This window comes from Stigmatopora nigra, chromosome 18, assembly GCF_051989575.1.
Source record: "Stigmatopora nigra isolate UIUO_SnigA chromosome 18, RoL_Snig_1.1, whole genome shotgun sequence".
NCBI classification, from domain to species: Eukaryota; Metazoa; Chordata; class Actinopteri; order Syngnathiformes; family Syngnathidae; genus Stigmatopora; species Stigmatopora nigra.
In genome coordinates this window covers 10,686,797-10,967,549 of record NC_135525.1, presented here as the reverse complement: position 1 = coordinate 10,967,549, position 280,753 = coordinate 10,686,797, and the positions used below count along the sequence as shown (strand labels likewise).

The 280,753-nt window shown below is 38.3% G+C and overlaps 19 protein-coding genes, 3 long non-coding RNA genes and 1 other non-coding gene across 29 annotated transcripts; 13 read left to right on the top strand and 10 right to left on the bottom strand.

Annotated features, from left to right (window-relative positions):
* Positions 1 to 883: 883 nt before the first annotated feature.
* LOC144211799 (heparan sulfate glucosamine 3-O-sulfotransferase 6-like) lies at positions 884 to 17,662 on the bottom strand. Its single transcript, XM_077739260.1, has 2 exons — positions 17,038 to 17,662; positions 884 to 2,563 (listed from the first exon to the last, which is right to left on the bottom strand). Exons 1-2 carry the CDS (start codon positions 17,454 to 17,456, stop codon positions 1,936 to 1,938), a joined length of 1,047 nt encoding a protein of 348 aa, XP_077595386.1. The 5' UTR covers positions 17,457 to 17,662; the 3' UTR covers positions 884 to 1,935.
* On the top strand, positions 11,145 to 22,833 carry LOC144211802 (uncharacterized). Its single transcript, XR_013329661.1, has 5 exons — positions 11,145 to 11,238; positions 16,354 to 16,407; positions 18,735 to 18,857; positions 22,287 to 22,379; positions 22,705 to 22,833. It is a non-coding gene; the product is annotated as an uncharacterized LOC144211802 (long non-coding RNA).
* Positions 22,834 to 22,961: 128 nt separating this feature from the next.
* msrb1b (methionine sulfoxide reductase B1b) lies at positions 22,962 to 24,759 on the bottom strand. Its single transcript, XM_077739263.1, has 4 exons — positions 24,613 to 24,759; positions 23,934 to 24,076; positions 23,741 to 23,858; positions 22,962 to 23,634 (listed from the first exon to the last, which is right to left on the bottom strand). The coding sequence occupies exons 1-4, from the start codon at positions 24,665 to 24,667 to the stop codon at positions 23,624 to 23,626; spliced, it is 327 nt and encodes a 108-aa protein (XP_077595389.1). The 5' UTR covers positions 24,668 to 24,759; the 3' UTR covers positions 22,962 to 23,623.
* Positions 24,760 to 25,078: 319 nt separating this feature from the next.
* neurl2 (neuralized E3 ubiquitin protein ligase 2) lies at positions 25,079 to 26,384 on the bottom strand. Its single transcript, XM_077739261.1, has 2 exons — positions 25,540 to 26,384; positions 25,079 to 25,456 (listed from the first exon to the last, which is right to left on the bottom strand). Exons 1-2 carry the CDS (start codon positions 26,252 to 26,254, stop codon positions 25,341 to 25,343), a joined length of 831 nt encoding a protein of 276 aa, XP_077595387.1. The 5' UTR covers positions 26,255 to 26,384; the 3' UTR covers positions 25,079 to 25,340.
* A 3,244-nt stretch (positions 26,385 to 29,628) lies between these two features.
* On the top strand, positions 29,629 to 37,836 carry tex2l (testis expressed 2, like). The gene is made up of 11 exons (XM_077739715.1): positions 29,629 to 30,904; positions 31,594 to 31,794; positions 32,621 to 32,846; positions 33,854 to 34,068; positions 34,467 to 34,601; positions 34,672 to 34,771; positions 35,877 to 36,009; positions 36,425 to 36,553; positions 36,715 to 36,924; positions 37,194 to 37,314; positions 37,376 to 37,836. The coding sequence occupies exons 1-11, from the start codon at positions 29,663 to 29,665 to the stop codon at positions 37,481 to 37,483; spliced, it is 2,820 nt and encodes a 939-aa protein (XP_077595841.1). The 5' UTR covers positions 29,629 to 29,662; the 3' UTR covers positions 37,484 to 37,836.
* Positions 37,837 to 39,109: 1,273 nt separating this feature from the next.
* On the bottom strand, positions 39,110 to 43,605 carry noxo1b (NADPH oxidase organizer 1b). Its single transcript, XM_077739170.1, has 8 exons — positions 43,483 to 43,605; positions 43,270 to 43,350; positions 43,132 to 43,201; positions 42,186 to 42,369; positions 41,915 to 42,117; positions 40,834 to 40,932; positions 40,164 to 40,281; positions 39,110 to 40,082 (listed from the first exon to the last, which is right to left on the bottom strand). The coding sequence occupies exons 1-8, from the start codon at positions 43,555 to 43,557 to the stop codon at positions 39,407 to 39,409; spliced, it is 1,506 nt and encodes a 501-aa protein (XP_077595296.1). The 5' UTR covers positions 43,558 to 43,605; the 3' UTR covers positions 39,110 to 39,406.
* Positions 40,432 to 49,568, top strand: LOC144211740 (uncharacterized). The gene is made up of 3 exons (XM_077739173.1): positions 40,432 to 40,968; positions 44,198 to 44,347; positions 49,370 to 49,568. The coding sequence occupies exons 1-3, from the start codon at positions 40,899 to 40,901 to the stop codon at positions 49,486 to 49,488; spliced, it is 339 nt and encodes a 112-aa protein (XP_077595299.1). The 5' UTR covers positions 40,432 to 40,898; the 3' UTR covers positions 49,489 to 49,568.
* On the bottom strand, positions 49,245 to 51,907 carry LOC144211739 (glucose-induced degradation protein 4 homolog). Its single transcript, XM_077739172.1, has 6 exons — positions 51,504 to 51,907; positions 51,098 to 51,157; positions 50,869 to 50,976; positions 50,681 to 50,782; positions 50,485 to 50,615; positions 49,245 to 49,505 (listed from the first exon to the last, which is right to left on the bottom strand). The coding sequence occupies exons 1-6, from the start codon at positions 51,693 to 51,695 to the stop codon at positions 49,442 to 49,444; spliced, it is 657 nt and encodes a 218-aa protein (XP_077595298.1). The 5' UTR covers positions 51,696 to 51,907; the 3' UTR covers positions 49,245 to 49,441.
* Positions 51,247 to 54,270, top strand: atpaf2 (ATP synthase mitochondrial F1 complex assembly factor 2). The gene is made up of 8 exons (XM_077739171.1): positions 51,247 to 52,426; positions 52,496 to 52,540; positions 52,703 to 52,851; positions 52,924 to 53,021; positions 53,109 to 53,189; positions 53,427 to 53,539; positions 53,702 to 53,817; positions 53,907 to 54,270. The coding sequence occupies exons 1-8, from the start codon at positions 52,306 to 52,308 to the stop codon at positions 54,042 to 54,044; spliced, it is 861 nt and encodes a 286-aa protein (XP_077595297.1). The 5' UTR covers positions 51,247 to 52,305; the 3' UTR covers positions 54,045 to 54,270.
* Positions 54,271 to 54,534: 264 nt separating this feature from the next.
* On the top strand, positions 54,535 to 62,918 carry tom1l2b (target of myb1 like 2 membrane trafficking protein b). Of its 3 annotated transcripts, none has more exons than XM_077738300.1 (15): positions 54,535 to 54,653; positions 55,063 to 55,147; positions 55,547 to 55,625; positions 56,149 to 56,298; positions 57,059 to 57,193; positions 57,270 to 57,416; positions 57,491 to 57,607; positions 57,780 to 57,913; positions 57,994 to 58,045; positions 58,974 to 59,148; positions 59,693 to 59,822; positions 60,018 to 60,102; positions 60,386 to 60,445; positions 60,935 to 60,971; positions 61,554 to 62,918. In XM_077738300.1, the coding sequence occupies exons 1-15, from the start codon at positions 54,602 to 54,604 to the stop codon at positions 61,700 to 61,702; spliced, it is 1,587 nt and encodes a 528-aa protein (XP_077594426.1). In that variant the 5' UTR covers positions 54,535 to 54,601; the 3' UTR covers positions 61,703 to 62,918. The 3 variants fall into 3 exon arrangements, with proteins under 3 accessions (XP_077594426.1, XP_077594425.1, XP_077594427.1); XM_077738299.1 differs by having other exon boundaries at positions 57,267 to 57,416; XM_077738301.1 differs by lacking the exon at positions 60,386 to 60,445 and having other exon boundaries at positions 57,267 to 57,416.
* A 2,223-nt stretch (positions 62,919 to 65,141) lies between these two features.
* On the bottom strand, positions 65,142 to 68,422 carry foxl3 (forkhead box L3). Of its 2 annotated transcripts, XM_077738303.1 has the most exons (4): positions 67,807 to 68,422; positions 67,357 to 67,395; positions 66,688 to 66,856; positions 65,142 to 66,616 (listed from the first exon to the last, which is right to left on the bottom strand). In XM_077738303.1, exons 2-4 carry the CDS (start codon positions 67,374 to 67,376, stop codon positions 66,245 to 66,247), a joined length of 561 nt encoding a protein of 186 aa, XP_077594429.1. In that variant the 5' UTR covers positions 67,377 to 67,395; positions 67,807 to 68,422; the 3' UTR covers positions 65,142 to 66,244. The 2 variants fall into 2 exon arrangements, with proteins under 2 accessions (XP_077594429.1, XP_077594428.1); XM_077738302.1 differs by lacking the exon at positions 67,807 to 68,422 and having other exon boundaries at positions 67,357 to 67,593.
* A 146-nt stretch (positions 68,423 to 68,568) lies between these two features.
* Positions 68,569 to 113,491, bottom strand: fam20cb (FAM20C golgi associated secretory pathway kinase b). Its single transcript, XM_077738298.1, has 12 exons — positions 113,385 to 113,491; positions 110,703 to 112,168; positions 109,765 to 109,940; positions 107,811 to 107,889; positions 89,698 to 89,790; positions 85,648 to 85,763; positions 84,460 to 84,640; positions 84,275 to 84,384; positions 76,274 to 76,355; positions 76,104 to 76,163; positions 75,891 to 76,041; positions 68,569 to 69,865 (listed from the first exon to the last, which is right to left on the bottom strand). Exons 2-12 carry the CDS (start codon positions 111,188 to 111,190, stop codon positions 69,779 to 69,781), a joined length of 1,623 nt encoding a protein of 540 aa, XP_077594424.1. The 5' UTR covers positions 111,191 to 112,168; positions 113,385 to 113,491; the 3' UTR covers positions 68,569 to 69,778.
* Positions 70,669 to 75,539, top strand: LOC144211814 (uncharacterized). Its single transcript, XR_013329662.1, has 4 exons — positions 70,669 to 70,999; positions 71,096 to 71,140; positions 71,252 to 71,319; positions 75,277 to 75,539. It is a non-coding gene; the product is annotated as an uncharacterized LOC144211814 (long non-coding RNA).
* Positions 113,492 to 134,725: 21,234 nt separating the features above from the next.
* Positions 134,726 to 191,886, bottom strand: trrap (transformation/transcription domain-associated protein). Of its 2 annotated transcripts, XM_077738792.1 has the most exons (72): positions 191,685 to 191,886; positions 191,230 to 191,402; positions 189,769 to 189,818; positions 189,296 to 189,406; positions 189,111 to 189,215; positions 188,943 to 189,026; positions 188,350 to 188,406; positions 188,117 to 188,242; positions 187,802 to 187,879; positions 186,723 to 186,811; positions 186,144 to 186,240; positions 185,153 to 185,291; positions 184,548 to 184,626; positions 183,983 to 184,217; positions 183,545 to 183,884; positions 183,371 to 183,468; positions 183,093 to 183,287; positions 182,762 to 182,953; positions 182,535 to 182,700; positions 182,198 to 182,454; positions 181,794 to 181,994; positions 181,272 to 181,423; positions 180,136 to 180,335; positions 179,853 to 180,070; positions 179,557 to 179,754; positions 179,200 to 179,460; positions 178,967 to 179,128; positions 178,705 to 178,801; positions 177,861 to 177,982; positions 176,550 to 176,720; positions 175,942 to 176,010; positions 175,075 to 175,095; positions 174,576 to 174,695; positions 173,846 to 173,965; positions 173,542 to 173,706; positions 173,154 to 173,335; positions 172,789 to 172,987; positions 170,350 to 170,478; positions 169,243 to 169,509; positions 168,343 to 168,549; positions 167,284 to 167,442; positions 166,869 to 167,003; positions 166,515 to 166,625; positions 166,077 to 166,223; positions 163,890 to 164,103; positions 163,673 to 163,801; positions 162,327 to 162,476; positions 161,387 to 161,583; positions 161,176 to 161,297; positions 158,994 to 159,207; positions 158,735 to 158,914; positions 158,470 to 158,616; positions 157,654 to 157,773; positions 156,980 to 157,267; positions 156,765 to 156,902; positions 156,195 to 156,307; positions 155,697 to 155,832; positions 153,407 to 153,598; positions 150,933 to 151,128; positions 150,132 to 150,250; positions 149,887 to 150,033; positions 148,289 to 148,389; positions 146,082 to 146,283; positions 145,788 to 145,949; positions 143,067 to 143,157; positions 142,161 to 142,366; positions 141,698 to 141,959; positions 139,311 to 139,754; positions 138,657 to 138,841; positions 138,297 to 138,500; positions 136,248 to 136,442; positions 134,726 to 135,636 (listed from the first exon to the last, which is right to left on the bottom strand). In XM_077738792.1, the coding sequence occupies exons 2-72, from the start codon at positions 191,327 to 191,329 to the stop codon at positions 135,352 to 135,354; spliced, it is 11,550 nt and encodes a 3,849-aa protein (XP_077594918.1). In that variant the 5' UTR covers positions 191,330 to 191,402; positions 191,685 to 191,886; the 3' UTR covers positions 134,726 to 135,351. The 2 variants fall into 2 exon arrangements, with proteins under 2 accessions (XP_077594918.1, XP_077594919.1); XM_077738793.1 differs by lacking the exon at positions 175,075 to 175,095 and having other exon boundaries at positions 191,685 to 191,885.
* On the top strand, positions 183,996 to 186,408 carry LOC144211487 (uncharacterized). The gene is made up of 3 exons (XR_013329612.1): positions 183,996 to 184,617; positions 185,163 to 185,288; positions 186,387 to 186,408. It is a non-coding gene; the product is annotated as an uncharacterized LOC144211487 (long non-coding RNA).
* A 2,703-nt stretch (positions 191,887 to 194,589) lies between the features above and the next one.
* Positions 194,590 to 198,740, top strand: nptx2b (neuronal pentraxin IIb). The gene is made up of 5 exons (XM_077739676.1): positions 194,590 to 195,298; positions 196,075 to 196,294; positions 197,079 to 197,323; positions 197,386 to 197,565; positions 197,814 to 198,740. Exons 1-5 carry the CDS (start codon positions 194,843 to 194,845, stop codon positions 198,042 to 198,044), a joined length of 1,332 nt encoding a protein of 443 aa, XP_077595802.1. The 5' UTR covers positions 194,590 to 194,842; the 3' UTR covers positions 198,045 to 198,740.
* A 1,568-nt stretch (positions 198,741 to 200,308) lies between these two features.
* On the bottom strand, positions 200,309 to 203,442 carry tmem130 (transmembrane protein 130). The gene is made up of 8 exons (XM_077739372.1): positions 203,328 to 203,442; positions 203,196 to 203,266; positions 202,961 to 203,132; positions 202,729 to 202,874; positions 202,128 to 202,212; positions 201,842 to 202,044; positions 200,882 to 200,988; positions 200,309 to 200,702 (listed from the first exon to the last, which is right to left on the bottom strand). The coding sequence occupies exons 1-8, from the start codon at positions 203,333 to 203,335 to the stop codon at positions 200,565 to 200,567; spliced, it is 930 nt and encodes a 309-aa protein (XP_077595498.1). The 5' UTR covers positions 203,336 to 203,442; the 3' UTR covers positions 200,309 to 200,564.
* Positions 203,443 to 204,323: 881 nt separating this feature from the next.
* On the top strand, positions 204,324 to 217,703 carry baiap2l1a (BAR/IMD domain containing adaptor protein 2 like 1a). Of its 2 annotated transcripts, none has more exons than XM_077738835.1 (14): positions 204,324 to 204,605; positions 206,480 to 206,555; positions 206,768 to 206,854; positions 210,851 to 210,912; positions 211,629 to 211,700; positions 211,777 to 211,911; positions 212,628 to 212,780; positions 212,859 to 213,002; positions 213,069 to 213,192; positions 213,724 to 213,925; positions 214,577 to 214,636; positions 214,718 to 214,865; positions 216,435 to 216,475; positions 216,564 to 217,703. In XM_077738835.1, the coding sequence occupies exons 1-14, from the start codon at positions 204,555 to 204,557 to the stop codon at positions 216,634 to 216,636; spliced, it is 1,428 nt and encodes a 475-aa protein (XP_077594961.1). In that variant the 5' UTR covers positions 204,324 to 204,554; the 3' UTR covers positions 216,637 to 217,703. The 2 variants fall into 2 exon arrangements, with proteins under 2 accessions (XP_077594961.1, XP_077594960.1); XM_077738834.1 differs by having other exon boundaries at positions 214,715 to 214,865.
* Positions 217,704 to 218,261: 558 nt separating this feature from the next.
* tecpr1a (tectonin beta-propeller repeat containing 1a) lies at positions 218,262 to 228,165 on the top strand. Its single transcript, XM_077739480.1, has 24 exons — positions 218,262 to 218,405; positions 218,973 to 219,228; positions 219,947 to 220,129; positions 220,203 to 220,325; positions 220,400 to 220,519; positions 221,034 to 221,208; positions 221,272 to 221,372; positions 221,619 to 221,720; positions 221,797 to 221,939; positions 223,690 to 224,216; positions 224,320 to 224,465; positions 224,589 to 224,744; positions 224,817 to 224,966; positions 225,047 to 225,204; positions 225,661 to 225,879; positions 225,983 to 226,079; positions 226,151 to 226,230; positions 226,309 to 226,365; positions 226,440 to 226,614; positions 226,688 to 226,823; positions 226,898 to 226,990; positions 227,070 to 227,176; positions 227,239 to 227,358; positions 227,536 to 228,165. Exons 2-24 carry the CDS (start codon positions 219,004 to 219,006, stop codon positions 227,656 to 227,658), a joined length of 3,516 nt encoding a protein of 1,171 aa, XP_077595606.1. The 5' UTR covers positions 218,262 to 218,405; positions 218,973 to 219,003; the 3' UTR covers positions 227,659 to 228,165.
* An 892-nt stretch (positions 228,166 to 229,057) lies between these two features.
* bhlha15 (basic helix-loop-helix family, member a15) lies at positions 229,058 to 231,285 on the bottom strand. Its single transcript, XM_077739168.1, has 2 exons — positions 231,114 to 231,285; positions 229,058 to 230,024 (listed from the first exon to the last, which is right to left on the bottom strand). The coding sequence occupies exon 2, from the start codon at positions 229,989 to 229,991 to the stop codon at positions 229,428 to 229,430; it is 564 nt and encodes a 187-aa protein (XP_077595294.1). The 5' UTR covers positions 229,992 to 230,024; positions 231,114 to 231,285; the 3' UTR covers positions 229,058 to 229,427.
* Positions 231,286 to 235,014: 3,729 nt separating this feature from the next.
* LOC144211475 (glutamate receptor ionotropic, NMDA 2C-like) lies at positions 235,015 to 259,812 on the top strand. Of its 2 annotated transcripts, XM_077738768.1 has the most exons (17): positions 235,015 to 235,091; positions 237,569 to 237,920; positions 240,184 to 240,541; positions 241,739 to 241,837; positions 245,446 to 245,511; positions 245,590 to 245,778; positions 246,440 to 246,780; positions 247,827 to 247,941; positions 248,787 to 248,998; positions 249,945 to 250,113; positions 251,452 to 251,605; positions 251,751 to 251,876; positions 252,610 to 252,839; positions 253,949 to 254,109; positions 255,053 to 255,240; positions 255,343 to 255,575; positions 256,167 to 259,812. In XM_077738768.1, the coding sequence occupies exons 3-17, from the start codon at positions 240,200 to 240,202 to the stop codon at positions 257,679 to 257,681; spliced, it is 4,140 nt and encodes a 1,379-aa protein (XP_077594894.1). In that variant the 5' UTR covers positions 235,015 to 235,091; positions 237,569 to 237,920; positions 240,184 to 240,199; the 3' UTR covers positions 257,682 to 259,812. The 2 variants fall into 2 exon arrangements, with proteins under 2 accessions (XP_077594894.1, XP_077594893.1); XM_077738767.1 differs by lacking the exon at positions 235,015 to 235,091 and having other exon boundaries at positions 237,359 to 237,920.
* Positions 259,813 to 264,509: 4,697 nt separating this feature from the next.
* Positions 264,510 to 264,580, top strand: trnag-ccc (transfer RNA glycine (anticodon CCC)). Its single transcript has one exon. It is a non-coding gene; the product is annotated as a tRNA-Gly (tRNA).
* Positions 264,581 to 264,624: 44 nt separating this feature from the next.
* fbxw10 (F-box and WD repeat domain containing 10) lies at positions 264,625 to 269,942 on the top strand. Its single transcript, XM_077738620.1, has 12 exons — positions 264,625 to 265,326; positions 265,984 to 266,157; positions 266,339 to 266,469; positions 266,550 to 266,651; positions 266,964 to 267,070; positions 267,199 to 267,402; positions 267,460 to 267,581; positions 268,238 to 268,392; positions 268,453 to 268,595; positions 268,675 to 268,836; positions 268,912 to 269,078; positions 269,494 to 269,942. The coding sequence occupies exons 1-12, from the start codon at positions 264,846 to 264,848 to the stop codon at positions 269,730 to 269,732; spliced, it is 2,187 nt and encodes a 728-aa protein (XP_077594746.1). The 5' UTR covers positions 264,625 to 264,845; the 3' UTR covers positions 269,733 to 269,942.
* Positions 269,943 to 280,753: the final 10,811 nt, after the last annotated feature.

Genomic DNA, 280,753 nt, shown 5'->3' with positions numbered 1-280,753 from the left:
TTAGTTCAATCATAGTTCGTATAATGTTGTATATTTTCGAATACCGTATTTTCTTGGACATATACTGTATTTGTTGCCAAAAAATGACAATGAATCAAGGGTATGGCTTAAATGCACATAAATTAGACCCTAAACTACAAGTTGACAAGACAAAATGCCATTTTTTCTTAAAATTTGCCCTTCAAAGTAACACATCCTTATTAAAACCATGAATATGGAGGTAAAATTTGTGAATCAGAGGGCTTATACGAGAGAAATTGTAAAATTTAACCATTTTAAGGCCATTTTAAGGGTATGGCTTATACTTGAATGCGGCTAATAGTAAATTTAATATATATCTGTATTTAGGAAACTATTACAGAGTTCTGGCTAAAAAAACAAAAGTCTTAAATTATCTTCATTAAGCGATTCTTCCACCTAAGACCAATGCCAGTGTATCTTTAAAAATATATATTCTTAAAACAGATCAGGTCCTTAATCTATCGCATCTTGAAGATATATTAGCTGTTAAATTTTTTCTTATTTGATTTTTACAAACATATAATAGCAACTCAAGCTTGACCCTTGTACTAAATCCAAATGACAGTAAGCCATAGTACACGTAAGAACATTGTCACCGCCTATAAACCAAAACTGGCACTTATTGATCCACTTGGGCTCATCCTAGCCCACAACGGCTTTTGTTTGGGTGGAGCTCATGCAACAAGACTCCATTAACCACCCATGGTGGTATTGGTCCGCAGTTTACGGACTCACGGGTCAACGGGTCAGGCGGAGGGTCAAAGATCAGCAACCCTGGAAAGTCCGTAATCAGGTCTAGGATTCGATCGCTGATACATCATAAAAAACTGTTTTTTTTGCAGATAAAATGACACCAGACGCATTTAGCAGTAGCATTTTTTTGCAGAAATCTCATACAAAAGTCTCAGGGAAAACATTTCAACAATATCTTGTCATTTTATAAATTATACTCTCTGAAATATGCAGTGGAACGTGAGTGCGGTTTGCGGATGTTGTGCAAGAAAAGTTTATAATTACAGAGACGAAAACAACACTTGGCAAAGTACTTGTTTGCTTCTCTTTCCACCATGTCTTTCCTGTGCTTTCATCTTTTTCAATTGAAAGGATAGTTCAGGAAATTGGTTGACATGGGAAGTGTATATAAAGTGTATCGGAAAGTTCCAGGATTGCTTCTTGTAAGATGTATTTCAAAATGAACGTTCTTTTTTTGCAGTTCAAAGTACTAATAGCCCAGGATTCTTTGGTCTCCTGGAAGAAATCTCTTGAAATATGTCATTACAACCATCTTGACATCGTGTGTGTCTTGAAATTAGATCGACATGGTAAAGAGGAACAAGCATCAGGAACAAACATCAGGAACAAACATCATCTGGCCCATAACGAAGAAAAAAAAAAAAGTGTTTTCTGATATGGCTCCTGGAAATTTTTCTCAGGACTTTAGCTTTAAGGGTGCTATCAAATGCTACAACAGGCGACTTGAAAATGATAGAATACCCTATTTTGGATACAGATCGCCCCCTAAAAAGTGACAGAAAAAGTTGATTGTTGGATTTAGCTTAAGCCCGCCCACTAAAAGCAGATGACGTCATATCCAGAATAGAATAGAAAACAGTTGTGCACTCTGCTAGCATGCTAGGCATAGGCGCGCTATTCCCTTCTGTTCTGTCATCTTGTCAACTAGCTAGCGTAGCAAAAACAAGTTGTGACATCGCAACCGGAATTGATAAACAAGCTGGACTTGATCATCAATTCTGGTTGTGACATCACAACCAGAATTGCTTGGGAAAAATGGCCACTGCTAAATAAAATTTAGTTTCATTCTTGATTTATTAAAGCTAGTTCTGCCTTTTGCGCCGTCTTAAAGCTTTGGCAACGCAGTTTCTGGCGGATGTAAACTTTACAAAAACTTTGGTCTCAAGCTGTGTCATCCCACCCAAAGTTGTGACCTGTCATTTGATAGAATTTCAGGTTAAAAGGTCTGTAAAAGTCTCGTAGGCGGATCAGGACCTCCGAGGGAATCGGCGGGTGGGGTCTGCCCTTTGACTTGCCCAGGCAACGTGGTCTACTGCTCCCTTCTGGTTTCTTTAGGCAGGGAAAGCCTTTGGTCTGGTTGAAGTAGAAATGCTTGTCCGTCACTACGCGTTTGAGTCCCAGGAAATCCTGGACTCGGCCCATTTCGCCGGCGGGGTCCGTCACCAGGCGTTCGCCACTGACGAATAGGAAACTGGAAAGGGGGAAGTGCCTTAGCCAGTTCTCCAGGTGCTTGGCGTAGATTCCGATGCGTACGGCGCTCCAAGATGTGTCGATGAGGCCAGTGCTGGCGTTCCGGAAGGCCAAGTTCCTGAAGGACGGCAGACCCGGCGATTTGGACACGGTTTGGGTGTAGTCGGAAACGGCTCGGGTCACCGGGTCGCGTACTACCACGATTAGTTTGGTGTGACGGCTCATGGCGAGGAGGCGGCGAGGGGCTTCCTTGGTGATGAAGTAGCTAGGGGTCTTCTCCATGGTGATTTGACCGTCCAGTGTTCGGGGCATGAGATTCCTGGGAAGAAAATATAGAGATTGTTTTCATCTGGTTTAAAAGTTAATCTCATTAGAAGAGTCTCGTAAATGTCAGACTTTTTGGTGGGTCGGCTTAACGTGTCATTGAGCTTCAGACTATGATTGAGCGATCATATCGGCGCCAGCTTTGGGGCTACCGTAGGAAACCGCGAGACGAACGAGCCATTTCGGGTCTTGCCGTTCTTCAAGCGACTCGCTTTTTAACGACAGTCAAACAGCTGCTTTTGTAGTTTGAGAGCACGCACGCTTTAAAATCCCCGCGCTCCACTTTGTGGCGCAGAAACGGTTTGTTGCCGGCAGATTTTCTGACATTTGGGGAGTCGGGAGTCAATTATCTCATTTTGGGTAATTCCAAGGCATGCAGATGCAGGCTTCAATTCTTTCAGTCATCAAAAAAAGTCTAAAGACGCAGAGTGGCAGCCATTTTGGTTACTGATCTCAAAGATAAAAGATACAAATGCTTTTTAGTCAAATCCCCTAACCACTGACAAAAAAACCCAACAAAAAAAATATATATCTTTTTTTTACGTCTCTTAGTTCGCACAAAGGTAGTAAAAATATACCTTAATTTGGGAAAGGTCGTAAAATGGAAGAATTTCATAGGAAAATATGCATTTGTACTTTATTATTTTAGATTAATCCAACTTGACTGGTCTGCTAGCAGCGATTGATCAAAACCCAAACGGATTGAACCATAACTTAAACCAATATTCAAGTTTTATTATGCATACTCTTCCCTTTCTCCCATTCTAATATGTCATATGTAGAAATATATTTTATAGACAACTATTCTTTTAACAATACAGTGTTTTTTGGGAGTCTTTGTACTTTATATTCATAAAGAACTGCATCTGGAAATACTGTAATTTTTTCTAATCTCCAATTCATATGTCTACCTTATTTATTGTCCTGGGAAATCCAAAATATTAAAAACATTACTCATTGACGTTCTTAGTCACTGCAACGTGCTTAAATATAAAAAAAATCTAACCCTGACTTTTATTGCTTCGGAACATACCTCCATTTTTTTAAAGTTCTGGAAAGGTAGTACGATAATTACCCCCATGTGTCACCTTATAATAGATACCCACTGTTTTCCCACCCGCGTATATTTCTCTATACTTTTTAATTTCTCTTTGGCAATGGTGCTACCTATTGTAAGCATTTTTTGGGGGGGATTAAGATCGTAAATTAGATTGTGCAGGTGTTCCTAAAATGGTGGCAAGTGGGAGAAAAACATGGATAAGATGGATGATTGCTTGCGAACATTTGTAGTGCCTACGGAATATTTTGGCGGGTTATGCAAGGCTATCTCGCCATGTGTTCTCGTTAAATCTTGGAATATTGCTTTTGGCTGACTGCTTATTATTGTTCAAGCGTTCAAGGTTTCGCCGTGTTGACGTATTTCTTCATTTTTCGTTCGGATATTTGACGACTCGAGTTCTGGGGACGTATTAGCTTCAAAAGATGGGAAGATTTTGCCAGATGAGATGGTGTCAAACCAGGAATGGATTCGTGGGAAACCCGATCTGACTTTTATATTTCAGATTAGTGCGTTGTGTTCAAGATGGAAGGCCGAGACCCCCTGTTGTGAATGGCGTTCTTCCAATTTTCATGACCCCAAAGGAGACAAAAGCCAGTTCTTGGTACATCTCCGACTTTGGATGAAAGAAATCTCAGTGGGGGAGCAGCGTTGGAGTTTCTTTACTGAGAAAGATCTCTGCTAATTTCAGTAAAGTTCCCCATGGAGTTCGCGTTCTTAGATGGTTCTGCGGTCGTTGAAAAAGCGGAACGTTTACTTTGAAAGAAATGCCTTTCAGTCAAATGATGTTTTACGAGGGCGACATTGAACTTGTGCTTTTCATAAAATGGAAGATGAGTTGTATTACACAGGCCTAAATAGAATCAGACGGTGTTTTCAGAAAAATGTTGAGCTGTTTTTTCTCGCGTGAAGATCTAATTCCAGGAGCTCTTGAGGCCAAAATGTGAGGAGCAGACTTTGCATTCGAGGCCACTTGAAGTGAAAGTGTGCTTGGCAGATTTATTTCAGGCACGGCGTGACGCGAGTGGTGATATAACATCTTGATCCAACGAACTTTGAACAACACTTTTTAAGAGGGAACTCCGACCGAGGGACCTCTCTCCATTTTTTTTATTCCACAATTCCCTCCTCTTTAAAGAAGACTCGTGTCTTTGATTCTGTCATACTTTCTCACCCGGGCTTTAAAATATGTAAGAAGACCAGTCTAGAATATTAAGGTTTAAAAGTGCATTATTTTAGAATTTAGAAAATACCTTGCCTTGATTTTTTGTATTTTTTATAATACTTATTTATGGTTTTACTGGGAAAACACACTTTGTGGAGTAGTACCAACAATTGTTATATATAGCTGTGTATAATGACTTTGGATTTAATTTTTAGTTAAAATGTACAAATAGTATATCTTATATGGTATTATATCAGGTCAAATAACCTGTTAAATTTGTCTTGTGTACTTTTAAAAAATGTACAAATTTAAAAATAACCTCCATTTGTACATGTAGGCATTTATTATTACAGTATTCCCTCGATTATTGCGAATTCACTACTTTCCGATTTGTTTTTCTTCTTCCGCTATTAATTTATATTTTTTTTAAGTCAGGAAATGTTTATTTTATCTTGAAAATAATATTTTTTGGAACTGACTTTAGGACATTATTACGCTATCATGTTCCTTATTTTAGGGCAATCAAGCAAAGAGGCGACTAATGACCAATTTCCTTCAAACCCAGAGAATCAGGAAGTTTGATTTCCTTTTTGCGTAGGCATCTGAGGCGCAGTTATCAGGGCACCCGTTTCCCCGTGTGTGGGCCTAATGTTTATTAGGGCCCATTTATAGCTCAACGGGAAAGCCGCTTGCTGTTTACAACTCGGATTTGAACAAACACACCAGAACTATTTGCCGTTTCTTGTTTAGATGCAGCCACCGCAAATGTATACTCCAACACCAATGGAAAAAAGTACCTAACGGTGGAAATTTAAGACATATATCGGCTTTTTATTACAGCAAAACGACGAGTGTCACATTTTTTAAGTCAATGTGCCAAAAGTCTGCCCTACAAACGCACCATTTCCCGTGTCTGCTATGTTGGCAACCTTGACTTGATTTTCTTTCCATCTTCCTGCGAGCACATTGTAATTGTTTGTAAGGCAGTTCACAAGAACCGAGCGCACGCACAACAACTATCTGAACATACGTCCGCAGGATGGATTCACATCTGGGAGCAATGAAGTCCAGACCCGCACCATGTGCATGTGTGTGTGTTTTTTTCAGAGTAGGAAAGGGAACTCTTCGGGAAGTGTTTCTGTCTGAGGAAGTTTTTCTCCACTCTTGACGTTTTTTTGCCCGAAAAGTTGTGATCTGTGGCGACATTGACTGGCCCCTGGCCAGACCCCCCAACCCTCTTTATTCCTCCCTCTGCCCGTGCTTTTTTTTAAACAAAAAACTGGACTCCTCCTGCCTGAAGCTTGGACTCACATGGCAGTGATTCACAGGGCCAAACCACGGGGTATAATCACTGAGGATCATTTAATGCAACTTGTCATCATGTGCACTTTTCTCTCTCACACGCACATGCTTAAATGCACTCTTTCCTCTTGTCTTTGCTTCATTTTATGAAACCTATTCTCTCTTTTTCCAAACCCTAGACTCAAGGATCTCAAATATGCGGCTGGTGGTCCGGAAAAGGCCCTCTACGGAGTCAGATCCGGCTCTCTGGCGAAGTTTTTCTGCCCGACGACCACTTCATCCTTACAGTATGCATCTAATTTCATTTTTTTTCGACAAAGGGATGTTTGCGAATTGTGTGATCAACTACCGTTTTCTCCATTTCCATTGGTTCATTCGCCCCCTGCTGTCAAAACAATGCCAATGAGTTCATAAGAACCTTAAAAAAGGCCCAAAAGCAACAATAAGTCACCTGGAAAAGCTCAAAAATCAGCAGGAACTGACAAACGAACAAGAAGAATCCTGGAAAGTCCCTCAAAATTAATAGTAAATGATCCAAAATTGTCCAAAAGTGACCCATGAGTACCCTAAAATATGTGAAAGAAACGATAAGTGAAGAAAATCTAACTCCTTTCAGAGGTCAAATTCACTTAAATGTTACTTTTTTAGTCCCATCGATGGTGCTAGCCTAGCACTAGGTCAATGTCGTCAATGGTGGCAGGTATGTTAACATTTTGGGCCAAAAATAAACTGGTCCAGCCCACGAGATCAAGTTTCCATGAGCCTGAACTACCAACCAAACTGAGTTTGACACCCTCAGTTCTTCCCAAAATCTCAACATCCTTTGCTACTTAAACCCATTTGTCTTCAAAGATGTCCGACACACAGCTCCCTGTAACTCAGTCCAGTGCCGAGAGAGACGTTTGTCATTAGCGAAGGCAAATACAGGCCTGCCCAACTCCCGTGAACTGATTGGACGTCAGCACAGACTGTAATCAACTCCGAAAAAAAACGAGCCTAGTTTGTTGCATTTCAGGACTTCAACCAAAGAAGACTTGGCTTGAATAATATGTCCTTCCAGTAGACCTCAATTTGATTTCTTTTTTTTTTTTTTTAAACATTGCGGCTTTCTGTTCCCTCGAGTTATCGGACGGTTCCAAACATCGGCACGTAAACAAACTCTATAGCCTGCAAGAAAATCCCTCGGAAAATGTGGAAAAAGATACGAGCCGTATTACTTCATGTGTGGCGCAGTTTTGCACACCTAAAGTTACTCTTGGCAGACCGTGCTGAAAAGTAATCTTTGTTGTAGAGGTTTTTACATCACAGGGGTAGGTCGGTAGGAAAAAAAAGAACAAAAAAATGCCTGGAGCTGAGGGGAAAAGCAGACAAGTACAAGGCCTGGAAACCACAAGTGAGCTAGAGGTGGTCAGTCAGGGTCCTCTGAAAAACCACACTGACATGAAAGAAGCCGGAATTCAGTCCACCGAGCACTTTAATATAACTTACCGCATTTTCTCGCTTATTAGCCACCTCCACGTATAAGCCCTACCCTTAAAATTGCCTTAAAATGGTTGAATTTTACGATTTCTCTCGTATAAGCCGCCCCGTGGTCCACAATTTTCATCTCTATATTCACGGTTTTAATCAGGAATACTATCAAAAACCCCCATGGCCTAGCTAACATGGCCACGTCACCGCTAATTGCCTAACTTATCAAATGGGAAAATCTAGCCGTGATCCTGTCAGACAAACTCGCCCGGTTTTATCCGGAATCCGGTGCCCCACGCCCTGCCTTGGGTTGCATTCTCCTAAACACAGGATGGAGTGGCTGAAGATGGGGTGGAGAGATGAGTAAATTACAGATCCTCCATCTTTTCCCGACCCCAACTGATGTCATCAGGTCCTCGCCACATAATTGGGCTGCTCAAATGGAAATGTGTGGTGGACGGCGTGCAATATACGCGTGGAATACGCGCAAAAACACATTTCATCCTTAATGAAATGTGATGCCATTTTTTTCTTCTTCTAATGGGTGTGGTTTTACACCAATATTAGATGGATTATTTTTACATGCACTTAGTAACTTAATAATTCAGACTTTGTGTCACCAAGGCTAGCTTTTGTCTTCCGGGGTTTTTATTTTTTATTTTTACCCAATTCCTATCTTCTGAAAATAATATAGTGAAGCCCAATTCCCAATCAGGTTATTATTATTATTTGACAAGTTTATACTGTATTTTAAGGCATAAACGCCATATTTTTTGCAAAAAAATTCCCGACTGACTCGAGGATATGGCTTATATGCGCACAAATTAAACTTGACATGCACAAAACTGCAATGTCGACAAAGACAAAAGACAAGAAAATAAGGTTGATACGGTAATTATACGCAGAGGTGACTACTATGTGAGAAAATGCAGTTTGTATATCTAATACTAGTTAAACCAGTTCAAATGAGATTTTCCAACATGCTGTAACATTTATTGCATCGCAAAAAATATTTCTATAGGGCAGCCAACATCATAAACAAATTTTAATTAGCTCCGTGTGAATGATCTGGCAGCTTTCCAGGAACCAGCCAATAAGAACACTCGATACTGTCTGATTCTAATGAGTGGCTTCCCGAGCAGTTTCCGCCCGATGCTTCCTGTGGTTTTTTTGATCATTGTTCACTGAATCTTTGAAGGGAAATCACAGCCAGCTTGTCCGCCTGGGAACAGATTCACAGTCATTCCCAGTCATTTACACCACCAAGAAATCTGTTTCAGGCTACGTTGTCCTTATTTTACTAGAGGGCACTGTAGTCCCAGTCTAGGACTGTAAATAAAACAAAGTAGTCTTTGATAGGGAAATGCAACAAGCTGGGATTGAAAATGTGACGTGGCATTGTAAAACCGCCATAGCTAACAGTTCGTAGTAAGGCATGTCCGAATTAGAGAATCACAAGTATTTCTTGGAATCTTTTAGATAGTCCGAACGATAGAAAAATGGCTGTCTACAACTCTTTCTCATTGGTTGTTTTTCCAAGTGAACCAGTTTAGGTAATTTCCAACGTCATGGTCTTGTTCTGCATGTCCTCAACCCTCGTTTCTGCCGTAATTAATCTCACTTTCCCTCAGAATATGTTTCAACGCGACAATTCCTGATTCTTCGACATGTGTTTACGCCACAGACTTTTTCCACGAAGACATTTTGGCGCAAATACTTGAAGACTGAGTCAAGTCGCCAAGCTAAAACTTGCCATTCTTTACATGGAAGTCAGACATTAAACAGAAGCCAATGCTAGCAATCAATAATGGAAATGAGTAGAATGTTTTTAAGCGTGTTTTCAAGTCTTTCCAGTCCTCAAAAGTCAACTGACTAGAAGCGGATTGGACCAAAGCACTTTCACAAGACCGTGTTGTTATTGCCCAGGCTTGATCCCGACACTGTGACCGTATCATTAAAACGGGGAGGGTTACATTCCGACGCCGCATAATTGGGAAAAATTATAGATGCTATAATTGATGGAGCTAAAGTTATTATTAAAAAAATTCTCCAGCAGCTTTTTCACATTCTCTGTTTACAAACTAACGTCAAACGAAAGCCACAAGAGATGATTAAACCCACCTCACTTGACATTTTTGTTTGTGTTCCTAAACGTCACCACGCGTACTTCGGGAAAATAGCGCCGCTGTAACTCCACCCGGCTGAGGAGATTCAACAATATTTTCAATTAAAGGATTATGTTTCAGGGGATGTGCGCCTGAATCCGGAGTGGCATTTGTTTTTGTTTAGGTTCCGTGTCAAAACGCTGTTTTTCTTAGCAAGATGCAAAGACCATGCATGGGTACAGCACATTTTTTTTAGGGTATTGTTTGCTTTGATATTTGGACTTTGGCACTTGGAATTTCTTCGCTTTCGTTCTTCTGACGAATGAATCTTCGTTGCGTATATCGGTTTTTGCAGTTATAACTATCAGAATCAGGTTTTCGGGTTTTAGAATGTACTTTATGTATATGTTTCTATGTACAGTACTTAAAAAGATTCTAAAGTTTTCTACAATTGTTTCTAAATGTCAGGTTTTTGCTGTTATAACTATCAGAATCAGGTTTTCAGGTTTTAGAATGTATTTTATGAAAATATTTCTATTTACAGTACTAAAAAAGATTCTCAAGTTTTCTACAATTGTTTCTACATGTCAAGTTTTGGCAGCTATAACTATCAGAATCAGGTTTTTGCATTTTAGAATGTATTTTATGAAAAGATTTCCATTTACAGTACTAAAAAAGATTCTAAAGTTTTCTACAATTGTTTCTACATGTCAGGTTCTTGCAGTTATAACTATCAGAATCAGCTTTTCGAGTTTTAGAATGTATTTTATGTATATGTTTCTATTTACAGTACTAAAAAAGATTCTAAAGTTTTCTACAATTGTTTCTACATGTCAAGTTTTGGCAGTTATAACTATCAGAATCAGGTTTTCGAGTTTTAGAATGTATTTTATGTATGTTTCTATTTACAGTACTAAAAAAATTCTAGTTTTCTAGAATTATGTTCAACATGTCTAGTTTTTAGCCTCATCTAGCACAGAGGCGGTTTTAAAATAACTAGCTTCATCTACCTTTAAAATTGAGACATGTAATGTCAGTTGAATTGAAGTTTTAGAATGCAATGGCAATAAAAAGTTGGCCATGTACCACAGTTTGGACTCCTAAGTCAGTCGTTTCACGGTTCTACATGAAACTGGGTGGACAGATTCAACAAAACACTCTCCAGATCAGCCATTTTGGTTGGACGGGTCTATTTTGAGGGAATTCCAAGGCTCGTGCTTCAACTAAATCCAATTAGGAAGTTTTCCCATACAAACCCCAATGGACCAGATCATCAAGATACGCTACCAAAAGGCCACGTTTATATTTGCTTTATGATATTACAAGTACTTGTCTACATACAACAAAATTCATAAGAGAAAAGTCATCATCTTTCACTTAAAGATGACATTAAACAATGTCTTCAAATCGTAAAGATGGACAACAATCTTAAACATTTAAAACTTGGTCAGTAATTGTCTATTTGTGTTCTTTCCAGTGCTGACCATCCCACTCCATCACGACTGAGGAAAAAGGTCAAGCGATGAGCGCCTGTCAAAATATCCACGATGGACGAGGCGCCCTATCCGGAGGTAAAAACCACACGCATTACAAACCACTTTATCTTGTCTTGCTTAATTACACGTTGCAGTTTTTCCTCATTTTCTTGGACCGTAAAAATGGTATGCTAGTCTAGAGCTTTATTTAAAAAATCCTGACTGCTTTTCAAATGAAGCTAGAAATTGTTCTGCATTGTTAAGAAGCAACAAAAGCTACAAAAATGTATTTTTTCAGTCATAAGTCATATTAGCTAGCAGTCCAAAAGGCTTTTAAGTCTTCGACGGAAACGATCAGAGCGGGATTCGTTTAACGACGTGTTTATCTTGTGGTTATGGCGGTTATTATTTTACGCTATTGAGCTGTCAGCGTGACGTATCGCAAGTTCGAAACCGCCGACAATCAGAATATCGGTGTATTTCTAAGGTTTTTAATGGCGTCCGTCAACGGTTGATTCGGCTCATCTCCGTTCTACAGGTGTTACTCATTTTTTTTGGGTGAGTTCATGTCTTTCCACGCAAATTTAACGTGGATAAAACCTTGATTGCTTCTGACAGGCGTCCTGTTAAAAGTATTTCCTTGAAGCAATGATGCGATTTTAAAAGACAAGTCTTACCCTCCCTTTTCCATTGGCCGTACAAAGCCGGCTTTTTCTCGTGGCCTAACGTATACGCTATTTTTTTTCCTATCCTTGTGAAGAAGAAGTGATTCCCTGGCCGTGGCTTGAAAATTCACCCACGGGGAAACAAAACCCGCGCATTCCGAGCTAAGTAGCAAGTCAAGCTCCCCATGGGATGACGCAATCCGGCTGTCTCAAAGCGACTAGACTCCAAAAAGTACGGGGGCAAAAGATGAGTCGATAAGCAGACAGATTTAGAGATGGGAAAGAGAACTTTAAATTGTAGAATTTGAGTGGGCCCAAGTCGATAAATCCACCTGGACGAAGGCCTTGTATTGCAGTTTTTTTGTGTATAATAGCAAGTATATCCGTGTAGTTTGAGAATCTAGCCTGGTTAAGTCATTTTCTGATGATCGGAATTTGGCGTAATGGAATGTATTGATTAATTTGAATTTTTATGGATGGACTCGTTGATTTATATTGACATGGATCATAATTTTCATAATCCAGGATATGCCTCAAGGTAAGAAATAATACAGTCGTACCTCTACTTATGAAATAATTCGTAACTTGTAAATTTCGTAAGTAGAAGTTTACTTTATATGTAAATTCTCTAAGTCGCTCCACAGTCCTCACAAAACTACCAATTAGACTCTTTAAAATTGGTCTAAATGTCTCCATTTTGTATGAAAAAGATTGATTAATGTCTTAAAATAAATATAATAAAAATACATTTACTTTTTGAGGAATTTCACAACATTTTTTCGTATCTCGAGCCACTCATTTACATATAAAAAACATTGTAACTTGAAACTTTGGTACCTAGAGGTATTCATAAGTAGAGGTATGAGTGTAGATTGAAATGCATTCTCACCCACACCCACACCCACACACAAAGCCTTCACTCTCCATCAGGAAACCACAGAATCACTTCCAGTCAATGGCAAATCCAAGGCTTTTCCACATATAAGCATTTGTTCTAAAACAATTTGCCAAATGCTTCCTTTAAGGATGTCCATGTGTTTTACTTGGTTAGGAGTTGAGCACAAGGGCCAAGGCTCTCTCTCTCTCTCTCTTTCTCGCTCTCTCTTTGGCGTTGGCACTCAAAGAAGCAGACGTCGCTTTGAAAGTGGAGAAAATGAAGGTTTAAGTGATACTTTCCAGCTCCCTTTCACGTGATTTTCTTTGGCCCGGCACTCCGACAGTCTGCTTTAAATCGATACGGGAGTCGCCGCGTACTTAGCGTGTGATTACGTTAAACGAATAATAACACATGATATCTGGATGTCAATTGCGGTGAAACAAAGGACGGCGCTTCAATGACGCTTTTGAAGGAAAAGGATGGCCCAAGGGAGAGAATAAATTAGAGAGAGTTTGAAAATCACTTTTTTTTTTTGCTTACATAGTTCAAATCGGGAGAGAAAGGCCAAATGGAATGAAAGGATGGAAATGTTAATAGTGTCTCCTATCCAATATATCACTCTTCAATATTCTATGCTGTATATGTATATGTATGTATACATGTGTATATACGTGTGTATACATGTATGAATATTTGTGTATATGTATGTATGTATATATTTTTGTATATATGTATATATTTGTGTATATATATGTATATACTTGTGTATATATATGTATATGTGTTTATATATAGGTATATACTTGTGTATATATATGTATATATGTGTATATATATATGTATATGTGTAAATATATATGTATATATGTGTAAATATATAAATGTATATATGTATGTACATGTGTATATATATGTATATCTGTTAATATGTGTATATGTGTGTGTTTGTGTGTATATATGTGTATATATGTGTATGTGTGTTTATGTGTGTATATATGTGTATATGTGTATATATGTGTATATGTGTATATATATAGATGTATATATGTGTACATATATATGTATATATACATGTGTGTATATGTATGTGTATAGATGTGTATAGATGTGTATATGTGTATATATGTGTATATATGTATATATGTGTATATATGTGTGTGTATGTATATGTGTATATGTGTATGTATATGTGTATATATGTGTATATGTACGCCTCTAAGCTGTCCGTCGTAATGCCTGACCTATTAATACACGCATCTAATTCGCATGGTGTTGACATGAGCTGTCAGCAGATTAGAAGGCTAACCAAAACGCTCTTTTTATATTTATTTATTTTATTCTATCACGAGAGCAAAGGGACAAATAAAAGTGTATGAGGCACGCTCAGCTTGACATCAACAGGAAGCCGTAACATTTAATTTCGGGTCCATTTAACCCTGAATCTGCCCTTGCACACATTAGAAAATAATTGATTTACCATATTTTCCACACTTTAAGTCACACTTAATTCTCAAATGCAAATTATTATTATTTTTTTAATCTGGCCACCAACATTCTGTTATGTTATTTTTGCTCTATAGTCATCCATTTTTTATGTTAGTTCTTGATTTCTGATCGAATATAAAATAACCCTCTTAAAAAATGACTTTAATCATATTTTTTCTTCTCTTTGCGTATTCTTTGGCCGCTACGACGTCTATTCATCCGCGACTTATAGTCCGAAAATACATCAACTAGACCCACTAAAACTTTGGCTTCAACTTTGCCATTCAATCCTCTATGGACTGTTACAATCCACATTTTTCCGTTAAAACTTCCTCCGAGTTCTACTGAACGGCAATCTGGCAACCCGACGAGGTAGAATTTACAATGTCGAGGTCGTTATCGTAAATCTGACTTTTGTGTGTCTTTAAATTTTCTTAGCTGCGCTTTTGGCAGAAATTGGAAGAGGTAATTTACGACATTACGTGCTAGTCACGCAGCAACGGCGCGTATACAACGGCCAAGCTACATTTAGTCGGTCAGCTGAACTTATGACGACTAAAAAAAGAAGTCGATAATATACGGTCGCCTCAGGTTCAACTGCAGAGTGAATAATTACACTTGGCTTTCAAAAGCTCCTACTGTAAAAGCAACGGCTACTTATGGATCATACCGCCGTCCGTCATTATCATATTTATATACTAATATATCCATCATACGCATCATGCAACACTCACCGGGGTTTATGAGGCTTATTATTAATTAGGTCATCTGGACAACCCACATATTAGGAAAGTAAGTCATCAGGGATAACTTATTTTTTGGTGTTTAACAAAAAAAATACCTGACTATTACCATATATTTTTGTATGGTACATAAATAGCTAAAGTTGTGTGAGGACACCAATTCAATTAACTGCATTTATATACATATATACATACATGTGTAAATGAATGTGTATATATGTATATGTATATATGTGTAGATGCATATATATGCATGTGTATGTATGTATATATGCATGTGTATGTATGTATATATGCATGTATATGTATGTATATGTGTATATATGGGTATATGCATGTATATGTATGTATATATTTGTGTATATGTATATGTGTATATGCACGTATATGTATGTATATATGTGTATATGTATGTATACATGTATACATGTATACATGTGTATATGTGTATATGTATGTATATGTATGTATACATGTGTATATGTATGTATATGTATGTATACATGTGTATATGTATGTATATGTATGTATACATGTGTATATGAATGTATATTAGTGTATATGTGTATATGTATATATGTGTATATGTATATATGTATATTTGTTCATGTATTTATTTATTAACAGTCTTAATACTTCTATTTATGTCTAAAATGTCTTTTTCTGTGTCTGTATTCTTACCCTCTTAATACTGTGACAAGGCAATTTCCCAAATATGGGATAAATAAAGTTATCCAATCCAATTTATAACAACCTTCTGACAACATTCCAAACACTTTGAAAATGCCTTCAACTGGCATAAAAATGTAACACTGCGGCCATTGTAAAAAAACAACAACATCAAAATACAAAAATTCAAAACAAACCACACCTTCACACTTCATTCCACCCTGAGCCTCACCCTGACCCCATCATTCCATCTCATTCCATTATTACCACTGCACACCTTTCTTATGTTCATCTACTTCACTCATCTTTAACGATCATGTCGACTTGAATCCATTTCATATTTGCGAAGAGCATTAGCAACAGGCCAAGCCCATCCTCCCATCTCTGTAATCACACTAGCCTCGATGATGAAGCCCCCTGGGGTGGGGTCTGACACGGACACTTTGGGAAGCAGCGTGTCAGCTCAATAAACAGCAATTTATTGGCAGGGGATCCTACACCCTGCCGTCCGCGGGGGCGCTTAGCAAAGCTTGCTATTAAGTCCGGTAAGAATCCTATGTCCAAAAAAAATATGATGACATATTATGAGAGTTTTTTTCAGAACAGATCACCGCTCATTGTAGATCAGGTGGGTCGTCCATTGGAGAATACAGACACAGAAAAATTATAGACATAAATAAATAGGTAATAAGTAAGTTAATATGTAAATAAATAGAATGATAGGTTCAATACCAAGTTGTCCGTGTTGACTATTTGAAACTTTTACCCACAGATATGTAAAGTAACCACTCTGGGGCAGTGGCAGTCCTTTTTGAAGAACCCACCGGTAAGATATGACATCACACAAACTTTATAATGATCTACAAAACTTGGTCATTGCTTGGCGACTGGTCAAGGAAAAACAAAACAAACCTGTTTCGCAACATGAACTTTGCACGTGGACGCAATCTAGTTTCTTTATTTTTATGGGCCATATATTTAAAGACTTCTGTTATTGCAATTCTTCAAAAAAATCAGTTGTGGACAGTCTAAAACTGACTGGCTTGGGTCTGATATGGCACCCCCGCAAACTTGACAGTGTTAGAAATATTTATATATTACATTCAAGTAAAACAATTGGGTAAAAAATGTATTTTGACAGGAATTTGATCTAGTTTGGGTTGGTAAAGTGAAACTAATTAACCACATTTTAATGTATTTTTGTCATTTTTTTTGTCATTTATTTGTCATTTTTTTGTCATTTTTTTGGTCATTTTTTGTCATTTTTTTGGTCATTTATTTGTCATTTTTTGTCTTTTTTTGTCTTTTTTTGTCTTTCTTTGTCTTTTTTTTGTCATTTATTTGTCATTTTTTTTGTCATTTATTTGTCATTTTTTTGTCATTTATTTGTCCTTTATTTGTCATTTATTTGTAATTTTTTTGTCATTTTTTTGTCATTTTGCCCATTGGATCTTACCTGTACCAGTCCAGTCCTTTATCGTAGAACCGATCAAAAAAGTGAGGCTCAGCTCCAACAGCTCTCACATCCGGATGGATGCGTAAGAACTCTAAAAGAGCCCTTGTTCCTCCCTTCTTCACCCCAATGATGATAGCCTGAGGAAACTTTTTGCTCCCAAAGTTATTGGCGACAGCCATCGTGCGATTGCCGCCATCCGACAATCCCTCGTCGGCTCGTTTCGGCCAGGTCTCCCTTGCGTCCCCGTGGACATTTTGCGTCTTTGGCTCGTAGGCGGCTCTCGGCATGGACTCGCAAATCCCGTTAAGGCAGTAAAAGAGGTAGGCGAAGAGGACCAGCATGGTCAAGAACGCGGACAGCTTGGACTGCACCTTCAGGTGTCCAAAGTTGAACGCAGCTCTCCATTTACTACATCCCATGAGGCTTCATCGTTGGGGCTTGGGGGAAAAAGGCGCCTTTCAGGATAGGAGACAAGGCGAGGGATGGGAAAGTTGAGTCTGAGAGTGCTCCATGTTGTTACTCCGACACCCCCACCCTGAGAAGCCGGCCGGCGATGAGATTTGCGGCGTCTGAGGGACACTCGCCGATCCTGCCGAGGTGTCTGCGCGCAGAGACTCTGCGCGGAGACGCTTTCGGCTCTTCCAGCACGGCCATGTGTTTCCACGCCCTTGTCATCCAAACGCACGCCCCTTCAAAATAATTAGCAGATGCCTTCCTTCCCTGGCTTCCAGTGCACTGTTTTTCAAGCAGTTTGAAAAGGTTTGAGGTTAATTTGACAGAAAATCCCAAGGGGGGAGTGGAGCACATTTGGAAGACTGCCGTGCCAATGTTAACTTTCAGTGCCCAAAAGAAATGTCTCAATGTTAAGACCAACCAAATGTATTACTTTGTGTATAAGTGCTTATGTATGTATGTGTATATATATTTGTATATGCATGTGTATGTATATATATTTGTGTATGTATACGTGTATATATATGTATGTCTATGTATATATATTTGTGTTTATATATGTATATTTGTATATGTATGTATATATATTTGTGTGTATATATGTGTATACACTTATATACTTATGTACATATCTACATATATAAATATATATATTTTGGGGGAGTATTTTAAAACAAGGTCACTTTTAATGAAGTAGTTGCTACTAAAATATTTCACTTAGGCTGAATATTGCAATAATATAGCAGTATTATAGTATTTACTTATAGGAATGTTGTGCTGAAATTGTTTTCCGATATATAGTAAGATAGTGCAAACACTTTCTCTTGAAAACTGCTTGTTTTTCTCTTATATAGGTGTTTAAAGAACCTTTTGGATAGATTTGTCACCCAATTGATAATTGCTGTTCGTAATGTAGTCACTGTATTTATTTAAAGTGCATGTGTGCCACAATGTTGACAATTTGGGTGTGTTGTATTTGTGGTCTGATTGTGACGGAAAATAACTTCCTGATCTGGCAACGACATGGTGCCATTGGTCCCTGACGTCGTCCATACTTCAGCCTCCAAAACTTTGAACTAATTGAGGACGGCTGACTTGCTAGGAGACGGAATTCCATTGATCAATGACAATGTCTAGCAAAAGTCGCTGATGCTGTGTTTACCTGAGACATCCAACCCACAATGACAGCCATGCGTCTAATTGCTTCCGTGGAAATAAACGCACTATTTTGTCTTTCCGTACAGATCCCAAATTATTGGCAACGTCAAGCCTACGTGAGGCGCAAGGCGACAGCACGTCTATACGCTTGACGGACCCGAGGGGGGTGAAAGCGCTCTCCATCGACCCCATCCTCCCCCGAGTTGGCGGTATGTCGATTTCCTTAAGTCCCTAAACGGTGGCGACATCATTTATCTTTTTGTACTTAACACACACACTCAATTCAATGTAGGGGAAACAATCCAAGTTATACCACTTGTTGATTTAATTCTTGTTATTTTTAGAACTATTTTAACAGAAAAAAACAAATATTTTGGCGCTGGCCCTTTAATTATGCAACTAACAGTACATATATGTATATACATGTATATGTATGTATATATGTATATATATGTACATATGTACATATGTCTACATATACATGTAGACATATATACATTTAGAAATATACATGTATACATGTACACATATACATGTATACATGTGTATATATACATGTATACATGTACATATGTATATGTATACATATACATATGTACATGTATACATTTATATGTATACATGTATACATGTTTATATATACATGTATACATATGCATATGTACATGTATACATATACATATGTACATGTATACATGTATAGATGTGTATGTATACATGTATACATGTATAGATGTGTATTTATACATGTATACATGTTTACATGTGTACATATACATATATACATGTATACATATACATATGTACATGTATACATATACACATGTACATGTATACATATACATATGTACATGTATACATATACATATGTACATGTGTACATATACATATGTACATGTGTACATATACATATGTACATGTATACATATACATATGTACATGTATACATAAATACATGTATACCTTATTTCGACTGTTGTTTTCAGACCTGAAGAAAAAAATTACAATTTGTATCTTTTACCCACATTGCCAAAAAAATATTAAATAACAGAAACAAATGCTGATACAAGCTTGACTGCAACCAGTTAAAACATGTCGAAGAGCAGAAAACTTGCGTAACCATTTTTTGTTCCAACCTTAATAACCATTGTCATATTATATCCAACTTTTTAACCTTTACTCATTGACTAAGTGAGGATATCATGCTATTTATTGATGTACAGTAGATGGTTTGATCAAAGGATCCCAACAAAAAGCAGTTTTGTCATTCATGTCTAAATTTGGCAAACATTGAGTCACATGTACAGTTGAAAATGAACGCTGAGTGACGTTAAAAAGAACGAAGCGTTCCCCTCTCATCCCGTCAAAGTACACACAGCGTAATGTAAACACACCTGCAAGTGGAAGCGACAAAGTCTGTGTTCAATGCCTGTCCACCTGTGTCAGGTATGCATTTGCCTGGGAAAGCAGACAGCTGCACAAAGCTCAGCCTGCTCACTCGTGCTTTTTTAATCCTTCACAAAATTCCCTTTGACGGTAATCTCTTCGTACTGTGCAAATGACAAACAAATGGCGCAGATTTTTCGTAAATTGTGCATCGTAGTGTACTTCTGTATATAAATAAAATACAAATGAAAATAAGATATATTTTAGATCCAAGAAATAGGCATTGCAAAAGTACTTTATACAAAAAAATATATTCGAAAAAGTATCCCCAATCTGTTTTTTTTTTTTTTTGCTGAAAAAACTCACTAATTCACGTATTTGTTAACTTAAGTATCAGGGAACTATGTCGAATTAAGTTTAGGAACTTCCATTTTTTGGAAAATAATTCTTTTGAGGCAAATAGAGTTTATTATAACTCCTTTTTATTGACCTATTTATGCACAGATTGCAATTTTTGATTGCTAATCCACCTCTTTCTTAATTATAGCATCATTGAACTATGTCGAATTAAGTTTAGGAGCTTCAATTTCATAGAAAATACTACTCTTACTCCCCCTTGAGGCACATAGAAGCAATCTAACTCCATTTTAATAACTTTTAACTAAGCACAGATTGCCATATTTGACTATAAATCATTTTTTTTAGCAATCCTTCATTCTAATTCATATTCTAGTTTCTAAATTGCTTTTGCTGTAGCATAATTGCCCCCCGGGACAAAAATAATAACGACAACAACGACAACCGCCTGTGGTATTTGACCACCATAACCACATTTCACAGCCGGTAATGTCATGAAGGAAAACAAAGCTCCATAGACGGACATTTTGTAACAATGTATGTATATACACTCCAGACGAGAGAACGTATAGAGCCGGACGCTGCTTGAAGGCCACACACTTTCCGCCCGTAAAATGCAGGGCAGAGTTCCGCGGTAAGCCGGCCAGCCGGGTAAATATAGGGCACGCCGACATAGTGCGTTATGGCAATGGGTGTGGCCTAAAAAGCTCACAACAAGAAACATCTTTTGAGTGGAAAGAAAGGGAGAAAAAAATATCCCCGACAGCAGAGCATGCCAGCACAAGACTGTCAAATTGCTTTGTGGCAAAAACCTCTTAGAAAAGTCATAAAGTGGGTGTGTTCAGCTTGGGCGATCTTCCATCACTGGTGCATTTTTTGCATTTTTTATCAATGTCAAATGAGTCTATTTTGTAAACATGAAATCTGTCATGTGCAGGTTTAAACAGGGAAGATTTTTTCAAGGAAGCTTTTATACTGTCGCTTTAAATTTATTCATTATTAATTCCTGTAGGATCTCCAGTCTTTCAATTTTGTATTTTTTTTTGTTGAAAAATACAGTGGTACCTCGAAATATGAGCGCATATGTCGATTTACTCTTAACTCAAATTTTACTCTTAACTCAAATGAACGTTTCCCATAGGAATGAACTAAAAACTAATTAATTTGTTCCAACCCTCTGGAAAAAAAACACTAAAAACAGGATATTGCTTTGGAAAAACTTTGTTTTTTTGTTCTAATTTGCCATCTATTAATAATGTAACAAATAACTAGTGGTTTAATAGTACTAAAATGATTTTAATAGGGGAAAAAATGTGTATCAAGATAAATATTTGCCCAAAATTGTACTCCTATCTCAAATTGCTCATATATCTGGGCTCTTGTATGTCGAGGTATTATGTACTACAGTAATACCTCGACATACAAGAGCTTGAACTACAGTGTAGTTCAACTTGGAATGATTTTTTATCCCACCCTGACCAGTCCTGTATAGACCCAGTTGTCTTCTACTGCACATTGGCTGTTTTCCTCCGGCCTCCCATTTTCCTCAACGCCAAAATCCAAACCTTTCAACACGAATCTTGGCCGACACGCTACGGTTACCCCGCGATTTACGGTACCCGGTATGACCCCGTCATTTCAGCAGCTCCAAATCGTGATGTCATTCACGCAATAACGATTCCTGTCCATTCTTACTAAAAGACCACCATATATCAAACACCAACCAAAGCCAAAATAAAGCTAAGTTTTTAGGGTAGCTTTATTTTTATCTTTTCATCCTGGCTGAATTTGACAGCATACTGTAATAAAAAAAATATAAAGTTCAGTACTGTAACAATAAATTGAATAATGGAATTTTTTGACATTATTTTCAACTCTTTTACTGTCTTTGACAGATGTCCAATCCATTTGAACTGGGACAGCTCATCATGTTTCACTTCCATTGAGAGTCCAATCCATCTTTTTCAAGGTTGGACCTTGAAAACCTGGTAAGTCCTTGAGCATTTAACGTTAATGTACTCTAACTATTTTCATATATAGTCAAAGACTATGGTAAACCACTAGTAGACTCACTGAGGTTGGAATTTGTTGACGTAAAGTCTTTAGATGGAACTTTTCAGATTTCCACGAGAACAATGGCAGCTTTGACTAATGTCCGTTCAAAGCAAATGAATCGCCGTTTTCACGCAAGCGAACGCGTGACAGCAGAACTTCAAAGTTGCCGACCGTCCAAGAATACCGACCGCCATACGTCTTCTTCTGCCCAACTGTCTTCTATGAATGTAATGACAGCCTTGTCTCCTTCTCTCCTAGTTTTTCAAAAACCTCAGCAGCCATTGCCAAGCCACCGCCGCCAAGAATGCGTCTTGTAGCGGAGCCAAGAAGCGCCACTCGGGGCAACCCACGTTGGCGTCCCATCACGCAAACGTGGACGTCCGAATCGTGAGTACAGCATTTCATAGTTTCGGTTCATCTTCCATTTCTGCCAAAAAAATGGGATTTAAAAGAGGAATAGCTTCATCTAGAGGATAACTGGGAAAGTGCATTGAGATTTCAGCTTCAGTTTAGATATGTTTATTATATCATTTGTCAAGTTTTACAGTTTAATGCGTTTGTTGCAAAATTAAATGAATAGGGAAGAGCAATTAACGAAAATGTAATGGATAACTAATTCATTAATCACTTATATATTTTTGGTCAACCATTTGATGGACTTTTATTGGTGATAACTTTATTTATTCTGTATTTGGGAAATTTCACTGTCACAGTAGCGAGAGGGTGAGAATACAGACCGAAAAAATGTAGACCTAAATAAATAGGTAATAAATAAATAAGTCGATAAAATTATAGGTTCAACACCAAGTAAAAATACTCTATTTTATATATAACTATCTAGAATATATACAACACATTTCAAATATACTTTATGTTGTGCATATTGTGCCTATAGTGTCTTGGCCAATGGAAATTGCTCCATGTATTATTTGGAAAACAATTTTTTACTTTGAAACAAAAAAAGATACACAATTTTTAAGCTAACCGATAAATAAATAGAGCATAGATCCCATTCCTCTATGTAAATGAGCAAAAGTATATTTCCATGGACCTCCATGTTGAATCGAACACAATACACACTGGCTGCTTTGAGATAATACTTCAGTGGACAGGATGTCCTTCTTCAGAACTTTCTCCTGGCCACGTCAAACGCTCTGCAGCCATAAAATTCACCTTTTTATTGCTTGCCTGTAAAGAAAAAATATATTCACCCAAAAATATACTCCACAAATTGGACCGGTCGCCCGTCTAGTCCGTAGACAGTGTCGTGATTGGACTTTAACGTATTCCTCACCTTTGTTGGGGACAAATTTGAGCGAATGGCTGAATATTCAGAATCGTGACGCTCCCTCCTTCGGTCCATCGTTGACAAACTCGTGACCAAGCCCGTTCCCGCACTTGCCACACAGGACCTAGAAAATGGTGACCAATCAGGGACAAATTCTAACCAATTTTACTTGGCTTATGGGGGTTAAGACGTAGTCCACCTTGAAGGCGGTAAGGCTCTCCATCAGTTTGGTGACGCTGTCCTCTCGGAGGGTCTCGGTGAATGCGGGCCACGGGGACGAGTGGGCGAATTTAGACCGGCTGGAGAACAATGGATGCCCGCATTTTGAGCACACGTACGTTCCTTTGGAAAACACCAAGTCCGTAGAATTAACATTAGGTAGATCTAGCGCACAGGTTAAAACTAAAACTAGTTAGGTCTTAGAACTAGAACAAGCAGACTAGGGAACTGTTTTTTTTTTGCTTGTGCTATAGTTTAAGATTATATTATATTAGAGAACTTTATTCATCCAGTATTTGGGAAAATTCATTGTTACAGTGGTGAGAATACAGACAGAGAAAAAGACATTTTAGACAAAAATAAATAGGTCATAAATAAGTTAATGAATTAATTAAATAATACATTAATTCATTGATAAATATTCAAATAAATACATAAACATAAATTTATAAATAAATATACAAATGAATATATAAATTAATTAATTAATTGATACATATACAAATAAATATCTGATTAGGAGTGCTGCCAGCCCTCCAATTGTTTGGACGTCTAACAAGAGCAATGGCTAAGAAGGAGATAAATATCTAAAATACTCTTAGTAGACAAGACAAAAGCAGGTTACATCAAATGTGGGTCGTCCCTTTAGCTTAACTCACCTGGCTTGAAATGATCTTTGTAGGTCTCACCACCAAAAAAACTACAGAAAGACATTGCTGTTGTCGGTCAGCAATTCTATACGTATATACAATTCTGTTATAAAATACTGTAGATTTAAAGGGCAGTCTGACGAGGACTGTTTCCCGTTTCCTTCCTGTCATGGGATTATTTTGTAACTCCTCCTACTGTGTTTTAGCTTTGAGGTCACTAGATAGCAGTGTTTCACAGTTTTTAAGTCAGGCTTCTCTGGAAATAAAATACTTGATAGAAAATATATGAAATGAAATAATAGGCCACAAAATAATATCGTCTTTAGACTAAAACATTGAAATTTTACATCCGTTTAAAGTGTAAAGTCATTAAAAATATTACATTGTTTGTAATGGAAAAAGCCTTATATGTCAAGGGAACATTTGAAAGAAGATACCAACTCTGGATGTAATTTAAACCTGATTTAATTGATTTTTTAACAAAATATAGTTATACTTGTCATGGTATCTGGATCTGTTTTACCTGAATTAAAGGTCAATTGGTCTATCCACAGTTTCCAGAAAATTACTACTTCGAAGGAAAGCAATTTTTCTGCCAGTCAAACTCTAGTGCATTTTTTTCCCTGAATCTTCTATACCAGTTTTTAATATCTTGAAGAAAAACACAGATCTGATCTTGACCATAAAGAATCAATCCCATTCCTGGACGTCTGAAGTTGCCACAGAGTCTTCTAACTTCACTCGTACTTGCAAAAGCGCTTCAACGTCTCTGGTAGCTCCAACCAATCAATCGCCATCCTATGGACAATGTGCTTCTGGATGGATTTCCTACACAGCGTCTGCAAAGAAGAGACTAAAACAACAACATTTAAACCCACAACCTCAAGAAAACCACCCCCAAACTCTTCCCCCATTACCCTCACTGCTAACACTCACATCCGTACTCCACTTGCACGATCCTGACGCACTTCGTAGCTGCAAATACATCCACCACGGCGTAGAGCGGCTCCACGATTGGAATACCTTTAGCGGAAGCACCCATGTCCTCCCCATTGATGACGATATGCATGTCCCCACGTTCTGGGTCCTTCTGCACGAACAGAACCCCGATCCGGCTGCGTCGAGCCGTAGGCGGAAGAACATTAGTCTTGTACAAGTCGTCTAGAATGTGGCTAAAGCGCCCTGGCCGACTCCGGCCCACCAACTTGTCCCTGGGGATCCGAACATTCCCAACTCGTATGTGAGAGTCAGTGAAAAAAGTCTTGGGTTTGTCCATAATCTCGTCCCGGAGTCCTGGTCCATCTCCTGGATCTTGGGCGTCCTCCTCTACAACTTTGTTGTGGTTACGCGTGATGGCGAAAACCCAGCTGTCCCCCCGATCTGTCAAGTCCGGGATGGAGTACTCGGGAACTACTTCAAGGTCCCCAGGGTCCCGAGCCGTCAAGCCAACTCGGAGATGGCCACACCAGCCTAGTTCTTTCTCCTCAATCTCCACCAGGAAGATCTCCCCTGGTTTTAAGGGGTGTTTGCTAAAGCACACCCCATTGGCGAAGCTTTCCACGCGAGTAGCTTGAGTCGCCGAGTTGTCCAGTTGCACATTAGTCCCGTGGACCGGGTGGAATTCCATGAACTGATCTGGAATGGCTTCCATCTCTTGTTACGCCTTGGCCATCATGCTAGGAATGGAAGGGAGTGGTGCTATTTTTTGGAAAATGGCTAAGTTAGCTCTTGGTCATTTTGTAGGAGACATTGCTGTAAAATAGGACCGCAACCCCCGGCACTCGGCCTATCTTTCGGTCACATGGGGAGCTTCTATGAGGGCTATTTTTGAGCAGAGGGCAACAGATGGCAAGGTATGCATGTCCATGTGGATGGGTGGGCTGCTGTTATTGGCTAGAGGGGGGCAACGTGTCCTCTGTAGTCACTTGTATAACACTCATGGCTCTTGGAAAGTTCATTATTTTGCGTCCTCAGCAGCCAATAATACCTCAATAACGATAATCACTACATAGTTGTACATATTTCCAAAGTTCATTTCTTAAATGTGCTCTAAATTTAGAGATCTTAAGCTCTGTGAAGGTTCTGGATCTAAGAAGATGACTTGATCTTGACTGGCCAAGAAAACAAACGAAAATACAGATGCCGATACTTTGATATCCTCAAAGTTGGGAAGCTAAATTGATGGCGTCAGGGCAGATTATTGGTACTGCTTTGAATGCAAAACAGATGGTCCTTGACAAGACCAAATCGGAGTAGAAAGAAGCTCTGATTCTAATAAAAAAGGGGTGGAGCTAAACAAAACAGCTTCAGATAGTGATAACAAACTTTGGCTAAACCACAAAGAACATTTCAGGAAATAAAAACTACTGAGAAATAAGAACTGCCTATTAAAATCTTGAAACATCTACAGTCAGTAATGGATGATAGCTTTTTCTGTCCTGCATCTCAACCTCGTTCCTCATCGTTTGCTATCTAGGGCTTTTTTTCTTTATGTAGGCCAAGACGAAGACACTACAGAAAGGCTAGGGAACAGCTATCAAAACAATGTTCATTCTTAGAATGTAGAATGAGTTTGTTTGTGTGCTTTCAGTCGGGGCTTCGCTACTCTAAATCGGGATTATCATGCGGAGGGACCGTGCTTTTCGTAATCAGTTGGTGAGCTGTGATTTTCAGCATCTGGCTGGATACAGACAGTTGGCTTAAGAGGAGGTGTGTGTGTGGATGAGAGAAAGCGAGATGTGAAGGCGAATGTGTACGCACTCTGTTCATCTCTTCCTTTATTCCACAGTCTCTGCATACCCGAACGGGAGATGGATTTTTTGGTTGGTCAACCGATCACATGTCGGAGCGCAATGGGTGAGTAAACTCCGAGTTAGTTCGGTAGATTGTCAGTTGGCGTAATGTAATGTAAGTGTAATTTTTGAGGGTGAGGTAAAAGGGTGGGTTGAGGTGTAAAATGTACGGTGTTTTTGGGGGGATTATAAATAGGAATTGGTGTTAATTTTGAATAATACACTATGGAGAAGAGAGATATATTATAAAGTAAGTTCCAATGGAGAATAATAAAGGGAAAATTTTGATTTTATCGGAAGTAATATTAGTAAAATTGAGGAAAAAATATTAGAAAATTGTTTTTTAGATAAGTTTAAGAAAAAAAGGAACATAACAGGCTGTAGGTAGTCAGAAAGAGAATAAAAACATTGGCAAAATATGACAAAAAAATGGATATTGTAGTCCAGAAAATATGTTTAGCATTGTTGTATTATTATAATCCTTTGTTAAATTCATATATGTAAACATTTTAAGATCTGTTCAATTTAGAGGATTATTCAGTGAGTTGATATTTCATGTTTTTAGATTGGGAAAATCTCCTGGAATATTTAATCTGTTTTCTCATCATTTATCCAAATACAAATAGGGATTTTAACAATGAAACACCAGAAAACTAAAATTTAAATGAAATATTTTCCCCCAAAAACCCACAAACACATTTTTAAGGCTTTTGCGCTTTTTAATTTTTTAATAAAATCACCTTACGCTCTAATTTGTGTCATTAACAAATCTTTTCCTAACCTTTATTATTTCCCCTGTCTGTACAAAGTCTGAGCAAATATGACATTGGGTCAGTGAGATGAGCTAGCTTTGGAAAGCCACCCTGCCAAATGTTGGCTTACTCTCTAAGCCTTGCCAGTGTGATTTGTCAGATTTCCCAGCAAAATCCTGAATTAATGTTAATCGCAGATTGTAACTGTTCACGTCTGATGAGGTTAGCCTAAACATTACCTTACTCACTGAAATGGAACTTGCACCAAGACCATCCTAATCACTTTTGAGCAACTTTGCTGAAAAATAATGAAGATTAATCCAAAAATTGCGCATTCTACTCCCAAAAGACTAAAAAAAAATATCTTCCCAGGCCTTTAAATCGCACCAGAATGCATGAAAGGTGACAAGAAAGTGTGACCAACATGCTTCCTCCCCCCACCTCGTGTTAAAAAACATTTAAAAACTGACAAAAATCTCTCCTCAACACCACCATGCATTTTCGATGCGAGCAGATTAGTCGCAATCCACCATCTGCTGCAAAATTGGTTAACATCTTACCGCGTGGACCTGTAATATTGTTACATAAATCTGATTGGTCCAACAAAGGTCTTAACTCATGTAATATATGAAAATAAAACTTCAGGTTCTGACAATTCTGCATAATTGACTAAGATAGTTCTAATATTCCATTCAGGACTTGGACTGTTGACCTCTTTGTTACCTGACAAACCTTGAAAGACATTGAAAGTAGATTCCTTACTTATATTTCTAACTAACTCTATGTACATAGTATTATACAGTCATATCTCTACTTACAAAATCAATACTTTTATTGTAACTTGAAATTTTTGTAAGTGGGGGTGTACTTTATAAGTAAATTCTCAAATTCGTTCTACTGTCCTCACACAACTACCAAATAAACCATTTAAAATTGGTCAAAGCTGTCCCCATCTACATTCTCAACTATACACCTGTTCTTCCAAAACTAAACATTGTCTTCAGAAGTTTTCAGTTTTCTCTTGAAGTTATTTTTTTGTAAACTCCCAATTGTCCTCCTTCAGAAACTTTAGAAAGTTTCAGGGCATCCATTTTCAATTCTCAAGGGTAACTCAACTCTTACTGCCCCATGACATCTTCATACCCAATCCAAACCCAACAGAGACAACCTCCCAGCCCTACTTGCTTGTAGTATTCATTCAACATTGGGTCTTGAAAGCAGGTCTGCCCTATTTTTGCCTGCCTCTCAAACACACTCATTCATATGTGGAGCAACAGCTTTGGGAGAAGCCCTGACTTGATGCCAAGTCGCCATCTAAACTCAAAGTAGTACATGGCTAAATTCACATTTCAGAGCTCATCCAACGTTCACACACTCGCTCCTCCTCGTTTTTGCAAATACACCTACATTATCCCTCCTCTGCTCTTGTGTCAAGGCGCCATGATTCCACTAACTGTTCCATTTCTTGTCTTTCAGTGATTCTCGGGTCTCTCGGCCGTACCATGTAGCCCCAAAATGGCAGAAAGCGAAAGCCTTTGGGTGCCAGGATGCGAAGAAGACTCCAGAGGAGGAGCCCTGGGCCAAAAGGTCGTCCCGAATTCACTCGGGACAAAGCGGCATCTCCCTCGAGGTATTGTCATCCAGCTGACAGGAACTGAAGGAGAATGGAGTTCCCTAGACGAGAGCGAGCCTCTATTCTCACTGGACCATGATGAGTTCTACCAAGAGTCCCCTTCCAGTCGGAAGGACGACGGAGGGTTGGAGTCCCAGTCATTCCACGTGCCGCTTTCGCCATCGTCTCCCGGTTCTCTGGCTAATTTGTCCACCACAGGCCTCGGTTTCCTCACCCCGGGTTCTGCTTCTTCTTCGCCCACTCACCGTCCATTGGCCAGCTTGGTTAAGTCCCTCTCCACAGAACTGGAGCTGAAAGAAGGCTCCACACTCCGACCCAAACCCCTTCTCAGCCTGGTCAAGTCCATCTCCACCGAGCTCTCCCGGTCCGAACCAGAAGTCTCACAATCCAAATCCGACTCTCGCCTCAACCTCCACCTTTTAAAACATCTCACTCAACCCAAGAATCGCAGTAGTGGAGATTCTCGGACAGCACCGCCCTCACCTAACGGAGACGGTCTTAAAGGTGGTTTCTTCAAGATGGAACTTGAGGACACCAAGAGGAAACTCTCCGAGAAAGTTCAGGAACCGTTTAGTAGCATGCTCAACAAGATCAGGAAGGAAGATAGTGCAGGGAGTCCCAAACACCAATGTAAGACAACTTCAGGTATTTCCAGAAGTTTGCATCGGGACGCTAGCGCAGACACGGCGGCGTCAGAGTCTCCGCTAAAGAGTGGCGGCCGGATCGAGGGCGATGTTTTCAACTGGCCTTCTGTTAAAAATCTTAGTAAAACCTGTCCTGTCCATCGCTGCAAACGTCTCAGTGATGAAGACCAAGGTTCCTATCTGGATGGAGACTTGGCACAGCTTAATTCCAACGTTCCTCCCCAGAAATCCAGCAAACTGACAAGCAATCCTCCACCTTGCATGGCTTTATTCTGCGTGGCAGTTTTTTCTTACGGTTACTTGACCCTCCCTCTAAATTCGTACTTCTCCGGCCTGGCTTTCGGAGTCGCAATGGGGTTCTTTCTTGGACTCATGCTGATCAGAATGGGCTCTTCAAGGTCTCTCGGTTCTGCTTCTTCAAGACTGCTTCTGGGAGAAGGAATTCTAGGGCGAAATCTCACCGAACTGAACACCCTCAAGGTAAAGTGAGTCATTTTTTTGGCATCCAATGGAACACCTCAACCTAAACGCAATTTGTAATATAATACCGATACATCAACTTCTGGTTGGTTCACATTCCTCAAAGACAAAATGACGCAAAGTTCTCTTGAGCTTTACCTCTATCACCGAAAAGCACGAACAATTAAAACACCGTCAAGTTAGAAAGACCAAAAATAAGCCAAGCAAATGCTAAACCACGATTAATCCCTCATTGAACCACGGCTTCTGCTTCCAATGACATTTCTTCACCAGAAAAGTTTCACCTAGAACTGCTGACATTTAAATGTTAGCCGTTTTAGCAATTATACTCACTTCTGAGCTTTTCCTTGGCAAGACAAGTGAAAGGTTATTCCTGCACCACTGCTCACGTTAAAAGCGAATCTACCCAAAATGGCCCGACTGCAATTAAGAGTAGAAATCTCTAGCGTCGCAGTGGTAATTACAGTATTTGCACAACTGTAGGAGGGAACATACTGTACAGTACTTTACAACCTAGGGACGATTTGCAGTGAATAACAGGCCATCTTTAATTAGTGCTTGACGCAAATCCTGATCTAAAAGCAGTTGTGCCATAATCCAGCACCCCTCTATTAAGCTTACTTAATAGATCTAAATTGTGATGGTCTGGTACAATTTTTTTGCTCACTTTGTTTGTTCTTCATTTCTAGGGTTGGATGAACGAGGTTTACGAGTACGACCCGGAGACGTTTCAAACCCTACAGACACATTCCGTTTTTGCCACGCTGGAGGGATCCCATCTCCGACTGGACACCCCCCAGTCCAACATCGGCCGCAGGGCCACTTACGATGAGAAAATCGGCGAGGCTGTTTTCGTCAAAACACGCTCCTATCAGCTGGAAAACGGCAAAGTAGGAATACACAACTAATGCATAAATAACGTGCTTTAAAGAACCAACCTTAAATGTTTACCTTTTTATTTTGATTGAAATTCACATTAGATATTTATGTAAAGACTGAAGCGTAGGGGGCTTAGCGTTGACCCCTGCGGTACCCCAAGACTTTTGTTCCACCAAGTAGACTTTGTGTTCAGTATGATTCAATCCAATGTTGGCATGTTTGGTGAGTAAATAAAATTGGACAGTTTATTCAGTAGTATCTGTTGATTAGATTAGATTAGATAACTTTATTCATCCCTGATTCGGGAAATGGTATTGTCACAGTAGCAAGAGGGTGAGAATACAGACACAGACATTTTAGACATAAACAAATAAATAGGTAATGAATAAATTACGTTTTTTTTAAGATTTGTTTTTATCTTTAAAATGGGTATTACGTTGTGTACTCTAACACGCAAGTGGACCCGCCATTAAGTAGACTAGTTTGCTGTTTGTTTTTTGGTGAAAACATTTTACTAAATGCTCATTTAACTAAGAAACAAAAACGAAAGAATCGTTGAAAATCACAGGGAAACCGAAATGAGACTTGTTGTTAAAAGGGCACCAATAAAAAGCCTGCTTTTAATATTTTTAGATAATAAACTATTTATTTTTGGCTTTTTACAGGGTCAAGATATTTACAATTCAGTGGAAATAGACTGTTAAAAATTCATGATAGCATTGGGGTGCATTGTAGTCCATTATTGTTCAAAAGAGAAAGACAAGTGCTACTATTTTTGTACACCTTAATGATATTCCTATCCAAGTTCAAATTTTAACCATTCTGGCATTATCCCAGGTCCTCCTATTGCCAGCCATCTTGGCTCGCAAGCGAATCTGGAACCCCAAATATCCAATCTGCATCCATCTGACCGGCGCTGTCAACTCCCAGGAGGAAGCGACCGTTCTTTTCCTCTTTGGCCGCACTGGGAGAGAAAAGGAGGAGTGGTTTCGTCATTTCCTGCTGGCGACGACAGAACGGGGGCGGGACCAACCAAAGGACGGCAGATGCCCGCCTCCGTCGGGTAAGCCAATGGTAGATGAGGCATTAGTCATGACAAGCAAGGCCTCTCCGTAAAGCATCTATGCCAAGAGTATGTATATATGCGTGGATTATGGATTATGTGCTCCAATTCTTTGCATGTCAAAGCCAATCCTATTTGGGAGAACATATACACATCCCACACACATACACTCATGACTATGTTTCTGTTACACTGTCAGAGTATCCATTTTTAATCTGGAATTTATGGAGATTATTTTTCAATACAATTACTGGTGTTCATTGCGTTGTTTAATTAAGTATAGTGTGTTTTATAGTCAGTTATTTTTGGTTTTGTGTAGCAATAGTCAGGTTTATTTATAATTTTTGATCTAAATACTGCGGTAGGTTAACATAAAATGCAGTATTCCCTCGATTATTGCGTCCTTGCGTCACAATTTTATTCGCTATTGATTTTTTTTAAGCTCGTAAAAAATCTGGTTGACATTAACCACTATTTGAGGGATTACTGTAGTCATTTAATATATGTACATGGCTATAAATAGTAGCACTTATTTACTTTTAAACCTAAGTGCATTTTGTTTTTTATTAGGACTTAAAAAAATCAAGCCTTTGGGATTTAATAACAATAAGTACTTTTAATAATGACAAAATATCCTAGTAGGGTTTGTCTATGCACTTTATTTTAAACTCAATGTACCATGTTCTCGATTTAATACAAAGTATAAATTTGCACTGACAGTTGAACACGTTTAAAACAAAACAAAACCAAAACTAAAAACAGCATTACACCAATGAGGCAGTGAACCATGCAAGACATTCGAATACTAATGTGATACTTCCCCTCCGGTGAGATGTTTAACCTCATCAGCAACAGCAAAAATACATTCTTTAAAAATGCTTTCCTTGTTTTTCCAGAGCAAAATTCAAGGCCTACTTGGCGGGAGGCCTAAAAACTTCCTCTCCACTACCCACAAATGTACCATAATTTATTTTGCTAACTCCATTAAATGTCCATTTCCCCCTCAGGTGACCCAGTACTGTCACAGACTATCAGCGGCGATATTCCACGTAGCCGAGTGGGCAGCAGGGAAGACGACTCCGCCTCCGCTAGCCCCACCGGGGACCCCTCACCGCTCGACTACCCCGTCTACATGTCTCGTCTTCTGGCTATGGAAGAATCCCTTCCGCTCTCCAGCCCTGGAGGGGGCAGTGCCGAGACTAGCCCTGACCTCAAAGGAAAAGTAAGTTTTGGAGTTATTCTGTAATACTATTATATGTGTATATCTAGTCATTTTTCTGTAAGATCTTCTTGAATTTGTCTGGGGCGAGCTCGGGATCGTAACATGTCACCGAGTACTCGTTCCAAGGTTTGTTTACTGGAATGCAGACCTGGAAGGACGCTTACGAAATTGCTGATGCAGCGCAATGGCTATCCAACAACCTCCGTGATCCTTGTTTGTTTAATTTCCAATGGAGTTGTTTATAATTATTGATGAAGCTAACAGTAAGCCTCGCTTGCCAGACGAAGAAGTACCGTAAAATTCAACGATTTTAAGGCGATTTTAAGGGTACGGCTTATACGTGGATGCGGCTTATATGCGAGAAAATAGGTTTTCCAATTAAAAAACTGTTTTCCCAGTGTACCTGTCAGCAGGCAGAGTCCCCCGCATGGCTCAACGCCGTCATTGGTCGACTGTTTTGGGACTTTCTAAGAGAGAAGCAGTGGGCTGACGCAGTTTCGTACAAAATCCAGAAGAAGCTCAGCAAAATCCGAGTAAGCAATGTATACCATGTGTTTGTCATGTTTTTTCTTGCGCTAATGACTGTGTGGTTTTATTTGACAGTTGCCTTACTTTATGAATGAACTGACATTGACCGAGTTGGACATGGGATTTTCCGTCCCGCAAATAGTATCTACATCCAGGCCTGAGGTTAACCACAGAGGTGAGTGGGAACTCTTTGGTGTAGTCATTTCTATATTTATCTATATGCCCCACTTTTTTACCAAACGCCATCTACAAAAACAGCCTAATGATAATTCTATATTTGACTGTTTTGCTCTCATTTCTTTATGGGATTTTACTACTACTATTTGACTACTATAGATATTTTAAGACTACTACTGTTTGACTACTATAGAGATTGGAAGACTACTACTACTATTTGACTACTATAGAGATTTTAAGACTACTACTACTATTTGACTACTAAAGAGATTTTAAGACTACTACTACTACGATTTGACTACTATAGAGATTTTAAAACTACTATTTGACTACAATAGAGATTTTAAGACTACTATTTGACTACAATAGAGATTTTAAGACTACTACTATATCTTTTTTTAAAACTACTACTACTACTACTACTACTATTTGAATACTATAGCGATTTTAAGACTACTACTACTATTTGACTACTATAGAGATTTGAAGACTACTACTATTTGACTACTATTGAGATTTGAAGACTACTACTATAGAGATTTTAATACTACTACTATTTAACTACTATAGAGATTTTAATACTACTACTATTTAACTACTATAGAGATTTTAATACTACTACTATTTTTTTAGTGGAGGTTTTTTTTTTTTGTTGCAATGCTCACATGTATTTTCTGACCCGACTTACAAGTTGTATTTACCGTTGCAAAAAAACAGCTCATGTTGCATATCAACAGATCAAGCATTGTTATCCTGTTGTAATCTCTCACAGGCGGACGCTGTTTGTCCGCTAACATTTTCGCCGCACGTTTTGAATTCACTCAGCCGCCACCAGGACACGATTAAGCGTGGGATCTCGTGACGTTGCCCACGTTCCTTTGCGCAAAAAAATCAGTTTGTCCGCCCCTCTTTTTTTAATCCAGACATGTCACTCCCACGGCGCATAATTCCTTGCGATCTATCATGACGACGCCAGGCCGGATAATCACCGCAAAAGCTGTTTATCATGTCCGCTGTAAGAGTGTGCCCAGATTAGTTTGGAGGGAGATTTGTTTGACTCAGGTTGCTCTGCCGTTGACCCCTTTGGCGTTTCCCACTCGCAGGCCTGTGGGTGGAGCTACAGCTGGCCTATCACGGTACGCTACAGATGACCCTGCAGACCAAATTCAACCTTTCCAAACTGGGGAAAGAGGCCGGAGAAGATGGCGAATGGGTGACTGAAACGGGAAATACACGGTTGGTTATAGGGAAGTCCCGATCCAATTAATTCGTTAGTATTAAGTAAGTATTAAGAGTCCAAAAAAATACACTAATTTAACATATTTTTTATACTGCAGAGATATAAATTGCACTCAGGGATTGGTCCAGCCAAACTATTTTAAATTTATTATTATTTTTTTAGTCAAGGAAATGTTCGTTGTTTTTTAGTACGAAAATAGATACTGTTAAAAAACCCGATCTTTTCTACTTGATTACGATCCACTAAAAATTATCCTACCAGGTTTGATCTCAAGATTGAGAACATCCCTAACTTGAACTGTTATTTGCCGACATTTAGTCAACTTATTTGCCTAAAAAATGAACTACAGAGTTCTAGTTGGCATGAAATAATCGGAAGAATGTTTTTGGCACGTTTTTCTGTTCTTTCCAGCTCCAAACCTGTCCTCAGCGTACTAGCAGACAGCGACGAGGAATCCTCCAGTGCCGGCTCGTCTGAGGACGAAGACTTTTTCATGTCTCCGCCTCCAGGACCCTCGGGTCCTTCACCAACAATAGACGGGTAAAAAACCAAGATCCGATTTCCACCCAAACATCTCACATTAGTTTTAAAACACCCACACTCACCATCTCTTTTTATATGGAGCAATCCCAATGCTAAATTTAGCCACTCTAATACCCACCTTCCCCTGTGCAATCATGTTTTTTGATTTTTTTTTTTAGGACCGGGGGTGGTCGTACCGGCAAGAAGATTTTAAGATTTGTAGACAAAATCGCTAAATCGAAATATTTCCAGAAGGCAACAGAGACGGAATTTATCAAGAAGAAGTTTGAGGAGATGTCCAACACGCCTCTGCTGCTCACAGTGGAGGTTCAAGAGTTGTCGGGGTCTTTAGTCGTCAATATTCCACCGCCCCCTACTGACAGGATTTGGTAAGAGGCAACTGAGAGCGTTGCCTGGAAAAAAAATGGCAACCCAAGGTCTAAATGCTTCAAAAAGTAAAATAAGGCTATTTTTAACAATTATTTTATTTATGTAGGATGGTGGGGTGGTCGGGGGACATGCTTTTTTTGTTGACCCTGGGCACCAAATTTGCTAGGACCGCCCCTGAACTCAGCACACGGTTTTTAATACACAGTCTCTGGATTATTACTATTTTATGAAACTGAAGTTGCATTTTTTTTGACTGTCCTTATCCCAGGTACAGTTTTTGCAACCCACCCAAACTGGATCTGCGAGTCCGACCCAAACTCGGTGAAAGAGAAGTAACGTTATGCCAAGTGACCGAATGGATTGAGAAAAAACTCCAGGACGAATTCCAGGTAATGAAAACACTCAATTTGTGGACCTTCCTCAAAGCCTTCCCTATATTTCTGTCTCCAGAAAGTGTTCGTGTTGCCCAACATGGACGACATCTATTTCCCAACGATGCGTTCCGACACCGATGAATCTTCGGTTCCGTCTTTCTTGCCAGTCCCGGAGTTCAGATGAGTGGATAAAATCCAAAAAACTATCATAACATGGCATAATTCAAAGTAAAAAAACATTTATGGTTTATCAATGGGAGCCAATAAGACTAATTTGCTCTTCCTCAGGCCTGGGTGCACCCTCCCACCAATTCATTTATCACTAGTAGATGATGATCCATTTTTTTAAAGAAATAAAATATAAAAAACAACAATCCATTAATTTTCTGTTCTGTTTATCTTTGCAGGGGTGCTGGAGCTTATCCCAGCCAACCCTTTGTGCAGATTTCCAACCAATCAAGAACTCCAGGTATTTTTTTAAAGTAAAAAGTACCAAAAAAATCAATGTCTGACTTGCATGCTGTGTGAACTACTATATTCAAAGTCTGGATCTTTTGTACTATAAGTTGCATTGGCCAAAGAATATTGAATGAAGTAGAAAAAAAATATGTCTAAGTCACATTTTTGGGAGGGTATGACATTTTTTTTTATAGATTTGGAGCCTGAAAAGTGTCTTATAGTCCGGCAAATACGGTAAATATTGTTTTGGTGTAAATGAAGATAACTACAGCAGGTGAGTTCATATTTCAGTGATTTTGCTCTTTTTTGCATAGGTCGCCATTATAATGAATTTTAAAATAAATGTACTGTATACTTGGCACTTTTTAGGAACTCCCTTCCGTTTTCAGGAATTTAAAGGCTGGCTTTTATTCCTATTGTGACCAAAATGGAACAAAGGTAACGTTCATGTCAAACAGAGAAACCACATTCCATTTAGCTTTTTAATGATCACCATTTAAGTCTCATTATTAGACATAATTGCTTCAATTGTGAATAACCTAAAGTTGTCACCAAGCCAATTTAGGATTCCTTGCTTCTCCCTCCCTATAAATGTGTTTTATTTATTCAATATTCATATTTTTCTTCCTTTGCCCTTTAATTTATTAATAAGATAATGACATGAGTGTTAATTATAGGTACTAAAATAGACTTGAAGTTGTAAAGGAAGGTCAAAACATGACTGATGTCATTTTTTCGGTATAAACAAATGTTTTTTTTTTACTTCAATCATCTAACATGACCAATTCTGGTTGTGACATCACAACCAGAATAGATAATCATGTCAAGCTTTCTTATATTACACTAACTAGTACATATTGACATTACACTTTTAGAGCATTAACATGCTAGCAGATTGTAAAAAAAAAAGCAACTTTTTCTGGGTGTGACATCATCTTTTGTTCGGAGATTTATTCGTGGGCGGGGTCAAGGCATTTGAGGTCATTATAAAGCCCTTTTTTGTCATTGTTTTGCCCTAAAAGTCATTTTTTAAAGTCTCACGGTGTCCGGTTTCGGCATATTTTTCAACATTCCATTCCAAAATGTATTTTTAATAGAAAACGCTACAAATTCATGTGAAAATTTTATTTTACTGTCCTTCAGTGTGATGTCACGACATTGATTGATTTCCACACGTGAAATGTCTAAAAGCTAATTGTCTTTCTAGAACTCGTATCCATGGATACGGTGATATCGAAATATATTACAATACAAAAAAAGATGAATTCACTCAACAAAAAATAGATTTTTATACCTCCTGAGATCCAACAATCCGCTAACAGATACAAAACAATATTTAGTTTAGTTTAGTTAGCTTCTTTCTGCCCTACCAATGCTTCATTGAAGCTACATCCTTCTCAACATAAAACATAACAAAATCTACATATTGTACAATCAAACTTCTTCATCTTAGGCATTTTATTCCATGTTTTGTCCTATTGCGGAATCAACGGAGTGATAAAATTGCGGTAAAATACGTACATCTGATCTACAGGTGTACTTCTTGTTGCTGCTAAAGAATTAAAATGCTAAATGTCGAATGAAAGCTAGCTAACGTAAATTATCGGTGGTAAAAAGTCATCACTACTTTAGTAGTTGGATTGGGTCCCTATAAGCGGGTGTGAAGTCTCGATTCGGGTCTCATTGGGAGGTTTGTCTTGTTCCCCAAAACGGCCTTTTGGGTATTTGCCGAGCACCTGTTCATAATCTCCTCCTTCTTGGGTCTGGGGGGTACCATAGGGGGCGCTGTACCCACGTCACTACCTCTGGAACCGAAACTACCGGAGCTACCGGAGCTCCCGGAGCTCATGTCGCTATAAAAACTAGCACTGGAGTTCCGCCGTTCCCAGTTACCACGCTTACTCAAGTTGCTACTCTCCGGTAGAGAAGGGACGAAGACATCTGATGGCGAAGACGCGCCGTTGACCGAGAAGAAGCTGGATTCTGCGTTCGAGCCCGTGCTGAAACTGCGAGTGTCTCTGAATTGGTCCCAAGGTGGGACGGTGCTCGGACTTGGGGTCTCTGACAGGAGTTCCACAGATCTGGCTTTGAGTAGAACCGCATTCCCGTTGGGTTGAACTCTAGGGCGGACCGTGGAACTTTGCCCCGCTTGGGTGTCCCTGTCGAGTTGGACTGGAGAAGGAGACCCGGCCAGAGGTGTTCCGCTGATTGTCAAGTTGAGGGTGGATCTACTCAGCTTGTTGTGGAGACTGAAATGTCCCGTACGAGGGTTCTTGTACAGCTGGAGGTACATGGCAGGTACGTAGCCCACTTTGCCGTTGAATCTAAACGAAAAACAAAGGATGTCATTGAGAAAACCAATGCTAATAATGATTCTTTAGTTTATATTGGACAGATATGCTTACCTGACAAGCCACCAGCCGTCATCAGACATCTTAAGCACTTCCACCACGGAGCCAATTGGCAAAGACAACTCATCGGACTTCTTGGTGGAGTAATTCCGCACGGCGCAGTAGAGAGCAGCTGTAAATGCACAAAAAACACGCTAAGTTGCAAATATTTCTTGCTAGGATTGTTTTTTAAACCCTTGAAAATTCAATTCTTCTCAAAAATTGACAGCAAATTCAAACTCTTCCATTTCTAGGTCTTTAATCTTATATAAAGCATATTTATGAGTGTGTATGTTAATATTCTCTTGCTATCTTTGTCCAAACCATGCAACGTAGAGAGTTGAATTTTTTTATGGTCACCAAGAATGGCTGTCAGATCCTAATTGACAAGTTTCAGATTCCTCCACCTTCTCTTAGTGTGTAAAAATATTTTTTTTAATAGGCTAACAACTGTCTGTTGGTTTTATTTGGCAGATAAAAGCTGAATCTGAAGTTGAGGTGAGCGAATACGTTCTTCACATTAATTTGTGGTCTCGGTGTATAATTATCTGACTGTTCTTACCCCGAAAGCATATTTTGTTTCCTTGCCAACAGCTGTTATTTTGGCAAAGCATTGTGCCAAATCTATTTCGAAACAAAGTGATTCATTACATAATAAATGAGTAAAAACGAGCCAATGGCGAACCTTCCGTTTGGAAGCCCCCTTTGGTGTCTTCCTCTTTTTCCAGATAGGTCGCTGGAAACCAGGCAATGTGTTTCTCCTCGTTTTCCACCAACCACCAACCTGAGGCCGAGAGAAGAATGAACGTCAGGCAGGCAGGTAGGCCTTGAGGCATCGTGGGTAACCAGGGGCGGATCCATAAAAATATTTATTTGTGTTTTACCAGTTTCAATTCACTTGAGGCGTCGCGCATTCATTAAAATTTTAATTATAATTGCAGAGAATCTTAACAAGGCGGCCTGATGCGGGAGTGGGTAGAGCTTCTGCCTCGCAGTTCTGTGGCCGTGGGTTCGAATTATATTTATGAGAGAGTTTAATATCTAAGAGAGAAAAAGTTTAATATCTAAGTGCTGCTTAATATCCAAGTACTGTTTAATATCCAAGTACTGTTTAATATCCAAGTACTGTTTAATATCCAAGTACTGTTTGATTATCCAAGTGCTGTTTAATATAATATCCAAGTACTGTTTAATATAATATCCAAGTACTGTTTAATATAATATCCAAGTACTGTTTAGTAAAATATCCAAGTACTTTTTGATATAATATCCAAGTACTGCTTAATATAATATCCAAGTACTGTTTAATATAATATCCAAGTACTGTTTAATATAATATCCAAGTACTGTTTAATATAATATCCAAGTACTGTTTAGTATAATATCCAAGTACTGTTTAATATAATATCCAAGTACTGTTTAGTATAATATCCAAGTACTTTTTGATATAATATCCAAGTACTGTTTAATATAATATCCAAGTACTGTTTAATATAATATCCAAGTACTGTTTAATATAATATCCAAGTACCGCTTAATATAATATCCAAGTACCGCTTAATATAATATCCAAGTACTGCTTAATATAATATCCAAGTACTGCTTAATATAATATCCAAGTACTGCTTAATATAATATCCAAGTACTGTTTAATATCCAAGTACATTTGACCGGCGACCAAACATCCGGTCACGTGCCTGGTACTCTTACTTAGCTGGGATTGGCTCCAGCACCCTCTAGAAATTTGAAAATGAATGAAAACTGACCTGAAGGCTCCTTAATGAGGACATCCAGCGTTTCGTCCATAGCGACTTTAAAGGGCCGGTTGTTGGTGTCTTTGGTCTCGTAGGCGGCCAGGCAGCGGTAGTTCTCGGTGACAAAGGGGTGAGTTATGGAGCCCCCTCCTTCGCCCCTCACCCCTCCGCCTCCACCCGGGCCAGAGTTGTTATCCGATAGTAGGATCATGACGCTGATACACATAGAAATACGTGTCAGTTTGTAGTGTTCGTGGTGGTTTTATTCCAAGTGTTTATCTACCTGTTATTGGTAAAGTCTTGATCCAAGTCGTGGTCACGTGGGGTGAAAAACTGGATGACATCTGAACTCTTGGTCACCATTTGGTCACACATGAGCAGTTTGCGGCAGTAGTTCTCCAAGCCCTTCATTCGTTGGATGTATTGTTTGGATTTGCTTTGCTGGAGGCCGTTGACTTGAGTCTCTCCTGAGGAAGAGGAGGAAGAGTTGATTATGGATTGAAGGCGGTTTCAAAAAATTAAATAACAATTGAAACCCTAGACCTGATTGGATTGGATAACTTTATTGGGAAATTTCCTTGTCGTAGAAGGAAGAGGGTGAGAATACAGACACAGAAAAAGGCATTTTAGATATAAATAGATAGGTAATAAGTTCATAATTAAATAAATACATCAGTAAATATATAAATTATGCCTAAATATGTGATTGGAAATGGACGATGGAGGTAAGTGGCAAAAAAAATACTTAAACAGTACATTTTATACCACCAAATTTACATTTCTACTCGTGAAATAATTATAAAAGTCTAGAAAATCAACTCATATTCGACTATATCTTATCTCAGTTTATTACTGAGAAGCAAATATTTAAATGTTATATGTAAAAAACAAAAGAAATGTTTACTTGTAGTGATGTACATGAAAATTAATGTTTTATGTGCTATTTAAAAAGTATTTACTCTTCTTTAAGCAAAAATAAAAGACATGAGTTGTATATTATGGACTAGTGTTGTACAATATATATTAGTACATTCATAGCTTTGTTACGTTACACCATCCGACATTGCACGACATGTTATTATCTACTTTGAACAGAACAAAACATGAGTAATACTTGTAATAGAAAACTCTTTTGTTCAACCTTTTCATTCCACTTCTACCGACAACTAGGCCAAAACCACCCACCCACCACTGTGTCACACTTTATTCCCACATTTAAACACTCTTACCTTTAAATTTCGGGATAAGTCTACTGTTATCTTCTGTACTGAAGAGAGGAAACTTTTTCTTTAGTTGTCTCTGTTAAAAAGAAGCAAAAATAAGGTTAAAATCTGGGTTTTATTTTCAAAGTACGACGAAAAACTCACATGGAAATTCTTAAAGTCATCAAATGACCTGTAGATGATTACTTCGTTTTCATCTGACCACATCACGGATATCATAAACATCTGTTAAGGAATGAAAAATGGATTTAAAATTGTTTTTTAATATACACACTTAAAATAGGAAAGAAATTTTGGGAAAAAAGGCAAAAAAAATGAAGAAAATGAAGATTTTCTGCAAAAAAATAAACGGCTCACCTTAAGTTTTGGCGCCTGTCTTTGCACGGCGCCGATAATTCGAGCGGAAAACACAAAGCGCTTTTCCGCAGGCATGATGCCGCCTTGAAGGAAGAGAAAAGAACCGATTAGAAGCGGAGAAAAGCCACTCAAAATATGCAAGGGATGACATTTCAGCTCCGTTTAAATAGCAAGTGTGGGCGGAGTCACAAACCTGCGCTCTCTAGACATACACATGATGTAATATTGTTTTTTTTTAAGAATGATGTTGATCTCTATCCTCTTACGTACATTTTTTAACCCTTACAGTATAACTAAATAAGTAATTTTTGTCAACTTTGTTTTTTAGTGAGAATATTTTATAATACAGACCACAAACGTATTTTTTGCTGATTCCGACGCCCTCTGGTGGCTCCTGTATTGCCATTATGCCATTATCCAGTCCCTCAATAAATAACACTTTAATTTACAATTCCAAAAATAATAAGATCAGCGTCCATTTTTAATGATTTATATTGAAATACATCATTTAATCGGTTTAATTTAAATGTCGACTTCTAGTCACCTGTTTTAATTTCTGTAATTACTCGAAGGATTCCAGAAGCGATTAAAATGATGCACGTGAAATCACTCTTCTGGCAGCAATATTCGTTATCAGTAACTGCCACATAAAAAAAAACTGTGTGTATATCAGGTGTCTCTTCAAAGACTAAATCTGTGAATGTCTTCTGCACAGAATCCACCAAAAAGCAGATGTCGACGCCCAGTTGTCAAAGCCACGTGAGCTCCCCCATGTCGGAAGGAGGGGGGTCACGTTTTTACCCGCGTGGCGAATCACCAGGAAGCATGAGGAAGGTCGACAATACACTTAAGCAAACAAAAAAAGGTAAGTTGGGACTTGCCCAAATTGACTAACTTTGTACTTGACTGCAATTGTGTAAGAATAAAGTATGAGATAAAAACATAGTTGAATAAAATCCAAACTTGCGAATACAGGGGAATTCTGTATACAGTAATCCCTCGAATATTGCGGTTAATGTAGATTGGACTTGGCAGAGATAGTAAAAAAATCTTGAAGTAGGTTCGCTCTATTATAACTGCCCTTTTGAAAAAAATTAAAACATGTATTTTCACGACTATAAGGCGCAATGCATTTAAAGGCGCACCCTCAATGAATGACACATTTTAATTTTTTCCATATATAAAGCACACTGGATTATAAGGCACCCTGTGTATTTTGGAGAACATTTCAGACTTAAGTGCGCCTTATAGTTGTGAAAATATGGTAATTTAAAATAATTAATAGCAAAAAAATGAGGGAAGACTGTCCTATTGTCCATTCAGTTTAAATACTATAAAATAAAGAATCTATAGCTTTTAGAATAGCTTCCTTATTTTTAAGGCAGTTTTCAAGCTATTATTAATATATTTGTTGATTTTTTTTGTTTATTTAGATTTTATATTGAAAAAAGAAAGCTGCAAAATGTTAAGAAAATCCAGGATTGCGCAATTCCTCACATTGCATTATTTTTTATAGACATAAATTAATGTAAATCAAAACACTGTCCTATGTATAACTTTAGTTTATAAATATGTCCATATTTATGATATAATACAATATCTCATTGTCCCTTTATAATTTAATAATCAGCACCGTTTGAGTCCGTAAAATAAAATCTAAATCCAATATAATATTAATTTATAAGTCTTTACAAGTCTGACAAATATGGAATAAACTTTGTCCAAATTTTAAATAAGTTCAATTGGGGGTAAATAATAATAATAATAATAATAACAATGTGGAATAATTTGTATTTGTAATTTCATTGTTGAATTACATTGGAATGAATGGAAAGAAAATTACATAATAATAATAATAACCTATTTATTCATTGTTATGTGATTGTTCCTTATTCGGTAATAGGTTACGGAAACAAAAAACTTGTGCGTGCATCTAAAAAGATTTATCAGACATTCTTGTCTACATTTGAGACGGAAAAAATCTCGGTTAAAAATGACAAGGCGCTATTTTTGGTAACATGGTTATGAAATGAGTGATGTCACAATTTAAACACTTCAGGAAATACGGTGTATTAATCATTGCAAACTACAAATTTGAATAGAAATACACTGTAATGCAATATTTTTTTGTGAAGGACTTAATTTTTTGTACTTAGGCCAATTCGGAGGACTTTCACAAGCGTCTCTTTGTCCGGGACACGTGCAGGTGGACGGCGGTATGAGTGACAAAATTCCCCCGATTTGAGCAAAACTAGCACGTGTATGCCTAAAAATTCTGACCAGATTTACTGTTTTTCTTGCATCAAAAATGGATTTTAAGCTTAATTGTTGCATTCAAAATGGATTGGTTTGGACTAAGTTAAAAACCTGACAGTATAGCAACTGTTTAGATAAAAAAAATCTTAAATCACCCCAAAAAATAACACAAAAACGAAAATACAAACTCAGCAAATAAGTGTCACGTGGGAAAATCTCTATTTTCATCATGTAAACCAAATTGCTTTAATTAAAAAAACGTGTTTTGTAGCTGTAATAAACTCTCCAATGCCATATCCGACTATTTATCTATACAGTAATCCCTCGAATATCGCGGTTTTACAACATTGCTGATTTCTTTTCTGGCGGATTTTTATTTTGGTGTAAATTCATAAAAAATATATATATATTCCTACTAAAACTCCGCACTATAGTAAACAAAAAAATGTCATAGCACAATTTACGTAACATTTCCTTTTAACGCCACCAATTAACAAAATATACGACTCCAGCCATCCATCTTTCAAATCTGTCAAAAAAACAAACCTCCAAAGAAAGTCGATTTGAGAACGGAATGTTAAAAGCTAACTTAAATGCAAAGGCGTCACGTCAAAGACACCCGAGAGAATGAAAAATATTTCTTAAGAGTTGAAAATGTTTACTCGGCACTCAACGCCCTCGTTTAATGGAGCCAAGGGACTTTTTTTTTTTTTACATCTTGAGCAACGACACATACGTTCCTATCCGTTGGGAAGACTTGTAATCTAGGTTGGAATTAAGGCGGGGCGTTAACCGGTAGCCTAGCGGGCATATGCTACCAAGAGTGCGTCTTAGAAAGTACTTAGCGTGACTAAAACCGTTCTTTGTTTGGGACATTCCACACGGCCTAGTTTTTTGTCGTTGTTTGCGTGTTCTGTTGATGACATGTCATTTTAAATTTAAGTCTTTTTTACAATTTGACCTGCTACCACAGTTCGCCGCCTTAAGTTTAAGGTAACGTACTTTGTGCTAGTTATGTAAGTTTTTGTAGTTTTTAATCAGAATTAAATATAATATTTTTTAGCACCACTTTCCCGTATATAAGTCGCACTTTTTTTCAGGTTTTTTTTTTCTAATACCGTTTTTTTTGGGCTAGTTTTATGAGAAAAAGCTTATGTTAAGCTACTTCATTTCATAAATATTGCGTTAACATATATTTCTTCTTGTTTTCTGATCAAACTAAAATTTTCTTTCCCCAAATTACGACGAAATTATATATTTTTCCCCATTTTTATTGGTTATTCTTCACCCGTTTTGATTTATACCCCCCAAAATACTTTTAAAAGTACTTTAAAAGTTGCATGTTCCTAATGGCTATTTTTTTGCATTTCAATGTCCTGTCATTAAGAAAATACTTTTCCTTTAAACAATTGCAAATACTTTAGTTATCTGTGAGAACATTTTAAGTTATATAACAGATGTTGCATTTAGATGTCAGTTGATGTATAATTATTATAATAATGATTGACGGCTTCGAGGCTAGACAGTTTGTACTTGGTCTACTTTTCAGTGACAAACATCAATACAATGTCATTATGTATTATATAATCAGAGTAAATAACCTATAACAATCAACCTACGTTATATTTTCCACTAAATTATCCCAAAAAGGTAGTAAAAATCAGACAAAAATCCCAAAACAAGTTTGTTTTGATATGATTTCTTATTCAAATCCTCAATTCATTCAATACACTCCAATATTTCAATCTCAAACAAAAAAAACACATTTGAATCTGTTGTTAAACAACTGTGATAAACTTTAAAAAGATGGCACGGTCACATGACATGGGAACACAATAGGGAATTTCATTAGATTGTTTTTTTTCCCCTCAAAAAAATATATAAATCCATTTCAGGTGAGATTCCATTTAAGGTGAGATTAATATACTTTTTCATATACTCGAGGACAAGATAAAAACTCTGAAAATGGAGGCTTTGTGTTTGGAGAGTACGAAGTTGAACATGTTGCATAGTCAGAGACGTCAATGGAAAAGATGAGGGAAACATTCCATAAGTTAAAAAGGGAAACATACAAACAAACAAAAAAATACTTGTCACTCATAATACTTTGATTGATTTGTCTCTCAACAGGTTCCGCACTTTTAAAGTCGCTAAAAAATCTTTATCCTCCGCACGGCTTTGAGCTTACGTACCGAGAAGCGTGAACTTTTCATCACGAGTATCCTTTAATTCATCTTTGTGCAAATGTAATGTCACATCCACGGTAATGACTCGTGTTTACAAGCAATTTGCTATTTTTATGTGAAAGTCCCGCCAAGTGCTTATCTTTTTCCATCAAAAATGTCAAAAATAACAGGACCAGCATTAACGGAAACACTGTACGTAAGTATATACTGCCGGTGCTCGGACGTTTGGTCGCCGGTCAAATGGTGACAGAGAGTTTACTGTTGAAATCGGCTATCAAAATGATATTTATGAGAGAGAGTTTAATATCTAAGTACTGTTTCATATCTAGGTACTGTTTAATATCCAAGTACTGTTTAAAATCTAGGTACTGTTTAAAATCTAGGTACTGTTTAATATCCAAGTACTGTTTAATATCCAAGTACTGTTTAATATCTAAGTACTGTTTAATATCCAAGTACTGTTTAAAATCTAGGTACTGTTTAATATCTAGGTACTGTTTTATATCCAAGTACTGTTTAATATCCAAGTACTGTTTAATATCTAAGTACTGTTTAATATCCAAGTACTGTTTAAAATCTAGGTACTGTTTAATATCTAAGTAGTGTTGAAACCAGCTCTCAAAATTATATTCATGAGTTTAATATCTAAATATCTACTGTTGATTCATGAGAGAAAGTTTAATATCTAAGTACTGTTGAAAACAGTACATTTAGATATTAAAATTTCTCACGAATATGAAGTTGAGAGCTGGTTTCAACACTACTTGGATATTAAACAGTACTTGGATATTAAACAGGACTTGGATATTAAACAGTACTTGGATATTAAACAGTACTTGGATATTAAACAGTACTTGGATATTAAACAGTACTTGGATATTAAACAGTACTTGGATATTAAACAGTACTTGGATATTAAACAGTACTTGGATATTAAATAGTACTTGGATATTAAACAGTACTTAGATATTAAACTTTCTCATGAATATAATTTATGAGAGCTGGTTTTAACAGTAAACTCTCTTGTTACCATTTGACCTGGCGACCAAACGTCCGGTCACGATACTGCCGCGTCAAGCTAATTAAAGCTCTGTTCCTAAAACCTGAAGAGCCCCCGCGTTATTCTTCCCGACCCAAGCGGACCCCCGTTTAAGAAATCCTTGTCACATAAACTTCACTTCTGTCCCAACTTAGCTTATAAAGTGTCTTGAGGAAGTGTGCCGAGTATTTGAAAACCAAACCCAGACCCCTTAAAGGTAAGACGTCCGGGTTTTTCGACTCTGGTTCGGACTTTAACGAGCTCCGGTCAAAGAGCGCCACTGCATTTCTGTTTTTGTGTTTACTTTTTTGTTTTTAAATCATCCAAGACGCATACATTCAAATGTCCTCTCTCCGTCCAAGTGACAATTGCGTCTTCTAAAAGAGTCTGTGGTGTCTTTTTCCAGTGTGGGTAGCATCTGCAGACCTCCGCTTGGCGCCGAGTCCGTCAAAGAAAAGATCCACGATGCGAGCCGACGTCACCGGAACTCATAGATGCCGGCGCTGTGCTCTGAGACGTGGGTGAGATTTAATGATTGGTACCTGAAGGGACAAAAAAAACAAGGTCAGTTTCATTATTTCATTTTTTTGTACCCCACCCCCCCAAAAAAATCCTATTTGTCATTATTTGAGAGTTTACTGTTGAAACCAGCTCTCAAAAATATTTTCATGAGAGAGTTTAATATCCAAGTGCTGTTTAATATCCAAGTGCTGTTTAATATTTAAGTACTGTTTAAACCAGCTCTACAAATTATATTCATGAGTTTAATATCTAAATATCTACTGTTTTTAACAGTACTTGGATATTAAACCGTACTTAGATATTAAACAGTACTTAGATATTAAACCGTACTTAGATATTAAACAGTACTTAGATATTAAACACTACTTAGATATTAAACACTACTTAGATATTAAACACTACTTAGATATTAAACACTACTTAGATATTAAACACTACTTAGATATTAAACACTACTTAGATATTAAACACTACTTAGATATTAAACACTACTTGGATATTAAACACTACTTAGATATTAAACTATCTCTCTTGGATATTAAACTCTCTCATGAATATAATTTTGAGAGCTGGTTTCAACAGTAAATTCTCTGTCACCATTTGACCGGCGACCAAACGTCCGAGCACCATTAATGATGTATGACAAAGGCAGTTTAAGCTTGGCTATTAATGATTGGCTACCTCACTTGGGGAAAACCGTGTAATATTAAACCAGAGCATGATGGCGTAAGTGCCACTTGACAATGCGGAAGGGAAATATTTCCAATATTGAATTTCACATAGAAGGAAGCAAGAGTGACAATTAAGGAATGTGAGCTAGCTTGAATTTCCTTGTAATCAGAAATGTTAAACTTCAATTTGAAGTAAATAACACCCGCAACTATTCATTAACTCGTTATGTTGACAAAAACAAATATGTTTAAACTGAGTGCTTGAGATATTTTGGCGTTCAATCTGTTTCCACTCCAACGCCAGCCAAGTCTCAATTTAGTAAGTTACCATTCAGAGCTCCTGTGGTAGTAGTAGCCCTCGATCGTTGCTGTGGATTTCTGAAAGCAAATGTAGTAAAATCCAGCAAAGGAAGCGCCGCTAATGTCTTTGATTGTGTGGTCAGGGACCAGGAACTGCTCCTAAGAAGAAGTAATAGCGGCGTTATAGCAATAGGTGGCGCTCACGCTGGAAAATTGAGTATTACCTTCCACCTCATGAAAATATAGTCTGAATTTTTGAGATCGTCGTAGTCAAAATCGTCCGAGTTGAACGTCTTTGCATACTGGTAGAAGGCTTGGAACTTTCCCTAGTGGCCAATGGAGGAATAACAGTCTCAGAAAATGTATATCTACAAGATTAGACAGCTTCTAGATTTATTATATACACGTTTACCCAATGTTTACGATCCACATCCTCATCCGCGTCCCACTTCCGGGTGAGGAATGGCCGTTTTCTGCTAATGATTTCTCCAGCGAAGAATGTGGTTAAAGTTGGGTATTCCTGCACCACAAAAAAAAAAATATTTTTCTTCACTTAGTTTGGAAAATAGTTTACAAGATTTTTAGTTTGTATTTTAAATGAATTAGTGTGATGTAAACATAGTGTAAATAGCCAAACTCACCTCTGTTAGTCCTTTTATTTTCAGGTAACCACAGAGGTAAGAGTCCTCCATGGTAACATGCTTGGAAATAGATGACAACAAACTTAAGAATCAAACTCAATGTATGCATGACGCCATTTCGAATTTAGCACAAATTACAAGCAGTTGAGTGCATCAGAAATGCATTTGTAGATATTAAGATTGCACCAGAGTGGTGCTCATGTAATCTAACGTAACTGTCATAACACAATAATAGCAGTAAAGGATGTTACTATGACATCTGTCAGTGCTAGCCGAATGCTAACTCCCCGAGCTAGGCCCATGCTCATTGATTCTCCAACTGTCAATCATCACACCCCCGTTTGACAGCTCATCAATGCTCATCGCATTTACCTTAAGCGTGAAATTTGACATTTCAGATCCTCACCTGTAAAACGACTTCAACGTCGTACGAGTTGCCCTTGCTTTTTTGATGCCCCCTGAACTTGGATCCGCTATACAACAGCGAAGTGACAACGCCGGGCTGTCGGGTGTTGATCGGGGGTGGAGGGATAAGCGAGGCCGAGGATGCGAAGGCCGCACACTGGGAGTCGCTCGTATATCCAGCTGGGACTGGCATTGCTCCCTCTTCGCTGGATGGCCACCGACACTGGCCAAACGCCGTCTGCCTGATGTCGGCGTCCACAAAGGGGCGTTGAGGGGCTCAAGCGGTCCTCCAGCCTTACCCCCCAAAAATAAATCCCCTTGAAACTAGAACGCTTTAGCTTGACAGGGACCGAGCTCCCGGGAAAGTGAATGGACTTCAACTCAACGACGAAGAGCGAGTGTAGAAAGCTCTCATTGGCTAACCACACTTGACATGCTTAGATGCCAAACCCTCATTGGTTCCATTAGCGGAAAACTTCACGGTTTTGGAGTGTAGTTGTTTACCTGTTGGATAAGCTTACCCACATCCTGGCAGAAAACTACAAATCCCATTTATTCCAAGTGGTACACATCAGCCTGACAGACGCAGAAGGTCACACGCGTGTTTTACAATCAAGATGCAAAAGATCCGTCAGTAAATAGAAATATTTAGCGTGCAACCTTACGCGAATATGCGATATAAATATTCAGAAATAGAAACGTCTAATGTGGTATTTGGATTTCCAGAAACCACAATCCGGCTTGTCTCTGCTCCTTAGCTAGCCTAGCTATCCATAAACAGCAACTTCATTTAATTTGCTAAAATGTTTAAAAGCCTTGCTAGATTACCCATTCTTTGGGGTAATTACTTGTCGCCATGTAAAATATCTCCAAATCCTCAGTATTTCAAATGTTCATTTAAATACTCATCGTCAGCTGTAACAGGTAAGGGAATAATTTTATCATTTTCTTCATCACTAGAAATAGACTCAACAAAATATGTATTTCTTCCAGAGAGGAAACGATTTTATCAAGACGTCTCTATATCCCAAGGCGAAGGTATGTATATACTTAAATTATCATCATATAAGTTGTATATGTATATCATTGTAATAGGAATCAGATTTGGTGAGGATGCTAACATATTTGCATCCATGCGTATATGAATGCTTAACTAAGTGATGGCAAAAGTTGGTTATTTTGTTAAATTATCTCCATTAGGAGGTTTATATGAAATAAACCTTGACCGAAAGAAGCTGAAAACTCCTGGAGGAAAGTTATTCACAGTGCCAAATGAAGCCCTTGCTATCGCCGTGGCAACAGAGTGGGATGCTCAAAGGGATCATCTCAAGTTTTATACCATGCACATGGTAATGTTTATAATATTTGGGGGGGAAATTTTAGCTAAGGTTGATTGTGCCGCCATTTTTTTTTTTTTGCAGACAACACTTTGCAATACAGCTTTAGACAATCCCACCCAACGCAACAAGGACCAAATGATCAATGCTGCTCTAAAGTTTCTGGAGACGGACACTGTTTGGTATGTTACAAACAGCTTAAACTCAATTAGAATAGTTCAGGCAATTGTAATAAACGATATCTTGTTTCTTAAGTTTTTTTGCTGTAGTTTCAGAGTGGAAGAGCCTTATGGTTTGGTTGATCTTCAGAAGAATGAATGGGACCCGGTACTGCATTGGATTGAGAATAGGTACTTAAAAGTACTTAAAAAATAATAATAGCCAGTTCTCAACAATACAGATAATTATTTTAACATTATTGTAAATTGCCATATGGTAGAATATATTGCATTATGTTCAGATACCTAAAATGACCATTAATCAGTGTTTATTATTTTTTGGAGCTCATTATCCATTGTGTGTGTTTTTTTAATTAATGTGAAGGCCTTCCCAGATTTTTGACCAGTCTAATGAATTTCTTTTTTTAGGTATAACGTCACTATCGGCTCATCGTCCAGTATTATGGGCCCCGACATTCCACAGGCAACTAAAGACACATTTGGCCAGCATCTCAAGTCATACAATTTCTGGTCTTTAACAGGTAAAATGTAACAATTGTAAATAATTTCTGCTTACAAAAAGTTAAGTGGAGAGCCATATGCACCCATGGAAAGAGCCACGTGTGGCTCTCGAGCTTTTCATTCCCGTACTCATGTGTTACAGTAACAATAAGATGTTTTATAATTTGAATTCTTCCTTGCAGGACTCGAGTATGTTATCACTCAGCTCAAGTCTGTGGTGTTATCATTGGGAATGATTGACAGATATCTAAGTGTAGAGAAGGCTGTACTACTTTCCAGGCTGGAGGAAGAATACCAGGTAGGGAAAGCAGGTTAAATTGGTGTTTTTTTTATATATATTTTTTGTTATAAATCAACAAAATTACCTATTTTCTTCCTCCCGAACAGATTCAGTGTTGGGGAAATGTGGAGTGGGCCCACGACTATGACATGTACGAGTTGAGGGCTCGGACGGCAGCCGGTGCTTTATTTGTCCATCTTTCGTCCGAGAGCTCGACCGTTAAACGCAAACTTTTGCAAGATTGAAAGGGAATATATTGACAAAGAAATAATCTTTGCACTTTGTCACTGACAAATGCTCCATCTATTCTGGTCATTATGTTAACATTGTGGGGATGTGGTCACATGACATGGAATACAAATATAGCCCCATACATTTTTTGTTATTTAGATGTAATACTGTAAAATGTGCATTGTTTTTTTCTGACTAGTTTGCAGAAGCCATTGCAAGAAATAAATAACAGCACTACAATTGAAAAAAATGGTCATTTATCATTGTAAAACACAAACAATATTTTTTCAGATACATACTGATTTCTAAGACGTTCAACATTATTCAGTAAGTACATATTTTTTTAAATACAAAAAAAATCGACGCTATCATTAAACAATCCTCGTTTTATTGTTTAGGGACCTTTGGAGCCTTTATTTACAATCGTCAAACCTTGAGTGATGTGACGAACAACCAATCGCATTAAAGGTCAGAGGTTCTCGACCAATGACATGTTATGGGTGGGGCCAGTTGGAAGTTGCCTCATGTAGCGACATCATTCCCTCAACTGAATTGTTTGTTGACGGCCAAGATGGAATTCCTTATGGGAAATCCGTTCACGACCCCAGTGGGGCATTGCATTGGTATGTAAGAAAACATCACCGAAACGACAATGTTTTCCAAATATGCGATCGTGTTTTTAAAATGTTCGGAGTACCCGATGATGTTGTTAACGTGACAGCTAGCATTAAGCTAACGGCTGTGCTATTTAAACTAGCCCCGTCAGTCACTTGGCTAACAAATAGTTAGCATATGTTATAGATCCATCGTTATTTTTGATCGATTAAACAATCGAGTGTTTGGTGCTTATAGTGGGTAATTTTGGTGAATAGATCTTATTGTAAAGTTTCGTTCATTCATTGGAATGTTATGTGACATGCTAGCTAGCTTAGCCTGTTTGCAGCTACCATTAGTCATCGCTTCTTGTTTATACTATTTGCTTGTTATTGACGTCATCTGGTTTTATAAGTTGCTATTTTTATTATATTCCAGAAAGAGCAACTGATGGATCGCTACCAAATGAAGACTGGACACTCAACATGGAAATATGTGACATTATTAATGAAACAGAAGATGGGTAAGCAAACACTATATACAAAACTATTATGATGGGCTTCTTATTAAAGTACCATATTTGCAGATTCACACTTATATTTTTTCAATATTTACAAGGCCTGACTACTCTTGTTATAAAATGTTGCATAAAGTGCATAGATTGATTAGTAGGATGCATCTATTTATAATCTAATCAACATCTTTGGGCATTCATTGCATGAAATCAATGTCCCGTGCAAAATTGCAAATAAAATAATCAATGCTCATGAGTTAATAATTATGCATCTGTATATAAGTAAACACTAGTTTTGAGAAAATCATTGACTGATTCAATCGAGCTCTGGATTTTGTATTTCCTTCTTGCTTTGGGTGTATTTTTATATGCTTTGTTTATTCATTTGAGGCATGTGATTGTGTGCAGGCCAAAAGACGCAATTAGAGCAGTGAAAAAGAGACTGAACGGCAATAGGAACTACAGAGAAGTTATGCTTGCTTTAACGGTGAGTACAAAGCTGAAGTACAGCAAATTATTGTGGTCCTATAGTTTATAACTCAGACATTAGCTGACCTAAATATGTTTTTGTTAGGCCCATCATTAATTATACTTGAATATAATTATAATTCAACTGTATCAGCAATTTTGTAAGCGTCCTTCCAGGTCTGCATTCTAGTAAACAGTCCTTGGAACGAGGACTCTGTGACTAAATGCACAAATATATTTAATATTATAACAGAATAACTAGTTTTTTTTTTATCAAAACACTTCCCATATGAACAATGGAAGTTCATAATATTTTTTTTCCAAACAGTTTCTGCCTTAAGATTTTTAAATATTTAGGTCACATTTCAAGATCATAACTAGCGACTTCCAGAAGTAACACACAATTTAGTTTGGCGCATTGTCAAAAAAAAATGAAATTGCCTCAATAAAAATGACTCACACCCACACACAATTGAAATAGCTTTCTCCAAACCACAATAAAAAGAAAATTAATAATTAGTCTTTGACAATCTAATTATCAGGTGCTGGAGACTTGTGTCAAAAACTGCGGACACCGATTTCACGCTCTGGTCACAAGCAGAGACTTTGTTGACGGTGTTTTGGTTAAAATCATCTCTCCTAAGAACAACCCTCCTACCATAGTCCAAGACAAAGTGTTAGCCCTTATTCAGGTAAGATCACAATTCACAGTTCTTCCTGCAAATGTGTGAAGGTAATTTTGTATGAGGTGTTCAAAGAGCTGTTTTATTGTTGGTTAATGACGTTAAACAACAACTGTGCAAAGCGACAGTCAGATTGAAGCGAGAATTTCTCGGCGCTTTGCCCGGTGTAGCTCACGTTACCAAGCTCAGCTCACGTAACCTTGCAACAACAACTCTTATTTCCAGCATTGGGTCATGGCATCGGACCAGGAGAGATGCATACTTTAACAGTGGTTGTCAAGCTTTTTGACGAGCTAATTGTTTTGCAAAAACGTTGGGCGTGTTAACATGTGAATTTGAACACGCCTATCAGACATTAATGGCATTTAAGAGGGTTATTATTGTATATTATTTTGTTTGGGGGGTGGAAATAAGTTGTGTAGCATAAAATAAAGCTGTGAACAACTTGTGTGAACTTAGAAATGGGTGATATGACGAAAAAAATCACAAAAAAACAAAACAAAAATCAATGATTTTTTTTGTGGGTCGGATCAGTGTTATCCTCTTTAACTAGTGTCCTTTTTGCAACACCGCCCCCATTCTCTGTGGTGGCGAAGTGCCGTAATTGCAGTTTAAATTATCAATTTTTATCAAAAGTTTTTATTATTGTTGACAAAAATTATTTCACGATAATTATCGTTTTACCGCTCAGCTCCAGCCTGAATGTGTGAATTGTTTCTCTCATTTTATGTCATACATGCCCTAAAATATTATTCTTGTGTCACTACAGTCATGGGCCGATGCGTTTCGGAGCAGCCCAGATCTCACTGGCGTCGTTCAAATCTACGAGGAACTGAAACGAAAGGGAATCGAGTTCCCCCTGTCCGATCTGGAGACTCTCTCACCGATACACACTCCTCAACGGGTGAGAAGGCATCACATTGCAAACTGGGGGGAACGTTCAACTCCATGTTTTTCCTCATTTTGTGTCTTTCTAGCAGGCGGCATCGGCACCAGAGGGAGACTCAACTCTACACAAGTACACAGCCCCTTCCCAACCTGCCCCGCTTGCTGTTTCAAAACCGTACAGTAACCCTCAGGTTCCGAACATTCACCCTTCTGGAGCCGTAAACCCAACACCAGAACAGGTTTGATATGAGAAGAATGGATATAACAAACGAATACACCGAATACCCATTTTCATTATTTTTTGACCCGTCAGATTTGCAGACTTCGCAGTGAACTGGATGTTGTTCGAGGTAACACAAAGGTCATGTCTGAGATGTTGACCGAGATGGTCCCGGGACAAGAAGCTGCTTCCGATTATGAGCTGCTCCAGGTAAGAAAATTGTTCAAATGGCTTCTGTGCATCTGACGATTTAAGTGGGTCAGCTCAGTGTTGTCCTGCATCTCATAATCGCTTATTTTGCTTGTGTTATTGTCCTTTTGTGATCATGCTAAAAACACGGTTCCCCATCCTTTTCTCCATCTTTTATGATGTATATTTTCAGGAGCTGAACAGGACTTGTAGAGCCATGCAACAGAGAATAGTCGAGCTCATATCGCGCATCTCCAACGAGGCGGTGACCGAAGAGCTGTTGCACGTCAACGACGACCTCAATAACATCTTCTTGCGCTATGAAAGGTTTGTAGTCTCAGATGGCGACGACAGCTTTTGCACCCTTGTTAACGTCTTCCCTTGGCTAATGTATTTTCTCGCTTCAGATACGAGAGGTTCAGATCTGGAAGGGCCACAACTCAGGGTGTCAACAATGGGGTGAGTCAGTACTTTACATGTGGGACACCTGTTTGTTTTCCATCTTGTAGATACGCTGTTCATTCTTTGACTTCAGCTCCTTTAAGGTTCCATCTGGAAGGCCTTAAATGTCGGTTGTCATTCACTGATTTTAATGTGTAATTTACTATAAACTTAGCAAAGATTAATGAAGAATATGAAGTACCGCTATTTCCGACTTTGCATACACCAATTGCAACTCCCTAGTGTAATGTCTCTATGAGCACTGGGCGGAGCATTGCATTTTTTCCGTGTCTTTTTAATAGAGCCAACCCGGGAGAAGAAAGATATCAAAATTTCAAACAAAATTAGAATTAAGTTTAGTCTAAAGTTCGATTAAACTTATTTTTGAGTGTGTCTGCATCGTAATCCAATTTAATTTGTATTCATTGTCTCCTTTTCCTCCTGTTTTCTATCCCTCTGTTTCTCTGGCTAGCTGAGACAGGCAAGTATCTAGTAGTCGTGGTTAAATAAAGGGGGCATCCACACTAGATTTTGATTACAAAATAGTGAAATATATCAATAATGTGACGCTTGTGATTGTAAGTGTATCCCCCGTCTACCTATTCTACATGGCATGTTTCGTGAACATTTAACAATATAAAACAAACATTCAGTATTTAATAATGTAAGGTAAAGAAATAGATCCCTCTTCCCTGTTTCCCTTCCTTTTTATTTATTTTTTTTTAAGGGGATTTTGTACCATGGAAAAACATACCATTGCTAAATAATGTTTCCCAAAGTCCAAGCTAGCAGTAATTTAAAAAAAGTACAATCCCTTAAGAAAATACTTTTTCATGCACCTTTCCAAGTTTCTGTTCCACGTATTCATAATGTCAGTCTTGTGTCTCCATCAACTGTTTCTGACCATTCATTGTGACAATAAATGTGTTTGTCCTTTTGTTCATAGGTCTTAAGTGAAGCTACAGAGGACAACCTAATTGATCTGGGCCCTGCCTCGCCAGCAGTAGTCAGCAACATGTCCGCCGTGGCCCCGCCTCCGACCGCCTTGCCTCCAAGCGTCACCAACGACCCCGGGAGACCTTCTTCTCCAGTTACTTTGGCCTCTCGCCTAGCTGGACTAGGTATTGTCCAACAAAGTCAACCCCCCAAAATCAAAACATATTTGTAATTGGGGATACAGTTTTCCCTCGATTATAGCGACTTCACTTGCCGCAAATTCACTTCTTCGTAATTTTTTTCTGCCATTAATTATTAAAAATATTTTAAATATATTTCTTAAATTTATAAAATTTGAAAATCCATGCTAAAACTTGTAAATGGAAGCTACTCTTGCTAATTAGACTCAGCGCTTAAGAAAAAACATATTTTTTTGGATTTTTTATTTTTTTAAGTTCATAAAAAAATATGAAAATCCAGGCTCAAACTCTTAAGCGTAAGCCACTCTTGCTACTTGGACTCAAAAACTGAAAACATTTTTTTTTATTACCGCGGACATGTCTGGTCCAGAGTAACCGCGATATTCAAGGGATTACTGTACTTACACATTTTCACAGGTAAAAATACCACAAACCAAGAGTTATATCAACTCCATTGTCAAATTATCGGTCATCTTTCAAAGTGATGGACTTGTTCCACTTTAGCCGTCATGTGGCGTGTCTCTTGCAGATGTGGGCACGGAGAGCGTGAGCAGCACTCTGAGCTCTTTAACCGGCTGCAAGCCGCCTCCACCTTCTCAGGATGAGTTTGACGTGTTCGCTCAGACCCGGACCGGATCGCTCCCTGAACCCAACAAGACGTAAGACCATCTTAATCAATCAGCTGAGGTTGGTGTGGTGCTGGATCCACGCATCATTTGATATAGTTTCCTTTTCTGTGACGACGGCAACCGGATTTTTCACTTCCAAGATGGCTCCCACTCATTGAATTAAGGCTCTAAATTAGGCTCTTTTTTTAAAAACTTTTAAAACAATGCATGTTGTTGTTTTATCAGGATTCCAGCAGAGGAGAACCAGACTGGAGCCGCTGCCGCTCTTCCTCAACCAACGATGGACGTTAAGCAGCCACGATCAGGAGTGGTCAGTTTCAATTAAATCCTATAATAGTTTTGTGGTCGCTTAAGAAAATTTTGATAAATGTTACTAAGCCAAATGATAAATCAATAGATTAGAAATACTACTACACTCTTGAATTGATTTCTGGAAAGGGTCGGGTGATTGGTTAATGTGCATCACAGTTTTCGTTCAAAATCGATGGAGAGAAAATAGCTTACAAAAAAGCAGGCAGATGTTTTGCTTTAATTTCATACCTATTCACATTTATGTTTTGGGGTTGGGTTTTGTTTTCAATGTCGTCCTCTAGTGTGTGGAAGGCCAGTCCTCTGTCATGGATGACATAGAGGAGTGGTTAAGTACTGATGTGGTGAGCCCATCATGATTTTTTTGATTTCATTTTGTATTATTTCTGCATCTTTCATTTTTCCTTTCTGTTTTATCCTCTGTTGTGTTAAGACATTAATCCACTCACAATGGTTTTTCCTCTTGACTTCTCAGTCTTAACAATCTATCTTAATTCTAATACCTTTTTTTGTGAAGTGTCAGCAAGTTGTAAAAATGAACATTAACTGCATCTCAACCTCAAGGACGATGAATGGGCAATTTTGACTTTGGGTGTCGTCAATATTTTAACTCTTACATACATTGGTGTCATTTTTAAATTGCTTGGCCAGGTTTCCGCGCTGGTGTAATTCTTACTTTATATTTGGTGGCTATGTATTTTTCAAAACGGCTTGCATGTCTCTAAGAGTGCTTCCACTATGAAGGCAGCGTCTATTTTTCAAAACTGCATGTCACCTCTATAAGCACTTGCATTATTATTTCCCACATGTAAAACCCTGTTTCTTGTTTACAGAAAGGCGATGAAGGCGAGGAGGGCGTGACAAGTGAAGGTGGGCACCGCCTCCATTTATGAATACAGCTCGAATGCGATGGGTGATGATCAGCAAAATAGGTCGCCGGTCAAATGTACTTTGATATTAAACACTACTTAGATATTAAACACTACTTAGATACTAAACACTACTTGGATATTAAACACTACTTAAATATTAAACACTACTTATATATCAAACACTACTTATATATCAAACACTACTTATATATTAAACACTACTTGGATATTAAACACTACTTGGATATTTAACACTACTTGGATATCAAACACTACTTGGATATTTAACACTACTTAGATATTTAACACTACTTGGATATTAAACACTACTTGGATATTAAACAGTACATAGATATTAAACAGTACTTAGATATTAAACCCTCATGAATATAATTTTTGAGAGCTGATTTCAACAGTAAAGTCTTGTCACCGGAAAAAAATAAAAATTCAGATAATTTAGCATACAGTTAGCCTTGCATGCATGTTCTCGTACCAGGAGAAATCCCAGAACTTGGAAACCCGCTTGGGCTCAAACTCAAGACTGAATACTGACTTTTCTCATTTTGTTGTGCCCTTACAGAATTTGACAAGTTCCTGGAAGAGCGAGCCAAAGCCGCAGAGATGGTCAGCAGTATGCCGTCACCCCCTACCGAGGAGCCCAGCGCCGAGCACACTACCCCCAGCCACAAGAAGGCGGACAGGCCAGAGGATAGCTTGTTTGCCGCGTAGACAGACAAATGGACGGTAAGAGGGTGGCCCGGACCCAACCACGTGGTAAAACTACCCCCCCAAAAAAAACACTATCTTCATCTACTACGCTAATGTATCCTTATCCAAAGGGAATCTGTGAAAGGGAAAAAGAGTTAACAGAATGGTCTATTTTCATATGTTTAAAAGAAAAGAAAGAATGAGTCATATATGTTCGTTGCCCTTTGACCTCGCACAGTGCCCCAAATTTCCCAGCATGCACGAGCACGATTAGCAATTTACGTTTTTTTTGGTTTCGTAGCCTTGACTATATAAATATATATATTTTTATTTTTTTCCGTTCAGTTTAAAGTGTAAATGTGTACAAAATGGCCCTTCGATGTACATTTTATGCGACGAATGTTCAAGAGAAAGGAAATATACACTTGAATTAATTCTAAGAACGCATGATGAAAAGATTTTGATTTAAAAAAATAAATAAATAATAGTATAAATACTCTTATGTTTTATTTAGGGCTTAATCGACCTTATTTTTGTGTTTTGCCGTTTTCAGGAGGTTTACTTAAATGTTTTGTGTCATCTTAAAGCTGGAAAAACAGTTATTTTCTTTTTCTTAAGACCAAATGTTCGGATATTGCAAGGGAAAATGAGTTTATCCTACAGAGATGTCATGTTCCAGTAAGTTTTTTTTTTTTTATTAAACCTTTTCTTTCTTGACGGGAGGGAGTTTGCGCGCACTTTGGGACAAGGCATGACATTTCAATTTGTTGTATAAATCATTCAAATACTTTGGGAGGGCAGGAATAATTTATCCCCACGGTGAGATGAGGATTTGAAATGGTTTAATTGAGTATAGAGTGTATGGAAATGGAAGGATGTTGATTTTTGTGGCTTTTTATGGGGTTTAGATATTGTTTTATAAATTGCTGCTGGGTGATGTATTGCGTATTGGTCCTGTTTATTTTTTTTTGTGAGTTGAATGTAAACTGCGTCGTATTATGAAGGATTTAAAAAGAAAAATACTTGGAATTATGTGTGATAAATTCGCTGAAATACAAAAGTTTTCACATTTTTTGGTCAAATCAAGTCGAGCTTTTTTTGTTTATTTTTTAGGAAATGCTTGTTTGGATTTTGGCGTGTATTTTTTTGTCCGTTTTGTGTCTTGGCGGAAAAAAAATGTGAGTTTATTTTTGTGTTTTTGACTTATGCATGAAATCAATAAAACCTTAGCCGTGTACTAGGTTTTTCAGTATGTGGTTTTATTGGTAATACAGTAAGTATTCTAACAAAATGGTTGAAAAAATGTTTTGTTTTTGTGTTAAGGATGAAACGGTAAGGCAACACTGTTCACCTGTTTGACAAATGTTGGTAAATTTAAACAAATGTGGCAGCTATTCAAGCTGTATTTTTAATTTGAAATGTCACTCTTATTTTTTCCAATTATTAGACTCGTATAAAAACCCTTCCAGTCAATAGGAGTCAACCAACCAATGCCGGATCTCCATCACAAATCTTGAAGAAAATATGGAAGCACGTCGCCCAGCGGCCAATGATTGACATGGTATGTTGATTTACTCATTTTACACATACACCCACACTTTATGTTAATCTAACTCATCCGTTGTGTGTTTACGAAAATCCTTGCGGCTATTTCGTTGATGCTCATTAGCACTTACGATAATTAGGCTCATATACGATAATTTTCAGACCTTAAGTCGCACAAAACAAAGAATACAACATTTGATTTTTAATTGTTTTATTTGATTGGAAACCAAGATAGCTTAACATAACAGTAAAATAGAACAACAGGCTCAATATAGGCATCTAGTAACAGATTAGATAACTATATCTTAAGAAATATATTGTTGGTAGTCAGACAGAAAACAAATTAGAAGCCCAAATTATGAAAAATAATTGCAATGTTTAGTCTTTAAATGACAAATGTATAGTCTTTTAATGATAGCATACTTATAAGAAATATGAGGATATTGCAGTATATGTATTATATTTACATGACAGAAACAAACAGGAGATAAAAATATTCACAATCAAGATAGCTCAATTTAACACTTAACTATTATACAGTTTTTTAAATAGATATTTTGATTCTTAGATTAGTTTTATTTAGCTATGTTAAATATAGCTAAATAACAGGCGCTGTTTAAGTAACTAGCTAAATATTGTGTAAAAACACAAGTTTCATGTATATTTATTTAAGCTTCTTATACGTACTGTAATCAACGATCTTTTTCTCGTGCCTACAGGCAGTAATTTTAACGAAATTTAACTTAAACATTACCATTTAATAGTCCACTAACTTCCCGTCTTCCCTCCTCGTATGGACCCTCCCCTAAACCTAACCCTGCGAGCACTTTATGCTAAGTTAATTTACCCAAATATTTCCACTACGCGCGCCATCAACAACTTTCTTAATGGAAACTTGCTGATCCATAAACGCCGGCGCCGCTGTAGACGTTCGCTGGGGGGCACAGCGATCGATCGAGGGGCATTTGCAAAGGAGGCATAAGATGCCTTTAATTAGAATATAAGCGTAGCGGGGGTGCGGAAAGAGTGTGGGTGTGTGTGGATATGTTTGCGTTCTAGGCCCGGTAAATCTCGGATGTAAGCCCCCCCCTTTTGCTATTTAAATAGGGTCACGTCTGGGCTTCACCTTGCAAGTGTTACAATATATTAAATGCCACTCATGTTAAGTGTGTTCTCTGATGTAGGCAAGGCATTATGGAAAGGTTAAATTGAAAAATGTCCCTTGAGCAGCATGCAGGTATGATTGATCTCCCTCACCAGAGAAATGCGTGTTTGCCAGACCTGTTTTGCTTTGCCTTTTTTCATTAGCGTTGCTTGTAAGTAAATAAGCGACGGTGGTGGATTGGAGGTCAAGCGTCAGTCCGTCAGGATTCAAAGGTCAATGTGATGTGTTTGTTCTTAGCTAATTTTTGTTTGATTTGTGGTTTCTAGGGTGCTGCTGAGGAGGAGAAAGTTAAATGTGGACTAAAGTGTGTTTAAGGAAGGCGGCATGGTTCGTTAGAGCGTTGGACTTCCAGCTCGGACAGCTTTAGGGTGGTGGTACGAATTCTGGTTGGTACACTTATATGGAGTTTACAGGTTTTCGGTGTTGAAGGTGCTATTGGGTAAGTAAAATGTTAAGTTGTGTGTAATTGTACGAATCCAGGTTGGTCCACTTGTATGGAGTTTACATGTTTTCGGTGTTTAGGGTGCTATTGGGTAAGTAAAATGTTAAGTTGTGTGTAATGGTACGAATTTGGTTGGTCTACTTCGGTGTTTAGGGTGCTATTGGGTAAGTTAAACCTTAAGCTATGTGTAATGGTACGAATCTTGCGTGGTCTACTTGTATGCAGTTTACATGTTTTCGGTGTTTAGGGTGCTATTGGGTAAGTAAACTGTTGTTATGTGTAATGGTATGAATCTTGGTTGGTCTATTTGTATGAGGTTAACATGTTTTCGGTGTTTAGGGTGCTATTGGGTAAGTAAAACATCAAGATATGTGTAATGGTATGAATTCTGGTTGGTCTATTTGTATGGAGTTTACATGTTTTCGGTGTCTATGGTGCCATTGGGTAAGTAAAATGGTAAGTTATGTGTAATGGTACGAATCTTGGTTGGTCCACTTGTATGGAGTTTACATGTTTTCGTTGTCTAGGGTGGTATCTGGTAAGTAAAACGTTAAGTTGAGTCTGAATCCTGGTTTGTCTACTTGTATGGAGTTTACATGTTTTCGGTGTTTAGGGTGCTATTGGGTAAGTAAAACATCGTGTTATGTGTAATGGTATGAATTCTGGTTGGTCTACTTGTATGGAGTTTACATGTTTTCGGTGTCTATGGTGCCATTGGGTAAGTAAAATGGTAAGTTATGTGTAATGGTATGAATCTTGGTTGGTCCACTTGTATGCAGTTTACATGTTTTCGTTGTCTAGGGTGCTATCTGGTAAGTAAAACGTTAAGTTGAGTCTGAATCCTGGTTTGTCTACTTGTATGGAGTTTACATGTTTTCGGTGTCTTGGGTGCTATCTGGTAAGTAAAACGTTAAGTTGAGTCTGAATCCTGGTTGGTCTACTTGTATGGAGTTTACATGTTTTCGGTGTTTAGGGTGCTATTGGGTAAGTAAAATGTTAAGTTATGTGTTATGGTACAAATCTAGGTTGGTCCACTTGTATGGAGTTTACATGGTGTCGTTGTTTAGGGTGCTATTGGGTAAGTAAATCGTCAAGTTAAGTGTAATGGTATGAATCCTAGTTCCAACACCGTCACGTTATTGCTAAACGACACTTGTTGAGTTTGCCATCTGTTTTTACTGAGCATGCAAAGATAAGTACGTCACATGTTAGATGAAATCATTATCAACCCGTTTCTAAACTAAAGCCAGGAAACATGCAAACTGGAACTGTTTGCATTTTGTCCGTCAAGCAACCCAACATCATGTCCCAGTATGTTTTAGAGATGGTGATGAATATGGTATGGTTCCTCTTTCCTTCTTTCAGTCTACGAAATGACTTTGTTCGTCTTTATTCTCCAAGTTTGCTGTCGTCACAGGGTCCAGAAGTGCAGGTTGAGATGTTGTCCCGGTCCTACGTGGGAGGATCTGGTCCCAGGCGTAGACAGAATGTAGTCAATGCTGAACTTGATCTCCGATTGTGGCTTGGGGGCTGGAGGCGGGACCGGGACGTCTGGGACTGGGGACGCACGGGGCCTCTGGGGATTCAGGGGGCAGAGAGCGGCAGAGAGGCGTCCGGCCCGGAGGGGAGCCTCCCCAGACGGGCGAAGACCCATCTTGGTGTTCCTCCGGCGCCGCCGACGACGAAAGTTCCCGTTCTCGAAGAGGTCCAGCATGGATTGGCACCCGCTGGCAAAAGTCCAAAAGTTGCCTTTGCCTTTGTCGTTACCTTCCGTCCTGGGAACCTGCCGCAGAAAAAGCCATGAGGTGAGGACTGGGGTGGGTTCATCTAAAGTGTTAAAGTGTGTACAGGTACCTTGATGAAGCAGCTGTTGAGGGACAGGTTGTGCCGGATGGAGTTCTGCCAGGCTCGTTGGTTGGAACGGTAGTAAGGGAACCTTCGCATGATGAAGTCGTAGATGCCTGATAAGGTCACCCTCTGTTCGGGGCTCTGCTGGATGGCCATGGCGATCAGGGCGATGTAGCTGTGCATACGTAGGTGAGTGCCGTTAGGCGACACATAGAGTTGAAAAAACATGTTGTAAATTCAGAATTATAGTTTAAATTCTTCTTTTTGAAGGAACGTGACACAAGTATTAAAGCTTTACATTCATACTTAACAAAGAAATGCCCAAATTTGTATTAAATGTTTCCAGTATGTATTTTATGTTACTCTAAGTCAGATGAACAAATGAAATTGCCATGAAACTTGAAATAAAATATTTTTCCTGAAAGTATTTACATTGTAAAGAATCATTTTTTCCCCAAACGACTCAGAGTAAATTATGAATTGCTTCAAATGTAATCTCACATCTTAACCCGCGCTTTTGACGTTAATTTTTTAAGTACTACGTATCAATTTGAAAATACAAACTAACTTTTAAACCCTTTCGTTTGACATACTACTCAAAAGACAAGAAAAACCAAGTCTTCAAGTCACTTTTACAAGAACAAAAAATAAGATAATTAAGTTTGCCTTTCTTACCTGTAGGCAGGTCGGCACATCTTCTTCTCCTGCTCCGTACTGCAGGAAGCGTACGAATCTCCATCATAGTTAAAACAGTTAAAAGGGTAATGAGAAGCATCAAACATGTCGACTTGTTTTAACTTGCGACGATTCCCCCCCAAAAAACCTCCAGACCGCGTACGTTCCAGATTCCCGTGGCGTTCGGCTTGGCCGCCTGACGTCCACTGGGAACTGGCTCCATCCCTCCCAACCCACCCCAGTGACGGCCTCCTCCCCCAGTACCCACCACAACATCCTCAACACCCCCTTCCTCACCCACTCTCCCTCCCTCAAATAGCTTCGTAATTAAGACAAGCAAATACAAAAACAGCCACTTACCGTTTTTGTACATTTTGAGTAAGTAGTACATATGCAATATATTCTATTTAATTGCTCTACGATAGTTTCGGTAGTTTATCAATTACGTACGTTGATTTTGGGGAAGTTTTCTGATGTTGATGGGTTTGTTTTGGAAGAAGTTGACCGATCCACGACCTCCAATTCGTCAAAAAGATCAAGCTTTACCAACAGTGGGCGTCATCCATCATCATTTAGTGGTTTTTCTTAAGTGGACTCCACGCTTCTGTAGTACTCAGCCTAGACCGTCTAACAGTAGCATTCTGCTTATCTACGGGGAGGACCAAAACACTCCTACGAAGTCTTCTGGGTGGTCTTTTCGTTACTCTGGGAGGCGACTTTTCTGTTTTATTTGGCTTTTTCTTCGGGATCTTCTCCATCGACTTGAAACGTCTAAAATACAAACAACAAACAAAGCCATTTTTGGACTTGTTTTGTTCTTCTTAACTCTACGCTTTGGTAGAATTGTGTGTCCGCTCTGGCAGACATTTGGTCAACAACGGGACGTTTTGGAAGATGCTATCTGTAAATGCTCTGTAATGACTGTAAATTGCTTCCGCGAACTTAAAAATAAAATAGAGGGGATGTGTATTTTTGAAGGGGTTTTTAAACCGGGGCAATTGTGAGGGTCTCATGAGAGTCTGAGTAGGGAAAACACCCACGAGGTCTGCCAGGGGGTCTTAGTGTGTGGGCTGGTTGAGGGTTTTAGCATCATTTTCAAGGCCTTGAAAGTTCTGGAAAGTATAAAACATTGATTATAAAAGTTAAGACAGTTCAATTAGGCTATTTTCGATGGATTAACTCTACTATTTTTACAATAAATGCTAAAAATGATGCAGTATTTCTTTTTATTGCACGTGATGCCAAGAAAGGAACCAAAAATTCCTAAGTTCAAAGTAAAAAAAATGTTTGTTAACTTTGTGAATTGTCACACATACGGACATATTGTATCGACAGGACTTTATAAAATGTCGGACACAAGAAATGGCGCGTAAAGATTTCTCCATCTCTAGAATTGGGGGAAACTATTAAATGTATGAAAGCAGACATTCAAGTTTCTACCGTTGCACAGGCACTAGATTTGATTTTTCCTATGGTATATATTAAATTTTAATTTCCAAACTACGTCTTGACAGCTCTGCCGTCCCAGAACGAAATGTACAATCCGCAAAAAATAATCTTAGGATGTGAAATATATTACAAAGAAACAAGAAAACGAATGTGAGTAACATTCGGATTTTTGGTACCATCACTGGCCACAATATTAGGTACACCTACTGCGCAATAAGGCATTAAAAATAGTTTTAATCAATTTTTTGGACATATTCTGTATAGTTTTGGGTTGTTTTCGTGCAGGATATCTAGAATGATAGTGAGCCACATTAAGGCAAATTTTGGAATGCACAAATATATTTGATTTAAAAAATAAAACCAAATTACGACGAACAAGTGTCCCTAATGTTGTGGCTGGTGTTTACAATTGACGCAAATAAAACCAGTTCCCATTTGAACGTAAACATTTTCTTCCCAACATTGTTTACATTTTCTTACCTTTTAAAGCTGCTTGTTTTTTTTTTTTACAGAACAATGTCGCCCCCTGTGAGCTAAAGGTGAAGTGACAAAACCTGCAATGTTATGGGTGAGCCTTAGTTTGATTTTTAAACAATAAATAGGATTTTTCAATAAATAGTCAGCTAATGGAAATGGACAAATTTTGGAGTTAACCCGCACTCCAATTTGAAGACTTTTTGTAGGACGAGATAAACCTAAGACGATGTCAGCTTGGAGAGTTTCAACCAGTTCATCAGAATTCACTGAATTCAAGAAAAGGTCCCGAACCAGACAAAGACGAACGAGGAGTCCAGGCGTCTCTCTACAATACTTGGACAGTCCAATCGTCTGGCGTCTTTTGCGGAGGCTTCCCATAATGTCTGACGCTCATTTTCCCAACAGTGCCCGTTACCTGCGTTAAATTTGTGGCGACTTTCAGAAAGCTTCGGTGTGGAACCCGTCCTCAAAGCTACCTTCTTCTGGGCCTGCTGTGCTACGTCCATTGACTCCCTTGGATGTCGTCTTCTACCACGTACGTGTAGCCTTCTTTTTCAATGCATTCAGCCAAGACCTGCAGAACCTTCATCATAAAAAAAGATGGTTATTTATTTTTAAAAATGACATAGTATAGTATGGCTTTATTTCTTAAAAAATGACATAGTATAGTAAGACTTTGTTTACGTAAAAAAACAACAGTAGTAATGGTTTAACGTAAAAAGACAGTATAGTAAGGCTATTTAACGTAAAAAAACGAAATAGTATAGATAGGCTTTTTTGACGTAAAAAACGACATAGTATAGTAAGGTTTATTTTACGTAAAAAAAATGACATAGTATAGTAAGGCTTTGTTTACGTAAAAAAACAACAGTAGTAAGGCTTTAACGTAAAAAGACAGTATAGTAAGGCTTTTTAATGTAAAAAAACGAGATAGTAAAGTAAGGCTTTTTTGACATAAAAAATGACATAGTATAGAAAGGCTTTGTTTACGTAAAAAAACAACAGTAGTAATGCTTTAATGTAAAAAGACAGTATAGTAAGAATTTTTAACGTAAAAAATTAAAGTAAATTCAACATAGTATAGTAAGGCTATTTCATGTAAAAAAAAAAAACTGCATAGTATAGTAAGGCAATTTTATGTAAAAAACTGCATAGTATAGTAAGACTATTTTACGTAAAAAACTACATAGTGAAGGCTTTTTAAAAAAATTAAAATGACATTGTATAGTAAGGCTATTTTTCTTGGAAAGAAACAACATAGTGTAGTAAGGCTTTTTTCTTTTAAAAAATGACATAGTATAATCAGGCTATTTTCTTCTTTTCTAATTGTTGCTGTGGTCCAGTGGCAAAGACATTGGGTCAGAATGAGAATTGGGAACTGGTTCAAATAAGAAGTAGGTTCAAATCCAGCACTTAGAGTACTCATCTTGTTTACCAATGGAGTTAAGGTAATGAAGAGGATAAAAATAACTTTTGAAAATTTCTTGTAATCATCATAGGTACAAAAATGCTGTATATAAATCTTTGGTGGAAATAAGTTCAAATCAGGAGTGAGTTCCAATTCAGCAATTAGAACGCTCATTGTCTTTTCCAATGGAGTTGAGGTAATAAAGAGGAGAAATCTGACTTCTGAGGCTGTCTCATTCTAGTTGTTGCCGTGGTCCAGTGGCAAAAACTTTGGGTCAAAACCTGAGATGGGAACATTTTTTAATCAGGAGTGAGTTCCAATCCAGCACTTGAAATGCTCAGTGTCATTTCCATTGGAGTTGAAAAATGGAGAGGAGAAATATAACTTCCAATAAATCTTTTTCAGGTGTTGCTGTGGTCCAGTGGCATGGACATTGGATCAGTGCTAAAGGTGGACACCAGTTCAAATCAGGATTGAGTTCAATTCCACTCTTTGCAATCTTCTCATTTTTTACTGAGGTAATGAAAAGGGTAAATATAACCTCCAATTTCTACATTTCAGGAGTCACTGTGGTCTAGTGGCAAAGACACTGGGTCAGAAGTCAAGGTGGACACAAGTTCAAATCAGGGGTGAGTTCAATTCCACTCTTTGCATTTCTCAAATTTTTTGTTGAAGTAAGGAAAAGGATAAATATAACTTCCATATTGTAAAGTTCACAAGTCACTGTGGTCTAGTGGCAAAGACAATGGGTCAGAAGCCAAGGAGGACACAAGTTCAAATCAGGAGTGGGTTCGATTCCACTCTTAACATTTCTCAAATTCTTTGTTGAAGTAAGGAAAAGGATAAATATAACTTCCAAATTGTAAAGTTCAGAAGTCACTGTGGTCTAGTGGCAAAGACAATGGGTCAGAAGCCAAGGTGGACACAAGTTCAAATCAGGAGTGGGTTCGATTCCACTCTTTGCAATTCTCAAATTCTTTGTTGAGGTAATGAAAAGGATAAATATAACTTCCAAATTGTAAAGTTCAGAAGCCACTGTGGTCCAGTGGCAAAGATACTGCTCAGAACTTGAGATGGTGAAGTTCAAACCAGGAGTGGGTTCGAATCCCACACAAAGCTCAGAACTTGAGATGGTGAAGTTCAAATCAAAAGTGGGGTCAAATCCACTAACAGCTCTCAAGTAAAGAGAGTATCAAAAGTGGGGTCAAATCCACTAACAGGGGGAGTAGTAGGGGGAAGGGGTAGTGTCGGAGTGGGTTCAAATCCACTCACAAACAGAGTGTCACGAGTGGGGTCAAATCCACTAACAGATAGAGTAAGAGGGGGGAGGGGATAGAGTAAGAGGGGGGAGGGGATAGAGTAAGAGGGGGGAGGGGATAGAGTAAGAGGGGGGAGGGGATAGAGTAAGAGGGGGGAGGATAGGGTAGGAGGAGGTAGAGGGGGGAGAGGATAGGGTAGGAGGAGGTAGAGGGGGGAGAGGCTAGGGTAGGAGGATGTAGAGGAGGAAGAGTAAGAGGGGGAGAGGATAGGGTAGGAGGAGGTAGAGGGGGAGAGGATAGGGTAGGAGGAGTTAGAGGAGGTAGAAAGGTAGAGTAAGAGGGGGGAGAGGATATGGTAGGAGGAGGCAGAGAAGGTAGAGTAAGAGGGGGGAGAGGATAGGGTAGGAAGAGGTAGAGGGGATAGAGTAAGAGGGGGGAGAGGATAGGGTAGGAGGAGGTAGAGGGGATAGAGTAAGAGGGGGGAAAGGATAGGGTAGGAGCAGGCAGAGGAGGGATAGTAAGTAAGAGGGGTTAGGGGATAGAATAGGAGGAGGTAGAGAGAGTAAAGTCGGTGAGGGGAGGGGGAGGTAGAGTAGGAGAGGGGAGGGGGAGGTAGAGTAGGAGAGGGGAAGGGGAGGTAGAGTAGGAGAGGGGAGGGGGAGGTAGAGTAGGAGAGGGGAGGGGGAGGTAGAGTAGGAGAGGGGAGGGGGAGGTAGAGTAGGAGAGGGGAGGGGGAGGTAGAGTAGGAGAGGGGAGGGGGAGGTAGAGTAGGAGAGGGGAGGGGGAGGAAGAGTAGGAGAGGGGAAGGGAAATAGCACGCGGACAAGAAGAGGTTGTATGGACTGATATACTAAACGATGGTAAAAGTTTGGGGAGTATAAGTATTTTTGTTTTATTTATGACTAAATATCCCACTACCCTCTCCTCTCCTCCCCCTACCCCTACCCTCTCCTCTCCTACTGTACCTCTCCCTACCCTCCCCTCTCCTACTTTACCTTCCCCTACCCTCTCCTCTCCTACTCTACCTCCCCCTACCCTCTCCTCTCCTAGTCTACCTCCCCCTACCCTCTCCTCTCCTAGTCTACCTCCCCCTACCTTCTCCTCTCCTACTCTACCCCCCTCTCCTCTCCTACCCAACTTTACCTCCCCCTCCCCTCTCCTCCTATACCTCCCACTACCCTCTCCTCTCCTACTGTACCTCCCCCTCTCCTCTCCTACTCTGCCTCCCCCTCCCCTCTCCTACTCTACCTCCCCCTCCCCTCTCCTACTCTACCTCCCCTCTCCTACTCTACTCCCTCTACCTTCTCCTATTCTATCCCCTAACCCCTCTTACTATCACTCCTCCTCTGCCTCCTCCTACCCTATCCTTTCCCCCCTCTTACTCTACCTCCTCCTACCCTATCCTCTCCCCCCTCTTACTCTACCTTCTCTGCCTCCTCCTACCCTATCCTCTCCCCCCTCTTACTCTACCCCTCTACCTCCTCTAACCCCTCCTACTCTATCCTCCCCCCTCTTACTCTACCCCTCTACCTCCTCTAACTCCTCCTACTCTAACCTCACCCCTCTTACTTTATCCCCTCTACCTCCTCCTACCATATCCTCTCCCCCCTCTTACTTTACCTCCTCCTACCCTATCATCTCCCCCCTCTTACTCTATCCCCTCTACCTCCTCCTACCCTATCCTCCCCCCCTCTTACTCTACCTCCTCCTACCCTATCCTCTCCCCCTCTTACTCTTCCTCCTCTACCTCCTCCTACCTTATCCTCTCCCCCCTCTACCTCCTCCTACCCTATCCTCTCCCCCCTCTACCTCCTCCTACCCTATCCTCCCCCTCTTACTCTATCCCCTCCCCCCTCTTACTCTACCTGTTAGTGGATTTGACCCCACTACTGTCACTCTCCCTATTTGAGAGCTGTTAGTGGATTTGACCCCACTTGTGACACTCTGTGAGTGGATTTGAACCCACTCCCACTCTACACCTTGCCCTACTACTTCCCCTGTTAGTGGATTTGACCCCACTACTGATACTCTCTATATTTGAGAGCTGTGAGTGGATTTGAACCCACTCCACCATTACCCCTTCCCCCTACTACCCCTGTTAGTGGATTTGACCCCACTTTTGATACTCTCTTTATTTGAGAGCTGTGAGTGGATTTGAACCCACTCCTGATTTGAACTTTACCATCTCAAGTTCTGAGCTTTGTGTGGGATTTGAACCCACTCCTGGTTTGAACTTCACCATCTCAAGTTCTGAGCAGTATCTTTGCCACTGGACCACAGTGACTTCTGAACTTTACAATTTGGGAGTTATATTTATCCTTTTCCTTACTTCAACAAAGAATTTGAGAAATGGCAAACAGCGGAATTGAACCCACTCCTGATTTGAACTTGTGTCCACCGTGGCTTCTGACCCATTGTCTTAGCCACTGGACCACAGTGACTTCCGAACTTTACAATTTGGAAGTTATATTTATCCTTTTCCTTACTTCAACAAAGAATTTGAGAAATGGCAAACAGTGGAATTGAACCCACTCCTGATTTGAACTTGTGTCCACCTTGGCTTCTGACCCATTGTCTTTGCCACTAGACCACAGTGACTTCTGAACTTTCCAATTTGGAAGTTATATTTATCCTTTTCATTTCCTCAACAAACAATTTGAAAATTGCAAAGAGTGGAATGAAAGGATAAATATAACTTCCAAGAAGCCAAGGTGGACACAAGATGAAATCAGGAGTGGGTTCAATTCCACTCTTAACATTTCTCAAATTCTTTGTTGAAGTAAGGAAAAGGATAAATATAACTTCCAAATTGTAAAGTTCAGAAGTCACTGTGGTCCAGTGGCAAAGATACTGCTCAGAACTTGAGATGGTGAAGTTCAAACCAGGAGTGGGTTCAAATCCCACACAAAGCTCAGAACTTGAGATGGTGAAGTTCAAATCAGGAGTGGGTTCAAATCCACTCACAGCTCTCAAATAAAGAGAGTATCAGTAGTGGGGTCATATCCACTAGCAGGGGAAGTAGTAGGGGGAAAGGGTAGAGTCGGAGTGGGTTCAAATCCACTCATAAACAGAGTATCAGAAGTGTGGTCAAATCCACTAACAGCTCTCAAGTAGGGAGCGTGTCAGTAGTAGGATCAGATCTACTAACAGGTAGAGTGGTAGGGGGAAGGGGTAGAGTTGGAGTGGGTTCAATTCCACTAACTGCTCACAAATAAAGGGAGTGTCAGAGGACTTTATTTCTTAATTCTTTATTGTGTACTTTGTTCTTTTTCGCATATTCTTTTATTCAATTACACTGCCTAGCTTATTTAATCTTCTTCTTTTCAGCCATTCTTTCGACACTTCCAACCTGAACCTTTCCTTCATGAGCCTTGGAAAAGATCAGCCAAATTCTTGAACATTGTCTCAATGGTGGTGTTGTAGAGAGTCTTGATGTTGGGATGAAGTTGGAAGAGTTGTTGGCGCTTACCAGGCCGGAAGTGGAGACAAGGAGTTCTGCTCTGCTGCTATTTTCTCTTCAGTTCCAGACTACAGAGGATGACCTTGGGGTGAAACTACATGTTCTCTGCCTCAATCCAAGTCTGCAAGGGTTCCCCATCCTGTGGCAGTTTTCCTGTGTGTGGTTCCAGTTTTTGAATCTGTTTTAGCTCTCACAACCAAGTTAACTCGATTCAAGTTTCCTCCCGGTAGCTGTATCTCATTCCACTCTGCTCGTTTTGTTGCTTTTGCTCCTTTCTGTCTTGATGATTTGATTTGGTTTTTCTTGATCATCTCTTTTCTTTTGATTTGCTTTTGTTTTTATTCTGTCTAACCACTTTTGCTAATGCCACAATGATATTTTCCCAACACAGGATGAATAAAGTTATCCAATCCATTGTCATTTTTTACAAAAAAAACAATGTTTTTGTTATTTGGATCAATAAATCCCGAAGACCACTAACCTGGCGGAGTCGGCGGTCCATGGCATCGAGGTGCGGCCGGATGAGGACGGGACTGAGCCTGTCCCTCAGCAAGGACTCGGACACCAGTGTGGACAACTTGTATTCCTCTTTAGCCAATAGCTGTAGTCGCAAGTGTGTCGACTTTCGTATCCTACGCAAAATCCAGTCCATTGGCTACAACGCTCCTTTTTGGGGAAAAAACAACAATCTTACCTGCAGCATTGCGTTAGAGGGACCAGGATGGACTTTTCGTCGTGGGAATGTTTGCCAAAGCTTCACAGAGAGGAACAAAGAAACAAAACAAAAAAGCTTCAAAAGTTAATACTTCTTAACTAATATCGTTTGAAGGACTTAGAAATATTATCAAAATGCAAAGTTCTCACCCCCTGCCGTTATCCAGGTGGATGATGAAGGTCTCATTTCCAAACTTTTCAAACGTCTCGTAATGATGCCGATCCATGTTTCCTGTTGGCAAATGGTATAGTAAGGCTTTTTTTCTTTCAAAACCGACATAGTATAGTAAGGCTTTTTTTTCTGAAAAAACGACATACTATAGTAAGGCTTTTTTTTCTGAAAAAACAACATACTATAATAAGGCTTTTTTCTCTGAAAAAACGACATAGTATAGTAAGGCTTTTTTCTCTGAAAAAACGACATACTATAGTAAGGCTTTTTTTCTTAAAAAACGACATAGTATAGTAAGGCTTTTTTCTCTGAAAAAACGACATAGTATAGTAAGGCTTTTTTCTCTGAAAAAACGACATACTATAGTAAGGCTTTTTTTCTTAAAAAACGACATAGTATAGTAAGGCTTTTTTCTCTGAAAAAACGACATAGTATAGTAAGGCTTTTTTCTCTGAAAAACCGACATAGTATAGTAAGGCTTTTTTTTCTGAAAAAACGACATACTATAGTAAGGCTTTTTTCTCTGAAAAAACGACATACTATAGTATGGCTTTTTTCTCTGAAAAAACGACATACTATAGTAAGGCTTTTTTCTCTGAAAAAACGACATACTATAGTAAGGCTTTTTTCTCTGAAAAAACGACATACTATAGTATGGCTTTTTTCTCTGAAAAAACGACATACTATAGTAAGGCTTTTTTCTCTGAAAAAACGACATAGTATAGTAAGGCTTTTTTCTCTGAAAAAACAACATACTATAGTAAGGCTTTTTTTCTGAAAAAACGACATACTATAGTAAGGCTTTTTTCTCTGAAAAAAACGACATAGTATAGTAAGGCTTTTTTTCTTTAAAAAAACGACATAGTATAGTAAGGCTTTTTTCTCTGAAAAAACGACATAGTATAGTAAGGCTTTTTTCTCTGAAAAAACGACATAGTATGGTAAGGCTTTTTTCTCTGAAAAAACGACATACTATAGTAAGGCTTTTTTTCTTAAAAAACGACATAGTATAGTAAGGCTTTTTTTCTTTCAAAACCGACATAGTATAGTCAGGCTTTTTTCTCTGAAAAAATGACATAGTATAGTAAGGCTTTTTTTTCTGAAAAAACGACATAGTATAGTAAGGCTTTTTTCTCTGAAAAAACGACATACTATAGTATGGCTTTTTTCTCTGAAAAAAACGACATACTATAGTAAGGCTTTTTTTCTTAAAAAACGACATAGTATAGTAAGGCTTTTTTCTCTGAAAAAACGACATACTATAGTAAGGCTTTTTTCTCTGAAAAAACGACATACTATAGTAAGGCTTTTTTCTCTGAAAAAACGACATACTATAGTAAGGCTTTTTTTTCTGAAAAAACGACATACTATAGTAAGGCTTTTTTCTCTGAAAAAACGACATACTATAGTATGGCTTTTTTCTCTGAAAAAACGACATACTATAGTAAGGCTTTTTTCTCTGAAAAAACGACATACTATAGTAAGGCTTTTTTCTCTGAAAAAACGACATAGTATAGTAAGGCTTTTTTCTCTGAAAAAACGACATACTATAGTAAGGCTTTTTTCTCTGAAAAAACGACATACTATAGTATGGCTTTTTTCTCTGAAAAAACGACATACTATAGTAGGGCTTTTTTCTCTGAAAAAACGACATTCTATAGTATGGCTTTTTTCTCTGAAAAAACGACATACTATAGTAAGGCTTTTTTCTCTGAAAAAACGACATACTATAGTAAGGCTTTTTTCTCTGAAAAAGCGACATAGTATAGTAAGGCTTTTTTTGTTAAAAAACGACATAGTATAGTAAGGCTTTTTTCGTTAAAAAACGACATAGTATAGTAAGGCTTTTTTCGTAAAAAAACGACATAGTATAGTAAGGCTTTTTTTCGTTAAAAACGACATAGTATAGTAAGGCTTTTTTCTCTGAAAAAACGACATAGTATAGTAAGGCTTTTTTTCTTAAAAAAACGACATAGTATAGTAAGGCTTTTTTTTGAAAAAACGACATAGTATAGTAAGGCTTTTTTCTCTGAAAAAACGACATACTATAGTAAGGCTTTTTTCTCTGAAAAAACGACATACTATAGTAAGGCTTTTTTTTCTGAAAAAACGACATACTATAGTAAGGCTTTTTTCTCTGAAAAAACGACATAGTATAGTAAGGCTTTTTTTCTTAAAAAAACGACATACTATAGTAAGGCTTTTTTCTCTGAAAAAACGACATACTATAGTATGGCTTTTTTCTCTGAAAAAAACGACATACTATAGTAAGGCTTTTTTTCTTAAAAAACGACATAGTATAGTAAGGCTTTTTTCTCTGAAAAAACGACATAGTATAGTAAGGCTTTTTTCTCTGAAAAAACGACATAGTATAGTAAGGCTTTTTTCTCTGAAAAAACGACATACTATAGTAAGGCTTTTTTCTCTGAAAAAACGACATACTATAGTAGGGCTTTTTTCTCTGAAAAAACGACATTCTATAGTATGGCTTTTTTCTCTGAAAAAAACGACATACTATAGTAAGGCTTTTTTTCTTAAAAAACGACATAGTATAGTAAGGCTTTTTTCTCTGAAAAAACGACATAGTATAGTAAGGCTTTTTTCTCTGAAAAAACGACATAGTATAGTAAGGCTTTTTTCTCTGAAAAAACGACATACTATAGTAAGGCTTTTTTTCTTAAAAAACGACATAGTATAGTAAGGCTTTTTTCTCTGAAAAAACGACATAGTATAGTAAGGCTTTTTTCTCTGAAAAACCGACATAGTATAGTAAGGCTTTTTTTTCTGAAAAAACGACATACTATAGTAAGGCTTTTTTTTCTGAAAAAACAACATACTATAATAAGGCTTTTTTCTCTGAAAAAACGACATACTATAGTAAGGCTTTTTTCTCTGAAAAAACGACATACTATAGTATGGCTTTTTTCTCTGAAAAAACGACATACTATAGTAGGGCTTTTTTCTCTGAAAAAACGACATTCTATAGTATGGCTTTTTTCTCTGAAAAAACGACATACTATAGTAAGGCTTTTTTCTCTGAAAAAACGACATACTATAGTAAGGCTTTTTTCTCTGAAAAAGCGACATAGTATAGTAAGGCTTTTTTTGTTAAAAAACGACATAGTATAGTAAGGCTTTTTTCGTTAAAAAACGACATAGTATAGTAAGGCTTTTTTCGTAAAAAAACGACATAGTATAGTAAGGCTTTTTTTCGTTAAAAACGACATAGTATAGTAAGGCTTTTTTCTCTGAAAAAACGACATAGTATAGTAAGGCTTTTTTTCTTAAAAAAACGACATAGTATAGTAAGGCTTTTTTTTGAAAAAACGACATAGTATAGTAAGGCTTTTTTCTCTGAAAAAACGACATACTATAGTAAGGCTTTTTTCTCTGAAAAAACGACATACTATAGTAAGGCTTTTTTTTCTGAAAAAACGACATACTATAGTAAGGCTTTTTTCTCTGAAAAAACGACATAGTATAGTAAGGCTTTTTTTCTTAAAAAAACGACATACTATAGTAAGGCTTTTTTCTCTGAAAAAACGACATACTATAGTATGGCTTTTTTCTCTGAAAAAAACGACATACTATAGTAAGGCTTTTTTTCTTAAAAAACGACATAGTATAGTAAGGCTTTTTTCTCTGAAAAAACGACATAGTATAGTAAGGCTTTTTTCTCTGAAAAAACGACATAGTATAGTAAGGCTTTTTTCTCTGAAAAAACGACAAACTATAGTAAGGCTTTTTTTCTTAAAAAACGACATAGTATAGTAAGGTTTTTTTCTCTGAAAAAACGACATAGTATAGTAAGGCTTTTTTCTCTGAAAAACGACATACTATAGTAAGGCTTTTTTTTCTGAAAAAACGACATACTATAGTAAGGCTTTTTTCTCTGAAAAAACGACATAGTATAGTAAGGCTTTTTTCTCTGAAAAAACGACATACTATAGTAAGGCTTTTTTCTCTGAAAAAACGACATACTATAGTATGGCTTTTTTCTCTGAAAAAACGACATACTATAGTATGGCTTTTTTCTCTGAAAAAACGACATACTATAGTAAGGCTTTTTTCTCTGAAAAAACGACATACTATAGTAAGGCTTTTTTTCTTAAAAAACGACATAGTATAGTAAGGCTTTTTTCTCTGAAAAAACGACATAGTATAGTAAACTATAGTATAGTATAGTATACTATAGTAAGGCTTTTTTCTCTGAAAAAACGACATACTATAGTAAGGCTTTTTTTTCTGAAAAAACGACATACTATAGTAAGGCTTTTTTCTCTGAAAAAACGACATACTATAGTATGGCTTTTTTCTCTGAAAAAAACGACTTACTATAGTAAGGCTTTTTTCTCTGAAAAAACGACATAGTATAGTAAGGCTTTTTTCTCTGAAAAAACGACATAGTATAGTAAGGCTTTTTTCTCTGAAAAAACGACATACTATAGTAAGGCTTTTTTCTCTGAAAAAACGACATAGTATAGTAAGGCTTTTTTCTCTGAAAAAACGACATACTATAGTAAGGCTTTTTTTCTTAAAAAACGACATAGTATAGTAAGGCTTTTTTCTCTGAAAAAACGGCATAGTATAGTAAGGCTTTTTTCTCTGAAAAAACGACATACTATAGTAAGGCTTTTTTTTCTGAAAAAACGACATACTATAGTAAGGCTTTTTTCTCTGAAAAAACGACACAGTATAGTAAGGCTTTTTTCTCTGAAAAAACGACATACTATAGTAAGGCTTTTTTCTCTGAAAAAACGACATACTATAGTATGGCTTTTTTCTCTGAAAAAACGACATACTATAGTAAGGCTTTTTTCTCTGAAAAAACGACATAGTATAGTAAGGCTTTTTTCTCTGAAAAAACGACATACTATAGTAAGGCTTTTTTTTCTGAAAAAACGACATACTATAGTAAGGCTTTTTTCTCTGAAAAAACGACATAGTATAGTAAGGCTTTTTTTCTTAAAAAAACGACATACTATAGTAAGGCTTTTTTCTCTGAAAAAACGACATACTATAGTATGGCTTTTTTCTCTGAAAAAAACGACATACTATAGTAAGGCTTTTTTTCTTAAAAAACGACATAGTATAGTAAGGCTTTTTTCTCTGAAAAAACGACATAGTATAGTAAGGCTTTTTTCTCTGAAAAAACGACATAGTATAGTAAGGCTTTTTTCTCTGAAAAAACGACATAGTATAGTAAGGCTTTTTTCTCTGAAAAAACGACATACTATAGTAAGGCTTTTTTTTCTGAAAAAACGACATACTATAGTAAGGCTTTTTTCTCTGAAAAAACGACATAGTATAGTAAGGCTTTTTTTCTTAAAAAACGACATACTATAGTAAGGCTTTTTTCTCTGAAAAAACGACACAGTATAGTAAGGCTTTTTTCTCTGAAAAAACGACATACTATAGTAAGGCTTTTTTCTCTGAAAAAACGACATACTATAGTATGGCTTTTTTCTCTGAAAAAACGACATACTATAGTAAGGCTTTTTTCTCTGAATAAAACGACATTCTATAGTATGGCTTTTTTCTCTGAAAAAACGACATACTATAGTAAGGCTTTTTTCTCTGAAAAAACGACATACTATAGTAAGGCTTTTTTCTCTGAAAAAGCGACATAGTATAGTAAGGCTTTTTTTGTTAAAAAACGACATAGTATAGTAAGGCTTTTTTCGTTAAAAAACGACATAGTATAGTAAGGCTTTTTTTCGTTAAAAACGACATAGTATAGTAAGGCTTTTTTCTCTGAAAAAACGACATAGTATAGTAAGGCTTTTTTTCTTAAAAAAACGACATAGTATAGTAAGGCTTTTTTTCTTAAAAAACGACATAGTATAGTAAGGCTTTTTTCTCTGAAAAAACGACATAGTATAGTAAGGCTTTTTTCTCTGAAAAAACGACATAGTATAGTAAGGCTTTTTTCTCTGAAAAAACGACATACTATAGTATGGCTTTTTTCTCTGAAAAAAACGACATACTATAGTAAGGCTTTTTTTCTTAAAAAACGACATAGTATAGTAAGGCTTTTTTCTCTGAAAAAACGACATAGTATAGTAAGGCTTTTTTCTCTGAAAAAACGACATACTATAGTAAGGCTTTTTTCTCTGAAAAAACGACATACTATAGTAAGGCTTTTTTTTCTGAAAAAACGACATACTATAGTAAGGCTTTTTTCTCTGAAAAAACGACATACTATAGTATGGCTTTTTTCTCTGAAAAAACGACATACTATAGTAAGGCTTTTTTCTCTGAAAAAACGACATACTATAGTAAGGCTTTTATCTCTGAAAAAACGACATACTATAGTAAGGCTTTTATCTCTGAAAAAACGACATACTATAGTAAGGCTTTTTTCTCTGAAAAAACGACATACTATAGTAAGGCTTTTTTTTCTGAAAAAACGACATACTATAGTAAGGCTTTTTTCTCTGAAAAAACGACATACTATAGTATGGCTTTTTTCTCTGAAAAAACGACATACTATAGTAAGGCTTTTTTCTCTGAAAAAACGACATACTATAGTAAGGCTTTTTTTCTTAAAAAACGACATAGTATAGTAAGGCTTTTTTCTCTGAAAAAACGACATAGTATAGTAAGGCTTTTTTCTCTGAAAAAACGACATAGTATAGTAAGGCTTTTTTCTCTGAAAAAACGACATACTATAGTAAGGCTTTTTTCTCTGAAAAAACGACATACTATAGTAAGGCTTTTTTTTTCTGAAAAAACGACATACTATAGTAAGGCTTTTTTCTCTGAAAAAACGACATACTATAATATGGCTTTTTTCTCTGAAAAAAACGACATACTATAGTAAGGCTTTTTTCTCTGAAAAAACGACATAGTATAGTAAGGCTTTTTTCTCTGAAAAAACGACATAGTATAGTAAGGCTTTTTTCTCTGAAAAAACGACATACTATAGTAAGGCTTTTTTCTCTGAAAAAACGACATAGTATAGTAAGGCTTTTTTCTCTGAAAAAACGACATACTATAGTAAGGCTTTTTTCTCTGAAAAAACGACATACTATAGTAAGGCTTTTTTCTCTGAAAAAACGACATACTATAGTAAGGCTTTTTTCTCTGAAAAAGCGACATAGTATAGTAAGGCTTTTTTTGTTAAAAAACGACATAGTACAGTAAGGCTTTTTTTCGTTAAAAAACGACATAGTATAGTAAGGCTTTTTTCGTTAAAAAACGACATAGTATAGTAAGGCTTTTTTTCGTTAAAAACGACATAGTATAGTAAGGTTTTTTTCTCTGAAAAAACGACATAGTATAGTAAGGCTTTTTTTCTTAAAAAAACGACATAGTATAGTAAGGCTTTTTTTTTAAAAAACGACATAGTATAGTAAGGCTTTTTTCTCTGAAAAAACGACATACTATAGTAAGGCTTTTTTCTCTGAAAAAACGACATACTATAGTAAGGCTTTTTTTTCTGAAAAAACGACATACTATAGTAAGGCTTTTTTCTCTGAAAAAACGACATAGTATAGTAAGGCTTTTTTTCTTAAAAAAACGACATAGTATAGTAAGGCTTTTTTCTCTGAAAAAACGACATAGTATAGTAAGGCTTTTTTTCTTAAAAAAACAACATAGTACAGTAAGGCTTTTTTTCGTTAAAAAACAACATAGTATAGTAAGGCTTTTCTTCGTTAAAAAACGACATAGTATAGTAAGGCTTTTTTTCGTTAAAAACGACATACTATAGTAAGGCTTTTTTCTCTGAAAAAACGACATACTATAGTAAGGCTTTTTTTCTGAAAAAACGACATACTATAGTATGGCTTTTTTCTCTGAAAAAACGACATAGTATAGTAAGGCTTTTTGGCTTCAAAAACAACATAGTATAGTAAGGCCTTTTGGCTTCAAAAACGACATTTACAATTACAATTATTTTACAAATTCACCTGCCAATCAATTCCCCTCTTAAACTTAAATTCACTGTCATCTTCCACAATTCAAAAGGGACGTACCCATAAGGAAGTCAAAGATGGTCATGTCCATGATGTCCAAAAGTCTGGTTCCACTATCATAAGGCGGAGTCTGTTTGACCTCCTCGCAGTAGTCGGGATCGACTTCCCATCTGAATGAAACCCAATGAGAACATTAAGTTTCAAGTCAAATCAAACCATCAAAATTAAAGATTTGTTTTTCTCACTCTGCCTTCTTGCGTTTGTGGTAAGAACGTCTCCAAGGATTCCTCCAGGTTTTGCGTTTGGCCAGGGCAAGATCCGGGAGGAAAGCGGCCAGGGATCCTTCGATCTGGTCGGGTTTGCCGCACAGAGCGTGTTCCGTCGAGCAGTAGTATGAACATTCTCCGTAAAAACACACGTTATTGGCTGCAGAAAGAAGGAAAAATTATACAATTTGGGGTTATTAAAGACTGACATTGAGTGTGACTTTCTTGGTGAGTGATGCTAATGAAGAAAAAAAAATGAGATCAAATTCTTTGAAAGGATTCCTAGCTCATCAGTTTTAGAACGACAAGATGAACGGCCCCTGCAGGGATTCAATGACGTGTATTAATTGCTGAGGCGGTCACTCAAGTCCATCTCGGGGGACCTCAAAGATGAAAAACTCACTGCTAGACATCTCACAATTGACATAGTATAGTAAGGCTATTTTTCCTTAAAAAACGACATAGTATAGTCAGGCTTTTTAATCGCCAAAAACGACATAGTATAGTCAGGCTTTTTAATCGCCAAAAACGACATAGTATAGTAAGGCTTTTTGGCTTCAAAAACGACATAGTATAGTAAGGCTTTTTTCTTCAAAAAAACGACATAGTATAGTAAGGCTTTTTATCGCCAAAAACGACATAGTATAGTAAGGCTTTTTTCTTCAAAAAAACGACATAGTATTGTAAGGCTTTTTTCTTAAAAAAAACGACATAGTATTGTAAGGCTTTTTTCTTCAAAAAAACGACATAGTATAGTAAGGCTTTTTATCGCCAAAAACAACATAGTATAGTAAGGCTTTTTTTCGTCAAAAACATGACATAGTATAGTAAGGCTTTTTTCTTGTAAGAAATGACATAGTACAGTAAGCCTTTTTCTCTTCAAAAACGACATAGTATAGTAAGGCTTTTTGTCTTCAAAAACGACGTAGTATAGTAAGGCTTTTTATCGCCAAAAACGACAAAGTATAGTAAGGCTTTTTCTCTTCAAAAACGACATAGAAAAGCAAGGCTATTTCTCTTAAAAAATGACATAGTATAGTAAGGCTTTTTCTCTTCTAAAACGACATAGTATAGTAAGGCTTTTTTTTCTTAAAAAACGACATAGTATAGTAAGTATTTTGTTTTTGAAAAGTACACAATTGGTTAGCTTTCTTGACTGTGACAAACCTGGCGATATGAAGAACGTCCTCCATAGCTTTTTATCCCGTGTAACGTCCCGAATTTCCTTGGTCATGTTGACGAGTCGGCCGGCCACTGGAGGGACGCGTCGAAAGTCCAAAATCCTGCAGGACGAAAAAAAGCGGACACGGGATTAGTTGGGATTAACAAACTCATTCCCAAATGCACACAGAAATAAAAAAAAGGGTTGGACATCTACTATCTGACTTGCTCTCATCCCTACTTCCACCAGGGGGCACCACAACCCCACTCTTTCCACAAATACTCGAAGGTAAACCATCTTACGGTTATTTTGTGTCCACAATTACACTTTTTTTGTATCCCTCAGTTACGTATGTCTATTTTTACCATTTCTTTTAAAGAAATGATATTTTATGGCTTTCTGTGGTTCTTATAATGTAGCCTTGGACATTTTAAATGGAAAACCAAGTTGTGCTGGAGTTATAGAGAGTAAAAAGACTCCAAATGTCCATTTTCGCCCATTTGTGGTCATCGGTTCGACACCGACACGTTCTGATTAACAATTGATAGACCCTTGACAACTACTAATGGACGGTGCGTGGCTAGCTAGAAGGCGTGTGGAGGCTTGGAATAAAGATGGAAAAGTGGTAAGAAAAGAAAAAAATGGAATGAGATAAAGGAATGTCCATTTGAAGGGAGAGTTACAATAGAAACATGAGTATAGTATGGCCTAACAAAGTCTACCCTGAACGGCGTTGACGACAACAGAAGCAAACGGTAGTTGCGGTTGGCCCTTTAAAAAGAAACTGTGTGCGGCGACGCCCCCACCAATGAACGAGCCTGGCTGCAACACCCGCGGCCGGCCAACACGATCTAATTTCGAACAGCCAAAAAAAAACGAGGAAAAAAAAAAACTAAAGTGCTGTTTTTGGCAAACGTGGGGCCCCCGGTCTTATATATAGACCTGGCAATGGGCCTTTCATGTCTTTCCTTTGCCTTCCCTTCTTTTTAACCAACCCACACATATGTTGCCAGCATGCGCGTGGAGAAGAGCGCCAGATGTGTAGCAGACTGTTGACAAAAGCCGAACGCAAAGTATGCACAAGTGTGTCATCGGAGGGTCCGGAGGAAGGAAACCCAGAGAATTCAACATCCATTCCACAAGGGATGGTTTTTGCCAAGGGCAATGTGGGTGATTGCCTAGGGTGTCATCTATTTGGGGGGTGCATGAGAAGCCTCCTACAAAATATATTACTGTATTTGTCAGACTATAAGTTGCACAAGCCAAAAAATGCATAATTAAGAGGGGGAACGCCATCTATAAAAACCTCCTACGAATGTTTTGCTGTATTTCTGGACTATAAGTCGCACCTGAGTATAAGTCGCACCATCAAAAAGATTGCATAATTAAGTAGGCAACTCTATTTAGGTGTGCACAAGAACAAAATATATTATAGTATTTTTCTGGACTATAAGTCGCTCCTGAGTATAAGTCGCACTAGTCTCCTACAAATATATTAGGCTACTTTCTGGACTATAGGTCGCACCGGCCCAAAAATGCATCTATTCAAATTAGTATTTAATGGACTACTACTTATAATTAAGTGGGTGACTACATAGGGTGCCATCTATTTGGGGGCGCACAAGAACCCTCTTACAAAAATATATGACTATATTTTCCAGACTATTAAGTTGCACCTGAGTATAAGTCGCACCAACGAAAAAATACATAATTAAGAAGGAAAAAAACATGAGTTGCACAAGAGTATAAGTCAAATTTTTTGGGGGGGAAATTGATTTGATAAATTCTAGCATCAAAAAACATACATGTCATCTTGAAAAGGCAATTTAAAATTAAAATAAAATAGAGAACAACAAGTTGAATAAGTGTACACTATACTAACATTACATTGGCCTAACATATTAAGAATTATTTGGATAACAATGGAAACAAGCCTAGAGTGCCTTCTTGTGGTTTAGAGTGAAAATAACGTGAAAAGTATAATAATGTGTTAATAATTTCACATATAAGTCGCACCAGAGTATAAATTGCACCCAAACAACGAAAAAAACTGTGATTTATAATCTGAAAAATACAGTACAATTTGTTTAGGCTATTACTTCAAATTTCCACTTTAAGCTATTGGCGTGGATCGTCAAGAGAAGGCGGAGACACGGCACGCGCCGGCTTTCCCGCTCCGTTACCCTCTCGCCGCTCGCCGTCTCCAGTTCCCTCGAGCACGAATACTCGAAGAGCGTGCGGCTTAACTAAATAAGGAGGACGCGGCGGCCATTGTTGTGCCGTGGGAGGCCCGCATTCAGCGGCCGTGACAAATGGCCTCCTCCAGCTCCCGTGAAGACGCTTGTTTTGCGGAAAAAAAACGGAATTGATGGAGGCCGTGAAAGGGAAGGAGGATAAAAGCGAGTAAAAAAGGGGAAGACTTGAAAGAATTCAATGCCTGGAGACATTCGCTTAAAAGACGGAGGACCTTCGACCTCTTTTACGCTGTTAAGATCTGTATGACATCGGGAATCTTTTTCTGGACGCCATGTTATGATTTAAAGCGACCTTGGTCGACTTTATTCGCCCGGATGAAAAATGTTTTTTGGGGGAATGCGTTTTATTCGGAAGTTTTTCTGACCTTATGGGTTTATTCGGCATATTTTTGGAACACGGGTCACATGACACCGATTTTTGCTCCAGAACTCACATTTCATGTGGGCCGGTCTATTTTAGATATAATATTTAGAATTTATTTTTGTAATAAATGGATTAAAATAACTGGATTAAAAGCCCTGAATATTCAGTTTTTTAAAGATCTACAACAATGTTTATTTTAGCTTTTTTTAAAATATATTTTTAGATTTTACCAAATGATTTTTGAACTAAAAAAACAGCAAAAAATGGATTAAAAAACGTCAATTATTGATTTTAAAAGGGGGAAAATCAGGAAATTTAATATACATCTATACTCTTCATTTTAATTTCTAAAACAGAAAGTTGGGACTCATGACTTACTTTCCCGGACCATATTTGGCCCCCGGGCCGCCACTTTGACACTTAGTGCATTAGATTTTCATTCTACTTCCGCTAAAAAAACGATATTTACCAAAATAGGTGAAAGCCAAACTGACGTTTCCGCTTTTATTGCGCAAAAAAATGAAGGTCAGGTCAAATGTCCTCTCTTTCAAAGGACAAAATGTCCTCATGTCCTGCTGATTTGACTCGTTCTCTGATTACTAATCAGTGCGTCCTTATGTCAGCTCATTAAGCACCTAGCGGAGAAAAAAAAATGGAAAAAAAACGTAGAACCCTTGAGGTGAAGGGCACCTTTGCCTTAAGCTTATGACCCATTATTTCATTATTTTACGTAAAGAGGAGGACGCTCATGTAAAAAAAATGTTTTCAGCTGTTTCACGTCGCTGGTTGAATTGCATAAATTAATTATAACATCGTTTCACTGTCAAAAGTGATGTTGTTGTTTTTCGTTCGCCATCTGTGCTTCAAAATATTTCGTCTAATTTTAATCGTTGAATACGCATAATGTTGCCGATTTTTTTCAAATAATTTTATAGGAACCAAATATTCATATATGTACTATTTGTACCACTTATCCTAACAAGGGGCGCTAACACAAAAAATACGACTACAAATATCGGACAATCATTGGCCAAAACGGCTAAGCTAACACGCAAATACGAAAAAAAAACAACAAAGTGATGCTAACCAAACTACATTACCCATAATGCCCAGAAGTTACAAGCAAAAAGGTGGTCTTCTTACCTGTCCAGGTGAAAAATATCGGACAATCATTGGACAAAACGGCTAAACTAACACGCTAAAATACGTTAAAAAAAGAGAACACAAAGAAGTGATGCTAACCCAACTACATTACCCATAATGCCCAGGAGTAACAGCCAAAAAGGTGGTTTTACCTGTCCAGGTGAAAAATATCGGACGAAACAACTAAGCTAACACGCTAAAACACGAAAAACAAAGACCACAAAACAAGTGATGCTAACCCAACTACATTTCCCACAATGCCAAGGTTTTACAGGCAAAAAAGATGGTCTTACCTGTCCAGGTGAAACGCAGCAATCTCCGCATTGTGCCTCTCAAAGTCAGAGAAATAGAAGAAGTCCGGCGGGGTCTCCTGATCTCGAGTCTGTCTGAGGGAACACAAAAGATGTCGGCATGAGCAAAAAGTACCAGCCTGCATCGACAAAATCAGCGCTAAGGACACAAGGACATTCCAAGGACGGCGTCTTCCTCGCTAAGCGTGCATTTCTTCTCCCGCTGCGTATTTACTTGCAGCCGACTCTGATCCTACCATCAAAAAAAAAAAAAAAAAAAATGCTTCCTGCACACATTGCGCTTTAAAAGCTCTTCCAAGAAGCTAAAGAGCCTCTTTAAGACTTAAAAATAAAAAGGCAGCAGTGATGGAAGCGAAGCCAGATTGGAGCAAAATGTGGAAGATTTCAACACGACTATTTCAACTATTTTTCCCTTCATTTGCCGTGATTTTTTTTTTCTCTTTTTTTTTTTATTGAGCAACGTTTTTTCCCAGAATGAACAATCGTTTGGCTGACAGCTTCTGTCTTTTCGTCTTCTGTTTTCTGGACGAGGATGACAGTAGGAAGACATCTGACAGTCATTAAACACCCCCATAATATCCAATGACTGTTTAGTATCTAAGAGAGAGAGTTTAATATCTAAGTACTGTTTAATATCTAAGTACTGTTTAATATATAAGTACTGTTTAATATCCAAGTACTGTTTAATATCCAAGTACTGTTTAATATCCAAGTACTGTTTAATATCCAAGTACGGTTTAATATCCAAGTACTGTTTAATATCTCTATACTGTTTAATATCTAAGTATTGTTAAATATCTAAGTCCTGTGTAATATCTAAGTCCTGTTTAATATCCAAGTACTGTTAAAAATTCTGAAAATACGGCCAGAGGCAACAAAAAATAATTCCTCAAACAACCGAGTCTATGTTCTTGTCCGATGTTATGATGAGGGCGGAGAAAAAAAACATACATAAATTCATGACCGCATAGTAAAGTCTGGGCTCCGAAGATGTTTGCGTACTCGGTTTGTGACGAGGCCAGGGAAAATGGAAAGGAAAGTTACATCTTCTCAGGACCGTTTTGCTATAAAATAGTGGCACTTTAACATTAACTAATTCCATTTGACTAAAATGCAATTGACTCTTAAATACAAAAATAATCTTATCCAACACTACCAAGAAAAAACAAGTATACAATACTTAAATCGGATCATGACATCACAAAGTAGAACAGTAAGAAATTATGCAATGAGCATTTTTCCCTTCCAAAGCAATTTTAACAGGCACAAAAAATGCCCTATTTTCCGTCACATTTGCCGCTATACCTCAACAGCATCAATGACAGCAGGTGAGACACAGTGGTCACCTAACATGCCCTGAATCACCCCCGCGGGTCAACTGTAAACACATAGTTTACACTGGTATGACAGACACTTTCTTGGCTGTGCTTGCGAGGTTCAAGGCGCCTCACATTAACCAATGGAAGGGGGTGTGTGTAAAGTGTGTGTGTGTGTGTGTGTGTGTTGGGGTCAAACAGCAAACACGCCGCAGTGTGAAAATCTAAAGGTGAATGAAAGCACAGCAGGAGAAAAACTACACAAGAGTTCAGTACTGATATTACGGATCTCGCAACAGCAGGAAGGAGAGAACATGAGATTTTTTTAATACATATTTTTTTAGCACTATGTCCAATAATGTTGGCACAAGAATCGATAATGTCAGGTTTTTCTGTGTACTAATACTAGGTAGAGCTGCATAATTATGTGGGATTGATGCAGTTTTTTTATAGTAATATACATATACATATACATATACATATACATATAAGTATACATATACATATAAGTATACATATACATATACATATACATATACATATACATATACATATACATATACATAGATGTACATGTATACATATAAACATACATATACATTGACATACATATACATTAACATACATATACATACACATACACTAACATACATATACATACATTTAAATTAACATACATATACATACATATACATTAACATACATATACATTAACATACATATACATATGAATATACACACACATACATTCACATAGATGTACATGTATACATATATACATACATATAAATATATATACATACACATAGGTGTACATGTATCTATAATGTACACATGATCAATAAAATCGTCATAAAAAAGTAGAAAAACAACAGCGGCAACAAAACAAAAACACGATCCAAGTCCAAAACTCGATTTTGAAACTCACACATACACACACGGATAGGTTAGCTTTATAAATGCATTGGGGGGGGTGCGAAGATAACGGCGCATCGTCAACGCGGCGATGAGGAGGCGGAGCGTTGTTTTATCTCCAGCCGCGCCGGTGTGCCGGCTGACCTTTTAAGCAATGACATTTGATAAAGTGACTAAAACGCCTCTCACCCGCCGCCAAAAGACGGGATTGGCCTCGGCGTCCCTTCGTACGAGCGGCTATTTAGCGCCGTAATTTAATGTCTTGCGTTGCGGACTCGGTGCCCAAATGGGAAGGCGTGGCGACGGGCTATTGTGTTTTTGAGTAAGTGCTCTGCATATGGTCCACATGACATTTGGATTATGCGAGCGGGGGAGGAAGCAAAAAAAAAAAAGAACCGGGAGAGAAAAGGTGGAATGATGGAAAGGATGTTTGACAGTGGGAGAAAGGTAATGTGTCATGGCTGCCAAGGGGAGACCAAGAAAAGGTAGAATACAATACCATTTGGTTTGGTTTTTGGGATTAGCCAGTTTTTTAAAAAAGAAAATAAAATGGACTGAAATGTGTGGTTAAAGGGCATTTCAAAATGGTCTTCAAGATTTAACGTAGATTTTAAAATTTACATTATTAAAGAAAATAAACATCGGATGGAGGCCATTTAAAATCTATTTTTTTTCCAAAACAAGATTTTTTTTAATTAATGATGTATATACGTATATATATACATATACATACATATATACACATATATACATATACATACACAAATATACATATACATACACAAATATACATATACATACACAAATATACATATACATACAGAAATATACACATATATACACATACTTACACAAATATACACATACATACACAAATATACACATACATACACAAATATACACATACATACACAAATATACACATACATACACAAATATACACATAAATACACAAATATACACACACACACAAATATACACATACATACACAAATATACACATACACAATATACACACACAAATATACACATACATACACAAATATACATAAATACACATAAATACACATAAATACACATAAATACACATATAGACATATATATACACATATATACACATATAAACACATGTATACATATATAAACATATCTAATCTAATTTTGTTGCCATTATTACCCTATTTTTTGCATAATCAAAAAATATACCACATTAAAATATGGAACAACTCGAATTGAATACCACGACCGTGTATTTTGCTGCATTTCAGTACTACCCTGTGGGATTTAACACTCCTAAAAATAAAAAAGCTCCTTTACCTAAGCGAGAAAATGCTTGAACGGGGATGTTAAGAATTTCCTGCTCTTTGGCAATAGTGTATTAATACAAGACAAGCCCACAAATCATGGATAGAATCCTTCCTGGAGCACAATACTACCGCTTCGGGTTGTGGAAATAACCTTGACAGTGCCATCCAGGTGAGTATGTTTGTCAGATTTTCAGTGTCAGGCTGTCATAGCTCCCCGGGCACTATGCTACTCTGCTCTACTCTTCCTCCCTCTCCTCCTCCTCATCCTCATCCTCAACCTCCCACTCCTTACTCTATTAGCCCTTCAGGTCCAGAGGCCGCTATACAGAGAGACAGCTGTTTCCTTGCAGAAAGCAAAGCACTCACTCACTCACAGAAAATTCAAGAGGCAGTCTAATGTCGCAGTTGAGTCCGAACGACATGGACATTTTAGCACTTTGGTATGAAAATACTTTGAATTCAGTAGAACTGCTATTGAAGAAAGTCTTTTACAAAAAAAGATATATATTTACACCTGCCCTGTATGGTTTGGACTTACTTTTGTACCTAGTATAGTGGTACCTTGACATATGAGGGATTTGAGGTACGAGTACAATTTTGAGCAAATATTTATCTTGAGATAAGAGTAAAAGTTTGATATAAGAGTATACAGAGGACACAAGAGACTGCTCATAAAGAACATCATGGCTACTGTCTTTCTGGTTGAAACTCCCTTGTGTAATGTCTCTATGAACACTGGGCGGGGCGTTAATTTTTTTTCAGTGTTTTTTTTTCTTCGGTTAGTCTTAAAAAAATGACATAGTATAGTAAGGCTTTTATTCTTAAAAAATGCCCAAGAAAGGTTTCAAAATGTAAAAAAATAGAATTAACTTGAGTGTAAATTTAGATTAAAACTCATTTTTGAGTGAATCTGCATCATAATCCAACTTAATTTAAATGTATTCATGTTATGTTACGAGCACGTTTAAATTAAATTCAACATTTACCCTTTTTTACTCAAGTCCCAAGACCATAATGCCAATATGCAAGTAAACTACATCAAACCAAAAAATATCCACTTTAATCCAAAACTAAATAAAGCCAATTATAAAGTTTCCTGGTGTGAATACTACTACAAAAAAGTGGTTTGACATGGGTATAATATTGCTTAGATACCATGAAAGCAGATAATGGGCTCCATTATTTCCTCAATTCTCTCTGCTGTAGCTTTGTATTCCACAAACTACAAAAAATCTGGCATCTCAAACGTCACCGTTAGAAGGAATAAACAATATCAATATAATGAATTATGCAGTAGCGTCTTTGAAAAGAGACTACATCCTGTTTAAGTTTAGCCTCTGTCTCCCAAGGGGCCGAAACGCATGCATAAATGCAGACATCCTGCACTAAACACCCTCCGAACACAAGCAAAAATGAGACTTTATTATTCCGCCACTTCAAAGGAGGACAAAGTGTCTCAAAAAGAACAGCCGTGAATCAAAGTAACTCTGAAAAGCACTTCGGTTTTGCAGCGTTTTAGGTTTTTTTTGGTCGTCGAGTGATGGTTTCTCATACAAAAATCAATGTAATGATGAAGGCTAGAAGGACGATGGGAGTTTGAGTAGATAGGCCACGCCCCTTCATGAATTTTGGTGATGGAGAGAAAATTGTTGAGTTGGATTTTCAGGCAAAAAATTGAATTGTGGGCTATTTTTACAAAACAGAATCAGGCAAATTATCAACATAAAACTAATTTAGTCATGAAATTAAGCGATTAAAGTGATATTATAAGTAAAATGGGTAAAATGTAAATTTTTTTATGATGTGGATTTGAAGCTAACAGTTAAATTTGGCAGAATATCCACAAAAAAACTACTTTTGGCATAAAACTCTGTGATTTAAGCACTATTAGAAGAACAAAAAAAATCATAATACGACAAAATTAAAGTTTGTACAATACTTTTTTGTACTTAACGAAAAACTGACATTTTTCAGAGTGGCGTATTTGACGTTTTGGCAAAATAATGTTCAGCGATGGTAGCACTCGGCGTGTGGTGAGACGCCGTAAAAGGATGGAGGAGAAGGCGGGAAGGGACTTTGCAAGAAGGATGCTCAAGTCGATTGTTAATGAGAGGCTTTTTTAGACGAGGGACAGCATTACAGCGTACATCATTTATCTCCGTCTAAATGGATTTGTATTGTCATTGTGTGCATTAATCCCTGACGGGGAGGCGTGTGTGTGTAAACCCACACGGCGGCGGCGGCGGCGACGCATCAGGAGCTCTCGGTCATGCCATCCTGTAAATACCCGCCGCAGATAACGGGCCTTAAAGATGAAGCCATCATCGAGACATAATCTGATAAAGATATAGTGACAGCTCACGTCTCCATTTCTGCGCATTAGCGCCACTTGCCATCTTCAGCCTGTTTCTTTCTTCTCTATTTTTACATACATAGAATAAATAGATAACATTTTTATCGTGCGAGACAATTTTTTGAGCAAATATTTACCTTGAGATACGAGAAAATTATAGTACACAAACACAAGAATCATTCATAAATTCATAAGATCGAGTACAAGTAAAAAAACTTTTCCGAAATGATTACTTGCAAAAAAATACCAATCCTTCAATTTTTAATCGCCCAAAATCGATCAAGAAGTACAGATAAAAAAATGAAGGCTGGGAGATGATCAAAGTTTCCCGGACTGTCAAAACCCTCAAAAACATGCGCTACCAAAACACTACTAAAAAAAAGCATAATAAAATGAAACCGTTTGATTCTAAAGCTGAGCAACCGATTGCTTGACTTTTCTCCGATAAACCTTGACAAATACTGACCGTTCCTTAGCAAGGTGTTTAATTTTTCAGTCAAAAACAGCCCTTTCGTACATAAGAAGCCGTTGACTACGTCAGACTTGCAGCTGGGTTTGGACAAACAATGAAAAAGCAGCCCATCATGGCCATTACGTTCATTTATCCCAGCCGCTAATTGCTGCATATTGAAAGGGTCCCCAGAGTCGGTTTATAAAAATAGCCTCTGTTCACAGTGGCCATTTTTACAGGATGATTACAGGACATGCTTGGCTAAGACCGATTGTTATGGCCTTTCCACAGTTATCGTGGCTCTGTGTGTTCTACTTTGAATCGATTCCTCCACCACAAAAAACTAGTTTGTACCAAAAAGGTAAATTTGTCGATTTTGATGACAAAACTGAGAAAGCAACAAACAGGGTTTTCAACACTGCTACTAAACTAAATCCATGACTACACCGGAGTCTCCGTGCAAGTACTGTTTAATATCGAAGTACTGTTTACTATCCAAGTACTGTTTAATATCCAAGTAATGTTTAATATCCAAGTACTGTTTAATATCCAAGTACTGTTTCATATCTAAGTACTGTTTCATATCTAAGTACTGTTTCATATCTAAGTACTGTTGGAAACCAGCTCTAAAAATTTTATTCATGAGAAAGTTTAATATCTAACTATCTACTGTTTTCAACAGTACTTTGATATTAAAAAGTACTGTGATATTAAACTCTCTCTATTAGATATTAAACTCTCATCAATATAATTTTGAGGCATCAACAGTACTTAGATATTAAGCAGTACTTGGATATTAACCTGTCCTTGGATATTAACCTGTACTTGGATATTAAAGAGTACTTAGATATAAACAGTACTTAGATATTAAACTATCTCTCTTAGATATTACATTCTGTCTCATGAATATAATTTTGAGAGCTGGTTTTAACAGTAAACTTACCATGTTACCATTTGACCGGCGACCAAACGTCCGAGCAACGAGTCTATCAATACTCTCTCATAATTACAACAAACCCACACGAGTGTGAAATTAAAACTAGTTACAGTCAATATCACATAGAAAAACTGACTCCGTCATTATTCTCACAAATGGATACTATTCATCAGCACCAATGTTTAGTTTTCTTATAATATCGACTAATTTGAAATACTGAAAATATCAACTCTACCTCTTAAAATGATTGTAAAACACCACCCCTTCCCTCATAACACTTTAAATATCTAAAAACAATTAAATTGTGACAAAAACCACTTGTAACAATCACAAAATATTTGATACATTATTCCTAATTACGATAAAGTCTAAACACCGACAGAAAAACATCCAATAATCAGTGCACAAGATACACCGCTAAAACCGAAAATAACGTCAACCATCCACAACAACGATTCTTTACCAATCCCAAACCCAATTTACTAAAACAAGGAAAACAATAACGCCACCTAGAACCTCTCAAGCGTTCTAGAATTCCATCTACCTCCGAGCAATTTCCGTTTCCACACACGAGAGAGATGCTTACGAGTGCCGCCAGTGTAACTAAATCCAGAGCAGCCGCCGCCGCTCTGTCACGGCCCATCTTTCTTTGAGTTGATGCCCGTAGCCCGCGGCGTTGGAGTACGGCGGCGAGAGGGTTGCCAGCGCGGCTCGCTATTGACAGTGCACATGCATCATCTCGCTGGACCTTTAGCGGGTCACTTAACATTATTTCCTAGCGAGATGCGCCAACCTTCTGATGTACGTCGACCACGAAAAAGCATATTAAGAGCAACTGCAGGATGTCTAAATATGACGTCCTTGGATACTATTCGAGTTATCCGGTAAAAAAAAATGACCCACCTGACTAGAAGCCACTCCCATCTGATTTTTTTATTCGTATATAAAGTGCACTAGATTGGTTCATTTACATTTAAAAAAAACTGAAGCTACTCTGTAAACAAATGTGATTGCACCTAAATGTCTATATATAGAATGACTATAATAAAGTAGTACTTAGTATCAAAGTATCACAATTATAACGGCTTCCCCGAATATAAGACGATGTTTTTTTTCATTGAAATACGACTGATAAAGTATGGATGGTTTTACTAATACAGTTTTCAAATGGATAATAGTCAAAATATTCTATTTTTTGATACAACATGATGACAAAAAGGCTATTTTTATGCATTTTTTCAGTTAGTCTCATTTATTGCCAAAAATTAAGCTAAATTAGAAGACTTTTTAGTTTCCAATCCTGACAAACTTGACTAGGCGCCACTCCCATTCGATTTTTTTGACTAAATATGAGGCCGATATAAGCTAATAGCCACAAAAAGACAAAGGAATTAGACTAAAACTCCCATTTACCAGTTTTTTGTTCTATTAAAATCAAGCTGAGACGAACTATTTTGACCCTAAGTACAGTATAGCAGTTACATTTATAAATATATACATTATATTTAGATATTAGTCCTTTTGACACTTGTATAGTTGTAATACTTAATAAATATACACTATGATAATTGTACTTGTAGTTCTGTATAGGCGCAAAAAGATGTATTATTGGGGGTGATTCTACTTCACTATTTTTGGTACTACATAATATTTTTTATGAACTCCTTCAGTGTCATTAACTCAATACTTAAAAAATACATTTTAAAAATCACCAAGCCCAGATTTTGATTAAAAAATATATAACAGGGTTTTGTTAAAAAGTAACAGGCTGGTCTGACCAAGTTTTAATTAAATAATCTTGCCATCAGCCAATGAGTTACTATTTAAAAAAAAAAATACTAAAAAGTTTTGTCAAAAATAACGGGCCTGACTTTTGAACTGTATCAGGTAGAAATGCCTGGTAGATGTTTTGAGTATTCTTTCGAGACGCTACTCTTCTTCTCTTTTTTGGTCTTTGATGTTAGCTACATTAGTGACAGGAGAGTAATCAAAGGCGGGCGCCATTAATGCCCCTTCGGCCATTTCCTGTGTCCTCGCCGTAAAGGCCCCCGGGGCACGGTTACGCTTCCACCGAGAGAGTACACGACGGGGATCATAGCTAATGGATTCTCCTAATTTCCTCCGGATTTGGACATGAAAGGGAGCAAAAAAAAAAAATCAAGATGACGATGATGGTAAATGGATTTGTTAATAGTGCGTCATTAGCGTCAAAAGAAGCTTTCTGTTAATAACCAGGGAGTCTCATATGTTTATTTCCGCAAAGTAGTCCATGCCGGCGCGGGGAAAGCTCAAATTGGGATGAAGGTAAAAAGGGTGCAGATTTTTTGGGAGTAGTTTCATCTTTGTGCCTTCTGTTCTGGTATGAATAGTTCATTACGCTATGGAGGCAAAGGGTGAAAAAGGAGGGGAAAAAACTGCTTAATATGACTTGATGTTTTTGCTGACTTCTAGAAAATTAACTTGAATTTGGATTGGTAAAATCTTGTAGTTTAATGTATATGTTGTGTATGTGTATGTGTATACAAGTGTATACAAGTGTATACAAGTGTATGCAAGTGTATACAAGTGTATACAAGTGTATACAAGTGTATACAAGTGTATACAAGTGTATACAAGTGTATACAAGTGTATACAAGTGTATACAAGTGTATACAAGTGTATACATGTGTATGTATAGGTACACATGTATATACATGTGTATGTATGTGTATACATGTATATAAATGTGTATACACGTGTATACAAGTGTATACACGTGTATACAAGTGTATACACGTGTATACAAGTGTATACACGTGTATACAAGTGTATACACGTGTATACAAGTGTATACACGTGTATACAAGTGTATACACGTGTATACAAGTGTATACACGTGTATACAAGTGTATACACGTGTATACAAGTGTATACACGTGTATACAAGTGTATACACATGTATACAAGTGTATACACGGGTCTACAAGTGTATATAAGAGTATATATGTGGTATATAAGTGTATATATGTGGTATATAAGTGTAGATATGTGGTATATGTGTATATATGTGTATATATGTGTATATATGTGTATATGTGTGTATATGTGTGTATATGTGTGTATACATGTGTATATGTGTGTATATGTGTGTATGTGTGTGTATGTATGGATGTGTGTATATGTGTGTATATGTGTATATATGTGTATATGTGTATATATGTTGTATATATGTTGTATGTATGTGTGTATTTATGTGTATGTATGTGTGTATGTGTATATGTGTGTATATGTGTGTATACATGTGTATACATGTGTATACATGTGTATACATGTGTATACATGTGTATACATGTGTATACATGTGTATACATGTGTATACATGTGTATACATGTGTATACGTATGTGTATATGTATGTGTATATCTATGTGTATATGTATATATGTGTGTATGTGTATCCCTATCAAAAACTCCATCATTCCAGTTTACCACTAGAATAACTTTATTTCTACGACATCCTGCGACCTCTGAACGTCTGAGTCTTAGGAAGAAAACAAACAAATCACACAAATCTATACTGACTGACCAATGATCGCAGTTTATCTATCGAACGGTCATCAACTCAAAGGTGAATGCCCTCAACTCTTGCCTATTTTTTTGTGTATTCTTTCACATTTCGACTCCAAAGCTCATATTTGTATAAGCGGACAAATATGATCCCGCACGCCGAGTTAACCGACATCACATCGCGGGGAGAAAAACATTAAAAAAAGAGAATGCCCCAACTTGCCGCCTGCTTAATCCTCGCCATTTTGCCAAGCGGCTTTTTCGCTTTTTTTCCACCGCAGGCCGAACAATGCTAAAGTGACTTTTTCCATTTTTTTTTGCCAACAACAAATCATAATCCTTTGGTGAGCCTCAACATATGGTCTTTTCTTGATCTTTTCTTTATCCGATGACATTAATAAGCAGACAAACCGCAGGGTTATTCTATAGGAAGACTATAAACTGCGTTTTTTTGTAATTTGGACATTTTTAGATGGTGTTTTATAGCCGTACTAGTTAAAATGCAAAAAAATGAATGATAAAGTAGCAAAAGCAAAGTATAACAATGGTAATTTTTGGGTAAAGTTTTCTGAAAACGAGTAAACAGTCGATTATTATGACCCTCGCATCTAATTGGACGATAATGCCGTCCAATAGGAGCCATAGATACGATTGTAGTAGAATATTTTTGGTAGTGACTTGTTGGTTCCGCAGTTAAACCGGATTGAACAGGTATTAACGTCAAACCCAGCCAATTAGTTAAATAAATGAGTATTCTATACGTTTGTTAATGTAAATATTTTTGGGTGATTAATATGTACGACTGTTTTATTAAATAAATTGAACATAAATGGCAATTGTTAGTGGAAACGTATATGTATAACCTACTGGGATACAAAGTATTGAGATATATTTATTTATACGATGTGACATTTTTATTCGTTACCATGTTTACTGGATGCACAAAAACTTGTTTTCTGAGAAAAATCAATAGTAATAAGAAAGGATCGATCTATGTGGCATTTTATGGATGGTCATATTTTCAGGCGGACTTTATTCTATTTAATAAAAAAAAACAAGAACAAAGATACATTAAACTAACAATATTAACAACAGTCTATGTAGTGATTTTTTCTCAAAAGTATAGTCTACAAAAAAACAACATAATAGACTAAATAAAGTAGAATTTGGCTATTTTTCACGGCCAAACTATGAAAAAAGTTCGAGTTATACTCAAGAAAAAACAGTTTTTTTCTGAAAACTATAGCCGAAAAAAACGACTTAATAGACTAAAGTTGAATTTGGCTATTTTTCACGACCAAACTATGAAAAAAGTGCGACTTATACTCCAGAAAATAATGTTTTTTTCTGAAAACTATAGCCAAAAAAACAACTTAATAGACTAAAGTTGCACTTAGCTATTAACCACGGCCAAACTACGAAAAAAGTGCGACTTATACTCCGGAAAATGTGGTCTGGGTTCATTTTTTTAGCGAAAACTTCAAGTTTGAGGCATCAGGGACTCTCTCAAAGAACCAAAATGTAGCCAGAAAATAACGTGGGCATGCCCTCATGCGATTTGTGATGTAAGACGGCCATTCAAGTCGAGACTGGTTTCGTGGGTGGCCTTTGAAAATGTCCTCATCTGAAAGCCGGTTGCATCACTTGTTTTGTCTGCGCAACCTTTTATTCTTTCCGCGGGAAAAAGAAGAAGAAGCCGACGCAAATAGAGCGCTCTACTTCAATCCAGTCCGCGGTGGTGCCGAACAGATGCTGTTGACACTTCGGGGAGAGTCGAATTAGGCCGAGTGTCCAGATGCTAAGAGGTGTGCCTAGATGTGTTAAAACACCCCCAAAAAAGCGCCTTAAGATATCCAATTAAAGCTGACAATTACGGTTATTCACCGCCAAGACCAAACAAGCTCCTTGCTAATGATTCACCCCCATAAAAGCTACTTTTTTTTGTTCTTTAACATGCTTTTAAATGAATAAAAACATGGAATTTTTCATTCGACAAATTGTTAGGCAAAGTTTTGAGGTGGAAACAAGGGTTATCGGTACGTTTTGGAGTGTTTAATTAATATTTTTAGTTAGCATAAGTGTACACAATCATTATTTTGAAGGGAAGATAAAAACAAAGACATTTTAAATCATATTCATTAATGCAAGAAGTATTATAGCGATAAAGGATAAAATCATGGGAATTTAGTTTCTGCAAAAACGCCATTAGGATTCAACGGTATAGTATTTACGAATGTAGTACTACAACATCTCTTTTACGTGTACTGGTACATCACAAAAAAATTCAAAGTCAAACTACTTAATATACAAGTAGTAAAACTAAAATAAATGATTCCAAAATCCCTTCCAGCATGCTTAAAAGCCCAAAAACCAAAATTCTGTTTTTTAATCATATTATTATTATCACAATTATAATTATTATATAGTGCACAATCAGCCACTATTGTTTTTTATGTTTTTAAATCAAATCTACTAATGCGAGAAATATTATAGCAATTAAGGATAAATTCACAGGAATTCATTTCCTTCAAAAACGTTATTAGCATTCACCAAAAATGTCCAAACATAGTACTACAGTTTCTCTTATACATGTACATACTACTACACCCCAAATAAATTCCAAGTCAAACTACTTATCATCCACAACAAATTCAACTAAAACAACCAATCCAAAACCGCTTCCATCTTTCTTAAAAGCCCCAAAAACCAAAATTCCGTTTTTATTCATATTATTATAATTACAATTATCATTATTATATAGTACACAATAAGCCACTATTGTCTTTTGTGTTTTTAAATCATATTCACTAATGCGAAAAATATTATAGCAATTAAGGATAAATTCACAGGAATTAATTTCCTTCAAAAACGTTATTAGCATTCACCAAAAATGTCCAAACATAGTACTACAGTATCTCTTATACATGTACTAGTACACCCCAAAAAAATTCCAAGTCAAACTACTTATCATCCACAACAAATTAAACTAAAACAACCAATCCAAAACCGCTTCCACCCTTCTTAAAAGCCCCCAAAAACCAAATCTCCCGTTTTTTCCCACCCTCAAGCTCTTCTTTACACGTTCGTCAATAGATTATCGACCCCAACCAACGAACCAACCATCCCCCCTCCAACAACAATGACTCACAATCCCTGATCCGGCCCAATTATGGATCTGTCCAAAGGGGGGGAGGTCCAACCATTGAGAAGGTTGGCATTGATTCGGATGAGAGCGAGCCTAGCGTCTGATTGACACGTGGTACAATTAAGTGGGAGCAGGAAGAAGCTAAAGACCATCATTACGTCAATCATCGATCGTCACTCCGCCTTCTTTCGTCAATCATCCGCACTCATCGTCTAATGGGCTTTGTGAGCTCCCACACCACCCCCCCCCCTGGCTGTAAATATATCAATCATTTTTTCCTGAAATAACATCTGCACAAAGCCGTTAAAGAAATATCTAAAAACCTTCGAGACAGTTTTACAAGTCCAATTTTGAGGATAATGCAAGTTATTTTTCTATCTCGTTTTTTTTTAATGGTGGTAATCAGTCTTCATATTCTGAGAAAAATCGAAAAAGAGGATTGGAGGGTTTTGACAAAGACGATAATTTTGGATTTGAAGTATTTTGTTGTATGTGAACTCTTAATGGGGCTTTAAAATATGCAAATAACATCTGTGTTTTAATTGAAAATAATATTTTTCTCAATTGGTGCCTTTATTATTGATTGCAATTCCGCTAAATAAGCGATAATAAACTTTAAAAACACATAAGGCATACGTAAAAGTTTTGCTCAAAGTGAATATATATATAAGAAAATATTAACAGTTGACAATTAAGTTTTCGTCTACTAAGGGTGACTGAAAATCCGGATTAGAGCGGAAATTGGTAAAACCAGATCAAAAACCATATTTAAAAGTTATTATATCAAAAAATGTATTTAAAAGTTATATCAAAAAACTTAATTAACAGTTGTTATGTCAAGAAATGTACTTAAAAGAAAAATATTCCCATACTTAAGTTGGTATATAGCATGGTCAATTTGAAATGATTACATTTTCTTATAAAATACAGGAAAAACTTACATGTTTGCTTCTGGCAACCAGTGCCACAAATAAATGGCTATTACATAAGAACATTACCAAATAGTAGCTCGATTTTTGCGCCAGCTCCAAAAGTTCGGAAATGCTCTTTCAAGCGTTCAAAGGTTGTACTTTAGGTAAATATTCCTGGGTTATTTGAGACCCAACTGGTTAAAAAACCTTATAGTACACAAGAAAAGTACTCTTGGTTATGTTTGGACACTGCAAAATATGTTTTTTAGAGTTTGAGGCCCTCAAAAACACTGTCTGATCACATCATGGGAAAATTAGCAAAATATAAAATGTCATTAGAAGGGTTACTAAACATTGGCATTTGTGTGGGAAAACCACAACGCAGACGCCATGTCATGGGGTGGAGTCATTCCTGACCTCATCAGCCAGACAGCAAAACCTCTACCAAAAACACTCCTAATTTCAACCATATAAAGTCATCTATTTCCACTTTGTACCATTTTTAGCTCATGACTAAAAACACACAGGTCACAAAAACAACAACCACTCAATGCACTCAAATCTGGCCTGGACCAACAAACCAACCACCAAACAAACAGTTTATGCAACATACAGTTCATTTTTTTCTTGAATTTCATTCAAAGACATCAAAACCAATTATATTTAGCATTCTATCTGTTAATCTTTCCTCAATTTTGATATAAATAACCATATAGTCCACATCGTCTTGCATTATTTCATCTTTATCACCTTGCAGTTTCGTCTATGTCCACTCTGATCTCCGAATAAAGCTGACTCAGCCATTTTTTTCGCACTTCTACTCGAGTGGAGCCTTTGGCTTCCATTTGCGGCTTCTCTTCGGGTTCAAATTCCAGGCACCGCAAAGCAATAATCCCCGGATTTGGACTCTGCGCCGCTTTCCCGAGGAATCCTCTCACCTCGTACCTTTCTCATCTCCCAACCCCGTCAAGTATGATTTCAATTTTTTATTTATTTTTTGAACCACACCCGTTTAAGTACCACACGACCACAGTGGTAATTCCAAGGGTCTGAAAATAGCCTATGGAACGCAAGATTAAGATCCTTCTAGCAAAACACCAGGCTTTTTTTGGGATGCCATTAACCCGCATTTAAATTATAATCATCATAACAAAAGCCGGGTGACGTTTAAATCCCTTAAATTGAGCAGGGATTAGGAACAAAGATGGCTTCTCCCGGGATGCCTTATCGTCTAATTGCGACAAAGTGAATTCTTCAAAGTTTTAAAATGTGTGTGTGTGCTTTATTTATCTTAATAATTTTAATCATCGGGTTGCACAAGTGCAATTTGGCGGAAATGTGAACAATAAGGACGTCCATGATTGATTAGGTTATTGGAACTGATTTTTTAAAGACTAGAATTGGGAAAAAAATAGTTTTTAGGGTGTATTTTTTGTTGTTTTTATTTTTTTGTGTAAAGTTTTGAAGTTTTAACTCCTTGAATGTTTAGATTAGATTAGAATTTAATTTTAGCCTATATTTGGGACTTTTTTTGGTTGCAGAAGGTAAATAGTATCAAACAAAGACACAGAAGACATTGTAGAACTAGTTAAAAAATATAAATGTTTCAATGAGAGTTTTGCAAATTAATTTTGGGGCAAAACTAATTAGGGATGTCCCCAATTTTTTTAAATCACGTAATTTTTGGAAGATAGCAATCAGGTGAAAAAGATTGACTATTTAAAAGTTTTTTTTCAATTCTACGGGCTAAAAAGCAACAGAATAAAACTACAGTACAAAAATACCATTAAAAAGTATCTTTTTCTTACTATGTAAATTTTTTTGACGTTTGTAATCGGATGAAAAAAGATCGGAATAAGATAAAATATCTAAAAAACAACAAAAAAAACACTCAAATCAGGAAAAAAGTTACATTTTGTAATAAATCAATGACCAATGGATGCACAGATTCTTAAAATAAATAAACAAATACATCAGAATACCCGGACTCGAACTTGAGTACAAAAAATAAGTTATCCGAACAACTCTCGCAAATAAAAAATGAACTTCATCTCAATTTTCCCCCAAAACGAAAGCACCAACGAACTAATCGAGAACGCCGATTAATCCACGATAAATAAAAATGTGAAACCCCAGCAAATACGGTACGATTAGCGTTATGAGCTACCAGGCTAGTGGAGGGCTTTCAACTCCGACTGGGCGCTAAGCCAATAAGTCCACTTATTATATGGTATTAGTGCTAAAAAGCAGCTGTTAAATTGTCCATCACGGGCAGATTGCGAGATCATTTCTTTCAGCGGCCGTTTCATTGACTTTACGAGTCCATCCGAGCCAATCGTGGCGGAAGCTCTTTAAAAAAGGAGAGAAAACTACTCACTTTTTTTTTGCCAAAATGTTCATCATCTTAATTCTGCCTCGTCTGGGAGTTTTTATAGAAACACGTACTTAAAGAGAGCAAGCGGAATCGAGCTTTTTTTTTGATATGACAGCAAAATAGGGCAAAAATGTCTGATGGCGAGCAAGTATTAAGTGTATGGAATTCTTGCTATGGATCCAAAATGGTGGTTTTTGAGATAAAAATGTTTGAATGCAAACGAGTATTAAGTGTATAGATCAAAAAATGGCGATTATGAGATGCTGTTTTTTTTTGGGAAGATGCTTTAGGGGAAAGTTTGTCTTTATTAGGGTAAACATTTTAAATTTAAGCTTTTTTGTTTGGGCCGTGTTTAATGATTTTTTTGGTTATTGTTTTTGTGTAAAATATCGGCTTAAAAAATGGCATTTCACACTTTTTGGTTCTAATGGCTTTTTTTAACTGGTAAGACTGAACACTAATTAGTGATGGCAAAAATATTTACGTTTTTCTGTAAAAAATAATAAATTAAGGGATTTTTTGAGAGTAATATTCAATATTTTTGGCATTGCGACAAAATGGCCTTTTACATTCACACTTATTGTCAATAGACTCTTTTTTTAACCTAAATGGTAAAACCAAACCTAATATTTAGTCATTGCAAAAATTTGACCCATTTTTGGTTTTCTGCAAAAAATATATAATAACCTCTAATAGTCTAGTCTGCTTTGAAAGAAACTATGGCAACAATAAGTACTATATAACTGCATAAAACTAGCGCAAAAACATCGACCATGGACTATAAAACGCTTTTTGACCAAAAAATCAAATCAACATCAATAAAAAAATAGAATTTTCCTACTTCATGGGCTTGAAGAGAGCCTGTCCGTAGTTTTGAAAGGTCATGATGAGTTTCAGCTGTGTGCCTCCAGATTTCATCGCTGTTGTGTCAAAACCAAAAAAACAACAAAAAACAACAATCAATAACCTGTTCATATCATGTCAAATAATTTCATTTTTCTCAATTTAGCTTGTTAGAACATCCCCAAATTTGAAGTGACAGTCGTGAAACGTTTCTCGTTATCCTTTAATGGCGTTTCAATGAAGGATTTCAATGGAAACTCATGTTTTTATATGATTTTGCCAAAACAGGTGAGGAGAATTGGACTGCCTTAACTCGGTTAAGCCGCATATCATCATGCAAAGCGTTTGCTAAAAAGCTTTAAGCTGCAAAAAAATTAAACAAGGCATACTAAACCTATTAAGTAGGATAAGAATACCTCTGAATTAGGTTTGCCTGATGTTTTTTATTCATTCATAAAGCAGAAAAAAGCATGCTCACGTGCAAAAAAATGGCTGCCTCCAGCGTCCAGTTGAACTTTCATATTTTTATGAACTTCCCAAAAAAAATTAATACAAAAAATATAAAATAAATTCCCCCCGAAAAACAATATCTACAATGTCGTGAATCTGCGATATTTGAGGGATTACTGTACTTTTACAATGACAATAAATGCATTCAATTCAAAGAACAAAATAGTCATCAAAAAATACATGATATAGATATTAACTTTTACACTAGTGAAATAAATTTTGGCAGAAAACTGAAAATATCCAACAAAATAGTCTTTAAAAATGACTCATTGGCTGTCATTGATAGCAATAGAAGTTTTGACCCATTAAAAACAAATTATATTACATTATATTTTAAAAATAATTTGGCAGATTTTTGGGGGGTTTTCTCCGGGTACTCCGATTTCCTCCCACATTCAAAAAACATGCAAATTAAGCTGATTGGACACACCAAATTACCCCTAAATATGAATATGAGCATGATTGGTCATTTGTCTCACAGTCCCCTGTGATTGGCTAGCCACCAAAACAGGCTCCAGCACCCCTTGCAACCTTACTGAGGACAAAACAGTTAAAAAAATGAAATGAGAATTTTTTTAATGACTCTTGTGACATAAAAACTGACACTTTAACTCTTATTTTTTACAATTTTGGCTCTTTCTGTCCAACTTATCGAATTAAAACCTTGTGATTGGTTCTCAAGTCAGTCCAAAAAATATATATTTTAGGTCAGCCTTTAAAAAAATGTTTCAAAAAATTCATACTACTTAAAAAAATCAGCCAATAGGAGAAGCTTTGCAGTCTTTTCCGCCACTGTCGCTAACGAAAAAAAGTACTTGTTGGCGTGTATACATAATACACGCAAAGGCAAGGCATGCTATCCTTAAGTTGAGATAATAACACGCTGCTCTTGGCTTGTGTTGCTGTTTTGCCCCGGGCTTGTGTCACAGCTCTATAATTACTGAGTCACCATATATTTAAGTGGAAAGCATGTATGTGTGTGTGAATGTGCCTTCCTCAATCCTGTAGGAAAGCAAAGGGGGCGGGGCATATCACGCAACGCCAAATCCCAAATTAGAGCTGAGAATGAAGAAAATACTTGGTGGAATCTAGTAATGACAAAAAAATGGCAGGTAAATTGTGAGAATTTTTTCTCAGAGGTGTTTTTAGCGACCCTAAGGTAATGAGGAATTGGGATTTGGGAAGTGGAGTAAGCCAAAGAGGAAGAAAATACCCCCAAAAAACGGGAAAAAGATGGCGTTTGGCTTTTTTGGAAAGCGCCATTTTTGTTGATTGACATTTGACTGGAGGTTAAAGAGCATTTTGTGGTTGGCAGATACTGAAATGCGGGTCTATTTTGTCGTTATGGGGGTGTTTCAGTGTCTTCCTAATGTTAAATTGACTGTCATTTTTTGGTGTAATGTTGCTCCGCCCATTTTAACAACAAAGACGCCACAACTCACCCACGCTGGTGATTCTCTGGTTAACCAGATCCTTGAGCAAGGCATCAATGACGGGATTATGTCTGGAATAGAGCTCGTAACGATTAATTCCGATATGGAAGCGGAGCCAGTTTGGGTACGAGTCGGCCGTCAGCTCTCCGGCCGGGCTCAATTCCTCTGGGTTGCCTTCGGCGTTCCTGTGCAAAAAAAAGAGGAAAAAATGGCCGTTATTTTCCTGACAGGTGACTTAAGACCACCAGGGGGTGATGGAGCCTATCCCAACCGACAGTAAACAGTTGGAATTGGTTGCCAGGCAATAGCAAATCAGAATGAATAAATAAATAGAAATCTGGCAATTGACATGGTGGTTCAATTCTCCCATCTAGGTGCCCTTGAGCAAGGCACTCGACCCAAAATTGAACCATAAAAAATTGTTACACTTTTTTGTCGCTAATTTTCAGGATTTCTGTCAACCAATAACAGTTGGTAGCACGAGTTGTTCCGAGACCAGAAGGGTCAGTGGTTCAATTCTACCATTTAGCTGCCCTTGAGCAAGGCACTCCACCCAAAATTGAACCATAAAAACTTTTTGCACTTTATTTATCACTATTTCTGCCAACCAATAACATGCGGCCTTGGCGCAGTCGGTGGCAAGAGTTGATCTGGGGTCAACGGTTAAATTCTCCCATCTAGGCGCCCTTGAGCAAGGCACTCGACCCAAAATTTAACCATAAATTGCATGATTGCACATTTTTTGGTTGCAATTTTTAAATATTCCTGCCAACCAATGGCATGCGGCCTTGGTACAGTCTGTAACACACGTTTTTCCGGGGGTCAACGGTTCAATTCTCCCATCTAGGCCCCCTTGAGCAAGGCACTTGACCCCAAAACATCCATTAACACAATACACTTCCCCAACATCAACCCACAACAACAAAGTAAACCAAAATATACTTTACCACTCCCTCTCCGCCGTCTTGGGATCAAATCTGATATCAGCATTGACATTAAACAGCGTGTCATCCTCCGTCAACGGTGGCCAAGACCTCTTATACAAAGGATGCTCATACAGGGCGACCAATCTCCATCCACGGGACGGCGTCTCCTCGTCTGGGTCCACATCCTGGACCGGTTTTTGCCTCTCATTTAATGGCGGGACGTTGAAAAACCGAGATGGGGATCTCTCCAAGGACCGTGATGAGGCATTACTAAAGTCCTGCAGGATTCGGAGGGTGTGTTTATTGGGCCAACCTTGGCGGGGCCAATCGGGGGGGTCCTGACTGGGTGAGTTCGGGCAAGAGCATCCACCATTAGTGCCTGTCCCGGTGCCCACACCACCTCCTCCTCGCCGTTCTAATTTGGGTAGCAGGTCGATCATAATATGCATGGAACAAGCTACCAGGAACACCATAAGAATAAGAACCCGGAATTTCCGTAGTAATATCATCTTCAATGTCTCCCGTTTAAGCAAATATGAATATTTACTGCAGATGATAATCAGACAGATGCATAAACTGACTACATCGCCGATGATGTTAATCAAACCGGACGCCAGTCGAATGAAATAAACATTAAAAAACAAAGATCCATCTTCATTTACTGTCTTAAGTAGAGGATTCAGTGTTTAAGCGTTTTTTTAAACGTTTTTATATGGTTCCTTAATGTTTTTTGTTTGTTTCTACCGTCAACGAGCGTCCATGTGGGTCTCATCGGGGGGGTTCAAACTGACGCTCGACTCCCCTCGAGCCGCATTGTCGATACTCAGTAAACATAGATCGTCTTTTTCCTTTTTTCTACACCTTTTTCTAAAGGAAAAGTGTCCGTAAGTGGTGCAAAAAGCTGCAAATCCAAGCCGAAAACTCTCCGTTTGTGCAGGTAAGAAGTGGCCAACCCCCCTCGGAGGAGGGAAAAAAAATAAAGAAAAAAAAATACCACAAATACGCGCACCTTGTCCGAATCGCGAAAATCAAGCACGCACTGACGTCTTTACGTCAAATGAGCATCGGGAAAGGATGGGTGTGTTCATAAATACGGCAGGGTGAAGTCGAAACGAGATCCAGCCTTTCTCCCTGCGTCACTAAGCGCAGATTGGACAAAAAAAGCCAGAGAGAAACTGATAAATGCTTCTCTGTGTTCCCTGCAATTCCAAGTTGAGCCACAGGAGGGTGTCGTTTTCCCTGTTCGATATTTTGCTTGGTTTAAAAGCAAAGAATATATTTTTTTTTCTTCTTTTTCTTCTTCCTTTCTATGTGAAATTCATCTGGTGGAATGAATCCTCGTCCTCGGAGACACCAAGTGAGTCCATCAATGAAACATTAGGAAGGGCTATTAGAAGGCTCATCAGTCACCACAGCGACTCACATCTTGCTCTTTTTTTTCCTTCAAAAGATGGAAGACATTTCAGCGCTGGAGTCCTAAAAAATACCTGAAAGGATGGAAAAAAATGGAAGGGTAGAAATAATTATGATGCATTATGTCCATGGCAATAAAAGAGACATAAAAGGGCTGAATTGAAAGTGTTTTGTTTATCCATTCATTCATTTTTTTTTGCATTAATCCTCCCACTAACATAACTGAATTGAATAATTAGGATTGTTATGCAGAACAGATGGCAAATGCATGGCTCTCAAGCCTCATGTGGCTCTTTTTTTCTCATCGTATTTTGGCTCTTGGGCTCATTTCACATTTGTCTTATTTCTATATTTTTCTTAATAATTTAGTTTAGGGTCCATTAAAATAAATAAATAAATTGTATCTTTTTAAATAATTATGGGTAAAGTTCATTAAAATAAAAAATAAATTGTATTTTTTTTAATAATTTTGCTCAGGGTGCATTAAAATTAAAAATAAATCCATTTTTTTCTAAAAAAAATAATTTGGCAGACACAACACGGTGAATGAGTGGTTACCATGCCTGCCTCACAGCTCTGGGTCCTGGGTTCGAATCCAGATTGGTCCACCTGTGTAAAATTTGCATGTTCTCCTAAGTGGGTTTTCTCTGGGTACTCCAGTTTCTTCCCACATTCCCCAAAACATACATGGCAGGATAATTGGACACTCTAAATTGCCCTTAGCCATGATTGGTTGTTTTTTCCTTGTGCCCTGTGATTGGCTATCCACTAATTAAGTTTGTTGTTCCCCACTTCTGGCCCAAAGTCAGCTGGGATAAGCTCCAGCACCCCCTGCAACCCCGGAATGAGGATAAAGCAGTCCAGAAAATGAATGAATACAAAAAATAATAATAATAATTCAAGTTTTTGTTAAATTAAAGTAGTTTAAGTGACTTTGACTCGACATTTAGCATGTAACAGTTCCTATGTGATGACGTCTTATTTACAATTTACGAGCAAAACGAGTGTCACGAGGTCGTTCATTGTTTTTGGACACAGACGGACAACTGTTCCAATTCCTACGAAGAGATGCAATTCTTACTTTGGGTGAGGACAAGCTGACACTTTGTACAATTCAACTGCTCAGCATTAGAATTGTGAATGGAAGCATTGATTAAAAATGAAGCTCAATTTTCATTACCATTGGCAATGGGATTTCCGTCCAAAAAACTGGACATATTTGGCTTTAAAACAGCGCCACAATGGATTTTAATTTAAAATAAGCAAGGGGTGTGCAGACTTTAAACTTACCAAAAACTAAAGGATGTAAGGGCCAACTTGAATTTTTTTTTAATGAATCTTGTGTAATTCTTCCAATTAAGGGCAACAGGTGTCCAATCCATGTCTACGGGGAGATCTGACAGCGATAGAAAAATATAAAAAAGATATTAATTGCAAAATATAATTCATTTTTCCAAATTTTGCACAAAACATTTCATAATAAAACACATTGTAGAATAAATAACCATTTTTTTAGTTTTCTGTGTAAAATTTCTACTAAAAAAAGTGCAAAAAACACAAAAAAAAACATTTTAAACGCAATTTTTCCCATTCAAAATTTTGCATTATGGAACACTAACTCCGCCATTGTCACTTTTACCCGAAAGACTTCAATAGTTACATACTATATATTTTGAATATTTCCACCCAATTTAGGGCTAGTTTAATCCAGAATTGAATGATTTTAATTATTTTCAAACAGAAGAAAAAGCTATACACTGACAACATACCACTGTAGTGTAGTATTTTCTCAACTGTAGTACAATACATCCCAAAAATACTTAACAAAACAGCCATAACGTACTGACCACTAAAAAAAAACAGCATTTAAAAACAAATTTTGTCCCCTGGCTATTGTTTTCTTGACCAAAACGGATACAATACAGTACAAGAGTGACAGAGCAAACAGCGTACGGCGATTATGCGGGTGTGACAACAGTATTAAAGGCGACCAGGCTTTACAGCGACAAGATCAGGAGGAGGTGGAGGGCATCGGAACAGATAGCTGACTGCAGTAGCGCTTGTAAATTCACAAGATTTATCTGCCACTGTTCCATAGCGGATGCTTCGGGGAAACCAGATTCACAACTTCACACTCATGCCAAATTCTTCTTTACTTTTCTTGTAAAATCCAGAAAAGGCAATGTAATAACTTACTTGATAAACTCTTACCAAATTATCACTTGTCGAAATGAAGCTCCTCCCTCTTCTGTTTGTTGGAAGCAAGATCCTACAACATTAGATAAAATAAGATTAGATTAGATTAGATTATTCATCCGGTATTTGGGAAATTTCACTGTCACAGTAGCAAGAGGGTGAGAATACAGACACAGAAAAAGACATTTTAGACATAAATAAATAGGGAATAAGTACATAAATATGCGTGTTGTACTGTACTGAATGATTAAAAGGTGACTGTGGTTCAAGGGTGAGAATACAGACACAGAAAAAGACATTTTAGACATAAAAAATAGGGAATAAGTACATAAAAATGCGTGTTGTACTGTACTGAATGGTTAAAAGGTGACTGTGGTTCAAGGGTGAGAATAGACACAGAAAAAGACATTTTAGACATAAATAAATAGGGAATAAGTACATAAATATGCATGTTGTACTGTACTGAATGATTAAAAGGTGACTGTGGTTCAAGGGTGAGAATACAGACACAGAAAAAGACATTTTAGACATCAATAAGTAGTTAAATGAATAAGCAAATAAATAAATAAGTGTCACTAGCAATTACCGTATTTACACAACTATAAGGCGCACTTAAAAGTCTTAAATTTCCTCCAAAATAGACAGTGCGGCTTATAATCCAGTGCGCCTTATATATGGAAAACATGTCATTCATTGAGGGTGCGCCTTATAGTCGTCAAAATACGGTAATTCATCCTTCCGTTCGTTATACAGTATTTTTATGTGCCCTAACTTGTCTTATATGAGAGAAATATGTAACATTCACATCATGAATCATCACTTTATCATAATACTTTTTATAATTAGGGTTAAGGTGGCGCTAGAGCTTGATTTTGAGCAAAAAGCTGGTTGTCTAGGACTGGTCACCAGCTATTTAAAGCATTTTTTTTCTTAAGTGCTCCACAATGACGACTGCATCTTTACGGACTTTGGCGTAATAAAGATGGTAGCCAATTGCTTGTGAATGTCCTTCCATCATCTTCATCATTAAAGCCGCCATACTGAGAGCAGACCGAATTAATTCATGGGCCGTATTTCCAAGAATAGCTTCCACAGCGTCCAATCTTCTGCTAAATGATACGAACCAGTGCATTCTGTTCTTCCTGGGAATTTCCCCGACGACAAAAACAAGCGGGTTATGAGACATTTATATGAAATGACACCTGTGTGTCACCTACCAATGGTATCTAATGGAAACAGCGTGACGATATGCAACAGGAAATGATGCTTTTTGATTGAAAAACACAACGGGAAAAGCCACAGGAGGGGGGAACGTGTAGTATTCTCGTGGTGTAAAATGTTTTTTTGGCACGGAAATAAACTGCGGGTGTATTGGAAACAAGCTGGGTTGGAAGAAATGTGGAAAAAATATATAAAAATGGAGGGTGATTCATTTTTAGGAAGTTGGAATGACATTTTTAGAGCAGTTGTGTCAAAACAACAGCGTCCAATCGAGGTTGTTTTGCCTGTCGCGGGTAATTAAGTTCACTCATCATTAATAAAGAATAATGGCATCTGTTTCAATTAACCAAAATAGCTGCAGATCATATAAATAGCAACACAGCGTTTTAGAGGGATGCTGTTTTTGTAGAAAATGGATGCTTCTTATAATTGTATTATGATAGAAGTTGGATATAATAAAGTAATTGAATAACCCGCCAATTATTTTTCCAAAATTAGTCGCCCTTGACATGTTAGTTTACCGTATTTTATCAAATAAATTCTACACATTTAAGCCATACGCTTCAAATTGCCTTAAAATCGTAGATTTTTGCAATTTCTCTCGTATAAGCCCTCTAATTTACAATTTTTCATATATATTGTTTTAATAGGGAGTACAAATGTTTTATTTTGAAGGGAAACCTGAAGAAAATTAATAGCATCTAATATTTTTAAAATACTGTATCAATCAAATTTCCTTCAAAATTCAATAACTTCAATATCTAAGTACTGTTTAATATCTAAGTACTGTTTAATATCCAAGTACCGTTTAATATCCAAGTACCGTTTAATATCCAAGTACCGTTTAATATCCAAGTACCGATTAACATCTAAGTACTGATTAATATTTAAGTACTGTTTAATATCTAAGTACTGTTTAATATCCAAGTACTGTTTAATATCCAAGTACCGTTTAATATCTAAGTATCGATTAACATCTAAGTACTGTTTAATATCTAAGTACTGTTTAATATCCAAGTACTGATTCATATTTAAGTACTGTTTAATATCTAAGTACTGTTTAATATCTAAGTAGTTTAATATCTAAGTACTGATTAATATTTAAGTACTGTTTAATATCTAAACCAGCGCTCAAAATTATATTCATGAGAGTTTATCCGTTTAACTTTTCTCTTTTTCTAAATAAATAACCAAATCGGGCCGCATCGTCTTGCATTATGGCATTTCGTCTTTGTCACCTAATTTATGCGCATATAAGCCGTACCCATCAATACAGTGTTACCTCTACCTACTTTACTTGTAGTACTATTTTGGACAAAACTGATGACCGACACGGCAAAAGTTCCTGAATTTCACAAAGAGCTTTTTCCAAGGCGAGAAATACAATCTCTCATTTATCTCAGTGTGCTCTCATTAAGTGTGCTGGGCGTTAAAGACGTTCCCCCCAAGCTTTAATAGCCGCAATTAGCAAGAGAGCGCCTCGGTACGCTGGCACAATGCGGACCTCCGGCGAGGCTGTCAGAGGGAATTGCGTTGAGTGCGAAGAAGAAGAAGACGGAGGCGGCCTTTCTTATGGCTTCTTGGCTAATAAGTGCCAGGCTCAATTTCACTGGCTGTCAGGATGAGCACCACTAAGGAGGGGGGGGGGGGGGGTCCTGGAGACCAGAAGGAAGGACCAACTGAAGGGATGTTTTTAGAAAGGATGTTTAGATCTAACTTTTGACCCTAGAACGTTCAAGTTTGAATACAATTAGCCTACCGGAATACTGTGATCGGACGTTTGGTCGCCGGTCAAATGGAGAGTTTACTGTTGAAACCAGCTCTCAAAATTATATTGATGAGAGAGAGTATAATATCTAAGAGAGAGAGAGTTTAATATCTAAATACTGTTTAATATCTAAGTACTGTTTAACATCTAAGTACTGTTTAATATCTAAGTACTGTTTAATATCCAAGCACTGTTTAATATCCAAGCACTGTTTCATATCCAGGTACTGGTTCATAACCAAGTACTGTTTAATATCCAAGTACTGTTTAATATCCAAGTACTGTTTAATATCTAAGTACTGTTTAATATCCAAGTACTGTTTAATATCTAAGTATTGTTTAATATCCAAGTACTGTTTAATATCTAAGTACTGTTTAATAACTAAGTACTGTCTAATATCGAAGTACTGTCTAATATCCAAGTACTGTCTAATATCTATGTACTGTCTAATATCTAAGTACTGTCTAATATCTAAGTACTGTCTAATATCCAAGTACTGTCTAATATCTATGTACTGTCTAATATCTAAGTACTGTCTAATATCTAAGTACTTTTTAATATCTAAGTACTGTTTAATATCCAAGTACTGTTTAATATCTAAGTACTGTTTAATAACTAAGTACTGTTTAATAACTAAGTACTGTTTAATATCTAAGTACTGTCTAATATCCAAGTACTGTCTAATATCGAAGTACTGTCTAATATCTATGTACTGTCTAATATCTATGTACTGTCTAATATCTAAGTACTGTCTAATATCTAAGTACTGTCTAATATCCAAGTACTGTCTAATATCTATGTACTGTCTAATATCTAAGTACTGTCTAATATCTAAGTACTTTTTAAGATCTAAGTACTGTTTAATATCTAAGTACATTTGACCAGCGACCAAAAGGGACCAAAAGACCAGCCACCAAACGTCCGTTCACAGAAAAGTTGGCTTCAGTTTTTCAAAGTTCAACCCAGAACAACCATTGAAGAACAGTTTGGAACGATGGTGATTGTTCCGCGAATAAAAAAATGCTCAGAAGAGGGGTCGGTCAGTAGATGGAAGCGGAGTGAGAGACTCCCAGTAATCTTCCAAGGGACACTCTTATTATCTGGCCCTAGCGTCTCAGAGCAGTGAGTTTGATCCCCTTGGGTGAGTTGCCATCTGACAAAGCAGATGAAAGACAAGCATGCATCCGAGCATTCAGGTGGATAGACAGCGAGGGCCAGGCAGGCAGACAGGTAGCCTTTGTATAGGCACCCCCTAAATCCCAAGGCGGCTTCAGATATTGCCGCTTCACTGAACAGCATAATGACAGTCTCTTCTTTTTTGCGTCACTTGGCTGTTGGGAAAATCCACTCGGGCTTCTTCTTTCAAAAGGAACTTTATTTTCAAAGAACCACGGCGCCCAGGGATGCTACTCTAGAGTTTTGCCGAGAGGAGAGAGGATTCTGGGATGCCAAAGATGTTGGCGAAGTGCTAGAAGAATTCGTTAACATGTTTTTTGGGCATATAAGCTGTATTCGTCGCTAAAAAAATGAGGATGGAGTCGAGGGTAAGGCTTATATGCGCATAAATGAGATTAAACGCCATAATTCAAGACTCAATAGGCCGATACGGTCATTTATTTAAGAAGAGAGAAGGAAAATAAGGACATTTATGTTGACGTCTATGAATAAAATTCAAGAAAACGGCATAAAACATGAAAAAATGTACTCACATTATTGGTTGTCTTCTTGGTTGTACTGATCATGTGACTTCAACTTCAAATTCGTCAATGTGCGATGATTATTCACAAGATTTTCCCTTCAAAGTAAAACATCTGTACAATTAAAACCATTAAGAAGTGAAAATTATAAATCAGGGGCGTCTTATATGAAAAAAAAAGTCAAATTCAACGGTTTTAAGGCATTTTTAAAGGGTAAGGCTTATACGCAGATGCGACTTATATGCGAGATAATACAGTAAATTGCTTGTACAGGTACACAGTAACATTCTACGCTTTAATTTAAATGTTAAAGCGCCTAAAAGCTGAATTCAGAGCAACAGGAATCCATTTTGAATACGATTCCTGTCACATTTGTCCAAGTGACAAACAACAAACCGACAAACAAAGTCTATCTACTCATCCTGATCATTCAAGAAGAAATAAAATCATCTGGCGTGATGACGCTATGTTTTATTTGCGCTGATTGGAAACTAATTAAGGACGTAATGGATGGGCAGACGATCATCTACAGCTAATTAGACGAGTGTTTACATTGCAAAGATTGACGTTTTTACAGCACGCCATCCTCAGGCTGCAAAAGTTTGCTTTGGCGCCTGTAAATGTGAATAATTGGCTCAGAGTTAATCATCTTAACGATGCTAAAAACGGCAGCCATGTTTAGGTTTTTGTCAATATCGGAATTATATATACTTCAATATGGAAACTGTGGATGGTACTTTTTGATTCAGGCTGAAATTTGAATAATAAGACACTGCGAAAAAAGCTATTGTGTTTTATAATACTATAGTCAGCCCATGTTTTTGGTTCCAACTTTAAATACATTATTCACTTAATATGTCACATCAGCAGATTCTGCCAAAAAGATAACTTTGGTTTCATAAAGACATTTAACCCGCCACCAATTCCCCCTTTTTCAAACCACCTCCAACCCCTCTCATTTAAGGGGAGGGGCCGAAAAAAGACAAGAAAGCAATTATTTCTCTACCTCTTGTTCTCATTTTCAGGTACTCCCTCTCGATCCTAGAGAAATGGAAAAAGCAAGACCCTGCAGAGCACTTTAAGAAAGGCTTTTCCATGCTATTTTTTTTTTTAACCCTGAAATCAGGTCGTAGATGTCAGCCCGAAAACAAGTTAACTTTAGGCATCTAAACGGGAATGAGGTACGAAAAGCCAATCAGATTTGACCTTGAAATGTATCCTGTGATTCGTTAAAGGACGACTTCTTCAACTTGAAATAGTTTCTTTGGTCTAATCGTCTTATCACTGATTCTAATTCTCTTCAAATCTGATTTTTAGGACAGACTGTTCACACTACAACTTATTCCGTATCGGATCTGGATCCATGACAATGAAGGGTAACGCAACCATCAAAATCCATCTGAGCTGTTCGGACTGAAAAGATTCTGGTCCAGATTGGACATGAAACTAGTTAGTACAAGGTTTCAATCTGCTTTGTGAGTGTTCAGACTACAAAAATAGTGATCCACTTTCAATCCGGATTGCCTGAAAACTGAAACATCCTCAACTACAGTGGAATAAAAAATGTATGCAGTCGCCTTATCCCTGATTCCAATCCTCTTCAAATCCGAATTTTAGGACAGACTGTTCACACTGCAACTTATTCCGTATCAGATCTGGATCCGTGGCAATGAAAGATAACAAAATGTTACCGAAAATCTAAATCCATCTTAACTGTTTGGACTGAAAAGCTTTTGGTCCAGATCGGACATGAAACTAGTTAGTACATGGTTTCAATCCTCTTTGTGAGTGTTCACACTACAAAAACAGTGATCCACTTTTAATCCAGATCGTCTAAAAATTAAATTTTAGCTTAAAATTGAATTTTAACTGGAAAAAAGGACTCATACAAGCAGAACAAATACTACAATAGGGAATAAACTCAATTCAAACCATTCCAAAAAACCTGTCACAACGCTTCCAGGTTTGATCTTTGAACACCGCACCTGAGCCAACGGTGTAGTAAACCTCACCGATTTAAATCATATCCCTCATGTCTTAAATTATGTTCAAAGCCTCACCAGGTCCCTTTTTTGCATGCCGTTTGTGTTTTTTCCGCCTTTGTGTGTTCAACGACTCTGACAAAAGAGAATGAAAAGAGGCGAACGCTTGATGCCATGGCAAAGAATTTCAATTCCGTAGGCGCCCTGCCACAAAACTGTGCAATACAAAGCATTTATCGGGGTGTTATTAGGGGAATACAGATACAAGATAAGACGCATGTAACGTGATCGGCTTGTTGAATTTGCCGTTCTATTCCCCGAGCCCATCTTCAATGAAAATAATATTGTCTTTTTTTAGCATCTGGCTCATCTCAAGCTCATCACTGTCTGCCAACAGTCTCCGGCACCCTCTGGCCCCTCCCCCTACCCTCAGTGCTCTCTTATTGATACACTCATTTCATGAAGATTTCACGCTTGACGAATCCCAAATGGCTCCGGGTCTCCGGACAAAGAGATCCATTTTTTTTTATATACTTCCAAGTTGTGGGTCTGGAAAATGGTCTGACTATCTTGAAGACAATTATTGAGGACGACAGTGTCAGGTGGGGGTCATTCGTCGATGTTAAAGATGGATCAAGACCCCCCCCCGTCGGACTGTTAACAAATAATAGCTGTCATTCAATATTACTTTGACCTATTTTCTATAAAAAATTGTTAGCTGGGAGACTGGTTTTATGTCTTTACATCCCGATAACACTCTGGTAAGAGGACAATTTGAAAAATTAAGACTGTAAATAAGACATGAACAAGGACTGACTACTGTAGTTACAAAGAAGGACTTACCAAAGTTAGTGAGTCACGGTGCTCGGACGTTTGGTCGCCGGTCTTTTGGTGACAGAGAGTTTACTGTTGAAACCAGCTCTCAAAATTATATCCATGAGAGAGTTTAATATCTAAGAGAGAGAGTTTAATATCTAAGAGAGAGTTTAATATCTAAGGTAGTTTAATATCCAAGTACTGTTTAATATCCAAGTCCTGTTTAATATCCAAGTCCTGTTTAATATCCAAGTACTGTTTAATATCTAAGTACTGTTTAATATCCAAGGACTGTTTAACATCCAAGGGCTGTTTAATATCTAAGTTCTGTTTAATATCCAAGTACTGTTTAATATCCAAGTACTGTTTAATATCCAAGGACTGTTTAACATCCAAGTACTGTTTAATATCTAAGTACTGTTTAATATTCAAGTACTGTTTAATATCCAAGTACTGTTTAATATCCAAGTACTGTTTAATATCTAAGTACTGTTTAATATCTAAGTACTGTTTAATATCCAAGTACTGTTTAATATCCAAGTGCTGTTTAATACCCAAGTACTGTTTAATATCTAAGTACTGTTGAAAACATGTCAATATAATTAACTAAAAATCCTGAAGCCTCCTGGTTGCACTGTCATTGTTGATTTTTTGGCCTTCAAATTTTGCTGCAACATTTGGACTTTATCAAAGCTTTCTGAAGGCAGCACTCCAGAAAATATCATATTTCTTCCCATCAGGTAATGGGATGCTTGTTGTTTCAGTATGGAACACCAAAAGGCATCAGCACTATTTTTATTTTCTATTTTTTTTTTTTTCAACTCATGGAAGAGATGAGCGCCTGCGTGGAGGCGATGGTCAGTGGTTGAAAACATATCTCGTTACACTGAGAAACGTCGATAGCTGGAGAAGATGAGCTTTCTAATTGATTTTGCGGCACCGCTGGGAAGGGGGGGGCAGGGGGGCTTTTTGGTTGGGATGATCGGCCCAAAAAGTCAGGCAATTGCAAATGTTTAGTCGGAATCGATTGGTTTTATGTAGAAAGGTGGGAAAAGTGCTATCATGTTAAAAAATGGCAGAGATGCCGATAACCTTGAAAGTGTGGGGAAGGGTGATTGTAACCGTGGTAACAAGGAGGCTTCAAATGGGATGGAATAAGACAAATAAAATAATGTTCATCATAAAAAATGTGTTTCTTAAATTCTTTCAAAAATGCTAAACCGTTCAATCTAAAAAGTCTCGAAATTTAGGCTCCAACATTTTGAAATAAGCAGTTGCATCTAATTAAAATTCACTAATTAATAATTCATTAACAAAATACTGCACACGAATTGTCGATATGCCCCTAATTATGAATAGTATTGAATTTTTTCCAGACACCCACAAATACTTGTCATAAATGCCAATATATACATTTTGGCATATTTTATACATTTTTAATCATTTAAATTGTGTACGTTTTTATAGCAACTTTTGTACAGGATTTTTTAAGTACGTTTTTTATGGAAAACCGATGTTTTTTTTAACCCATTTTGGCTCAAATCTGGATTGTTTTGGTCACAGTTAGTATACAAAAACGTAATTGTGGACTACAAATATTGTCATGCTAAAAGCATCTTTATATTATATAAATATAGCGAGTCAGCAAATACCCAATACCCACTAAGTCAAGCTGTCAGCGTCATACAGCGCCATCTACAGCATCTTGAATTTTCTGCATGCTTATTGGCTACTTGGTCCACTTCAGAGAAAAACTTTACTTTTAAATGCGCCTTATGTGAGTAAATATATGCCAGTTAGCATTTTATCGCTTAATAAGCAGAATTGCAATCAATAATAATGGAAGCAATTGGCCGAGGTTGCCAGGTATGACATCTTTACACAGCAATTACAACATTCAAAATGAATTAATCCAGATTTCGATGCATAATCGGGACTCAAAAACCATCGAGGCTTTAAGAAGGTTTAAAAAGACAAAAGTAAAACATTATGGGATGAAAGAAGCGAGGTGAACCAAACATTTACACTCACTTGAAGGGGGCGGAGCCGTCTTTAATGGCTGTGTCACAGCCTATTAACCGCATTCATCTTTGCCTCCGCCCTATAGCCGCATTAAACAAAGACAGATGAGTGGAGCTCAAAGTATTTCCACACGTTGGACAAGGTGGAGGACACGCATGTCTTTTTCAGCAAACTCAGCGCAAAAAAGAATCATCTGGCAGACGCTAATATAGTGTGGCAAACACGCGAGGCAAAACATTGGTTGCGAAAAACGAAGTGACAAGAGGCAGCGTCACGCAAAGAAAGTCATGTCAGGCAGGAACTGTAAAAATACAAATAAAAAGAGGACATTATAATATCATACCTGTCAACTTCGGCTAATTACTCCCCTTATTAAGTATTGCAATTCTCGTTATTAAGACATGTTTTCTTAGATTATAATGATACTTGAAATACAAAATAAGTCATATTTATGGTTGATTACCGTGTTTTCACGACTATAAGGCGCACCCTCAATGAATGACATTTTTTCCATAGATAAGGCGCACTGTATTATAAGGCGCACTGTCTATTTTGGAGAAAATTTAAGACTTTTAAGTGCGCCTTATAGTCGTGAAAATACGGTAATTGCTATTGACTTCCAGGTATGATACACAGTCACCTCTAGAGCCAGCCATTGTTGATGTTTCGGATTTTTTTGTATAAAATCTTGCAGTGGGGGAGGAGCTTGATTTGCCCAATCCAAGAGCCACACCCCTCACAAACAAAGCCCCGCCCCCTCAAAAAAGACAATTCCACCAAACATAGCCATGCTTATGCTTATCAATCAAATCCAATTTTGACTTTTTTAAGCTTTAAATCTTTTTGCGTTGTTTACTTTATTAATTTTCAACTGTTTTCGACTCAAAATAAATTATCAACATTTAGTTAACATCATAAAAATGTTTAACTACGGTTATAAATTAGCCTTCTTGCCCCAAAACGAACGCTTGATTTATCTAAAAAGCAAACCACGTTAGCAAAAAAGTTTCCCTTTAAAAAAAATACATTAAAAACCAAACCATGCAATCATTTTAATGTCTTTCCGAAGCAGATCTGGACTTATTTTTTACCATAACTTAAAAAAAAAGCCAGCAATGCCGCGGTATGAAATTGACAAGCTGCCACTCTCTAACTAGCAGTTGGACTTCATTTTGGATCAAAAATGTCCGCCTTCCCGTCTGGCCGCACCATGATTTGATTGAAAAGAAACTTTCCCTGAAAGAGGCGAACTATATAGAAAGGTCTGAAAATAACTCGCCGACAACGCCATTGCATTTTAACATCCTCACGCAGAGCGCCATCGCCAGTCCACTAAAAGCGGCGCCAATGTGCCGTGACATTCGCGTTTAAGTCCTTTACCTTCCCATAAAGTCGTGTCAGACATTCAAGGTGAAAAGCGGCGATAATCGGAGGCAGAGTGCAGAGAAAAACGCATCTAAGACATTTTTTTATGTGCTTAGTAAAGCATTTGTTGCAAAGGAGAAGGACCGGCAGATATATTTCTCGTCTTAGAAATATTCACAGCCACAGATTTATGTTTGGGTTGTCTGCGGTTATTCAAAACGGGGTTTTGGTAAAGGTCGATGAGGGTCATGTGACCTCACGGCCCTTGACTTTACGACTTTTTTGATACGCTGCTTTCAAGGTGAATGGGAAAGGAAAGCTTCCAAAGTAAGGCTTTTCAACGTAGGGCAGCTTTTAAAGTCGGCTATTCAGGTGAAATGGAAATTCTGGGGAATGCAAATATGGTGCTGGAAAATACTCTTAAGAAAGCGGGCAATAGTTGAAAAGGTGGAGCCTAAAAAGTATGTTTTTAACAAAAAGTTTAGTGTGAGAAGAACATGGCTAAACACAACTCGACTGGAATATTACTTTACTATTACTTTACTGCATGGATTGGTTTTTCTTCCATTTATATGATTAAATATCCACTTTAAAGAGAGGTTTTCTATATAAATTAGTTTTTTTGATATTTATAATAGCTTTTTCAATTAAATTGCATTCCAAATTGGGAAATATCAATTTAAAAACTCCCCAATTGTGCCACGTGTTTTAAAATGAACATTGTTAAGACTTACTGTATGTATACATGTACATCTATGTATATGTATATACATATATATGCATACACACACACATACATATATGTGTATATATGTGTATATATGTGTGTACATGTGTATACATGTGTATATATGTGTGTACATGTGTATACATGTGTTTATATATGTGTGTACATGTGTATACATGCGTATATGTGTGTACATGTGTATACATGTGGACATGTGTATATATATATATACACATATATACACATGTACACACATATATACACATACATATATATACTTACATATACGTACATAAATATACTTACATATACATACATATTTACACTTACATATACATACATATATATACTTACATATACACACATATATATACTTACATATACATACATATATATACTTACATATACATACATATATATACTTACATATACATACATATATATACATATATATACTTACATATACATACATATATATACTTACATATACATACATATATATACTTACATATACATACATATATATACTTACATATACATACATATATATACTTACATATACATACATATATATACATACATATACATACATATATATACTTACATATACATACATATACATACATTTTTTTATTAAAACAAGTATTATCTATCTATTTATGTCTAAAATGTCTTTTGCTGTGTCTGTATTCTCACCCTCTTGCTACTGTGACAATATTATCCAATCCAATTAATATAACTATGTTTACCTATCTTACAAACATCAAATAAGTTTTCCATTTTCTCATTAAAACTAGTCTGTACAAAACTTCCACCAAATTTCAACACAACGTCCAAATTTCCCCAACAAAACAAATACGAATACCATCAAAACAAGTACCCAATCCCATTTCTCGACTTTTTTAAAACCTCTCCCAGACAAGTAAGGGCAAAGCATCCCCAAGAATATAAAACCCTCCAATTAAAACCTGCTAGTTTCCTGCCGGATCTCCTTTACTAATTCCCATCCGGGGTTAGCCTTGCTATATTAACGCCTAATTCAAAGCGACTGTACGCATGTCATGAATCCATAAGCACTCCAAATTGAAGACGTCGGCGAGACAAGGTGACCGCTACGGGGGGTGCCGCCGCTCTCACCATCGTCTACCGGCGCCGTCGAGGTTAAAACCGTAAATTGCTCGGACCACCAAGAGAAGCTTTTGTTTCCCTTTGACGCCATTTTACGTCTCTCTTTTGTCCTCTTTGTCATTGGCTAGGTTTTTCTTTTTTTGTGGTCATGTAACCGCTACCTCAGCACCTTGATAATGGGATTTATTTAAATAAGGTTGGTCTCTCAATGGCGGGTTCTTCTTGACTTTCTTTCAAGGAAATATTCGGTGAAAGTGCAAATCAGGAATCTTTGTTGAAGCCCAAGAAAAGTCCAAATTGAGTTGGAGTTTGATTTATTTATGAAGGAGATCCGACATAATGGGGGAGTGGGTTTTAATCAGCAGGTGTTACATTTGTGGAGATGCTTTTGTTTGTCTTGGGGAGGTTTAAAATTGTAAAAAAAATAAATCAAGAAATGTGGATTTGTCAGGGAAGTTTGGACGCCTCCGAATCAGGTGTTAAAATTCTTTTAAAACTTTTTTAGAGTCTATTTTTAATGAGAAAAATGGAAAACTTGGACTTAAAAAATGAGTATTAGGTATGAAATAATGCATTCTTGTTAGATTTTTAGTACTTTAAGACAATAAATGAATACAATGTTTACTTTAAATCTGAAGTGGGATGATAAATGAGTAAATTGCAATTATTTTTGCGTGAATTTGGAATGCAATTTAATTGAAATAACTGTTAAGATATAAAAACAAGCTTTAATTTCGATGAAAACCTCTTTAAATTGGATATTAAATGAGATAAATGGCAGAAATGCTTTTTGAGGACGCTAGTAAGCATATTTATTTATTTGTTTATATATATATATATTTATTTATTCATTAACTTATTTATTACCAATTTATTTATGTCTAAAATGTCTTTTTCTGTGTCTGTATTCTCACCCTCATGAAAAATCCAGAAAACAGGATGAATAAAGTTATTTTATCTAATATAATCTAAGTATGAAGATCTAATTTAGCACTGTTTTTAAAAGGGAACTACACAGTCACCTCTATAGCCAGTCATTGTAATTTTTTGTACAAAATCCTGCAAAGAAGGAGGAGTTTTGCGATAGAAATTGAGCCAATCATTACAAAAACAAAGGAATGGACTATCACAAAAAAAATAATTAATAGACACCCAAATGTTAAGAGAAATTTAGATAAAAAATTACAATGACATTGCAAATAGACGCAAAAAAATGCCATCTGGGCCTTTTTTGTCTTGGAATACAATGATGATTTTAATTTTATTGTTTTTTTTTAATGGTGGTGCGCTACTGGAATGAAAAAGTTTGGATGGAAGAGAGTTGAATCAAAAGGAATGGAATGGTTTGGTGATTATTTATGACAAAGTGGCGGACTGAAAACTATCGGCTTTATCTTCTTATCCTCCTTGGACTGGAAGGTTCGGGCTATCGGAGCACACATCAGTAATTACCGCTGGTTGTCAACAATTTATAACCGGGGTCTTGAGGGAGCAAGCGTAGGCAAAAAAAAAACGGTTGGCCAGCTCTACAAAAAATGTCAAGAAGATCAGAGCGCATTACCTTCTCTGTCCTTGACGATAAGAGCGAAGGAAGGAAGAATTTGGGTTGGATTTGTTTGGAGAAAGATTTGGTGAGTCAGGAAAATGGTCAAAAAATGATGGGTAGCTTTACATTTTTGGGGAATACCCAAAAAAAGGGGATGCCTGGATAGTGGAAGTTTTGAGACATGTAAGCTAGCGACAATGGTTGTTTTGTAATATGCGAGAGGAGTCGTAAAAGTGCAGAAATTATGTATAATAATGAGATTATTTGCGGGAGCAAAAAGCTCGTAAACTTTGATTCATTGGACAAGCGAGACTGGAAAAGCGGCGGCGGTTAAAAAGGAGATAAGGAGGAGCCTGTTTGCAAATGATCTTTTGACATTGACCCGCTTTGCTAAAACAAACAAACTAGTCAAACTTTTTTTCCTTAATTTGACAATGAATTTTGACAAAAACATCTGACCCAAGACTGCTCTCACCTCTAAAAAATTATGTCTAAAGCAAAAAATCCATAAAAAAATGATATCTAAACCAAAAAAATCCATAAAAAATGATATCTACACCAAAAAATCCCCTAAAAATGACATCTAAACCAAAAAAAATCCATAAAAATGATATCAAAACCAAAATAGTCCATTATAAATGTTATCTAAACCAAAAAATCCACAAAAAATATTTCTAAACCATAAAATTCCATAAAAAATGATATCTAAACCAATAAAATCCCCTAAAAAAGACATCTAAACCAAAAACGTCCATAAAAATTATATCAAGACCAAAATAATCCATTATAAATGTTATCAAGACCAAAATAATCCATTATAAATGTTATGTAAACCAAAAAATATATTAAAATAATATCTAAACCAAAAAAAATCCATGAAAAATGATATCTTAACCAACAAAATCCCTTAAAACAACAATATCTAAACCCAAAAAAATCCATTAAAAATGACATCTCAGTCCCTCTCTCCATCATTGTCCAAAAATCCAAGCATCAAATTCAATCCCCACTCAAGCCACACCCACCACAAGGCTTTTAAAAAATAAAAAACAAGCCACGGGTAAATTCATCTCTGTCTGCCTTAGATCGCGCCGCCATCTTTCTTGTTTCTAAAGCGTGGGCCGCTTGGCCAAAGCAAATTAAAAGTCATATCTACGTGCTCCAGGCTCCCCACTATTACTTTTCCAATCAGGAGGAGAATAACTTAGCATAAACAGTGGGCTTGCCTTAGCACCACGGGAGTCTGCGGCAAGGACGACAACAAATATTGCATATTCATAATCTGCTTTGCCCCGAAATCACGTGGGTGGTGCCGAAGCGCCGGCCGGATTCCTCTCTCTGGAAGCCCGATAAGGCCTTTTAAAAAAAAAGAACTTTTTCTCCCTATTTTAAGCTCCGCCATCCCATACTGTCCAGCGGACTTAACTCTTCAAACAATGCGCCATTGTTGAGGCAATCCAACAGTTTTTTGGGGGGGAGAATATCGGAATGGCAATTTTCTGCTGGGAAAGAAAAATGATGTTTAGGGTGATTTTATTGAGGAAATTGATAATTGGAATGTTTTGCTTCGTGGTGAGTCTTAGGGAGGAATTTTCTCATTATTTGTTAAAAAAGGATCTTGTTAAAGAGGATTGACAAAATAATTACTGAGATTGGCAGGTGGAGTTAAATTGGGTTAAGGGGTTGGTGCATTTTTGCATGGCAACGCGCTTGTAACATAACATAAAGAAATTTGAATTAACTTGGATTACGATGTAGACACTTAAAAATAAATTTAATCTAACTTTACACTAAACTTAATTCTAATTTAGTTTGAAATTTTGATACCTTTCTTGGCTCTATTGGCCCCGCCTCCACGCTGACTTTCAGATGCAACCTATCCCAGGGTTGTTTGCTTTTGTCTTCCCTTCAAAGTATTCCCGAAATGCAGCACAAAAAAAGTCCTCACCATAGAATAATGTTAAAAAACAGTAGACATTTAGATATTAAAGTCTCTCATGAATGTAATTTTGAAAGCTGGTTTCAACAGTACTTAAATATTAAACAGTACTTGGATATTAAACACTACTTAGATATTAAACAGTACTTGGATAATAAACAGTACTTGGATAATAAACAGTACTTGGATAATAAACAGTACTTGGATAATAAACAGTACTTGGATAATAAACAGTACTTGGATAATAAACAGTACTTGGATAATAAACAGTACTTGGATAATAAACAGTACTTAAATATTAAACAGTACTTGGATATTAAACAGTACTTGGATATTAAACAGTACTTGGATATTAAACAGTACTTGGATAATAAACAGTACTTGGATAATAAACAGTACTTGGATAATACACAGTACTTGGATAATACACAGTACTTGGATAATAAACAGTACTTGGATAATAAACAGTACTTGGATAATACACAGTACTTGGATAATAAACAGTACTTGGATAATAAACAGTACTTGGATAATAAACAGTACTTAAATATTAAACAGTACTTGGATATTAAACAGTACTTGGATATTAAACACTACTTGGATAATAAACAGTACTTGGATAATAAACAGTACTTGGATAATAAACAGTACTTGGATAATAAACAGTACTTGGATAATAAACAGTACTTGGATATTAAACACTACTTAAATATTAAACAGTACTTGGATATTAAACACTACTTAGATATTAAACACTACTTAGATATTTAACAGTACTTGGATATTAAACACTACTTAGATATTTAACAGTACTTGGATAATAAACAGTACTTGGATAATAAACAGCACTTGGAAAATAAACAGCACTTGGATATTAAACAGTACTTAGATACTAAACAGTACTTAGATACTAAACACTACTTAGATATTTAAACAGTACTTGGATATTAAACTCTATTAGATATTAAACTCTCATGAATAAAATTTTGAGAGCTGGTTTCAACAGTAAACTCTCACCAAAAGACTTTACCAATAACAAAGGAAGCTAACAATTGACTGACAACATTTCCGAGGCTACCCAAAACGAGAACCCAAGCATTCTCCATCGTCTCCTCATTGGACAGCCTCTTCACGCCTTGGAGCCTCGGCACTCATCCCCCCTCTTTTTAAGCTCTTTTCTCTTCGTACCTTCATCCCTTTTCTCGTTGCTGTCAAGACGCATTAGGGCGTTGTTAACAAGCGACTTAAATTAGGATCCCCGCGGTCCCATCCAGGTGTGGGTAATGAGCTGAGGAGGCGCAATTGAGCTCCTCCCCCTTCATTTCCCACTGGCTAAACAAGAAAAGGACCAACATACCGCCTTGGTCTACTATTTGCAAAAAGAGTAGTCCACGAATTGGGAAGGGGAAAAAAGGGAATTACTGGTTTTCGTACACGACTCTACGGATTAATGGAGAGTGTCCACGAGCTTGGCGGACGAGCCTAATGATATGGAAATTGAAGCTGTAAACCGGAGAGATGCGGCCTCCCCAAACGCGGTGGTTCCGCCCGAAGACCGCCCCTCCCCCAAGGCTGATCCGCTATCATCCCGGTGGCCTTACCGCTAAATAGGTGGTCTCCCTCCACTGGAGGTGGAAATGAAGCTGGTCTGGCGTCCATTCTGGGGCGATTGGGGATCCGGGATGGAATCTGTCCATCATTGGGGGGATCTGGGAAAAGATTTTGGGGGGCTGAATGCTTCATGGTGGTGTTGTTTGTATGTTATTGATTTTTTGGGTGATTATATCAGGTTTTGTCTGGGTTTTCATAAGGTTTTTATAGAAAAAGGTCAGGTTTGCTGGGGAAAAAAATGCATAGGACATGTGTGACAATTTTGTTGGTGAAATGTCAGATTATTTTTATTTTTTTTATGCATTGTTTTTTTTTTTATAGGAGTGCCAGAGCTTATCTGGCCAGCAGGTATAGACAACCAATCCAATTAGACTCAGAATTGAGGACAAAAACTGGATTAGCATGGATGTTTGTAGGATTTGGGTTTCTTTAAAATATACTTTTATGAATAAAAAACAAGTTTGCAAACTAATAAATTGATAAAATTAAAGTGAGGGAAAAAACTGAAACTTAACCGAGTAAGACTATGAAGGTTCAACTTTTTGTAAATAAAGTTCTACAATTTGTAAATAAAGTTCCCCAAATTTGTAAATAAAGTTCTACAATCTGTAAACAAAATGCAACAATTTGTAAATAAACTTCAACAGTTTGAAGTTTTTAGCCCAAAAAAATTAATTGTGTATTTTTCAAAAGTAATAGACAAAAAACATATTCTAAGATAAATATAAAAACCTGTTATGTGTATGACTCCATCAACTTTCCAATGACCTCCCCACCATCCTCTGCATGGCTTTTCTCCGGGTACTCCATCTCCCCTCAAAAAACATTACATTAACATGAATGTACGCCTTTGCCATTGGCCGGCGACTGTTCTAGTTTACCTGTCCATGGCTCCGGCACCCCTTTAGGAAGGAAAGGATCCACTCCTCCAAATGGTAATTACATACAAAGCAATCTTCCTACAAGGACACAAGGAAGAGAGAAGAAGGTCTGCTCAGAAACTGATTGGACATACTGGACAAGTTCCAGCACAGTGAGCAGATGGGTACCCCGTTTCTGGCACCTGGTGCTTTGTCTCCCCCATCTTGGCTCTCTCTCCCTTTCTCTCCCGTGTTGTACATCTTTCATTCTTTCCGCCACTCGAGCAGCCGTCGAGGTGAGGCGCTTTGACGTGAAGAGGCTCCGACGCCCTTGTCCAATTTCACGTTGGAGACGAGCCTGGGCTCCAAACGCCAATCCTGATATTACCAAACAAATTAAATCACGTTCTCGGGTGTCTTGATGACAAGGGAGGCGTAGAGGGCGCTGTGTTGAGAGGCCGCCAACATGCAATGGTTGACCTGCTGTCAAACGTCATGGGAGCCAATATAGATTAAGTAATGCTTATGTATGATGTTGACCACTCATTGATGTTTATTGGTGATTTGTTTGTCATTAATATGTATTGGGCTACTTAATATTTATTAGGGCTGAATTATTTAGAGTTTTAGGGATGAATCATTCCTGGTTTTTGAAGAATTGGATGTCAATTGCTGTAAAAAGCACACAATTAGTTATACAAATAAACAAATAAAATCAAGGCATTTAATCAGTTGTACATTTTTGCTATTATTTTAATTTCATAAATTTAGTTGAACTGTTGCATTCATTTATAATTAATCCAAAAAAACAGAACACAAAATAATGATTGAATAGTTTAACATACGACTACGTATAGTCAAAGTGACATAGCTTAACATATATTACATACATTGAAATAATTTAATTTAACAATCCCTAAAACAGAACATAAAATAAGGATTGAATAATTTAAGATATAACTAACTATAGTCATAGTGACTTAGCTTAACATATGTTACATACATTGAAATAATTTAATCTAACAATCGCTAAAACAGAACATAAAATAAGGTTGAATAATTTAAGATATAACTACCTATAGTCAGTGACTTAGCTTAACATAGATTAGATACATTGAAATAATTGCATCAAACGAACACTGCCATCCCTCCTAGGCTAAATTACTTGACCCTACCACTTCCCAGAAAAATATTAGATTGGATTGTAATGACCCCTGACATCTTCTTTGTCAAATTCCGGCAACCTGAGTGTACGTTATCCCTTTCCCCAAAATTCCACCATGTATTTTGCCACATTTCCTCACATGGACGTTAGTTAACGTGCCTGCAAAAAGATGCCATTGAAGTTCCACGTTTCCCCCGTCTGTCGGGGTACGCGATTCAAGCGAGGACATCCCACCGAGAGATCTAAAGCCGACCATTCATCAAGCAGCGGGGGAGGAGCCTAAAGAAACAGCTATATGCGTGTAGTCCGTCTCTGAGTAGTGGGGGAAGTAACATCCCCGAGGTTACGGCACCCCGACGCCTCGCTGTAATTGGCAAGGGACGAAGATCCGCTTTTCTGAATGTCGGGGGGTCGCCAAACGGCGTGGAGTCGTTTCGTGGCGTGAGTTACGAGCGCAATAACAACCAGGAACGCGTCCTTCAGGGCGCAGATGGCCGTTACCGCCCGTTGTTGTCGTTTGGTTAACTTGAAGAAAAACTAATTGCAAGTTTTTAATGGCGTAGTTGTGAGTTTTGAGGAAAAGACTGGTTTGAAATAGAGCAATTTATTCCAACTAAGTCAATGTCTATGTACAAAGAAGAAAGGATAAAAATGAACAAGAATTGTAAGGACAAAAAAAACAATAAAGTTCCAACATTGAAACTGCAGTGAATACAAAAGTTTCCTAACTTTTGTTTACTTTCAAATCATCGTAATCATAATATACAACAAACTTAATAAATACAATTGGAGTCAGTGTAGAAAATGTATTTTTTTTCCTCCCTGATAATGTAGCTGTTCACGGAAAAGCAACGATTACATGTGTGTATTGTTGCAGCCCAAAATTTAAGACGTAAAAAAATAAAAATAAAAGTTTATTTTGGGACTGAACAACAACAATACACACATTTTATCGCCATAAGTAGCATAACACGAGAATAACAATAATAACAATAATAACCATCTTACTCCGCCCATTTTTTTACAACCAATAGCGCTAAACAATTATCCAATAAAAAGCCGAGTCGAATATCGTTTCGAAATATCATACACTAGCGCGAAAGAGATAAACAAAACAAAGTATTTACAATAAAGTCAGACTACAAAATGTACTGACTTACCTGGGAAAAAACTACTGTCCAAGGTCCTGAAAGTCAAAAGCCCTTTATGTACCTTTAAAGCCATGGATGCCATGCTGGATCCATTCGGCATAAATTGTCCAGGCTATTAGCGGCGGCTACTAACGTGTTAACTTTACTTTCACCGCCCTCGAACTGCGCCAAGTTGTGGAGGCGGGTCATAATGGCGGTGACGGCCTTCTGGACTAGCGAGACGAGCTGTTGGGAGTCCATGTTCTCCGGTTGTCCGGCTGGGGACAGCGGCATGGACGTGTCCTCTTGAGTTTTCTTATGCCAGGCGATGATTTCGTCCCGGAGGACCGCTTTGAGGATGCCGTCCACCTGTTAATGAGAGAGAAGTATTTTTAAGGATGAGGGATGCGAAAAAATGTCTCAGGACTGATTCGGTTAGTTCTGTGGCGCCACCTAGGGAAGCAATTGCCATGTGTTAGGGTTACTAATAATTATACTTTAATATAATTATACAACAATACAAGGAAGACATGAATTATGGCACATTAACAGCATTTTCTCCTGCCCATTTAAGTCCTTAAATAAATAAAAAAATACAAGGTTATTGATTTTGTCCAATTGTGTAAGCTAAGAAAAACAACTGCAACAATAATGGCATATCAGGTATTCGTTAATAACAATTAACATCTGGAATCTTTCAAAAAATAATAATAATAGTTTACAAAAAAGATTAATAAATGAAAATATTTTTTTGCCTACCTGGTTTAGGTAAAAATAAACAGATAAACAAAAAAACAGAGTGTTAAATGGCTCTCAAAAGCCGACACAGTAATAAAAAGATGAACCATAACTGACATTAAAATATAATATTTTAGTACTCACCAATACCAATGCCAGCATTTAAGTACAATATTGGTGACCTTTGGGAATCAAGACACACAGTATCGCAAATACGATTTGGACCTTTGACCAAACGCTACCTTAAAGTTGGGCTGTGCGAAACAACGCGCCACAGCAATCATGGAAGCGGTGAGGGGTCCAGAAACGCCGATAGTAGTCAGGAACTCCGAGATATTTGGCGTCAGCCGGAAGGGAACCGGTCGATTGGCGTCCAGGTCGCCCGTGGCGTCGTTGATGTCGAAGCGGAAGTAGGAGACGTTGAGTTTGCCAGTGTCCTGAAAGCATAAGACGGCAGACAAGCGGGTATGTTACCCTACCAAAGATGGATGCTATTGACTTGCGTCAACCTACAAGGTGGAGGAACACTGTTCTTATTGATCTTGCTTATCTACAATTCTATTCGTTCATTTGGTCCATGCCCTCAATGACAGCCAGTGAGTGTATAGGGAACCTTGAAATGCCCCAAAACCAACAGGTGGTCACCTGGAAATGCCTGGAAATTCCTGGAAAATGCCTGGAAATGCCTTGAAGTGTCTGGAAAATGCCTGGAAATCAGCAGGGACTGACAAAAGACCAAGTAGCATCTTGGAAATCCTTAAATTATTCCATAAAAGAACACAAATCACATAATTTTTTTCCAATGATGACTGTATATCTTCGCACAATACTTTGTTACACCACCGTGGGCTCTACTGGGCAACATGTGATGTCTGCAAATATACGTGTGACCACGGGGGCGACGTGAGTTATGTTGACAGCATCTCCCTTGTGCTCTTAAAGTGTCGACTCTCCGCCCAAAGAAAAATGAACCAACATACTCCATCCCTTAGAACCCTGGATTCCGTGTCTATCTGAAAGCCCCATTTGTGAACTACAAGCTATTCTCCCAATAAATAGGCATGAATAAAACCCCCCTAAAAAAACCCACTGCTAATCGCACAAGGAAATGAAAGGTCTTCTCGAAAAGATACGATAACGGGCCCTAAGATAAGTGCTGAACATACAGTATATGGCAACGGTGTTCTGTCCTTGCAATCACAGTTGGGTGTACTCCCCGCACTATAATCCTCCTGCGTCTAAATGGGATCTACGGAATGGAACAGGCAGAGCGGGGACTTAATACCGGCGCTTAGCTGCCCGGAGGAACGCCTGTCAGCAAAGGGCGATTAGGATCGAGGGGCGGGGGGGAATTGGGGGGTGTCCGGCTGACACAATCATCTTGAATAATGACTTTGAAAAAGCTGTCTGAGGACCTTTAGCAGGCGCCCAGATGCGGCCGCTTCAAATTGAAACATGCTTGATAGTGGCGGTGCTGTGGGAGGGTGGGTGTGCGGGGGTGCCGCGTCTAACGTCCTGTCAAAACATCCGCTGCATTTTATAGCAGCTGCTTGACGGGTAGACGTTAATGTGAATGTCAGAGGGGAGAGGCATGAGTCATAAAGACAGATACAAAGTCAGTAATGGTGATCTATACCAGGGTAGAACGTAACCGTATATCAAATTAAGGCGCATTGGAGCCTTGTGTGCCCTTGAAAGGAAAAATGGGAAAAATACTTGGTGTGTTTAGGAGTGGGTTTCTAAGCTTGGGCCGATGGGAGGAATTTGTTTGATTTATTTGTTCATATTTTGATATGGTGGGTTTTTTCACAAAGCAAGGCTATGCTTAACATGAGTACTCATTTCTTGTTATCAACAAAAAGAGTCTAGCGGGAGGGTGGCAGACTCGGTTTCAAGTGGGCCGGACCATTTTAGATATAATATTTAGACTTTTAAATTTTAATAAATGGATTAAAAGAACTGGATTAAAAGCCCTGAATATTCTGTTTTTTTAATAGATCTAAAACCATGTTTATTTTAGCTTTTGTAGAATATTTTTTTAAATTTTTACAAAAAGATTTTTGGTACCCAGACATTTGGTCGCCTGGACGTTTGGTCGCCTGGACGTTTGGTCGCCTGGACGTTTTAATGTCAGCTCTCAAAATTATATTATTGAGAGAGAAAGTTTAATATCAAAATATCTACTGCTGAAACCAGCTCTCCAAATTATATTCACCCGGGCGACCAAACATCCAGTCACACATATGGCTCCCAAGCCACATGTTACCCTTACCCTTTCTTCCCAGTCTTACCTGTGCTATCTGCAGCATCTCCGGGTTGAGCCGGTTCAGGTGTAGCATGAACTCGGCCAGACCAATAAGAGCCAACTGGATGGTGAACATTTTACGGAAGGTCCAGTAGTCGGTGGCGTTGGGGAAGGTGTGGAGAGCCCATTCTTTCAGCATGCTGCGGGGCACCATGTTGCCCTGGACTTCCTTTAGAATGTCTCGAAGGACCTGGCAACAAGAAGTTAGAATCATTTATTGGACACTTCCATTGAGATGTCCCAAAATCCAGTCAGATTTTTTTTACAAATATACAAGATGTCTTCAATGAAAGACAATGGAAGAAGATGGAGTTTGGTGGAAACCATTTTGGTGAAGATGGAGTACCTGATGGCTCGCCTGCGTCCCTCTGGCTTGCACAGTGGCCAATCGGTCGTAATATCGGGAGATAGGGTTATCGTGTTCGATGCCCTTCTTGGCACAACGTTGTTTATAGATTTCAACCAATGAGAGAGATGAAGGGTTGTCCTCTACTAGACGCATCTGGGGAGACACTGCGACTACTCTTGGGACTGGAAAACAAAAGTTTGCAGACAAGCACGGGCATAAGCTCAACTGTCGAAATTGAAATGACTGTCTAAAAATATCATACTGAGGAAACTGGGGATAAAATCCAATATATAAATTTGGATACTGTATTTTAGAACCTGGACTTCGATGTTGATTCTTAAAACACTACAACAGAAATATTTTAAAGTTGAGGAACAAAAACAAAAGATATGTTTGAGGCTGATTGAAAAAGAAATGAGTCAGATGATGTTCCTGACCTCTAAAGGTTAGTAAAAAAAAATAAGCCACATAATGTTCTTGATCTCTAAAGGTTAGATTCCATGTCATATCATATTTACTGGAAATACATCTCAATCCTATCTCAAAATTGCATCTTCTATTTTTAAAAAAACAGAACATAATACAATGCTAAGACCTCATAACATGATATAGTAGTCATTTAAAATGGTTCAGTAACTTCTAATGTCCTACCGGTGAAGAAAAGATGTCTTTTGGTGGTCTCCTTTCTCTTCTCTAGGCAAGGGTTGAGTAGTCTGAGGAGTTGGAGAACCCTCTCCTCCCGCCGAGACTCCGTCAGGCAAGCGTCGTTCATCACCAGGTAAGGGTAGATCTTCCCGTTGTGACCACGGATGTAAAGGCGCCGAGCCGCCGTGTTGTGCTTCTGGACGATCTCCACTCTAGGCATGAACCTGGCGATCTTGATGTAGTAGTGGGTGGGTTTGGGCATGAGAAACTCCCCCGGGATCTCCACCTCGGCCGTCTGGGCGGAGAAGTTGCTGAGGAATCGGCACTTCTCCTCGATCAGGAAAAACTTGGGGAGCTGCTTGGTCTTGGCCTCCAGGATTTTGATCCACTTTTTGAGCTTGGAGATCAGATTGTGGAGTTTCATGGAGCCGGGAACGCTGAAGTCAAAGTCTAGTGGGCAAGGGAGAGAGCAAATGGTGAGAACAAGGTTCTGAAACAGTCCCACACACGAGTGAGTTTTTCACGTTGTTTTTTTTGCGTTTTTTAACATTTTTACTTGTTGTTTTTTTCACATTGTTGTTGTGCATTGTTGTTTTGCATTGGTGTTGTACATTGGTGTTGTGCATTGGTGTTGTGCATTGGTGTTGTGCATTGGTGTTGTGCATTGGTGTTGTGCATTGGTGTTGTGCATTGGTGTTGTGCATTGGTGTTGTGCATTGGTGTTGTGCATTGGTGTTGTGCATTGGTGTTGTGCATTGGTGTTGTGCATTGGTGTTGTGCATTGGTGTTGTGCATTGGTGTTGTGCATTGTTGTTGTGCATTGTTGTTGTGCATTGGTGTTGTGCATTGTTGTTTCCCATTGTTGTCTGGCATTGTTGTCTGGCATTGTTGTCTGGCATTGTTGTCTCGCATAGTTGTCTCGCATTGTTGTTTCACTTTGTTGTTGTTTTTCACGTTGTTGTTGTTTTGTATTGTTGATTTTTCACATTGTTGTTTCACGTTGTTGTTTTTTCACATTGTTGATATGGCTTATTTGCGAAAAAATAAAGTAATAGTTCTGAAATATTCAACATCTCAATATCGCAGAATATTTATCGAGTCACGTGTACTGTAATTCCCTGCTGAGTATTTGCTCTTTAAGCTAACACCAAAATGTAAAAAGTTGGTAATGCCGAGACAAGAGTGACGGCTGACAATTGAACACTGGAGGCAAATTAAATTCTCCAGCGAGCCAGACACATAAAATGCTCAGCGAGCAATCACCAGCAGGTGCGAGAGCAAAATCCGACTAAACGCTTATCGGTCCAAAAGGACGTAGAATTGAAATGAAAAGAAATATGATCATCACCCCCCCCCCCCTCTCCTGTTTAGACAAGTCTCCCGAACAGATCTGCGACGAAAACAGCAACTGGTGCAAATAGCATTTGCCGTAATTGGATTTGAAGGCCTCCCCGCTGCCAGATGTTATATATGCACACATAAACCCATATTTTCCGGCCCACAAACCCCGTGAAAGCGAGTGAGCCACTAGCTTGGCCGCTCAGCCGCTCCGTAAACCCTTTTTGTTCCGCTTTGGCGAAGGCTGGTGCGCCGCTCGCGCTTTGCCACGGGGACACAGCTGGGTGACGACGGCGGATGGGGGGGGGACGGGTACGCCGCGAGCCCTGATCAAGTCTAGCCGTGACATCTGGCAAGATCCTTCGTAGCCGGGAGTGCACGTCAAGGCTTGCTATATAAATTAGGGTGGTCCTAAAATCCCATCAGATCGGAAATCTGGCGCGAATTGGCTAAAAACAGATTGAACCAGTCTTGAACATATATTTTTAGGGTATTAACTCATTCACTGGCATTGATGGTAACTGCTGTTTTATGACCCATTGGGCTTACTTTATAAATTAGGGTGGTCCTAAAATACATCAGATTGAACATTGGCTAAAAACAGACTGAAACCGTTTTGAAAATGTATTTTTAGGTTATTACATCATTTGCTGGTGTTGATGGCGACTGCTGTTTTGTGACCCGTTGGGCTTGCTTTATAAATTAGGGTGGTCCTAAAACACATTTGATCAGAAATCTGGCTCGAAGCGGCTAAAAACATTGAACCAGTTTTGAAAATGTATTTTCAGGTTAATATCTCATTTGCTGATTTTGATGGTGACTGCTGTTTTATGACCCGTTGGGCTTACTTTATAAATTAGGGAGGTCCTAAAACCCATCAAATCAAAAATTTGGCTCAAATCAAAACGGATAGTACATTTATTTTTATGGTATTAACTCATTTGCTGGTGTTGTTGGCGACTGTCGTTTTTTTGGCCCGTTGAATTTACTGTATAAGTTAGGGAGGTCCTAAAATACATCAGATCGGAAGCAATGTGATGGTATTTCCAACGCACCTGTGGTGAACTGGCCTTTCATTTTCTGGAAGACAGGGTCCTGGGCGGTGGCCTGAGCCCGACGCGCCAGAGACTCGGAAGCGGCGCTGGAGAACATGGTGGACACGTTGGAAACGTTCTCCAAGCCCACGCCAAAAGTGCTGACCAGTTTCTTGACAAAGTTCAGCGTATGCGGCGTGATTTTGGCGTCAGAAACGGCGCCGCTCTTCTCGAAGGCCACAGAGTAACATTTGGCCAGTCCTTGTTGGAGTTGCCGTAAAACCTGCAATAGCAAAAAAGACCTCAGGATTGCAAAAAATAATAAAAAATATGTGATCAGATCGGTGATTTCTAATCAAGATTATACCATTAAAATGTGATTTTTTTTTGGTGCAACCATTGAGGAAAGTTCCCCAGAAAAATACCAAGGACAAAAAGAAGATGAATTTTTCCTTCCATGTAAAAATAGCACTTGATTCCTCACCTCCTCGTGCCAGTTTTCCCTGAACCACACCATCTGGTCAACGATTCCCTCCAGGGAAGAAAGGAGGGTGGGATGGAGCTCGCGTTGCATGTGCATAATTCGACTACAGCGCCACATTGGCGCCGTGGCCCTGATGGGACCGGGGTCAGAAGCTCCAGAGTGCGACTGGGAGCCCACCGAAGTGGGTTGTTGCTGTCCAGATGCGTCTAAGTACAAAAAATTAAAAATATCAATAAAATCATTATTGTACAACCGTGACCAGACGTTTGGTCACCCAGACGTTTGGTCACCCAGACATTTGGTCACCCAGACATTTGGTCACCCAGACATTTGGTCACCCAGACATTTGGTCGCCCAGACATTTGGTCACCCAGACATTTGGTCACCCAGACGTTTGGTCACCCAGACGTTTGGTCACCCAGACGTTTGGTCACCCAGACGTTTGGTCACCCAGACGTTTGGTCACCCAGACGTTTGGTCACCCAGACGTTTGGTCACCCAGACGTTTGGTCACCCAGACGTTTCAACAGTAAACTCTGTCATGTTGTCAAACGTCCGGCGACCAAACGTCCAGGCGACCAAACGTCCAAGTACCTCGTTCAACAAACAAATGTTACTCTACAAAAGGAGTCAACAACTTTTCAGTACTCAGCAACAAAAAAAAGAATTAATAAAGAAACCATTCCTGTAGATATTTGTAGATTGCATTTTTGTGCATGTCAAGTCTAATTTATGCCCATATAAGCCGTAGTTTGTTTTGAACTTGTGTTTACACGTGATACTGGATTAAAAGATCAATAAATGAAAAAAAACTATATATAAATCTATATTTTTGACTAATCTTCAAAAGATGGCACACCATTCGGTTCTAAAAATATTTCAAGGCAAAAAATCCATCATTCTTACCACTTTTGTAGCGTTCCCTTTGCTCAATTTTGAGCGTCAGGTAAAGGGTACGAATGGGAAAGTAGACAGCCTGAGGGTAAACTCGTCCCACCTGGCGGATAAAAAGAGGGTCTTAAATTATATTTCAAAGATTCATATATTTAAAAAACGATGACTAAGCAGATGCATATCAAGCTGGCGTCTAAAAGCAACATTAAAGATAAAAAAGAACTGGAAGGAAGGCAGAGATCAGGACGCTAATGGAAAGCTAAGTCTTATTGGACTTGGTCTGATGGGGGGGGGGGGGGGGGTGAACTGCCGACAAGAAGGAGGCTTGGGGGTGCAGGAGAGAGGCTGCTGATATGTCTGTTAACTTCCCATTCATCTGGTCACCTACCCCCAGGCCCTCTTTGCCTCACCTTCATCAATTTTTCAACGTACGTTTTTTCTTGGTCTTTTTTTCTTTTTTTAAACATTCCACCGCCAAAGAAAAATCCTAAATAATTCAGGGAAGTGGCAGAGATAAAGCCTGCTATGCATTAAAATTGGATTCTTCTTTACATAAAAAGGACGTAAAGTGAAGAGCGTTAACGAGGGGATGTCTACGAAATAAGGATAAAGATCGGATTTTTAAATAGGATTTGGTTATTGTTGTTTTATAGTTTTAGAGTCAATCTCTGATCATGTGAGAATTTGAGGTAGTATGTTTTTGTTGTTGTTTAATTTAAGGGGTAAAAAGAAATTGCAGTGACCGAGACGATCTAAATTAGAGCCAAAATGGGTAAAATTTAATACATCTTCCCCAAAAAATACTTCCGTTCAAAACTTTGTTCTACGACGTAGACAATTTGAAGAAAAAAAACGTATAAAATATGTGGAAAAACGTACAAAATGTGGAAAAACGTATAAAAAACGTATAAAACGTAGAAAAAAAAGTATAAAATTTGTGGACAAATGTAAAAAATATGAGAAAAAACTTATAAAATATGTGGAAAAACGTATAAAATATGTGGAAAAACGTATAAAATATGTGGAAACACGTATAAAATGTGGAAAAACATAAAATATGTGAAATAACGTATACAAGGTGACATGTATGCTGTAATGAAAAAATTAGCCAAGTAACAGACTCCCTGGTTTAAATGTGAAGCTAAAAACTCTTAATTATCGTATTACAAAACTCTTCAGTTAGCTTAAATCTTCCGGACAATATCCTTAACCTATCAAGAGGACGGATGGCTAGAGGTTTAGTACAGCTTTCTAGTCTTTGAAGATCACCCTCTTCAAATTGTGCAGAAAAAAATCCTCCATTAAGCAACGCAAATTAGGCCCGGCATTAATTACGTGCTCGGTTCCTGCCGTGTGGATGCGTACTGTATTAACTTTATAATGACTTCACGTGCAAATAATTCAAAATCCAATTCGCCGGGGTCTAGTGAAAGCCAATAAATGGGTGTCAAAGTGGAAGTTGGGAAGAGGGTGTGTGGTGGTGGGGGTGGGGGGGCTCCTGAATGCTTAATTTGGTAAATAGAATGCAAGCCAGGGGAGATTAACTTCCGCGTGAATGCCATTTAATTTATCACGATTAGGAAGCCTGTGAAAACGGCTGCCAACGCGGGCGGCAGATGTGGCGGACTGAATGGATGTGATGAAGAACGCAAAATATTTCATCAGCGCGAGTGCCAAACATTCACGGATTAGCGGCGCCCAGTTACGGAGGCCATACTTGTTATCCGAGCCATCTCTTAAATGATTGACCGGGTCCGACGTAATCGGGCAACAAAATTGCCTACGCCATTTGCTTTCAACCACAAAGTTTTCAAAAGACTATCACTGAAGGCTACTTGTAGTATGTGTCTGACTCATCATTGACTGAATACTTCTGCTGTGGTAGTTGCGACTCCCTGGTATATCTTACCATCAGGGGGGAGTCTTAAAAAAGGACTCTCCCTGATGGTAAGATATACCAGGGAGTCCCAAATACCACAGCAGAAGTATTCAGTCAATGATGAGTCAGACACATACTGCAAGTAGCCTTCAGTGATAGAGTTTTGTAATATGATATTTAGTTTTTAGCTTCACTTTTAAACCAGCGAGTCTGTTACTTCGCAATTTTTTTCATTACAGCATACCTGTTACCTTATATACGTTTTTCCACATATTTTATACGTTTTTCCACATATTTTATACAGTTTTTGTTTTGTTTCACGACTCCTCCTGATTTTAAGATATACCAGGGAGTCAAAACTACCACAGCAGAAGTATTCAGTCAATGATGAAGGCTACTTGCTCATCATTGACTGAATACTTCTGCTGTGGTAGTTGCGACTCCCTGGAAATCTTAAAATCAGGGGGGAGCCATAAAACAAAACAAAAACTGTATAAAATGTGGAAAAACGTATAAAATATGTGGGAAAATGTATGTAAGGTGACATGTATGCTGTAATGAAAAAATAGCCAAGTAACAGACTCGCTGGTTTAAAAGTGAGGCTAAAAACTCTAAATATCATATTACAAAACTCTATCACTGAAGGCTACTTGCAGTGTGTGTCAGACTCATCATTGACTGAATACTTCTGCTGTGGTAGTTGAAACTCCCTGATGGTAAGATATACCAGGGAATCACAACTACCACAGCAGAAGTATTCAGTCAATGAGTCAGACACACACTGCATAGTGTGTCTCCAGGCTGACAGCTGTAACAAGACTAAAAAATTAAAGGGAGGTTGTGGACTTGGGCACCTGGCTGATGAGGTTGAGTAGAGGTTTGCCTTCTGAACCCACTAAGCAGGTTAGCAGCTGGGGAATCCATGCCAACCATTGGATGGGCGGGACTCCGATGCAGTACTTGTCCACGGCGTTTGCTAGCGTGTCCTTGTCGTCAAAGCTCAGAAGCCAGAGTACCTGAAAATTCAAGGGAAATTTGGCATGAGATGAGATTATTCAATTGGGAAAAACTGTTTTAGAGTCGTGTATTTATGTCATATCTTCATATATGAAATCAATGGACGACTGAGATTGACGAGGAGGAACTACCTTTGCCAGATACTTGCGAGATTTGCTTTCGTTTTGGTGGCGGCATGCGTGGAGGTAGCAGGTGATAGCCGAGACTCCCAGGTGAAGCTGACGGTCTTTGGCGAAGATGTTCTCCAGGTAGTCCCCCCACATGGCCCAGGCCTTGACCAGGACGTCGTGCATTTGGACAGCGGCGGAAAAGGCCTTGTTGGCCTCCTCTGACCTGTGAGGAAAAGGTCAAAGTGCAAATTAGGTTCATGGCGCTTTGGCAAATGACTTAAAAATCTGATAAAACAAGGCTTGACTTGGATAAAGAAAGAGAAATTCAGAGAAATATGTCTTTCACATATACCCATGAAGCATATTTCAGTGTATATGGATTTATCGTAATCTTAAATCCTCAAGCTATTAAGAATTTGACTATAATACGTTGAGCTCAACGATAACATGGAGCAAAGATCAACAAGTTTTCGGCTTTTAACACTTCCAATGTTATCTGCCTTCCATCTTAACACAATTTTTTCCAATCTAGATCCAACAAGAAGGCAAATTTATCACATTTTCAACCCCGCACATTAAGTCTTGCCTACTTAAGGGAAATCCAGTTGAAATGTAGCAACAGACTTGACTGATCGTGAGTCTTAAGTGTTTTACTTCAGCCCGTTCATCTTAAAGCAATCCTTAGCAGGTGGACTGAATGACTTAAACCTGTCACCATTTGATTAATAAACAAACCTGGCGCCATAACAAGTCCGAAAAAGCCACTCATGGCGTCCCCGAGCGCTTTCCCCGTCGACATCCGGCAAAACGTCTCCCGAGACGATCAATTAAAATCGGTTATTATGAAAGGCATTTGCCGTGTGATTAGGAAATGGAAGCTTGATTGCTATGGGAGTCAGAGGCAAAGACCCTCTTGTAACACTTAATGGAGTTGCCTCTGTCACTTGTGTGAGTATCAAAAGTACATGAAATGTTTCCAAAAGCTACCTCAGCAGGAGTCTGGACTCCCGACAGAGTGTCAAAATCTTTGACAGCCGTTAAATTGAACGATCCTCAAATCTTCGGCTTGGCACGGATGCTCAAACATACTCACATAAAAACTCTCTCAACCCGTGTCCGCAAGTCAGCTCTTAATACCGCCCCAGTTAAGAGAAACTTAATGATTGCAATAAACCCTGCTGAGGTAGAGGCAAGTTTTGCTGATTGTAGAGATTCTTGAAAACGGCCTGTGGTTAATTATTGAGCTGCGTGTACGTTTAATAAGGCTCCTTCAATTAGTCTTTTACCCCTTAGGCTAGCCGTGTCACGTCCGAGACGACTGGGGTTTTGAGCGAGGGGGGTTTGAACACAGATTTTTACAAGTTAGCCCTGGAGCTGAGGAACAGAACTCTGCATGAAACGGTGACGAACAAATAAAACAGATGTGCTGGGGAGTCAAATTTCAAGTACAGTGATGGGGAAGGCTAAAACTGGATCATATAGTAGGGATGCCCAGATCACATATTTTTGAACTAGAGTCCAACTGGCCCAATTTTGCAGAATCAAACCATACTTCGTCTAAATCCGATACCCTGAAAATCTGATTTCATTCTATTTCTGATCGAGGACATCCCCGGGAAACAGACCTGATGAACAGAAGTGAAAACCTGGACTTCATGATTTTAAAAATCCACAAATTGTCCAGGATCTACGAATCCAGGTGCCTTAAAAAGGGCAGAAATCCTCAAAAAGACAAAACACATCCCGACTTCCACCAATTACATACACCTGCTGCCCTCTGGAAGGATCTACAGAACCATAACAGCCAAGACAAAGAGACTAAAGCAGTTTCTTCCCAAGAGCAGTCCCCATACTCAACTTGAGTTCTGCAATCAAGACTTATTGCTAGTCAGTATACTCACTTTGTAGCACTTTTCCATGTTGACTACTACTTCTACCACTTAAGTATCTATTACTATTTACTGATTATGTATTAATCATGACTATATATTAATTATTATTGTATTTGTTTGTTGTTTAGTCCAAAGAATGACAACTCCAAGACCTTAGAACTCATCCTGGACTTAAAAACGGAACACAAGGACTAGTATTATCTATTTAGGACTTGTCTATGATGATTTATTAGTGCATTTGTTTGCTGTTATTTTTTTACTGCATGGTGACATCTTGAAATCTCATTATACTTATATCATGACAATAAAAGCATTCAATCAATCCATTAATCTTACTTATTGATCTGAGCCAGGAACATCCCCTTCAGGGCGTAGAACTCGGCTGTCATTTCCTTGGTGAAATACTTGAGGTTGGTGGACTCAATCACCTCCAAACCCTGACGGACAGAAGACGAGAAAAGGATTACCGTATGGCAAATAAAAATCTCATTGGTGTAAAGCTTCAGGAGAAAAAAAACCCGCGGAGGGATAGTGGCATAATAACGAATGATTATTAGGATGTTAAGGAAGTACGCGCTGAGGGAAGTAAAGTCTCTGATTGGTCGTCCCCAATGTGCCGCTGTGACAAACGATGTGTAGCCGCGGAACAGAACAGATTTGGAGGAAGAGAGAGGCGGCTTTCTAATAGCTTTTGGTGTGCTCAAGCACCTCTTGTATTAAAACGTATTCATCAAAAAAACTCAGTGGATTTAAATGGCAAAAATTGGTATCCAAAACAACGAAATTGATCGCATTTTAACACATTTTTATCGATATTTTGCTACTAATTTTGGCTAAAGGGCTGCAAAAAAATTGTATATCAAAACTGATAGTAAAAAAACTGTTCCAGTTGTGTATTTGTTAATACTATATAATAAAGTGGCAGTATATTTCGGGAATGTCGGAAACAATGGCAACACAAGGTCTAAATAGGATTTCAATTTGAATAATTGAAATGAAAAGGGACGACTTGATGCGTTTTGATGAGACGTAACGTCCGCGTGTTGTTTCCATAAAATATTTCACGAGACAGCTGCTGCAAATTGTTTGCCGAGTCGCTCGCTGCGTCTTTCTGTTCCCGTCAATTGACCTTCTCATTGTAGGATGATAAAGCCATCTTTCCTTTCCAATAATATAGAATACATTCAAAGGTTAAACCAAGCATGAGTTTGGATTCCCAGAGAACCATGTTAGAACAGATAAATGGATAGACTGTACAAAATATATCAAGGCTGAAAAATACATTTACAGCATACCGTTGACACAGTATATTTTCTGGTATATTAGCCGCCTCTGCGTATAAGCCTTACCTTTAAAATTGCCTTAAAATCGCAGGATTTTACAATTTCTCTCGTATAAGCCGCCCCATTATATTATGGTTTTAATAGGGAGTAAAAATGTGCTACTTTGAAGGGAAATTCTTGAGAAAAAAATCTCTGCACATGGTTTTTCTGAAATTTTCTATAAAAATCGATTGCTGTTCCTGTTGACTACACGTAGACAAATTCAAAAAGGAGGTCATGTGAGAAGTACAACCATGAAAAGTGCCTGTAGCAGTCTAGTTTGTCATCCCAAGTTAAGATGGCGACGCCCTGAGCAAGCACGTAAGTGAGTTTTTTTCAAGTTTTATACAAGAAACGGTTAATTTTTTCCTTTAATTTCATTCATAGACCTCAAAATAAATGTTGTTAGCCATTTTATCTATTTATCTATTTTTTATTTTGAAATATGTGACCGCAATAGCCACATTGTCTTGCGTTACAGCTTTATCAACTTTCAGTTTCGTGCATGTCAAATCTAATTTATGCGCGTATAAGCCGTACCCTCGATTCAGTCATTTTTTTAACAACAAATATGGCATATATGCAAAAAAATACATTAATCCAAATTCTCACCTGCATACATTCATTCTTTCCCATGACGCCAGCCAGCTGTAAATAACATTTAACTTGCTGCCTAATCTTCTGGAAGCAGTCAACAATCGGAACTGTTGGAATGGTGTGGATTCGACTCAAAATATCCAATGCTACATTCACCAAACCCTGCACGAAAAAATAAGACACTAAATATCTACACACAACTGTCTTTGTACAACCAAAAAATATGGTTAAGACCATGGAATTGTATTAAAAAAACTCACTTGTTTACGGCCAATCTTGCCATACTGAATGATGGCAGATGCCGAGGCATGAACTCCCAACATGGCGTTATTGTTGTTGGGATCATGCTGGGTATTAGTTTCATATGCCGTCACTATGGCTACAGACGTAGAGAGAAGAAAACATTGGTTTGAATGGCATCTCTATTTATCATACAAGTACTATTATTGAGAAGAGAGAAAAGCACTGGGGATGTGAAGATATTGAACAGCCAATAGCGATGGATTTTTAAAGAAAATCAATTTCAGTAGCACAACAGACGTTTCAAGGCTGTCATGTAGAAGTGAAGTGGATTGAAATGAAAATTTCACCGTGTCTACAACTCACATTCGTTAAGCCAAAAATTGGCAAAATAATAGCTATAAAACTGAAGCTGTGTAGTTTTACACACAAAAAAATATTTTCAATAGAGTAGGTATACTAACACACAAATAATGTACAGATTAGCCAAAAAAATACACAAAAACTAGGGAAATACATATATTGTATATATATAAACAAGTCGTATTGAAGTATTTTGGGCAATTTTCTTTATATTTTATAAAATAGCAAGATAAAATATATGTTGAATTTTCAATAGTAAAATGGATAAATGGGTAAATAAAGGTACTCGGACATTTGGTCGCCCGGACGATTGGTCGCCCGGACGTTTGGTCGCCCGGACGTTTGGTCGCCCGGACGTTTGGTCGCCCGGACGTTTGGTCGCCCGGACATTTGACAACATGACAGAGAGTCTACTGTTGAAATCAGCTCTCAAGATTATATTTGGTGGATGATCATACCTTGGTAGTGATGTTGGCGCCACATGAAAATGCTACTCCAGTGGGACAGGTCATCAGACACAATGGGAAGTCTGTTCCTCCACGTTTTGACCACCGTTTTCATGTCGTGCAGGCTGGTGTTGCGTCCGAGATTGGCCGGCTGCAATCCCGCGTTAATTTGAGCGGCTTCTTGCAACTCGATGATCTGCTGTGCAGCCTAGGGAGAGAATTCCAGAGAGAATATATTGTCTCTTCTCCATGTCTCCATCTAACATGAATAGTGAACAAAACTGAAAAATGGCAAAAAAGGCCATATTTATCCTCATCAAAATTTAAATGACAAAATTTTTGTCAAGATGAGTAATAGAAATATATAAGTAATTTCTATAAGAAATATCTAAGAACTGTTTAATAACCAAGTACTGTTTAATATCTAAGTACTGTTTAATATCTAAGTACTGTTTAATATCCAAGTACTGTTTAATATCCAAGTACTGTTTAATATCCAAGTACGGTTTAATATCCAAGTACTGTCTAATATCCAAGTACTGTCTCATATCCAAGTACTGTCTAATATCCAAGTACTGTCTAATATCCAAGTACTGTCTAATATCCAAGTACTGTCTAATATCCAAGTACTGTTTCATATCCAAGTACTGTTTCATATCCAAGTACTGTTTAATATCCAAGTACTGTCTAATACCCAAGTACTGTCTAATATCCAAGTGAGTTGTGATCTAGAATGCTTGAAAACCCAAAAATACATTTTGATTTGCACTATTGATATTTCACCTGAAACACGTTTACCATTAGGACAAAAAAAGAAGGATAGCCGGAAGCTAAAGTAAAATTAATAAGCAAGCTATTCCAACACATTTTGTGGAAATACGCCGCATTGATTGGCCTAAAGCCGCTTCGTGAACATATAATCAATCATCCCATTATAGTAACTCCTCAATCAATATTAACGCCGGCTCTCCCAGGCGATGGACTCGGTGATCATCCATTGATTGTCAGACGCCGCGGGGGAAACTGAATTTGATATTTGGAGTTTTCTCTTCCGATGTCTCACCGAGGTTTGAAATTTCCATCTGGCCGTTAAAACCTCTACCAGGAATACTAAACGCGTTGTTTTCCTTTCCCCCGGATAATAAATAGACCTCCCATATGCCAGAACACCCACATTTTTGCACCCACCTCGACAAAGAACAAAGAAAGCAATCATCTAATTTACATTCCAATTCTGTAAACGTCAATTTTCAAGCAAATGACAACGATTCCTACAATATTTATTCCCAATTATCAATTCATATCAGTCCATGTCCCGTTGGTGACCTCCCATTCATCACGTAAATGTAATTCAGCCGCAGGTATTTAATCAAACACTATCTTACGGCAGGCAAAGTAATTACTGCTAAGCTAACTCTTCTCCTCTCAGTTGTTTCGTCCTTAAACTCCATCACCCACCCTTTTTTGTCTTTTGTCCTGTCTATTTTAAAGCTCTGGTGGAGAAACTAAAGAGGCTTTAAAAAAGAACTGATTCTCACTGGCTTCTAAAACACATTTACACCTGCGTCATAACCAATGTTCCCTCTAATTTTTCATTTTTCTGGGCAGAAAAACAACCTCTCTGAGTACACTGAAAACCAGTATGAGTAACATCATTGCTCACCATGGGTATACCCCAGTATCACACTTGCCATAAGCAGGTACATGTCAATGTACCCTCTAATTTTTCATGTAAAACATGCTGTAAAACACCAAAAACATAAGAGTGGACAGAGATACTGCCACTGGCTGTTGTGTAAATGGCGCTGTTGGGTTTATTCTGTAATACTATTATATATATGTATGTATTTAATCATTTCTTGGTTAAAACATTCTTCCAATTGTTCGGAGAGTACTCGGGGTCGTAACCAGTCACCAAGTTCTCTCAAAAATGACTGTTTATGATCTGGGTTTGCAGCAAAAAGTTGTCAAGGACTCTTGCTACCAACAGATGGATATCAATCACTTCCAGGAACAGTTGCATAGTGTACCTATATCGTGACGCACATTGTGCTTCTTCTATGTAATGGTTATGTCAAATGAAGGCTTGTTTGTTTTAATTCCAAGTCGAGTTTGTTTTTAGTTTCCTCTGTTTAGTATTGTTAAATACCTTAATTGTTCTTTGAGTTACAGATGTTGCTTTTGCTTACACATGTTAGATCAATCAATAACCTTATAATTGTTTTGATTTATGGCTTTAAAGCTGTACGACAAATGACTATTTGAGGAGATACTTTGGAGATCGGAAGGAAGTCTTGATGTATCTACGCTTATATAGGATTCTTGACCAAATTATTTAATTAAAAGACAATAATTGAATAAGATTTCTGCCTGTAGTGATTGATAATTATAGAGAAAGGTAATAATTATTGAACTTATCAGGCGCCATCATGGCTTAAAATATGTTAAGCCAAACCCAAAAACATGGCGGTTTATACGTTTCATACCTGCAAGAGTGGAGTGTGTACGTGAGAAACGATGTGAGGCAATCTTCGCCACTCTCGAATGGCCAGACTGGACGCCATTTCTACCAGTCTCTCGATATAGTTGACATGCTGTTCCTCCGGGTGGCAAATGGCCAAGTAACCACGGTGCAGGTTGACCTTTGAGGCCATCTCCTTGGGACAACTCATCTCCACCTGTTCGGGAATATGGAAAGAGAATTTTAATGAGCTGGTGGTTGAATATCATTAGCGGCAGACGGTTAGATACAATACATTATTTTTCTTAGTTTCTTTTAGGTGAGCCTGTGAATTTCAATTTGAAAATGTTCAAGTACTTTTTTGAGAGGAGTATATACTATAGTACCCTAGTACCCCTTGTTGGCAAGTGGTTGTGCTATTGTGTGGACATTTGTGTGCATCATTTTGGGAATATTTTGAAGGGAAGACAAAAGCAAACAACCCTCGATAAGTTGCATCTGAAAGTCAGGGTGGAGGCGGGGCCAATAGAGCCAAGAAATGTATCAAAATGTCAAACAAAATTAGGAGTTTAGGGTCAAGTTAGATTAAATTTATTTTTGAGTGTCTGCATTGTAATCCAAGTTAATTTAAATGTATTTATGTTATGTTACTAGCGCGTTGCCGTGCAGAAAAACATGCCAGCTGTTCTCCATTATATTATTATTACTTTAATGTACATTTCTTTTTGGCTTCTGTTTCAAAAATGATTATATTTTCTTCCTCATCATGTACACTTTGGCTAATGTCCGAAAAACGTATTGTAGTTAAATTCTAATAGCTAGTGTGCGAATATAACTATTATGAAAAGTATTTTAATATTGGTTATTTGCCATTTCCATTAAAATACCACAAACAACTTTAAAAGTACAAATGTCTGAAAATATCAGTTTGTTCCGAAACTTCTAATAAATTTTGTCTGATTTTACCTTGGGTACATTTTCAACTTAAAACAATGTCTATGAAAAGAACCGCGTACAAAAGGGGGCGCTATGGAGCACCTTTACATGGTCTCCTAAGACAATTACAGCGATTGGTCAGAGCGTAGTTATCAGCAAGGCTTGATGAATGTCCCGGAGACGAGTATGGCCTTATCGAAAGCCGGTTTTAATTGAAAGCCGGGGCGTATTTTTATTTTTTTCGTATTCTCCGTCTCGAGCTAGCAAAGGGGAAAAACCCGACTCTCTTCTCTCTGTCTCTCGCCTGCCGCCATTAAGCAAATCAGCCGGCGGCAGATGCCAGGGTAATTATTCACGCGTCTAGAAGTCGTAAATATTAGTGGCCGAGAAGAGCAAGACGAGGCCAAAAAAGAGGAAGGAGACGGACGAGTAAAGATGAAAAGTCAACGTTAAAATTGGGTGACGGAGGAAAGGGAGGAGGTGATGGAGTGCATTGGCTGTTGCCGTCCAGACAATTTAATTAGGTGTCACCTTAGGACACATCAGCTCAATGGATTGGTTCCAAGTCTCCTTGAAAGAGCAAAGCGGGATTATTTGTTAAGTGTCAGCGACTATCGCATACTTTCAATCCGTTGACGCTTCTTCCTCTTAGCAGACACCCGCACGACGAATGGGAGAGCCGACGACGACGTTTCTTTATGACTGATTCGCAGATTTGGTCGTTGAGCGACGGGATGGGCTAATAGCGAGTGGTTGGTTGAGATTTTAGGGGGGATAGAAAATGTGGACTATTTTTATGTGGGTTGGAGATTTTTAGGTATAATATTTAGATTTTTTGTTTTTGAAATGGATTAAAAGACCTGAATATTTAAATTTTTTATAGAGCTAAAATAATGTTTATTTTAGCTTTTTTTATATATATTTTTAGATTTTACAAAATGATTTTTGAACTAAAAAGACAGAAAAAAATGATTAAAAAATTGACAATGATTGATTTAAAAAGGAGGAAAATGAGAAAATTATCAATAAAATCTTAAAGTATTTTTTCCGTAATATTAGGAGATTGAAATACAATTTGGAGAAGAGTCACTAATTTTTAAAAAAATTCAGGGTCCACAGACTTCAAGTTTTGGTGGAAAAATTCAATTTTTGAATCATTTTGATGGTTTATGCGATTCCTGCTCCTAAAACATTTAGAAGAATGACTATAGTCAATATAGGTGACATAATTTGAAATTAAAAGAACTTCCCTTGAGATTTTTCAATGCAAAAAGTGTGGCAAATCTCCCAAAAAAATTGAATGAAACACAGCTTTAGATTGTGCTTAAATGCTCTGCTTTTATGAGGGTGTGCAGACTAAAGTGTGTGCTATTCCTCACCTGCACTAGAGCTTCTTTCATGGCAGCCCAATTGGAAACCCTCCAAGCGCATTCCAACACTAAATACGGGTTAGAATGGTTTTTAGATTGGCCATATTCCGTCAAAGGTTCCCACTGGTTCAATTCCTTGGAACATCTGGACACAACAACAAAGAACATGTTGACTTTAAACAGTTTGTGCCTCGCAATGCAAATAAAATGTTAATTACTATAAAAAGAAGGGAAAAAAATCCTTCGGTTGAATGGGAAGAAATAGACTGTGTCAAACTAATTGAGGATTTAAGTGAAGATGGATCGTAAAATCTGACATTTCGCTGCCATTAAAATCTACAAACATTCTATGCTGGATGAAAAAATACCAAATTAAAAGCTTGGTTATAACTGGAATACAAACTTTTATTATTTAGAGTGATCAGATTTAGTTTATTTTGGTGATTTGGACTCAAAAACATGTGAAAATACCCCAAAAAAACGCATTTGATTTGGACAAATTCCTACCGTATCCAGTGGTCTTCCCATAGTTGGTACTCTGGGAATACAGCAGGTGAAACAGTACTCCTCTCGTGCTCTTTTCGAGCCTTCTCCATTGCCTTCTCGTAGCTTTCCTGAGCCTGAAGAAGCAGATATTTCAGCAGAGCTTCAAAAATAAAAAGACCTTGACATACTGTATTTTCTCGCATATAAGCCGCATCCGTATATAAGTCGCACCCTTAAAATAGCCTTAAAATGGTTGAATTTAACAATTTCTCTCATATAAGCCCACTGTGTTTTTTCACGTTGTTTTTTGGTGTTTTTTCACATTGATTTTCATTGTGTTTTCACGTTGTTTTTTTTCAGGTTGTTTTTTCACGTTGATTTTTCACGAATTTCATTCATAGACCTCAAAATTAATTTAGTTTAACGTTTTACCCGTTTATCTATTTTCTATTTTGAAATAAATGACCAACATTGTGGCATTTTGTCCATGTCAAGTCTAATTTATCCGCATATAAGCCGTACCCTCAATTAATTTGTCAATATGTGCGAGAAAATACAGTCATAGAAGTAAATAAAGTTCCAAAACTTCACCTGTTCAAAGAAGCCATGTTGCTCATAAGCAATGGCAGTAGCAGTTTCAGGGAACTTGCATCTTTTCTGCCACAGACCTGCCCACATATCCTCTTCTTGTAGCAGTGAGTAAAGCTCAGCTAGAGAATCCAAAATCTCCTTTAAAAAAATAAAATACAACAAAATACTTGAGTACACAGTATGGAAATATCCTGAAAATAAAACCAAGACAGAACCTGTTGTGGTGGTGTGATGCTCTCCTGCTCGTAGACTTCCGTACTCTGCCTGGGTTTGCTGTGAAGGCTCAGGCCCTTCTCGAAGGCCTGCTGCTCCAACATGAGCGTGGATCTTAACCACAAGTTGTGGGTTTTACCCAAGTACTTGAGTACGCAGGGTCGGATGGGAATGGGCGGTACGCATTGGGACATGGCTTCCACGAAGCAATTTAGGGCGCTGGGTTGACAATCTCTCTGAGCTTGATGGCTACCGCTACACAGGAAAGGACTCATTTCGCCTGATAACGCCTGTGGTGGTAAGCAGATTTCACTTCAGGGTGCCGTAATACAGCATACAGAGTAAAATGAAGACTTGTCTGATATACTAAAGAGCTCAATCACTTAAAATCAGTCCTTGCAATCCCACTCAAATCCTCCATATTCATTTGCTTATTAGTTCAGCTCATTAAAGCTTTCTTCCTCTGCTTCTCATTTCCATTTTTAGCATAAATGCAGCTCATTAAGTACAATCGCGTGCGATGAGACGGCAAAGACGAAGGTCGCACGCGTGTGACCGTTTCGGGGTTTTGCGCGACGTGCCGCTCGAGCGTTTTGCTACTCGTAGACAATTTAGCTTTGGGTAATTAAGACGCCTCCCGAGTCCCCCGAGGAGACGTTCACGCTAATGTACTCACATGCTGCTGCCTGTCGGAAAGAATCTTCCACAGCCGAGGGAAGAGTTGCACCCAAGATCTCTCGGCCAGAGGAGTGGAGATGTGACACAGCTGGACCAGTGCATTCAGCAGGGCCCCGGTCTAAGGAAGGATGGCATTTCAAAAGGTATTTCGGAGTCTACCGTTTGGTGGCCGGTCTTTTGGTCGCCGGTCAAATGGTGACAGAGAGTTTACTGTTGAAACCGGCTCTCAAAATTATACTCATGAGAGAGAGTTTAATATCTAAGTATTGTATCTAAGTACTGTTTAATATCTAAACACTGTTTAATATCCAAGCACTGTTTAATATCCAAGTAATGTTTAAAATCCAAGTGCAATTTAATATCCAAGTGCTGTTTGAAATCCAAGTATTGTTTAATACCTAAGTACTGTTACATATCTAAGTACTGTTACATATCTAAGTACTGTTACATATCTAAGTACTGTTACATATCTAAGTACTGTTACATATCTAAGTACTGTTACATATCTAAGTACTGTTACATATCTAAGTACTGTTACATATCTAAGTACTGTTGCATATCCAAGTACTGTTTGATATCTAAGTACTGTTGAAACCAGCTCTCAAAATTATATTCATGAGTGTAATATCTAAATATCTACTGTATATATTAAACAGTACTTAGATATTTAACTATCTCGCTTAGATATTAAACCCTCTCACTAGATATTAAACTTAAAACTCTCATGAATATAATTTTGAGAGCTGGTTTTAACAGTAAACTCTTTGACCAAAAGACCGGCGACCAAATGTCCGATCACGATTCGGGGCCTTACCTTGACCTCCCGTAGAGAATCCAGGAACTTATCATGGCGGTTGGTAAGCATATGCAACTGGTTCCCGGCGTCCCTTTCCGACTGATCTTTGGTCTTGGGAATGGCGCTTTGGTCACCTGGTGCTAATTCAATGTCGATCTCCACGTCCTGCCAAGGAAAGAATTGGAAATGACTTTGGGATTAAAAGGGAACGTGTGAAGGAAAGTAACAATTTCCTTAAGGGATTGTGCAAATTGGCACTTGACACGATATGATGGGACGCTACCTCCTCCTTGGTCTCACTGGTCTCCCTCTCACGGGGTTCCTGCTTAATGTGGGTCGCCATGGCGAAAGCGGCCCGGTCGTGGCTGTCGGCGAGGTTGATGACGTTGGTGATGGACGGCAACATAGATCCCTGGCAACTGGTGCCGATGATGGTGTTGCGCTCGCACACTGCCAGCAGCAGCTAATGAGAAGGTGGGTTTCAAGTGTATCAAAAAGGGAGCTGAGATTGGAGTGGGCGACGCCACGTCTAATTGGCTTACCTCGATGCACTGCTTGATCCAGAAATGACTACCTTTGGCCTCCCAGTTCTGGGAACAGCAGATGTAGAGGAGCCTTTCGTAGACGCGCCGTTTCATGGAGCCGTCAAAGACCTCAAAGAACTTGGCCCGGATCAGCGGTTGAGTGCAACGGAGTCCAGAGAGAAACGCCGGTTCGAGCTTTGACGTGATGTCACTTCCGGACAGACTTTCGTCCCTAGACAAGCACATGGGGGGAAAAAATGAAAAATATTCAAGCTGTTTTGATCTCCAAAATGACAAATGAGTTACTGGTTTAGTTGACAGATTGCCATCTTTTACGAATATGGCAAATTCCATGTTTTCTCGCATATAAGTCGCACTCGGGTATAAGCCATACCCTTAAAACTTGCCTTACAAATGTTTTTTTTTTAACATTTTAGGCAAGATAATTTTTTTCTTCAATTTCATAAACATCAAAATCATTTTTAAGGTTTTATCTGTCTACATTTTCTCTATTTTGCAAAAAAAATCGAATTTTCCCAAAAAATCTTTGTCCTCTTGGAGTTTCGTGGATGTCAAGTCTAATTTATGCGCATATAAGCCGTACCCTCGATTCAGTCATCATTTTTTAGCAACAAATACAGCATACATACGCAAAAAGTACAGTACTAATTGAAGTCAATACATTCTCTACTCAGTAATTCAATCACCTTATAAAAATGGCAACAAGTTTGTACATAAGTCTGCCATACTTGAAAATATTTTCCACCAATGACAAAACGCAAGCAAGATAAGCCTAGATTGAAATTCCATGCCCACAAAAAAGTGCTTAGTACGTATGGTTGCTGAATCAAAACCCAGAAAGAAACCACTGCAAAGGAATCTTCATAAAAACTGGACATTCATAAAAGAACTCTAGAGATTGTCCGATGACTATAACGACTGTATTCATCTCTGAATATAAAACCTGTGATATTATGCTGAATTGACGGTCTCTCAAGGGTACGATTCACCCAACCGAGACAAAAAAAGACAAGGCCACAACAGCTGGACATGACTTCTATTGGCAGCACTCTCCTGATCATACATTGTTTGAGCACAGCTGCTTTATTATTCCAATATCATTACTCGCTGTCCATCACGGCTTAACTACTGCTTTTAAAACTCCTGACAGGAAGAGCAGATGGGTGGAGAGAAAGAGGATACATTTGCCTGATTAAAAGTATAATGTGAGGAAGTCACGGCCAAAAAGAGAACCGCAAGTTTGACGAATTGCAGTCAAACGGCGAACTACGAGACGTCCGGTTGGGAGATGGCGAGCTCTGACATCCAAGAGGGACGGTATAAGACAAATGGTATTGTATTTTAAAGCCATTAAAATTGGCTTCTCCGTGATTCCAACTTTAATTACCGTATTTTCTCGCATATAAGCCGTATTTGTATCTAAAACTAATGAGTGAATCGAGGGTAAGGCTTATATGCGGATAAATTAGACTTGTGTCTATGTGCAATCAATAAGAATGTGAATACTAGCAATCGATTGGTATAATATCTCAAAAAGTGTGATGATTTTTCTTAAGAATTTCCCTCCAAAGTAAAACATTTGTACACCCCATTAAAACCATGAATATGGAGGTGAAAATTTTCAATCAGGGGGCGGCCTATACGAGAGAAATGGTAAAATACTGTGACTTTAAGGGTACAGTTTAATAACAAAATAAGAAAATAACATTTGTACTCCCTAATATGAACATGGAAGTAAAAATTGTCAATCAGGGGGCGTCTTATATAAGACAAATTGTCAAATTCAACGATTTTAAGGGTACGGCTTATATGCGAGAAATTACGAAAGGTGGAAAATTGTGTTTAAACTATTTATCCATCCATCATTTATGAATTTAAGGTCCTTTATTATGAATATGGAGGTAAAAATTGTGAATCAGGGGGCATCTTGAGACAAATTGTCAAATTCAACGATTTTAAGGGTACAGCTTATATGCGAGAAATTACCAAAAGTGGAAAATTGTGCTTTAAGCTATTCCTTCCATCCATGGTGTATTTATTTAAGGGTCTGCTAGCTTCTATGATCATTCTCAATTTTTTAGTTTTGACCTTCATAACATATATTGAGACGGATGCAAGGGTAGCTAGCCGGGAGTCGATGACACGGCCACTTTACTATATGATGAATCGACGTAATTACCTGTAGACGTAATTAACGAGGTCCAAGAACTGGGCGTTTAACTCAAGTTCATCGGGGAATCGTTTCTCAATGTAGGTCATCATCTTGACCAATAAGATGGATTTCTCACGGATATTTGGCATCTAGAAAAAAAATAGGAAAGAAATACACAATGCTTTTTATTTCTTCTTTGAGAGGACGGACTGAACTCCCCAAAAAATGTCAAACTCACTTGATTGGCAGCCATAGAATTAGTCTTCACCCACTCTTCTACAATTTTGACCACGGCACGGAGAATTTTCGGGTCGGGCGATTTGTCGATGAGTGACGTGAGAATGACTTGGATGAAGTTTTTTCTCATTTCTAAACTCATGACGGAGAGGCGTGTCTTCACCAAGTCCAGGCTCAACATGACCAGTTCGCTCGTGACTAGAGGGGGAGGGATCAAGGATAGGTGTTCAAGTGGCGGTCCAGGGGCCAAATCTGGCCCGGCGTATTACTTTTCGCGGTCCGAGGAAGTAAATCATGTATGCTGACTTTGTGTTTTAGGATTAAAATTTAAATGAATATTATAGATGTATATTATATTTCCTCATTTTAAATCTATAATTGTAATTTTCTTAATCCGATGTTTTTTTTTGTGTTTTTAGTTCAAAAAGCACTTTTTAAAATTAAAAAAATTAAGTATTTTCTGTTTTCTACTTTATTATTGAACATAAAATTCAAATTAATTTCCCTTTAAAAGGAAAAACTAATTATTAAAAGACGTCAAATTAACATTGTTTTAGATCTATAAAAAACTGAATATTTAGTGATTTTGAGCCATTTCTTTTAATCCAATTAAAAAAAACTATTGTATTTATTAGTATATTTATTTATTTGATACCTTATTTAATACCTTTTCATTTATGTCTAAAATGTATTTTTCTGTGTCTAGATACGACCCAGTTTGTTCAAATTAAAGTCAAAAAGTGACAAATTAAAAGCATTCTGGATTCTTTTTTAAGTGGACATTGGCAGACATGAGCATAAGTTTGAGAAAGTAAACACTCTGACACTTTAGTTACTAACTGAACTCCCTAATGAATTATTTCTTCACATTTAGTTAAAGTCTTCACATTTAGACTTCAAAAAATGTGCACTGAAATTGTTAAAGTTATGCATTTAATTACCTGTATTTGTTTCAGTGACCGTCGGATTGGTTTGGGGAGGGTTCAGGTGTTCTCGCACCATCTTTTGCAGAGATCGCATAAACACCGAGATGAGGCGATCAATGTAACTGGCGTTGTAACTGCAGGCGGACTTGAGAATCATCAACGTTCCTGGGGAGGAAAAACAAAATCCCATCAATAGCATCCCAGCCAAAGACAGAAAAGAATCTTTTTTATGGCGAGTGGGTATATAACAACAGTTCTATGGTGGCATTGAGTAAGGATGGAGACTACATGAGGAAGGATACTAACTCTCGCTTTGTTGCTATGGGTCCCTTGAGCTAGTGTTCCAATGTCAGCCTCCCCGGCCAAACAGATGCATTACTACACAAGCTCCTCACATAAAAAAAGACTAAAGGCTTTTTATTGACCCCAGAAAAAAATGGTAGTGCCACAGAGCTCACAGATTTTTGGCATTGGTATATGTACTTGGAAAACTTGGCAAAAACAATGTGTAGAAATATGCTAATATTGAAAAGGGAATTGATTAAAATGTGAACATAGATTTGAAGAAAAAAATGGTATGTTGGGTGACAAGTTTTGAAATTGGCAATATGGATGTTTATATAAACGTTTTTTATTGATATAGTTTTAAACAAAACGAAAAAATCACTAAGTGTCTGAAAAGTCATTTTGGAACTATGGTAGAAATCTATGAGGAGTTTGAGTTTGATTTATTTAATAAGGGACAGCACATATTAATGAATATATATATGTAAATATATAAGTTTGTAGCCAAGGAATAATTTCCATCTTAAGTCAAATTGAAAGTAAAAAATGACAAGTACTCGAAACACACAAACGTAGTACAGTTTTAGTCGGCATTGTGATGTCAATTTTGTTCGTTTAACAGCCAGGCTTTAAGATGATTGGCCAAGAGGTTCAAAAACAGGAGTTTACATATTTTAATTGGTCTTGAGTTCGAGGTATGAAGGTACTTTGGCAAATTTAGCACTGTTTTTTAAGGGAACTACACAGTCACCTCTAGAGCCAGCCCTTGTTGATATGTTGGAATTAGACGCAAGGAATACTCAAGTTTAACATGTGACAAGTCATACTAAAATGGTTGACGTAGGATTTAAGAGATTATACTGTTTTGTGGCAGAGAAATACATAAATAAAAAAATAATCACAGAGTCATTTTGCTGTACTGAAAGCCACAAATAACGTTTCCCAAACGAGTGTAATCTTGGCTGTCTTTATAATTATGCATTTTTACGACTACCAACTGGGAAGTTGTTTTATTTCGCAGGAGAGAAAATAGTGAAAAATTAATGTGACTATCACATAGAATCAGTTTAACTTACCAAAGAGTTGTGTAGGGTTGGTGTTGCTTGTGGCTTTTTCATAGTTGGTCAATCCCTCGTAGATGACCTTGCCCACGGCTGCGTACAAACATTCCAGCTCCTCGTACTTGGATGCCACGTTGGATGTGCCTGGAGTGAAAGATAAGACAGAATTTTCCACATTTTGGCCGTGTTTTGGCTTAGTTTCAATCCAAAATGTAAAATGGTGGTGACTTACTAGGCTCGGTGGGGAAAATGCTCATCAGGCGAGAGAGGAGAGAGTGAACGGCGCGTAGGACTTTGGTGTTTCCGCAAGTCATGCAGGCGGCGATGCCCCTCTGGAGGGGCTTGAAGTGGGCCAGAATAGCCGGTGACTGGAGGACCGTTAATAGGAAGCAGAGGATCTCCAATCCGGTGCAGATGTTGGAGATGTTCGCTTGGGCTGGCTGCTCCTGAAAATGAAAAGACAAGAACGAATAGTTAGAAATACTGGGAAAGGCTTCAACGTTTTTGAAATTTTTCGTTGTTTTAAAAAGAAGATTCGGGGTTAACGGATTAGAAGTTTCCAAATGGTGGGGTCATTCATAATTAATGATCTTTGAAAGAATGGGTGTTCTTAAGATGAGTATAAAATGGAACATTTTGCATAGTATAATGAAGAATATTTCCAGAATTGGATGACAGACGAGCAAAGAAATGGATTAACAAGTACTTCAGTACAATGTTCCTTTTAATTTTTCGTTGGTCTGGGCAGAAAGACAACCTTCCTGAGTGTATTGAGTACCAGTATGAGTGACATCATTGGTCGCTATGGACATACCAGTATCACACTTGCCATAAGTAGGTACATGTCAATGTTCCCTCTAATTTTTTATGTAAAACATGCTGTAAAACACGAAAAAACATAAGAGTGGACAGAGCTACTGCCACTGGCTGTCGTATAAACGGCGCCATCATGGGGAAAGGGTTGTTTTAGTATCTGTAATTATCCTCTTAAACACCAGGAAAAGTCTAATCAATACTGTGACATCTGGGTGTCAATTTCCAATATAAACAAGCCATGTTGATTTGCACAAAACCAATTTTCTCAAAATAATAATGAAAGTGCACAAAGATGACTTAAAAAAATCATCTGAATTGAGTCTATAGCCCTAATCTTGACTTCTTATTGGCTCTTTAGGCAGTATCGATTCTGGACACGACATGACAGAATAAAACACAAATATTTCTAGAGATACGCATTTGTAATTGCATATTTGGCTCTTCCCTCAGGGGCTTTCATATTAGCCAATTTCTGTCCTATAATGAGAGATAGTAAAAGCTAATCTGATGGAGGGCATTGCTCATTAACCTGTCGGACACACTACCCGGAGAAACAAAATGGTATGTCGTCTAAAAGGAAGACCTACACGGACCTTTGCTTGTCAGAGACATCTGCATAAAAATTGGAGGATGTTCTTGACATGTATAGATTGTCAGAAGCCAGACCCCCGAAGGAGTACAAAGAAAATACGGGTTGATAACCTTGTCTCGTCTCTGGCTGAGAAGTTACAGATAGGGTAGACAAAGTGAAAACTCGAGCCCAGATGACCGTGGAGTGACCAGAGGGAAAGCAAGGACATGGTTGGAGACAAAGAGGTAAGATGGTGGAAAACAAGTCCCAGCTAGACTTGACTTATCTTGCCACGGTCATTATTTTGTCATTAAGGCGCTTGTCGCTTGTTGCCATGATAAGAAAGCATTGAGGAATTAGCATACCAATGAAGAAGACCTATGCTTTCGACTGGGAAACTTTGTTGGGGACTTGATTGGAAGAAGTTATTGATAAGAGTGTTTATTTTGAGTTGTTTTTGTAAGGGACCTTCAAAGTTCCTTGGTTGGATTAATAAAGTATTTTTGGGGGGATGAAGCTCATAGGCATAATAGATGCAAGTATATTATGAAGTAATTAGGCTGATAGTTTATACTTCAACTCTATTTATATGAGAAATCAGGTATTTAGCCTTATTCCAATAACAAGGTAGTACTCATACTAGTCAAGTTATGTTTTTCTCCTGTCTTTTGATCATTTTAACTGGAAGCACATTATGAAGTGAATACTTTATACTTCCACTCTATTTATAAGAGAAATCAAGTATTTAGCCTTGTGGACTTTCTGTATGTGGCTCCAGTTTTTTAGCTAGGTCTACAATGTCTTCTGTGTCTGTTTTGCTACTGCAACCAAGGGAATTTAACGAATACGGGTTGAAATAAAGTTATAACCGAACCTAGTATAACAAGAAAATATGTACAACATATGATCATACTAATGGAAACAACACAGTACCCCAAAACTTTGCAACATTTAGGTTAATAGTTGCACATGGAGGAAACAGATAATTGGGGGTGACTAATTATTGACAAAATACAGAATCTGTCTTCTTACCACAGTCATGAGCAGCCTGTCAAACCACTGTAGCTTGAGTTCGGCACGAGGCCACATATCGGGCCTGAGGACGGTCTTCATCAGGCTAACACAGCGCCGGGAAAGTAGCTCCCCCGGAGACCCGGCGACATTGGTGCTGTCGTTCACCTGGAAATGGGGAAGAGAAGGGTTAGGTTTGCGAAGGTCTCGGACACGTTTCATCCCCGTTGACAGAGTCTTCATTTCCCGATATCGCGGGGGACGGCAAACGGGTCAAGGACATTCGAGAGGGAAGAATGTCGGGATTGGGAGTCTTTCATTTATGTGACAAGGAATGTCATTGCGGTTAATTATGGTCAACAATTTACTATGGGGTTCAATTTAATAACACAATCCTCTGTTGTTAAGGGACAAAAAAAATGGACAGACTTTATTAGCAGAACGTGGAGGCGGTGTTACCTGGCATGCAATCCGGATGAGGAAATTGACCACAGTGTCCGTATGTTGCTTGTCGACGGGTTTGGTGAGCATTGTTTCCGTGCCTGGCATGGACGGAGTACGACCAAACACCTAGAAAAATAAATAAAAACAATAGAAGTCTTTTCACACTAGAGGACTGGACTAAATATCCCAAAAAAATAAAATTAAATTGTTATAAGTATCAATTTCAAGGCGGCTCATGTCCATTGGCACACGTAAAAAATTGTACCAAATGGAAAATATCTTTACATTACTATAGGACAGCTTTTTCTTCTGAGATGCTCAAATTTATATGGCAGAAATAATAAGTGGAATAACGTGAAATAAGCTTACAGTAGAGGCTGTTCCAGCTGCTGTACGAAATCTTTTCGCATCTGGCCCGGGTGTAGCGCCATCTGCGGAAAGTCCTACTTTAACGGCGCCACTCGTTCCCTCGCCACCGGAACCTCCTTCTGTCTCGGACTCGGGCTGGAAGAGGACATGGGTATGGATTATGGTTCATGGAACAAGAAGAGTTTTTACTGTAGAAACCAGACTCAAAATTATATTCATGAGAGAAAGTTTAATTTCTAAGAGAGAGTTTAATATCTAAGGACTGTTGAAAACAGTAGATATCTAGATAATAAACTCTCATGAATATAATTTTGAGAGCTGATTTCAACAGTACTTAGATATTAAACAGTACTTATATATTAAACTACTTGCATATTAAACAGTACTTAGATATTAAACAGTACTGTGAACGCACCAATTGGTCTTTGATTCTTTGCAGCTCCCATTTGATGACCACCTCGGCCAAGTCCACGGCCAGTTTCCGATGCTCGATGGTCACGGTGGGGGTGAAACCAAGACGTTGCATTGCGCTGATCATATGCTGCACCAAATGATGGCGCACTGGATAGTATACCTGAATCGGCCAAAAGAATAATAAAGGATATTTTTAGATGCAAAATCTGGGGAGTTGCAAACTTTCCTTGGGAATTAATTACATAGATATGAAGGTTACTTATTCCCCATCTATTTATAACTAAAATGTCTTTTCTATGTCTGTATACTCACCCACTTGCTACTCTAACAATGACATTTCTCAAATACACGATAAATTAAGTTATCCAATCCAATTTAAATGTCATATAATGTTTTCTTATGCCAATTTTCATTCAGCTATTACCGCAAAATATTTCAGTAGTTCCACTTAAGACCCATAATCAAAAAAAAAACCCTTTAACTGTCCTTATACTTATACAATGACAATAAAAGCATTCAATTCAATTCAATCAAGTATGAATGGGCATTCTGCACATTTCCAAACTAACCTAAAATATGATTTTTTTTTTTGTTCTTGCAATTTTCCAAGCGCGTTTACACCGATTTAAACAACACCGGCAAAACTCCCATCACAACTCACTCGCACTTAGTTTCAAGGACGCGTCAGAAGACTAAAACATCACTCAAAAACCTCACTTAACTTCCTCACAAGTCAAAATCTCCAACACGCCAATCGAGGGCAAAAGATAAGATGTCTATCAGTAGTCTGGTGCTCCAAAGAATATTAAAGCTTCTCACTTTGAGGCTAATTATAGTCGATGGAGCAGGACTTGAACGCCCCTTAATGACAAGAGAGGCTAAGCCCCGTCCATCACGTTAACCGGTATACCCGGATACATGATACGTGATCTCGCCCAGTGCAATTATGCTTATGTGATTACATTAGATTGGTCGTCTGGCTTGATGAGAATAACCTGTCAGCTAGACAAGAAGCCAAATGGGAGGAAAATGGCGCTCAAGTCTTTTTGTATTGACTTACCCGGAAGTGCTGAACAATGAGGTGCAGGATGTGGACCAGTTGTGGTACAGTGTGGCCCTCTTCCACGATTATTTTGCGGGTCCAGTGTGTCAGCATTTGTTGACCGTCCTCCATTCGGGCCGGTACTGCCGGGGTGAGGATAGCCATGGCTTGGCGGACAATAGCTCGGGCCTCCATGGTGTGGGCCTTCAGCAAACTGTGAAAGACCTAAACAGCAATAACATATTTTAGTACAATTTCCACAGAATACAAATAACATCAGATGCAGTAATACAGGGTTCGGGAACCCTTTTTGACAAAAAGAGCCATAAACAACTCATATTTTCAAACATACTCCGAATTTGAAAGTAAAAATACATGCAAATATGAGTATATATGATTCATTTCAGCACTTCGAAAGTCAAAAATAGTCTAAATACTTTTGAGAGCATGATTTCACTGTTGCTAATCAATGAGTATCAATGAGAGAATGCATGCAAAAGAGCCTAATGAAGAAAAATTATGATTTAAAAAAGGCAGAGAGCCAAATACACCCATCAAAAGAGCCACATAGGTTCCCTACCCCTGTTATTCAGTAATACCTTGACATACGAGCAATTTGAGATAGGTGTAAAATTTCGGGTAAATGTTTTACCTTGAGATAAGAGTAATATTTTGATAAACGAGCAGACAGCAAACGCGAGAGGCTGCTCATAAGAAGTATAACAATATTACATAATAAATATCTCGGTTAGGTCTTGGAACCTATTAACCATGATAAATGAGGTATAACCGTATTTTCAACTTCTGTTCTGATGTTAGCTAAAGTTACTAAGTAACACTGACATTAAGCCAATGCTCAATATTCGCATTAACTGAACAAAAAAGGCCATTTTACACTCCATTTCTCCTCTTAATTACCTGAAGAACAATCTTCTTGTGGATGGCAAACTTTGCAATGATGTGGGCCAAAAGTAGATGCCCGCTATATTTACAGGCCGGGTCCACACAGGCTTTAGGCAATAAGCACGGCCAGGCAAAAGTCATGAGGCGGCGTAGCTTGCTGTTGCGGGATTTGTTGTTGTCGTGGATGTGGTGGGGAGCGTGTTCTACCAGTAGAGTGGAGAACTGGAGCAAGCAGATTCGTAAGGAGTCCAGCAAGTCGGCCTGCTTCTCGGGATCCAGAACCTTAAAGATGCAAAACATTGTTTAGTGCACTACATTGATTTCGCTCAAAATAATGACTGTTTGCCTTTAATGGAGATAGCTTTAAACTTAAATTTCCTTTTAACCAAAGACAAATGTTTTATAAAACTACTTTCAGGGTCTGTTAAGTGATAGAAAATTCTCCAATTGAGTCCGAGTCACCTGATTTTGGACTCTACGTGTATTTTTTGTTCACTACTTTTGAGTTTTAGGCATAAAATCCACTTCAATTGAAAAGGCTGGCATTGACGGATCAAATTTTGACCACCAATTGCAGCCAATGAGTTACTACATGAATATAAGTAAACAAGTTTCAAAACCCTTCTTTCTTTGACCCGATTCCCCTATCTGATCTGGGACATCTCCACTAAACACAGCACTTTATAAACCACCCAAAAAGGAAACCTAGACCAGGCAAAATAGGGCAAATCTTCCCTACAATGCACGTCAAGTTTAATTCATGCGCATATAAGCCTTACCCTGGATTCAATCATTATTTTTTGGAGTGCCAAATACGGCTTATATGCGAGAAAATACACTAAATTATCCCAAAAGGTCAAATAAAGGCATCTCAAGGCGCCTTTGTGATGAAGAGGCTGGTAATGCTTTCTGGATTTTTTGTTAAACCATCCAAAATGGAAACTACAACCAGGCAAAATAGGGCAGGTGTTCGTTACAATGCATATCAAGTTCAATTTATGCGCATATAAGCCTTACCCTGAATTCATTCATTATTTTTTTGAGTGCCAAATATGGCTTATATGCGAGAAAATACGCTAACTTATCCCAAAAGGTCAAAAAATAGAGATCAAATGAAGGCACCTTTGTGATGAAGACGCTGGTAATACTGTCTGGATTATCTCCTTCGGGATTGGGTGGTCCGAGCAGCTGTTCTCCTTCCCCCTTCTCGAAACTGTAGAGGAACGCCGGATTCAAAATGTGCTGCAGCACCTTCAGTGAGGAGAGCAAATAAATTAGCAGCGATACTCACAGCCCATAATATTTGATTTTACTGCTCACATTCCCGAGAAGCCAGGCAGAACTAATGGTTCAGAAACCGAGACTCGGGTTACCGCGGGATTGGTTGTCAAAAAAAAAACGACATGGTGGGAAAAACTTGGGTGCAATTTCAGCCTTGGGACTCACTTGTACTAATTGAAAGGACTTTACAGAGTAGGATAACATCATTAATTAGCTGGGGAAATAAAGTATATGTGGGATACAGACAGATGTGTGAGGCAATTATGACCAATAACAAGAGTAATCAAAGACATGGCATTAAAAAAAGAAATATATAAAAAGTGACAGCAGAGCACTCTAGATGCGCTCTTCATTAAATACTGCAATGGAAATTAGCGCTTCACAACACTTGGCATTGTAAAAATAAACGGTGTGAGAAGCCCTCACGGGTTACGTGTGTTTATTTTGGTTAGCCGTTTCCCACAAAACCACATGGCATGAATTCTCATAAACGGTGCCTGGACTTTTGGTCGCCGGTCTTTTGGTCACCGGACAAATGGTGACAGAGAGTTTTATGTTGAAACCAGCTCTCAAAATTATATTCATGAGAGTTAAATATCTAAGAGATAAGTTTAATATCTAAATAATGTTTAATATCTAAGTATACTGTTTAATATCTAAGTATACTGTTTGATATCTAAGTATACTTTTTAATATCCAAGTATACTGTTTAATATCTAAGTATACTGTTTATCATCCAAGTATACTTCTTAATATCCAAGTATACTGTTTAATATCTAATTATACAGTTTAATATCTAATTATACAGATTAATATCTAAGTATACTGTTTAATATCTAAGTATACTGTATCATATCCAAGTACTGTTTAATATCCAAGTACTGTTTAATATCCAAGTACTGTTTAATATCCAAGTACTGTTTAATATCCAAGTACTGTTTAATATCCAAGTACTGTTTAACATCCAAGTATACTATTTAATATCTAAGTATACTGTTTAATATCCAAGTATACTGTTTAATATCCAAGTATACTGTTTAATATCTAAGTATACTGTTTAATATCCAAGTACTGTTAAAAACAGTAGATATTTAGATATTAAACTCTCATGAATGTAATTTTCAGAGCTGGTTTCATCAGTACTTGGATATTAAACTCTCTCTTGGATATTAAACTCTCTCTCTTAGATATTAAACCCTCTCTCGCATCGTAAACAGACTGAAATCAGCATTTTCCATTTTTGACGTTTGATTAAGAGAGAAATTGGCATTGGAATCTGACAGCAAAATAAGCAGCCGCCTTGTTGAAAGTGCGAAAATGAAGATCTCGCCGGGCTAACAACAGCATGTATTAAAGAAGCTGCTGCTATCCGTTAATGATCCCCCCCCGATTCGATCCATCATTAGGCGGTGAAGAACGATCTGGCACACTCTCCTCCTTTGGGTCATTACTCGTACGGCGTAAAGGCAAATCTGATGGATTCCAACAGAGACAAGCGACCCGGAATGAAAATGCAGAAGCCCGTCAGTTCTCCGGCCTGATCATTTTTCAGCGTCTCTACCATCGATCATAGTCATCTTTGCGACGTGATTAGATGAAGCGATCCGACCACACCGAGTCCGGGTACAAGACCACGAACACAAGATCTTTATCTATGAAGCCCCCCCATCTGAATCTGTCATTTTCTTACACTGAAAAATGTTTGCTTGAGTCGATTGTGTGGCATATTTTGTACGTACCAAGTAAAAAAATACTTGGTATGTATATAAAGTACATTTAAACAATGTCTGCTTAGACATGTTTAAACACACAATTTTGCCACCATTTGGTAACTCCGTTAACAATAAGAAAATGTTTTTAATACCCTCATAAAAAGTCATTCTGGACTTCACTCTGTAGATCTCACTTATAACACTTATTTATTTCTTATTTATTTGTCTGTTTGTTGTTGTTATTTGTGCACTTTGTGTTGAAAGCTTTAAATCTCATTATACTTGTATAATGTCAATAAAAGCATTTAATTCAATTTCTTCCTTTCTTCTAGAATTGTTCCAAATTTTTTTTCCCAAAAAATGACCATGTCTAACAATTAAAATCTCCAAAAACCGTAATTTTTACAAACCCCCAGGCCTTCAAATAATTTTACCCACTTTAAAAAACATCATTAAAGTCCAAGTCTGTTGTTAAAATAGGTCAACCTATGCAATCAATTGGAATTTCCCATAGCTGAAAATGCCAGAAGCATTGAAGAAAATTCACGGTGAATTGAAGTGAACATACCTTGGCTTTGAGCTCGTCATTGAAGTGCGGGTCATTGAACTCCACAAAGCGGAAAAAGAGGGCTCGCTTCTGTACGATGGAGTAGTTCCTGGGAATTTCCTCTTCCATGTACTCCTTCAGGAAGGTCATGTTGCACAAGAAGCGACCCGTGAAGGCCCGTAGCAACTGGAACAGCAGTTCGATCTCCGAATAGTTCCTCCTTTTGTTGGGGGTAGGCACTATGTTATGTTTTTCCACATTACAAATGGCGTCTATTATACATTTATCATCTAAACGGCCCATCTGTTGTGTTTTGAAAACTAAAAACAGTTGCCCATGAGTTTAACTAATGAGGCAATTGATTAAAAAAAATGGAATATACATACTTGCAGTAGCTCAGTAGACAATAAGCTAGTAGCTTAGGCTCTTTCCAGTTGGTAGCAGCCATGTTGTCTTTCCGATGTCTTTCTTGGAAGGCCTCACTGACCCAAACTCGTCGGAGTTGATTGACCAACGAATGCTGGCCTGCTAGCCAGCCTTCGTCATTTTTTACGATGATGCTGATGATCTAAAAAGGCGCAGAAAAGGGAAGACATCAAATAGGAAAGTTAAAGTAATAGGATATTTTTTTTATAGCTTTGGCCTAAAAAAAAAAAAAAAAAAACAGGAAACACACTATAAAAAGTATTGAAAAAGTGGTACTTAAGGTCCAGAAAAGAGGGTAGATTTGGCTAGTTTTGGGCTAGTAGTGAAAGCTAAATAGAAAATACATACTTTAATGGCTTGAAACTGGAGATCCAATCGAGCTGTGGCCGTGGAGGGAGATCCGGGTCGGACAGTAGCGGCAGTCCCGGCGGGAACCAACAACGTGACAAAGCGGTTGGGGTTGGATGCCAGAACGTCTCGTAAAGGCTTGGCATCTTTGTGCTTCAAAAAACTCTGCGTGGAAACACACATACAAAAATAAGTAATGCAATACTAGATATATAGGTGTATAGAAAGTAAAGCTGTACTAGAATATTTGAGAGACTTGGATTCAGTCATGGAATATACTAATAAGTATAGAAATATGTCCAACCATGAACATGCGACTCCACTGGGGGTCGTTAAGAGTCGCCTCCATCATGAACAGCTCCACTGTTTGCGAAGGGTGACGGGTCAGGAATTTTATCAATGGCTCCCTGAATGGACTGCCAGCCTGGATGTTAGCAAAAATTAAAAGAATATGAAAGATTAGTAAAATTGGAAAATATACATCTGCATTTTATTATAGAGAAACTGCAATAGGATATTTTCATCTGTCCTCCAATGGTTGTTGCATTGTATTGATTATCCTGGAAAGTTCTTGAGTTCCTATTTTTAGATGAATTTCTAATTAATAATTGGTTCATTTTATTATTCTTAAAAATATCCATAACTAAATCCAATTTAAAAAGGTATAATGGGTTATTTGGCTTGTATTTACTGAATGACAACGATATGTATATAGGAAATACTTCAATATTTTACAAAAAAAAATTGAGATAAGGAGTAAAATTGGATCTGCAATAGGAATTTCTCACTAGTTAAAAACTAGTTATTTGACCACTAGTCCTCAAATACATGTCCTGGAATTTATCCTGGAAAGTACTTGAGTTCATATTTTTACATGAATTTCAAACTAATAATTGGTTAATGTAATTACTCTTAAAAATATCCATGTTTAACTCCAATTTTAGAAAGGTATTTTATCGGATAATTGTTTTTCTGGCATTTATTGACTGACTGAGAACAATAAGTAAAAAATCAAATTTCTGACTGTATCTTACTTCGATGAGCATGGCCCGTTCCGTCTTCATGACGACCTCCAACAGAGGTTTGACGAGCGTCTGAGGTGCGGCGGGGATCAGGTGGAAAAGATTAATGATGGCGGAACAGATCTTCATTTCCTAGAAAAATAAATCAATAAAAACATAAGACAAACGCCATTGAATTCAAGTTGAGTAAGACATCAACACATTGGTGTCCATTAATAAAAATGACTGATGACTTCTAATCAGTAAAATAAAGCCAGAGCAGACAAAACATTTTTAAAGACATTACGGGTATTTATTCAGTAAATATTTTCGTCTGGCGAAGTACGTCTGTCTTTCGATAAAATGTTAAAAGGTGAGTAGAACTAACATGACAGTCGGAATACAAACACATACACACACGGACGGACACATTCCAAAGTACGTGTACAGGGAAACTTCACGGTCACAACAATGGGTTCAAATACGCTTCAAACGTCAGCCACAGGTGGCGCAATACTGGGTCAAATCTCACCTCAAAGCCCTCCAATGCAGGCTGTACCAGAATGGGAGACAATGGTCAGAGTCAACACAGTGTTTTGTGTTTCTGAGTGTGTTTATGTAATAGTAAAAATATATATATTTTTTTTTACACTAAAAATGACATTTTGTAGCCCGATTTCCTCCAAAACGTGTTCCAATCAGGGCCATCCCTTTCCTTGAATTCCATATCCGACTTATCCCGATAATAGCAAAGTATAGTGAGCCAATGACAACCTTTGAGTACGACCTCGGCAAAACTTTTGTAGCCAGCCATCAAAGCGTCCCATTTGGAGATAAAAGGTCAAAAAATGAAGATAGCATTTCTTCGTCTCATGTCAAAAAGTCAATTGAGGCGACCTCCCTTTTATCCTCGTGGGTTTTGCACCATTCTTCTTCCCTTCGTTGTTGTCTTTATCAGGCTAGGCTAATTGACCGCGTGACCCGAGCTCGACTAGCGATTTCCGTCAAGAAGAAAGAGTCTAATTTGCATGTCATTATGCCAAACATTAATAGATGGACGGAGGGGGAAGTCTCCTGAAATGGAAGCTTGAAATGGTTTCATTTCCACAAGCGAAGGGGACCTGTTTCCCCCCTTTTTAAAGTTCTCACCTTTACAAGGTTATCTGTCAAGGAGGATAATGAGGAAAACCACTGACGTCTAATTAATCATCGATTGTAATATTGCCACAAGCGAGCCATGTTGACGACTTGAGACTGGAGCTGTTTCCTTGGTTTGGTTTGGACCAATGGCGTGCTGATGCTCGTTATTGGAAGGGACTTAAAGACTGGATTCCCGCGAAATGTCAACCGAGATGCGTCAATAATATGTACGTGTCTGTATTTGGACTTTTATACTCACGCTTCCGTCACTGCGCTGGCCTCCCTTGTGTGTTATCACCACCACTTCCATCCACTTTCGTAGGTGTTGCTAAGAAACCCCCCAAAAAATTTATAATGAATTAAAAAATAATGGATTGCTCGATAAATACACAAAAATGTGATACATTTAGTGGCAAGAAAATGCTTTGAATGTATTTTCTGGGCTATAAATCAAGTTGGTTACAGTAGCAAGACACAGAAGACATTGTAGACCTAGCTAAAACTTTTTAAAACATTTTTCTGGCCTACCAATTAATATTCCATTAGTTTTCTCTCTTACCATTATGTAGATTATTTTTTTTACGGTAAAGATACCTGAAAAAATGTTGTTAAGACATTTTACTATTTTTATGTTAAGGTATTTTATGTTATGCTACATTTGTCCTTGATTTCTGATATTTTTTTGTAAAAAGCCCATCCAAAAATTTAACCTGAATATTTGTATCTATATTTTTTGGCTGGTGCGACTTATAGTCCAGAACACAGTCTGTAGAACAATGTAATTTCCATTAAAACTAGAGTACAGAATGGCAGGAACTGATTATGGGGGTGTTGGTCAATGTTGTGATTTAAAAAAGTGTTTCTTACCATCATTTGATCACAGAACTTGTCATTGAAAGAATTGGGAAAGAGGCGGGTGACAGAAGTCAGACGGTTGACAACATTCAACGTTAGACTGCGGTAGTCCCCCAACATCATGAGTAGTGGCCTCATGTGAGTGTGGATTTGGTCCACCTCGATGGTGGCGCCCTCCAAGAACTAAAAAACAACACAAAGACAGCCATTTTTATCAATTCCATACATTTGAGGTACTAAAAAAAACATGGAAATGAGCGAATGTTGACGAATAAGTGGTGTTGTTTTCTTAAATAAATCAAACTCAATACACTTGGACTGGGTAGGTTGGTAGGAAAATTTGTTTTTGTGATTTCCTTATTTTTGGTGCCTTATTTTTTTGTCCGATACGTTCAAAGCTTAGTTTCAATTGGTTTTATAGTTTTTTTGGGCAGAAACTCGTGTAATAAGATCATTGTATCAAAATACAAATTTCTATCCACCAGTTCCTTTTTTAAAATAATAATCTTGCCCTATATCAACAAGCTTTTGCAGTATAAAAACATCACGATATGTATCCCGGTTTTGACACATTGTAACAGCCCAATCTTTAACATTGGAGTTATTTTAGTCCAGTTGTCAAACCCAGTCAACTCTCGACTGAATACTCTCATTTATCCATTGATAGACAAAAGGGAAATGAGACGACAACAACGGCGTTGTTACGGACACGTGCCCCCGGGAAAAAGATGCATATTCTTCTTTATCCCCCACACAGTGGAGAGAACAAACATCCCATCCTGTATTGATCTGGCCATGGCAATGCTCATTAGTGTTATCAGGGGCAGAGATGAAAGAAAGGGTGGCGAGTAGAGGGAGGGGGAGGGGTTTACCACACAATAAAGAGTGATGGCGGCAAAAAAAGAAAATGAAGGACACGGAAATTGAAGGGGAAAAGGGGACAAAAGAGCATCCAGGGTGAATTGATTGGGGTTGATTTGATAAATAAGGCTAAGTAAAAGTCTGATAAATCACGGAAAAGTTGCGATGGATTAATAAATGGTCCTTGCGATTGGGAAAGACGCGAGCCAATGAACTGGGAGGCTGAAAAGAATCATTAAAATGGAAGGAAAAGGTAAGTTTGTTAAAGATTTTTGTAAAAAACATGAGTTTAGAGCTCCAGGGGAAGTTAAAAAAAGATATAGAAATAGTTTTGAGGAGTATTGTGTGTAAGGAACTCAAGGTTTTTGGGTGGAGACCAAAATAAGACCAATGGGTTTCTGAGAAACGAGGCTGTAGGAGATTAAAAATATATATATATTTATATAAATGGAAGTAACTTACCTTTCTCATACATGCTTCTCCTGCTTCTTGAAGTTCACTATTGGTGGAGTTGAGGGCTTTGAATAGAGCAGCAATGATTTTCTCTCTGGACTGTGGTAAGTAGTTGCAGGCCGCTAGAGCGTCTAACATGGCACCAAAAAAAAAAATGCAACAAATTCTTACCATGTTTTGACAAATAACAGGTTTCTAAGGGTTATTTATTGTATGTTCTGGACTATCAGTCACACGTTGTTTGTTGTTGGGGTTGGTAATACTTAAGAGGAGGCTTTGATTTTTTTTCTTTGAGGTTGAGAGGCAAGTTTGTTGTTTTTTTTAGTTATCTGAAAAACTGTTATTTGAAGAGGTGGTTATTTAGTCTGTTGTTGTTGTTATTGTTAGTTTAAATTGTTTTTTCTTGGTTTCTGATCAACTGAAACTAATACTTTTTGTTTCTTTTTTAACATCTTCGGCAAGGTCTAAAAACTGCATTTTATTACTAAAGCATGTAACTTTAAAATTAAAAAATATCTCAATTCATCACAACTTTATTCACTGTCTAATTTTATTTATGAAAATATACTTTTTAAACAATTTGCCTGCAATCTTATATTGTCTCTACACAACTAATGTGTACAAATTGGATCTGTTATATTTATTTTGTTGTTACTTAGTCAAAATGACCCACTTTTGTATGATTATAAAATTCCAATAGCTTTGTACAAATTGGCGGAAATAAAATGCATTTGCGTGTACTAGAGGCATATTTTCAAAATGATCTGACATGGACTTACATGCAAAAATATGTCTAGTCAATAGCAGTGGATTCTACTTCTACAAAAAACCTGTTTAATACGACATTACTCACTGAGAGCTGCAATACGTAGAGGCACCAGAGAGGGAAGACTCTTGTAACAAGGCAGCTTCATAAGTGCCGCATCATCTGCTTCGCACAAGTTCAGCAACTGGCGAAAGAGAACAGCAAAAGGTCAGAATGTCACTGCTCGATCCAAAAAATGGTCTTCTACATCCTAATGCTTCAACTAGTGAAGCTATACAACCTCATTTAAAGTCAGATGTGACCTTAAAGGCTAATTTTTTAGGTCTAAATGTTTTTTTTTCAGGCATACCTCGGTATAAAAGACCTTGTGCTCCATGACATTCAGGTCCATCGTGAAAAGACGTGGCTGTAGGGTAGTGCAGAACGTGTTGCCCTCCATCAAGCCAATCTGGGCATTGGCGGGTTGGTGTCGCAAAAGATGTTTCTTGGGCGGGACCATGTCTTGCAAAACCTGATGAGAAACAGCATTGACGGTTTCATTTCTTGGCGGAGTTGATAAACAACATCCAGTCCTTGATTTACCTCTTTGTGTGGCTCCATTATGACAGTGACACTTTTCCCAGTGACCTGGGCCAGAACCTGCAGGGAGTGCATGGCCTGCTTTCTGACTGTAGAGTTGGGGGAGGTGACCTCTCGGACTAGGTCGTGCGTCACCATGTGGAAGGATTTGTCTTGGGCGGTCAGGAGTTCTTCGGTTTTTTCTTCGTCCTTCAGTGGAGTTGCACAGCGGACCAATAACTGTTCTAGGGTGGTTTTAGCCATTGCTACAGCTCCGTTTGAAACCTGGGACAAGAACAAAAACAGGTCAAGTCATGAAATTGGACTAAAGAAGGTCTGAAGACTATTCAAGTCATTTTGCAAAAGATGATGGGAGCTTACTTCTCCAGTGAGGTCCATCATAACAAACAACAAGGCCTTGAGAAAGGTCAACTGGTTTTGTAGAACCCAGATAAGAGGTAAGCGCTCCATTAGGAACTTAATGGACACCACGCCACCTAGCTTAGCGTACCAAGCCTGTTCGTAGCAGCAAGCACACAAACGTTCCACGATGTAGGAGAACAAGGGAAGCTGGCATGCCTGGAGATGGAAGAAGAATGTAAAATTATCTTGAAATGCAAAAAGATTGAAGTTGTGTCATTGAATTTCACAGTAGAGGTAGTCAACCAATGACTCACCCTCTCCTTGGAACCCAGGATGATGCTTGCCACATCAAAGATGACCGCCAGGGCCACTTCTCCGATCTTGCACAGTTCTTTCTCCTCATAGGCCATGCAGATAGCTATGGCGTCAATCAGGACCAGCGGATCCATACCCTTTGACCCGTTTTCTTCGCTGTGGAACATGCCAGTGCTTGGTTGACTGCCGAGCTGGTAGCAAGGCAGCAGGAATGGACCTGTGGATGAGATATACCCGATAAGCAATTGGACCATCTACGTTTTAGATGATGGTAGTTCTCACCGCATTGCTGGGCCACGGCGACCATGGTGTAGTGGCGGATCAAGCTGGCTACGAACGGGAGAGCGCTGGGTCTTAGATCCTTTATCACGGCGGACATGAAGGCTCCAGTCAAGGCCTGCTCGAAGGTTCGGCGGGCGGGTGTGTCTTGGGCCTTGTAGCGATGCGATATGATAACATTGGGGATCCATTTTTCGGTGAAGCTAGGAGGAATAAAAACTAAGAATTATCAAATGTCTAAGGGGAAAAACTGAAACTGAAAATATCCCAATTGGAGCCGCACCCTCGAAAATGCCTTAAAAATCATTGAATTTTACACTTTTTCTGGTATGTCAAGTCTCATTTGTGCACATATAAGACGTACCCTCGATTCAATCATTTTTTTTAAAGACAAATACAACGTTCTGAGAGAATATAGGTTGTTCTCCATTTTGAGGTGGGTGGCCGCCCTTCTCCAGCTCCCTCGCATCCCCTTCCATATTGGATATTTACAACAGCTGAAGGCAACAGTGGCAGCGTGTTATCGAGCCGCTATTTTCACCGCACTCGAGCTTTATAATGCCAAGTGACGAAGGTAGAGCTAATAGATCAGCTAATTTAATTAGCGCCATTTAAAAGGCTGCTATTTAGGTTGAAACTGCACTAGAGTGGGAGGAGGTGAAGCCACAAGACTGTTGACAAAAACCAAGAGGGAATTTAGGCAGGCGGGAAACTGGTGTGGCTGTCAAGAATGCCACATCAATTGACCTTTTTCCTTCGCCGGACAAGTTTTCCCCAAGGCTCGATTTAAAGTCAGCTAATCAAGAAGGGAAAATGGCGAGGAGAGCATCAACCTCAGGAAAGAAAAACAGCACATTTGGAATCAAGATGCCTCACGAGTGGTCGCCAGGCCCTCCTGATCATAACTGACACATTTCATTACCCGGACCGAAGCTTGGACACGGGCAGCCTTGTCTTTTCTATGCCAGTGTAATGAAAAGAGAGTGGAAAGGGCTCGAGTGCAGCGTAAACAGACAGAAGAAAGTCAATTAGCCCCTGCCCGGGATCAATGTTGGTAATGTCACTAACTTATCCCACAAGAAAAGCTCTCGAATGGTGGCAAACCAACTTCTGAGTTTGCCTAACGAGGGTTGGCTTACTTGGGGTGAGAAAGCAGCTGGTATAGGGCGTGTTTATTATCATCCAGGCTTGTCATGGCCACCAAGAAGCACCTGATGACCTCCCACGCCTGCCGTCTGTAGTATGGCTCGGTGTTGGCGCTCTTCAGGCAGTCTAGGGCTGTCTCGATTGCCTAGAGTGGAAGACAGCACACAGTCTATGTTGAGTACCGTATTTTCACGACTATAAGGCGCACTTAAGTCTTATATTTTCTCCAAAATAGACAGTGCGCCTTATATATGGAAAAAACTGAAAAACAAAAACCACCACTGTCGGATATAAAAAAACACAAACACCTGAACTGAAACAATACTGTTAAATATGCAGATTCCATCTTAGTTTATAAAATCTTCCATCATATAGCTCCTCCCCCACTGCAAGATTTTATACCAAAAAAATCCAAAACATCAACAATGGCTGGCTCAAGAGGTGACTGTGTAGAAAGAGGCAGACCCATGTAAATAAAAACCCAGCTCTGGCATTTGCTAGTAGTGCTGTCTTACCTTCTCCATTGGGAGCTGTATGGATGCTTTGCAATCAGTGAACTCAGCCTTGATGCTGGGCCCCTGAACTTCCGTCACCACGTAATGCAACCGCTGGGACTCCTTCAGCATCTTCCGGTTACTGCCTCCAAACTTTCCCAAAACTCGGTAGGCCACATGGGAGATTGTCTCGGCCGGGTTTCGGAGAGTGCGCCACAATGCCTTGAAGCGGAGAGATTTACTTCATCATTGTTCATTTCCCAAAAAGTACTCACAACAGGAGGGAATTGACTTATACCCGTACATTACAAAAAACACTCACAACAGGGGGGAATTGACTTATTCCCGTACATTACAATTTGGATTACGTTTGAGTCGGAAACTACACAATTAATTCACTTCCGAGCAGAAACAATTCTTCTTACCTGCATGAGCTCAGCCCTGACCGGCTGGATATGGTCATAGAGGAAATCCGGCTGGAGGTTGTCTACACAAAGCTCCAGGGTGCGAAGACCCTGGCTCACTAGGGTCTGGGAACCGTTGAGGGCCGAAACCAACGGATCCATCAGCATGGGCAAGTAGGGCAGAAGAGAACTCAGACGGACTGGAACCGTCAAACACAATTCCACAAAGAGATCCTTCATGTGTTGCTTGTGGAGGCCACTCTGGAGCATATTCAGACCTAAAGTAAGGATATAATAGAAAGGTATTTAGTTTTAAATCCCCCAAAACATGAGACAGCCATGTTTATTGAGCTTCTACCTTGAAGTAAGTTGGGTAGAAGAGGCAAGAACTCTTGGTAAAGAAGATCATGGCTTCCTCCACCAATGGAACGGAAGAGAGCCCGTAGGAACAAGAAGTAGTTGTAAGGCTCCTTAGCGGATTGGGCCAGTTCCATGGAGCTGTTGACTATCTTATGAAGATGTGGCTACGGGAAGAAGAATTATTTTAATGTCATGACGTGGCAAAATAGAAAGATGGCGAATTACTTTGAGCATCTGCTCGTTCTCGGCCGCAAACAGCGAGACGGATCCGAACACCAGTTTGAAGAGCTTGAGGTAGAGATTGGAGAGCTCTACATTGGAGCCCATCTCGGGTAATCTTTCAAGTAGGTACTCCACTAAGATGGTGGCAAAAAGGGCTGATGTTGATAGGTTGGCCAGGAAGGAATTGGCCACAATCTGGAGAAAAAAAATCAATTGAATTCAAGGACAAATTTCTCAGATATGACATATTTCTGGACTATAAGTCGCAGTTAACATGCAAGTCATATTTGGTTTTCCTTTTCATTGTGGACTATTTGGCTTCTAGTGTGTATACCTGCAGTGCATAGTTCTTGGAAATCCTCTCGACCATGTACGGGACCGTGGTTTGAAAAATCTCCTTGAACGTAAGGGGGTTCATCATGGTGAAGACGCCAGCAAAGTGCTCCAGGACCTCCTTCTCTTCCTTCATTCGTACTGCTTGGCAGTTAGCTACCCTGATATACGCTTGTTGGTTATTGGCAACCTGGACCTGGTCATAAGAAAAAAACAAAAAAAACCTTAAGACTTGTACACAGATTCCTATCAATTTTCTCAATCGTTTTTTCATTGTACCTGATAGATGTCCAAAGCCTGCATGGCATACTTGACCAACTTGATGTAGATCTGCGTTTCTTTTGGCTGGAGCTGCTTGTTCGGGATGAACTGGGCCTCTGTTTGAAACATGCAGTGAGATAAACGGACTTCCGAAAAACGCGGGTTTAAGACTGTCTCATTTTGTAGTCGTACCTCCAGGGGCTTTGCATGATGTGATCCCCCACGTGATGGTTTTCACACCACACACCAGCGTTTTGACTAAACTGCGGCAGTCCGACACTTGAAACGTCTGTTTGTCCTCTTTCTCGCCCTGCCGGTCGAGGGCCGCCGCGGGTGGTTGGGGTGCGCTGGGAACGGGCGTAGGGGGTGCGGGTGGGAGTATGGCGGGTGTTGTGGAAGGGGTGGGTGTAGCCGGGACACCGGGAAGGACCCCTGAGGGCTCCACCACGCCCATTTCCGACTGGGGTTTGCATTTCTTGAAGATGGAGACCAGCTGGTAGCGGGCTATGGTGTGGAATTTTAACACAAATACCTATGAAGCAAAGAGAATACAGAAATGTAGCTGGACATTTTATATAAGAAAAGTGAGTAAGTTCTAATCCCTAATCTAAAAAGCCCAAACCTCATTACCTCCAACATCCTCATGAGGATATCCCGCCCATTGCCATTCTCCTGCTCCGACTTAGAGCGAATGCAGTCCACCAGGTTGAGTAACAGCTTACAGGACATAGTCTGAATATTACTAGGGAGCGACTCATCATCGATGTTCTTGGCGAAGAGCTGCACGGCTAAGGACAGATCCGTTAAGGGGAGGTTTTGGCGAACGTGGTGAACCAGGTCGGCGAGAGTGCTGTAGGCCAAAGGTCTGAAAAGAGAGGGGTAAATTATTGGTGGATATGACCAAAAATGGCAAGAGCCAAAGGGTAAATGTTAAAGGCATTCAAAAAATAATGATAATAAGAGTTGTGTGAAGTAACTGTGAAGGAACGACTCCCGTGTGTCTCAGGTTAGAGACGTTTGAAAATTGACCGTTGAAATAAGTGCCCGTGGGAGGGAGGAGTGATGTAGGGGAACGCTACATGACATTTGGACAAGGGGATTTGTGATGGGCTTCGTTAATATGCACCGGACTCCCAACGGTTGGACTCGTCCTCTGCCAACCAAGAGATGATTGAAAGAGAGAAGCGTAACTTACCGAAGAGTCTCTCGAGCCGTGTAGCCGGAGCCAATCAGGATGGATTCGTCAAAAAGTTTATCCATGCAAGGTATGAACTCTGCAACAATAAAAACAAAAACAAATACATTCTCATTACTGTATTATGTGGACTATAAGTCGCGCTTTTTCATAAATACTCCACAAAGTGTGTTTTCCCAGTAAAAACATAATATAAAACTATAAAAATAGTCATGTCAATAATGATAAAACTGAGAAAACAAAACAACAAATTGGAGAGCAAAGAACCACTGCATCCATAAGAGACACCATCTTGGATCCAAGATTTGGATTATATTTAACCTGTATTTCACTATTGTTACTTCAACATTTGTTCTTATTTTTTAACCAAATTAACAACAATACCCTCCCAAAAATGCAACTTATACTTTAAGGTGAATAATATCTAATTTTTAACAACTATATTGTATATTAGTTGACTAATGCGTCTTATACCCCGAAAAATATAAGGATGCATAGATCTACTGTCGAAGAAAAAAATATTTTTGAAAAGAAACAAGATCAAACTATATACACACAAATAATAATAATAATGATCCTTTTTTTTTGCATGCAAATGGACGTACGACTGCGAAGGTCCGTTGTGAGAATGTGCTTGGCGGCGATAAGCAGCTCCTTGCGGAGGTGAGCCGTCTCCGAGGGGCAGTTAGTGAGCAGCTGTAACATGCCCTTTACCATCTGCTGGGAATACTTTCCTACCAGGTCCTGAAAAAGTACACAAATACACACACATATATGATTAGAGTAAGAAGCACACAATCTTGCAAAAAGCCTAAATATGAGTGGGAGGAGTTTACTCTGTGTCTCACTTTAAAAACAAATATTATGTAAGAAAATAAAAATGTTTTTAGTATGTTTAGTACACTAGAGGAACAGTATGAATTCGCCTAAGCTACCATATTCAAAGTGTCGGCATATTTGAGGCCTTTTTTACATCCTATCAAAGACCAACCCTGCAAATTTGAGTTGAATATACTCAAGTATCATCTTTTGTTTCATTCAAAATATATGCTGCAATAATATTCCCTTTATTCATTTTTAGTGTTATGTAGTTATCACCAACCATATTCAGGTTTTCGAACTCGCCCTCTAACTTGAAATGAGAAAAGTTGTCATAGTAATAATAATTTTAAAAATTGTCATAATAAAAATTTGAAGGGTTTTCATAATAATAATAAAAAATGTCATAATAATAACAACAGTTGTCATAATAATAATGAAAAAGTTGTCATAATAATAATAAACAAATTGTTGTAACAATAATAAAATAAACAGGTTGTCATGACAATAATAATAAAAGTTGTCATAAAAATAATAAATAATTGCTTAATAATATTTTTTTATCGTTGCTTACGATTATTTGAAAGTCTGTAAAAAATTTCTTGTTAGCATACCAACTACACATTTTAATGTATCCATCACCAAGAGGTATTCAAATTGATTATTTTTAAACATACCATATTTTTTAAAAACATCCACTACAGTTAACCCATGTCCAATTTTTCCCCCAAACAAAACCCCCCCATAAACACCCCCAAAAACCAAAACCATTCATACCTGATAAATCCGAATAATATAAGCCAGAAACGAAAGCGTTTTGATCTGAGCTGCAATAAAATCCGCATAAAGCTCCTTGTTATAAAGCTTGAGTTGCCTGCAAAAAAACACACAAAAAACTTATTTAGTTAGCTCCAGTAGGTGACAATTAACCAAGTATGAAATGTAGAACTCCATTTTTTCTCCTTCCACTGCTTTTTTCAAGCTTTTTCATTTACGTCTGGCATCTGTTCCTCCCCCTAGAAACTTTCTCCATACCTGCCAGAGAGTCCTCAGGTTTGTTTTCCTTAATTAACTCTGCTCCATTTCCTTTCCCTATTTCCTACTCGGCAATTCTAATACAAGCTCGCACTCAAATTTCACCTCCCGCTAAGCCAATTTCTACTATTTTAACGTCTCTAAATGGAACGAAAGCCGCTTTAGAGACACGTCGGGTGGAAAAAAACGGAAAAAAATAAGCTGCTGGGAAGAAGTAATGTAGAGGAGGTTGTTGGGGATACTATCCTATTAAAAAAGTGTGTCCAATTTGATTGGAAAAGGGGCTATAAAATGAAAATGAATTGACTTGGATTGGGTTACCTGGCTTGTGGAGAAACCTGCAGCATGATGGTACTCATGATGAGGGGTACAAACTCTGACACCACGTTGTGAATGTTCAGTTTGTAGAGCTGCAGGGGAGTAGACACAAAAATGAGTGCAAAAAGTGGGAAAACAAAATGATTGGAATGTAATTAAATAGGAGAGGATTTCATTGGAGGATTCATCTGTACTTGTGGGGAATGGGAATTCATAAACTCGAGGTAACACGCTTCCTAACTTTAATCATGCAAAAAAAATGGAAATGAGTTAAATATAAAGTACTTTGTAACATACCATCTGTCTCCAGTAAGAAAACAAATTTAAGTTTTAAAAAATGCAGTATAGTGGTACCTCGACGTATGACGAATTTGAGATAAGGGTACAATTTTGAGCAAGTGTTTGTCTTGAGATACGAGTGAAATTTTGAGCAAGTATTTAGCTTGAGATAAATTTTGAGCAAGTATTTATCTTGATAAATTTAGAGCAAGTATTTATTTTGTTAAATTTTGAGCAAGTATTTATCTTGAGATACGAGATAAATTTTGAGCGAGTATTTATCTTGAGATAGGAGTACAATTTTGAGCAAGTATTTGTCTTGAGATACGAGATACATTTATCTTGAGATACGAGTAAAATTTTGAGCCAATATTTATCTTGAGAAAGGAGTATAATTTTGAGCAAGTTGTTATTTTGAGATACGAGTCAAATTTAGAGCAAGTTTTTATCTTGATACGAGTATAATTTTGAGCAAGTATTTGTCTTGAGATAGAAGATACATTTTGAGCAAGTATTTATCTTGAGATACGAGTACAATTTTGAGCAATTATTTATCTTGAGATAAATTTTGAGCAAGTATTTATCTTGAGATACGAGCATAATTTTGAACCAATATTTATCTTGAAATACGAGTACAATTTTGAGCAAATATTTATCTTGAGATACGAGTAAAATTTTGCACGCTGCGATGCAAAAAGTCCCCCCAACATACAAGCCCAGCTCCGTAACAAATTAAGCTCATATCTCAAAGTACCACTATATATTCTCCCAATATTCTGCTCCTTTTTAAAGATGTCTCTCACCTGATACATGAGAACCACGATGAGTGGCAGTTCTGCTAACACTTTTAGAGACAAAGATCCTCTTGGGATGATAGTATGCTAGAGGAAAGACAAAAATAAAAATGTTAATGCTTTATGGAAAAAGTCATAATACATATGTAATTTTATGGACTAAATACGATACATATCAACAAAATGGAATAATGTGGAATGGTATCATTCAAGTATACACTTGATGTGTTTTCTGTAGTAATGTTTCAAGTTAAATGTGGAGCTCTGGCACCACCCATTGCTTGAAAGTGGTAAGTGATGAATTTGATAAAATTCATATTTTACCGTTCGTGTTTCACTGTCTTCTCTCTCGGGTGCAGTTTTCACCAAAACTGAGGTGATCATTCCGACCATTTCCGGAGAGGGCACCGTGTTCTCGGCGATCACCTGAGGGTTTTCAAAATAGCGAGCCTAGAGTGCAAAAAGACACACAAAAAGATGTTTTGGTGCGGTATGAAATATTAAAATTAAGAGGTATGAGAAAATGAAAAAGATGGAAAAACACCAAAGAAACTTACGACTACTTTAGGGAGTTCTTTGTAAATCTGCTTGACAAAATCCAGAAAGTGGTGAATCTGAAATAATAATGTTAAAGGTTTAGAACAATATTACGAATATATTTATACATATATGATATATAAAAATGGGAAAATGGCGATATTATTTAATATTATGAATTTCAACTTTCCACTGTGTACAACACTATCATAAAAACAACACTATCATAAAAATACTATTATGAAAGTACAACTATAGTTTGTCCTATTTAATAATTCTACAATATGTTATGAATTTAATATTTGAAAATAGTCCTTAAAATACTCTTATTTTAAAAATGGTGCATATTATGTTTAAGGTTTAGGAATATGATTTTCAATTTCCCACTAGCAAAAACACAAAATACTATTGTACGAGTACAAATATACTTTGTCCTATTTAATATAAAAGAACATAAAATTAAATGATATTATATATTTATTATGAAAAATAGTCCTTTCATTACTCTTATTTTCCCTTGAAAAAAATCCCCAAATAATGCGATAATCACAATAACATTTCCTAATTTTAAAAAGTATAATAACATATTTCATAAATAATAACATATTCTCACCTCCTGTGAAATTTGCGGCCGGAATTGTTTATGCAGTTCAATAATAATCCGAAGACATATCAGGACATTCTCCTCGTTTTCAATCTGAAAGAGAAATTTCAAAACAAAAGCGCTCCAATCAAACTACATCAAAAACTCATTTTATTTTGAATTTCCAAGAAACTTTACCTCCAAGAAGCGAAACATAACCGAGAGGATGTTTTTGGTGTGCTGTCTTAAGTGTTCGTTGGTAGGAATGCGGTGGATGATTTCTAACACCAGCTTCCGCAATTGCTAAGGGGATAAAACATGCTTTTATTTTGAAAATGTACATCTGTAATGCATTACGCATTGACTACTGCTTATCCACAAACCTGTGTTGGCTTTTCTTGTAGAAATTGTACTTCTCCGTCTTGAAGAAAGGTGAGGAAGCGAGGGATTATGTGTTCCAAAAAAGTGGAGTACTGAGGCGAGGATGTTACATTCTGTCAAAATAAAATACAAACAAAAATGTATAAAAGTTATAAACACTGCATTGAAAATATTAGAGTCCAATATCATAGCTATAAGCCAGATAAAAAATATTTTACATAGTATCATATTATATCCAATTAGGCTGGTTTACAAAAAATGTTTTATCTGATTTTTTATTATTTTCAAAAGCCACTTATGAATATTTTTTGCAGAAATGTGAAGTCAGTTTGACAAAAAAATTGCAGTCCCTTAAATAAACTAGGCATTATTTTAGGGTCAAAACAAATAATTAGATTGATGCTAAAATGTATTTATTTTTGACGATTGAAGTCAAATAAATGGATAAAAATCTGTTTTTTTGGGGGGAACTCACCTCAAAGTTCTCACTGACTTCTTGCATCATCTTGAGCTTGGTTTCATCGGCTGAATTTTGACATACAAGTCAATTGTTAATCACATTTTTTGAGAAAAGTTTACCGTAAATGTAGTTGTGTGTCGAGCAGAGATTCTCAGATCTTATCAGTTTAGCTTTCATCGCCAGTTTGTTTAAAAAGGTACACTCACTCATTCACACATACACCCAAACTTTTACCCAAAGATGCACACCCACATGCATGTACCTTTAACTGGACTAAAGCGTATCGCTCTCATCACATCTCCAATGCTACCAAAAAAAATATTGTGGCTAACCCAGGGGTCGGGAACCTCTTTGGCAGAGAGAGTCATAAACAATTCATATTTTCATTTATCAATGAGAATCAATGAGAATCAATGAGAATCTTGGAGAATCATGGAGAATCATGGAGAATCATGGAGAATCATGGAGAATCATGGAGAATCATGGAGAATCATGGAGAATCATGGAGAATCAAGGAGAATCATGGAGAATCATGGAGAATCATGGAGAATCATGGAGAATCATGGAGAATCATGGAGAATCATGGAGAATCATGGAGAATCATGGAGAATCATGGAGAATCATGGAGAATCATGGAGAATCATGGAGAATCATGGAGAATCATGGAGAATCATGGAGAATCATGGAGAATCATGGAGAATCATGGAGAATCATGGAGAATCATGGAGAATCAACATGAATTTTTAGAATCAATGAGAATCAATGAGAATCCAGGAGAATCCAGGAGATTCCAGGAGATTCCAGGAGATTCCAGGAGATTCCAGGAGATTCCAGGAGATTCCAGGAGATTCAATGAGATTCAATGAGATTCAATGAGATGCAATGAGATGCAATGAGATGCAATGAGATGCAATGAGATGCAATGAGATGCAATGAGATTCAATGAGATTCAATGAGATTCAATGAGATGCAATGAGATGCAATGAGAATCAATGAGAATCAATGAGAATCAATGAGAATCAATGAGAATCAATGGGAATCAATGAGAATCAATGAGAATCAATGAGAATCAATGAGAATCAATGAGAATCAATGAGAATCAATGAGAATCAATGAGAATCAATGAGAATCAATGAGAATCAATGAGAATCAATGAGAATCAATGAGAATCAATGAGAATCAATGAGAATCAATGAGAATCAATGAGAATCAATGAGAATCAATGAGAATCAATGAGAATCAATGAGAACCAATGAGAATCAATGAGAATCAATGAGAATCAATGAGAGTATTCATGCAGAAGAGACTAATGGTTAATACCACAGTGTGATGCTCCTATTGGTTTGTTTGGGACTCCGCTCCGTCATCATATTTGAAACTCACAGCCATATGCAACCGCATACGGCTCCCGAGCCATAAGTTCCCCACCCCTGGCCTAACTTTTTCAGTCTAAAAACAACAAATGAAGTGACTTACGTGTGTTGGCATCAGTGAGCGCTGCCACGAATTGCAGGTATTTCTTCATCAGTGTGGTTTGGTCCACCACAGTTGGACTGGGAGCTGGTCCAAAAGCCATTGCGTGCAACTGGGAAGACTGGGACAGGGTTGGGAAAAGCGGTAGATCTCAGTGGGCCCTCATATTTTCATCACTGTTGCAAAGAAAAGACAAAAAAATATGTATTAAACTCAAGAAAGCAGGAAGAAATGTTATAAAATAAAATTACATAGTAATACACAGTAAAATATGGCGTTAACTCGATTATGGACGCGATCAGTGGCCTATATTCAAACATTTGATCCACAATCCTATACATTAAAACGCAATAAAGCTCCAAAAGATGAAAAATAGTGAATCTAAGACTTTATACTTTCTTCAAAGCCATAAATATGACCGATCGCAATGTTTATAAGTGGTTAAATATAACAAATACCTGCAAGGATACCTTCGCGGAACTTTTAGCACAGCATACGACGTGTTCGGGTAAATGCATCAACTATGTGGCACTTTATCGATCGGATATAAATGCTGATTGTGCCAAAATGTTTTTTTAAGCCTGATGACCTATAAATTAGCGTCTAAAAAACAAAAGAGAAACGGATTTTGTCCATCAGTAGGAAGAAAAATGTTTGTATTTTCCCAACGCGTGCACACTATTAAGGAGCATCCAAAAAGATGCATTTAAGACTATCGGAAATAAAAGAATCATGTGATGCAAGCATATCAACACTATAGTAAACAAGTAATAGTCTTACCTAGTCCAACATAAGGAGCGTGCAGCTAGCAAGCAACCGCCGCGCTAGTACTCTTCTTCTTGGGAGCATGGATGTGAACAATATCCTTCCGCGTGTCGTGCACCAATCGTTCAGTTTTAATGTATTTTCACCACAAATGTAAATGTTATGGATGATTTTGTTGGTAATGTATTCTAATTGTGGTAATTTAGTGCATTCCGGGAATGTTATTGAGCAATGAATGCTTTTCTAGTGCAAGCGTAAGGAGACAATTCTTGCAGGAGGGCGGTGTATGACCATCGTTTTCGATGGTCTGTGTTGCGTCTACGGTGGCTGGGAAAAGACAAAACTATATGTGGACGCGAAATTGATCATATCAAATGTATACTTTGTAGTATCAATGTTCTTGTAACAACAATATTAAGTAACATTCTTATACTAATCATAAGAGATTAATGTTTCCAAATTAAAGTGAATTTGCTTTGATTTTAAACATTGAATGGCTCTGAGTGGGATTAATCCATATTTACTTGCATTTTGAGATAAACTTTTGCATATATTTTGAATTATTTTTCCCTGTGTACCCGTGTCACTGTGTACTTAGTGCAACCCTAACCCCAACCAAACCCTCACCCATTAAAATTAGCTTTTTTTGTATGCAAATTGCAATTTAAAACTCCTACCTTTGTTATCTTTCAAAACATTGGGACTATATTTTCTTATTTCCTGTGGTGCTACTTCACTAACAGTGAAAACATTCTTTTAGCAAGGCCAATGGACAAAAAAAATAAAAAATAAAGTGTCTCGGTAACAGCAGGGACAATAATGAAGTCTTGATTTATCTTCCAGTCCATCTGCCCTCATCCTTTCTAGCTGGTGGTCTTTAATTAGCAATTGTCTGTCATTTAAAGCCCTGCTGAGAAGCTACTGAACACAATATTCCTTTAAAAAATGTCACACAATTTGGATGATAATTGACACCATTGCTAAAACATACTGAGAATGTTGTTTTGTCTTTTTATGTGATTAAAAACTGCATTACTCCATCTATAAAAGACGAGTTGCCTGTCCATTAGACTGGTGTTTTTTTGTTGTTGTAACCAGGTGACCACCTTTTTTGTTCATTTTGATCATACATAGAGAGAGAAGTGCACTCTCCAGTATACAGAATGATTCATAATACACTGAAAACCTATTCAGGCAGCTTTTTCCTTTCATGGTGGGCATAAAAAAAGATTTTTGTTTCATGAGAAGCCTAGAATGACCATAATGTATTTTTTTTAATTTATTTTGTGGGCAATGTTGCAAGGAATTGTTTTAGTGCTAGTATTACATATTAAAAAGATTCAGTATTAAACTAGAATTGAGAATTCTTCATTCATTCACCAACTATTCCATTTTTATTGGAATCCATGACAAATAAACCACTTTTTTTGTATGTGAACCATATAAGGATTCTTAGCAATTTGCTAATACATGAGCAAAGTACTTCTAAGTGCATAAATATGATGTTATTGAGGGACTATTTCATTTAGAGATGCTGTTCTGGGCTCAGCAGTTTGTCTTCCAGTCTTCCCACCAGGATTTATTGACCTTTCGCAACCAGGGGAGACAGCTGATGCTAATTGTTGACGTACTGCCATCCTCATTTGTCCTCAGTATCATGCTTTAATAGCTAGAGCGACAAATACTTCAATAAATATTCATATGATAGTACTAACACGTTTTTTTATGTTTTTTAAGCTATCACTATTATTGCCTAAATTCTCACTGTCCTTTATTTCATATTCCAAGAGTTAATCCATTCATTTTCTGAACATGTCATCCTCACAAGGATCCCTGGGGGTGCTGGAGCTAACTTCAAACCCCAAAAGGTGGACATCTTTGAATTGGTAACCATCCAATCAGTTTTTGGTTGTTATTTGTTTCATATTTCTTAAGGTAATTCATTCATTCATTTATTTTCTGAGCTATTTATCCTCACATGGTTTGCAGGGGGTGCTAGAGCCTAAATCCATGATCAGCCAATGTAGGGACAATGTTTTTGGGGATGTACCCATGGAAAACCTACACAAACCTGGAGAAAACATCAAAATTCCACACAAGAGAACCGACCTGGGTTCAAACCCTCAACCCTAGAACTCACAAAAGATTGTTTACTAAATCCATAGAGGTTTTGGGGGTGCTGGAGCCAATCCCAAGATGTCTCCGGACCTGAATCGGTGGTCAGCCAATCCCAGGACCATTCCTGGTCACACTTATACAATTTTATAGTGTCCAATAAGGTTGCCATGCATTTTTTTGGAATGTAGGAGGAAACTGGAGTACCCAGAGGAAACCCACACAGGCCAGGGAACAACATACAAACTCCACAGAGTTAGACATGACCTGGATTTGAACCCATGATGCTAGACATGTGAGGTTGGTGCGCTGTCCAGCATTTGGCGTGCTGAAATGCCTATAATTACTCTTTAACTCAAGGCTAAAAAAGAATAAATGAAAAAATGAAGGTGTGAGCCAAAGGACTCGTGACGTCAAGCTACTACAGCCAATCACAGTCCTTGTGGAGACACCTTTTTGGGGGTAATCCTCTTTCCCTAAAGAGGAAGTGTCAGATCAGGAACAAACACCTTGTTCAGGAATAGTCATCGCTCCGCAAAATAACCCACATTTTCCTACAACGGCTTTTAACTCTTGATATTTCACACATTCATCATCCCTTTTTCCATAATTAACGTTCTATTTCCGAATCTTAACCGTGCGTAAACCCGATTTTGTTTTTATTTACGCATGGCTTGGTAAAGTCTTTAGTCCGTTTTTTTCCGATTTTAAGCGTAAATCAACGTCATTTTCAGGTATGTTTTCTCTTTTAACTACTTTTTTGCTTATGTTATGCACCCCGGGGTGTCGACATCGAGCCAGCGGACAAGCCGATGATGGAAAACGGTATATTTGCCGAGCGGTTCCACTGGTTGGAGACAGCGGGTGTCCGGTGACTCTGTTGCCCGAAATCGGTGCTGTTGGCGGGGGAGGACAGGAAGAGGAGCTCCGTAACACCGTCATGCAGCTCCGGGAGACCATCGTGATGCAGAAAGAGAGTATTTCCAAGCAATTGGTTACTATTAATGAGCTGACAACTAAATTATCCCTCTGTGGGTCAAGTACTGATGATAGAAAGTATGAAAAGGGGGCTTTGTGGGGGGGACAAGTCAAGCAAAATACAATGGGGGACGTGCCAAGGGACCCCAATGATACTGTGGACAATCTGGGGAAAACCATGCAAGGGCTGAAGGACCGGCTGGAGAACTTGGAGGTTAGTGATCAGTTTTTATGTGGAAAAGTTGTTTTTATTCAGAAAATTGATTAGAAACAACCTGAAAATGGAGGTAAATTCAGTATTTTTCATTCGTGTGTCAAAGTGGAGGCCCGGGGGCCAAATCTGGTCCTTCGCATCATTTTTTGTGGTCCGGGAAAGTCAATTATGAGTGTGGACTTTCTGTTTTAGGATGAAATGAAAATGAAGAGTATATATGTATATTAGATTTGCGCATTTTTCCCTTTTTTAATTTAATAATTGTCATTTTTTAATCATTTTTTCTGTGTTTTTGGTTCAAAAATTATTTTAGATCTAAAAATATATTAAAAAGGCTAAAATAAACTTTGTTTTAGATCTATAAAAAGCTGAATATTCAGGGCTTTTATTCCAATCATATGGCAGTAAAAGCTAAAGTTAAAAATCAAATAAAAAAATATATATAATAGATGCAATATGTCAAATTGGATTGTGTAAATTAAAAAAATAGTCACCAGTTCCCTAAAAATAAAAATCTAGGACTGATGCCATAAAACACCTATTACAAATCCAATTTTGAGAGTATAGTACTTAAAGTATTTCATTTTTCCAAAGTCATACTGCCAGATACCCACTAGCAAAATAACAAGTGCTTGAGAAATGGTGCTCCAGCTCTCAATTCTTCCATTTGTAAACAAGTCAGACATGTACTGGGAATCCCGCGGCGCCGTGGAAAGCATCCCCGCCGTCCAACGTCCGAAATCACCTGCGTTCACTTCCTGCTTATCCCTGTTTAGCAACAGCAGCTGCGGGCCAACCTATCTGGCGCGCCGTTTCCCAGCGAGCTCCGCGAATTGCTGCAGCGTCGCTTGGTGGAACTGGAAAAGCAGCTCCTCAGGAAAGTGGACAACCTGGAGGAGGAGAAGAGCGTGCTGACCAACGTCACCGCCGAGTACCAGCTCAAGACGGAAAATACGCTCAACGAGCTGGTGGATAGGATAAGCGAGCTGGAGAAAGGTAAAGTCCGTGGCCACATCCTCCTCTAAAACACATTGAAATTGAATGCGATTTAATGCTTTCTCCACAAAGTGCACAGATAACAACTATAAAACCAACACACAAATAAAGAATCAACAAATAATAACAATAACTAATAAATATGTGCATGGATAATCAAAGAATAAGTTGTCAACAACATAAATAAGTCAGGAAGTGCACAAACAACAACAAATAATAGAACAGATACATAATTAATGAATAAATTATCACTATATAAATTGTTAACATAATAATTTTGGAGTAGTCAAGATATATAAGTAGTCAGCATAATAATTAAGTAGTAGTCAGCATATATAAGTAGTCTGCATAATAGTTAAGTAGTAGTCAACATATATAAGTCGTCTGCATAATAATTAAGTAGTAGTCAACATATATAAGTAGGCAACATATGTAAGTAGGCAACATATATAAGTAGGCAGCATATGTAAGTAGTCAACATATGTAAGTAGCCAGCATATGTAAGTAGGCAGCAAATGTAAGTAGGCAGCATATGTAAGTAGGCAGCATATGTAAGTAGGCAACATATGTAAGTAGGCAACATATATAAGTAGGCAACATATGTAAGTAGGCAACATATGTAAGTAGGCAACATATGTAAGTAGGCAACATATGTAAGTAGGCAACATATGTAAGTAGTCAACATATGTAAGTAGGCAACATATGTAAGTAGGCAACATATGTAAGTAGGCAACATATGTAAGTAGGCACAAGTATTGATGGCATCTCCCTTCCCCAAATGCAGGAGGGGAAGACTACAAGTCCGCCGAGCAGTTCAAGCTCTGTCTCCCCCAGCGTACAAACTACCTGTTTGGCCGCGTGACCGAGAGCCTCCCGGAGATGTACGCCTTCACCCTCTGCATGTGGATCAAGTCCCGCGCCACGCCGGGCATCGGGACGCCCTTCTCCTACGGCGTGCCCGGGCAGGCCAACGAGATTGTGCTGATTGAGTGGGGAAACAACCCCATGGAATTGCTCATCAACGATAAGGTGAGCCATCGCCGCTTCTCCCCGTAAAATGGCCGTTATCGTAACGGGATTTGACGTTCTAGGTAGCGCAACTGCCCTTGGACGTGCGTGACGGAAGGTGGCACCACATCTGCATCAGCTGGACCACCAGGGATGGTCAGTGGGAGGCCTTTCAGGACGGAGAAAAGCAAGGGGGCGGAGACAACTTGGCAGCGTGGCACCCCATTAAACCGGGAGGGGTTATCATCCTGGGCCAAGAGCAGGTATTTTAACATTTACGGCTCTATTTATTGGGTTTTATGTATAAATAACAGGAATTTTATCCATAATCCTTATAAAGAGTTATTCATGGGTGTATGTTAAGATTCTCTCGCTACGTTTGTCCAAACCGTGCAACGTAGAGAGTTGAATTTTTGTATGATGGTCAGAAACGGCTGTCCGGTCCTAATAGATATAAAAAATCTCATACCAAATTCAGCTTGTCGCTAATAATCCGTTAAAACGTCTCCAGGATGTCGTCGGAGGACGCTTTGACGCCGGACAGGCCTTTGTGGGCGAACTGAGTCAAGTCAACGTCTGGGATCGTCTTCTGAAACCAGCTGAGATCCAGTCCATGGCTAACTGCACCTCGTATTTGCCGGGTAACGTGATTTCGTGGCTCGCGGCGAATGTGGAGGTATTTGGGCGGGGGGCCTTTAAGAGACCCTTGGAAATGTGTCAAGAGAGGCTGCCTAATAACTAAGAGTCTGCCTTAGCCACTATGTCCGACCATTTTTGTTTTTTTTCCCTCTTTAAACTGTGAAAAGCTCATGTTGCAAAATAACCGTAAAGTATTTAGCTTCATTTTTTTGGGTGTGGAATGAGTAGATTGTAGATCCACGCCGCCAATCGGACAGAGCCGGACTCGTCCTGACATGTGAGTCGCCGTTGCGTGCCGTCCAAGAGAGAGTCGGATAGGAGATTATCTCCAAGGTCTGGCTAATGTTATGTCTATTGCTTAACGGGGGAAATCGGCTTGGAGCCAAAATCAATCACATGGCGTATCCTGACGTCATTAGTACGGAAAGTCGCTCTTTGGGAGGAATAAAAAGAAATAAAATATCAATAAAAGCGCATTAAGCTTGCTATTAGACGGTCAATTTTAACACAGTGCTTTCCTCCCTTGCCTTTTCCATTGAATTTTGTTCATGGCGGACTGGTTTATTGTTAAAAAACACTGTTATTGTATGGATAGTATTTATTATTGTTAGTATAAGAACAATGGAGGTCTACTTTTAATATACATACATGTGTATGTGTTGTAGTAGTGTAAGTACCTGCAAGTGTTTTATCAAAATGTGTAGCTTTTTTTGCACTTTTATGCTACATAATTGTTCGTGTGGCCTTTGTAGGGACTCAAGTGCCATTTTGTATGTATTTAAAATGTATTTGATATTAAATGTGCAATTTAAAAAGAGATTTGTATTTTTTTGGGGGGTTAAGACTAATAAAATAACTGCTTATCAATGCTAAAATATTAGTGTTGCACAAAGTAGCTATTTTTCTTTTAAAAAAAAAATTCAGGGTATTTTCTAGGGAACAGGTTGAGGAAATTTCTAAGCTTATTTGTGGTGAGTCATAGAATCGGAAAATAAAGGACTGTGTTTAAGCATATGGCTCACCCACGCGTTTACGCTGTGTTTAAATTCATTAGTTAGTGGTAAATGTCAGGTACAATAAGATACGTGGGTGTGACATAAGTAGTATATATCGTCAGCTGAGTGGGATCTTTTAAGTGAGCTGACCTGGCTTCAGGACGACAGCAGGTGGCACGGGTGGCATTAGCGACGCTTAAAAGAAGGAGAGGCCAAAAGGTCAACGGTGGCATGGCTTGATGGTGGTGGTTGTGCGGGTTCTTTTTAGCAATAAAATAGTTAATTTGGGTTTGATTTACTTGTATAAACTGGATTTTATTGGGTTTTTTTTGTAGTTAGTGGTTGATATATGCAGTAATACCTCGGTTATTGCGGTTTATGTGGATCAGGTAGGGTAGTGATAAGCAAAAAATAGCGAAAAAGGGTCATTCCAATTTAAAAAAATATATTTATATATATATTTTTTTTACTATAGGAAAGGGGAGTGGCTTCCACGTTTCAGCATGGATTTTTACATTTTTATGAACTTACAAAAACATTTAAATTAAGAAAAAAAATTTATCCCAGCAAAAAACAGCGATATCGTAAAACGGCGATATTTGAGGGATTACTGTACTAGAAAATCGTCTCTAATTAAAAAAAAAAAACCTGAACCCTCTATGACAACACTAATGAGGATTGATAGACTTTTTAAAGGCATGACGTTACCACAGATGAGATGTGTCAGTGTCTAATTAATGTTTCAATCAATTTGGATGCAAATCATTGGTGCGAAATAATATTGACAATTAAATGCGTTCAGTTGGAAAATGAAGTGTTTTAGTCAGTTCTAACCGAAAAGCTATTAAATTGTTCGTTAGATAAATTGTAGTTTTAGTTGAAGTACTTTAACATGAATATTTAATGACCATTAGACATAAAGACAGTAAAATTGAAGTGTTTTAGACTAAACATACAGTAGCATACGGAATAACTACTTAGGCTACTTTAACACTCGGTACAAGTGGAGGTCAAGGTTGAAGATTACCTTAGCAACAAGCGACCAGCAGCTCCCCCGCTGTGTCTCCATCAGGACATGCTCATTAAGAATGTCAGCATAATTAATGAGCGAGGACAAGCTGTCATTAGAATGTCGCTTGAATAATTGCGCCATTTTTCATCACAGCTGGCAAACTATCCTCAATTAAAATCATAAATATTCTTTTCTTATTATCAATGACCTTTTATTATATTTTTTAACAATTATCGTTCGTTTTTCGTGTCATCAAATCGACATTTACAAGGAATGCTAATCTTTCCGTTTTATTTGCAAAACAAATGCAAAAATACAAACAATTACAATATTAAAACAGATTTTACTGATCAATAGCTACATTTTTTTAACACAGAGTGCATTATAAGCCACCTTTTTGATAATTAATAATTCATAAGCTTCAGCTTGAGCACTGTGGGTTGCTAATTAATTGTTTTTTTACACAAATAATGTCATAGATACACGATTTTGTCATCATTAGGAATATTGCATTGAATTGAATATGTACCTTGAAATATGTACATTATATCAAAAACAATTTAGCATATTTTGAAGATCTAATTCCGCCTTATTAACGAACTTTTTGAGAATATACTTAAGTGTAGTACTGCATCCCATTGGGCACCCACAATGGTTCTTTCTCTTCTTTTTCAACACGTGATACGTTGAAAAGTATTCTGCCCTGGCCATTTGTGGGTTTTTTGAGGAACATAGCATTGCTGGAAACTGTGAGCTAAAAACATGAACAAAAATGGTTTTTAGGGAATTATTTCAGATAAAATGTATGGTCTAATTCATCCCATAGGTTCTAAAATATTGAAAATATCTGTAAAATGTGTTGAATGTAGTGTATTGTTATGAGTATTGAAAATCACTTGGGTTTTTTGGTGCAAAATTTTTTGGTTGTCGTACCTGAGATCTGTTGTGGTATCGAGGATGACAAGCAATGACCGTAATGAAGGAGAATGTTGTCACCAAAATGGCGGCGCAGGACAGGATGAAGAACATATTTGTGTTGTCTGGAATTAAAAAAACAACATATAATAATCGGTGAAGAATTTCAACAGTTTCACCCATCGACTGTTGTTCCTCAACTGTATTTTTTGTCTAAAAATGGTAAGCTTTGGCACAATCGCTAATCAATTGAGTGAAGATAACGTTTGGAGGCGTGTTAGATTTTTGTCGGCGATATGGACGCATTCCTTCGTTTTGGATTGGTCGTTTCTACCTCTGGAATTTATGCAGAAAATTGAGCCTTTTATCCAAAACACCTCGTGACATAGCAAAACATTGGAAATCCCACCCTTTTCCATGACCTCTTACTACAAAAAATGTACAAAATAAATCTATATTGTTATTTTAAATCCATCAATTATGACTAACATTTCAGTTAATCCCATAACTAGCACATAAAACAAGGATTTATTAACTTTCCTCTTGAAATCGGAAATTTGTCATTATGCGAAACACTACCACTTTTGACCACAAGTGTCGCTAAAGTCACAGAAAAAATCAACGCAATACCGAATCAAAAAAAACTACATATAGCCAATTGACACTGACATTATTTTAATTTTTAGCGACCAAAACTTAGTAATTTGCTGTTGTTTTGCAAAAAAACACTACCACTTTTGACCACAAGTGTCGCTAGAGTCACAGAAAACAATCTCCGCAATACCACATCTAAAAAAAACTATAGACAATTGATATTTTGACCACTTTTTTATCATTTTAGCGACTCAAATTTAGTAAAAATACCCTACTTTCATCCAAGAAAGATCTTTTCTTATAGACAAGTGTTATCATTATCGTTAAATTCTTCAAAAATGTATTTTTCCCCCTAAAACGTGCATGTGTGTGGGTTTTACTCACTATTTTTCCTAACAAAAAGACTGAAGGAGGTCTCCAGCTTGCTGACATCATTGCGTACACTGATGTCCAAGCAGTGAACACCGGCTGAAGTGAAAGTATGGTTGAGCCACAGGGTGTTCTCATACAACATGGTCAGGGTACAACCCCCGGTTGTGTCGGGTACGCAGTTGGGGATGAAGCTCCAGCACACCCACATTGGCGGACTGGGAGAAATAATAATAATAATACATAACTTAGTTTTTTCTTCCGAGTTGAAATAAGACGACGAGACATAAACTTACTGTACCTCCCATCCACATGGAAAGATAGACCAGTGTTTTTGGACATCTCATAATCCGAAGGGCCTTTTAACTCAATACTTTTGATGGCATCTGGAAATGTAGTAATAATTTTCCAAAAAATAATTAATGTGTAGAGAGAGTGACTTCATACACAAATTTCTGATTTTTAGTCGTATTTGACCAAATATTTGATACAGTTTTGTGTAATATAGTAGTATTTTGTTTCCCTGATCTCTTAAAAATGATTTTCAGACATATTTTTCCTGATAATTTTTTAAAAAGTATTTTTTAGACATGATTTTTTTCTCTGATCATTTAAAAATGATTTTTCAGACATTATATTGTTCCCTAATCATTAAAAAATGATATTTCAGACAACATATTTTCCCCCGATACTTAAAAAAAGATTTTTTAGACATTATATTTTTCATTTTGGCTCATTTTTTGGTTCCCCCAAGCCCAAAATTTAATATAATTGTAATTTTCTGGCCTTAAAGAATTAAGACCCCAATTAGCATTAATGCCATTGAACAAAGTATAAATAATTTCAATTATTTTTTAGTACAACTGTTATTAACTCCAACATATTCCAAAAACAATACAAACCAAGTACTTGAATATCCTTGGAGTAAATCCCAGTTAACGGCGGTTCATATTGAGCGACATGAACCCCAATTTTCAGCCGAAGTGTGTAATTCCCAGATGCGCCATAGTGGTATCGAACAACGGGCTCAGTCCCTTGAATCACCTCTCTAAAAACCACCAAATAAAAACAAGGTTGCTTTTCTAACCCAGACCAACGAAAAATTAGAGGGAACATTCGTTAAAGGGTTCGTACCCGTTTCCTAAATCCCACGTGAAGCTGAAATTCGCCATGGTGAAATTCCGATGTGGATCAGAGAGTTCAAATGTAGTCTGGGTTGGGATATCCGTTGCCAATTCTCCGGTATTCCTTACGTAAGTGGCGTTTCCGTCCATTTGGTGGAAAATTAACTTACCGGCTATGTTTTCTGTTTGAACAAAAACATGATATGTTTTTAAGGTACGCTTAAAACAGTTAAAAATCAACGTACCCAAATCGGTGAAAGGTTCGGGAGACTCTGCCACACCCAGGAATAACCGTAGAATGAGGAATAACAGTCTTCTGGAATAGTAAAATCCAGTTAAAGGAATATATAAAACATATACAATGGATAAGAGTTTACCTCTCCATGTTTGGTGAGCTGGAAAATAAAGTATTCCCATGAAATACTACTGAGAGAAGAGACAAAGTACATATGAGTCTTTGGTAGATATTCCCAACAGCCAATCAGATACGCTGGACAGAAGCTTGAAATTGCTACCATGAGTTGCATGTCATGTGTTCTTTGCAGTAAGTATGACAATTTTGACATAAAAGTTAAAGTTAGAGTATTTATTTAATGAAGTTTTTTCCCTGATAAGGTTTGTAGGATGTTTTTTATGTATTTTTTGCAGGTAATAGGGTGTAAAACTGTTAATTTTCATTTGGAAAGTGGGGTAATGTCACATTTTTGTCATATGGTGGCGCTAAAATCAAATGGAAGAAGGACAAGGTAACTTTTTATGATTTTGATGGTATTTGAGAATAGTATTGAGTATATAGAAGTTATTTTAAAGGTTTTTTGAAGACTTTTTTATATGTTAAATTGCTGTCAAAATGCGAAATATAGTAAAATATTATATTTTACACAATGGCAGTAACACTTACGCCATATAGTACTTCATGTATTAATTTTTTTATCATATATATTGTTCCTGTCCCAAATTCTAATTAATAATAATAATACTATCAATTTCAACCATTTTTTTTAGTTATACATTCCATTTTCCCATCTATTAGTCTCAAAAGTGAGTCTATCATATGCATTGTTCATATAGTACTTCATGTATTACATTTTTTATATCATATATATATATATATATATTCCTGTCCCAAATTCTAATTAACAATAATAATATCAATTTCCACCCATTTAACTTTAATTGGCTCCCATGGCCAACCACAAAAATCCAACTTATTTTAACATGGAGCAACAAATAGGAACAAAATAAACTCAAAATATTTCTTCCCACACACACACACACACACACACTTACACACACACAGAGACACGCCCCTTTTAATTTCCATAATTCACCAGTTGCGCCTCAACCTATGACATCACAGCCCCACCCCTGAATCTGCGTCCCTTTCAGCAAGTGTGTGTGTAACGAGTCCGTCTATACACACACACACAGACACACACACACGTGTGAAGCAAGAGGTTCACACTGGAGCAATTCTCCTCTCCAACTGACTCCCAGGATTATTAATATCATCATAATTTTTGACCTAAACAGTCCCCTTACCCATCTATTTTTCATTTTTGGGGTTGGGGACACACATTTGTCTCTTTTGTCCATCTCCAAAAATGTCTGGAACTCCGCAGGATGTCAGTAAACTCACCGAACTGACTTATAAGGTGAGTCTACTTACTAATATTTATCATTTTTGGCAGCCATTTGTTATTCTAAATCCTCATAAATGATTTTTTGAGTGGAAATCTTCTATAATATGACATTAAAAGGAACAAATTGACTTGGTTGAAGTGAATTTATATGGATTTTCTTGGGAATTTTGTATTTTTTTAAAGGTTGATGCGTATTTCACGTGCCATGGTGCAAAACACGTTAGACAGAAGCGTCGGTATATTTAGCTGTCAAGCAACAAAAAAGCCATTCTGGAATGTCACGCCCTGTTATTATTGCCTGCTGGTGCATCACTTTGTTGGAAAGTGTGATTAGAACAACGTGCCAGTCATGCATGAGTGGATGGATGCTAATATTTACATTTCATCTCATTTAATCCAATCCGGCTGCCTAAATGTTTCATTTTTTTATTTTTGCAGGGTTAAGACACTCCAGAATGAGTTAATGGGCCAATTTGTTAGTGTTAGATGCACCTGAGCAATTGTAAAAAACATTATAATGTCGCTAAAATGACATAAATTAAAAGAAAGTTATAAGGTTGATAGTTTTAGTTGGGTTTTGTGCCTGTATTCTACTAGAATTTAAAACAAAATGGATTAGAACTTTATATTGTGTCTTTAAATCAGAGTATGGTATTTTCCGGACTATAGGATGCACTTTTTTAAATAGTTTGTCTGGGTCTAGAACTTATTTTTGTCTTTTATTTTGTCACTCTGACTTCTAATAGTTTACATTGTGTTTTTCAGTCTAATAACATTAAACAGTCCCTATTTTTGTCTTATTTTACTACTACCCTAACATATGATGTTGTTCTACCTACAAAATGCAATTCAAAGTCCAGTGCAACTTATATTTTTACCTTTTTTAATCATTATCATCGTATTTTAGTTAGTACGGCTTATATTCAGGTATAAAAACCACTGCAATATCTTCACAAACCCAAAAACTATCAAACTCCATTAAAAATACCCTTCAAATAACAATTCAAGCTTTATCAATCCACAAAATCAAATCAAAACAATACATTCACATCAATAATCCTACAAAATCCTGCTTTTATTTTGAAACCGAACCCCAAATGGCCCTAGGACCCATATTTAATCACCCCTGATCTAATCAGTGGCCTGATTAGACTCAAATATGGCTTCTCTTGATTAACAACAACAAATAATCTGAAGGAGAAATCTGGGAACCAAAGTCCAGACATGCCCGAGTATCAGTGGTACAGAACAAGAGATGAAAAACTGAAAAACAACCCCCCCAAAAAACCCAGAACCTGTTTCCTTTCTCTCTACTCCATTCTACACTTTTCTCATTGTAAAGTCATACCGGCTTCCCTATTGTTCTTCCCGGGTGTGTCGGGAGAGCAAGACGGCCCGTGACTGCTCAGGCATTTCAATGGAGACGACGGGGCAGGGCGGGGGTGCCGTGGTTGGCTCTAGACTTTGCTCTTTACGGGGAGTGTAAAGGAATAGACTGGAGGTCAAGTTAAAGATTGAATTTTTTTATTGCGCCGGCATTTAAAGAGCAAGCGGTCTGCACGTGGATTGGAGTCCGGCTATAAAAAATTACGTCAACAACTTGATCGATGGAGGGCGTGTGGAATGGGATTGATTGGTAGACCAGGTCTTGGTTTTTTGGTTTTAGATCGATAATGAAAAGGCCACAATGCTGATTTTGCCTCCCCAAAAAGTTTTGTGAAAAACAATTAAAATGTGTCATTTGTTGAGGGTGCGCCTTTAAATGCAATGCCCCTTATAGTCGGGAAAATACGGTAAATTAATTCTGGGATAAACCTCAGCACATCTATGACTTTAATGAGGACAATATTGTTTAATTTTGCCCAAAATTTGCAAACCTTTGCCAGAATGTGATGGACCAGTTCAACCCGAGCTTGAGGAACCTGGTCAACCTGGGGAAAAGCTACGAGAAGTCCGTCACGGGTAAGAAAACTAAAGTTTTGCGGAATATTTCAAGTCAATTCCAGGTAAACTGACTTTATTCCAGATCCCTGGTTCTTATTTTAGTCCAACTTCATTCACTAAATGTACAAAAATTGTATCGAGTACTTCAGCAGATGAAGTTCTAGATTGCCTAGCATGTAGCGATCCACTGCTAAATCCCCTCAAAATGTTTCACTTTGGATTTTTTGCAGGTATGACTGGCGCCGGGAAGGCCTACTTTGATGCCATCGGGAAAATCGGAGAAAATGCTACTATGTCTCCAGTGTCGAGGGAACTTGGTATGTTGCATATTTTTACAATCCTTTGATTTGCCCATTGTTGCCGACCATACCAGCCCCTGTGAATGTGTTGCCATGTTGATTCATCTTAAGAAAAGTCTTTGTTATTCCTCACCATGCTTTTGAACACAAGTTTTTCTATTCCGTGTGAAGGGATAAAATGTCAGACAGATAAAATCGAAGATAATAGATGGAATGGGGTGTGTACATATCTGGCAAAAAAGGGAACAATATAACTGTTTACTTGAACTCACTCAGGGGAAATACATGTTATCTTCTTTGTTTAATTCCAAACATTTGGCTGATTAGAACAATATTTTAACATATGGCACTTTTCGAGTTCTAACGTTTAAATCTGCTCAAAATAAGATAGCAACTTTGTATTGGATTCTATTAGAGTGAAGCCAAAGTCTGTTTTTTTATGGAAAATGGTGGGTTGTATTTTATTTATGAGGTTTGAAGACCCTGCAAGGAATAATGATTGCACTTAAGTTCACCAAGTTCTTCAATCATAACGACTCTCTGCAGTGGTCCGGTCTAAAAATGCATGGGTGGTTGCACACGGTCCTTTTTTGGGAGGGCGGGGGGAGCTATTTGACGGTAGGGTGTGAATTCTCTAGCAGTCTGCGGCAGTCGTCATACGGCAAACATGCTGGGTAAACACAAGACTGTCTTCTCACCACTGAGTCTTTCTTACAGCTTACGTTGACTCGCCCTAATCCACCAAATGTGCGCCTGTTTTGGGAACGGTGCTCTAATGTGGAGTGGAATTTGTTCTGGTTGTTGTGTAGGGGTTCGAATGTTCGGACTGGGGGTTTAGTATGGGTAGTTTTTAGCTAATTTGAATGTTTAATTAAACTGTACATAGATGGGAATGTCAGTTTGGACGGTTGTTTGGGAATGTGTTTGGCATTTGTGAATAGGTTCGTCGCCAGATTTCTTTTGGGGGTGGAGCTTACCGTTAATTAGTGGGTAAAAATGTGTCTATTTGCGGTCTTGGTGCTTACGCAAAAACGGTTTTGATTCAATTTAACTGCTTTGCTTAATTGTTTAGTTAAAGTTTAAATGGTTTGTTTTGAAAGTGCTTTATTTAGTTGCATTTATTTGAGTTGTTACACTGCCCCCTGTTGGACATGCAAAAGTAATTCCGATTAAATTTTATTGCTTTGCTTAATCGTTTAAGTAAAGTTGAAATGGTTTGTTTTGAAAGTGATTTATTTGGTTGCATTTGTTTGAGTTAATACACTGCCCCCTGTTGGAAATAATGAATATTGCATAATTATCAGCTAGCATAACCTTCGTAAATAGGCAGGGCTAGCTTCTGGAATCGAAAAATATCATAAAATAGCAACAATTATTGAATTAATATCCTTTTCTAACAAATTATAGGACAACACTGTGCCTATATTTAAAAAAATAATAATTTATATCCCATTGGCTACCACTGAAATCCCCCAAAAAACCCTTCAACCAAAAAAACACGATGAATAGACCCCAAATTAACCCATTCAATCAACCACATATTTTCCACAAAGCGTCTTCTTTAACTTTCTTATCCCGATTTCCAGATAACTGACAGAAAAATTCAGGTGTGGCACAATCCCAGGACCAAAAACCTTTGGATCGTGACGCTCACCAAAGGGGATGTGGTCACAAGGGATGGTGCACAAAAAAACACACCGTGCTTGCGTGGGTGAACTCAGCGATGCGTTTGATTGGAGGGCTCGGTGCCAGTTGAAAGAACAAATGATATGTGTAGTGCGCCGGGTAAAAAGAGGAAGGGCTGTCAAGGGTGAAATCAACTCGTAAAAAGCACTAACTTCCACTTGCATTGCGCCGTAATCCTATTGGATGTCGTATCGTCAACAGCTTACTCATCGGAGGGCCATACCACTTTCACTAGGCTCCCTTAAGTAGAGGGGTGTGTTTGTATACTCCATACTCGTCTTGTAAATATCTCGTCAGACTGGCATTTGATATATACGTAGAACCAGTTTGTGTAGAGGCGTTCTAATCTTGTTTTTGCACCCGATTCCGGGTTATCTGACTTTAAGTACCTATCCAATTTCTGGATAATTGTTTTATTGCAAAATATCTACTGTATTTTCACGACTAAAAGTCTTAAATTTTCTCAAAAATAGACAGTGTGACCTATAATCCAGTGCGCCTTATATATGGACAAAAACAAAAAAACGAAAACGATAAACCACCACTGTCGGATATTAAAAAAACACAAAGGCCTGAACTGAATACTCAATACTGTTAAATATGCAGATGTCATCTTAGTTTACAAAATGTTCCATCATATAGCTCCTTCCCCACTGCAAGATTTTATTCAATAAAATCCAAAATATCAACAATGGCTGGCTCTAGAGGTGACTGTGAAGTAGTGAGTGCTTCATACCTGGAAGTCAATAGCAATTACCGTATTTTCACCACTATAAGGCGCACTTAAAAGTCTATATGGTAATTTATTCTAAAATAGAGAAAAGACTGAACTGATATTTTCTTGTATTTTTTTCTGGAGTAGTGCAATATATTGGAGCTGCAGTTTTTCTTTTACACCCTATTAAAAGCTGCAGGTGCACAGCGACCTCTTTGACCCCCGACGCTCATTCTCAGCCGCAATCTCGGGCCGTGGCGTTGAGGTCGGTGTAGTACCGAGCATAAAACCCACCCATCCCCTACGGGGAGGACAAAGACGGCATTTACTGGTGCTTTCTAGTGACCTTTGGAGGGCAATGTTGTTGTAGCTGGACGCTGCTTTTTTGGGGGTTGAAGTAGTACTCTGTATGGAGATGTTTGTTTGGTTAGAGTGGAAAGTGTGTGTGGGTTCTTTTTTGGGTGGTTTGCTGACAAGCGTTTTGAAAAAAACATTTTTTTGGTTGAATTGGGGCATTCAAACTTTGCTGTTTTGGTGAAAAAGAAGGTCAAAGATGAAATTTGAAAGCCAAAGGTCATCTTATGTGGTCATCTTAATGGAAGTGGAATTTTATTGGCAATGGTCTGGAAAATTTTGGAAAATTTTGGAAAATATTTGATTTTCCTGGAATGTCATTGGAAAATAAAAAATGTAGAGCAATTGGTGACAATATTTATGTGTTATAGTTTCATTATGCCAAAAACTGCAAATGCCCCGCCCTTTTTAGTACATTTCACTTATTTCTCGCTTAGGCAAATTTACATTATTGTCCTTATTGTTATATAGCCCCCAAATAATGTAGTACTACCCAATTGCAGTTGATAGAACTTCCAAACTTTCCAACATTTACACATGCCTTTTCACCAAAACCTCCAAAAACTAAAGACTACAATCCTCTACCCCTAAAACTAAATTCAAATACCCCTTCAAATTCTTCTTAATGGAGCCAAATTGAGTCAAATCTGACTATTTCAACCCAGAAAATCAATTTTCTAGCAAACTACACCAATTTAAAACCCTCCAAAAACTCATCATTAGTAAAAAGAGCTTCTTTTAACACCCAAGTGTGGAATTTGTTCTGGGAAATACCTGAAGAGCTCCCATTTTTTTGGCCTTCCATGGCTTCATCCATTATGTGGGTGGACACGGGGCAAATGTTTACGTAAGCTGGACACCCGCTAGCCAACTTGGAGTCTAGATTTCACCTCATTGTGGTGTGTTAGTGCTTATTTACAATTGGCTGCCAATGTTGACTGGCTGCCATTGTCTAATGCCACATGCTGTTCTGCAGTCTGGATTTTGAATGGAAACCGTTCTAAATAGAAGTACCAGAACTATACACACTGATTGTTTGACGGAGATTGACAGCTGTTTACATATTGAAAGAAGAAGATGAGTCATTCAGGGTGAAATGATGTTCAAATTGGGCTCATTTTTACAAGATTAGAGTCGTTTTTTCAATTTTTTGTTCTAATGTGCGTGTATATTGTAGTTCTTTTTGAAATATTATGAAATTAATGGGAATATGAATGGAAATTGAGTTTATGATTGACTGAGACTTGTTATTTTTATAGGTATGGTTCTGATTGAGATTGCAGATGTCCATAAAAAGATTCATTTTGAGATGGAACAAAATGTAAGTAGTGCCAACAACCTTTTTCTATCAAAAAAATAATAAATTTCAACCAAACATAGCCTTAAAAAGCAATAAAATATGTTAATTTTGTTCAAATTCTCCCACTCAACCAGAAAAACTTATTATTCATATCCAGACTGTTACGAAAAATCATTTTTTTGCACATTTACATTAAAAAAAACCTTCCTCGGTTATGCACAAGCTTTTTTAGCATCTATCTGCAAATTAATGTGATTATAGTTATCATATAAATCTCCAGAAGATTCTACTTTTATCCTGGGGGTATTTTTTCATGTTAGACGAAAATTAGAATAACAGATGTCAAAGATAAACAACTTTTCGACTCAAATAAACCCACTTTGCATCACATTTGTGTCATTTAAAAATGTAGAAAGGATGCACGAACATTAGTCAAGTGGAGTCAAGCTTCTTTAACTCTCAGATTTTTTGCTTCAGGCTGAAATTCTAAGAATATTTACACGTGTCAAATGTCCGTCTGTCTGACTGCAACATGACATTCCTCAGATTTGAAGCACGCCGTCCTAAAATATCTACTTGGCGTCGTCATTGTTCTGTGGCAATTTTGGGAATTTTTAAACCAGGAAGCTCTTAAAAATCCATTATAACGACTCCCTGTTTCTCGGAAAGGCTTAACAAAAGAATAAACCGCACTATAATGCTTTTGTATTTTTATTTTTGGTCTTTTATGACGGCAGCTCAAACGATTCCACCGAGAAGTTCTGAGCGAGCTGGAAAAAAAGACGGAAATGGACGTCAAGTACATGAACGTGAGTGGGATTTATGTTTTGTTGGATGGTGTTTCCCAAAAATACAAATACAATTAATGTGATTCTGGTTTTATAGGCTACTTTTAAGCGCTACCAATCGGAACACAAGGTGAAGCAAGATTTCCTGGACCGGTCCCAGACTGACTTGAAGAAGCTGAGGAGGAAGAGCCAGGGCAAGAATGTGTCCAAGTATGAGATCAAGGAGAATGAGGTGACCACTGAACCCCTATACTAAGACAAATTGTGCTTTTCCTGACCTTTTCCAGACTTTTCCAGACTATTCCAGACTCTTACCAGACCTTTTCAGACCTTTTCAGACCTTTTCAGACTTTTCCAGACTCTTACCAGACCTTTTCAGACTTTTTCAGACTCTTACCAGACCTTTTCAGACTTTTCCAGACTCTTACCAGACCTTTTCAGACTCTTACCAGACTCTCTTACCAGACTCTCTTACCAGACTCTCTTACCAGACTCTCTTACCAGACTCTCTTACCAGACTCTCTTACCAGACTCTCTTTACCAGACTCTCTTTACCAGACTCTCTTTACCAGACTCTCTTTACCAGACTCTCTTTACCAGACTCTCTTTACCAGACTCTCTTTACCAGACTCTCTTTACCAGACTCTCTTTACCAGACTCTCTTTACCAGACTCTCTTTACCAGACTCTCTTTACCAGACTCTCTTTACCAGACTCTCTTTACCAGACTCTCTTTACCAGACTCTCTTTACCAGACTCTCTTTACCAGACTCTCTTTACCAGACTCTCTTTACCAGACTCTCTTTACCAGACTCTCTTTACCAGACTCTCTTTACCAGACTCTCTTTACCAGACTCTCTTTACCAGACTCTCTTTACCAGACTCTCTTACCAGACCTTTTTAAGTTAAAAAAAGCCTTCTTTCTCCTAACTCACCATTTTCTGCCCAGTACATGGAGACCATCTCATCCCGCCAAATGGACATGGAGAAATTCATCGCCGACGGCTGCCGAGAAGCTCTCCTGGAAGAAAAACGCCGCTTCTGTTTCCTAGCCGACAAACACTGCATGTTCTCCTATCATCTCAGCAACTTTCACGATAAAGTAAGAGCGGACCAGTTCCCTTTTCAGGGCCGCCTCGGTTAAAAACTGAAAAAACCTTAAGCTCTACCGTCCTTCTAGGCCAAAGACGTCCTGAATGAAAAACTCCCCGGCTGGCAGGAGATGTGCTGCGATATCAGCAAAGTCCCGGACAACGTCAAGCACATGATTGACGGACGTTCGGCCAATCCGGAGCGATCTATCCTTGCTGACCGTTTTAACAGGGTTTGTGTTTGTGGGCGGCCAATCATGGAGTGCATTCATTTATATTCTTTCTCGCCCCCCTTTTAGAATAGCGTTGAGTCTGTGCTAATGCCGCCGGCCCCCCCACTGAAGGCACAGGTTAGCCCCCTAGCCAGCATGTTTACCCCCGAACCCAGATCTCCAACCAGTTCGTCTTTAGAGAACCACTCGGGTAAGGCGGAGTCTCCAATTCCTCCAAAAACAATTGCAATTTTCTTAATGCTTTTCTTAACTATGACATGGATGACATCATTTCTTTATTCTATTGCGATTGCCAGCAATTTTTTAGCATAGCTCAGCAGAAAAAATGCACTTGGATAGATCAGCCAAGCCGATTCAATCAATCAAAACCTTGTCAATGTTATATTAAGCATAGAAATATGTAAAACTGGGAAACAAAAACTTGTAAAATCAGCAGAAATTGTCAAATAGAAGACTAGTTTAACATTTGATTTGTTTTGGACTACAATTTAAATTTAATTTAATGATTTTTTTGAATTGATTCGCTAAGGCTACCGTATTTTTGGACTATAAGTTAGTTGCACCATCTTCAGGTTGCAGTTTTAGAGGGTCTTTTTGTGGTTCAGAAACCAAGAAGAAATGTACTTTAGAGTAAGAATATTGAAATTCAGTATATATGGCAATTTTGATATTATAGACAATAGTTTTGTTTTGGATTTGTGAACTATAATGTGCATTTCAGACCAGAGCAGCCTCGGCGAGGACAGTCCAACCCGGATTTCGGGTGTGAATTTGAGCAAAAGTAGGCGGGTCAGGACCGTCTTTCCACACTCGGCTGGAAACAACGCCACCCTACTCAGTTTCAATGAGGGTGATGTCATCGCTTTGCTTATAAAAGAAGACAAAGATGGCTGGCTTTATGGCGAATTGGAGAAAACACGGCGGTAAGTACATTTTTAGTTGCAAAATTTCCTAATTCCTAATTCCTAATTGGTTTCAATTCGTTTTTCATAACTTGAATATTTTGTAAGTAGAAGTGTACTTTATATGTAAATCTATAATTGGTTCAACCGTCCTCAAGCAACTACCAACTAAACCTTTTAAAACTGGTCAAAGTGTCCCAATCGTATATGAAAAATATATATTTGTTGCAAAGTACTGAGCTTGTACTTCTGACATAGCTACTTCGTAACGAAATATACTGTCGGAGAATGCCTTGTTTTTCTTTTCAATTGTGTGCACTCAAAACAACAATCAACCTGAGTGACTGACACAGGTTTTTTTAACACATTGCTTAAGTGGCACTTCAAGTACTTGCTTTGTCCTAATCAATATATGTCGTCGTATGTTAGTACACGAGTATTTCAAGTATGGTGAAGGCAACCTTTTGCTGTTGCTATTATTTTGTAATGCAAACAACTCATTTTGATGCGATTAAACGGCAGCTTGTGTTATTGGAATCGTGTTTTCTATGTGTGTTGCTAGGTAGATTTTGTCTCACATAGTTATTGTGTTTCTCTCGAATAATCTCATTGTGTTTAATGCTGTTTTTTTAGTAAATACTTGGTGTCTAACATGATCTTTGGATCTCTTAGACGGGGTTGGTTCCCTTCGTCCTACTGCAGACCGTGTACTGATTCCCACGTATCAAATAGGTAAGAAGGCAATTTATATACTATATAATATCAGAAGACTTATATGAAATATATGCCTGGTATTTGAATATTACACAGCAGCCATTTTGAGACCCCAGTGCGAAGTCCAAGTGTGAATAGTCTGACCGACCTGGACCAGGACGAACCGGTATTGTTGCCACCGGCGGACTATTCGGACGACTACGCTTCCAACACGGCTATCTCGTCGATGGCGTTGAGAAAGAATGGGGTAAGCATTTCGACCAATCACAGTTGGCGATTATTTCATTGACTAGCATCGAATAACAGTTCAAAGAAACTTTTAAAAATCCCAAAAATATAAAATGTACACCATAAAAATGCTGTTGCGGAAGGTTTTCGGATCGTATAAACCACGATAAACGAGGTATTACTGTCATTTTCATCATAACCAATCAAGCAAATTTGTACACACTTTTTTAAATTGAAATTAAAGTACATGTGGAGTACTTTAATTTTTATGTTAAGCTATTTTGGCTCAGGAAATTCCCCTCTGTTGACATATAAAGATTTAAGTATTTTTTTTATAGTGTTGTTATAGTTTATTTTGCGTGGGTAATCCATAAGCCACTCCCACTTCCCCATACAAATGTTATGACGCATTTTAAACCCTGACTAATTACCTTTTATCATCAGTTTTTTTTTAACCACGCCTTGCTGTGACACTCAAAATTTCCTTCCTTCTAGTCTTGTTTTTGAAGATTATTATGGGTTAGAATGTACTATATTCATAATAAACGGCATTGCGGACTGGCATAAAGGACAAAAGAGTCCAGTCATGATATGAGTTAGTGAGATAACTAACCATAAAAGATAAATCTATCCAATAATCTGACCTGCAAGTCCAGACGAAGCTCTCCTCTCTAATTTCTCATCAGGGGGAGTGTACACAATGTCCTCACCTAAATGCTGACTCAGGGTTTTACACACAAGTTGTCATTTGTCTTCATTTTATACTACTACAACTATACAATATATATAGTACCGCATTTTCTCGCATATAAGCCGTATTTGTTGTTAAAAAATGGTGAATAGAGAAAAGATAAACAGATAAAATGGTTAAAAACATTTATTTTTATCTCTATAATTGAATTTCAATAAAAAAATAACCCTATTTTGCATTAAACATTAATTAAGCTGGTTGTACTGACCACCTGACTTACTTTTTGAATTTGTCTAGTCAATAGGAATGTGAAATTCCGCAATCAATGTATAAAGTATCTCAGAAATACAACGTATGATGTTTTTTTTCTTAAGATTTACCCTTCAAAGTTTATTAAAGTATTAAACCATGAATATTACATATATTGTATAAATACACCGTGAAAATTGTGATTAAGGGGGCGGCTTATACGAGAGAAAATGTAAAAATCAACGATTTTAAGGCAATTCTAAGGGTAAGGCTTATACGTGGATGCGACTTATATACGAGAAAATACAGTATATTTTTTCTAATGTGAATTTTGCTTGGCAACAATGCAAAAATTTTACATTATATTTAGACCGCTCATAAAACAATCATCCTCAAGCTAGAAAAAAAATAAAAGATGAGTGAGCATTGTGTCCTTTGCAGTGAATTCTCGACCAACCAGATTCCAGAAAGGCCACCTCTTCGTTTTTTTCACAGGAGTTGTTTTACTTGTTAAAACTCTTCACGCCAATATCAGGCGGAATGACACGTGGATTTGAATTAAAAACCTGTCTGGTCACACTGTCTTTTTTGTAGAGATGGGTGGGATTTCTGAGGGTTATTTCTGATTTTTTTGTTTATTTTTGATAGGTTTCTTTAGTGAATGGGACAGGAAAAGCTCCATTTCTTGGGTGAGTTACAAAATAAGACTAATGTCTGCAAAATGGCAAGAATTTCAGAATAAAAGCGCTTTTTATGTTTTTTATTTTCAATTTTCAGGGGTGGAAATCCTTTCGCGACAGTCAAGCTGCGACCAACCGTCACCAACGACCGATCCGCCCCCGTCATCTAGACATTTTTTGACCCCCAAAAATCCACCAAAAAATGGAACTTAAGTTAATAATACATTTTATTGTGACATATTTAGGACATCAAGTGTCATTTTCATACATTGTTGGTTCGTGCATATAGTTTGTGTCTATTTAATTTAAAAATGTTTACTCAATAACGCATCATTAAACGACAGAATGAGCAAAAAAGTTGTAAAATTAGGCTAAAAATCTAATTTTATGTTCCCAGCCAAACTTTTTAAGTGTTTTTAAAGTGCCATGTTTTGTAAATTAGGACGTTTAGTAATATATGTCAGTTAAATTAAATTTTAACTCATTTTTTTGCATAAATAAAAAAGCAAAACAAACATTAGTTTAAATGAATAAACAGTGTTTTTTTTAAAAGAAATGTTAATATTATTGTTTGTGCTGCTGTTTTTGCAGTAATAAAACTTTATTTTTGCCATATTTTTGATCTATTTTCCCGGCCACCAGATTATATTCCTGATTTAAAAAGATCAGAAGAATAATATCATTTTTTTAATGAATTTTGTCTTTTAATAAGAGCGCTAATGATGTGAGAATGAAGGAAAACCTGCTGTGTTTTTTTAACAGAATTTAGCAAAGAAGTACGTCAGGATCTCGGAGAATATTTTATATTTATAAACAGAATTTGTGTTGGAGTTATTTAAATAAATATACAGCGTATGTCCATTATTTGGTTTTGTTTCGACTGTAACAATGTTTAAAGTTTTTGATGAAGGGAATATTTTTTCACGCTTTGTGATTGTTTGGGAAGGTTTGCTGTTCAAGCAATATGAATATGAATATGCCAAATTCCTCACAGGTTGACATTCACGTTGTTTGTTAATGTATTGGGTCACCGTTTTGAAATACACACAGTAGATTTTGCAAGGACAATTATTTTGGGGACACTCATTTGCTTTATAGAATGTGTATACTTGGAGAATTGATCATATCTAGTTAGTACTCATCATCATCAGTAGTCCCTCCTTCGGTGTATCTTGCCATTGTGTTCACATTGTAGCCTTTTTTTCTTTAATAAAACTTGATACAGTCCACAAATCTATATTGAATGTCAGTAATGTTTATATTTGAACACCTGTGATTGTGACTGTGATTGTGACTGTGATTGTGACTGTGATTGTGACTGTGATTGTGACTGTGACTGTGATTGTGACTGTGATTGTGATTGTGATTGTGACTGCGATTGTGACTGCGATTGTGACTGTGATTGTGACTGTGACTGTGACTGTGATTGTGATTGTGATTGTGATTGTGACTGTGATTGCGACTGTGATTGCGACTGTGATTGCGACTGTGATTGCGACTGTGATTGCGACTGTGATTGCGACTGATTGTGACTGTGATTGTGATTGTGACTGATTGTGACTGTGATTGTGACTGACTGAGTGTGACTGACTGAGTGTGATTGTGACTCTAACTTTGACTGTGATTGTTGTTATTTTTATTGTTGTTATTGTTATTATTACATTATCAGAATTTAATCAACAAGGACATAAATTACATAAGTGCAAGACTCACCCCAGAAAACTACAAAAATATCAGAGCAAACTACGCCTTCTGGCGGACAATATAGTCCTTGTCAGACGCTGAGGCAGCCATTCAGAAGGAAGCAACCAACCATCTTTTCCGGGTTTGCTTGCGATTACAATAATCACGTTCCAGCTAAAATAACAACTATGAACGATGTGTTTTTCTCCGTGCATTAAGAAATCGTTTCTTAAAGCAACGTTTATCGAATTTTGAGGTAAGTAACTGTGAGATGTTCCGCGATCTCGTTATTTGAGGAGTGTTAATCTTGTAATCCAACGCCAAACATATAACTGTGTCATCGCCGAAGATGCGACTTTTGATTATTATGCTTTTCATACGCTCATCGCCTTAAATCTAATCACGCAAATCAAACACTGAATGTGGCAAGTTTGTTTGTGAAAAATTACAATCCAAAAATCACTCGAGCGCATGATTTAATGATGTTTGTCAGGTGCAATAATGTTGATGAACCACTACGATCTACGATGCATTCTAAAAGTTCTTTCCATAGAAGATCTATTCTATAAATATCTATTTATTCCAGATTTTTGCACCATTCTTCCTTATTTCCCGAAAACGAAACTGAAATGAGAATAAAATCAATGTTTTCACTTTCCAGATGTAATATAAACTCTAAAAAGTCTCATCCAAAAACTCCATTTCAACACAATCATAAAAGAATTACCTGAATAAAGCAATACACATCAATAACAAAACTGTTTTGTGAAAACTAATCTGATGAAATATTGACTAACAATATTTTATGATCCAAAACAAATAGGTGGTCTTCATCCTTCCGGCAAAGTCCGGCCATGCCGGCGTCCCGGCTTTGGGCGGTGGACGTCCACGGGCGGGTCTACAGCCTGTCCACGGCGGGTCAACAATGGGAGCAGTGCCGTGAAGCCCAGCTGGAATTTAAGCGGGTGAGCGCGACTGGGTGTTGCTGCTGGGGCATCGCTTGCGACAACAAGATCTACCTGAATGTTTATGCTTCGGATGTCCCCATCCGTTTCCAGGAGGAAACTTACGAGAATCAAGTAAGTACAGTCATACCTTGAGATACGACCTTAATGCGTCCCGGGACTGTGCTCCTATGTCAATTTACCCTACCTGCCACTCTACCCTACCTGCCACTCTACCCTAGCTGCCACTCTACCCTAGCTGCCACTCTACCCTACCTGCCACTCTACCCTCTGCCCTACCTGCCACTCTACCCTCTGCCCTACCTGCCACTCTACCCTCTACCCTACCTGCCACTCTACCCTCTGCCCTACCTGCCACTCTACCCTCTACCCTACCTGCCACTCTACCCTCTGCCCTACCTGCCACTCTACCCTCTACCCTACCTGCCACTCTACCCTCTACCCTACCTGCCATTCTACCCTCTACCCTACCTGCCACTCTACCCTCTACCCTACCTGCCACTCTACCCTCTACCCTACCTGCCCCTCTACCCTACCTGCCCCTCTACCCTACCTGGCCCTCTACCCTACCTGCCACTCTACCCTCTACCCTCTACCCTACCTGCCCCTCTACCCTTCCTTGGCCCTCTACCCTACCTGCCCCTCTACCCTACCTGCCCCTCCACCCTACCTGCCCCTCCACCCTACCTGCCCATCTACCCTACATGCCCACCTACCCTACCTACCAACTTATACATTTTTCCTGTATTTTATACGTTTTGGGATCATTTCAATGTGTATACGCCATATAACAACTTTACTAACTGATGTAATTTGCCTTCTATGCTCTCAGAGATGGAATCCTGTGGATGGTTTCTCCGAAAGATTGCTACCCAGTGACCGATGGCAGTGGAGTGACATCACGGGTTTGCACCATCAACCTCCTTCCAGTTTTCGGCTGCCCTCTCAACACTGGGAGTGGGAAGGGGACTGGTATGTGGATGGGAATTTTGAGGGCGAAGACACAGAGAAAGAGGTTCGGTGTTTATACTTTTCCAAATGTAGGGTTATTTCCTTTGCTTTTTTTAAATGATGAACATCTTCTGCAGGGATGGACTTACTCCATTGACTTCCCGGCTGTTTACACCAAGGATAAAAAGTGGAACTCTTGCGTCCGTCGTCGAAGATGGCTTCGTCACAGGAGGTACAAAAGCATGGACTTTTGGGCTGAGGTGAGTCAAGAGTTAACTGTTATGTGTAATCACTTTAAGATTTTTTCTTAATGGAATTGTTTTTTTTTTTCAAGATTCCTTCACAGAAGACAACTCTACCGGATCCTTTCAGCGACATCAGTTGCGGTGGTTGGGAGATTACCGAGGAACCCCGTGGCCAACTTTCACTCTGGGCTGTTTCCCTTCAGGGGAAGGTACTTCTTCTTAATTCTTTATAACCTCCATAAGAATCAAAATACTGTATTTTCCCGCATATAAACCACCCCCATGCATAATCCACACCCTTAAAATTCCTTAAAACCATCAAATCTCACAATTTCTCGCGTATAAGCCGCCCCCCTGAATCAAAATTTCCCCTCCATATTCATAATTTTCCATAGGAAGTACAAATATCTTACTTTGAAGGGAAAATCTTATATAAAAAAACATATTTCTAAGATAATGTATGACTCAAAAGCACATTATTAGGGTCAACATTAGTAATCCATTCAGTAATAGCTCTTTTGTTACTGCAAAACAGAAAATAACCAACAAATAGTCAATGTTAATTTTCTCGACATCTACTGGTGAAAAAGAGAATAGCAAAGCTGTACATCTTGTATGCATATAAGCCATACCTTTCATTCAGTCATTTTTGTTGTTGTTATTAATAACAAATACGGCTAATATGCGAGAAATTACAGTAATACTTCTTCTTTGTGTACCCAGGTTTGGTTCCGAGAAGGTATCTGCCATGAAAATCCAGAAGGCTCTCTGTGGAATGACATTTCAATCCCTGGGGAGGTGGTCCAGATCAGCTGTGGACCCGGAGAACTGGTGTGGGCGGTGCTTTGGGAGGGTCAGCTGATTGTTAGGGAAGGGGTTGGTCGGGACTGTCCCGAAGGTAAGACGACTTCTATCGTTTTTCGGATTTTACGTCTCTAAACTTCATTTTTTTTCCATTCAGGTACATTGTGGTCTATGCTGGATTCTCCTAGTCCAGATGTGGGTGTCATGCATGTAGCAGTTGGAGTCAATGTGGTCTGGGCTTTGACAAAAGACAACAAAGTAAGTCTCCATGATGATTTCCATAGATTTACTGAGGTCAATAATGGTTAAACATGTATGAAAAATGATGATGAATGATCTTAACTCAATCACTGTTATTGTGAATTGTACATTAATACATCACTGGTCATATTTAGGTCCTCAATTCAGCTAAGTTAAGGGGAAAATATGCTCGCCACCTGTTGACAGAATATAGGAAAAACACCCAATTTTCGACTAATAAATAATATTGTACTTCTATACCAGGTGTGGTTTCGGCGAGGAGTGAATTCCCACAATCCTCGTGGCTCCGGTTGGATCAGCATGGTTGGAGAAATGCTCACCATCAGTGTTGGACTCAATGATCAGGTGTGGCTCCTCCCCCTTTCTGTCAAGTACACTGTTTTGTGTGTTTCTCAAAATAATGTATTGTGTTGTCATGTAGGTGTGGGCCATTGGCAGTGAGGATCGCGCCGTGTATTTCCGTCAGGGCGTCACGGCGAGTGAAATGAGTGGTAAAACTTGGAAGGCTATTTCAGTTCTCAGAGATGGGGATCGGTCGCATTCTAGTGCCAGTAGCCAACAGAGGTATTAATGTCCATTATTTTCAAATTTTTATATAGAAGGGGTGTGTCTATTAATTTTTGGGCTAAAAAGTTCAATTGGTGGCCGCCATTGTTGTCAATGGTAGTCAAAAAGTCTAATTTTAGGGGTATTTAAACACTATTTTTTTGTATATTTGGATGTGACTGTGGATAGGAAGAGAAAAATAATATAACTAAAGCATTTGGTTTTGCTTGTATAGTATGAATAAGCTAAAAATTGCCTTTAAAGCAGAATAACCTGGATTGGCCCCAGCGCCGTATGTTTGACACCACTTGTTATTTGCTACAGCGGGGGTGAGCAAAGTAGTCCTCAAGGGTCGATGTGGCTGGCTACAGCATTTTGTTCCAAGACAGAGTTTTGCACCAGCGGGGGTTGGGCTGAAATGAGCAGCACCTGATGGCAATCCACTGATTGCACGCAGTGGACATTAGTATTGAGGAAAGCTTTTCTCTTCTGAGGTTGGAATGAAACTATGCAACCACTGTGGCTCTTAATGGAATACTTTGACCACCCCTGTACTAGAATCACCAAAGAAATACAAATAATAATATTTGTTAGGTATTAGGTTAAATTAGATTAAATTAGATAATTTTATTTATTCTGTATTTGGGGAATTTTATTGTCACTGTAGCAAAAGGGTAGGAATACAGACCTAGATGAAGACATTTTAGACATAAATAGATAAGTTAATAAATACATAAATATATAAATAAATTAATTAATTATTAAGTGTGTTGCTGAAATATATATATATATATATATATATATATATATATATATATATACATATATATATATATATATATATATATATATATATATATATATATATATATATATATATATATATATATATATATATATATACATATATATATATATATATATATATATATATATATATATATATATATATATATATATATATATATATATATATATATACATATATATATATATATATATATATATATATATATATATATATATATATATATATATATATATATATATATATATATATATATATATATATATATATATATATATATATATATATATATATATATATATACATATATTTATATATAAATATCCATATACCTACATATATAAATATACATATATACATACACCTACATATACATGTCTATACATATACATACATATACATTTATATATAAATATCCATATACCTACATATATAAATATACATACATACATATACCTACATATACATTCATATACATACATATACATACATATACATACATGTACATACAAGTACATGCATGCACATGTACATACATGTCCATACATGTCCATACATGTACATGTATGTACATACATGTACATACATGTACATGTATGTACATGTATGTACATACATGTACATACATTTACTTGCATTTACATATACATACATATACATACATATACATACATATACATACATATACATACATATACATACATATACATACATATACATACATACACATGTACATACATGTACATACATGTACATACATGTACATACATGTACATACATGTACATACATGTACATACATGTACATACATGTACATACATGTACATACATTTACTTGCATTTACATGCATGTACATATACATACATATACATACATACACATACATACACAGATGTACATGTATAACATTCAGCCATTTCTTTTAATTCTTCTATTAATGACGTTATGCTCCTTCAACAGCGCCGGATTTTACTTCAACGAGGTGAATCCCCCTCCTTCCGCCACCAGTGACGTGGGACATGCCACAGAAAAAGACTTCACAGACGAACCCAGTTTTCCCGATGCCAACGATGAACTTTCAGAGCAGAGCGCTGACACTTCCACACCACGCGTGCCAAAAGTCACCAGCGACAGCTTCATCTCTCAGCTGGTTTCAGATCGAGACCCTGTCTCTACCCCTACCATCGTCCCACCGGAGCTCAGTGTCCCCGAAGAACCCCCAGCTGTCGATTCGGTTCCGGTAGAAAACCTAGTCGACTCCCAGTGGAGTAATGTGAATTTAGCCGAGGCGCGGGAGAAGCAAATCGGACTCTTGTCCGATTCCGTTGAGACCTCCAGCCTGTCTTCAGTAGCCACATACTCCCTCGCCATGGAAGACCATTACGGGGTGGACGAGCACCCCCTTTGGGCGTGGGTCAACGGAGGTGGCTGTTCTGTGGATTCTCATTCCCAGCCGCCATGGTTCTCTGGCGCCGTAAACTCCTCGTGTAGGTTGACTAATTCCTCCCCAGATTCTAAACCAATCATATTTACTGACAAGATTAATTTCTCCTAACTCCTATCTTCTTATTTCCATCTTTCTCATTCCAGTGTTGGCCCAGTCTGTCCAGTCCATGAGCCTGTCCGTCACCTCGGCCCAGGTTGCCGATTGGCGGAGACAGATTTATGCACAACTTAGCGAAAGGACCAAGAGAGAACTGGACGACTTCAAACATTATGAACAAGCTATTGAGCAGGTAAAAAGTGTCAAATAGTCAATTTACTCTGACTAGTGGTTGGCTTGGTTGGCCAGTTCTTGCAAAATTGAAATAAAGGCATTTACTAAAATGTTATTTCCACCTTATCTGTTTTCTTGCAAGTGTGTTTGGGTGAAGAAGGGAACCATGCAGTGGTGGCGGGACTGGAAACCACACAAATGGATCGACGTTCATTTTGCACTGGAGCAGTTCTCAGGCCCAGAAGGCAACAAAGATGGCATCATTTTCGTCTATTATAACTACAATGAGGAGAAGAAGGTGAGAAGAATCATTTTATTGTAGCCTATAATACTTCATGCACATTGACTCACTCACTTGTTTTCCTTTCAGTACCTGCACGCCTTCATCAACGAGGTGACCATTCTGGTGCCTGTCCTCAATGACGCCAAACACACATTTGCCATTTATACACCCGAACGGATTCAAAAGAGGTGGCCCATTCGGGTGGCGGCAGCTACGGAGCAGGAGATGCACGACTGGGTAAGAAAACGGATCTGGAAAATTCAGATCACTTTAAGGAGACTGTCCTAGTGTTACCCATATTTCTGTTCTGCCTCTAGCTGGCTCTGTTGAGCGTCTCCTGCTGCGACTCCAGAGGCCTTCAAGGTCCTCCTTCTAAACAAGCCATCTGGTCCATCACCTGTAAAGGGGACATTTTTGTCAGTGAACCAACCCCTGATCTTGAGATGATGCCGTACCCCACCCCCTGCGACCAGATGTAAAATTCTGTTGATTATAACTGACTCAAGTTGGAATTTCTTTTATAACTTGAATGATTTATGAGATGAGATTTAAGTGAGATTTAAGTGAGATTTAATTGACATTTAAGTGAGATTTGGGTGAGATTTAGATCAGATTTAGATGGGATTTAGATATGAGATTTCAATGAGATTTAGATGAGTTTTAGAGATGAGATTTAGATGGGATATAGATGAGATGAGATTTATATGAGATGAAATTTAGATGAGTTGAAATTTAGATGAGATGAAATTTAGATGAGATGAGATATAGATGAGATTCAGATGAGATAAGATGAGAACTTAATTTCATCTCGTATTTGGGAAATTTCTTGTTTGCAGTAGCAAGACAGACAAGACAAGACGTTGTAGACCTAGTTAAAAAATAAAGCACCACACAAATAGACATTGTTAAAAACTCTGGTCTATTTATCCAGGTTCTGGCGTCAGATCGGAGGTCATCTTCGCATGGTGGAAAGCAACAGCGTCGGCATCGTATGGGGGATCGGTTACGATCACAATGCCTGGGTCTACGCCGGGGGCTTCCATCAGAGTTTTCCCACGTGTAATGACCATGTTTACACCCAGACTGATGTCAAGAGTGTCTACATCTACGAGAACCAGAGGTGGAACCCTGTCACTGGATACACAAACCGGTATTTTCGCTGCTTTAATTAATTGTTAGGAATTGGAATACTCCTAGCATATTGTTTTATAGAAGTTTTAAAGTCACTTATTGTCCCATCCAATGTCTTTTAGAGGTCTTCCTACAGACCGCTACATGTGGAGTAATGCCTCAGGTCTTCGTGAGTGCACCAAAACAAACACCAAGCCTCCATCCCCTCAGTGGACATGGGTAAGTAAACATATACATTCAGTGGCTGACCTTGAAAAACAAAACCTATTGTACCACCATCTTTTCTCTAGGCTTCCGACTGGGCCATTGATTACGGTGTCTCTGGGGGAACGGACCGAGAAGGCTGGCAGTACGCGGCCGATTTCCCAGCGTAGGTCTCGAAAATCCTTTACCGAGTCTAACCAATCCTGGCGCCGTAATTTCTGTCTAAACTACAATTTCTTTGCAGGTGGTATCACAGTCATAAAACTATTAAAGATTTTGTAAGACGCCGAAGATGGGCCAGGTAGTCCCTAAAAACTTGTAACATAGTAGTATTTTTGTTATTGTCGATAACATTGAACTTTTATTATGAAAAAGAAAGTGCAGATTGACTACGACAGGTCCCTGGCAGGAAGTCCCGCCCATTCAACTGAGTGATGTGACCATCCTTCCATGCCCACCTGATAGCGATGTGGATTTGGTGGCTGTTTGGGCAATTAGCAACAAGGGGGATGTACTCTGCCGACTGGGAGTGACAGTCCTAAATCCTGCGGTGAGTCTGGGAACATGGGTTTTTCGTTCTTCTTCACCCTGAATGACTTTTGATATTGCTTTTGACCACCTAGGGAACGTCCTGGCTTCATGTAGGAACTGACCAGCCCTTTGTGTCCATCTCCATTGGTGCCGCAAGTCAAGTTTGGGCAATTGCCAAGGACGGCTCGGCATTTTTTAGGGGTTCTGTGGCTCCTCAAACTCCTGCAGGTAAGTGAAGGGTATTCAAGTTGCAACGAGGATGGAGATTGAGGGTGGAAAGTCTGCTTTGTGTCCCTCTGTAGGCGAGTCTTGGTACCACATTCCCTCCCCGATGAAACGGAAACTGAAACAAGTGTCTGTTGGAAGGACTTCAGTCTATGCTGTTGATGAAGATGGTGAAAATATATTGAATGTGTTGAGTATTGTATTTTAATGAATTGTTGATTTAATTTTTTTCTGATTTTTCTTGTTAAGGGAATTTATGGTACCGGGTAGGTTTGACCCCGAGTTATCCTCAGGGCTCATCGTGGGATTTTGTCTCGAATAATGTACGCAAAGTCTCGGTCGGGCCTTTTGATCAGGTGAGTGGGAAATAAATGGGAAGTTATAAACCAAAAGTAACTCTGTTCTGGTCTGGTTTTAGGTTTGGATCATTGCTGACAAAGTGCAGGGAAGTCACAGTCTTAGTCGTGGGACGGTTTGTCATCGGCTCGGAATCCATCCGTTTCAGCCTAAAGGACAGTCGTGGGATTACGGCATCGGGGTAAGGAAAGGCCTTGAAAATTCTTGAAAAGTTTACACTGCAAGAACAATCGGAAAATACAGTATTAGTTAAGTACTAGTTTATGTCGATCATCTTATAATAGGAATCCGGGTTTGCTCTTCATAATTCAAGTTTACCTTTTAAAATGGTAATTTTAGTGTATTTTTTTCCACAAAGGGTGGGTGGGACCACATCACAGTTCGAGGGAATGCTATGGAGCCCCCCAGTTTATGCGTCCCACGTCGGGAAGACCCTCTGGCGTCTGGCAACCCCGAAACTCAGGGAGAAAAAGGTCAATGACATTTTTAAGTTTAAAAAATGAGATGTTATAAACATACCGACTATGTTTTTAAATGTGCAATTACTGTATTTTATGGGTTTTTTGCAATCTTTCTCTTATTTACTGTGCAAAAACACTTCTGCTGTTATTTTCGACCAAAAATTTTCACACAATTCAGCACGTACTGTACCATGATGTCATTATAGAGATGTTTATATTATTATTTTATATAGTCAGAGGTATGTACAGTATTAGTAAAGGAAACTCAAAGTTTAAATGCACAATTTAAGTCATAACACTGTATTTTGTGCTTATGTTGTATAGATTGAATGTTTTTTTGTTTTGTTTTCAGTCATCCAAATTCGGGGTAGGTGATATTATATGAAAATAAGTTTACAATATGCCAGAAGCATCTAAGCCAGTCACACCAGATTATCTTTCAAGTCAAGACAAACAGCCCCAAGCATAGACCTCAATGATTTTCGTTGTTTGAGGAGTTAAATAAACCAATAAGATGAACTAATTAAGAGGGTTTACTAGGGTGGGTCGGTTAGCCCCACCTTGCAAATCCTTAAGTCTTAAATTCAACTAATGCTACTATTGTACTCAATTTTCTTAACAAATTCTTAAAATATACATCTTCCATGGCATGTCGAATGTTTTCTGCTTTAAAAAATATTCTCCCAATAATTACAAAACAATTAAAAAATATTCACTACAAGCAATTGAGTGAAAATATTAATAAATACATATTTATTAATCGCCGTCTTCAGTACAATATCCCACCTGAGGGTATTACAAATAATCCAACTCTTGAAACAATGTCTCAACAGACAAGTCAAACAAGTCCTTTGTGTCCACAGTGGGAGGGGCAAACACCACCAGCAAATGAGCAAATACTTCTTCATTTAAATGCACGTGTTCCCTTCCTGCATCTTGTGACAAGTGATTCTTGGCGGCTCCCCGGCACCCCCAAAAAGGCAGGAAGATCACATGCAAAAAGAAAAACCCAGCAAAAATCCCCATTTTCTCAACCAAAGCTTAAAGACAGGACCCCCTCAAAGACCCTCGATAACCCTCAAAGACCTTCAATAACCCTTAAAGACTCTTAAAGACTCTCAAAGACTCTCAAAGACTCAGAGACTCTCAGAGACTCTCAAAGACTCTCAGAGACTCTCAAAGACTCTCAGAGACTCTCAGAGACTCTCAGAGACTCTCAGAGACTCTCAGAGACTCTCAGAGACTCTCAGAGACTCTCAGAGACTCTCAGAGACTCTCAGAGACTCTCAGAGACTCTCAGAGACTCTCAGAGACTCTCAGAGACTCAGAGACTCTCAGAGACTCTCAGAGACTCTCAAAGAATCTCAAAGAATTTCAAAGACTCTCAAAGACTCTCAAAGACTCAAAGACTCTCAAAGACTTGTGACAGGACGTTTGGTCGCCGGTCTTTTGGTCGCCGGTCAAATGTACTTAGATATTAAACAGTACTTGGACATTAAACAGTACTTAGTTATTAAACTCTCGTTCTTAGATAATAAACTAAATTTTGAGAGCTGGCTTCAACAGTAAACTCTCTGTCACCATTTGACCGGCGACCAAGAGACCAGCGACCAAATGTCCGAGCACCCAAAGACTTGGCCCAATTATGTTTAGCCTTCAATGTGGGTTTTTTTATGAAGCGAAGTCCAGTAGAGTTGCATTCAAGTCCACTACGATCCCACAGAGTCCTTTTCTCGACCACCAAAGCTAGAAGAACCTCCAAATCCAGATCCTCCAGCCTCCCCAACCGCTAGCTAACTTGACTTAAGCTACGCATGTGGGTGAGGTACTGGGTAAGACCTTCCTCGCCTTCCTCCTCCAGATGTTTTTGATAGCACTGGAGGAGCTTGGCGGCGCTGGCGTCCGATGGTACCTCGCCGGCCGGGAGGTCTCCTGACATGTCCAGGATGATGGAGGTCAAGGCCTTGATGTAGTTCTTTGCCAGGGTCAGGGTCTCGATCTTGGAGAGTTTTTTGTCCGTCTTCACGTGCGGGATGGCCTCGCGTAAGGCTTGGAAGGCGTTGTTGAGTTTATGCATGCGCTGGCGTTCGCGTTCGTTGCTCTCCAGGCGCCGGACGCTACGTTCCTTGGTGGCCGAGCCGTGGGAACGGCGCCGACGGGCGCCCCCAGCTCTCGGCCGACCGCCCTTCCGGTTTCTCAGGGAACCCCTCCAAGTGCCGCCGATCCTGTCGGAGGCTTCCGAGTCTTCCTGTTCGCTGGAGACTGCTTCTGCTTCGGTGTCTGCTTCCAGTTCTGGCTCGGGGTCGGACCAGGTTCTTTGGGGTGTTTTCACAGCTTTCCCTTTGGACTTCATCTCGCTCGGAAGATGATCGCCGTGGCTGTGGGTCTACAAGAACAGAATGATGAGTAAAATGTCTTGGAGATCCTCGAGAACTGAGAAGGGCATGATGGGTAACTTGTACTACTTTGTAGGGTTACTGCTTCCCTCTAGATGCCATTAATATGGAAAACATATCTAATTCAGAACTTTGTTAACATACAGATCCTACTCAAAGACACTCAATCAAACCACATTGATGTACAATACCAATTTGTAGTTTTTTTTATTGTTGTCTAGAAGTTTTTCTACCTTTTTCATACACCCATAAAGTATACAGGGACAAGCTCAACCTGTGTCAAGGGTAAAAAATACAAAATAATAATAAAAAACATGTTCTTTTCCTGAAGGTGAAAGTACTTTTCCCCCTACAAGAGTAATGACAGAAAAAATATTGACTTAAGTAATACAAATACTTAGAAAGTGGGTTATTTAGTCTATATATTTTACTGTATACAGATACATTAGTCCTGTAACATTTCCACCATTTAAATAATAAAGCATTTGTCCTCTTAACCATAGAAAAAAACTGCAATATTTTCCTGCTATTTCATGCTTACTGGTTTATTTCAGCCTATCAAATCCGAGTATCCCCAAATTACCCACTCTTTCCCTGCCTGGGATAGTCTCCAGCACCCCCCTGAGAGGATAAGTAGTACCAAAAACGAATGAATGAAGATAAAGCAAGCTCTATTTTCTATGGATGTGATTTCTACCAGGTGCTGTCCCTGTCCTTTGACACTTTGAGGCCTGACCAATGAGGACGTCTAAAGGTTTGTGCTTACGTACCGTTTTCCAACGTCTCCAACTCAAACACTAATGCATCCTGCTGTATCTAATCAGTGGTTTGCAGTGTGAAAAGACCACCATGTTTCCCCCCGCCTGCACCCCGGCTTATCCTCCCCCGTTCCCGAGATAAACTCAATTTCAAGGTTAGACTCACAAACGGTCCTCAAACATGACTAATTCAAACTTACTCAATTTAGGTTTGAATATTGATTGTTTGCAGACATTTTGGCTTGACAAAATCCATGGATTCATCTTTAAGGACCAGTTTTAGAGCAGGTAATGTATAAAAAAGGTGTGTTAGAGTCTTACCTGGGATAAAATGTTTGGTTTTGTTTCCACTGGTTGTAGTTCACTGGGAAAATGTGGCCTGGAAATCAGCTTTTGGGTTGACCATCATAAGAAGATGAGAAGACGCTGGAGCAAAGTGCGGCGCATGGCAGTGCGGCGGTGGACGCTCGCAAATGTCACTGTCACATGCGAGGGACCTGTGGCAGAATGAGGTACACGTCGCGCTCCTCGGCCAATCGTATGGCACCTTACAAACATAAACTCCGCCCCTACTCTCCACCACCTTTTGATGGGCCTTTTATACAACTGTAGCAAAAGCCAATTCTTTCAAAAACTCAAGTAGAAGACTTTTAACCTACATTAAATCCATATTTTGAAGAATTAAATGTATAAGGCTTGTTGATATTTCAAGGTTAAATGTTTATATTTCTTGCATTTTCCCATTTTTTCGCTCCAAATCTTGCACAGTTGGAAAAATCAACAGAACATAGATAAAGTACTACATCACCCTTCTTTAATATGGACACACCCCTTCTTTAAATAAATGTAAACAAACCTAGACTGTTAGGCCTAGAGGGCTACTATCTATGACGTTGAATAAATGTTAGAAAAATACACTAATACCTTGAGATAGGAGCTTGATGTGTTCCACAACAGAGCTCATACGTCGATTTACTTATTTCAAATCTACCTTTCTCATAGAAATTAACTAGTAAATACAAATTAATTAGTTCCCACCCTCTGAAAAAACCCAAAGACAGAATATTACATACAAAAAAACTATTTTATTTTGTATGCTCGTATCTCAAAATTTCTCTCCTATCTCAAGGCAAATATTTGCTCTAAATTCTACTGGTATCGCAATTGTATGTTGAGGTGCTGTTATGTCAAGATATTACTATATATTTGCGCTACCTAGTAAAAGTATTTAAAAAAAAGAATTAAAATTGTAAAGTAGGAAGCAAATACGTTGTTTTCAACAAATATAAAAAGGCTACTACCTGCTTTTTAGAGAATGAAATGTAATTTAGGATAAAATAGCTAAGGAATGATCTTTTTTGTTCTCTTACAAACAAAAATGTAAGCTTCTACCTCAGGAAAAGCCTGATGACAACTTTATTTAAAGCTACAACCCAACAAATGACAACCAAAACAACTTGTTCATGCTAGGCGGACTATAAAATAACGTACATGGCAAGAACCAAATTTCCTAGTCCTCGATGAACATGTTTTTGTGTGTCGGACTGATCCTGCCAAGTTTCCCCCTCCTCCCCAGGTACTCTGTATCTAATCAACCCAAACTCGCTCTGTGGAAACATTATCTACTAGTTTGCGTTTGTTCAGTTTCTAACTAAGTTAGCCTGAAGGCTTTACACTGTTTATTTTAGTCAAGACCGCCTTGATAAATGCTGAATACACTCAAGTAATGAGGCGTGTAAACACAAGGCTAAAAAAAAACAGTCAAAAACAAAAAAAACATTAAAGAGATGAGTATATCTCAATGTTTATTAGCCAAAAACATTCGGGTCATGTCACAGCTCGGGTCCAAGGACGGCTTTGGATGCGAACCAAAGGGGCAGGGGGGGTGCTGGAAAGGTACCAGGAGGTCTTACGTAAGCGAGTGTGTATTCACCGAGTGGTGGCTAATCGTTTCATGGCCGCTCTGTGATGTCACGGCGAGCAGGTGCCCCGAATCCATCAGATCTGGACTCCTTGTCACTTTTTCCATCAGGTCTGAAAAGAAAAACAAGCGTAGGCCGTATGGGGTAGAAAATAGAGCCTGGCCTTTATCCGGGTAGGTCGAGCAGGCAGGTGGAAAAGTGCAGTTTGGCTGGCAGGGTTTGCTACGAAGGAGTAAAAGTCAGGGGATTATGGGACTAACCTGTTATCTGGTAGGTCAAGGTCATGACATGCTTGAGGGGGGGCTTATATGAGGGAGAAAACGGATGTTGGTGTTGAGTTTATGGTGGTGAGGTGGTTTGGAAAGGGGGGGATTGGGTCAGGAGTTTTTATTTTTTGGGTTGCAGGTGTAATGATGACAAGTATTCACAGGGAAGTTGTGTGACTTTGTCAATGTTTAGTTGATCTTATGCTAGTGTTTGTTAGCATTTGGTTTGGCGAACGCTAACGTTCGTATGTGGAAAGCGGAAAAATATTTTCTTTTAATTATTTGTTAGAAGGATTTTCAGATGTTTAGAGGTGGGAGTATAGAATTTGAAGTTTGCGTTCGTAAAAAATATATTTCGCTGTACTTGTTGGGGTTTGGTTCAGGGGAGAAACTTTGCCGATCTTTAGGTCAGCAAATATCTGATTTAATAAGAGTTAAAAAGCTAGTTGTGCATGATGTTTTTTCCAGACTTTTGTGTGCAGGAGGGGCGGCGCTAGGAAAATATTTATGGGATGTGAAAAGGGGAGGAGCTTTTATAGAGGCGCCGAATGTTTTAAGATTAATCCTTCGCAGAATTACATGAAATTCTGCGACAATTTTATTCAAGGACTTTCCATGCAATATTGTGAACAGATAAAACATAACTAAAATATAGAGATAATTTTTTGAAGGCGATAATTTTGTAAATAAAACATCAGATTTTTTCTATACATGCATTTTTTATCAAAACAGCCTATCGGAACTGTTATTTTTTACACTTTGATTGACTTGGATTCAATTGTGCTTAACACATCAATATATTCACATTTACTACTAATAAATATGACCATAGTGTCAAGATACTTCCGCACGGGTACACTAATTTAACCAAGCTAACCATTCACAGAAACCATATGTAAACGACAGTAGCAAAAAATGGAAGTAGGAAAGTGTACATGGCCCATTGGTTGTCCTAATTTGAAAGCCAGGACACACACTCACATGTCTTCTCCTGCTTTAACAACAGGATGTTCTAATACTGATTTGTCAGCTTTTGTCCATTAGATGATCCACAAACACATGTGTTATTGGGTCACTGAATAAATATAAGGCCGCTATCTATCTATGGAAACAAATTGGCAATGGGAAACTTTCCCCACTCTCTAGTAACCAGGCAACCGGTGGATGAGTGACTAAAGGCAGACGGGGAGCTGACTCACAGCTTCTGTGACGTAACGGATGTGAAAGGACAAACATACACACACACACCTCCACACACACTTAACAGATCGTGAAGGTGCTACTTTCAGGTAACTTTGTCAAAGTCATCTTTCTGTAATCCACTTTTCATGTCTTGGTGTAAAATGATTTATAAATCGGAACTCAACCAATAAGAAACGTTTTTTTGTGGATCTGGTTGTGTTTTTGGAGACTGTTTACTATAGTTTTACCAGGACTTGATAGATTTTAAAGTGTGGTTATGCAATTTGAAGTTATGGTTAGACCAGGGGTGGGCAAACTTTTGCCACATTGACTTTAAAATTTTTACAGATGAACCCGGTTCAGCACAAGATATGATACATATAAAAAAGTACATCCGTTAACAGTACATATGAAACAAACAGAAAAAAGTATTGTTAACATACTCTCCACTCATTATTAAAGTCAAAAGTATAAAGTACAATGTAAAGTAAGTAAAGGAATGTATTAAGAAATGTTAAAATGTATCTACATATTTTGCACATCACACAATCTGTCCACAGTTTTTATATTTGAAAATGTAGAGAAAATTCACAGGGCCAATAGGATGAGTGTAGCTATCTGATGCAATGTCTAACTAACCCCAACAGATGGAAGTCTTGTTCCTCTTTTCACTATTCTTAGTCCTCAATACCGAGTGTTTTAGATCGAGACCTTGTAACTGATCTTATCAGTACTTTTTCCAGTTCTTTCCTTCTCTGGGAATACAATCATTTGGATTTAATCAGATAAATGTTTTATTAAACATGATTTCATCTGCAAATTTAACAATGGACTGTTTTTTTACAGGCACAAGAATAGAAGAATAGTTTGCTGATACCACACAAACAATTACTCCGTTGCTGATATTGTCAAGGTGCAACATGGAAAAGGTATTTGACCGATTGGACTTACATTTTTTCTTCCTTTCATAGTAATAAACCAGTCCAGTTTTCTTAAGAAATCCATCTGAATTCCAAAGGTTCACATTAGGCTAATTGTCTTCCAATTTAATATCAGTCCAGTGCAGATCAAGGGTTCAATTTTGACTTAAATTAAACTGAATTGAATAGAATGGTAGTGTATATTCGTTGACTTTATCGTGTGATGAGTAGAAAAGTGGATTAGAACTTTATTTCATCCCGTATTCAGGAAATTTCTTTGTTATTGTAGCAAGACAGACACAAGACTTGGAAGACATTGTCGACCTAGTTTAAAAAAAACTGGAGCCACACCCAGGATTTCCACAAGGTACAACTTTCTGCAGACTGAGACTGTTACCACATAGTCCCTCAGAAGTAGTGAAGTAGTCTTTGGAGTTCCATGGTTTTGGAGATGTTAAGAAAACGATAAACAAACAAACCTGGACAAGCAATATATAGTAATGATAATAAATAGTAAGTAAATAAGTAGTATGAGTAGTAGTAGTAATAAGTCTTCATTAGGTCTTTGGTCCAGAACTTGAGTTAAGTATGGTGACAGGTCTTGAGTCTGTTGATCTTGTCTGTTATGGCTCTGTAGCGCCTTCTAGTGGACAGCAGAAGGTTGAACACGGACGGAACACTTCCCCCGACCTCGCAAAAGGAGAAATATGCCGATGCATGACTTTATTGACTTTTAATATTAGCTTTCTACCTTTTAGCTAGTGGCTAACTCTTCGTCTAAGCAGGATCGGATTTCATTTTGACAGTCGGAGTATTTGTTTTTAGCTTCGAGCGCCGCTGAAGTTGCTGACGATAGCGCTGACACAACTCCTCTTTAATTAATCAGTGGAGAAATATAAGCAAAAAGGTGTGTTATGATTCAAAACCTGCAAAATAAGATTCATTCTTATTGTTCATCACCCAAATGAACATTTTGTTGTTGTGTTAAAGTGGCTGTACAATCAGAATCCGGTACACCTGAGTCACCTCAATTGAAATGCTCTATTTCAGCTGCCGTGCGCATATTTATAGCTTAAAAAGGCTTGTCACCTGACCACGTTGCCCAGCTTTCATCAGCAGAAGTGACTCTTTAAAAACCATCAAAAACTCCCGTCAGACGGCGCCGTCTTGACAGGCGTAAAAAAGACAAAAAAACGTGTTCATCTGTCACCATGAAGACACTCGATAAGATCTGATTTTTCTTCGCTATTGTGTGTATTTTTATTTATTTATTTCTTGGAGATGGATTGGCTTTTTTTGCAGTTTTTCATCCTTAAACAAAGACATTTGCGTGTTAGAAATATTTTTGACTGTCGTGAAGGCCAAAATTGAATGGCATTGTATTAGTTTTGTTGTTGTTTTTAATTGGATATCATTTTTTTTCAAATGACTTTGAACAAAGCTTGAAGGTCTGTCAGAACGCTATTGATTTTCAGAGTCGTGATGAGGACAATATATGGGTCAGGTGATCGAGCTAATATGTCAAATGTCTTGAGACAAGGTCAAACGGTATGTTGGCAATGTCCTTCCATGTCTTGGATATTGAGCGATTGACAAAAGTTGAATGGTTGTCACACGTAAAATGTCATGTCAAGCTTCTAAATGCGAGTATAAAGAGCATGAAGGAAAATTGGAGTCAATATATTCCTCATGTTGTTCTCGAAGATTGCTTTTGTTCCACTATTGGTACACTAGAAAAAAAAATTATTGTAATCAAAAGCTATCTTGCATATAGACTTATATACCGTGTTTTCTCGCATATAAGCCGCATCCACGTATAAGCCTTACCTTAAAATTGCCTTAAAATCGTTCACAATTTTTCTTGAAGAAGCCGCCCTGATTCACAATTTTACAATAATAGGGAGTAAACATGTGTTAGTTTCAAGGGAAAAATCATTGTACATGGCTATTTATGTGCATATAAGCCGCACCCTCGATTCAGTCATCTTTTTTAGTGACAAATTGCGGCTTATATGCGCGGTAAGTAATTTTTCATTGGAATCAGAACCTTGCAAATAGAGTGAAATATACAATTTTAGATCAGTATTTGTGGTCCAGTATTCCTAATGGCGGCATTCATTTGGGACCTGTTGAATGAGCGAGATATGAAGCCGATTTATTGGAGGCGGGGGCAATCATAAAAGGTGTATCGTGGTGAGGAAAGCAGATCAGAGTGAGCGGCAAAAAGGGGGAGGGGAAAGAGCCAGCCACCTAAATCTTCAGACTTTTATTATCGCCACTCACATGCAGCCCCCTCCTCTAACGGAGCATGTGGAGCAAAAAGATGAATCGGTGAACCTGGCGGGATTACGGCACACAAAATATAAACCAAAAGAGCAAAAATTAACAGCAAGATATGCACTTTTTTTCCAAATGTCATTACCTGGACTAGTTTTGTTTGATTCCCCCATGTTTTACCTGGTCTTGACATCTTCTCTTTCCTGGAGGAGTACACCATGGGAAACTTTTCCCCAGACTCAAACCCTATGGAGCTGAGCTGTAACCAAGAACTGGATCAGGAGACCTTTCTCTGGAGAAACCAACAACTGGGACCGAAACTAAGCTGATCCGGGATCAGGAGAGCTTGTACTGGAGAAACAAACAAGCCAGGAAGGTACTAACTGGAGTTTTCTACTAAAGATTCTTCCTACTGTATCCAGTTCATCTTCATACTGAAAATCCCACAACAACAATCAATCACCAACGTTGGAAGACCACCACCTGATTCTGACATCGGACCATCCAGGAAAGGAATCCATGTCGGGAACGGAGCTTGCTGGATGGCCGCGAGAACCCTAAGTGAGTGTCCACACATAGTGACACTGACACAACACCGTAGCCTACTTTAAGACGAGTGTTCCCCAACATTAATTGGGCCAAGACACATATTCTAATATTGCACATATTGTTCTATTTCTGCCTGAAATCAATGAACATAGATTTGACTTACTCGATATCTCTTTGACGAATAAACAAACTCTTGATTGAAATACATAAATAGTGTCACCGTAAAGCACGGAATGGCAGAACGCATTAGTACGTGCCAGGAACATTTCTCACAATTAGCATTTAAGCGGTAACCCGCCCTCACTCACCCGCCGGTGCCACCCGTGACGACTTGACAGCTTTACAGGAAATCGTTGGCAGATGCAAAAGATGAGTGACTTGGAGGGGGACAATTGGCTTTCTGACACTCAAAGAAAAATTGACACTAAGAGTGCTGCTGTCACGGAAATCTTTTGGGGATTTAATAATCCCTCCCTTTGAACCCGGGGATACTTACCAAACTATAGAAAGTACAAGAGACCAAACAATCCAGATTGAATGTCAGAAAAACCTTTAATACTTTATATTTTTCGTCTAAGATGGGAGAAAATTTTTGAGATACATTCACCCACTGAAACTAGTTTTAATTTTGTAGTTTCAATTTAGTACAATATGTCCAGAACCTGATTTTTAAAGTATATTAGCATACTATCCATACAACGTATTTTTCGGAAGATAAGTCGCACTCGCCAAAGAATACTCAAAAATACTAACCAAAAAATACGAACCAAAAAATAGGAACCAAAAAAATACGAACCAAAAAAAAATACGAACCAAAATATACAAATCTGTCCACTTCTAATAGTTTTTCGTGTTTTACAGCCCTTCTATCTTTTTTTTAAATGACATTTTAATATTTATTAATACATTCCTTTTAGATTTGACTTTGTACTTTATACTTTTGACTTTAATGATGACTGATGAGTATGTTAATAATACTTTTTTTCGGTTTATGTTTCATATGTACTGTTAACGGATGCACTTTTTTGTATGTATCCTATCTTGTGCTGACCCCACCCATCTGTCACATTTAAGTGAACTTTTAGGGCCAAAAATAAACCAGTAAGATCTGGTAAGCATTCACTTGAGTATCCCGGCAACCAAACTGAGTTTGACAACCCCGTTTAAGACCAAGCGGTCCGGAAATTTTGCTCATTTTCAATGTTCGCGGTTGTCACTGTAAAAAAAGCGGAATCTAAAAGCAAAGACCCCTTTTTTCCGAGCGCGACCCTCCCGAAGCCATCTCCCGACTAATAACCGGCGCTTTTGTTTTGGCGCCTTGCACCTCAAAAGCCCGGCAGCATGAAAACCTTATTAAGATGAATGATTGATAGGCCGCCAAGAGTAGCGAGAACGCGCTTAACCCGCTCGGCTCTGGCTTTGAATCAAAGGCGTTGTTAATTATCTCAGAGGTCTCTGACGGCCTTTGCCGACACTCGCTCGGTCTATCAAAGACAAAGTCCGTGGCCATTCTTTATTGGCTTGGAGAGAGCCCACCTGTGCCGTATCAAAGCTTATTGATATCTTCAAAAAGATATTGGATTAAAGACACATGTAAATGGTGGGGTTGAAATAATCAATGACACAATACGATATTTAGCCTTTGGAAAGCTTCCTGGAGGACAGACAGCCTCCCTAAACTCTGGAAATCATCAAAAAAATTTAATCAAATCATTTTGGGAAGCAACTATTTTGGAAAAGAACCAAATTTCCAATTTAAATGCCTCAAAATTCACATCATTGCTACGGCTTCCGCCATCTTGATTCAACCAGAAGAATTTGGTAACAAGAGTGCATAGTGGGTACTCGGATGTATGGTTGCCGGACGTTTGGTCACCGGACGTTTGACAACATGACAGATTTTACTGTTGAAATCAGCTCTCTAAATTATATTCACCCAGGCGACCAAACGTCCGGTGACCAAACGTCTGGGCGACCTAACGTCCGGGCGACCAAATGTCCAGGCGACCAAGTGTCCGGCGACCGAACATCCGGTCACGGATGCAATTGCTGACTGTAAAACACCCGAAGAAGAACCCAAACACAAAGATAAACTAATTTTCATTATGCTATAGTTATTGTAAAACATGATGATAACAGTTTGATTCAAATTGTCCTACGCTTATTTATTTTTTTACCTTTCATATCGATATTGTTCCGGAAATACTCCAGAAAATAGGGTAAGGGTACTCCTGAAATAAAGTTGACTCTATGACATATTGTCTCGTCTTTACAGGCAGTAGGGTGCCAACATGGCCTCTCCCAGGAGAAAATCTGAACCTTCTCCTCGGAGCCAGCTCTTCCTCATCCTCCTCATGGCGTCCCCGGTACCCTTCCTCGCCCGGCCTCTCCTCCTTCACTCGTCCATCAACGTGGCGGTGGTCTTCAGCGGTTCTAGCTACCAGAGGGAGGTCCGCGGCCGGTTGAGTGGGGATAACTTTGTGGACCTGCCTGTGGTGGTCAACCCGGTGACCGTCCTGGTCAATGATACTAACCCAAGAGACCTACTCACCCGACTTTGCGATACCATGGCCACGGAGAAACTGCATGGTGTGGTTTTTGAGGACGATGTTGGATCTGGGGACAGTTCGGAGGTGAGGCGGGGAGTTTTTGTTTTCAGGTTTTTGGTTTTTCAGATCAGGGAAAATGATAAGAAGTCGTCCAATGTAATTTTCAGAGGGGAACATAGAAATAATTACATTAAAATTGATCTATTACAGGGTTAAATTATAGAGGATATTATTGCAAGATTCAAATTGGGAAACAGGCATATTTTGGCTTATTTTCAAAATTGGTTGGTTTTGGGGCATTCAGTTTTGGCGACATAATGTTTTTTTTGCGTAATATTGGGCGATTTAGGTCAAATTTGGAGAAAAGTTATGAAATTATGCGATTAAAAAACAAGGCATTTATTGTTTTGCATCACTTGAACAAGAATATGTTCAGAGTCCGCAGACATTAAATTTTGGGGACATTAGTCAGTGTAAAAAATTGGATTTTGGAATAAATTGGGTGGTTTATGTAATTTTTAATGGAAAAAATTTGATGACAAGGACTATTGTTAATATAGTTTTAAGTTAAAAGATTTTTAGATGGTGGTCTTCCTCGAGATTATTCCCATACTGCTTCATTTTCATGCAAAAATGTCCAACTTTACCGCAACACATCCAAACAGATATGGTTTTTACTATGGGTACTATAGACAAATGCCTCGGGTGCAATCTATTTAATGGTACATGACAACAGTCTTGCCAATTTTCTCCCAAAAAAAGGATATTACCAGCTTGTCTAGACGAGTATTCCAGGTTTCCACGTCAAGTTATCGTTGGAAATTGTTCTCAGAGTACTGCGTTTTGGGAATACCTTCCAAAATAGCAACATGACCGCTAAATGCTTCTTTTAAAACAAGATGACGATCTGCCCTTGGGTATTATCAGTAGGGTTAGAAAATAGAAAAGTGAAAGATAAAGGAGGAAAAAAAATGGAACGGTGAGAGAGAGAAAAATTGCAGGTTTATCTCGTATAGAATTATGCAAATTTTTTACGTAGTGGACTTCGAGGCATGCTGGGAAATGTGAGTAAGTCTGATTTTTTTCACGATTGCAAAGTTCATCGTCAAATGAAAACCTACAAATGTCGGTTTAACCGAAACGTCAAGCGTCCTCGTCTTTTCAGGACAACGTTGGCTATCAATCTGCCATTTTTATGACGATGGTGGCATTGAGGGAATTGATCCAGGGCCGAGATTCATTGACGCAATTTTCAATGAAATTTCTTTCTGTGTTCTTCAGGTGGCTGAGGTAGCACAAATTCTTGATTTCCTGTCAACGCAGACGGCGCTACCGATTGTGGGCATCAGTGGTGGTTCGGCTGTGGTCATCCCCTACAAGGTAGGCATCAATTTTTTCCCTTTTTTACCCGAACCACTTCAACCTTCTATTAGCTCGTGTAAAATATTAAATATACGCACCCATTTCCTATAATTCCATACTTTTTTCCAGATGTTCTGGTAGCGTTTTCTGCTTTTTGATCCATTTCCCTTTTTCTTTCCTACCCAAACCACTTCGATCTTCCATAAACATGCGTAAAATATCAAATGTACGCATCAATTTCCAATAATTGCTTTTTTTCCAGACGTTCTGGTAGCGTTTTCCGCTTTTCTGGCCATTTCCCTTTTTCTTTCCTACCTTAACCACTTCAATCTTTCATAAACTCGCCTAAAATGTCAAAGTACGCACCAATTTAAAATATAAATAGGAAACTAATGTTTCCAAATGGGGATTTCAAGACTATCATTTGGTTTCAAACCATTGTCAGTCTTACAAACTACGTTTAAACTTTCCAAACAATATATTTTCAATTCATATAATTTTTTTACTGGGTCATCTTTTCATACAAGTCATTTTCATATCTTCCAAAGTCCAAACGTTCCAGTCAATGAAACATTAAGATCTCCCAAACATGAAATTAAGCAAGATACAACATTGACACTTTAAGGGATGACGTTAGATGAAGCTAGCAAACGTCAGCCTTTGACCTCATTCCCCATCTTCTAATCTGGGGAAGCTTGAAGAAAACCGACTTGGGGGGGAAAAACAAGGATGAAGGGGCTCCTCCATCTCTCTTGAGCATGTGATCATTTCAAGGTGGATGAAGGCGAGAAAGCTGACACCATAATCAGGTGTTTTGGAGTTCTTGCTCTGGTTTTAGAAGCAAGAAACTCTTCATCTACTCACACATCTTCATCTCATTTTCTAAGCATCATCCGTCATCAACACCTTATATTTTTAGCGTTCGCTCTCACGTATAGATACACAAACATTCTCTCAGAATAATAGCGGGAGAAGCAGTTGTTATTTGAGTTAATCGGCCATCAGGTTGAAAAGTAGGCCTTGAATTATATTTTAATTTAGGATTTTGATGAAATAATGTGGTTTACAGTGAGAGGTTGGATGGATAGGGTTTTAAACGAGGGTTTAAAAGGTGGAAATGTGTGGTTTTTTTGTTCGGGTGAAGTTGTTTTGGGGAAGGTTTTAAATAGTGATTCAAGTTTGTGGGAAATTTTCAAGGAATTGTTGAGGTTTAAGGTTTAAAATGGAGGATTAAGGTAAATTAAGGTTCTCAATTAAATCAACCAATCAAAGATGAGGTTAGATGTTTTATTTGGTTTGGTTTAGGTTCGGTTAGAAGTTTATTTTAACTTGTATTTGGGAATTTTTTTGGTTGTAGTAGTAAACCAGACACAGAAGACATTGTAGATCTAGTTAAAAAAACTGGAACCACATATTGGAAGTCCACAAGGTAGGGACATTCTGCTGACTAAGTCTGAGATTACCACACAATGCAATATTCTGTTTTATTTATTCATTAGAAATTAGAAATATATTTTACAAAAATGTATGTAATATGTGTGTATTTCAGGTTTAGTAGTTTGTTTTAAAGGTTTTCTGGTATTTTCTGAGTACCATATGTACGTAAAGTAGGAGGCCACTTACTTTTGAATGGCTCTATGACTAATACATATTTTTGGATACCGTGTTCAACTTTTCCCTCACCCTCTTGTGTCTTCAATTCAATTAAGGACACACCTGCTCGGCCATTTTCCCCCCCTCAAGCTGCAGGACTCCATTAAAAACCCTTAATGAGACCCTTCAGGAGACTTCGGATCCCCGTAGCTCTTATCCGTCACCCCAAAAATTCCCAAAATGCAACACTGGCTCTATTAATCGGACCGGTTTTGTCCCGTTCTTTCACTATTCATGTCTTTATAAACCGGGACTGAAAAAGAGGGTGCTGGAGACAATGTTGCAGGTGGGAGGGTTGATTCTAGTCTTCTCAATAGTAGTTGATTATCAATAGCCAGCATCCGTCATGGAGGATGTCTCATAAGTCCGGGTTTTGTGTTTGTTTAAAGGCAAAACATCCAGATGTGAAATGTGTACTAAACCTTCGACATTTGCCAGACATTTCTTTAGGTACCCTTTGTCCAATAGGGTCTATTTCAAGAACTGCTTTTTAAGATGTCACGAGCTAATCAAATTGATATTTTAATACAAGAATGTCATTAGGCAATCATTATTATAGATGGAATAAACTGAGGAGATCCATTATGCAAGAGTTTTTAGATTCTGTTAATCAGATGGTGGTTTTATTTACTCGTTATGGGAAGACGGTCATGATTTTTTGATTGCGATTTAAGGTCTTGGATGGTTTTGAATTCGGGTTTTAGGGTTGGGTTGAAGTTTTTGAGGTCTAGGGTTTGGAATTTGGTAATCCTGGATGATGGTTTTAACTGGATTTGCTTGGAAAGTAGTTTTTTATACTTGGTTTGGGGGTCGGGGAACATATTTTAGAGATATTACATCTAGAACTGCTTTAATCTTCATTTTTTTTTGCAGTAGACTCTTCTGGAACGAATCTCATCATTGATTAGCAACAGCATATAAGAATCTTTTAAAAAATATTCATTTTATTACACTTTAAAAGTAGTGAAATTACCAAAAAACGGATGTATTTTGACTTTTAAATTCGTAGTATGGCTCACAAGAAATAACATTGGAAAATATGAATACTTTTTGGCTCTTTTCGTCTAAAAAGGTTCCCAAACCATGTTTTTTGAGGAAACCAGTGCAGTAAAATTCAGTATGTGAGAATTTGACGTTTGTCAAGATTAAATAGGCAAAAACGTCTCAAGGAAAAGATGTACTGTATCGTACATTTCAATTTAAATCGGCGGTTTTACTGTCCATTTAAGGTCGGTGTAACTACAGTCAGCCGTATGCCGCCTGTCAAAATATCAGGCCAACAAGTTGAAGTCTGTAGGCACGTTGCCTTTTAATTAATGAAGTTTCATAGCCCGGAAAAACGCTCTCGTGGAAGGAATACCGTTGGGCTTCGTTTGGGGGTTGGCCTCATTTTCGGGGCGCAAAGTCAGAAGTGAACCATCATCAAGACAAATGGAGAAAACAGGTCAAACTGTCCCATTAAAAATAAACAAATAAATAAAGATATAAATACCCCAAAACAGAAACAGTGACCTAATCAGATGCATTGCCTCATTTTTGGTGCAAAAACTCTTGACAATGGTCAGAATTTCTATCAATTTCTCCAAATCTATCACATAAATCTTATCTAATCCTAAAATAAATTTCAATAAAATATATTTAAGTTTAGTGACGCATCATAAACAGGCATTTACATTTCACAATTGAGTTTTTTTTGGTCTGAGACGCTATTTTTACGGCCCAAACTGAGATTAAATTGAATGACGGCGAGTTTTTCGCTATTCCCCATGCTCGCAGCTCTGGAAGACGAGGGGTGGGGTGGTTTGCGTTTGGAGGGGGAACGTGAAGATGACAGCTCTTCGCCCTGGGAAACGAGCCCCCCGAGAGTCATCTCCCAAAAGGCTTTCTGACAGTTTAACACAAGGCGCCTTCGCTACTTTTTATCAACGAACCAGTGACAACAAAAAAACATAAAACTCTGGTTTTCCCGGTAGGCGGAGGGATCTTCGTTCCTGCAGATGGGGGCTTCTCTGGAGCAGCAAGTCCTCTGCATGTTCAAGGTATACACGGCTCAAGGGAACTAGGACCAGAAGGTTCAATGCCTAATGACATTCTTCCGTCTTGACTTTGACTGTTAGCTCATGGAGGAATACGACTGGGGCGAGTTTGCCATCATCACCAGCTTGCTGCCCGGATACGAAACATTTGTGGAGATCGTTGAGGCCTACACGGATACGTCTTACTTCAATTGGCATCTCCAGGACACCCTGTCCATTGAGATGTCCGTTGGGGCCAATGACATGAGGACCAGGCGCATTCTACAACAGGTACGTTGTTATATTCTCTTAGCTGTTCGTTGGGTTTGGTGCTCGGTCTTTTGGTCGCCGGTCTTTTGGTCGCCGGTCTTTTGGTGACAGAGAGTTTACTGTTGAAACCAGCTCTCAAAATTATGAGAGAGAGTTTAATACCTATGAGAGAGAGTTTAATATCCAAGAGAGAGTTTCATATCTAAGTACTGTTTAATATCCAAGAGAGAGTTTCATATCTAAGAACTGTTTAATATCCAAGTACTGTTTAAGATCCAAGTACTGTTTAATATTTAAGTACTGTTAAAAAACAGTAGATATTTAGATATTAGACTCTCATGAATATAATTTTGAGAGCTTGTTTCAACAGTACTTGTATATTAAACAGTACTTGGAAATTAAACTCTCTCTTAGATATTAAACTCTTTCTCATGAATATCATTTTGAGAGCTTGTTTCAACAGTACTTAGATATTAAACAGTACTTGGATATTAAACTCTCTTAGATATTAAACTATTTCTCATGAATCTAATTTTGAGAGCTGGTTTCAACAGTAAACTCTCTCTCACCATTTGACCAGCGACCAAAAGACCGGTGACCAAACGGTCGGGTTCCAGTGGAGGATCCGGGTTGTGGGTGGGTGGAAATTACTGGGACAGAGATTAATGCGCATTGCCTTCAGGTGGACTCCCAGGTGCTCATGGTGTACTGCTCCCTCGAAGAGGCGCACTTCCTCTTCCACCAAGCCACGGAAGTGGGCCTAGTGGGACCGGGCTACATCTGGATCGTTCCCAGCTTGGCCGTTGGGAACCCCGAAGTACCGCCGCCCGCCAGCTTCCCCGTGGGCGTCATCGGCGTCATCACGGAACAGTGGCGCAAGAGTTTGCGGCAGAGGGTGCGGGAGGGCGTGGCCATCGTGGCTAAAGGCGCTCAGAGTTTCAAGAAGCAGCTCGGCTTCCTTCCAGAGGGACTCGGCGACTGCAGCAAGCTGGCAAAATACTCTGATAACAACACGCTATTCAGGTACGCTTTGAAGTTGTATGTTCGGAGTATTTGGCGCTCGAAGTAATGATGACTGAATCGAGGGTATGGCCTATCTGCGCATAAGTTAGACTTGACATAGACAAAATTCCAAGGTGACTAAGACGAACTGCCGTAATGTAAGACAATGTGGCCGATAAGGTCATTTATTTCAAAATAGAGAAGAGATAAACAGATAAAACGCTCATATGATACTTAGAGTATCTCAGAAATACCATGTACGATGATTTTTCTTAAGATTTTCCCTTCAAAGTAACATATTTGTACTCCCTAATAAAACTATAAATATGTAGATGAAATTTGTGAATCACAGGGGGGCTTATATGCGAGAGATTGTCAAATTCAACGATTTTTTGGCAATTTTAAGGGTGTGGCTTATACTTGGAAGCGGTTAATATACGATAAAATGTTTTTTGTTTTGTTTTGTTATGTTTTAAGTTTTGCACGTTCTATGAAATAATGATCATTTTAGTATTAGCATTAAAATAGAAATGTACGATTTTAAGACTATTTTAAGGGTACGGCTTATATGCGAGAAAACACAGTATGTGATGATCATGTAGACAGATGTAAGAATTTAAATTTGTTGTATTTCATCCCGTGCTTGAATAGCCCCAATTATTACAATCGTCTTTATCTAGTATCTTTTATTTATCGATTCACTTATTTCCCGAATCCTCCGACTCAAGAGTCATTCTTTTTATTTTCCCCTGCCCGTGGCCTAACATGCAAATTAACCTTGATTTATAATTCAAGCGCCAATCCGTCAGTGCCGTCCGGCGTCCTACCATCGCCGTATCACAATCGGCGGAAATGGGCGCCCTCGGAAAACAACACCGGCGGCGGCCTCCTATTATTCCCTAATGAGTTACTACTCGGCATTAGATTGAAGCCTCCCGGGGGAACGGCAGGTTTAATTAGAAAGCCTTGATTGCGAGCGTGCAAATGGATATGCAAATTTACTTGTGATATGCGCTTAAAGTTTTTGGGGGATTGCAAGTAAGACCCTGGTGTGACTTTGTGTGTAGGCACATGTTGAACGTGACCTGGGAAAAAAAGGACCTGTCGTTCAACACTCGTGGATTCCTGGCTAATCCCGCTATGGTTATAGTCGCTCTGGACCGGGAGAGGATGTGGGACAAGGTAGCTGGAAATTTAACTTTCTGATTGTAAGATAAGTCAAGTTGGCATACCTAGGCCAATTGGTCCCCTTATTAATGATTGGAATCCCCGTTTTTTTAGTGATAATAGTTATGTTCTCTCAAAATTATATTCATGAGAGAGTTTAATATCTAAGTACTGTTTAGTATCTATGTACTGTTGAAACCAGCTCTCAGAATTATATTCATGAGAGTACTTAGATATTAAACAGTACTTAGATATTAAATAGTACTTAGACATTAATCAGTACTTAGATAGTAAACAGTACTTAGATAGTAAACAGTACTTAGATAGTAAACAGTACTTAGATAGTAAACAGTACTTAGATAGTAAACAGTACTTAGATAGTAAACAGTACTTAGATAGTAAACAGTACTTAGATAGTAAACACTACTTAGATATTAAACTCTCTCTCTTAGATATTAAACAGTACTTAGATATTTAAACAGTACTTAGATATTTAAACAGTACTTAGATATTAAACAGTACTTAGATATTAAACTCATTCTCTTAGATATTAAACAGTACTTAGATATTAAACTCTCTCTCTGAGATATTAAACAGTACTTAGATATTTAAACAGTACTTAGATATTAAACTCATTCTCTTAGATATTAAACAGTACTTAGATATTAAACTCATTCTCTTAGATATTAAATAGTACTTAGATATTTAAACAGTACTTAGATATTAAACTCTCTCTTAGATATTAAACTCTCTCATGAATATAATTTAGACGATAGTGATTGATAAAATTTTTCACGTGTTCCGCCTAGCAACAAGTAAGCAGACTGAATTTAATACTAATGTGTCCACTCCCCTTGCAGGTTGGCACCTATAGGCGAGGCATATTACAGGCGCGTTACCCCGTGTGGCCACGCTACGGAAACTTTCTGGAACACGTGACCGACGACCGCCACCTGACGGTGGCCACTCTGGAGGAGCACCCCTTCGTCATCGTGGAAAACGTGGACCCGGGTACGGGCACATGTGTTCGCAACACGGTGCCTTGCAGGCGACAGTCCAATCACTCTGAGAGGTACACGCCACCCCCACCGCGGACTTTGGCGCGAACGTGTCGCTCGAGAAGAGTTTTTGATTCGTTTGCAAGGTCAAGCGCGAAAGAGACGTGGAGCTGGCTGGCTTGTTTGTTTCGCTGATCAAAAAGCTCCACAGCCCAATCTAAATTTGGCAATTTTATGCAAATGAGATGCGCCGAGCTCTCGTTTGGAGAACTTCTGCCTCTTAGGAGTCGATATGCCAGCCATCTTTGTGTACAGGACCGAGAAAGGGCGCCAAACTAAAAAAAAAGTAGTCATTTGTTTCATAAAGAAAGTGCTAGTACTTCAGAAATAGTTTTGGAGATGGTCATTAGACCTTTAGCATTAATAGATATAACTAATACATAGTTGGTTTTGTTTTTCTTCATTCATTCAGAATTTTTTTAACCACTTATCCTCAAAAATATGGCCAACCAATCATAGCGAGGTGTTCATTTGTTTTTTTAGTTTTTTTTATTTAATCGTATATAAATATTAATATTTGTATTTCTTTATTTATTAACTTATTTATGACCTATTTATTTATATATTTTGCTGTCTGTATTCTCTTGCTACAGTGACAATGACATTTTCCCGATAAAGTTTAATCTAATCTAATCTAAATGCTAGCCTAATCTAAATACTACCCGGAGAAAATCCACACAAGCGTGCAACCTCCACACAGTGAAGACCAACCTGGGATCAAAGCTTCGACCCTAGAACTGCGTGACCAAGGCACAAACCACCACACCACCGTGCCACAATTTTTATTTTTTCTGTTACTTATTCTTAAAAATCCCTCCCAAAAATACAATTTATACTTCCACTGCAATATTTTTTAACTCTGGATTTAGTATCTGGCACAAATGGTACCAAAACAGCAAATACTGAACATAATTTGTTACTGAAGTGGACATATTAGTATTTTTCTTCTCTTGTTTGCAGTATTATCGGCCATTCCGAGTCCTACACCAAGTTATGCTGCAAAGGCTTCTGCATCGATATCCTAAAAAAGCTTTCCCGCACCATCAAATTCTCTTACGACCTCTACTTGGTCACCAACGGCAAACACGGCAAGTTGGTTCGCGGTACTTGGAACGGCATGATCGGCGAGGTAAGCCATTTCACACAAGAACTTCGCCAAAGACTTTGAAAGTTAAAAGCATTCTTATAAAGGGAAAAAAACGCTGCAGGTTCCATGGATTGTTGTTGCTCTTTTCCACCTGGAGGCAAAAACAAGCGTTTGCATCTTTAATTTAGCTCGCAGTCACAAGAAAACAGATTCAAAAGCTTCTGTTTGGGGAGCTTTAGGATTCTTTTAAAGTGACAAAACAATATTATTCGTTATGCAAGTTTTAACAATGAATAATGACAGTATTTAAAAAATAATAATCTGCACCTACAAAGTAGTCTAGCGTCCATATTTGGAGCAGGTGTACATGCAAAGTTTTCTAGAAAAACACCTGCTCGCTTTCACATGCAGCTGTTTGATGTGGCCCATATGCGGGAGTGTGTGTGTGTGTTGGACCACGTGTGGGTATGTGTGGGTGTATGCTGTCACACCACTGACCCACTTAAAAGTCCATCAAAGAGACGAGGCAGGTGTGCGTTGGGAGCCATTTTGCTGCTTATAGCGTGAAGAAGGGCGGAAAATAATGCACCATTCGGTACTTTGTTATCAATCGGGTGGAAATATTCATTTGTTCTGCCCTGGAAAAATGTAATGGTCAATTTTGTGATGAATTGATTGGTTTGGACTGAAATGGAATCAGGAATAAGTAATTAGTAGATTCCACTTGTACATTTGTACACTTATTACTATATTTTCTGACTGCTTTCAACAGTTCTTAGATATTAAACAGTACTTAGGTATTAAAAAAGGACTTAGATATTAAAAAGTACTTAGATATTAAACAGTACATAGATATTAAACAGTACATAGATATTAAACAGTACATAGATATTAAACAGTACTTAGATATTAAACAGTACATAGATATTAAACAGTACATAGATATTAAACAGTACATAGATATTAAACAGTACATAGATATTCAACAGTACTTAGATATTAAACAGTACTTAGATATTAAACAGTACTTAGATATTAAACAGTACATAATTATTAAACAGTACAGAGATATTAAACAGTACATAGATATTAAACAGTACTTAGATATTAAACTCTCTCAGGAATTAAACTCTCTTTCTTAGATATTAAACTCTCTAAATAATATAATTTTGAGAGCTGGTTTCAACAGTAAACTCTGTCACCATTTGAGCGACGACCAAACATCCTGGCGACCAAATGTCCTGGCGACCAAACGTCCGAGCTTCTACATAACTGGCGAGGCTATGGAGGGAAAACAATTGATTACATAAGTCCTAAAAAAGATGTTGATGCCCTGAAAACTCCTATTAAAATACATTTTTACATACTGTGTCCATTCAGGTTGTGTACAGACGAGCCGACATGGCCATCGGCTCACTCACCATCAACGAAGAACGCTCCGAGATCATCGACTTCTCCGTCCCTTTCGTGGAGACGGGAATCAGCGTCATGGTCGCCCGTAGCAACGGCACCGTCTCCCCATCCGCCTTCCTCGGTGAGGACGTAGGCATCCCATCCCTTGATGGCCTACTTTTGAAAACCGCCACCACCTCCTGGGGAATCTTCCCAGCAAGCTTTTTATCCCGCCACTCACAAATTCCCCCCCACATTTTCCACTTTTTGCTCCTCTCCCTCCCCAGAGCCTTACAGTCCTGCCGTCTGGGTGATGATGTTCGTCATGTGCCTGACCGTGGTGGCCATCACCGTGTTCGTGTTCGAATACTTCAGTCCGGTCGGGTACAACCGTAGCCTGATCAGCGCCAAAGGTGAGCCCCAAGAAAAAAATTAATAAATCCCCCGGCCCGATTCGGCTTACTTACTCGACAGCAGCTCATCAATCCCGCCGTGCACTTTTGACAGAACACACCCGCGTCTACAGGGTCCGAAAGGTCACTCCCTCATTTTTTAATTAGTGTTCGTCAGTGTAGTAATCGAAGCTAAGACGGATGACGATGGCGACTCCCGCTCGGTTCGTAACAAGAAGTGAGTAAAGACCTTTGTTTTTAGTCAGATGTTTAAGACAGATAATTTGAAGAGCTGTTTTAGGCAAGTATAAGGTTTCTCTTATTTTTTTTAAATTAGATTATTGGTGGTAAAACTCATTTTTGTGACATAGTCTTCCAACAAGGCTGCCAAAATTCATCTATCAATGAATTAACTGGTTTTCCAATCATGATGATTGATAGACAATTTTTGGACATTCAAATGAGTACAAATCTTCTACAATTATTGATTTACAAGCAGATGGCCCGGCAAAACTTGTAAATCATACTTAGAAAAGGTGAAAATATTCAATCAGGATCTGACAACTGTCTCTGACCACCCTAAAAAAATTCAACGTTCTACCTTACACAGTTTGGACAAACATAGCGAGGGAAGCTTAACATACACCCATAAATCCTGCTTTCTAAGATTATAGGGGAAACATGGGAAATATTCCCTGAATTTAATCATAAAACAGAAATCACTGACTTTTTTTGTGAATGTCTTGTTTTGCAGATCCAGGTGGCCCAACCTTCACCATCGGAAAGTCGGTGTGGTTGTTGTGGGGGATTGTGTTCAACAACTCGGTACCCATCGAGAACCCCAAGGGCACCACCAGCAAGATTATGGTGCTCATCTGGGCCTTTTTCGCTGTCATTTTCCTGGCTTCGTACACCGCCAACTTGGCCGCCTTTATGATCCAAGAGCAATACATCGACACCGTGTCGGGGTTATCTGACAAGAAGGTAAGAGCTTTTGAAGGCTTGAAGGCCGTCATGTGGGTCAAATGGTTGCCAGTCTGAACAAAGCCTAAGTCTTAGTCCTTGTTCATTAGTTCTTGCATGTTAAACCTTCGGGTCAGCGCCAAAGAAACTCGATTTTATTGAGCCGAGCTGTAAATATCGGAGCATGACGTTTTGCCGATACATTTGAAGGTTATTGAAATCCATTGGAAAAATACTACAGCGCTTTGAAATGTTACCAAAATCACAAGCGACATACTGTTTGGGGTTCACCAATAAACATTACTATTAGTAGTGCTCGGACGTAGTACTATAGTGTTTAATATCTAAGTACTGTTGAAACCAGCTCTCAAAATTGTATTCATGAGAGAGAGTTTAATATCTAAATATCTACTGTTGATTCATGAGAGTTAATATCGAAGTACTGTTTAATATCGAAGTACTGTTGAAAGCAGTAAATATTTAGATATTAAACTCTCTAATGAATATAATTTTGTGAGCTGGTTTCAACAGTACTTATATATTAAACAGTACTTAGATATTAAACATTACTTAGGTATTAAACAGCGCTTAGATATTAAACAGTACTTGGATATTTACCAGTACTTAGATATTAAACAGTACTTAGATATTAAACAGATCTTAGATATTAAACAGTACTTAGATATTACACAGTACTTAGATATTAAACACTACTTAGATATTAAACAGTACTTATATATGAAACAGTACTTAGGAATTAAACAGTACTTATAATGTACTTATAAATATTTTTGTTTTAAAAATAGCCTGTTGACCTTTTGATATCCAAAGTGCGCTTATTCTTGTCGGCCATTGAGTCTTGATACTATGAAAAAAAACTAGAACGAAACTATCAAATAGGATTACAGTGCCTTATCTGTCTTCCTTGGCTCCACGACAGCCTTTATTCCTCCTCAGTATCCCTCCCGGATTCACCCTCATTCCCATTGTTTTTTGACTCGTACTCACGCATTCCTTATTGTTTTTTTTTTTAGTTTTTTCCCCCAAACTCCCGCTCCCGTCAGTCCCCGTTCTTTCCTCCCCACTGGTCCTTTTTGTTCCGTCATCACGTTTCCTTGGTCTCCCCGCAGTTCCAGAAGCCGCACGAGCACTACCCCCCCTTCCGCTTCGGGACGGTCCCCAACGGCAGCACCGAACGCAACATCCGAAGCAACTATCCCGACATGCACACTCACATGATGAAGTACAACCAAAAAGGAGTGGAGGAGGCGCTCAAGAGCCTCAAAACCGGGTACGCTTTTTAATTTTTTTTTTTAAACTTATTTTCCTGCCCGTCTTTGCAACAAAAGATTTATTTTTAAATTGCCCTCTCCCACTTGACGACTAAACGATTGATGGCCCTTTTTTCTTTACAAGTGCATATTTTAGGAAGGCGCTGGATTATTTTTAGATTCAGAAAAAAAGACTTCTAGGGCTTCATTTGTATTTCAAAGTGATGTCTATGTCGTGGGCGGAGGGGGAGTCGGGCCAGATTCAAATGACGGATTGATCAATGTTTATGAGAGAGAAATAGGCGGAAATATTTCATCATTTTAATCATTTTTAGTTTATATTTTCACTTACCGGATTTTCTCGCATATATGTATATGTATATGTGTATATATATATATATGTATATGTTTATATGTATATATATGTATATATATACATATATATCTATATATGTATATATGTATATATGTAAATATATGTATATATGTATATATGTAAATATATGTATATATGTATATATATGTTTATATATGTATATATATGTATATATCTATATGTGTATATGTGTATATATGTATATATGTATATATACATATATATGTATATATGTACATATATATAAATATATGTATATATGTATATATGTATATATATATGTATATATGTATATATCTATATGTGTATATCTGTGTATATATATGTATATGTATAAGTTAGTCGATCTTGTTTTTTTAATCAAGTACCTTTTGTTTTTGTATACGTACATCAAATGAATAATTTGATTGATAAGTCTTCTATAGTTTCTCTCATCCATTCGTTCTTCATTTTAAATGTACTATACCTTAAGTCCTGTATAAAAATACTATTCCGGGCCACTCTGCTAAAATATCCTTCTCCGCTTTGCCTGGTAACAGCTCTTTAAATTTGTCCAGAAGGCAAACAAGGCCTTTTTCTACTTACAGAAAACTAGACGCGTTCATTTACGACGCGGCAGTTCTCAACTACATGGCGGGCAAAGACGAAGGCTGTAAATTGGTTACCATCGGCAGCGGCAAAGTCTTCGCCACCACCGGCTACGGCATCGCTCTTCAGAAAGACTCTCGCTGGAAGAGGCTCATCGACTTGGCTCTGTTACAGTTCCTTGGCGATGGTGAAGAAAAAAGCTTTTTGTTGTCAACATCCATCCGTAAACGCTTTAGTCACGCAAATTACGAGTAGTGGAAGGCGCCAATGTTTTGAAATTTAATTCCAGGGGATACGCAACGCCTGGAGACAGTCTGGCTTTCGGGTATCTGCCAGAATGAGAAGAACGAGGTGATGAGCAGCAAGCTGGACATTGACAACATGGCGGGGGTCTTCTACATGCTACTGGTGGCGATGGGTCTCAGCCTACTGGTCTTCGCCTGGGAGCATCTGCTCTACTGGAAGCTGCGCCATTCGCTACACAAGTCGCACAAGCTTGACTTCTTATTGGCCATCAGCCGGGTAAGGCCTGGTTTTGTGTCTTGGAATTAAAAGTATCATTGTATATAGAATTCAAGAATGTTGTGACTGGACGTTTGGTCGCCAGTCTTTTGGTGACAGAGAGTTTACTGTTGAAACCAGCTCTCAAAATTATATTCATGAGAGAGACTTTAATATCTGAGTACTGTTTAATATGTAAGTACTGTTTAATCTCTAAGTACTGTTTCATATCTAAGTACTGTTTCATATCTAAGTACTGTTTCATATCTAAGTACTGTTTCATATCTAAGTACTGTTTAAAATCTAAGTACTGTTTCATATCTAAGGACTGTTTAATATCTAAGTACTTTTGAACCCAGCTCTCAAAATTATATTCATCAGAGAAAGTTTAATATCTAAATATCTACTGTTTTCAACAGTACTTAGATATTAAACAGTACTTAGATATTAAACTCTCTCTCTTAGATATTAAACTTTATCTCATGAATATAATTTTGAGAGCTGGTTTCAACAGTAAACTCTCTGTCACCATTTGACCGACGACCAAAAGACCGGCCACCAAACGTCCGAGCAAAATGAAACCCAGTTCCTTCCACCGTCCTTCTCTTCCAGGGTATCTACAGTTGCTTCAAGGGGGTGGAAGATCACGGCCGTTTCTCCCACCTGGCCAAACCCGACCTGACCTCCAACTATGCCCAAGCCAACATGTTAAAGATGCTCCGAACCGCCAAGGAGCTGGTCTCCTCCGCCAACGTCGAAAGCTCCCTAGAGAACGCCACCAAGACCATTGAGCATTTCAGCCGGCACGGCGGCGGCCTGCCGGTTCGAGTCCCCCACCTGGCTTCCGAAACGGCGCCCGGAGGTTTTGCGTACATCATGGAGAACCACACCTCCTTCCCCCGGGAAAGCGTTTCCCCTCAAAAAAACACCAACCGGCCCACTCCATTAAGATTCACTCTCCCCACTCATTCCACGTCTTGTCTTTACGAACGTCCACTTCCCGTCTCCAGTCTCAGTTCTCCGCACTTGGCGGTCAACGAGACTCAACCCGATTCTTATTCCCGCCACTACCAAACCACGGGTCGACTCTACATGGACCCCCATCCTCAATCCAGATTCATCTCATGCACTGATCTACAGCTACCTGACATCTACACATCCCATCCTGTCCCTCTACCCCAAAACCAGAACATGGAAGCGGGTCTCTACCAAAGAAAACGAAGATCCAAAAGCTTCCAGTGCGGGGATGGCGACGCAGAACGAAAAAAGTACAAGGACCACGAGAAGAACCAAATCGGCCTCTGCGAACTAAAAGCCAACAACCTCCAGGGCAACCACGTCTCCGCCCCTAGCGTAGATAGCATCTACTCAGTCGAAGGAACCTGCCCTCTAGTGGACAACTACAGATCCTGGCCTCCAGAAGACGTCTTGTTAGGAGGAAGACGCCGGCGCCGTCGCTCGTCCTTCCTCAAAGCCACGTGGGGTAGTGAGCAAATCCACCAGCTGGACGAATCCCAGTCCTCCCTTTCTAGCCACTCCCCCTCTACACTTCCAGACCTCTTCCCGTGCCACCTCACGCCAATCCCCAAGGCCCACAACCCGGCCCAACTCCGGAATAACTTGTGCCTGCCACGGAATCGAGCCTACCTACACATAAGGGAGGACCACAGAAGGTCCACTGGGCGTAAAGGTCAACGGTTGAGATATTCGCAGTCCGCCCACCTGCCGACATACGGCGAAGCGGTCCAGCACGGTGCCGGTTTCAGCCGGGGTGCCGTACGGAGAGCTAGTAGCCTCCTTAGCAGACAATACGCCCACTATCTAAACTCCTATCCCGGGCTACCTCCTTACCAGTCGCCAGTCAACCCGCAGAACCGCTACCAGACCCCGCGTAGTCATCGAGCGACCGGTCCCGTGTGTCAATTCCTAGCTTGCGGAGGGGGACGGTGCAAGGGGCAACCGGCCCTGCTGTACCAGGACAGTGTCTACGGTGCTTATGGCGTCTATCAGAGTTCTCAGACTGGATCGGATACTCAAGGAAGTCAAGGAGGACTGGGCGGGGCAACAAGGAGTCCTTGTATACTCCAACCGTGGAAACGGGTGTCCAGTTTGGAGTCGGAGGTTTGAGCCCCCGAAAAAAAACACAGCCAAGGAGAACTTATAAGGAATCACTGTGGAGAACGTTGGATAAGTGGATTTGTTAGAAGACCCAGTGTCAAAATAGACCTGCACTGTTTACTCTTTAGGATTTTCTTGCGTTTCGTCTACACCGAATCACTCGTTGGTTGAAGTATCACCAGAGTTTTCATGCTGTGGCATTCGTGGCGTTGATATTTGACTGTGGATTGGGATTCAGACTTTTGGTGTCGAGACCACCAGCTGTGGGGGAAGAGGGGGATGAAAGCATGACATCTTTTCAAACTGTCAGCCAAAAAAAACGGAACGCAAAGAAAGAATGATAGCCTGAATTTTTGGTGACAGGGTAGTGCTTTTTTTTCTAGGATGATATCATCGCTTTGAGACGTCTGCAAAGGAGACATCAGGTAACTTGTTTGTAGTGGTGGTGGTGGTGGGATAGCTATTTTTAGTACAAATAGCACTTGAAATTGTTACTGGCAGAGAAGACAAATGCATGGATGCGTAGCCTTTTTGTTTTTGGCTTTGATATTATTGGCGATTTTTGGAGGATTTAGCAAATACTACATGTCCAAGTTGTACTAAACAACATGACAGAAGGACCCCTCATGGGAATTGGTGCAATGCCAGACTAAAAATGACAACCCTAAATCTTAAATGCTAACTTAAAACCATTTTTCCAAATATTCCCCTTTACCGCAGCTCCCAGTTTTAAACATTTACAATTATATATTTGTCCTATTATAACTAAACCTAATATTAAATCATACTTCGTAAAGTTTATTGTATGGGAAAACAAAAACAAACAAAAAAAACTAAACATATATATTATTCCATCTCCAAGGATTACACCAACTTTGTATATTTTTGAATACTTTGCACGCGATATGAAATAAGTAAGAATATTTACCATTTTTTAAGGGTATACGTCACTACTACAACATTACCAATAGCCTCGAATTGCCAAGTACTGTATTTTCTCGCATATAAGCCGCATCTGCGTATAAGCCGTACCCTTTAAATTACCTTAAAATCTTACAATTTATATATTATACATAAATTTTACAATCTTTGTATAATACACCCCCTGATTCATATTTTTCACCTCAATATTTATAGTTTTAATAATGAATTCAAGGATATTACTTCATAAATTGAAAGGATCGTCTACTGGATCACACATTCCTATTAAACAAATTCAATAAGGAAGTCAGGTGAGCACTACAACCTAGAAGTGTGTTTAATTTGTCATCCCTAGCTAAGATGGCGTTGCCCTGATCAAGTAAAGCATGCCAAGTCTAATTTATGCGCAGATAAGCCCTACCCTTGAGTCAGATAGCATTTTTTTTGCGACAAATACGGCTTATATGCGAGAAAATGCAGTCCACAAAATCCTTTTTTATCGAGCCAGAAGTTCCCACTACAAAACAAACGTAGCACCACGGTTTATTGTTTTTTTTTGGCCAGTCAGTCCCTTAAGAGTGACATTATAGCTCCACCCAGTAGCTAAAAATTCCAATATTTCCCTCAGGGGTTGACCAAGACCAAATAAAAGGGAAAAGAACGAAGCAGAAGGAAATCAGATGACATTTTTCAAGCTAAAAACAAGACATTTTGGAAGGAACGACTTTAACGAAGGCAGTCCACATGATCACAACTTGCAAAGACGGTTTTCTGGACGGCGTTGACCAGCACGAGGTGTCTTATTCACTAAAAACATGGGCTCTTCTTCACTGGCTCTTTTGCGAGGCCATAAAACAGCGCAAAAGGGCCTGGTGATACTACTTTATTCTTATTTATTTATAAGTCTTATATATTGCTATGAATATAATGTATGTGTGTGATCTTTGTGTAATCTCCTTAGGAATTTATAGTCGCTCACTAATTTTTTGTACTCACCAGTCCGACACGGTGTAATGTTGGCCTATTTGTTACGATTGTAGCAACACGCGCATTTTTCCGATTCAGCACGCCTTGTTCCGCTGTTTTGCATTCCGATTTCATCTCTGCTTTTGTTCCGTCACTTCGGATTGCTTAACGAGCGACTTTAAATCAGGTGATTTAAAGATGTTATTCTTATCTAGACCAACCATCGCCCTCACCCTGTAATGAATCACTTAGAGAAATTAAAGAGCCTTTTTTTTGGACGATGACATATCCGTGTGTATTTTTCCAAATTTTGAAAACCTTATCTGATACCTCGTATCCGTGACCGGACGATTGGTCGCCGGTCAAATGGTGACAGAGAGTTTACTGTTAAAACCAGCTCTCAAAATAATATTCATGAGAGAGAATTTAATATCTAAGTACTGTTTAATATCCAAGTACTGTTTAATATCCAAGTACTGTTTAATACCCAAGTACTGTTTAATATCGAAGTACTGTTTAATATCCAAGTACTGTTTAATTTCCAAGTACTGTTTAATATCCAAGTAATGTTTAATATCCAAGTACTGTTTAATATCCAAGTACTGTTTAATATCCAAGTACTGTTTAATATCCAATTGCTGTTTAATATCGAAGTACTGTTTAATATCCAAGTACTGTTTAATATCGAAGTACTGTTGAAACCAGCTCTCAAAATTATATTCATGAGAGAGTTTAATACCAAAATATCTACTGTTTTTAACAGTACTTCGATACTAAACAGTACTTAGATATTAAACAGTACTTGGATATTAAACAGTACTTAGATATTAAACTGTACATAGATATTAAACAGTACTTAGATATTCAACAGTACTTAGGTATTAAACAGTACATAAATATTAAACATTACTTAGATATTAAACTCTCATGAATATATTTTGATAGTGTCTCAAAATGCGAACAAATCCCAGAAGATAGCAACATGTGGGATGGATAACACATGTGGAAAAATGTTAGCCAAAGAGCGCCGACAGATTAAAAGAAGAAGAGCGATGGGTTGACTTTGTGAAGGGCAGATAAGAAGTGAGCTCTCTGATTGGAGGGAGCGAGATATGGTGGAGAACAGGTGGGCAAGTGAGCGCCACGTCTATTTCTGGGCTCGCGAGACGGGGTGTTAATGAAACCTGACTGAATACGAGAGGGAGAAAGAGTTTGAGTGGAGGAAATCCCTCTTGAAGGTGTCTTTGGCCAAAAGATAGGCTTCCCATCTCGGAGTTTGTGCTATGTTGCATTTGTATGTTTTTCTTTTAACAGGTATGCAAATTCAACAAGATCCCTGTAGATCTTTCTATATAATATTCATAGATAGTCCCACAAAAAGTATTTATTACATGGGTCCTACACACAAGATCTTATGGATAAGTCACGCTTCTCTGGTTATCCTCAACCCAATTGGAGTTTTTGCTCATTTTCTTGGCATACTTGACCAGATACGTAAAGCTCTCAGATAGAAATCCATCCCAAAGGAATACGGGTTAGAAAATGCCTTCGTTTTACTTTGTCTTACCGTTATTTGTTTCTTTTTTAACCTACAAACGTGCAAAAAACAAAACAAAGTATCCTGAATTGAGTATTTTAGTTGTTGTCCCTGTGGAAATCAATCTGACAGTATCGACTGTTAGAAATTCGGGGTTAGCATTCAAGCGTTTCGCCCAAATTTGGTCATTTCCACATTTCGTTTTTGTGATGTGATGAATTCTTTCAAAATAGGTTTGCGTTGTGTGTTGAAGACTCGCTAAAAAAATGTCCTTCTGTTTCCCACTTGGTGGTCCAGATGTGAAATCAGGTTGTTTTGGCCACAGGCTGTACATGCTGTCACATGAAAAAAATATCAACAAATTATTTCCCTTAAAAAGAATAAAACGTAATAGTTGATCAATATTAATTCTAGTGCGGATTACTGCGCTGAAAGAGTTATTTTTTAAATTTTTTTAACGATATTCCAATTCAAAAAATTCAAATAAAAACTACATTTCTATGTTCGTACATTTTATAAAGATAATTAATATAATATATCTTTCTACATGGAACTAAAAACAACAAAATGCCCATAAATTGTTTCAGAAAAGCCTCAAAAATGAGTGATAAAGACACTTCAATAAATTAACTAAAGATGAATTCAAAAAAATATAACATAAAGGGGTGGAGCTAGAGTTTATCAAGCAAAATTATGTTAAGCTATCCTTCATAATCCGGTTGCACTTTCCTCCAAAAAGATTTCAACTCCCCGATTTTGAATGTCATCAAACTGTTTACACAAAAGATAAGCATTTTTTGTTATCATTCATGTCATCATCATTAGGATCCTTGGAAGGAGGGGCCAATCTTTGGCACCCCCGGTGGCTGTGTCGTCCATCACTAGCGCCGGCGGTAATGACCGCAAATGACAGCGGTGATTCATACCAATTGTTTTTTTTGTGTCTTCCGTCTCGGCCACAAAAAATGGAGATTAGTCGCCTTGTGGCAGGATGTTCCTTTTTGTCGTAGAAATGAAAAACCGTCCGTCATCTTTTCCGGGACTCCGAAGAGATTTGAGGGTCAAACTGAGTCCTTTTGAAAAAGTCTTCAGATGCTAAAGTGCTTAAAAAAATCCTCCAATATATATAGTTCGTGTTAAGGCTTCAAAAAAGAACTTGATGGACGTCCATGAGGTAAAAAAAATAAAAATAATAAATAAATAGGGTTGACAAAAGGTATAATAATGTGATTCTTTTTCAAATCCACTTTCACAGAATCTGTCTTCGTCTAGTACTTCATCCGGAACATCAAGTTTGGCGTCCATGTTGGAGGAGGGTCAAGTTTTGCATGGTGGGTGGAGTCTAACATTTTCTGACACACCCTGAATTGGTGGATTGCCAATCATAAGGCTTAACGAGATAAAAAACATGCTCACACTCATATCTAGCAGAAATTTAGCATACAGCATGCTAGTTTTTGGCATATGTGGGAGGAAACCGGAGTACCCGGAGAAAACCCTCACACAAAATCATGCAAACTTCACACAATCAATAACTAAAAAGCAAAAAAACTAGCAAAAATGCTAACATTTTGGCTGAAATCCATCAGAAACGCTAACCTACATTCCGAACCAAAATTCCGATGATCTCAACAAAACAATATTAATTTTCTCTTGACCATCACAACACAGCTAGCATAGGAGAACAATGTCATCGGAATCGAACACTGTGCCCCAGAGATGCGAGCCCTAAACACAAAACACTTTACCACCGAACCAAAAAAAAAAACAGTTATTTGACCGTGGCACTTTAAGAAGTGGAACATGTTCACCAGAGGGTGCAAAAGTGTGTAAAAGTAGGACGGCTGGGATTTTTTTGGAGGTCACAGACAAATTGGGGGTGTCAGAAGACCTTCTAACGACTTTACGCTCCAGATCCCTGCGCCCAATCTTTTCTGCCCCGTAACCCCAAGAACACAAAATGAGCAACAGCTACAAAATGGACGGGATTGCAGACTCCGCCCCTAGGGAATTTTGAATTCGATGATTGCTAGCCATGTTGTGACGGTCAAGAAAAATCGGAATTTAAAAAAAGGTAGTTATATTAGTTTTAATGATAATTAATTAGCTTCTAAGTGATCTCAGTGTGTTTTGGTTCAATACTTGAACCTCCAGAGTGTAAGTTTTTTATTAATTTACGGTATTTGACAGCTGACAACGTCTTAAGGGCCAAATGACTCCACCTTTTCTGTCAGTTTCTTGTCATTTAATCCGTCGGGGGTTAAAAAAAATGGAATAAAAATGTCAAATTGCCAGAGATCCTTTGTTTCGATTCAAAACGTTGACGCTACTGTTGATTAATTCATTGGGCCAAGCTGGAATCCAATTGGGGGGGCTTGCCAAGGTTCAAAGGTGATTAAAGGCAGGCCATTAAAAATTCCCCCACAAGGAGGCATGAAGGAGAAAATCTTCTTAATGAGAGGAAACTGGGCTTTCTCTTTTTTTAGAGGACTGTGAGCGACCATTCCTTGATAGACTGATCAAGCTTCAGCCTTATTCAAATTACAATATTTACATGGATATTGATTAAACACATCCATTTTTTTATTTCGTTTTTGCAGGTCGCGAAATCTATTCAACCTTTTGGATGGGCGACCTTTCAGAAGCGACCGATCTCTGACTTTAGGACAATTGAGCTAGTCAACCCTTAAATAACTAGCACATTAAATTTTGAAATGTCTCTCTTGAGTAATAAAGTTAGGATTGATTGCACACAAAGGCCTGCAGCTACTTAGAAGTAATAATGCTTCTATGCAAAAGGTTGAAAGACAGGCGATTGGTCACCAGACGTACAACAATTACTCCCAGTCACGTTTAGAAAATCACAAAAATCTAATAACTGGGACGCGAGAAATGATAATTTGCATGTGGGAAAGCAATAAGAGAAATAATGAATTCAAATTTATTGCTTTTTAAGGGATTGTTTTTACTTCTGCACTAGTTTTTCTTTCATTGTTATTCAATTATTTATAATTATTCAGTGAATTTAAGGTTTGGGGTTGTCTTTGGGAGCTTTTAAACCCATTTTGTTGCACTTTGTTGACAATATAAATGCATTCATCAAGGTTTGCACATATTTAAAAAAGATTTGACAGGCAAAAGCAGTGAATAAATTAAAGAGAAATAATAATGTTAAGCAATTTGGTCTTCTGATATGAAACAACAGTGACCACTAGCGGTCATAAGAAGATTACACACTGGTTTAAAATGTGGTACTCCGAAGTATTGATTAACGTTACCAAAATGTATTTATTCAATTGTTTTAATGCATGTTATTAAGTTATAACTCACGCGACGAGTTTAATTGATTTTAAAATACCACAAGTTTAGATCAAGTATGTTATATAAAGTATGTTGACGCAGTTTCCCTCACCGCGCCGCTGGTGTAGTGGTATCATGCAAGATTCCCATTCTTGCGACCCGGGTTCGATTCCCGGGCGGCGCACCATTTTTTTGTTCACAGATGGAAAACGTCACTACCATCCCGTCATCGCCTTTTAAGTGTGGCGTTTGCTTATGAGTTGCAAGCGTGTGTCCGAACCATCACGAAGACGCGGACGTCCTTGTCCCAAAGCGGATCCATTGCAGCTAGAAATGCATTAATCTAAAATGCTCCACAGACACACGCTCGGTTCTGCGATCGAATCCCCACTGCGTGGTAGCAACGCCCATTGCCTGGTAACTCGGCGTCCACTTCAAACAAGGCAAAAATGTCAGAATCACGTCTCTCGCGTCCCCGTCAACCGACGTGTAAGAGCCGAACCGAGGAACCATGCGAGATCTGCCCATCTTGCCTCTTCGATCGGCCCAAATCGAGTCAACCCACGCCGTTGGACCTGTGGAAGATTTCGGATGAGCCCCGCCGGAGCTTCATCGTGGGTCTGGTGGTGCGCTGCAAGAGCGCACCGGTCCTGGAGAACATCCAGAACTCGCTGCGCCTAACATCATGGAACTTGCTGAGCTACGCCCCATCCAAGGGGAAGACCTTGCCGGAGCTCTATGCACGGCTTAACCGCAAGAGGAAGCCCTCCACCCTGACCCGGGAGATCTGGCAGTGGTTCGATGACACCCCAGAGTGGGTTCAGACGCGCTATCTATGCCTGTTGCTGCTCAGATGCGACCCAGAGCTGCTGAATATGTCCCAGCATCTCATCGGCGTGGTGGTGACCAAGCTCCAAAGGCAGCTGGATGGTAAGAAAAAGACTAAAGTTCCCAATTGAAGACAAATATTTGTTGCACCACTCTTGATGACATATTTTCTATTGCTTTTTCATAACCCCATGCATGCCAATCCATAAAAAATATAGTAAAAATGAACCAAAACTAACCAAAACAAACCAAAACAAACTGGATCAAAACAAACTGGATCAAAACAAACCGGATCAAAACAAACCGGATCAAAACAAACCTGATCAAAACAAACCGGATCAAAACTGGATCAAAGCAAACCAGATCAAAACAAACCAGATCAAATCAAAACAAACCAAATTAAAACAAACCAAAACAAACCAAATCAAAACAAACCAAATCAAAACAAACCAAATCAAAACAAACCAATTCAAAACAAACCAAATCAAAACAAACCAAATCAAAACAAACCAAATCAAAACAAATCAAAACAAACCAAATCAAAACAAACCAAATCAAAACAAACCAAATCAAAACAAATCAAAACAAACCAAATCAAAACAAACCAAATCAAAACAAACCAAATCAAATAGAATCGAACCAAAACAAACCAAATCAAAACAAACCAAACCAAACCAAATCAGCCAATCATCCAACTCTTAATGTATGCGCATTATGAAATATAATAAAGCATCCCCATCAAATCATTGACATTTTCAGTTACGAGTTGCAGTAGCAAATCACATGAGCAGGACAGCACGGACGACTTCCAGGAGAATGAGCTTCTTCTAGTCACTCCTGGCCCACCTGGGACCTCAAAGACTTCATTTGGACTCAGCAGAACACGAGACTTTATCGGCGGCCTTCCCGCTGACCTCTCCAAGATGATTTTGGGTACAACTGCAGACCTAACCTTAATTTTCGGACTATAAAGCGCACCTGACAACCAGTGCGGTAAAACCAATGGTCTCCAATGGCTGGGAATTAGCGCTTTGTAGTCCGAAAATGGTGCTGCATGTTTTTCCCATCTTGGTGTTCAGTTTGGATCGTATTTAGATGTTCTGTGTGGAGTCAGGGCTGCTCGACGAGGCTACGCTAAAGCGCTGCATGAAGGTCTGCAAGCATTGGAAGCATCTAGCCGGAGAAACCATGGAGGAGATGCGCTTCAGGAAGCTCTACCAAGAACAAGTGGAGGCCATGATGAAGGTGGGCGTGGTGGCAAAACTTGTATCAATTCAAGACTTTTAAGCATTGACGTTGACTTTTTGACTATTTTCGTTTTTTAGCGCTATAAAGGCCTACATATGGTGAACCCTTCCTACGCCAGGATGGTTGAGATCGCAGTTCCAGTCCTACAAAACGAGAGCGGTGAAGTCAAGACCACAGGTGTAAGCACACAAAAACTAGAAAGTTTCATTTATTTGTAAGCTAGTTGTTAGGTTCGTCAATAATTATACTTTAATATAATTATGAAACAATACAAGGAGACATCTATTCCAATTGAATAACAAAACAACTCCATTGGAAATTAATAAACAAGTTTCGATTTGGCAAAAACAATTCCATAATCAAGTGAAAAGTGCGTCACAATTTAAGACAATATGCGAGTAATCACGGAGGTTGTTGGATAGCCATCATGCTGAATCAGCAAGTGTGTAAGGAGGAGCGAAAATATGAAGATATGATTGTGTTTTTTGCAGCTTTGGCCTTTTGAAGCAGCTTATGGAAACATCAAATCGAAGACGGTACAGCTGGAAGAACGCAACGTTTACTGCGGGGCGTATTTTACTTCGGTGCTGATTGACGAGTGAGCATTTTGTTACGGGAATTGGGTAAAAAAAATTCTGAGGTTACACATTTAGACCACCAAAACTGTCAGTTGGTTCTGGTTACGGTCCTGAAACGGTTTACTGAAACTAAAATGTCCTTTTCCAGTGAAGACCCCCACCGTGTAGTGGACTACAAAGGTGGACCCCTCATGAGTACGGCTTCCAAAGACCGTGCTGTTCGTCTACTGTACGTGGGAACGGTCGCCAAGCATGTGGCATTGATGAAGGGCCACGTGGGTAGCATCCGTGTCGTCCTGCTCTGCCCAGAGCGCCACCTGGTTATCACGGCTAGCTGCGACTCCAGCATCAGGTAGGCAAAATCCATCGGTGTGGGTATGGAGCTACTATTTGGTCTATTCTGTCACAGGTGTTGGAGTGTGAGGACAGATCAATGCGTTTTGGTGCTCTATGGTCATTCCAGTATGATCAACTGCTTGGATATACACGGGGATAAACTTGTGTCTGGTGCCAAGGACTGCACCGCCAAAGGTACAAAAATTAACAATGGTAGGTACATATCTAAGTACTGTTTAATATCAAAGTAATGTTGAAAACAGTAGATATTTAGATATTAAACTCTATCATCAATATAATTTTGAGAGATGGTTTCAACAGTACACAGTACTTGGATATTAAACAGTACTTGGATATTAAACAGTACTTGGATATTAAACAGTACTTGGATATTAAACAGCGCTTGGATATTAAACAGTACTTGGATATTAAACAGCACTTAGATATTAAACAGTACTTGGATATTAAACAGTACTTGGATATTAAACAGTACTTGGATATTAAACAGCACTTGGATATTAAAGAGTACTTAGATAGTAAACAGCACTTAGATATTAAACAGTACTTGGATATTAAACAGTGCTTGGATATTAAACAGTACTTAGATATTAAACAGTACTTGGATATTAAACAGTACTTAGATATTAAACAGTACTTGGATATTAAACAGTACTTGGATATTAAACAGTACTTGGATATTAAACAGTACTTGGATATTAAACAGTGCTTGGATATTAAACAGTGCTTGGATATTAAACAGTACTTGGATCATAAACAGTGCTTGGATATTAAACAGTACTTGGATATTAAACAGTACTTGGATATTAATCAGAAAGCTCTGTTTCTGCCAGTGTGGAGTCTGCAGACCGAGAAGCATTTGGAAGACTTCAACTTCAAGCACCGCAGTTCGGTGCGCTCAGTGAAGATCAACGCCACCACCGTCTTCAGTAGTTGCGACCGAGGAGTCGTCAAACTTTGGGATGCCGAGAACGCCTCGCTGCTCCGGGTGAGTTTCTTTCGTAGTTCGTCCTTCCTGGTGGTCTTACACCCGTGGTTATTGTGCCAGGTCATTGACGCCCACCGCAGTGCAGTCCGATGCATGTTTGTGGATGAGTGGCATCTCCTATCTGCTGACACCAATGGTCAGGTGATGGCTTGGAGTATCAGACGTGAAACCAAAGAATGCCTTATGACTTTTAGTCATCCAAAGTAAGTAGAATTCAGAAGCAGGTTTTAAGAAAATAGTCATTTCGCTTCAAATTTGACCTTTTGTTGACATTTTCTCCAGAGAGGTCAAGTCCCTGACCCTAGTTTACCTTCGAGTGGTCACCGGTTGCGCCGACGGAAAGATCCGTGTCTTCAACTTCCTGACGGGGGACTGCCTGAGGTCCATAATGGTGGAGGCCGAGACCACCGGTCGCATGCTGTCGCTGCACTTCTGCGAGAACAAGTTAGGCCTCACTCGCCATCGCCATCTTCAGCATGGGATGACATCACTTTAAAAAATATGTGTCTTTTCTCTTAGCATTTTAGTCAACGCCTCTTCTTGCGTCAAACTCTACCAGTTTGCCAAAGTCTTCTGGGATTACGAAGAACCGGCTAAGGGAAGCGGTGGATTGGGCGTCGATGAGCCACACAAACTGGGCGGAGTCTCCACTTCTGTTGGTGCTAATCACATGACCAGAGAACCGGGTATAGTAAAGAATAGCATAACTGTAGCTGCCTGAGGCCGTTCTGGATTATTATTTTGAGGCCTGAATGGAGAAACCCAATGCAAAAGTGAGCGCCCCTTTTGTAGATTGCACCTTAGGCGGTCGCCCAAATTGAACATAGCAAAAACTGGCCCATAGATGCTAACTTCTATCTTTTATACCGTATTTTCACGACTATAAGGCGCACTTAAAATTTTCTCTAAAATAGACACGGCATTTTATTATCCAGAGTGCTTTATATTGGAGAAAAAATTAAAATGTGTCATTCATTGAGGTTGCGCCTTTAAATGCAATGCGTCTTATAGTCGGGAAATACAGTGCCAATCTCTACAAATTGGACGTATAATCCCATCTGATTGGTGTAATTTCTTACATTTTTTTTCATTTTTTAACAGTCACGCCACACGGAAAAAGCCTCCACCAGGTCTTGACCCCCGACGCCGGTCATAGGTCACGTCGCATGGAGCAGCTCAGCAGCCCAGGCTCTGAGAATAACCTCCACCACGCCCACCGTCGCCGACCGTCCACATCCGTCCGTAACCAGCAGCGACCCGTCAAACTAAATCCGACAAACAAACTCCCAATCAAACAAACTTTGCAGAAAGAGCGAGCAAGTGGCAGGAACACCAAGTGATGATTTATTCTATAGTCATTACAGATTTTGATAGAAATACACGAGTTGCATCTTTACCGTATCTGCCTACCTCTAATGAATGAAATTATATGACATATTTTTGGACAAATATAGTGTAATATCGCAGTACATTTAATTCAATGTACTTGTAATTCATCTATAAATGATGAGTTCAAGTCACGAAATTAAAATAAAATTCTGTACTATTTATGGTGTTTTAACTTAAATGGTTAATAATGTTAATGCAAAACTTACAGTATATATAGTTTTTGGGAGGTTTATTCATGTATTTATTCATTTTTATTTATTTAATCCTTCCTGCAATCCTTTTTCGCAATTCAAACCAACGCAGTATATGTTTTAACTCATATGAACTGATTAGTACTGTTTATCACTCAAAAGTTGTATATTTTTGAACGCATCATTCTTCTTGAACGCGTCATACTTTTGGGGCCTTGTCGAATTCTGCCTTTCAATCACCGCCAGCTGTGGAAGGTAATGTTTCTGAGGTAACTAAGGTAAATATCACCAATTTTAGCTTTTAATAACCAAAAAAATCACATTAATGCAACGTGGTAAATTACCATTGTTTTCGAAAACTTTTGGATGACAACCAGCATGAAATTTCCTTCAAGTTGCCGTCCAAAAACGCACCGGTGGCGACCCCAAAATACGACGAAACCGGGGTCTAAGTGGAGGTCTAACTTTCGTTTCTGTTTCAGATAAAAATGCCAATCGACGCGATATTACGCATTATTAAATATGAATGGACGACTGGAATGGAAAAAATGAAGGTTATTGAACCTCAAAAACGACCAATGCTCGCCGTTTTTGGGTTTGAGCCCACGAAGGAACGGGCTTAAAAAAACCATTATAACGCATTCTGATGAACAATACACCGGTATGTGGTTTTGGTAAGTCAAACTTTTCTTATTTACATTATTATTCATTATCTTGTTCATCATTATTCACTCATTTATACATGTTCATTATTCACTCATTTATACATGTTCATTATTCACTCATTTATACCTGTTTATGAACACTTATGACATAGAAACGCGGGTCTCTATTGAATTGAATTGAAGTGGATTGAATTGAATTAGTAGTATGTGTATATATGTATATTTGTACATGTGTATGTACTTCTATTTATACATGTTTGTGTGTGTACACCTTGGATTAATAGATGGTTATTTATATATATGTATATATCACAGATTTTGTTCGTCTCCAATGATATATATTCATGACCAATAGGGGTCAGTATGGTCTAAAAAAACGACCTTTACTGCTTTTGTATTGGTTCTTATGAACAATTCATCTCTATCGTGACAAACTGAATACTATCCTCGTCATTTTTGTTATTCCAGTTCCATACCAGTCACCATTTTCTATTTAATTATCTATTTATTTACTAGTTATGCTACAACGCCCATCACGGCCATTCATTTCCAACTATCAGAATCCGATGTTCTTTACCAGCTCTTCTCAAAAGCATCATAAGCAGTTTTTCCATGTAAGATGAAGCAATGTCATCATTATAAGGATGAGGGGCGACCTCTCACCCCTCCACCGCCCTGCCCTCTTAGCCCACTGCCTCGGGGGCGTCATTAGGCTCCAGGATCAGGGGTGCAAGACCCTCATAGCCCCCCCTTTGCTTTGACAGCGTCGGAACAGCTGGAAACAACAAAGAAGTCGGTCTAGGGACTCTTGTCCGTGGATAATAAGTGCAAAATCCCACCAAGAAAAGAAGGCTTGACGGTCTTGATGTATGCATGAGGCACAAGTTTGACAGAATTGACAGGTACGCTCTGAAAGGTCGCAAAGGTCACAGGATCAAAAAGAAAGAATGATTTGGACACGCCCCCTTTCTCCAAAGAAGCCGTGAATTTGCATCACAGTCGGTTTGTCACATGAATTTTTTTCACCAGAAGGCTTTGAACAAGTTCTTGTCAAATGAGCGCGCCTTCAATGAAGTATGAAGAATCTCCCAATATGGACGTCTAATAAAAATAATAATAAAAAAATATTTCCAAGGGTATTTAAAAAGATCCAGAATAAAAACTACAGATCATAAAATACAACTAAATTGAGTTACACTGTGTTTTTAGTTTGGATTTAGAAATTTACATTGAAAAACGCCTGAATTTGTCCTTCCACATTGTAAGACTTTTACTTTAAAAACAATCCTGTTACCTCGGAAGCCTTTTTATATATATTTTATGTATTTCTTACCCTTTTAAAGGCCATATTTGTGGCTCCTTGCCAAAGAATGTGAACACATTACATTTGAAGGCCGCATTTGTAAGCATTTACTGCTATTCTGAGACTGGCTCTCATTACACTGCAATGTGTATTGCATGCAATATATCACAGTTAGACATGTACTTTTAAAAATGTCCACTAGTGGTCGAGCTTGTTCATTAAAATGTTCAGGCCGTTCATATTGTATTATTACAAAGTACGATAGCTCTATTTGCATTCTGGACAGATACTTGACTGGACCTTAGCCTTGTAATCTGTCACAATGTTGTCACATTCAAAAATGGACACTTGTATAACAACAGGGTCATTTTTAGGGGGTTTGGGCAGTTATCGGGCAACGGCTTGGCGTTAAGTAGTCATAATTTCACTATTTTCTCACGCGTTAATGCGGGGACACAAGGGTCAAAGGGCAAATTCACCGCATGGGGGTTTGGTGCACTTGAGTGGTCTCGGGGTAGGACAAGAACAAGTAGGCGATTCATCAAGCGTGGCTTGACTTCCTGAAGCACGGCGACATTTCATGTGTCACCTCTTTGAGGGTCACGTTTTTCTTGTGGTGCCATTTTTTTAACGGGAAAACTGCATATAAGCCGTACAATTTTGATTCATTCATTTTTTTAGAGTGACAACTGCGGCCTATATGCGAGAAAATACTGTACATGGTGTTACGCTGTACTTCTGTACTTCTTGATGATCCTGAATGAGCTACTTTTCCATTCGCCAATTAATTCCTTCACTCATTTTCTGACTTGTTCTCTGTTGCCCATTAATTTGCACTTTTAAAATCCAGGATTGCATTGTTTAAAGTGCTCACTAAATACAATTCCATTTCAAACGCTAAAGGATGCTCGGATTCCATTTTACTGTCCAGGTTTTTTTCCTCATGAAATCCCACGGAAGAATTGTAATGAACATCTGTGTTCCAATTTAGCAACCACATAAAAGAGTCATAAAAGAATGTGGTTATCGCAGCGAGGAATAGTGCAAAGACTGCGCAGATTGGACGTCACGATTGGGCATTTTCCTACAGACAGTTTCTAATGGTTTTGTACCGATACATTAGTCTGTCCCGTCCCCCTGGGAGCCGTCCCGGATCCCTTCGCCGATTCCGTGCCAAACAAATGGCGAGTTTACCACGGCGGGACAGAATGCTCCATCCTGTCTTATTAACCCCTATCAGAGAGTGCCCACACGCCGGGGTTGGCGTTCACCGGCGTCCTGCCGACAGACGGGAAGACGGAGAGCAGAGGGGAAGTCGGGGGCGGGGGAAAGAGGCGACAGCGAGAGCAAAAAAAAAATGATAAGAAGGCGTGCGGAGGAAGGGGAGCGGTGGCTGTGAAGAATGAAGCTGCCATGGTGGGTGCCAGAAGTTCTTCGATAGGACATTTCTCATCACGACTGCTCTGCCAAGTCCAAAGGAACCGGCAAATATGAAGAGAAAATCATCCTAAAAATATCTAAGTACTGTTGAAACCAGCTCTCAAAATTATATTCATGAGAGAGTTTTATATCTAAATATCTACTGTTTTCAAGAGTACTTAGACATTAAACATTACTTAGATATTACACAGTAATTAGATATTAAACAGTACTTAGATATTAAACTCTTAGATATTAAACTCTCATTAATATGATTTTGAGAGCTGGTTTCAACATTTAATATCCAAGAGAGAGAGTTTAATATCTAAGTACCGTTTAATATCTAAGTACTGTTTAATATCTAAGTACTGTTTAATATCCAAGTACTGTTTAATATCTAAGTACTGTTTAATATTTAAGTTCTTTTGAAAACAGTAGACATTTACATATTAAACTCTCTCATGAATATAATTTTGAGAGCTGGTTTCAACAGTAAACTCTCTGTCACCATTTGACCGGCGACCAAAAGACCGGCAACAAAAAGACCGGCAACCAAAAGGGACCAAAAGACCGGTGACCAAACGTCCAGTCAAGGTTGAACCAATCAGGTTTCTGCTCAAACACCTGCCTGCAATCAATGGATCGCACTTATAAGACGCCCGATTGCGGATAAAGCCTCGTTACATTTGGTTGGAATGAAATCCTTCACTCACTGTAGCTCTTTGTTCAAGACTTTAGGGTACCCTGATTTAAGGGGTCAACTAGGTGACCTGATTCCAATCCAAAGATTTTAGTCCCTGTATTACACCATCTTCTGCTACCATCTCTAATTTTTAAAGAGAAATACTCACACAGATTTTACAGAAGCCGAAAAACCCCTCGATCCTAAAAACTCAACAACTCCCGGAAGGAATCAGATCTCGCCACAAAATCAGATGCTCTGAAAATAGCTGCATGGGGTGCCGACACCAATGCGGAGTAGTCCTAATACCACCAACGTCTTGTTAGTCCTTCGTCCGATCAGTTGGCGACTAAATCGCTTCCATCTGTTCCAGTTAAAGTTGCACTTCTGGAGGAATGAAGGCATCAGCAGACGCAAAATGTCAAGTTGCTATATGAGAAAGCACATGTATCATTGCCATTGGTTAAGGCTATTTATTGAAAGTGATGAGTGTTAACATGGCGTTTCTTGATTGTCAATTGCTAATCGAGACAACTGCTTTAGCTGTCGGTGGTCTGATGCTGACCCAATGTTCTCCTTCTTGACATTCCGGAACTTGGTCTTGTTCCTAGTCTTCAATCTGTCTTGTCTGGATGCTAACCAGACCCTGATTGGATGATATTTTGAACCTCTTTGTCCTTGGTGTGTCGATAGGAAAACAAAACAGAGATGAGCGGGGAAGAAAGATGAGCCGTCATTCTGACGCATTTGTGTCAGACGGGGTTGGACGGCTGGATTTAATGTATGGGACGACTTTCGGTCTGGTGGCGAAGGGGCATTCATCAGCGTATCTCCTATTTTTTTTTTCCCGGCAGAGGAATTTCAATGCGAGGCGTCACGATGTACGAGGTGTCGTGCCGTTAATTTATCATGTCACGCTTTGCATTTTAGGCGTCTTTTGCTAAATGTTTTGCGCTGTCAACAGAGGGGAGAATTGGAAATGAGTAGAAACAAATACTGGAAGGAATCTGTTTTATTTTCGGAGATTGAACGGACGGAGATCTGGTGGACATGACCTTGAGATGACGGCTTGTGGAATTTCCATCCTTCATTGGTCCTGTTTTGACAGACAATGTCCTTTTGATAAATTTATCACCTGTTTATTTTTTGTTTGTGAGGATAGAATCCTTGAACTATTTTTGGTTGTCTTTAGTAGAACAATTACAGTATTTTCTTGAATTTTAGCCGCCTCTGTGTATAAGTCATACCCTTAAAATGGCCTTGAAATCATTGAATTTTATATTTTCCCTCGTATAAGCCGCCTCATGATTCACAATTTTCAACTCCACATTCTTGGTTTTAATAGGAAGTACAAATCTGTTACTTTGAAGGGAAAATCTTAATAAAAATCATTGCAAATTGTATTTTATTTTATTAATCGATTGTTAGATTGCACATTCCTATTGGGGATACTTAGAAAAATTCGAAAATGAGGTCATGTGAGCAGTACAACCAGTAAATATGTCTGTAGTGGTCTAGTTTGTCATCCCTAGGTAAGATGCATCCACAAGTAAGTGATTTTTTTTCCACGTTTTATGCAATATATGTTAATTTTTTTCTTGAATTTCATTCATAGATGTCAAAATACATTTTAATTTAGCGTCCTATCTATTTACCTTTTCTTTATTTTGAAATAAAGGACCGTTTATGCTGCATTGTCTTGCGTTATGGCATTTTGTGGATGTTAAGTCTAATTTATGCGCATATAAGCCGTACCCTGGATTCAGTTATATTTTTTTTAGCATCAATATGGCTGGATATGCCAGAAAATACGGTAAATGTTAGCTTGTTGATTGGTCCATCGCGATTAACTCTCCCACATTCCAACATGAGCATCTTTAATGGCGCTATACACAAATGGATACTGAAAAAAATATATTCCAGATAAAGTCCAAAAGGCTGTGTATTACTGCGGTTGGTGAAAATGCGAGAAAAAAAATCGAGTTACGAGGTGGCAGGAAAAGCACTGGTAGCGCTTAATTGAAAGTGTGGCGTTCTCGGGAGAGAAAAGGCGGCGTGCCAAACGCAAATCCGTTTGGCACTAAAAGACGGAGCAGTTAGGGAATCTTTAACGGGCCGCAATCCATTACGGCCAACCATAAATGTCGTCGGGAATACACACATCATCGCAGAGAGGAATGTGAGTGCGCTCTTACTCCTTTATGTGGCCATAAGACAGACTTTTATGATGACTTTGGAAAAGTTGCTCAAAGTAAAGAAGGGTTCTTTTTTAAAAATATTTAAAAAATCAAGTTGTTTGCGTCATATTGTGTATTATTTACGAAAAAGAAGCTGGCATGTCTAATGTAGGATTATTGATTATCACTTCAGCAAAAATACTATCTCCGTTTACCGTATTTGTCGCAAAAAATTACTGAATCGAGGTATGGCTTATATGCGCATAAATTAGACTTAACAGGCACAAAAATTTATTTTGACGTCTATGAATGAAATTCAAGAAAAAATACTAAATGTATCTTGCATAAAATGTGAAAAAACTAACTTGTGCCTGCCATTGCTCGCTCAGGGTGCCGCCATCTTGTCTATGGATGACAAACTAGACTGCTATAGGCACACTTACTGGTTGTACTGCTCACCTGACCTCCTTTTTGTGCAATCCAGCAATCAATTGATACAGTATCGCAGAAATAGTTCAGATTTTTCTTAATATTTTCCCTTCAGAGTAACACAATTTTACTCCCTATTAAAACCATGAATATGGGGTTGAACATTGTCAATCAGGGGGCGGCGTATACGAGAGAAATTGTAAAATTCAACCATTTTAAGGTAATTTAAAGGTTACGCAAAAGCACCTCATATGCTAGAATATCCAGTATTTCATTCTACTTTCAAGATTTCTTTTGACTACAATGAAAAAATGAATTACAAGTGAGAAAATATGCTGCCATCTTCATCTTAATCTAGAACGTACTTTGCCAAGCTGCTGCTCATTCAGGTTTAACACCACCTCATGTTCTCTATTAACAACTTGTATGCAATTCACGGGGCGGCAACGCATGAAGGAACGCCGGCCCGATAGATCCTCGGGCACCCCGTACGCGTATCCGACGTGAAACGAAACAAATTCCCGCATCGCTAATGCGTAGCACGTGTGTGTGCTGGTACGTGCCTGGCATTATTCATAATATTTTCCTGGCCGGGAATGCCAACACTCACAAAAAGCAGATTTCACTTTTTACGGGCACCTGGACATTGTCACGTGGAAGGTTAAGCTTTAAAAAACAAAATACCCCGGAGCCAAAATGGAGTCAGGCCATGCCACAGTCGGATGATTCTTTGCATTTGTACTCGGAGCCGAGCTGTTTCAACTCATCCTCACGTTGTCTTCATGCTGAGGTTTATTATCTCCAGCGTTCAGCGCTGGAGCGGCGCCACGGTGCGAGGAACGGCCGCCGAGATAAACACGGCGACGTGAATGCTGACGTCTTGTTTGTCAGCCGTGCCCCGAGATGTCTTCGCCACATCTTAAGACGCGTTCGGGGTCTTTGCTTTTTCGCTGATACCACCCGAGATGTCGTAAAGTCTCGTTTTTCGAGCTCGCGGACTGTCAAAACAAATCAAGGGGGCGGCTGTTTGGCGTTTAGGAAACTTGTTAGAAACGGGAAAAGGATGTTGAGGGTGAGATTTAAGTTTTACTTTTTGGATGGCGCTAAAGGTGATTGTCAAAATGGGACAAAACACATTACGGATGTTAAAGTTTAATATCTGTAATTAGTTTTGTCCCAAATTGTAAAACCCTCATTTCAGATTTTAGAGCTCAAATACATATATATATTTTTAAAGAGAATATTAATAGCACAAGATTTGTCATAGTTTGATTTGATTCATGTTTTTTTAGATGTTTATTCTACTTTGATATATTACATTTAGTTAGTCTGTATCTTTTACTATGTTTGTAGTTTTTTATTCTTCATTTAGCTTCTTTGTGACAATATAGAGTATTTTTTGCAAGAATTAAGAGATTACATTAATTATAGAATTCCCCAATTATGCAACTTTCATTAAAAAAACTAGGTAATACATAAGAAATGCTAATGTTGAAATTAATAGATGAAAACAAGACATTTTAGCCATAAATATTTAGTTCTACATAACATAAAAAAAACATTGCAATGTCTAAAACAACATCCAAAAACTTTTCTTTTTAAAAATCCTCCATTTTTTCCAGGAAATTCACACGAATAAAATGCTCAAACCACAATATTTAGAAGCTCCCAGAAAAACACTCCATCTTGGTTTTCATACCGCGGGGTTAAAGCTTCATGTCCCACGACCCCAATGTAAGACTTTGGACATTTCCGTTGTTTATATTGAACGCAAACAAACAGCGCTTGTACATGTTGACAAAAGCCAGACTTGGTTTCGTTTTGGATCACGGACTAAGACCCCAGCCCACGTATTTTGACAGGTTTTACTATCACCGCTCACATCTCAGGTTTGAAAGTCTTCGGAACTCGCCAGATCTGTCCTGGAATGCCTGTCTTTCTCCTCAAGAAAAGTTCGACTCTTATGGAGATTAATTTTGTTGACAATCCTGTCATGTCTTCATTTACGGAAGTAAACACTTGATTATTTTCTTCGACCTTTTCCCGGAAGGACCGTCCGTCCCCATCACAAACATTCCCAGTTATTTCTTGTCTCTAAAACGAGTCATATTGCACGTATTATACTACTTAAGAGTTCTCAGTTGTAGTGCTGTATACCGGATGGCCGTCCCTTGTTAGCTTAAGTGAATTTGACCAAGCCAGACCTTCTTTTACAAGCCTTCTAAGAATCACATCGGCCCATAAACAGCCACTCATGCTGATCTTATGAGACGGCCCGTAAAGTCTTATAAATTATGCTCCCTGCTTTCTACACTTGAGCTAACGCCACGACTGGAATCAAGCGGCTTTGCTCTGCTGTCACTTTTTAACGAGAGACGCCACCGTGACAAACATTTGTTTACACTAACAGGGATAAGTGTGGGTAATGATGTCTTGCTGTGTAAAATGACTTGCCTGAAACATGAAGGTTATTGAAACATTAATTTCAAAACCTGACTAACGATGTCCCGATCTGATACCTGGTATCGGATTCAATCCCAAGATTGGAGTCACCGGTTTTCGGCTACATGGTCCCGGAAATCAAACCCTTGGATGGGAGTACGTCCTATCAGAAATTAATGATAGCAACAGACAAAGTTGAACCTTACACTACTAGAAACCTCAAGTTTTACCCCAACTAGTTAATAGTGCTAGGACCTAACCCCATCATGACTTCCTAGTCTGAAACTCTAGTTTTTCTTTCCACCTGATACCCGAAAACCATTGAAACACCTTTCTGAAAACCCTAAACCCAACAGGAACAACTAAAATATTGTCACAGCCCTTGACTATATTCTAAAAAAATGTAGTCCCTTGAATTTCTTTGGAGAACAGAACCAAACCTCCTAAACATCTCATTTCAAAAGGCCCCAATCCAACTCCCAGGAGGTCCCTAGTAGGGGGGCTCCCGTCTGTCCTCACAGTTCAGAGGCTAAAGAAGCCAAGAAACAAGACACCGCTAGTGTTTGCCAACTCTCGGACTCCAGAGAGTCGGCCGTGCGAGGGTTAAACGGCGGCCAACGTGGTTCCATGTCGACGATTGGCCGCTGATTGGACCCCGGCTTTACTCTGGGGAGACTACCGGGACCCCTGTATAGATGACAGAAGCACCCCAGCAGAGAACTGATTAAAGGCCTTACTGGTTTTTTGAAGACCTTGACCACATTCCCCTGGAGGATCCTCAACTACCACATGAGCAATTTTACGGAATACAACCATCAATACCAAATTAGAACTGAAACTCCGCCTTCATTTTAAGCGTTAGACTTGTTAGTATTGGACCAAATTCCTAAAAACAAAAAAATCTGAACTGAGTCTGGATTATTTTCGTTTTTGTTCTTGGAGTAGCGTGTTGCTAATGCTAGCAGTGTGGTGGGATGAATGGGAAAATGATGGGAAGGGATCTTGGCATTTTTTGACGTTGTCATCACCTCGCTCTGATGGCATTTCATCGGGTTGCCTATCGAGTTACTGGAGACTCGCCTGCTATTCTTATTTTCATGGGAACTGAAGAAGGACACTGTCAAGAGAACGTTTATGTGGACATGTTGCGGCTTTTATACGGACCGAGTCATTCATTCGCCAAGGCTTTATACGGGTCGTGTTGCCAGATGGGAATAAGGATGGACCCAATGCCATTTGTTGATTTTCAGGGTTTTTTTTTAATCATTCTTCTTCATAGTACTAACTCAGCACTTGTGCCATCCCATAAAGGTGACGGCAAAAAGCTCCATTTGTTTTACTCACCCGATTCGCAGCCATCATCTCATTTAATGGCATTTTTAATATATTCTTTTAATTCCGTGAAGCTCTTAAAGCCAGAAGTGCTGCGCTCAAATACACATTCGTACAAGGAAGAAAAATTGGCATCTCAAAGTGGCTCTTTTATTTTGGAACTCTGTTCTTGAATCTTCATCTTCCTTTTAAAAAAGTACTTTTAATTAAGCGCTCTTGTATTCTGTAAAAAAAAACATTCTTTATAAGTCAAACTAACTCATGGAAGATAGAATTTGATCATTTTCAGACAGGTGGTGGGTATTCCTACAGTATTTTTTTGGTTTTGTTTT

Excerpts from the sequence above, each read along its gene's own strand:
- LOC144211799 (XM_077739260.1), bottom strand. The coding sequence starts at position 17,456 with ATGGGATGTAGTAAATGGAGAGCTGCGTTCAACTTTGGACACCTGAAG. Across the intron at positions 2,564-17,037 it reads AAAGGACTGGACTGGTACAG|GAATCTCATGCCCCGAACAC; the intron begins GTAAGATCCAAT and ends TTTTCTTCCCAG.
- tmem130 (XM_077739372.1), bottom strand. Across the intron at positions 202,875-202,960 it reads ACGTGGGATTTAGGAAACGG|AGAGGTGATTCAAGGGACTG; the intron begins GTACGAACCCTT and ends GGTGGTTTTTAG. Across the intron at positions 202,045-202,127 it reads TCTTTCCATGTGGATGGGAG|TCCGCCAATGTGGGTGTGCT; the intron begins GTACAGTAAGTT and ends TATTTCTCCCAG.
- LOC144211739 (XM_077739172.1), bottom strand. The coding sequence starts at position 51,695 with ATGCCAGTCCCAGCTGGATATACGAGCGACTCCCAGTGTGCGGCCTTC. Across the intron at positions 51,158-51,503 it reads ACGTTGAAGTCGTTTTACAG|CATGTTACCATGGAGGACTC; the intron begins GTGAGGATCTGA and ends TCTATTTCCAAG. Across the intron at positions 50,616-50,680 it reads ATATTTTCATGAGGTGGAAG|GAGCAGTTCCTGGTCCCTGA; the intron begins GTAATACTCAAT and ends ACTTCTTCTTAG.
- trrap (XM_077738792.1), bottom strand. The coding sequence starts at position 191,329 with ATGGCTTTTGGACCAGCTCCCAGTCCAACTGTGGTGGACCAAACCACA. Across the intron at positions 184,627-185,152 it reads CACAACGGACCTTCGCAGTC|AGTTCATACCTTGCATGGAT; the intron begins GTACGTCCATTT and ends TTATTGTTGCAG. Across the intron at positions 150,251-150,932 it reads GCGCCAACATCACTACCAAG|CCATAGTGACGGCATATGAA; the intron begins GTATGATCATCC and ends CTACGTCTGTAG.
- tecpr1a (XM_077739480.1), top strand. The coding sequence starts at position 219,004 with ATGCCGGCGTCCCGGCTTTGGGCGGTGGACGTCCACGGGCGGGTCTAC. Across the intron at positions 221,209-221,271 it reads TGGTCGGGACTGTCCCGAAG|GTACATTGTGGTCTATGCTG; the intron begins GTAAGACGACTT and ends TTTTCCATTCAG. Across the intron at positions 227,359-227,535 it reads CGTGGGATTACGGCATCGGG|GGTGGGTGGGACCACATCAC; the intron begins GTAAGGAAAGGC and ends TTTTCCACAAAG.
- atpaf2 (XM_077739171.1), top strand. The coding sequence starts at position 52,306 with ATGTTTAAAAGCCTTGCTAGATTACCCATTCTTTGGGGTAATTACTTG. Across the intron at positions 53,022-53,108 it reads CTGGAGACGGACACTGTTTG|TTTCAGAGTGGAAGAGCCTT; the intron begins GTATGTTACAAA and ends TTTTTGCTGTAG. Across the intron at positions 53,818-53,906 it reads GGCTGGAGGAAGAATACCAG|ATTCAGTGTTGGGGAAATGT; the intron begins GTAGGGAAAGCA and ends CCTCCCGAACAG.
- noxo1b (XM_077739170.1), bottom strand. The coding sequence starts at position 43,557 with ATGCCTGCGGAAAAGCGCTTTGTGTTTTCCGCTCGAATTATCGGCGCC. Across the intron at positions 42,118-42,185 it reads CAAGACTTTACCAATAACAG|CGTCATGATCCTACTATCGG; the intron begins GTAGATAAACAC and ends TATGTGTATCAG. Across the intron at positions 40,933-41,914 it reads CCTCATTAAGGAGCCTTCAG|GTTGGTGGTTGGTGGAAAAC; the intron begins GTCAGTTTTCAT and ends TCTCGGCCTCAG.
- LOC144211475 (XM_077738768.1), top strand. The coding sequence starts at position 240,200 with ATGGCCTCTCCCAGGAGAAAATCTGAACCTTCTCCTCGGAGCCAGCTC. Across the intron at positions 250,114-251,451 it reads GGAACGGCATGATCGGCGAG|GTTGTGTACAGACGAGCCGA; the intron begins GTAAGCCATTTC and ends GTGTCCATTCAG. Across the intron at positions 255,241-255,342 it reads GTTACAGTTCCTTGGCGATG|GGGATACGCAACGCCTGGAG; the intron begins GTGAAGAAAAAA and ends ATTTAATTCCAG.
- baiap2l1a (XM_077738834.1), top strand. The coding sequence starts at position 204,555 with ATGTCTGGAACTCCGCAGGATGTCAGTAAACTCACCGAACTGACTTAT. Across the intron at positions 204,606-206,479 it reads TCACCGAACTGACTTATAAG|AATGTGATGGACCAGTTCAA; the intron begins GTGAGTCTACTT and ends AACCTTTGCCAG. Across the intron at positions 212,781-212,858 it reads TCAGCAACTTTCACGATAAA|GCCAAAGACGTCCTGAATGA; the intron begins GTAAGAGCGGAC and ends CCGTCCTTCTAG.
- fbxw10 (XM_077738620.1), top strand. The coding sequence starts at position 264,846 with ATGTCAGAATCACGTCTCTCGCGTCCCCGTCAACCGACGTGTAAGAGC. Across the intron at positions 267,403-267,459 it reads AGCTGCGACTCCAGCATCAG|GTGTTGGAGTGTGAGGACAG; the intron begins GTAGGCAAAATC and ends ATTCTGTCACAG. Across the intron at positions 268,837-268,911 it reads CTGCACTTCTGCGAGAACAA|CATTTTAGTCAACGCCTCTT; the intron begins GTTAGGCCTCAC and ends CTTTTCTCTTAG.
- nptx2b (XM_077739676.1), top strand. The coding sequence starts at position 194,843 with ATGTTTTCTCTTTTAACTACTTTTTTGCTTATGTTATGCACCCCGGGG. Across the intron at positions 195,299-196,074 it reads ACCGGCTGGAGAACTTGGAG|CAACAGCAGCTGCGGGCCAA; the intron begins GTTAGTGATCAG and ends ATCCCTGTTTAG. Across the intron at positions 197,566-197,813 it reads TCATCCTGGGCCAAGAGCAG|GATGTCGTCGGAGGACGCTT; the intron begins GTATTTTAACAT and ends AAACGTCTCCAG.
- bhlha15 (XM_077739168.1), bottom strand. The coding sequence starts at position 229,991 with ATGAAGTCCAAAGGGAAAGCTGTGAAAACACCCCAAAGAACCTGGTCC.
- foxl3 (XM_077738302.1), bottom strand. The coding sequence starts at position 67,463 with ATGTTTGATGCTTCTCATTACCCTTTTAACTGTTTTAACTATGATGGA. Across the intron at positions 66,857-67,356 it reads ATGTGCCGACCTGCCTACAG|CTACATCGCCCTGATCGCCA; the intron begins GTAAGAAAGGCA and ends ACGTATGCACAG. Across the intron at positions 66,617-66,687 it reads TCAACAGCTGCTTCATCAAG|GTTCCCAGGACGGAAGGTAA; the intron begins GTACCTGTACAC and ends TTTCTGCGGCAG.
- fam20cb (XM_077738298.1), bottom strand. The coding sequence starts at position 111,190 with ATGATATTACTACGGAAATTCCGGGTTCTTATTCTTATGGTGTTCCTG. Across the intron at positions 107,890-109,764 it reads CCAGAGAATCACCAGCGTGG|CGATGAAATCTGGAGGCACA; the intron begins GTGAGTTGTGGC and ends TTGACACAACAG. Across the intron at positions 85,764-89,697 it reads GCTGCGTTTCACCTGGACAG|GATTTTGGACTTTCGACGCG; the intron begins GTAAGACCATCT and ends TTCGTCCTGCAG.
- tom1l2b (XM_077738299.1), top strand. The coding sequence starts at position 54,602 with ATGGAATTCCTTATGGGAAATCCGTTCACGACCCCAGTGGGGCATTGC. Across the intron at positions 57,417-57,490 it reads TAAACCCAACACCAGAACAG|ATTTGCAGACTTCGCAGTGA; the intron begins GTTTGATATGAG and ends TTGACCCGTCAG. Across the intron at positions 60,103-60,385 it reads AGCAGCCACGATCAGGAGTG|TGTGTGGAAGGCCAGTCCTC; the intron begins GTCAGTTTCAAT and ends GTCGTCCTCTAG.
- tex2l (XM_077739715.1), top strand. The coding sequence starts at position 29,663 with ATGGCAGAAAGCGAAAGCCTTTGGGTGCCAGGATGCGAAGAAGACTCC. Across the intron at positions 31,795-32,620 it reads ATCAGCTGGAAAACGGCAAA|GTCCTCCTATTGCCAGCCAT; the intron begins GTAGGAATACAC and ends GCATTATCCCAG. Across the intron at positions 37,315-37,375 it reads AACTCCAGGACGAATTCCAG|AAAGTGTTCGTGTTGCCCAA; the intron begins GTAATGAAAACA and ends TTCTGTCTCCAG.
- neurl2 (XM_077739261.1), bottom strand. The coding sequence starts at position 26,254 with ATGGAAGCCATTCCAGATCAGTTCATGGAATTCCACCCGGTCCACGGG. Across the intron at positions 25,457-25,539 it reads CGTGCAAGTGGAGTACGGAT|TCTCTTCTTTGCAGACGCTG; the intron begins GTGAGTGTTAGC and ends TTGTTGTTTTAG.
- LOC144211740 (XM_077739173.1), top strand. The coding sequence starts at position 40,899 with ATGTGTTTCTCCTCGTTTTCCACCAACCACCAACCTGAGGCCGAGAGA. Across the intron at positions 40,969-44,197 it reads AATGAACGTCAGGCAGGCAG|AATCCACCAAAAAGCAGATG; the intron begins GTAGGCCTTGAG and ends TCTTCTGCACAG. Across the intron at positions 44,348-49,369 it reads ACTTAAGCAAACAAAAAAAG|TGTGGGTAGCATCTGCAGAC; the intron begins GTAAGTTGGGAC and ends GTCTTTTTCCAG.